Genomic DNA, 240,359 nt, shown 5'->3' on the forward strand with positions numbered 1-240,359 from the left:
GTCGTAAGATTAATTCGAAATTCCTGCGGTACACGTCATCGAAAGTGGCACAGTGGCAATAATGGATTACACGGTCATCGGATAAACCTCGAACCCCGGTTTCGTGCCGCGTCCGACCCCGATCACGCCGGGCTAAGCCGCAAGAATAAGACTTTATGATCGCGTTGAATGAGAAAAACACCCACTGCGAGTGCAACGCGTATGAGTCACTATTGCGAATATACAGAGCGTGCACTCGCAGCAGGCCGACGGTGACGATGCCGAGGGGTTGGCCTCGGAAAAGGTAGGGGTGGCAACGTTTCCCTTCGCGGGACGCTCATATCCGTCAATATCACCGAGTGTTCTTAAGCCCATATTACAGATCTCGCTGCACCTGCGTTCCGCTCTCACGCCGAAATCGCTTTGACGAGAAACAGAAAGGAGAGACGATGGGTGGGCGAGAAAAACCAGGGAGAGAATTCAATTTCTGGGGTGCATATTAAAGTCGCTGGAATTGTCCGGTAAGGGGCCATGGCCTGGGTCCAGGATTTTCCTTTTGTGCGTCCACTTTGCCTTTTTCTCCTCTCGATCTCTGTATATCCGGCACAAGCGAGTCCGACTTTCATCTTTGACCGGACTTTTTCTTTTTTTTTTTTGCCTGCCCGTTGGACACGTTTAGGAAATTCACCCTAAATTACGGCACGGGTAAGTGGTTTTAATAAAACATCCACTCTTTCACGGGCTGATACCTTTCAGTCGGAACCGTGATACCGGATCGTAATCCCCGATTAGACTCGACCGCGGCTCGTCTAATTTCTCGATTCGTTACGATACCGATTCGAATTTCTGCTTTTCATTCTGTGACCATCAGTTATAAGACCGTTTATCTGCGCGATGGTCGTTCCATCAGCTTCGAACACCGTTCGAATCGATATTGCCTCTGGCTCCATTTCAATCCGTGCCTTAATTTAATTTGATGCCTTTCTATGATCTCTCGAACGCCATTTATCACCTGGGAGGTATATCTGAAACCACGTGGAACGTCCGTGGTGCCTGCTTTCGAGTCCATTAAATAATGTTCCATCGACGAAATTTATTTATTCGCATGCAAACGAGAACGTCGATTACGGTCTTGTCAGCGATCGCTTGAATTTATGGATCGATATAAAGATCGCAGGGGAGCCCCCGTAGGGTGAGAAAAAAAGGGGTACGCGTTTAGTGGCTCATTATGCAACATATTTTCGCGCGACCCTTCTTTTAACAATTCACAAAGCTTTCTCCGCGTTCGTCCGCGCGAGCTAAGCTAATTACTAGGTTGTCGGGCCGACTGTAAAGTCATTATTTATACGGGTCTGCAATATCAGTCGTAAAACTCGTACCCCTTTTGTCAGGGGTACGCTCGCGTGGAAAAGAACCGTGCGTGCACGTGCGGCCGATAAACTTTCTTCTTTTATTACCGACACGATCGGTTATACTTATAAACCGCGCATGAAGGGATTTTAATTAATTACACACTACGTCGTGCGTTATTGTAAAACGGGATTTGATTAATTTTGATACGTATCGCTGATATAAAGTATGACTTTGTTAATTGAAGGGTGAAAGAAAAAAATGGAGAATCAGAATAAAATGAAAGACGATAAGCAGCTGGTCTTATTTCGAATTTTCCTCCTCCACGGGGAGGAATCTTAATTTCCACAGGTTTAATCGAATCGTTTAATTAGCACTCTTGTAGTCGGCACCGTCGGGAAAGTTAACTGACAGACGGCCACGGATTAGATTGAGTTATTCGGGATTATTAGATTAATACGGTCCCTCCTCTGCGGAAAAGTTATGATTTCGGTTGATCGGTGCCCCGGTACACCCGATGAGCCGTGGCTCGTGGTATTCTCTAAAACTAAATCGAGTTTCGCTCAGACGAACCGCGAATTTTCTCCTGCTTTCTTCGACATTCATAGAATTTCATAGCGGAAAATGTGACCGCGTTCGAACGTTTTCGCGTGAGCCAACAATCGGCTCCGATCGATAAACCTCATTCAACGGGACGAACAAAAGTGCACTGACTGTAAAGTTAATTCCCCCATCCCCGGGATCCCGGCTCGTACAGTTTAGCCGTGCAAACGAAAGGTAAAAACATCAACGACCCAGAGAATTACGTATATACGAAAATTACATCGATTCCATCGGCCAATGAGATCAATTCCATTCGGCTGCGATTATTCCATGCGTTGAAAAGGTACTTTGAGGAAAACGAATTATCCCTTTCTTCCTCGGACTGTTCGCTGCTCGTTCATCGGATTCAAACACGAGACCTTTCCCCGATTTACCCCAAATAGATACGCACGTTTGTAGAAACGAAAAATTTATTTTCCTTTACTGAAATATTTTAACATTTACACGATTGTTACGCGTGGATGTGTATAATTAATTTTCCTTCAGTTATACGATTTAGAGTAAGATTGGAAAGTCGCTGGGCTACTTGCGAAACCGAGTCGGTGCCGTGCTCGAAAAACGGATAATCCTTTTGGATAAACACTCGAATTATCGGCGAACGCCGGTAGTCGTGTATTCGTTCGTTCCGAAAGCCGAATAAAGAGAGTTTATTTTCAATCCGAGTGTACATATATAAACATTCATATCCTACCAATTCGTAGTGCGCGATCTACAACGACCATAATTGAATTTTTAGACCCACAAATAGAAAAATAATAAAAAATAGGAAGCTACAGCAATTGAAAAATTATCCAAAAGTGATGAGTACAAAAATTATACATTCTACTTCTTTGTAAGGATCGAAGATTTTATGAACACGATCGAATAATTCAAACAACCAGGTTCTCGAATTATTCGACACGATAAAATATTATGAAGAAACATTCCATAAATGCCGGTAGAATCGTAATGCGGATGAAGGAAAACGGCGCGCGTAGGGATGGTAAAAGAGAGGGTGTGCAAGATAGATAGAAAAAAGTGGTGCGTCTGATAGAGGGGGTCGAAGGGGTAGACCGGGGGTAGTTTCAGTCATATCGACCACACCACTTTGCCCCGCTGTGCCACGGCATGCCGGTGGAAACACCTGAGCCCACCAGCCACCACCTATTCACCCCCCGTAACACCCTTCTCTCTCCATGACTCGACGTTTACCAACACCATGCATTCGAACCTTCTACAGAGAACTCCTGTTTACCCTCGTGCTAGTCAAAACACTCTAATTCAAAAATTTTGATAATTCCTCGAGAGATCAAGTAACAAGTAATAATCCCGAATTTCATGAAACGAAAGCGTGAAAGGGTGAATAGCGACCGATTAAAAGGGCAGACGTCGAACGAGAGGACGAAAGGGTAGAAAGTATTGAACGAGCCGTCGCATCGTAGAGAAATGAGAAGGAAGCCGGAAACACGGTTTAAAGATTTTCTATCCCCGCGTACAGATAGAGCGGCAAGAACGACCGGTGGCGGTGGTTTCCTACGGCTTTGCTTCGCCGCAACCGTGAAAATACAGAGAGCAAAGTACGTTAATGAAAGAATTACAAGTTGCAAAAGTGAGGGACTTCAAAGAGGAAAGCCTCTTACCTACGGTTAGATATCGTGGCCGGTGAAACAAAAAAGGAGGGGAGAGAAAAAAGGGTAGCGAGAAGGGGACGCTGTAAAAGGAGGAAGGAAGCTTTCGTGCAGCTTTTAATCTACCTGGCTGGGTGACCGAGCTTGAAAACCTTCGGTCGAGCTTTTGAACTCGGTCGCCCGCGCACAGATTTAAGAAGAGTCACTCGGTCGGCTTCGTCTACTGCGAAAAGTATTAAGTCCAACAAGGGTCGGGGAGGGCGCTAATTGGAGCAAATATCGCGGAGATTCTCCGTTCAGCCGTAACTTTAAAGAGCTTGTAACTTTAAAGTAACTTGTTTTCGAATTCGTTTGAAATGGAACGGAAAGGGGAGGGCGAGAAAGTATTCGGCAAATCTTCGCGAATGGGTTGCAGCGTTTCCAGTTTGTGCACGGGCCAAAGGAAAATTTGTTTCTTTCGGATAGTTGCCGGCGTATACTTTCGGTATGCGGGACCCAGCCACGCTATCCTTTCTCTCAAGCTTTCTTCTGTTCCCGTATTTTCTATCGGGTAGCTTGTATCTCGTGAGAGCCGACGTCTGTCCAATCTCGCTCACTGTACGCGTCTCACCTGTCCGTGGAGAAAAATAATTTCTCGAGAGGCGGCCGCCGGATAACAACGGAAAGGTGAAGAGAGTACGCGCGATAGCGCCTCCGGCTTTTTCCTCGTGCGAGTGGCCGTGAAACAATGCCTCTTAAACGACGGCTCGGTTGAGCGTAGAACAGGGAAACAAAGAAGGAATAAAAATGTTTTAATCCACCGTCCTTCCTTCCAACCCCTCGTCATTCTCCCAGCCACGATGACCTCTCGCTACTCTACGTTTCTTTCCTTTTCCTTCGTTACCGCTACCTTCCTTCATCCTGGCCCTGCCATTTTTCGCCGAGCCGGTTGCATTAAATCGTCGGGTAAAGGGCAACGCATTCAACGTAATGCAACCATTCCGTGCAAGTACACTCGTACGTAAACGTCAGCGAACACAATGCGTGGCTCGTTTCGCGAATGTCTCAATAATTTTTTTAGAACCCTCCTTGAAATTTCATATCCGTTTCTTTTTCTTTGCCGTATACCCGTCGTTTCGCGTCTGCGAATCTTACGTTCCCTCTCCTTATTGCTTGTTCGATGGTTTATCAGAGAAAAGGATTCGGTAAGAGGAGGATCGAAAGTAAGTCTCGGTAAGGTGTTGCCGCGTGACACGATGGATATTCAAATTCATTGTAACCTGCCGGGCGTCGCGCGCGACGCGCAGGATGCACGTCGAACGAGCTTATTTTTATACATTAAACCGAGATCCGGACGCAAAAGGGGGTTCGAGGAAAGCCGTGGCACGACTGTCGGAGATGGTATCCTCATCCGGCAGAAAATCCCTTCGCTCGTAACCGAGGCTGGCTGGGCGCGGTAGTAACGCTAAGCTCGACGGGAGATGCCGCCTGCGGTCTCCATAAACAGCGCTTACACCGCAGAGGAGGTTCGAAAACGGGGTGGGTGTAACGTTGCGACCCCTTCTTGTGTTCGCCTCACCCTACTACAACACGGGGAAGCAGGCTCGTCGTTTCGCGGCACCTTCGGCACGCTGGCAGCTCGTGCCGTGGCGGGATACACGAGGCTTTAAGGATGCGCCAAGCGCGAAACAAGAGACGTCCCTTTTCGACGCCCGGCTAACCGATGGATCGTTCTTTGCCCGTGTTACGCCAACCTTCCCTACCATCGTCTCCCGTGATCCCATCGGGAAAACTCTTCGAAATATTACCGGGTAAAGTCCGGACGAAGCCTCGCCGTCTATCTCGTCTCGTCGTTGTCGGTCTGGTTCTCGATTACCCTTCTCCGCAACTTCTCCTCTACTTCTTCTTCTTCTCTGTATTTCACGTCCGCTTCGACAAAGTGCGAAAGAAGTCGTGCGCGAGCCGTGTAATTAATACGCGGACCTGATTTTAATTATCAAACCTCCCACCGCGAGGAAATTATCAAGCGCGTCATGCGGTTACGTTATTTAATTACGTAATTGAATTACGATCGATCGAACGTATGGCCTGATCCGGAATTTGTTCGGAATTATTCGTTGAACTCCATACGCGAAACGTTACGCGACTGGCATTCCTCCAAACGCTAAGTTGAACGTTTAAACACGATGTAAATACACGGTGATTTCATTGGCCGCGTGTTATTTATGCGTGCCTGTAACAAAATCAGCTTGTATCGAATCGGGCACCGAGGGGAAAACTCGATTATCGCGTCGGTTTGCGGTTAATTCGTTGCGCTTCGGCGTTATTAATTCATCGAACGAGCCGCGACGGGAAAAGAACCGGGTATAGAGAATCAACGGGGAACTTAACCGAGAGAGGTTGCGTACCATTCGATATTCGAGTTGATTGTAGGCCTCTAACAAGGCACGATCGTCCATCTAGCGACCATTATGCGGACGTTATAGTCGTGCCAGACACAGCAATCGAGCCTGGTACGGTAGTAATGTGGATCTAAACCCTTTCATCGTCGAAACAGCTACGGGGCACCCTTTCAGAAATAACCTGTCGATACTGTTCGCATTGAATCTCGACACGAAGACACGTAACAGCGCAAAGTGAACGATAATAGACACGATGTACATAGCTACACGGTTTTCTATCCGGCGTCATTCTTAGATGGAAGGGTACGATCTCTATATTTAATGCCTGCAACGATGTAGGTCGGCTTTCCGCTTCCCAGATATTAAACAATTCAGAAGCCGGCGGCAGGAGTTTGGATCTCAAAGTAGTTCCGGTATTTAAGCGAATCTCCTCGGCGCGGACGAGCTGCGAGGATCCGTGCAATTCGAAATTGTACGACGACCCCGGTGGTAACTGGCCATCAAAGGCTTCACAATTACACCGGTGAGCACAGAAAACGCGGTAATTGAAGCTGTCGCTTAAATATCCTCCAGTTATCTGGAAATCAACGAGTCTGAAAGGGACGAGTTGATTCGTTAGAAGTTTGTGAACTGCACGGGACGACAGGCGCAGAAATCGTGGAACCCGTATTCGGAAGTCGGTCGACGGATCCAACTTCGATATACTCCGACGAACCGTACGTACTTCTTTTTTCTTTTTTTTATCGTACCGTGTCGTTCCAGCGTGCCATTTATATCCGTCGAGTGGCCGTAATGAATTCTAGTTACCTCCGCTTGTTTCCAACTCGTCGTAGGAATGATTTACCCTCGTTTTGAAATCTAATTTAAGTTTAACCTGATAACCGTGGCTCTTTGATCGGTGCTTTAACTCTATTTTTTTTTTCTTCCTCTGTACTGTTCATCGTACTCGATCCCGTGTGCGATTCATAAACGTCACGAACCAGGTCGAGCAGCTTTTCTCAAGCCGCGAAGGATTCATTAAGTAATGCACGTCAATGTACGAGCTCTGTCAGAAGAGTAACGAGACTGATAGCGTCAAAATTTTTATTTTCAACTTGTACGTTAGTTCCTTTGGAAAGCTGTATCTGACTGTGAACGTTGATCTCATTCCCGGAAATGGTACTAGAAATTATTATTAGACAGCGTGTTTAATTTTGTTCCATTAGTTATGGCCTTCTAAATATTATCTGCAGACTTCTTCGTCTTATCTTGTCACGATCTTTCTCTCTCTGGGCTCAAAGCCCAATGGATTTACTCGGTCCTTTTCTCTGCGGTTTGATGGTAGTCGATGGTCCAGCTAATTGAAATGTTTGGCCGGGATATCTGGAACGATCCTTGCGGACGAACGGAACGTATGTGTACATCGGGTACAAGGTGACGAATTATTCCTGTAATTGGCACCGCTGCCAATTCGAACCAAAATAAAAAAAAAAAGGAGTTCGTTCGATTGTCCCCTTGACCGGACTCGAACAAACTCTTTTCTAAAACATGCACTCGTCCCGGCCGCGACGCGAAGACAATTCCTTCGAACACTGAAAATTTCACACGGCGCTGGAAACTTTTATTCTTCCCTCTTCCGTCCAAGTAACTTCCTAAATCGATTTGAGATTTCCACGCTGAAACTTCGGCATATAAAATCCCTGGCTATTCCCGCGTCGAAATATAAATTCTAGTTTGACCCTTCAAAACTCTCGATTCTTTTGATCTTTATATTTTCTAAAGCAAAAATATATCTTTCCATCTTGCTACGCCGAATCGAGTCACGAGCGAACGGAGGCTCATCGAGCGAGGGTTAATTTCCACGAAACATCTCATATCTGCGAAGTAAAATTGAAATTTCGACTCGGCCGCTCTCGGCCAGGAGCGATCGAAATTCACAGGTAACCGGCTACCTCTTTGTAGGTAACCCGTTCGATTTCGGGGCACGCGATCGACGGGATGGAAATATTTGGCCTAAATATCTTTGACGCAGAATTTCGAGCGGATAGACGAAATGTCGGGAAGTAAAGCGCGGGTACCTTGTGGCTGGCATCAGCGCAAGCAGGCGCGGCGCAGGGGTACAAACGTGAAAGAGGAGGCTAGGTTCTACGTAGAGTGGATCGATCCGGCTGCCAGGTCAACCCTCACCGCGGCTCACTCTCCCTGTATCCACCCGCCACGAGGTATTTTGCGTTTATATCGCGACGTTATTACTTATGCGACGGCGACCACCGTACAATCGGCTAGAATTAGAGCTGGCTGCTTCTTGTTCAGACGACGACAAATAAGTTGAAAATACAACTGTTTCGACCATTCTCCAGATTTTAATATAGAAGACAAAGAGACACGGGGAATTTGAGAAGCCAATGGAAATCATAGAATCTCTGTGACACGGCAAATGGACCAGGATCGGTTACGATTAATTCATGCTTCTACTTTCGACTCCACGAGTACGTATCGATCCTTCCTGAATATTGGTTCCACGAACGAGAAGAGAGCGACGCTTATGACGCTTCGATCGGAAAGCTCGGATAGAGCCGTTCAATAGGTATTGCTTGCAACCCGGTTCTCAGAGGGAATTGATTACCGGGAAAGATTATTACACGCTAATAAGGTTTGAATAATTGTGTGTGAAGAAGGTAGAGAGAAGGAATAATTTGTATAAAAGGGAAGAATTCATTACTGAAGTTCATTATTCGTATTATAAGGAATTTTCTTATTTAATTAAAAATACCCTTGGAATTATAGATAATATTAATGAGGAGATATAAAAATAATATCGAGGGCTTTTGAATAACGTGCGAACTGATAAAGCGAGCTATTGAATGTCCTTTCCAGTAAGAAATTTGAAACGTTTCAAACATCTCCGACGATGCTTTTAGAAGCCAACAAAATCGCTGACATTTCGGTGGAAAGGTGAAGAAAGTATCTACATAAGTAGAACGATAAGTGCGATTAAACTCGATCAGATCTATGCTGAATTGGCGCGGGCCAAGGCTGCGAAGGCAATTTGTTGACCCAACGTGTACGGTCAGCGAAATCAGCTCAAAGGATATAAGTATTCTGACACAAAAATATCGGGAGCAAGGCGGTACGTGGGATATCTACATCGGTATCGGATTATTCGACGTTTTCATTAGCCATTGACATCGGCTAGGTAAAATATCGATTCGCAGTCTGCAGATACGTCGCTTTCTCTGGCCGACGCGTTAATATTAATTTTCGAGCTTTTACATTCCCCTCGCCATTCGGTACACTCGTAACATAGATTAATCGAGAAAGCCTGTTACCGAGAAGAGAGACAGTGGTTATTAATGGCATAACAAAATATCGAACGCGTACCGGCCCACCTTCGAAGCCCTACAATTTTTTAAGGGCGATAAGTTTCCGCGAGATGCAAACGTAACACAATGTACTTGTGATTAATAGTTTCCGTTTTTCGACAATTCGAACATCGACAAAGGGATTCAATTTTATTATCCAATTTCTCGTTGCACGAGAAATTGCTTGAACAACACTAAAGTTGCAAAAAAGAATTGTAAAGTGATATCTTTTCAAAATAAATTTCTCTAGAAGGAAATCCTCGTCATATCATTTCTCGAAGCTTTGAATTTCTCGAACTAGAAATTTAATTACGACCTCTTGTTAAAGACGTACGGATACTTTAACGCGCAACATTCGAAAGATCTACATTTCACAGATTATCTCCAAGGCAATAAATATTCCCGCTCGAACATTTTTGTTGCACGGCTATTGAGTAATGCTGTATATTATCTGAAATCTCGAAAATGATATTTTCATACACCGTGATAATACGCTGATGCATATCTGTAGCTGCTGCTGATGCATTGACGTAAATCCTGTTGAATTATAACCGTACGACGGAAAATTTTGTTCGATACACAGCATTGCATTACACGATGCTTTTTAATTCTTTCCACCTGGAAGATTACTCGAGATATTTTTATTTTATACCTGTATTTATATCAATATTTTTCTTTTCTTTTCTGTACTACTAGAATATTATAATAGTCATTATTGTTGCGTAATGAAAATATGAAAAATGTAGATTTTAAATCCACATTTTTAATTATTTATTCATATAATATGAAAGGGTGCAAAAAAATTGCAAAGAAAAATGTGTTAATGATCGTTAATCCAAGAAACATACTCATTTACATATAGAATATTCTACATTGAAAATGACAAACTAATAATTCAGAAAATAATTTCTTCCCCCCGTACCCGTTACCAGCAACTTATGCCGTTATCGTCTCTCTAATTAATAGCATACGGTTCGGGCAAAAATATAAAAGCCACCGTGCTCCTTTCTCCGCTCGAATAAGTCTGCCACGGGGGTAAAAAATGATTCTTGTTGTTCGCTACACCGAAAGCGTTTATTTCCGTGCGCCACTAAATCTAAGCTCCCGGAAGAAAGGAAGGAACGTAATGACGGCGTACTTGGTCGAAACAATTCCGATTTTCTCTTTTTCTGCTGGCCGGATAAGCTGAACACTCTCCGGCCACTTATCAGGAAGAAATTACTCCGTGGAAATCTTATTCCACGTTTCCGATTCCATCGGCTCGCATAGTTGCTCGCCGCGGTAACTTATCCGGCAGCCTCGCGCTGAAATAAAACTGTTCGAGCCTGGTGCCGAGCTAATTTACAACTAAATGACATTGTTGCATAACACCGTCTTACATCGAACGGATAAACGATCGGTTTATTAACACCGGACAGACGCATCTCCGCGTAACCGTGTTGTAAGCCGCGGATTTCATACGAGACGGCTGCAATAAGGAAGCTTCTCGGAACGGGTTAGAGAAACTGTTAAACGCGACAGTTCGTCGAGTTAAATGGGATTAGAGCGTTTCGTACGTCGTAAGGTCAGCGTACGCTTAAAGTGTTTCAACGATGCTACGCTTGTATACAATGCGAACGGACAGACTTACACGCGTCGTACGCAAGATTGTTCGCCGTGTCGAAGCGTGCCTTATGCCTCCGTTCAAATGCTCGCGACACGTCAGCTGATTGATTCTCCGAAGTGATTTCGTACTATCGGCTCGCATTATCATACGTAAGGCAATAGGGAGCAATATCTCGGGATGGATACGTTTGATTCATGGATATGCAATATTGTTCAGAATCGCATTGCCGTGCCCGTGCCGCGATCGCTAACATTTCAGAAGCAGATATGCAATCAGAAACGTGAATAGATGAATACCCTTTCGTGTCTTTTCATCTCGAAAGAAATTTTTCTTTTTTTTTTTTTGAAATAACTATTTGCCTCTAATGATTTAGAGCCCGTTTAACACTATCCAGTAGGATGGTTATTTAATAATATCTGTTGGACGAGTGGGAAATTTCGATGAAATGTTACCATTAATAAACTGCGCGAGTTTTTTCAAATATTTATACCAGTATTATATGCAATCGTACCCTGATTTAATTAATTTCTCGTAGCGGCAATATTAAAACGTTCTGTGCTCGGCATCGAAACAAGTTAAATAATGTAATTTGAATTTTAATTGGATAATAAAATTCGCAGCGTGAAATTTGAAACAATCAAAGGCAGTTATTATAAATATTTATATTCGATTTTATTCCGTTTAACATTGAATGGAAGGAGACGGATGCTAATAACGTGGGTAGGATTGAAAAATCCAACCTCCGAATGGAATATTTTCCTATAATGTGTTTACCCTCGAAACCATCCATCTTTCTGTATTACATTTTTTCATGATATCAATTCAACGTGGGATGTTAATATATCCAATTTCTTGGAAACTACACGACGGATTTAATATAACGTAAATATAAATAAAATATAAAGAAATTCTTTATATGTCCCTGGAGCAAAGCCTTTCGACATTTAAGGGTTAATATGTCACGGTAACCCCTCCACGTGCTACCCTAAGGGTATATTTCTGAAAGGAATCCTCTCTATACGATCCGTCCACTGCTTTACAAAACCGAATAATGTTCACCTTCATTTCTAACATTTGCCGTGTCAGAACTGAATCAAACTTCAGAATCTACCGTGAATCGTAAAACACGCGCAAAATGTAGCATATGGCAATTTACTGCACGAAATCACAAACTACGAAGTTGAACCTCAAATTCGGAGCGAGAAAAAAAAACGAAAGCTCGGAAAATTGTGACCAGTCATAAAATTGTACATACATGTATTTTATATCGCAGGTTATGTTGCAGAAAATAAATTTAAAAAAAAAAATGCAGCAAGAAAAATGGTCGATAGACGATGGGAATACTGTACACGGATTCTACAATTCGTTCATTGGAAAATTTTCACGAGACAAATAGAGAAAATGGCGGATAGGATTGCGAAATGACGCTTATAAAACAACCAACGCGATTATGTTTAAAGTTTTACATGAAATAAAAACAACAGTACGTACGAATATGTAATACAATGAAATTGATAGTTTCCATAAGTTTTCCTTTGTTATATTAATGATTTAAAATAATTTATGATATTATTTATAATATATGTTGGTTATGTACTTACCGATATAATCAAACTTAATGTTCCAGGAGTCAATCTCGTTTAGTTCCTCGGTTCTTCGGTGCAGAGTGATTTTCGTAAACACAGCAAAGATGAAATTATTCGGTCAACGATTTTACGAGCAAATGATACACGTCAAAGGAATTGAAAACTCAAAAGACAAACTTGACAAAACTTTGAAGGATATACTACGGTCGCGTGTGCGGGCTCACGACAGACGGTATATACGAGTATGAGTTTAGTTCGCGGTGCCACCACGGGTCACGGTGGCGCTGCGCAGTCAGTATGATCCTCAGTTCGTCACGGGGTCGCGAGGGGTACGCATTGCCTTCGTCGATTGGCCGTACCCACGCTCGTTCGTCGCAACGCGCGAAAATCGTACAAACTCGTTGAAACATTTTTCCATCGCGTGCAAACGTAGTTTCCTCGATCGTGAACCGATTAACCCGTTCGATCAGTGTCTCTCTGTGCGGTGTCATGTCGCGAAGTTACAGGTTACGCGCGTGATTCGACGTAACGAGGAAGACAGTGTACTCCCAAGGACAAAGCGAGTGTAAATCAACATCCTGCGTCACGAGAAAGAAGCGAACTACTCCGGCTGTTCTTGTTGTCATCAAACGTGAGTGATATTCTATGTTTTCTTTCTTTTTCTATTTGATCTTATGGCACCGTGTCGATCACGTTCTACGAAGGAAATGGTAGTTCCAATCGTAGTTACTGACAGTTCGACAGACTTCAATTCTGACGCGTGGTTTGGAATTCTTGATCGAGCTCGTGACGAAGACGTGCTTCCTTTGTCGCCTGCCAATATTCTTAGAATGATACAGTTGAACTTCCGTTTGAATAGAACGCGCGGTACAATGCGTGTCGTTTCGTGTATAACCGTATACATACAGGTTAAAGGGTGTTACGTATGCCGCGACATGTTCCAACGCGGATATACGCAGTACGGTGATGCGACGCTCGACAATTGTCTATGTTCTATCAATTGTCTTGTATTCTTTTTATTTATTGTTGTTCCAGGATTTGATAACGCGTTTAAGGAACAATAAGTGAACTCCCTTTAACTTTTGTAAAACGTTTCCTATCGTAGAACGAACGGAGCAGGAGTTTTAAATATTCCCGAGTAATCCACAGGGAAAGATTCGTGCGACCGTAGTTCATAGTTATGTACAGTTGCATTCGATAAATATTCTAGGAAATTTTAAACTGTATTTACATTTTATTTAATTGATTGTGCAAAGATTTAATACATTTCTATTAATTCTGAACCAGCAATATGTATGTAAAAATATATTTTTACTCGTTAATACATTTCATAGTGTATTTAAACAAATTTTTGAAAATAGGATATGGATTCATTGAAACTCGTAGCAGATTTATTAAAAATTGTTTATTCACATAAAATACCGATCGTTTGATACAGAGTAACAGTATTAATCCTCGGAGCTCCGGGGTGAATAGAGGGATTTTTCTTCTTTATTTAGTAATTTATTTAGTTATAAAACAAATGATTTATTTATCATATATTTTGCATATTACATCGTCGGTCTACTAATTACAATATAAAATCCTTGTAAACCTTCTTAGAATTCTTATCGCACTTCTAAGCAAACCATAGTACACGGTTAAAAAAAGGAAGTAGAAGAAGAAGAACCCCGAGGAAATGTCCCCTGTTGCTTCTGCTCGTATCTCTTTACTCTTCAACAACTATTCTATCCACTTATCTCGCGACACGCAACGATTAAGAGACAAGGGTACATCCGTACTCGAATCCCATGCATATTACGCGGAGGAGATCGCGTTCGCACGTACAGGTCTGACTGATATTAATCGTTTCGAGACGTAGCTGTCATAAGGCCACGTGGAAACTGCACCACTGGTTGCTTCCGCGCGATAAGCGATTCTCCTCGCGTAACACAGTGTGTACCGTACGCGTCATTCTACTTATAACTGCTTCATGTCAACGACTCCTTGGAAGCCTCTTATGATCGCGATCCATTCACTTGTCTATTTGTAATCTCCACTGTATTATTCGCGCGGATACGCTCGCCGACTCGACGGACAATCTGTCGCGATAACGCACGCTTTTCGCGGAACCACGATCGCGTACAGTTCCAATAGCTTCCGATGTAACAAGAGCGTCTAATAAATAACCGATGACTCGTAATCGTTTGCAAGAAATACGACGACGATTGCTATTTCCTCGTCGCGAATGAAACATAACGATGCTCGGATAATTATAGTAAATTGAGGATCTAAACGCGACTACTATCGGAGCAGGATGGATTTTTATAAAAATTTTGATGTTTATTATTTCGGTGGGTCCGTTGTTGATAAGAGATGTAAATAACGCGAACGCTGCAACTAAAATATCAATTCTCAGGACATTTCCTCCGTTTAACGACGGATCTGAAACGGAAAATTTTCTTATCAACTTTTTCTTCGTTTACGAGCAAAAAAGTATGGTAGAAGATTAAATTATACTGCGTGAATACAGATTGTCTTGAGCACAGTGTATAAATGTAGGAACATCAATCAACGACCATATGAGCCATTATATTACTTCGGACTGATAACAAATAGCGCTTGTTCCGCGATAATTTCTCTTCCTGTTCATTCGCGGGTCTTCAGTTCCTCATCCTTTTCCTTTTTTGGACGTCTCTCATTTTCCTGGCGTTCAAGGGTTCGTGTACGCACAACACCGGGTCGAACAGGTGTCCATTTTCTTATACTCCCACCGCGAAAAGCTTTATTCGTCCCTCTTTTATGTATCCTTGTGGATCAGCCGGATTTGTACGATACACACGTACGTGACGCTAGTTTGAACACTAGTAAACTTGCTTGTTTATTGATTAACCATTAGCGAAATTAATGGTGGCTCCAGGCTCCGACACAATTCCGCTATAAAGCTTATGAAGGTGAATTAGATACGGGACACTTGCGCGAATAGCACTTATTCATGCATCTCGTTGAGTTATTGTTCGGTTGGAACGAAGCGTTTTTGTTCGCCAATTTTTTTTTGTTCCGAAATTAAGGGATGACCCACATTTCGTAAAATCTTCATAACTAATAGAAATTATTGATAAATCTTTGTACGAGAGTTTCCTTTTCTCTCTCTAAGGTGCAATAAATAATTTGCATTTAAGAGTTAAACAGAATTGCTAATATTGCTTACAAGGTGCAGTATATTTCCAGTTACTTAACTCGTGAATATATTCAAGAAATATCACAAGGAATTACTCATCCCGAACGGCGCAGCGGCGAGCATTTAACGTTCCAAAAGTTAGGACGTTTTGAATCCAATAAGGAATCGGCCCGCAAAATTTATGCAACACGGTAATACGACGATACCTTGTCGGGGCGTTATAAAATGATTAAACTTCCGGAATTTCATTTGTAAATGAAGGGAACCCAGCTTGAATCCTGTCGCGGTAGTCGTTCATTTTATAATGGCAAGAATGTTAAACAAGCAGAATGACAGTGCTCGGCCGAGAAGAAAGCTACACTTGACTATTTTATGTGCCGTACTCCTCTTTGCTCGGGGCCACGGAACCCTCTTGCATGCGCTAGTTCAGTTTCAAACTTTAATTAAAAAGGTGGAGTCGCAATAAGCTTCCACCGCCTCCGCGTTTCACCCTTTCATCCCCCTATCTCTCTTTCCCTTTCTCCTTTTACCCTTGTATCCCGTCTCGCTCTCTTTTCACTGTCGCCGAAACTCAGTGCACCGAGAAGTCGAGCTATTTTAATTTCATTTACGAGAAATAAACAGAACAATCAAATTACGGTGGGCGAGCGGCTATGCACGTCCAGCCGTGCCTTTGATGCGTACCCGAAGTGCGTATTTTTGGAGCAACTGCTTTCTCTCTCTCGTAGAAATTTCCTCTTTCCCTCGTCCTCTTCTGTACACGCTGCAACTGTATTTTCATCCGGTTATATTGTAATGCGTGGAAGGATAAAACCGCAAGCAGGATGGGAATTTGCCAGCGACGATTCGGAATTCACTTTGTGCGTTTGTAAATTAATTAACAGAGAAACGAACAACGATGGTAGAGGAAATTCGATCGGCGCGTAGAGACCGTACGAATTCAAATATTCGACTTTCAACGCGATTCGACGGGGGATGGAAACGTTCGCGTTTCGCGAGATAACATTTTCCTAGCTGGAATTCATAAGCCGCGTTCACGGAGAACAATTGGAATCGATGTTTCTCGGTAGAACAATGATTTAGAGCATAGAGATCGCTCGTACACCGATAGATATGGGATTCGTTTCTTGTTTTTTATCTTTTTTTTTTCAATTTTTTTTTCGCTAACACCCTCCCCGTTTTGTTGTCGAGTGATGCTTCTATGACTCAATGTATTCGAGGAACTGACTCGATTGAATTTATGACCGCGATAATGGTTAATAAGCTTTCATTAAGGATTCGGGGAAAATAGCTCGCATATCTTGTGAATAATTCGCGAACGTTCAATTACGCGCGGTTCGCGATAATAAATTCTCGAAAGCGCGGATACCGGGCCGCGTTGCGTTCGAATAGAATCCGTTACAAGGCAGAAATTAAATGAAAATTAGCAGGGAATTTTCAACGCTACCTAATTAAAAGCGTAATTATTTAGAAATTGCCCGGGTTGTTGGCTGGAACAACAACAAACTCCATCGGGCTGGACCGAAATTTCACTGTTTATTTCGGGGAAAATCTGCCTCTCGCTGGCCAACATCGATGCAACCAGCGTCGATCAAGCTCGACGAGCTTTCAACGCGACGAAACGGTTCTATCGCTATCCATGGAATACTTACAGCAGACGTTTATTAGCGCCCTTCCCACCCACCGAGAACCAAGGAGAGCGTTCTTGTCGGAGCAATTATAAGGTCGTCCCATGTAACGAACGACGACAATCGGGTCATCTTCGAAGCGTAGTCGAGCTCAATTTACCGCGGCGCTATAGAAGATAGTAGCGTGTAATTGTACAGCGTCTCGCGGCCTGTCGGAAAGCATCGTCCCGAAGAAAATATATATTTATCGAGTAGACCGTGCGGGTATAGAGTAATTGCGTGCACGACATCGTCGCGTTGAAACGGCTCAGGGCGCATAATGAATAATCGGCCTGTTCACCGTGCGATCACGCGCGTGAGATTACAGTCGCATTTTGCGCGCGGTACTGTCAGCATCGCGTGCGATTAACACGTCGATTTCAGCCACGACCGAGACTCGGCTTTCTCGTAAACATTTTTAGAAGGATTTCGCGATAAACGACTCGCTGTATCGGCCGTGAGCATCTCCCCCGTAATGTTATTACTGTCCGTTAATTCTACTTTTAATCGCCCAGACTGTTAATATATCATAAGTTCTTTGTTTCGGTCAGCCAACGTTCCATACGCGCGACACAGAGATCGTTATCCGAGATAGATTGGTGGAAATAATTAGATACCTGGTGACTTGGTTGGGACACTTTACGAGACCTGCTTTTAAAAGTAACGAGACTATATTTCATCAAAGTTTTTTCCGTGACATGGTTTGAAAAATCAAAGTTGAAGCGTTTAAAGTAGTTCCCTTGGGAAATGATACGTCGATGATAAAGTCTTTTTCACTTCCCTACGTTATTTTAGAAATTATAAGCAGTAATTATCATAATTAACAGCCAGAATTTTCCAGGAACAAGGTATTTGAATAACATATCGGTACGGTTGAGTTGTTGCGCCGAAAGCGGTCCTTCGTCAAACAGAGAGTTCCGGGGGTGTTTAATTTGGGAGCTGTCCCCTCAACACCTGTTCAACTACGAGAAGATCCCCCGTCGGTTGTAGATACGTTTAGGTAACAGTTGTTTAGGTCAGTCTTGTCTTGATCAGATAGTTTCTATCTCGGCGGCTTTCCAAATAATCTCGCTACCGTTTCCCCGCTACTTCTCGTCACTGTCCATGCTATTTCGAGTTGTCGTTCAGCTCGGGAAAGCTCGTCAGGCTTCTTGTACACTCTCGGACAGTAAAACGATCCGTTCCACCAATAGAATCCGCAGACCAACGTAATGGCGCGGTGTTACATAAAACTGGCATCGACAGTCTACTCGTTCTTATGCTTTTAGACTTTCGAATCGATCCTTTAGCGTAGAGAAGCATACAGCATCGCGATGAAGCCCCAGGGAGATGCATTTCCCCTGGAATTTTCCTTCCCGTATCTTTCACGGTTGATGTATTTTCCGAAAGGGGCGATGCATCATTTGTCTTTAGAAGGGAAAAATATGCTTCTCGGAGATTCGTATTCGAAACAGCCAAGTAACGCGTTACGTTTATCAACGGCTAATGCCGTTTCCCTGTCATTAACTATATACACACCGATAAACAAGGTACACGCGACTGTTTTTTCCGTTAATCGCGTACCATATATGTACGCGTTATCTCGTCCGTGTAAACGTGTACGCGTCAAAGCAACCGGCCAGTTTATCCAATGCGTGCACTCGGTACCCAACGCTCTTGCATTAACCCATTATGAAAGCGTTCGTTTACCGTGCACCTGTATCGTTGTTACGTTGCACCAGCGACCCGATTCGAAATAGGATTCTTTGTAAAAATGTACTACTAAAGAGAGATTGCTTGCAACGTTGCAATGTTTGATCACGCACTGGAAGTGTACTTTCCCAGGGATGGGGCGGAATTTTATTCTGGTCCGGGAAATGCTGTCGACCGTAGAGGGTTTTCAGTCGTCGGTTTAACGAGATAACTTTTTATTTTGAGAACCAGAGAGTGCCGTTGTTATTATTAAAGATAGGTCAAGTTCAGGTGAAACGTGTATAGAAATATAAAACAGAGAATTTTTATTGACGAATTCTGATCAAAGCGAGTAATATCGAAGGTAAAACGATGTCGGTAGAGAACTCGATCCTCATCAGGAGCTGCTTTCCGCCTTAACGACGTTGACGAAACAGCTAGAGGAGCTGTTTCGAAACGGTGGTTACGACTAACAAGGAAGACAAACAAGCCAAGTTCGATCCGTTGAGAGGTAGACTGCGTTGTTCGAAGCGCGTACAACACATCCCCAGGAGATAATGCATTATGAGAGTGCATGTTGAGGCCGCGTCGCGGGAAGCCCTTTGGAAAGATGCGGCTAGGTAGGAAGTTCCGAAAGGCGATAACTCGTGCTAACCCAAATAGCCGGTTGCAGGAGGACGCTCGAACCTGGTCTCGTTTCTCTACGTTTACTCGTTTGTCGCGAGAGTTTAGTATGCGTTCTACGTGTTTCCAGCAGCGGTACGTACTTTCGAGTGCAAACAGGAAGCGACTCTTCTGTAGGGCCGGTTTGCACCACTATCTGTCCGCGGCAGCGCGGCGCAAACATTTGTTCAGGACAGAGGACGAAAACGGGACGAGACGGGAACAACGGCTGCGACGCGATATCAGTAATAAGATAACAACTGTCCGGTGAACCGTGCACGCCTTTATCGCCATTGTTCGCATCACCTTCTTGGCCTCTTCATCGAAAATACAATCTGAATCTCGTTTAATTCATAAGCGAAAGCTGAAGAGGCTCTAACGCGATCTTCTATACATTCGTTTGTTCAAACTTTCTTATCGAGGCTCTTCAAGCACAGTTGCTGACTTAACTGTCCGCAGAGCCGAGCCGCTATATCGACCTTTCGTCGAGAGAATTTTTGTCAAGCTGGCATGACCACCGCTGCGGTACAAAATGCTTCTTCGTGCAGAAATCTCTCGCGGTATTACTCGCAAGTACGGATAACTATCGCCGGGCAAATATTGATCAATCGTGATAGAAACTCGTCGGTTGATTGAATTAAAGTTGGTGTGTCGAACGCCTGGCACGATTATTCCGGTCTTCCCTGATATTGAATACCTGATCCCCGACGATTACACTCTGTCTACCCGCTAGAGATCCGCGCTGGAATTGAAATCTTTCAAATAACCTCGGTTATACCGGGATTCTTACTGCCTCGTATACGAGAGTCCCTTACATGGGTATTTCTGGATGCATAAGAATATTCCTGATGCACTCTCGGTCCGGTCGATCTCTTCGTGTTTAAAATCCCTCGACCGTGCTGGCGACGGACAAAAGAAGAACAGAAACCTACGTGTGTGGAGACTTACACAGATTCAAACACGGTTCACTTACATAGCGTTAGCAGCATTAAAATAGGAGATTTCAGATATTAATTTTATAATAATTCAAAATTTCATATTACATATACGGTTTGATGGTTTATCTGAGTCAGCCCTAAACCTTCTAAGCTCCTCCATAATAAAGAAGAGAAAAACAACACGGATCGTTTGCCGACTTTTTGTAATGGACCGAGGTTACGAACTCTCGCAATCCCTCCCCTTTGGTATTTTGTATCCCTCTCGGTAAACTGGGCGCGTGTGTGCACGCTTTTACGTTTATACTGCGGCTACCCCCGGTAGACGTGGAAGGACGCAGAGCAGGGAGCAATGGGTGAAGATTGGCGTTTGCGAGACCCCGGGCCAGTCGCGGCCACCCAACCCCATTTTCGTACGGTGTGAGAGTCGAGCATGTGGCAATAAACAATTTGTTAGGTGGAGGGTCGAGGCCTGCAGCATACGTTCTCCTGCATTATATCCATCTTCTTCTGGTTCGTGCACCGGTGTTGTTTCTCTGCGAGCTACGCGAACAGCTCGTTCGGGACCCGGGCCGAACGTAACAATCAATAGCGACGCGTCACGTTGTTTTCTACGATACCTTCGTCCACGTCGGATCGTTAACCTCTCGATTATCGTTGCGGCCAGCACGACGATCCACGACAATTCCACCCATCGCGAACGTCATTCATTATCTATGCACTTTGTTCCATCGACAACGACACGCTCGTATCGTCTGGCATCGTTTGCTGGATAAACCTGATACCCTTGACGTTCTTTACGACAACGGAATAGCTAGCTTTAATGCTTCTCTTTAATGGTACCTCGGTCCTCTTGCACTAGGCTGTTTCAAAAGATGCTAGGGTTTAATACCGTTGAAGATATATTGTTTTTTTATTTAATAGGAAATCTCGGATAATGGAACTGTGGTACTTTGCTCGGGATAGATTAGGATACTTCAAATTTTTATTATTTCTTGGTAATAATGCTATGGTAGTTGGTTGATCTTGAAATTTCAAGGGTCAACTGGAGCTGGGTTTATTGAAAATAAAATTATCAGAACTCAGAATATTATTTATTGCTCGATAATACGTCGATAATGACATCGTTCGAAAATGAATCATAAAAATATATTACTCCATTTGTACGTCGTTCTCTTCGTTCGCTGGTATCGTTCGACCGCGTCGGATAAATACGAAGCCAGCAACCCCTTCCGTCGAATTAACGCAGAAGAAAGCACGCGAAGGCGTCCAAGGGCGGAAGAATGCCGGTGAAAAATCCACTTGACTTTGGTTTACGGGAAGACGAGCAGGATGCGTTGAAAAAGGGCCGGGACTCCTTTTCTTTTTTCCTCTCTCGTTCTCATGAACGCCAGCCGGCGGCGTTATACGAACGCAGACGATAACGGGGAGGCGCAAAATAAAATGAGATCGCATTATGTGCACTCGTGAAAAGGACCCCGCAGGGGTTGAGGTCGCTCGCGCATGGATCATATAGCTGCCGATGCACACCCCCCTATGAGAGTGTTTTGTATCACGTGCACACGCACACCGATTCATCTTTGCATTCGCCACTTCCTTTTCCTTTTTTCCCTGAAAATGTATACAGGCTGCGTTGCAGGTTGTCGCTTCGCAGACGAAGGGTAGGGATCTTCGAACGAAGCGTTTGCAAGACGATGTTTTCGCGCGTTCATGGAAAAGCGCGTGTCTATTGACAAGTAGCGACACGGTTTTTCTCTACGCACGTCCCTCTGTTCTTTTTTTATTTTTATCTCGTTTCATTTTCTTTTTCACAAAGTTACACGATCCTGCGCGACAGAACTTTTCGTGTTGACGATTTGTGCGAACGATCGCACGATTCCCTTCGTCTTTTCATCCGTAAAACCTTTACGTTTCCACTCGTTCGTATCGCGGTTCAGGAAACATCTGAGCGACGTCGGGTGTCGGGAAAACGAGGCGCGATGAAAACCGTGCACGGTAACCGAACTTCATTAATCACGTGGCTTTCGTCGCTTAATGAAAGGGCAAAATATCGCGAGTCGAAAATGCAGGATAGCTAGACGGTCTCTGGCGAGGCTAACTATGCTCGGTGTAGTTGAACAGGTTAGCCGGGTTAAGCGATTTAAGCCGAGATTTTCAGCGTCACCGTTGGGAACCGAGCGAGCCGCGGCGCGATCAACTTCGCTTCGCTCCGATAGTTTGTTTCCGCTCGGAGGGAAACGAAAGAAATATTACGGAAGCGGAAAAGACGATCCGCTTAAAAAGAGATTTCACCGTCGTGTCTTCTCTTCGATGGTACAAAGGAGGAACCGCCGCTGTCTTTACTTTTATTACGTTTCTTCGTTCGTTGTTTGCGTTTATTTGCCGTCAAGTTGAACGTTTTTTTTTTTTCGTTCTCTCGGTCGGTGCTCCCTTTGCCGGAAAATTTATTCTACATCGAATTCGAATTTCTCTCGTTAAATACGAAATGCAAAGTGGATGTCGATAAAAGATCGCGTTGTCTCCGGTTTTCCCTCTGCTAAGACTTACTGAATTTCCTGTGGCACGACAGTAAGGAGATAAACCGAATATACAGATAGAATTTTAATGTAAATAATATTTTATTCGGTGTTTGAGAATGGAACATACGTTTCAATTTTCCATCCAGAAAATTGATAAATTATTGAAAATCAATCGTACGCGAAACTGGTCTCGTGAAAAAATTTTGTATTCAATACAGTAATAATAGTAATGCTAATTTAATATTTTAGAAGTATCGAATGCATAACCGACAAAAATTTCACCGACAACATTCTTTCTTATAACATGCTTACGCCAGAAAAAAAGAAAAATAAAACTTTCTTACCCGGTTTCGTAACGATAGACAGGAAGTCTACATTGTGTGTACGTTATAGAGGAAGCTATTAAAAAACTTAGAGCAAACTATTTTAATAAAATGCAGCTTGCACCTTGAACGGTGCATGCTCACGTGTACACACGCGCTTCTTTCGACGTGGCTATGCATTCAATCTAAGAGATTACAAGTTTGAAACGAACTTGTTACGAAGGGAAAAAAAAGGGAATGAAAAATTGGATTACCTTCGAAGGCGACCTCGAAGAGGAGGAAATAGTATCCGTTATCGTGGATCTTGAGAAGGCGTTGCAGCAGCTCCCTTAGCGCGATTCGACAAAGCGAGCATTGCGATAATGCCTTATTACACGGTACACACGTCAAGGGATCGCAATTCGTTCGCATTGCGAGTTCATTAATAACGTGCTACGATCGAAGATAAGGTTAGAGAACGGACACTCGTTTCGTACCTGGATCGTAGTCACGCATGAACGATAAACGGTTGCCGCTCGGAATCAGTTAATTCGTCGGCGTAGCAGCTTGTTTGATAAAACATAGGAATCGTCGAACGTTGTGTAATACTCGTTTCCGGTAAATCATTGCTGTCATCGAGAACGGATGTCACGAGGCGTATTTTAATAACGGCATCGACCACAGAACGGAGCCAATTATCGCTTCGACTGGTGTCAGGGTTATCAGTGTAATGAAAACTAAAGGAAAATTTAGGACACCATTAATATCATACTGATAAAGTGGAATGTAGTGAATGAATCTCGTTTAATTGAATTTTTCAATTTAATTGTTCAATTTGATGCGCCATGTTATTAGCGAAATATGAAGGGTACTCGGCACCCTCTTTGTCTCCTGTTTTAACTCTCGAATAGTGGAACTGGGTCAATCGTGACTTCAATCTGTAATGTATTATACAATGGAGTTTTGATTGTCAGCTGTTCAAATTTTTAAGTGACTTCCTATTCTCTTCATTTTTTGAGATATTTAATTTTTAAAAAACAAAATGAAAATTTTCATCGAAACCTTTTTATTATATTCTGTCATATTGTACATGATAATTTTAGCCATGTAAACTAATTTTATCTTTCGAACATCTCAGGTCGATGTAAATAAAGAAAAATCGTGACAGTAGGGTTTGTATCCTGGCAAAGATAGTTCCACCTCTGGAACGTCTCAGGTCGATATTAATAAAAGAAAAATCGCGACAGTAGGGTTTAGGTATTAGCGAGGGTAGTATAAGAGCTGGCAAAATCGCCCTTCATATACATAAAGCGAACACATCGGTTGTATGTACATATGGACGGTGCGGCTGACGACGCGTGACACGTGCGCGTCGTCGTTGGGAATCAATTAGCCCGACATGCACCGTTGCCCCTGGGATGCTTGTAACACCTTCCCCACTGAGTGGACGAACACTTTTCGACGTCCAACATAGTCCGACACGCACCGGTGCATGCAGCATACTCCTCGGAGGTCGATTGGAATTCTTTTCAGGAATTCCGTCTATATCGAAACCGGAAATTCTTCTGGATAGGATTTTTCTTGATATTAAACAAACTCTTCTTGTAGAGGGTCAAAATTGAAATTTCAACTATTAAAAAGAAATAGGAATCATTATTATTTTTGGAGTGTTTTAAAATTCCAGAAATTATTCTCGATCAATTTTCGAATTTCAGACGTTGATTTATTAGTCAGACCATTTCCCGTCTGCATTTCTGCCGTTTTGCTCCCTCGCCTTCGATAATCAATATTGACATATCGTAAATTCACGACGCGAAATGCTCAGTCAGACATGTTCGAGATTCAATCTACTCCTCATCATCGATTTTAACGAGTCTCCTTCTGTATCATACATTACATTCCTGGCCTCATTGTAATAATCAACGAAATGAACTCGGTAATTCGCTACTCCGCACCATTTATTTTCCTCTACGAAGTTATCAGTAAGTTTAAAGATCAAGGATGTTACAACTCTAATTACAACAGTATTTACCGTACAGCTAGGGTGTAATAATTTCAGTTTCCGAGTTGTGTGGACAGAAATATAGTAGAGATCTAGATGATTAGTGGCAACACCAAACATACGTTAAACATATTTTCTTTTTGAAAAATTCTTTTTTATTAGTTAAATAGTTACTAATGTCCAGCGACTATCCGGCTTCTGGTTTACGCGCATATTCGCGTGTAATCCCTGAAGGGTTTATAGGCCACCATCGTCGCGTACATGTACCCGAAGTTACATACCTCCGTAGTGATCAGCTCTATGTTAGGCCGAGGGGAATGCATTGAGGTTTCCACTAGCTCCCCGTGCATCGCCACCCGTTAATTAAAACTTGCTGGCACGTGTGGGTAAACATGACTATATCGGCCCGTGTCAAATTTCACCGATCATTTTTGGTACATAGATCGAAAGGTTAGGTACATATAATTTCCCTCGTACATCGTTTGCTTAGCAATGAAATTTTATAAATAATTGAAATCCAATTTAATTGCCAAGTGTTCGTTTCAATCTGTCGCTATTTATGAACGAGTAAAAGAAGAATAAAAGATCAGAGATCATCGGAAGTTCGTAGATAGATGGATAGATAGTTAACGTGTAAATGAGAACGTCAGTGTTCAAAGGGAAACGTAACACGATTAGCATACCTACACGATTTTTAACCTATCGCTAGATTGCACTAGATTGCGGTTCCCCCTTTATCCGTTTATGCACCGCAATGAAGTGATATGTGGCGGACTAGTTGGGGGTCAATATTATCCAGTAGCAAAATCGATCCATAATTATTAAGCAAACACAATGGAATGGTTTCCAAAGCATGCCTGGACAAATATGATTACATCGTTGATGTGAATATTGCGATCAATATAAACTGTTCGGTGGTATTCTCTATCCAATTACGTTCATGGGTTTCTGTCTCTAGGTCCGTGGAAATCAATCCTCGCTGACCGTTCGTTGATGGTATCGCCTAATTAGTTTGATTATCCCACGACTTCCTCGACTCGTCGATCGTACAAAGAGCCCGTTGTTCTGTGTTTTCGAAAACAAACGGCTCGATTTAAATACCCTTTGCTAATTAACATATACGTATGCTTCTATGCACCACTTATTTGCTAATTTCATCCAATTTGTCTATGAAAATAAATCGGACGCTGTTGGTAATGCACTCTGGCTATCTCTGCTGGAAAAGTGTTAGCTTTAATCAAATTCAAGACTACATTTAATTAAACGACGTCAAAGAAAATTAGCAAATGAGAATACCTACTGTAGACAGTAAACCTCTGAGTAACGTTTCTCTATTATATACAACATTAGGATGTAACTTATTGTTAGAGAAGTCTGATTCCCAGGCCATTAAGTTCTGTGCTAGTAGCACGAAGTTTATCCCTTGTTTGTTGCGGATATATTAGCTGCTGGAACAAGTTCGCGTGGATTTATAGTGTAGAATTCAAGTAATCTTAACTTTCTTGGGATACAATTGTATATTTGTATTTTATTTTGATACATAAAGGGTTAATCCTTTCTCTGCCACGGTGGTCCTATGGGATCGGCGCTTGTCTTTTCATTTGGGCCATGGTGGTCACCGGTGACCACTATTAATTCTAAGAAAAATGTGTTATTGACAAGATTGTACCGTTATTTTAATATATTTCGCAGTTCTTTGCAGTTATAAAATTTTTAATATGAAATTTGTGGCCCACTGGTGCAAGTTCAAAAATTCGCGTGGCAGCGAAAGGGTTAATGTCGAAGTGAAAGCCATGTACGATCAACGACAGCGATTCCATTTGATTTGATTGCACTTCCTGTAATGCAATCGATGACGGTACAACGACGAGGTTGACTGGATGCATTTTTAAACGAGCGTAACGCCATTCATCGTGTGCCTAATTAACAGAGCCTCGAGGTGTTCTGACCCGAGCATTGTGCCGGGCCAGGTTGCGTGCTGTTCCTTTGCGAGCCGCGAGCGGCGAGAATTTAATTAACCTGTTCTGCATTTGATAACCGGCAAAAACTTCCGGTCGGTGTCTTTTGTGAAGTGGTCGTAATTAATATTCCTCGAGAGAGGCAAGCAGCAGAAGGAACCAGAGGGGTAGAGTTAGGGCGAACGCGAGGAGGCAAGCCTGCCAGAGAATTTCAGACGTTCTGCCACAACTGCTCCGCTCCGTTCCGCTCCGATCCGCGTTGCTTGCCGAGCGAAACACGCGACGCTGCCTCCTAAAGGTGGAGCGGAAGAATTTTCGGATGACGAACTCGTTGCTCCTCGAGCGTACGCGCTGGAGCACCGCTCGAAAAGTGTTTAATCGGACGTGTAAATCCGTCTATCCGTAACGGCAACGAAACGTTTCATCCGGCTCGCCTTTCGCTTTCACTTTTGATTATTGCCTTTGAAATAAGTTCGCTGGAAAGTTTTCTTGCCCAGGCACAGACCTACCCTTTAATTAATCACGGGGATATCTCTTTAGCTCCTACTCCTTTTTCTTTTCTTGACTTTGAAAACGGCGAACCACTGAAGTGTGCCCGCAGCCTTTTCCTTTTTAATTTCTTTCAGTTAGTAGATTATATTAAATTTGCGGTGTCGATCGGTGGTTTCCACGGAATTTAACCATGAAACGATATAAAATTTATTCCAATATTCAATTTTCTATATCTGTTGTCGTATCGAAACTTTTACCATCGCTTCTTTAAGCTTTCCGTGCGTATGTATATGTACGTCGGTATTGGATCGATGTTCCGCGAACTTGGAAGGAGCAGAGGAAAAGTAATCGCGCGTTCGTCGTAGCCGTGAAATCCGAGGCACGGGGAACCTGCCGGGACCGTCGAAAGTGAAATACACAGTCGCGTTTCATACACGCGTTTCAACGCCGAATTCCATTCATGTAGACCCCGTGGTGGAAGAGTGTTGGTGATCGAAAGTAAGAAAATGGAGAGGAAAAAGCGTCGGGACATGGGGGTGAAGATCGTACACGCGGGCGAAACACGGCAAAGCAATTTCTGTACAACCACGTTTTCTCGTTTCCGCGGAAGGAATCTTCGCCGAGACGCTCGGAGAATTTACATGCTCGCGAGCGAACGAACCGTCTCGCTGAAAAGAATGAACTCTCTCCGGTGAATGGTCGGAAATGGTTCACAGGTTCTACCTTATTTGCGAATTATTCTCCGGCCACGTATAGCTTATCGATACTATCCGTGAAACATGACGAGCCCCGTGCAGAGCGAGAGAGAACGATATCGATTTCACTGTCGTTAACGATAATTAAGGCCTGGCACGATGAGATTTCGCTAATGGAAGATAATATACCGTCCGCGGTATCATATTATTGCTCGATTTTCCGAGTAAAAGGTAAATCTCGTTTAACCGAACAATTTTCCTATCGTAATAGCTTTCCTTCGGCTTCTTTTACCCTTTATTGGACATATTAAAAGAAACTTTGTATAACACCGTGTGATTGTTATCTGGATCACTGGTGAGCTTCAAATTTGAAATAATTGAATAATTGGTAATAAAAGAGGGAATTTCAAACTTTGAATAATTAGACCTTCAGCGTCTCTGACTACCTATATCCGTTTTCCCTGTGACAGTAACACGATGATCATCCTACCATAATTCCATTTTTCAATTCAGTATATGGTCTTATACAGGTTTTTCCTACGTCTATCTGACACTCGAACAGCGTAAAAATAATGGAAACGACAAACACGGTAGCGATAAGACTCGAGGAAAAAAAGGTTCTCGATATGGAAACGATAGCTGGGTTTTTATCAAATGTTACGAGAGAAAATGTTCGATACACGGTTACCAATAACGAGGGAATGGTATTTAAAAAAAAAAAAAAAGAGGATATTATCATTTTCTATGAAACGGCCTTCCTACATTTGCCATTAATCGTCGCAGCGATTGGCGCCAACCGAGTTTCAACGTTCGTTTATCGATTTTATTAATTGCCGCTAATCAAGAGCACCGAACGATCGTAATGTAATCGCGTGTCGTCAGAGTGTAATCATTGAAGAACGCGCATCTGCCTCTCGACCATTTAACAACGTTCAGCTTATCAATGCTCTCGCATTAATGACGACCGATATGAATTAATACGACGAACGTTATGGTTGACCGTATTTCACTTCCGTGTTTTCATCATGGATGCTCGGAAAAATATATCGCAATTGGGTTTAGTATACGAGTCTTCTATTAACACATTCGCATCGGGCTATTTATCACAAACTTTTCATATATGTAAATCGTTTCCCGATTCGAAAATGGATTCAAATTCCATGAAGGGAAATTTTTGTTTTCTACTTGACTCAAATTTGAGCTTGATCTCTACTGGAAAAGTTGCAAATATAGAGGGACCAAGAAAATGGCAAAACATCCGTTTCTTCTCGAAGATCTCATCCATATGCATCTCTCGTGCGAGTAGTTTTAGCGCTAAGGTCAAAGACACTTTACATATTTGTCCGTCGATCTATCCCGTAATTCGTGGTGTAGTATGGAGAGTCATGAAAAATTATTTTGCCGCCGTCAATGACCCAGGACAATGAACGAGAAATTTCTAAATAGAGAAGAGAAGAGAAAATAACGCGGAGAACGAGTCTCCCTCGGCGTGGCAGTAGGTTCGTTTAGAGATACGCTTACTTTAAACGAGATTCAACGAGAAGAGTCTTATCTGCTCGGTTCTATTGCGAGATTGTTGATTGCTCCCTTCGTTCCTTTAATTTACGATGAATCGCGTGTTGCACTCGTAATAAGACTGGACACGCGGTGTCTCGTGCTGGATGCTCGTATGACTGCATTCGTGTAACGAGCTGGTGTCATAATCTTGCTGCGTGTGCTACTGTCACGCGAGTTACGATGCAACAGCAGCACCATCAGCCTCCGACCGAGGAACGATTACAGGAACGACGGTATAAATAAGAAACGCCGTTGGGACCACTGAGTTATTATCATTTCTTAATTAACTTTGGAAATTCCTATTAACTTCTTTTCGCCTTTGCTCGTTCTGTCGCGAATGTTTATTAATCTGGACCGCTGTCATAGAAGAAACAACCTGTTCCCGATGGAATCAACTTGTAACGGGTTGAAATTTATATTCTAGGCATGTAAATCATAGAAAGTGAAATTAGTGTAGAAATTAAAATTTTCAGAAGAATATTGAAATTTATTTATTTTGCTATTCGACGATTGGAGATAAGAAACTGTAGAAACGTACTTATATTCAAATGAGCCGGGTTAGACGTGTTAAGAGGGTTTCGTGATTCGAAAAGAATCAAAGACGGAAAGGGTGTGAGAGAAGCGAGTTTGAAAAAGAGCCGATGATTCGACGTTTCTGCCTTTCGTCAGAGACTAAAATAGAGACAGAGGAGAAAACAAGCGTGTAACGTGACGAAGTCGTTTGACGTAGTGACACTGGGTGTCGTTCGGTGTCCATTTACATAACGAGATTATTTCATTTTCCCCGCGAATGGAGCCGTAAGTTCCCCCCCTCTATGTAAATCGCACCGAGACACGTGAAAGGCGTGCGATCCTGATGTTTGAATACAACGATCTTTGATCGTGATTGTGCACACCCTTTGTACACGCGGATGGCGTGTTACAAAGCGCATCGTGATTGAAAAATTCAATGACCGGTATAATCTGTCATCTGTGCCGGTGGTTGGAAACGTGGAAAAGGCTCGTAGTAACTCGTCACGATGGAACACAGAGAATCGGCAAAAGGGTATGTATCTCGTTGTTTATCCCTCGAGAGAGGGAACATGTTTCGCTAATTGCGTTTCGCTAGGAAATTGAAGAGTAGCAACGAATTTACCCGGTTTTCCTTCCGGTTGAAACGACGTTCTCTGTGGTACAGCGAACCGTGCGGTGATCAAAGTAAAAACCAGTTAGAAAAATGTTATTTGATCTCTCGTCGCGACGATGAAACATTAATTCACTGCGAATTCGACAATAGCTCGTTGTCGTCCATTTAGCCAGTTTATTTGGCCGAGAGCGATGTCAAAAGTTATTCGAAAGTAGGCTAACCGGGGCGAGGGTCAAGCCGAGGGTCTGTAATCGCGTGTAAGCTCTCGGTTTTCATCCCTGTCCGTCCGTCCGGATTTTCTGTGAAGAGGGTGGAAGCACGGCTGAAAAGGATTTATATATATATATATGTATATACATATCGTGATACGACGAGGGCACGGCGAGTCGTGGATAACGTAAAGTAGGATGGAGGATAATGTGAAAGAGAGAAAACGAGACGCACGTAACATCAAATTCAAGTACCACCCTTTTGTTCAGCTCGCTAAATTATTAATGGGTGCCAGGTTGTAAGAGCCACGCGAGCCTCGTCCTACGTTCGTGCAGCTTCTGCATATCCAGCTACGTGAAAGGAGTCGGACACCGGGCGTGACATAAATATGTAACGTAACGCGCCGCCATGAAAAATGTACTCGAGATTATAAGCGAACGGAGGCAGCTAGCGAATGGAACTCCTGTTGCTCCGTGGGTAGCAGTTTTCAATGCACATCTAGACCTTCCTTCCCGTCAATGTTTATTTTCTTCGTTATTCCGACGTTTCTCCTTCGTGAAAAATTATTTTCTCCGACCGTATGTTTTAAGATTTATTCAAGAAACGCCGTTGACTTTCTTACCGTGAATTATAACCAAGTACATACGTAGGATACTTATATGAATAACGTAACAAATGAGAAATCTAACGGCACGTGCGTTCGAGAAAATTATCTTCTCATTTTCTCGCCGAACATTATCTCGCAGAGTCGTACGATCCGCCTCGGTAACTAAATTTTACTTCACCATTCGTGCTCGTCGAACGGTTCCCAATGGTATTTAAGCTTAGTACTATCGGTGATAAATCAAACGTCGGTCCTACCCTCGCGAGATTCGCGGCATATTTCACGGGGTTTCAAGCATAGAAAGTGTATCCGATGCGGATACTCGATTCGATCGGATCGCCGGACGGATCGGGAACACCTTTTTTTTCATGCTCCTAACTTTTCGCAACGGGGAGAGGGTAATCGCGTAACCCGATATATCGACGATATTTTCGGTGGATCTAATATTAATTCCGTCATAAATCAGTGCGGATGCCTCGCTGAAAGGGCTCGCTCGGATTTATTGGTTGGCAGGTATGACGATATAACTCGATAAAGGTCTGGCACGAGACTGAAAGGGGGAGGTTCTCTTTCACCTCTATTTTTTTTTTTTTTTTTTCACTTCTCTGTCTCCACGTTTCTCTTTCTACGTCGCGTCTCCCTTGCTCTTTACCGCTGGTGAGTCGGTGGTTGCATCATGCAAAGGTCGGGGATGAGCGCAGCGTGCAACACAATGCACCAGCACGGCAGATGTGCTCTACTCAATGGAATCATACATAGCCTGCTTTCCCTCTCTTCGAGTAGTCTCACGTTCTCTCCCTCGATCCCTTCTTCTTTTTCACCCTTCTCTCGTCCGTGGTCGTCGGATTTCTACCCTCTCGTTTCCTAAAAGTTTCCGCGTTTTCTCGCGGTCGACGCACGCGCGCATGAATTAACGCGCTCCCTTTCATCGAGTCGGATACAACGCGAGACGACAGCAATTTCGTATATGAACGAATCAACGGTATCCGCTTGATTACGCTTTCTTTTTCTTTTTTTTCTACCGATGATCGTGATACGACTCGAATCAACGACACGCACCTGGTCTGATTAGTCCCGTTCAATTTGCTCGAACGGTGGAAAAACGAACCCGTTCGTGCAGTCACTTTCAATCATCGGAGTATCGTGACCGGGAAATCCCTTAGAACTCGACCCTGATAATCAACTTATTAAATGACGAGTAGTGGCTGCAAGTAATTAGCACTTGCAGCGAAGACTGAAATCCTTTTTATTTATCCCTTTTTATTTAACTCCTTCTTATACGTAACTGGGCTATTTGTAAAAAAAAATCCTCGAAAATTGGCTGGTTTTTGAACCACGAGACAAACGACAACGTCAACACGCAACGATTCAACGGCAACAGCCCAGAATACCGTAAGAGTGATCTTTTGTTTAGAAACGAAAGGTGAAATAAATTGGAGGCAACAGGGATAGCAGTGAAACGTTCCACTCTCGATATCAAATACGGGATCGTTGCACGTGTTCCCACTTGTCGTTTGTTCTTCCTTCGGACCCCGACACTTTTTTCCCCCCCTTTAGAGACAGACGTACGAATTATTACCGGCAATACGAGCGCTCCAGAGTGGTTCGAGTATAATGGACACGAGGATAGAGGATTCAAAGTGCACGGAGCACTCGTGTTCTCGAGTGCTCGCCAACGTGCGGTGTATCGATGCCCACGAATCTACCCCTGCTCGTTTGGTGTGTTCAATTGGAAATACCGTCTGTCGCGTTCGGTGCCGCAAATTAAGACGGCTATGTAAATGCTGGCTCGTCTGGTTTATTATTTTTTTATTTTTCATTCACGAGTCTCGTTATATGCGTGCACTCGAGAAATCATAATCATTACGGGGACAGGATGTGCATCGGTAGGAACTTTATGCACGCCTCGTGATCGAAATAATGAATTTACTCGGCCTAGATTTTCGATGCGAGAAAACGCGTGTCGGCGTTGCAATTAATTACACTCGATCGCTAAAAAGAGGCGTCGAAACGTTCTCGTTTGCGAATATCAACGGTCTCTTTCGTGATCGAAAGTTGTTCCTTTCCTTATTCGTTAATGACGATGATCGTTGGTTAACCGTTCGCGACAGTGCCGAAGGAGTTGCAATTTTATGACGCGACCGAAGCCGGTGCGCTTACAAGGGTTCGAAAGTGGTTTCGTTGTAAGATCGTAGATTTACATTTCAGTGAAAAGGAACGTTTGGCGGTTTAATGTCTTTACGCGAGCCAATGGCGGCCACCCTGAGGGAACGAGCCGTGCTTTTGGTGAAAGGCAACCTGGACAGCGGAATAACTCTTTTTCGCAATTACTTCGGTGCCTTTGGCGAGACCTGAAACGAGCGCGCTCTGCACCGAAAGTAAGTACGCATGTTCGTGTCGTCGCAATTTTATCCGTACATGTGCGTGTACAGAAATTGAATCGCTCATACGGAATGAAGCGTACGAAAGGTGATTTGATTGCTTCGTTTCATTCTCTTTAGATCAAACAGGTTTCACCTCAAAGGATATACGAGATTTCAGGGTTGAATAAAAAAAATCGCAATTAGTGGTCCGGGGTAATTATAAATAAATAAAATGCATGAAGTTAACAGTCTTTGGTAGGTTAATTCTTTAACGTACCGGTTAGGGTGGTAACCAATACTGCGAAATAATTATACCGAGATAATTAGAGAAAATTAATAAGATTAATGTTCAATAACTGGAATCATCAACTTCAATTTTATGTATCATTTTTATACTGTTTTTATAGTTATGAAACAGGACAAAATAATGTTTCTCTATTGTTTTGCTTCATTCTGAAATCTATTGTCTATAGTATTTCAACATCCCCTTTCATACCATGTATTCATTTCAATTCAGTGTAAAATGTGTCGTTTAAAGTTAGACAATTTTCGAGTGCTTCTATACTAGTGATACGCCTAAATACGTGGCGCCAGTAGGAATAAAAGGTGTAGGAAACAATAGAACGTAATTAGAATATTCTTCTAGCTGACGGTGCTCATGACTGTTAAATGGCGCATATATCGGAAAAATTGCACGATTCCCATTGTCGTAACGGCTTCGGGGACTGCCGTGTCATTGCACCCAGTATGCTGCACGCGATATAAATATTCCACGTGTTTGTAAATTCAATCGTGGCCCCAGGTAATGCTTTGAACGCGCGATGCACTATGTCCCGACGATATTGTCTCGCGCTCGATGCCGCGTTACTGTCTCGCATCTGCGGCCTTTCCCCGTCCGAACATCTGGGTCTTCTCGTTCGTCGATTTGATTTCAGCTACTTTATTAGACCGCAGCATCGATGGTAAGGACTCGATATTTCCGTGATTCCTCGGAACCGCTCGAAACCGCTGCCAAACGATGGAATGGTTCAATCCACGAAAATAGAGTTCCGTTATTTGCGGTTCAAATATACTTCGTCTGCCGTTTGTCGAGGAAAATTTGTAGAGGACCGTTTATTCAACGTATAAATTGACGCGATAATCGGCGTAGATTCCCCTGCACCCCGTATCAGTTTGCCGTTCTGGAATATTTCAGCTAGAAAATTGCGCTTAATTATCGTCAACCACCCCGCGCGCATATTTCCCTCGTCCGTCTCTGACGTGTTCCTTTCTCGCGCACAGTTATCCTCGATTTCGATCAATTTTCAGTCCATTTTTTACTTCACGCTCATTGAACATCGGTAAAACGCAGCACGTGACGGTTACGTCTGTGACCACCGATGTATCGGTCCACAATCGGCGGTTTTTTGGCAATATCGGCATCGTCCAACTCAGTCTGTTCGTACTTTCGGAATCTACCATTGTACGTGTACGTATACGTGTGTTGTTTTTTTTATTTTTTTTTTTTATTCATCCTGGTGTTTGCCCGAATTGGATATCCACGGTACTTTTCCGCGCTCGCGGTCCTTTGTAACTCGCAATGACCGCTTTTTCGTCCTTTTGTGCCGGTAGCTTTCCATTGCCCGTATTTGCTTTCATTGTTTCTGCCGGACGCAGCCGCAACTCCCCCGCATTTTCATGCTTTTGATCTGACAGCACGCGTATCTCCGCCCAGGTGGGCGGCCGATAAAAAACAAGCAACGAAGAAAGGAAAGACAGAGAACGGGTGGTGCCGTGAAAAACTAACTACACCCCCTCTTCGGACCTTCCCTATTTCTCATCCCACTCGCGTCGACGACTTTTTACGCTCGCCAACCCCTCGTCCTGTCCTCCGGACGAATCTCGTTCACGGCCAATAATTTTCGCGGTGCTTACGAAACTTTTGAGAAATAAATTTTCGCTCGGCCGGCTACGTGGCTCGAATTTTCTGTTACCTCCGTCGAGGGATTAATATAATTCTTTCACTCAATTTAGGCGGGAGTTAAATAGCGGGCCCGCGATGGTAACGAGCTCGCCTGTTAATTACGACGCGGTAAAAGAGCTTTGAGAAATTAAACGTGTAATAAAGCAGATTCTCTTTCTGTTTTTTTTTTATAATGTTAAGTAATCGTGTTTATTCAGCCGTAACGGACATTTTGTTCGCGGTCAAAGCGTTACAGAATCGTGTAATCGCGGTGAAAGAGGGACACGGTTGCGCGAAAACTGAAATTTTGCACGAACATTCCAGCTTTTTTCTCCCCCGTCACGTTTGTACGCTGAAATCCGAGGAGAAAGCGACGACAAACCGGGCCCTGGCCACGGTTACCCTCTCAAGTTGTAGGCGCGTACTCGTCGCTGGTGTGACTGCACCCTCCGGCATCCCTCGCTGCACTTAACCGTAGAAGGGCTTGCAAGCACACAGGACACCATCCACTTATGTCGCGGTTTCCCCATTGGCATCATACTAAACTAAGTGAACGGGAGTACGAGTATCGTCATTAAGCAATTCCGCTGGTAAGCGTGTTGAAGGAGGAAAACGGACCCCGTGAATTCGACACGGGACGCGTCTCCGATGTACCGAGTCCCTCGTTAACCGCCATCCATCCGATTACTTATCATCTCCAACAAAACCAGCTTTCCCTGTTATCTACTGAAAATCCGATCGTTTCCATTTTCCTATCGCCTCGTACATTTAATTCTTGAAAGTTTCTCACGGTTTGTTCGTAACTACTTTCGCGCGATCGTCGTTTCTTAAGAAATCTGACGCATACTCGTGGTAGGTGGTACGAGTATGGTCATTTATCATCCGGTTACCGAGAAAAGTACTACTTGACACAGAGACCAATTACATTTAATACCACAGAGTTCACCGCAGCACGAGTGCTTAGTTATTTCTATCAACGAACGAGGAAACTGAATGAACGGTGTCGTTAAATTTTCTTGTCTCTATCAACTTGGTACATATTAAATGTCAGATTCCAGAATTATTGGCAATGTTTCGTTCTGTTGATTGAATAACTATACGTTGTATGAAATATTGCTTGAAAATTCTTGCTTCATTTTTCATTTGCACGTAGAATTTATTTCAGACATTACAAAGTAGAACAAAACAGGATTTGAAAACTGCAAATTTATCGAGCAGCGATGTAAATTTTTCTGAAATTAATTACATTTTTCGACGTTTCCTGTACGTGTCAATCAGATAGAAATCACAGTATTTCTCGTGAGAACTCGTTTCCATCGAACGAGTCTGTTAGCTCGTTTTTTCTCCGTTCAGAAGCAGCCTTTGCGAAAGCACGAAATAATTTCAACGAGTAATTATAGCTGTTCGGACGTGTCGGGTCTTACGCGTTTCGCTGTTTGCCGCAACCTGATTTACGTAGCCTCGGAACGGTACAGGAGGCTGGTTGCGCGATGCCATACGAAGAGATTAATTAAAGGGGCAAAGAGATTAAATTCGACGCGGCGGGAAAAATCAGCTTGCGCCACGGAAAGCTCGTAGGCCGACTCGTGGTTCTCACGCTTGTCAGTGTTTATGAGCGACCCTTCGGCTCGCCGGCTCGCGCAAGCATTACATTTGAACAATGAGAACCATTCTATTGAAATGCAACAATGGCGCATTGTGAAACATCGTGCGGGATGAATATTCAAGAACCGGCCGACGCTCGAACTCGTATTAACGAACGCGTTTCCTTCAAAAGCGTCGACAATTTCGTTTGTGATATTCCCTTCCTGTTACGCGACCATCGATCGACGACTAATTTCTAATTTTCATCATCGTACGCCTTTATGATCCTTTCTATGCTTAAAGAATTCCTATGCAGTTCCTATCCTTTATATCAACCCTCCGATGGCGGACCATGGAGAGAGCCCCAATTTTAATTTGATTTTATATTTCAAGGGTTACAGTTTTATATTTTATATTTCAATTCTTTATAAAAAGAACAATTTTTCTCCTTGTTTCGATAACCAACTCGTCCATGCCCAATATTTCTCGACGATCGATCGCATCATAGGAATCAGAAGCGAATTTTCGTACAAGTCAATTGCACGCCACGAAACGCCCCGTGGCTTAGCAGGAAGGGGTAAAGTGTTTCATACCACGAAATTAGTATAGCTCGTTCCGTTCTATATCCTGTTCGTTAAGCAATTTCTTGTATAACCGCGAGATGCGGGAGGGGTTAGATGAGCGGCGGATGTTCAATATCGGCTGGCGTTTCCGTCAGAAACGATGCACGCGTGCACGGTTCAAAGGGGGATCAGCCTATTTACCTCGAATAGCGAACAATCGAATAGAGGAGCAGGTAAAAAGCCAGCGAAATGATGTGTACCAGTAAGATTTTTTCGCCACGGCACTGGATATTGAAATTTCATCGCGACGTTGAATTATGAAATTTTTCGCATTCCTTCGGCTCGACGGTTTGTTACATGTTGTCAAACGGCACCGGCCGATTATGTAGGAACGTTAAATGAAAATTCATATTGATCCAGGCATTCTTCCCTTTTCGCGTGATCCTTTTTTTCCATGTTTTTGTGATTAAAAGGAAAGGTTCGAAAGTGTCGATCGTGGGCTCGGGTAAAACGTGTATTTTACAACGCGGCACGATTTTAATTACGCGTAATTAGTTGCGCTCCGTTTCGAAATGTACGGCTGATGCGCTGGAACGGTAATTAATATTTGAAATTAATCGAAAGATTGGTACTCCGGTGTACGATAATTAAACATACAATAATATTTTGCCCGGACATTTATTGTGTACGCGTCGTGATTCACCAGCGTGTGTAATATTCATTCGAAAAGTAACGATTTTCTTTTTGTAATTAAATGTAAATGACAGAGATATTAAAAGCAAGCGGCAGCGAGCAAATAACCTCGTACTGTTTCACGGTATGCGATGGATTCCATCGCGTATGCATATGCTTTTGTTCGAAAACCGATTTTCCAGAATTCAACGCTTAACAGCATTTACCGAAATAATCGTTCGATAGGATCGACTGGGACCGAGGAGGTTACCGTGCACGAGGGGATGTTCGTTTGAATTATTGCCAATATTTCCTGGGACGTAATGTACGATAGAACCTACGGACAACGTTAATCCTGACTGACAATTTTCGTTCTCCCTCTCTGCCTGCACTAGCTTCACGCGTTTCTGTCTGATCTCCATATGAATATTGTTCCTTTAAATTTCATTTCATTCGCCGTTCGACAAATCAAAATTCATGAAATATTTCCAATTATATCGCGCGATAATTATAACATAAATTTTCACTATTATTTCTCTTATTTATGGAGCGTTGAATTTGTATGCAGAAATTTATTGTAATCGAATAATTAAATTTAAAAATAAGATATGAAATATTGAATAGCATTAATATTATATTATATTACCTCGGAAAATTAATTGGTCTTATTCTCATTAATTAGAGTTTCGGTGTCTTACCACTCACGACTATTTCCACTGTGCCAGTCGGCGTATTAACCGACATTTACTACTACAAATTATATCTCTCTCAAAATATACAATTCAACTTTGAAATCACAATCAATCAGAAAATTTCCAAGTCATCTTCGTGACACTGATTCCAGTAATGATTTAAATTTACTTTGATCAATGATTCGTGTCTATTCGATAAATATAGCGTATACAGGGATATTCATTCTCATCGCGTTTCAGGACTCGGTTTAACGATGATTTTATGCTTAAAGAGGGACGGTACACATAATTTACAATTTAATTAGCCGGCGAATATTGAGAAATATTTTCAACGACGAATGAAGATATTCAGCCGTGGCAGGGTTTCAATGAGCCGGTTGTGCATGCGACCAACGAATGCCTCGTAACTTGTTAGACATTCATCCGGCGTCGTGACAGCCGTACGTTTCGTCCGTCGACGAAGTAACAATCCGTTCGTTAAGCTTTTTCCCGGTATTACGGCAATCAAGTTGAGTCAGGACATTCGATACAGCCGGACGACCAGAAACGTTCGTACTCCCCGTGAATGCACAGATAAAGCTATGGGAGCGTCTTCGAGATTGCTTCGTGCTTCCAAGAAAGGGCAGCCGTGCCGGGTTCTTCGCGTATGATAGTTCCTGTCCATTCAATGAGAATTCCTATACGTACCCATAAAAGTCCACGCGTGCCGATACACGCTCTGTATTTATCGACGTTCCACGAACTAATCGTGAAACGGGCGCGAAATCTTTGAAACTTCTCTGCTTCCTCGGGACAATTTTTGTTCGAAAATTTTAGAAAATTCCTGATATATTACAAGATTAACAGAGATAGAATGGTTTCATTTAAAATAATTTGTATTTCGTTTGCAAACGTAATCATTTTTCCTAGAAATATAAGTCACAGTTTCCTTGATCGCAATTTTTAATATCGAATCACAGAAGTGATCAGTCCGAATAAATTACTTCCATAGAAGGGTTCGACAAACAGGAAATAAGTGTCATCGTCGTGGCACGTTTGAAAACGTACACTCGGTCGTAATTCAAATGGCCGTAGGCTCGACCACCGGCCGTCAGGCTGTTAAGTGTTTCCGCGGGGCCAATTTTAATAATGCCGAGCGTCTCGAGTGGTGCAACAAAAGGGCCCCTGCTAGTCTTCAACCACTTTGACACCGATGTGTATACTCGCCTCGGAGCTGTTCCTTTCTCTCGCTTCCTGTTCTTTCAAAGTACCTCTTTCTCCTCTTCGATTCACCGCTACTGTCTTACCCTTTGATCACCGCGTTCCAACGTTTCTCTTCGGCTACTTGTTTAAAAACGATTACGAAACATCGTTACATCCCTCCGTGTTTACCATTCTTGGTGTTTAAGTGTTATCGAGAAAGCTCGTCCCTTCTTTTCACCTATTCGCGCGACAGACGTAACACGTAACCTTATTGTGTACGTCGAGTGTCATTAACGCGTCTAGACGTCCCATTGTGATTTAATGTAATTTCGTTATTCATCAAGCAACCGAGCAAGTTCCGCGCGTTAACTCGATCCTTTCGTTGGAAATTCCATCGCATTCCCTTGGTCGGTCGGTCGAATCTTACCGTTTGATTCGACCCATCGCCCTCGTCTCCACCTTTTTCCCCCCACTTGTTCCTCTTCCCTTGATTGCTTCTTCGCCGGCAACATCTCCGTCTCGAGCGGAGGAAAACTCCGTTTGTCGACGAGTAATTAGAAGGAACAGTTGTGGAAGGAAACAATTGGTTCGAGTCAACGTCGAAACTCGCCGAGCGGATAACTAATCGGCGAACTCGCGACACGAAAAAGAAGAATCGTTCAACTGAAATCGTGTTACACCCTTGTTAGATAGTTTACTTACTCGTTAATCTTACGATCTATCCAAAGGAACGGTATAAAGTTCGAAAAATTAGAAATTCTACTGAAATGTTCGATCCAAATGATTCGGCTTCGTTAGTTGACAATTAAACGCAATGCACCTCGGTATGGTCGGTACATAGAATTGTTTATGCACCTGTTTGGCGATCGACCGCGTAGCATCCGCGAAATATTAATTTAATTGGACGGTGTCGATGACACAATGCTACCGTGTTTGTTTTGCATCGGCAAACATTAAAACACGAGTGTAATTCCGGCTTCTGTTTATTGTGCGCTGTTTATTTCAGGAAACGAGATGATAATTAAAAGCGGCTGACAACGAGACAGATAGGGATGTCGTGATCGAGAGAAAAAGATATCACGAATCTCGACGATGGATACGTTGAATTGATCCGACTCGTTAACACGCTTGACCGTTATTTCGGGATTTCCACTCTGTTCTACGTTCCTTTCAGCCCGTCTACGGTTAACGAGGAGACTGACGCTGAAGGTAATTAGTAGGTGCACTTCTTCGAGGAAAGCAGACGTGTAACACGAAACTCGGAAACAACAACCTACGTCTGTGCTCGTCTGTTGAGTTGCTCGAATAGTGTATAGGTATATCAGTCGCAGAAAATATAGCGTGATCTCGTTAATCCAATTTATCTCTGACTATATATCTCAGAATCAGAATCGAGAAAAGTGAACTAAAGCGAGATTCGCTCTAGAGCCAACCCTTTTCTTGCAAAAAAAAAATTTCGCCCATTAATTAGGATTTTGACCCACTAAACATAATGGCGCAAGAATTTTTTTCGATAACTCTTACCGTTTGGCCTGTACAAAAGTGACAGGAAGTCTAAATGCTATAGGTAGCCCCCTTCTCAAGATTTTCAATCTTAGATACGGGTTGGCTAATAAAGAATAACGAAATAATCGTTTCAATCACCTATGCGAAGAGCATGTAATTAATATCGAGGTCATGGTAATTGGTAGCGGAACGACGTATTCGTGCATAAAGCACGAAGTAATGAAGAGGATAAAATAATGAACGAACTAATCGTATCGCGGGCGGCATTGAAAGAGGTGCACCGTTTACGTTGTCAATGGCAGAGGGGAGGTATAATCTACGATTGAATAATAACGTTTATCGAGCGTAGCTGAAGTCCGCTATTCTTCGGTGGGTAAATTAGCCAGCAATATGCTCGTTGTCGCCAGTAAACCGCGACGCGAAATTAATCCCGCCGCGTGCATACAACGAGCTCGATATTAAATACAAAATCGTCGGACCGATTCGATTGAATTGCTTGTCCACGCGCCGGTGATACCAATTCTGTCTCTTGAATTTCAATTTTCCTCGTTCATCTTAGTACTCGTTTTTCGACGCGCATCCTCCGAGCGTGTCCGTGCTTTTCAGTCGTCGAAAAATGATTCTCGATCCGCGGCGCGAAACGTTATTCCTTTCCTTTCGTTTTATTCGAACCTCGGAACTGCTCGACGACCATAGGCGACGCACAATAAACGATTCAGGGATTTACATTGAAAGGACACGCGGCCCGATATCGATGACATCGATTCAACCCTCGTGCAACGACGACACAAGAGGGAACCGGCTGAAATTGCATTTGCACATAATCGAGATGCACGAAATCTTTTTTAAAACGACCGCTTTTAATGACATATTATTAGCGGTCAGAGGTATCCACTCGTTCATCTTCTCGTCGCGGACCGTTTCTATCCTGGCATACGGTGTGTACCACTCTCTCGGAGTGGTACCCTTTGGCAAAGCCGACTTTACTGGCGCTTTTAATGCCACGGCCGTGGCACATTACTCACCGCAATGTAAAGTAGGCGAACATGTGTAGAAGTCGGCCTTACCTCGTGCCCTCTACCTGCTCTCGCGAGTACACAGGTAAGTACCTGTGGGCAGCATCGAGTGTATATCGCATATATCACCCGTTTAAGTACCAGGCACAAGCCCTTTCAACCTCGCAGCCTCACTCGTAAGCCCTTGAGCCGGCCGAGTCTACCAAACGAAGACAAAGAACGCTCCCGAGGGAGACTTCTCGATCCCTTGGAGACCGTGACCGATGAAATATGCAACGCTGCCTCGTGCATTTCTGTCAAAATGTTTCTGTAAATCTTCGTGAATACGTGATTCATGTTTCGACGCTGCTGTAGGTACCGCGGAGGGATACGTTGAGATTCGAAGGCTCTTCAAGCCACCCTTGAACATTCTTCGAGCATCCCTTTCTCCTTGAAAGGCTTCTTCGTTCGCTTTCGTGCTGTCCTTATAGCGAGAGAAGTTATTAATTTATTTTTTTCTTCGATTATCAACCTGCAATTCATAGTACATTCGTCGTATAAAGACAGTGAGAATGTTTCGTTTCAAATTTACGAAGAATTTTCGCGGCTGCCGCGAGATTCTGGACAGCCAGCACAGGCGTCCGGAAATTAAATCCCATATGTATCTTCTTGAGCTTTTTACGAGGAAATAATTTAAACCCGTGGCAAAAATGTGCTCGCGTAAATAACAGAGTGACGTTAGGGGAGGAAGAAAATACGGGGTAATAATCGTCGTCTCGAATTTCACGAAAGTAAAATTACACAACCCCCGGTCAATTGTAAATTGTAAACAAGAAATTCGTGTCGACGCGGTCGGTAATTATTGCACGAGCGTGGAACATCGAACGAAAACCACGAAGAAACCGCGGCGAGTGTTGCAAGCTGCAAGGGGTTCGTTTACGTTGAAAAAAGAGGAAGATATGAATAAATGAATCGGGTGGACCACGTATGGGTATGGCCGCGCTAAGCCACGGGACAGCAACGAGAGGGACGTGAGAAAAAGACGAACAGAAAGGGCGTGCGGTGAGGAGGAGAGGGAAAAAGAGAGGGCAGTAACGGGCGAATAAAAGCTAGCTTCGAGCAGATGGCTGGCGCGGCCATTAGCTAATGGATCCCTAACACCAGTACACCGGCCGCCACGACGAGTCATCCGCTAGGAAGTACAAACCGGTAGGTGGACGCGTCTATCGGTGACGCTCCTCTATCCCTGCACCCTTTTCAGCCCCGTAAACGCATACCCGACGAAATCGTGCAACGGCAATCGCGCTAAATCACAAACGGAACGACGAATGCCACCCCTTTCCCCCGTCCACAGCATCCTGACCGCTCGTCGTGTTTCTATGTTCGATCGTCCATCCAGCAGACGAAAATTACCACAAGCTCACGGGAGTTTCGGGATTTTCAATTGCTCGTGTTGTAGTTTATCTTGGTATTTTGTTTTATTTATATTCGACAAGATAACAATAAAGCCACGATTTACTAAAGTTACCTTCTAAGGCGTCGCTAATAACCTAGCATGCGACGTTAAACACCTATCAAAAAAAAATAAGAAAATAAAAAGTTATTCCATAAGAACGTTTGCTAAATTATGTACAAAGTGTGGAACGACTATCTCGTTGGCGGAAACGTAGTTTCGTAGACAAGAGAAGCGACACGTACGCGTGTAATCGTGGATGTTAATGAAAATTAGTTGTTTCCCTGTCTCGTAACACGTTCTTCTGTAATGCTCGAGATGCATACTTCCTTGTAAACGTCGCTTTGTGTTCTCGTAAAAGGTACGCGTTAGTTTTTTGCAGCCTCGAATTCCCGGTGTAAATTGGATCAAGCACTACCGGGATAGGGTAGGAAAGTAAAGAAGGATAATATTAGCGTCGTGTAGAAGACGCGGCTCGTACCCTTAATATAGATCTCGCTTTGAAGATTAATTCAGAAGATTAAAATGCTAGAAAAAGTTTATTTTCTCTCTAACAAAAGATACCTCTTGAATTACAAATCTTCTTACTCGATTATCGTTGCAAATGCATCGTTTATAAATCGTTATGAAAACATTACCAGAGAAATAATGAATGGTATATAGATTACTTTGCACATAAATTATCGAGGCAGGAAAATAGTTAGTCGGAAACATTCTTTTTAATCGTTTTAACGCGCATGAATTTAGCCCGAGATTCGCGTTTGTTCGTTCGTTTTATGGTACACAGCAAGCTATTAAATAATATTAATTACAACCGAAATCCAGCGAGATCACGGCGAATTAATTTCTTCGTTGCGGGAAAGGGAATAAAAAAAAGAGATCCGCCTCCCGGGTGGGAAATTATTAATTCGCCGAGAATTACGAGGCCGAACATTTTTCGCGCCGGGGAACAGAGGGAACCGATACAAATTGTCCGTCGGACGTTTTAAAGTCTGCCTCCTTGTTCGAATTTTTTCCTTTTTCCCTTCAGTCGTTCGCGAGCTGGACGAGAGTCGCGCGTACGGTTTTCCTGGACGCTGGTAAACTCGGACGGAAAAGGGTGCACGGACCACCCCCAATTACCTAAAATACACCGGGACGACGCGCGACGGCTACGCGTCCCCCGATATCTATAATTAACGCGGTGATCGCACGGTCTGCTCAGCGACGCGTGAATTTGGTATCACTTTCCAATTTACGCCTGTTACGCCGTCGAAGAACGAAGGCAACCGTTACGAGCGATGATACGACCGTGTCACGGCTCACTGAACGCTCGCTAATTGAACATTTCGAATTAAAATCCGCGACAGTTGGCGATTCTCGTTATTATTAACCAAGGGTGACTGACTGCCGCGAGAACGTTCAACCATATTCCCACTACTTTACTCGTTCGTACTTCATTTTCGTAATAACTAGATTACATTCGCTGCTAATTATATTAAAGGTATACGGTATGTAATCTCATATTATTATCCCGATTTATACATTCGTCTATGAATATTTTCGCGTGCACCTAATATGCGTATACAAGTCGGATCGTAATTAGACTTAAGTTGTCGCACGCTCGATTAGACGTTTATCGAATACTCGTTATCGTAGTTTAGTCACTCGTGTTAAATGGATCTGTTAGGTAATTACGCGAGCTTTCACGGTGTACCATTCGCAGTATCTACTTAGCGACAAAAGTGGTACTTTATGGGAGTGGAAGTTTCCGCGGGCGGTGGGTCCGAAGTTTCTTTTTAAGAAAGTATTTGCAAGTGTGTCTTTAGCGAGAAACTTTCCACTCGGTGGAATTGAATTTTCTCGGCGAAGGCGGGAAAAGGCAGTTTGCTTCCTTGACAGAGAATTAAAATTCACCGAGCTACGTTTATTGGATAATTGTATTTACACAGTTTCCGCCACTGGCTTACGATATTCATCTGTTAAACTCCTCGTTCAATGCGCTAGATACAAAATCCAATATTATACATTATGTGCAATGAATTTGACGATATCGCAATGGATTCTCAAAGGGTTAATATTGTACAAGAAGCCTATATCTGGACGTTCGACAGGTGCACGAACGAATTGAAATTTCGTACGCTCAAGATTGTTGGATAGGAAAGAAAAAAATACAGCACAGAGAGAGAGCAAACTTTCCAACGAGTTTACGCGGTTCTCTTTTCTCTGTCGAGTGGATGGAAAGAGAGAAAGAGAGAAAGTGAAACTTGGTTTGGAGATGAAAACCATGGAGCACCGTGGTACGGCACGCGAAGCAGAATCGCAGTACCATTTTAATTCCAGCAGTCACGAAACGTCGAGGATTAGGGAGGCTCAAGGATGGGCCTCGGAACCTGGATATTCGCCGCTTACGTTTCGACGTGATGAATATTTAGCGGTGGTGCTTGAAAACGTTAAGACGTGCCCCGTAGACGTGCAACTATACGGCAACGTTAACCCCTTTTCTCCTACCTTCAACGCTTGCCATCCTCCTTATCCGACCGTTTCATCCCTTTTCGTAACGCGACTAAACAGGTCTTGCTTCCGTCTCAACTTTCATACTACAGAGGATCCGTCGTCGTCCTTCCACGTTGTTTACTACTTGCCAACGACGCTCACTACGATTACGGTATGTCAAAAACTGCAGCTTTCGCCGTGCTGAACAGACTCTTACCAACTTTACCGCACCGCCTCGAGCTGACGATTTTTACGACGGAAGAACGTCAGCTAGAAGGTTAATTTACCGGTATTTCGACTAAACGTCTAAGTAAGTTGGAACTAAGAAACTTATACAGGTTGTACATCGCGTACGCGGTGTAATAACGTTGTAAACTAATCTTGTCGTTGATAACTTATGGAACGGTTGAAAACATAGAGCAAGCTCATAGATGAATTCGTTTCCATTTTCGAGGATAAATCCTGGGAATGGAGATGGATATCCTGGAAAGGTGTCGCGTATACGCGGCTCCGTTGAATCCCTCGCGCCCACTTCGTCAGCCGAATTAGCTTTAAGCTAACGATTGCGAGTTAATTAATTAAATTAACGACGCGTAAGAGGCGGCAACTAATTGCAAGTTGAGGTAGCGTTGAATTTCGTCTAGGCAGTGCATGCGCGCGATCAGTTGATGGGATAAGGTTACCTGACGCTCTTAGAGGTAGCTTGGATGGTAACAAAAATGTTTTGCCGAAGGAATTTATGATTTTCCTATGGTCGTTACCGCGAACCGTTAGCGGTAGCTAATAGAAGCACGAATAGCTGCAGGATATCGGAATTTATCGGACAAAGGATGAGATTTGCTTTTAAAGTTTCAAGGTACCAGCAGCCGTACCGCATTGACGTAGCCGTTGAATAAGTTAGCTCGCAATTCCGCGCACCATCGGCCCTTTCCATCCCTATTGTTTGTATTCAGCTAAGGTATGCGTACTCCTTGTCAGCCCCTTTGAGAACTATTGTACCAAAGGTTCTGCGCAAACATAGTCTGATCTCAAGGTACCTGGCTAATCTAACTCGATAACCGGCGCCTATAACGTACGAACAGGACAAATGCCTGCAGCCGTTAACCAACTAGAACGTACCATTCTAACCGGAGCTTTTGAATTAGAAATTGAACATGATATTCCATTTTTCGTTGAATCAACGAAACTCGTAAAACACGAGTTCTTTTCAATAAAAGAACATCGGCTTTCAATGGTCGATTCCTTCGTCCAGTTTTAGACACGCTCGTCCCTGTGCGTTTGTTTAGCCCTCGCAAGGAAACTCGTGATTGCTTGTACCTCGAACGGAGCAAGAATCATCCTCGAGACCTTGGCCCGCCGCGTATTCTCTTCCTACGCGCATTCAACCACGTTTGGAATAGTAAATAAGAATGGTCGTGCATCCTTCTTCCTCGGTATAACGTTCATTTTAACGGGGTATGCGGAGAATGACGGGGGATCGTGGATGAGAAAGAGGAGGGCGAAATGAAAGAAGAACGGAGAACCGATGGAAAACGGTGGAACGTGGAGAAGCAGAGAGACTGTCCAAGACAGCGGGACATTGTTCAAATTGCGGAGAGTAGAGACATCGATCACCGTGGTGCCGCCGCAGCTGAGCCCCCGGGGACAGACACGACCTAACCGTCCCTCTTCAACCTCTTCCGCTTCGCCCTCTGCCGCCTCCAACCCTCCGCACTCCGTGGTCCGTCGACGAGTCGCGTCGCTTCGTACTGGAAACCGTACCGCGCGTTGATCCATCCAGACAAAACCCTCTTACATTTAACGCCACCTTTCCTCGTTACGCTCTGTAACTGGTCAATTTTTCAACCCTCTCATCCTGCGCGTTATTATGCCTTTTCGAGCTAGTACAATCTCGTTAATGCACGCGGAGAAGAAGAGAATGTTTCCTCTTTCCTGGATTAGGTCCTCTGACTTCTCCCCGTCCGCTGTCCATCTTCTACTTGGACCCTTCGTATTTCAAGGTTTATAGCGAAGGGATGCTTTTAAAAAGTTTTCACGAGCCAGGAAAACTACTTCGAAGCCCATCGGTTGAATTTTTGAAAATAGAAAAGCCCTCGTTACTCTTGAAATTATATTCTGGCATAGAGATAGGGGTTCGCAACTATTGATGACCTCGATTGAATAAATGATGAAAAGGCTGAAAGTTGTCGTATAAGAGAGGACATCGGTCTCGCGTGGTCAGGTACAGCATCGAGGAAGAGCGAGTCCTGGGAAATAAGCCGCGTTTCCCGAAGTTGGAGCTGCCAGGGCGACGTCGATACGTCGAGTGCACGTGAAAGTAAGTCGATACCTTGCCGGAAAGATCGAGTGGGAAATGGAACTGGAAGAAGATTTACGACGGAGCCGGGAATCGTCGATCGAGACGGACCAGTGCTGGATGCGAACGGCCGGTCGTTAAACTTCCTTTCCCGATCGGTTCGCGCGAGTGATGCATAGCACCCGGACAGACTGAAATTATTTTCCATCCGCTAGCCGGATAATTATATTCTGCCCGTGAGAGCCTTTCGATCTCGCTCTGCCAACGTATCGGACCAAAGAAGAGCATTTTAATAGGGATTCATTGAAAATTGTCGGAAAATTGGCTGACGGATTTATTTGACTTTTTATACATCCTTCTAGCGTGCTATAAATATCCTCGGTTTATGAATTTATTATATACGAATATATTTTATTAACCGAAATACAGTAATTTGCTGAGCTATCGAAGAGCGAGGTAGATTAAATGAAAAATAAACTCTGCCTCGGGAAAGTAGGTTAAATAATATTTCTGCAGTGATAAGTAGGGCAAGCACCGATCAACGAGCTATTTTATTTCATTCAACTCCATTAGATATTCAACAACGCAAACGTACTGTAGGTCAAATCCTGATCGCGTTAAAATTTTCACGCGCAGACATCGGCGGATAAATTCTTGGATACCGTCCAATACGCTCAGATTGCGGCCATTCCATACTCTCCGATCTGTTCCAGATTCACTATATTATTTACTTTTCCAACGGGATTTAACATCGATTCGCTGTCAGACAAATTTTAAGAATGACCTAACGTTCCGTGATGATCACTAAGGGATGTTACGATAAATGAAAAATTTTTATTGGCAGACGTACCAGAGCAAATACAATGTTGGAGGATTGAAATTTTCAAGCCAAGTACCTTAATAAAATTTTTATCCATCATCCAGTATTTCAGAGCCATAACTCGGCCCAGTTGCACCGGATAGCTCGGTATAATATTTGGAATCCGTAACGCGTATCCATGTCAGAAACAACGCGAATTTCTTCCGAATGAGTTGTCGGACGTTCTCCGCGCCATTGCTCGAATTATGCTCTTGTCTACGGTATTAATGGACGCTGTTAGGAGGTGCAATTCAACTCGACTGGCACGTAGCAAAGCGCTTCTGTAAACTATAGCAGCATCTTCGCAAGTATTAGTTCTGAAACCGCGGAGAATACTTCAGCGACTAGAATTGGTTGTTTCAACACTGAGCGGTTCGACATTCGGCTCTCCTGGTTTTAGAGAGTACTCGAGCCGTTACTCCTGCGAGGTATACAAGCTACTCAAGCCCGAGTGGTTCTTGTCAGTCTCACTTTCTCAGCCAGCAAGCATATTTGGTAAGACGATACTCCGCCATACTCTCGGCGTACACAACAATACGCCGACCTTGTTGAATTCTCGCTGTTTAACTTATCACCGGCGTGGTCCTTTAGAAATCTACCGCGAAATTTCATCTTGCGTTGCTCCGTCTCGAAAGCTGATTTTCATGGCTGTCAGCTATTGTGCGTAACAATTCGTACGGTATAACCAGGTAAGTACCTGCTGCGTGTGCATTTCGTAGGAAAATTACAACCCCCCCGTTGAACTGCTTCGAGCGTGTCCCGAGCGGGTTATGCAAATAAGCCTCGTGTTTTCTCCTTAGCTGAAGATAAGGGGAAAGAGAAAGGAAAAAGTTCGATGGTCGTCGTTACGCGCGAATCTGTGCTGAATTTATTTTAACGCGTTCCTCGTTACGCTGCTAATTAATGGGCAACTTTAAGTGAAATATTTCTCGCTACGATTAATTGGTCAACGGCGGAGAAACGTGGTAGGTGTTTAGTTAAAAGGAACTGGTAAACAACTTGCAATTTATTATTTCCGTTTTAATTCTGATGCTGGATTTTATTATTTATTCAGATATATGACAATTATTATTTTTATCTTGCATACATTGTTTTAATTATTATTTTAGTGTCAATCTCGTTTCATTTAATTTCAAGTAAGAATCTGAACAGATTCAACGAATTAAAGTCAATGTCACGGTCTGTTACGAGCAAATGATTCGATATAAGTCGAGAGTCGAAGTTTCCAGCTGGTGGCGCCAATGTAAACGGTACCCTTACCTCTGCCATCGTCGCTGTTTCATTTCCCCTTCAACGAAACTTTCCTCCCGGCATAATTCTGTCCCGAGGTTCGGTGTCCTCGCAAAAGTACCTACTACTAATTAATCCTTTTAACAGCGCTTAAATTTAATTAATCTGAAAGTTATGTGGTCGATCCTGAGTCTGCTCGGCAGCCGCTAGCCTTCGTCGCTTTTTGTCCCCGCTGGTCGATTTCACGGGGTTCTAAGGGTTGGAATAGAGTGGGAAATTCGCTGGCGGAAATCGTATACATTAAGCTGGCTTTGAAAATCCGATTTCACCTTCTTCCTTCCATACTGAGCCCCTCTTTTCTTCATCTTCTTCTTCTTCTTCTTCGTCTTTTCCTTATCCTCAACCAGCTCTCCCTAGACTCTAGACGTTCCTCCTCGAGCCGATTCGATCTTCGGTCCTTTGACTTTGCGTTATCGTAGCCGGCAAGTCTGTTCTTTAGCGGATTACTAATTCCACGCTCGACGTTTGCAAAATTGTGCGGAATCGTTGGAAAAAGGACGAGCCAGAAATATCTCCTACCCGCTTCTGAAACAATTACGCGACCGCCCGTACAGCCCTTGTTGCCTCCTATTTTCCTCCGACTGGTCCCAATCCTCAACTAGGTAATAAGGGAGAAGATTCTTCGCTGTTTCTTTCTCTCCCATACACTTTCCATTCCGCGGAAAGAAAAGGAATTCCATCGCGTAATCTGATTACACCGCGGAACCTACGAATTAAAGAAGGATGAACGTCGTCAAAGTATCGAAAGCAATAAATCACCGAGGCAACTTTCGATCAGCCGATGGAAAAGAGCTCGGGACGAGAGATGAGTATCGAGTTTCACGGTTTTCGGTGAAAACCAGCACCCGGGATTCGAATAATGGAAAAACAACATTTACAGATCGCGGACGATTAAATGCGATCTCCCTGCGAAGCTTATCCAACCACCCACGCTTGCCCAGTGTATATCTTTGCCACCGTCTATGATCTCGCCGCAGGAAATTTATGATATCCGCACTTTCCTACCCTTTTCGAACAACGTGCAATCCTGTCCCGCTGCTTCCCCGTGCATTATCGACGCTGACCCGCTAAGTTTCACCGGGGGGAGACGCTGCACGAGCCGATAGGGGATAATCAATCTCGAAACGGAACGTTCCCCTGGAGAGACTGGCAGAGCGGAGAAGTAAGGGCGGTAGAGGGAGGCGGGATGATACGCGTGTGTTTGCATTTGCGTGCTAATTTGCTCTAACCTAATGAGAGAGACCGGCTTGTGCAAACTCTTCCTCTTCTCTATTTCGACCCCCTTCTGCGGCTCCGCCAGCCAGACTGTACAGAGTTGCTAACTGGGCGCGGAAGTGTTGAAAAATTGGATCGCGAAATTCGATGACGTCTCGTGTGTTTACTAGCGATCTTCCATGAAACCACCCCTAATGGTGAATCAGAAATGCTGTATTTATTTAAGAATATTATATTTGAAATCATACTGCATATTATAAATAATTGAATGTTTCTTAAGTATCGGCATAATTCGTCGATGTTTTTGAAGGGGTGTAAATGACTTTGGTACCGAAAGGGCTGTTTCCTCGAAAATTGTGTTTCAATATCGTCGAGCCTGTACAGCGCAAATGAACGGGTACGAGACGAGCTGAAGCAAGGTAGACAAGTTGTGGTTTACTGGCTGATTTATTGACTGCTGGAGTACATATAGTCTATCCAAAATCAATTGCTCGCTCAAGGCCATTGTGGAGCAAACCCTGCCATACCATTTAGTTACTCTGTCACTCTGTCTTTCGTCTGTTCCCTTTCCGGTTGTTTCTCGCCGCTTCTGATAAACAGTGACAAAAATACAATCATTTCATTCGAATCAAGTAGATGAAACTCGGAAATATGTAGGTCAGTAATGAGCCAGAAGCGTTTCTTTTAAATATAAAACGTATTATATTAGAAGACCCTTCGATCGGAAAAATCTTCAGCTTCTCCGCTGAAAGCCTCGTTTATTGCAGAGATTTGATCCACGGTAATCATTGCTTTCTTTTTTTTACTTCCAACTCTCTTTCTCTCTCTCTCTCTCTCTCGTTCGATACAATTTCTCTTCGCTACAACGAACAAAGTATCTTCCTCGTGAACGGGGGAAATGAAATCAAGGTGCACCTTACCTTGGACGTAATTGTGTTCGCCCCGGCCTGGATCGATCCCTGCGGGGCAAATGTTAGCGCAACAATTAAACCGGCGGAAGAAGAAGGGACAAAAGATGGAGACGGTGGCTGGCAAGTCTGGGCATGGTGAATGCGACTGCGCTGCTACCATAGACGCGGCGCGTCATTATGCGGGAGGACGAATGAATCGGCGACAAAAGGTGATGGAGAACGGTAGGAGGAAACGGGCAAATGTTTTCGAGTAGTCCCACTTCCACGGATCCATTGTTATTTAACGCGGGCACATTGAGGATGAGCACGGCGAAGACGCGAACGGACGAGAGCAGCATCGGGACAGGCGAGAAAGGGAGAAAGCATTGTTTGAACTTCTGTTAAATACGATCCTTTTGACTGCAACGCGTCGGAGAGTTGATACTCGACGTATTTTCTAACGCGACGATTATTAATCAACCCTTTTGCCTGAATAAACCCCTTGCGCCATTCAATACCGATCTCTTCTCAGCTGAAAATCCTTTGAATTAGGGAAAGTAAGACAATCGTAATTCAGAAAAACAACTGATAATACTGCTATTGAAATACCTATGAAAGAAAGTCCGTCTTTCAAAACTGAAAAGTTTGTATTTAATTACAGAGTTACTTCGTTGAACTTACTACACGGTGCGAAAGGTTAACGAGGTTCGTTTAGCTCGGATCGTTCAAACGCGAGCACGGATTCCAAGAATTTTCGCGGACTGAAAAAATAGTTGCAGTTAAAGGTTGAAATAAAAAAAAAAAATAGGAGCTCGATGAAAAGCATCGAATGTTTGCGGGTGGTTTTCGTGGAAAAGCGTTTCGAAGCCAGTGATTTTTGAAACGATGCAAAAATCTTTGCAGCCTTTTTCGTTGCGAAACGAAAGAAGGAAAGTGATATAAATTTTTGTCGAAAAATGTTGCCGGGTACAGATTCGACACGATGTTGCACGCAACGGACGTAATGTTTCATCGGTCGGCTTAGCGCGGGATTACCATTATGTTTCCCGGATTACACGTAGCATCGAAAATACCGTGACCAACGGAATACATTTTTTATTGGAGGGAAAAAATAGCGCCGAGCCGATTTTTGTTTTTAATACGCCCACAGGGCTGCGCGAGATACAGCGTTGAGCGGAAGGGTTGCCGGTACGGTTTTTATTTAAATTTACAGAGGGCTCTGTAATGCGTCGTCGAATTGGAAACTTGATGCACGTCGGCTAAATGAAAATTTGTCGATACACGTACCCGCCGACAATAAACTCTTGTTTCAATGTAAAACGTCGATCGAGCACGTTCGAAATGGAAATTCTCATCCTCATCCTCATCATCGTCATCATCATCATCATTATCATACATGTAATTCGTGCATTCATTCGATACTTTCATCTCGATATTGGGTAAGGTACATTAATTTTAGCACTGCAATAATCATTGGCACGCATTATTTTTTCAAATGTATATTAATTTCTTATCTTATCTCAAATGATACGATCGGGAAAATTCGAATGCGAATCGATTTAAACGCGAATGAGAAATGCTTCTCGTATCGTTCGCTTACCGTTTACAGTCTATAAACTTTGAAAAATGGCATTCCTGAGGCCCAGTCACGGTATGGTGATAAAAAAAGAATCTACGCGCCGCTCGAGCTTTGATACGCTTCTTTTATGGAAGGTATAAAAATATTATTAAAAATTATGAAAAACAGCTTTGCGTGAGACGAAAGCCGGGGAAGCGGAAAGCACGAGCGAGGAAAATCAATTAGGCGTGTACCGTCGTGTAAAAGGATTGTTGATAAAAGACGAGGAGCAATTCTGTAAAAGTAAATCTTCTGTGAAATTACATATTTCCTAGGAACCTTCTAAATTCTAAATTGAAAACGAATCAAAGTGATTCACTATCCGGTACTCGGCTGAAATTCTGAATATCCAATTTATTTGTATGTTGAAGATACTTTGAAAAGCAAAGTTTCGCGAAAATGTGGACGTAAGGAAAAATTGTAGTATGCATGTTAGCTCGATAGCCGGTGTCGGCTTACCTCAAGAATGTTCGTGGCTATACAAGCATTGCCGAGGAATTACTCGGCTAAGTATTTTCAACGATCCCGCTCGGCTGTTCAGCCACGTTCGTAGCTACAGCCAGATCTACGTGCCGTTGAATATCTCGTGGTCATTAGCAGACGGTCCTTTTTACATAGAGTGCCCAGTATGTAACACCCTGACGAAATACCTGACGCCCCTACCAACCCCTCGACCCTCTTTTCCGAGCGTCGCTCGGCAACGATAATGAGTACTATTTCGGTAATGAGGTCGCACGCCATTGAAAATCGCGGAGGAGCACGCGATCTACGCTGGCTGAAACACAGCCGAAGCTAGTGCTCGGGAGACCGTAAAACTTAATGAACGGAGAAATAACCGTTTCGAAAGAATCCCTGGATCTATTTCCTCTCCTACCCTATGGGCTTCCTCTATCCTTTCTGCTTTTCTACCCTTCGGTAGAATGCCCATCTAAACGACCGGTCGACTTTTCACTCGCAGAGATTCTATCTATCCGCCATCCCCTACTCTACCTTCCTCCTTCACCGAAACGCTATCAACACCGGAGAATTCCTTGGCTCAAAAACTCGCGCACGATCGTGTAAATTGACTTTCATGCCCCGTACGTGCACCCTTTCGCTTTCTTCCATCCTCATTTCCCCCCTCCATGTTCGCCGTTTGTTATTCCTTCTTCTTGCCTCGAACACTTTTCCTCGACACAGCTCCTCTTATTTCCTCGAATCTTTCACGAGGAAACGAAGAGTAATTGGTAGAGATGGCGATAAAAAAAAATATTGAAAATTAATTTGAGAGCCCTTCTTGGGTGAAATAAATAAAATTTCTATCTACGTCTACATCGAAACCGCGCGTCGCAATCGAAGCGGAAATCGTCCGCGTGAATAGAAGGAAGAGATCGCTTTCGCTAGGTGATTATTTCCGTTCGAAGGTTGCCGACGTGCTCGACTCAAGTCGACGCAAGAAAACTGGCAAAAGAAATGGAACGGAGGGAAAAGTGGGACAGCGCGAAATCGAAAATCATCTTGGTAGAGCGGCGACGACCTCGGCCCTGGAAATTTCCGGCCCGGTGATAACGTTCCGCTCGGATAGATCGTATCTTTTTCGGTGAAAAGTTGACCGAGAAAGCGAACAGATAGTTTCTCGGCAACGACGAAAATCAAAGAAGAAAGACCCTCAGTCGCGTCACGTGGATTTCTATTGGAGTTTGTTCGACATACCGCGTTCCTACGCGCGAATTCACTTAAAGATTTCGATGCAACTCCTTCGATCTTCTTTTCCAAATGTTAAGCTACCTTGTCTCTTTAGGAAGAATCCATGAAAATTTATTAGCGCGCGAAAATTACGACGGCGTTTTATGACGCGAGGATACTTGGGTAGCGGAACGTTAGGTTGATAATGGGCGACAAACTCAGGGTACTTGCCAGATCCGCTCGGATCTCGTGAACGTTCGTGAAAATCTCTGGAATACTTGCTCGAAACTCTCGACAATCCATTTATCCCTCGCGTTTGAACTCGTCCTTACTTGCGCGTTTAGTTTCCCTCTGCTCGTTGTTGCGAGAACAAGTCTGATTTCTACGAAACACGACGTGCTGCTCTAGTTTCAAGATATCCGTAGAAATTCAATTAACATGTTAAGTTATACCTTTGTGTATTTATTAATTCTACGTAATTGTTTCGTACAGAAGCGAAAATCACGTCGAACTAGACTACGTTACGAAAGAAACGACGAAGAGAACATTGCGATCCAGTGTCACGGTTCATTGTAAATTAGTCGAGCTGTGTGCAACAAGGATTCCCGGTATCCCGGACAGCCGGCTCGCTTGTAATCTGTGGCGACTGATTGGACCGGAAAGTCGGGTATGCGAGACACGACGTACCGGATACGTCGAAACACCAGCAACCCTGGTTCATTGTGTCGACGCTAGCCGCGTTTCTCTGGCAAGTAAAAATAAAGAAGGGACGGCGTGAACAGAAGCGGCAAAGAACGGTCGACGCTGTGTGGAAACGGTGGTGAAATAAAAAAGAATGAAAAAAGAAGGGAGGAGAAAGGAGATGGGAGTGGTAGAGGCAGATGTGATAAATGGTAATTGCGCAAAAGTACCGCGGAGGACACGAGTAACACCCGTTCCTCATTAGAGGCTTGTTAGGGCGCCGAGACACAGAGTGACGGAATGCGGAGGAGAAAAGCAGAGGGCAACGGAGAAGTCGCGTTGCCGCCCTCGTCTTTTCTGCCTTTGCACTCTTTGTCCTCTTTCTTTACTCGACGACTGTGTTCTTGTTTCGGGTCAACCGGGGCCGTACGCTTCTTTCCGTCTTAATAACCAATCGCTTTGATCGCGTCATTGGTGAAACACTTTATCCTTTGTGTTTCTCCCTTTCATTTAGAAATACTAATCATTTATTTTTTTTCTTAATAAAATTTTTATTTAATTAATTGCCTTTGAATTGCCTTTGAGCAAGCTATATACCGTGATTCATACTTCAGTCATTTTTACTTTTTAATAAATATTTAATTAGCTAATTAAAAAAATGTCTGATAGAATGGACGATGAGTTCCGATGAAAATTCCAAGCAGTCTGTGTATTAATTTTCCCCTGACGAATTAACTCGTCGTCTTTGGTCAACGGGTTAACGAATTAGCGTGAGTAGAATATCTTCTTCCGACACTCTTTTATCCGGATGGTTTTCTTTAATCTTTATGAAACAGCTGCCGCTTCGAAATCACGTTTAATCGCGCTTCTGAATCGCGTTCTTTCATGGGTGGCTTCTCATAGCGAAGCTTCTCCTCTGGTATTTGATTTAATAGGACGATATAAAAGGGGTGCGCACGGTTTTCTCTGTCTCTCTGTATCCTTGTCTTTGACGGGGAGAGATGTTATTTTGAAAATGTGGAAGATTCCTTGGGCACAAACATGTCACGGTAGGACGGGCACATGAAAGGCGTAATTTAAGAACCGCCGGAGTCGCTTTGAATGGAAACTTAAATCACCTCGTTTCTCCTTTTACCCTGAACGCGTTTTCATCGGTACTCTGACGTGCTTTCGTTACGCGCTTCCGTAATTTCTCGCTTTTCCACTGCTCGGATCATTCAGACAGCGAGACATTCGATTTCATTCTCTCGACATCTTTCATGGCAATTCGGGACCATTTGCATTCCTAATTACCTGTATTTTATTCTCGTTCAGACAGAAAACTACGTAGAATCATATTAGATTAATAGCTAATTTGCAAAATGATTCGAAATCAATCTTCCGGTCTCACGAATGAAACCATTGAAAGCGATCGCTTTTAAAAGTTATACCATCTCTCTACTCCATTACTTAATCCAGTGTCCATCAATCGTGGAGGTGCCGTTTAAAAGTACTCTCCTTATTCACCTTAATAGATGAAACATAAAAGGAAACGTTCGATCCTTCTCTCTACTTACATCTACCATGATTAATGATTCCATTGGCTCTCGTTAAGCTCCCTTCTCATTACGCTATTACTTTCTCGCTCTACCGCTTCGTCCCGTGACAATCATTCTCATTACGGATTACAAACCGTGCATCAGAGACGCATTTCCACCGCGTAGATCCTTATCTCGAGTATAAAGGCGTTATCGCGAAATTAAAATCTGTTTCATTCGGTCGCGGACAGGAGGATCGTGCGCTATTAAGGAAGTGAATGTAAAAGAAATTGTGGTAGACCGGATAAAGAATGAAGACGGAGGATGATGCTCCGATGCTAGGGGTTGGGAAAGAGGAGGGTGGAGAAATGGCAAGATAAAAAGAGTTCGAGGGAAGGCAGTTTATGCATGTAAATCGTCGGTCCTGACTCGATGTTTGTTGTTCTTTGCTTCGCCAGAGCGCGTCGGCGTTTTACGTGCCCCGCTGTATTTTATTGCGAAAGCTAACTATATATGTAGATGGACACGTACACGTTTAAACGGGCAAAACGTGCACGCGCACCCGCATCCATATACATGGGTCAGGGTAGCTGGGTTTCGCTTTTCCATCCGCTTTTGTACCCCTGAATTCCGTTCAGCGGATCGACTCACGGTGCATGCACTTTTCGCAGATACACTCGATTCATCGACGATCCATGTATAAGCGTTACGCGGAGATTTCCTATAAATAATGGATCTGATATACGGTGACCGATATCTTTTCCGTTTCGTCATCTACCACTCCCTCCATCCTCCTCCTGGCTGCCAAAATTCTACCGTCGCGTTTCAATCTCTGTCGGGAAAGACAATGATTTATGTACTCGATGTTGGTTTTAGGATGAAAATACAAAAAGATGGAATATGATCTCCCGGGGAATTTTTTTCTTTTACCATTTTAAATAAAATTGGTATTTTCCAATTGAAACTTTCAGATTGGAAATTAAATGAATTCTATTTGATTTTCATCGGTGGAAATAGTCAGCTGTGCAACCTTGCCAATGCCGTCGAGTGACCCAAAAAACGACCGCTAGTTTCCACAGGAGAACGGACGTTCTTTCACCGTCCCCCGCCGATCATTATCGTACGCGCTCATCTCGCGATGATAAATCACGCAAACGACCAATAAATGCCAGCCGCTCGTGTAGGTCAGAGAAACAAATCGAGCGCGGACCGCGAGGTTCCCATGCCCGTGGAAATAAATCCATTCCAGCGATCGGTTAATTAACAGCCACGTCTTACGCAGTTGCGGCAAGCGAAAATTACGCGCGTTATGATGGAATTAATTTTTAAACACGCGATGGATTTTGCGCGTGTAGAATATCTCTGTTCGTTTTAACGAATCATAGAACGTCCGAAGGGTAGATGTGTTGGTAATATATGACCGAGTCAGTATTTGATTTATTATGGAATTTATGCCGGCCTGGTTCTAAAGCAAAGATCAGAATGTGACTCTGAGGAAGTGACGAAAATCACGTTTGGAAATGGCTCAACTTCAATTGCTTCTCACTTGGTCGTCTTTTTCACCGCATCAGTCGAGTGACTCAGCACTGGTTGTCGCCTTTCTTGGACGACTCGGGACCTGAAGAAGACTAACGACTCGCTTAGGAGAGAGATTAGGGTACAGATGAACAAATGCCGATGTCACCGGAGCACGCAGCTAAGTCGAATAGTTATGCAAATATCTCCGCGTGCCGATCGAGTAATTCGAAACATTCCGCTCCTCTATTTATACACCGGCAACGTGAAACACAGCTACGTTTGCTAATATTTTTGCCTATTCGAAACTATTCAGACGGAAGACAGAGATACTCGATCAGTCTACAAAGGTTCTATATTTTCCGACAGGCGACCAAAATATGAAAATATTTGATAAATTTCGAGTTGAATTTAAAATATCAAGAGCTCAGGATTTTGAGATGATAGTGTAATTTTGTGGAGGACTATATTAGCCTACATTTCTTACAAGATAAATTACCTTCTCTTTCAAACACTGTCTCAATTCCTTCTCTCGCTTCATCAGGAAAGGGACAAGCTAAGCTTCCATAGAATCCTAGCCATTTCAGCCGGCTGGTTTTTCAAGACTCGCAACGAAATCCGTTTTTCCTCGAAGAATAATGGACATTAATGGCAGCCACGGAGCAGCTAAACAGAGTTCTCTCGAGTGTTTGCTCGCGCCTTTTCTCTTTCGCCCGGTAATCCGTGAGTCAAATAAAATCATTTACGAGCACAATACAGGACATACTTTCGGCCACTTGGTCCCGTCAGAAAAGTACTCGGCTTAAGTGTTGATTATAATCCTCTTCGAGACGATGGAGATCATCCAGCCCCATTGTTCCGTTCACCTGCGATCAAACGACCCTCTTAAATCCTCCTAAGATGTTTCTTCGAATGTTATAAATAAAACAAACTTCAGTTTCTGAACATTCTTCAAATTAGTGAAATTTTCCAGATTTTCCAAATATTTTCTCCCTCTCTCTTCCTAGTTTCTCTAGGATTAATACACGCGTGCCAAATTTAGGATAAAAACTATTTATAACAACGCTCATTGAAGGAGGCAGACAGTTCTTAATTGACTTTCTAGTTTCCTTTGAACTTCTCGCCTCGTAATCATTAGCTGGGTATATTCGCCAGGATACGAAATTATTAATCATCGTCAAGCTTCGTAGTTTATCATTTTCCTTCGTGAAACAGGAACACTTACACTTGGTAGAACAAGGAAAAGTGTTTCTCGAGTGTTTCTTCTAGTTTTTCCGCGGAGATTCCTTCGATCTGTTTTTCAGACCAGAACAACAGAGGGTGAAAAGCACTCCGTCGATGTGTTAATTGTAATTCAATTTGTCCTCGACGGAGTTGCAGTGTACAGAAGGGACGCGGTGAAATTGCCGAGGGAAACGTGTGTACAGCAGGTCGGCGAGGTTAGTTTGGTGGAAAGCGTGAAAGGGTCCTCTTCTTCAAGACGTACCTCGTCTAGCTCTTTTCTAGCAGCACTCGAGAACGTCGAGTGGTACCGCGTTAGAACAACGACTTTATACAAGTGAAAATCGCGAGTGTGTACTCCAAACGTATGGTGAACAGCCGACTATACTCGTGGCCCGGTTTGCTGCTCACGAAAAATCCAACATCGGTTTTTCACCATCGCGATGGAATTCAAGGTGAAGGAACGATCCGAAGAAATCTTGGAACAAAACGCGAATGTAACGCGAGTACCTCATTTAGAATGCGGTAAGATGTTTGCTATTGAAACGATAACAATTTTCATCGATCGTTGATACTTTGTAATTTAAACGCTTGTAAGAGCCGCGACGGGTATAGAATAATTCTGGATGTAGCGTAGAGTAGAAGGAAGCAAAGCGAATAATCTCGTAGTACGTACCACGAAGTCTTCCCGTTTCTCGTATTCCGCTTTTAAATTTGCTGTTTGAAAGCAGGGAATTGCAAGATTATTTTATAATGATTATTCCTTTTGAAGGGATTCGCTACTCGACAATTTTTAACTTCCTTTTCGTGTCTTTTCATATTCGCTGTAGGTAGAATTAATTATTCGAGGAGAAAGCAGAATATTTTTTTCATCCCCCTTGGTACTTGCACGATCGTGGAAATAATTGATGGGGAGATAGAAAAAGGTAGACGAACAGGGGGATGTGCCATAATGGGAAGTAATTGAACGTCAGTGACAAATCACCGGTCATTCCTTTATCGTTCGTGTGTTACGATAGTGTGTTAGAGGACACACCCGTGCGAGGATATACGGTCCGGGCAAGATGGCTGAAATATTTCACGGTACATCTCTTTAGCCCGACGATCAGTAAAATTCTCCTTTCGTCAGCATTGTTACGGAAAATCAGTGTGCATTTTTCACGAGTCGACGCACAATAGGAAGGGAACGTCGGAGGCATCCGAAGCCGCCTTCCATTGTGATTCTACCATCCGCGTTTTTCTTTTGCGAAACTTCATCCATTTGTTCGGTTGGATCGAAGTTTGCGGATGTTTCGCAGCCATTCTGAACCGAATGCTACAGGTACCATTCTGATAAATGGAAAGTCGACCGGCCCTCGCGCACAATGCCATAAATCTCTACGTCACGATACACGCTTCTCGAATAAAGCCCTCCATAATTCCGTGCTATCTTATCCGCGTCGATGTCTGTCGATGCGAAACGATGCGAACGTTATATCCAACGATCCTACCTTACCGAACAACTGCATCTTCGAAAATCCATTCGAAAACGAAAGAGATCCACTTGGACGACGTCTATCCAAGAAACGTTTCACCTTTATCCAGTCACGTTTATGATCGTCCCTCTTGTTGCCGGTTTCGTCGCCTGCCTCTGACAGAGTGTTTGACGCGTAAATATTTGAAGAAACGACGACAGTGTACACGAGGGAAACACCACTAAAGTTCGTACGATGACACGAAAACCAGCTTCTTTTTGGACAAGCGAAATGGATCGGACTCGTCGAAGCGTGCCGTCGAACAGGACACCAGGATCATGTCGAGGATCAAACCACAAACTTGTCCCGATTTCTTTGTCCTTTTTTCTTCGGAGAATTCGCTCGTTCATTGTTGTGATCAAATACTACGTGAAAAAATAGAAGAGAATGGATTTTATTCTAACCCTCGGAAGGCGGACCATGGAGAGAGGCACAATTTTAATTTAATTCTGTTCTTTTAAAATTCTTTCCATGTATGAAACCTTTTTATTTAAAAATTATGTGCCACATTTAACTTTAAGTTAATCTTTTTATTTGGGTCACGATTGACCCAGGCTCCGCTATTAAAGGGTTAATTCCACCGCGTCTCCACGATATTCATAGTAAACGTGTTGAATTAAATTAATGCTCCTAAGATACCATCTATGGAATTTTGGAAATTCAAAGAAGAGTTAATTAGTAGAATAAAACTCGAAGTGTATAAACGAACTGCGTTTTTTCATCGCCGAAATTCTGTTGGACGACGTGATTCTAGAAAACACGCTGCCTTTTCCCATACGTTACAAGCACACCAATTTGGAAACGAATCTTCCGCCTCGGGCGTTTTACAGATAATTAACCGACATTAACATCCCGTCTGAACAGACTACGCTGCTCGTGTTTCTCCCTCTTCGATGCTCGCGCATATTTTCGAGACGGGTAAGAATCAGTTCTTCACCGATCCCTGAAAGCTTTCATTTCTCTGCTCGAATTCACTGCATTCATTCTATCGTATGAATATTCATGCATAAATAATTTCATTTATTTTCTGTTCGCTTTGGCTACTCCGAGCATTGCCTATCTTTTGTCTGATTTAATCACAGCTCTGCTCTGTTGCAAGAGAAGCATCTGAATTGGAATACCTATTGAATGAAAACGGGTTGCATGATTACGGGAGAGGTCGAAAGTAATTCTGTAAATTCTAATGAGAGAAAATTAATTAATTTTTTTTTCGCGCTGGATGGGATCATTGATCTTCAGGTCGTATTTTGTTAGGGAGGGTTCTTACAGGGTAGCATCGTATTGCTACCTGTTTTATGATCCATTCGCGTAATTAAGGTCAACGAGACGGTCCGTTGCTAACGACTAGCTTTTTTGGTAACCATTTTGTCGCGAAATCGATCCGGTATCGCAACGTCGATTACGTTTTAGCGCCCCTCGCAATAAAGTATCCGCTACGTGAGCTGCGTTTAATTGCGAACAAAGTTCTCTGTTTACCGAAGAATAGATTAATGTTCTTTTGATCGAACATTGAACTTGCTAAAACAGCACAGTCAGAGCGGAATTATATTTTATCCGATGAAACAATGTGTTTTATTCGTGATTCAGATATCGCAATCACGTTTAATCTCGGGTTAGTGAGAGAGGGGCGGAGGGAAGGTTGCAAACAACGTTGCTTACAATTAGAACGTTTAGTCAAGATGCAAACACCACAGTACCGTTTCAGCAATACAAAGTGAGCAGGAGGACAAACAAAGCCGAACTATATAGGGGCTTGATTACGATAACCACCCCAATTGAGTTCTAACTCTCTTCGCTACTAATTGTCTAATTGCTTTCGCTCTTGTCCCTCGCTTAAGAATACAATTTTCTTCGCGAAATTCAAGGAAAATTCTCTTTTCCGTGATTATAGCAATTAAGAAGTTCCAAATAGAAATTTAAATTATGTCTGGAGATGAAAAATTACATTTTAAAGTATGGAAACAAATGATAATTTACCCAATCTTAGCTTTAATTTAGAAGCCTCTGATTTTTGTTAAGATAATTCTTCTGTTGATTGCTGTTATTTTTTCTTTCTTAGGATGAAACACAAATCATTCGACAAAAATCCTAAGCCCGTGTTCGAGCGCACTAATTCATTCGACAAAGAAAAGAAACGAGCCGACGTAGCCATATTTATCTCGATTCTATCATTTACTAAGCAGCTTTGTAGTCTGTCGGGCTTATGTCGGATCGCAGAAGCGAGCAGGTCGATCGTTCATTGTTTGATAAAGTCTCGGATCCGTGGATTATAACTAATGGGAAGAGGAGGAGAGGAAGACAAATCGCGAGGAGGAGAAGGGTGTCGCGACGCGTGTGCCGGGTTTATGCGATCGAGAATCCTTAAGCGCGCGGCGCCGCCCAATAAAATATGCATGCACGCTCGCGAATCCGTGTACGTACCGGTGCTTTACATCCCACGAGACGTTGTACTCGTAGACGTTTCGCGTGTATTAATCTGCATAAACTCATTGCTATGCAAACGAAGAGATTCGACGTCGAACTAGGATATCACGGGGAGCCTTCGCGGCTTACAGCCTGGCTTAACACAAGGGCCTTTGCGTTCCTCGGGGTGCACCGGGGGGTGCACCCACCCTTCCCTAGCTACGCATATGCTCGCGAGGCGCGTGTAAACAAAGCGTGTACAATCCGTCAAATAATACAGATTGCAATTAATTTTCCAGTTTCTTTCATTTGAGAAAAAGTACAAATAAATCCATGGATCGATGAAAATATTGAAACCTTTTTATAACATTCCCAGTTCGTTCCTCTTATCTTTTGATTGAGACAGAAAAACGAGTCAGTCTAATCCAACGAGACAACGCGCACCTGTTTCGCGGCCGTCCTAGCTCCGATTATTATCTTCTGCTCGCTGTGACAGCGAGATGAAAAGAAAACAACCGAGGAATAATTTCGTTATTGGAACGGCGATCGAGCAAGTGACGGGAAATTGATTGGAAAACGTTTCGTCCCGGTGGGTAGGTAACGTCGATATAAGAGGATCACTTTTTCTCCTCGTGAACGATGATCGAAGAAATTTGCATAGCCTCGAAATTTCCAAGAGAATCCGCGAGCACGGTCAAGCATCCCTTTGATAACATTCCCTCCGAACGAATTTCATCGTTTCCGTGAACGAAAGTCCTCGCTGCTCGTAGAAAGTTCGTATTCAGCCTGTTACAGACGTAGTAGCAAGCGGTTGGAACACTTTGTTTGATCAGCAATCGAGACTGGCGTACTTCCAGCGCGCCATAACGAGTGGCAATCGTGCTGAAAGAATTTTCAAACGGAGAAACAGGCCTATCGTACGTTCTTTTCCGAGTCGAAATTTATATTTCACCTTCGGTTGAAATTTAGATTCCACTTCGGACTTATAAATTGTAGAGGTACTGGAGATTCAAACTCGACTCCCCGGTTCCACGAATTCACAAATTTTAAAGTAGAAAAAAGGATATACCGTGCGGGCACCAAAATGTGGATTTTCCAGCCTGCCAGAAACACAAGTCGTCGCATGTATGTTTAATGCGAGCACGCGAGGCCTACGACCGAGCGACTTCTTACTACCATTCGCCATTATTTATTCACTTCCGGCGCAATTACCGGCGCGTACTCCATCAAAGTCCAGACACCGGGATCGCACCTTTCTTACAACCGACCTGGTTGTCATCCCCTAAGGCAAACAGAGAACCACGTCGGGACACGCGTCTCGACGTCTGACGTGTTACACGAGGCATTGTGTATCGTCGAACTGATAAATCTATAGCTATCTCTCGCACGCTCGCTCGTGATTTTGAATTAATTATTTCAACTTACGATTCACCGTGCCACCTGTCGCGATACACACTTTGAAACGAGGGAGCGCGAACGGTAGACGGCGATGCTGGTTTCTCTTCTCCTTTTCGGAGAATATAATTAGAAATAATTGATTGGAAAATGAATTAGCGATCTTACCACCTGAATTCTACCGCATTTGTTAATTTTTTCAACCCTAATTGTAGAGGTGGTTTTTCAATTCGAAATATAATTGAAAATCATCTTTATATTGATAAAAGTTTGAACGCGTAATTAGAACGATAAATTTATATTGTTTCTAGGGAATAAAAATAAATCGAATAATACAGAAAAAACGGCCTCTGGTAGTTTTTTAGTTAGCATTTTCAGCGTGTTGTTTTTTCGACTTGGTTCGGGGTTGTTTCGCCGGTGAATCTTTGTTTGATCGGCAACAAACCCGCCCGCGCGTTTGTTATTACTTTCTTTGTTTTATTCACGGTAGATTTTTTCGGGCAAACCGGAACGGGAAATTTTTCGATCGTAATATCGCGAGCAAATTTTTTTCTTCACTGAGTCAACGCAACTCCATCGTTCGCTTTTCATCCCTTTCAAAAGAACGCGGATTAACACCGAGGGAAATGTACACTTTTCCAGGAACTTTGTTTTCTTTCAATTTTTCCATTCATCTTAAATGGAATAACTTGGTAAATTAAATGCAAACTTCGATTATACGCAACAACAAAGTTGCTTGAACTCTACGTTATTATCTTTATTTTATTATCTACAAAACAAAATTTGGGCTTCCTCAAAATATTTATTGAATTTAACAAATTGTAAAGAATATCAACCCCTTCTGTAAGAAGCGTTCTCTATGCAAAGGGCTGAAATTTTAACGACCCTACAAATTGTACTAACAACAGTCTTGAAAAAAAAAAAGAAGAAAACAATATATCACGAGTACCTGGAATCATAAGAACTTGGAGTATCGAAAATTTGAAAAAATCTCGTTGAGGAAGCGATCGATAAAGTACTCGGGGAAACATTGCACCCGAGGCAACGTTATCATCTCCCCTTAAGTTTCCTCCCTAACGAAGTCATCGAACTTACCTTGGAACGCGAACGTTTCGACGAAACGATCCGAACAACTCCTCTCGAAATCCATCGTCATCGTTCTTTCTCCCCGGGCTATCGTTAACCACGTCATAACGGTTGCGTTTTGTTCATTTTTTTGTTGCAGGTTGACGAGGCAGAAATGGCACGGCCAGAGTCACGGTGAGAAAAGGGCGAGGGTGAAGCCCTCGCGCGAGACGAGAGCTATGGTGAAAAGCTTCGGTTTCTTCGCCAGAAGGGCAATACCTGCCTGCCACCATCTTTTCCTTTTTCTCGCACTGGCCGCAACTACGACCGCCGTAGACCTCTGTAAGTATACATCCAACCTGTAATCTGGCAGGGAGCTTTGTAGTTTTCTTTTTTTTTATCGCGAAACTTCCTCCATAAGTTATTAACGAGCTTAGACCGTGATACACGTGGCGAGAGCTGCTTGACCGCCAGTCAACGAACTTTCGATCCGGAATCGACTTTGCCCGCGTGTATGGCAAAAGCCTGCTTCCTCTGCACCCCTCGCCCTCTTCGAATCGCTAACTTTCCGCCAGAAGTTGTATTTAAACAACGTTCGGTACGTTGCGCAAGAGAGACAGAACCATGGGAACTCGTGAACGAACCTTTGTATGATTTTGTTTGATACAAATTCCGCGATTGGTGGCTGGTAACTTTTGCCTGCTAAAATTAATGGAAACTCGCGAATCGAAGGGGAAAACCATGGAGTTATAAATGTCTCGAATCCGCAGACTTCCGTTTTAAGTGACTCGATGTGCTATTATTATATTTTTATTCGAAACTTTCCGATTAGTATCGTGGAGTTTTCTTGCTGATGATCGAAATTGATTAACACGGTTTTATGAAGTGGATGGAAAAAATTCAATATCCTGATTGTAGTCGATATAATGTGAAATTTTAACGAACACTTTAGCAAGGTGGTGATACGGCACGTTATCGTATCGTTTGCTAAAAGTACGATTGGATAACTTTTCAATTTAAACTTTCCTTCGTTCGGAACGCTGTTTAAAACACATAAAAATTATTCAGAACGTTGAAGAAGGTGGTGCCTTTTATATCAAATAAGAGCAGAAAACCGTCTTAGCCTTCGTCGATCGAGGATGCTGAGATTTAATGGATCAATAAACGTCCAAGTAAATTTTCCATGGTCGACGTCTCGCGAGTTACTCTCATCGATCGTTTTCTCGATCATGAAACCTCTGTACGTACGAAAAAGCGATGTGCATCGATTTGCATGTCGGAGTGGCTTAGTCAGCATCCAGCAGGCCCAGTTAGTTTCGTTAAATGATTCGTCTGCGTCAGCCATACGATACTTTTCCATGTAACGAGTTCACTCGTCACAAGCATCGAAATTGTTTGGACACCTCTTTAAATTCCTGTTTCCAGCCTGATACCATCAGGGTTCGATGGTACATCTTGGAAAAAAAAGAGGAGCACGATTCATAAATGCAAACAGCCGACAGGTGCTTCGTAAAAATGCAACACCTCGTACCATTAATTAGGGTTTCCAGTTCATTAGACTCGTCGGACGTTTAAAAGTTTCCGTATTCAAAAATATAATATCTCCGTACCAGTTTACTACTTATCGTGAATCGTTTCCACGAGACGGGAAATTTATGAACCTGTTGCTGGGCAAAACATCGCCAGATTTTCGGGACGAAAACGATGGAGCAGCTATTATTTCATAAGACGAAAGTACCGACTGTTAAGGGAATTTTTGTCGACCAATTAGAACTAGCTTCGAATAATACACCGGTGGCAAATCATTTTTTCTTCCCGAACAATGATTCATTATTTTCTTTCTCCCTTTTAATACTTTGATTAACTTTGATCCCCTCTGTGTGTATATCAAAAACAAACTTCGATCAAGCAGGCCATCAATCATCCGAGTAAAACATGCCAGTAAGCATCAATAACAATCTATATCGAGGAGACAAAGGGTCTGGTGAATCAAGTACGTCGTGCTATTATTATTAATGAAGCCTCGATATATCGGGCTCTCACCCCCCGAACTAGCAACCCCTCGCGCTCCAACTTCTCGACACCCTCCCGCTACCAACGAACTTGGATCGTTCTTCGCTAAAATCCATTTCCTTTGTCGGCACCAGCCACCGACGTTGAGATATCGCGCATGTAAATCGATCGTGAATAACGATTTTGAATGACGAAAAAGCTGTTGGATCGTAACGACGTCCACGAAGACGCTCCTTGTCGCGTCAGCCTTGTTTGGCGTCTCTTTCAACGAGCTACCCCTTTCGACAGAGTCAGCGTCGTCTCAGGGAAAACATCATTAATTACTTCTGCTCTATTGACGCCTGGATAAATGGTAGCCGGACGAAGGAAACTTCTTCTTTCGTTACTTTCCAGGAAATTTACATCGCAATTAGGAGAAGCAAATATTTGATACAACCCTTACGATGGTGTTTCCAATTTTGTCTGTTTTTATTAACTTTGAAATGGTCACTCGAGTTACATTAATAGACAAACTACTTAAACGTATAAGAAAACGAGGATGAGGAATAAAGAAATGTGAAAATTGTTATTACGAGAGGAGTTGAAAGTAGCTTGAAGATTTCTCTCTACCAATGAATCTTACAGTTTAACATTCCCATCTGCGTGGAAGTTATTACCTGTTTCACACCATTAGATCTCTTCAAAAGAATTCTTCCAGCGAATCACACGATGTTTACAAGAATTTATAAATAGGCCCTGTGAAGAGTAAACCGAGCGAGTAACTCAAGATGATATTCCTGTAGCGTTATTTTTACGTTCGCGCAAATGAATACGAAAGAACGAGGTAAGTTAAAGATTGCAATGAAGAACTTAGAAGAATAGGACGAAAACAATTTCAAACGTATAATTATTTCAACGCAACTATTCTCTTGGAAATCCAGCCTTCGAGAAATCTTTGAAGGTACTAAAGAAAAGTGAAGATAGTTTTCGAGGAGGAATAATGAAATTACAGGAAAGTTACTTCGTTTCTGGATTCGAAACGCAGACAACTGCATTTCTCGAGACAAATTAGCAATCTGTAGAAATTTCATCTCGCGATGATAAGGCAAGTTCGGATCCAGCGGCGGAATACGAGGGATTCATCCGAAGACGGTACAAACTTTTACCGATATTAATGGCCCACCCACATGCCCACTCTGTTTCTCGATGGCTTAACGCGGATTCCTTCCGTTATAACCTCGAATTCCCCGCCATTAATTCTCGCGGAGTCTCTGGCCACTCGAGGCACAAAGCTGCAACCTCCCATCACGTTGTTCCGGTGCACCTGCACTCGATATCCGGCATTAGGCATTATCGTTATTCACCCTGTGCTACCTCAGTTCGGGCAAACGATGCACCGGCAAATTTTACCGATCCTCGTTTTACTTGGTAATAGAACTTCGATATGCATAAATTGCAATCGATGCTACCTTCATTCTCCCTTCGCCCATAATCGACACCATTATCTTGGTAGAATCAAACGATCTTGCGATAAGAGAATTCAACCTGTTCTTCCTATACCGCAAAGTGTTTTGTTTCGAGAGGAGAAAATGGTATCTCTTTCAATGTTTTATCAAGAGGTGTGGTAGTTTACTTATTACTATGTTCTTGCCCCCAAGGTTTCGTTTCTGTAAATATTTAATCACCTTCGTTTTCACCCTATTTTAAAATGATAGCACATTTTTCTTTGAAAATACTTGATGTAGGTTGAAATATGAAAGGATCCTCGTAAATCGTAACCCAACTTTCATCGGTCGACACGAACATTCTCTCTATCGATAGAATCTCTGATGCGACACGGATGCGAGTTCAATATAGTCGAGCCACCGTTCGAATCGTAATTCCAGTACGAAGCGTTGGATGTATTAAAAGCTCCGCGTCGTGTCACATAGAAGGCGAATCTCGCGTATCGTTGCCAGTACCGAGGCTTCGAGGATCGCGCAACGACGCGTGACGGGAAGAAAACCGTAAATAACGCGGATACTCGTCGTTGGAAGACAATATTGTATCAAGATAGGCCATTCCTGGTAGCAGGATACACTCGGTCCCCGTAACGCTGCCGTGTTCCCCCATGAAACAATTTGATCGGTCCCCGAGATACGAAAACATTGAGGTAGTCCTTGCCGTCATCCTAACTCTTGCTACCCGTACGAACCAACAGACCCGGTCATATACAAGAACGTAAACCGGCTCTATCCGTTGCATTCATCTCGGTTTAGCTGGTTATTTAGCCGTTTATGATCCGGTAGAAGAGCGAGCCGGGGCATCGATACCGAACCCCTTCACCGTTCCCTTTCGAAACTTTATGTAAATCTCGTAGGACGCTCTTTAACCTTTCTGGCTAACGTTTTCGTTTGTTTCAGCCCAATGCATCGCGCCGCTCGGCATGGAATCCGGCGCGATCCCGGACGCGGATATCACGGCCAGCTCTACCTTCGACACAGGAAACGTCGGACCACAGCTAGCACGGTAAGCGTCGCTTTTTCATTTCGATAGTCTGCCCTCGATACCATTCGTCATTCGTATCTATCGGCTGCCTTCTGTTGCGCTCTCTGTACGCCATCGAATCGCAATCGAACGATATATCGACCGCGCCACTCTGGTCCAGGCTAACGCACTCAAATCCCCCCAGGCTAACCCCTAACTCTCCCTCTCTCTCTCTCTCTCTCTTTCTCTCCCTCTGTATACTCTGTGTCTTTACGACGACGTAACACGCCAGCTTCTATATCTGCGAATACACGCCGTTATAACGATGGATTTCACGCGGAGGGCTGTTTCCAACGAGCCTGCTAGCGTAATGGTGGGCATGCACCTCCATACGGAGGGTTGGCCGAGGGATTTCGCTAAGGTTGTTAGGCTGCCGGCTGGAGTTCTGTTGCTAGGGTGATCAGAGTGATTTTAGGGTACATAGAATCCTGCTAGAGCTGTTATTGTGTAATTGAAAGGAATTTTGATTCATTACAGTAGATTATAAATATAAATTTTAAAGGGTCGCTATGAACTTTTACGAATTCATTTAAATTAATTACCTGTGTCATTAATTTTGCTAGTGTATCGGTTTGAGAAGGAAGATCAATCGATAACGTTTCAAAGCTATAGCATACATGAAAAGTGATAGGAGAAACGTTGACTATAGAGCATCGATTTACTGGTACCCAATTATTCAGTGAATTATTCATAGAAAGTGACGATAGGTAGATAGGAAGGCTCGATCGAGAGTATACATGATTCGTTGGTAAGGACAAGGTACGCGAGAAAGTAAATCAGCGCTTTGACGCGAGGCAGTTTAATCGGCCGGGAACTCGGGGGATGAAAATTAATACTTCAGGATTCATTAATCGCGACGGTTCCCGCGCGGCACGGTCGCATGAATACTAAAAACGCGTCGCGTCGCCCCGACTGCGACTCGTTAATACGTAAAATCCGGTTTATCGAGTGTTGCGTGCGCACATAGAAAAGACGTTATCACTAGTAAACAAAGAGAGCAGACCGTTCTCGGCAGGGTAATTATTTCTAATCTGACCGCGGCGGCCTTTTTCCCCTCCATTTATATGCGAAACTGCACGACAACTATTTCACCTTTCTCGCCGTCGCGTCGCGACGCGTCCACTGTAACACGCAGCCAGACCGTCGGGATAAAAAAAAAAAAAAGGCACAAAAAAAATGCAAACAGAGGGGGAAAAAGAGAAGAAAAACGGAGGGAAAAGTGACGGTTCGATTTACGGCAGCACGCGAGAAAGCTGATGAATTCTAATCGCGGCAGCTAATGCATATTCCAGGAAGAATAAATTTTCAGATAACAACGTGCAATTAAATCAACCGGGCTCGCATGTTACGCTACTTTTTCGTACGTGGCACACGTCGTTCGGCTGTAATTAATATTTACACGAAACACTTCCTTCGAAGGAGGAGTGTTTATCCAGGCCGCTCCCCGTGCAATTAATTCTCCACCCGATCGTTCGATAATTCCGCGCTGATCGAATGCATGCAGAGACCGCGTTCCATATCTATCCTTCACCATACATCGACCTGTGCTATCGTATCGTCTCTTTGCCAGTCGAAAAGCAATCTTCGTTCAATGACGATTTATCGTTTAAGATTCACGTTTTTTCATGACTTATAAATGCGTAGGAAATTGTAAAAATTTCAATTATAAGATTAAAATTGAAATACAGCAGTTCCTCGCGATAACACCTTTAATAGAAACCGAAGCACCTTCACCCCTGTATAATACAATTACCACGAAAGGATGTTTGACGTGGCCTGAGGATGTTGAAAGAATATTACACCTGGCTGGTAGGGCAAGGGTTGGTCATGTTACGCCTCTTGTAACCCACGGTGCAGCACATGAATACGAGATGCAGCGGTAGCGCTTGCGCCGAAATCTCTCTGTTCCTCTTTTAACCACCCTCCCGTCTCACCCTGGTCTCTGGCGTTTAGATATTAATGCGTAGGGTCCAGTATTCAGCGGCGGTAGCAGTGCAACGGCGGTTTATACGAATATTCCATCCCATGGGACATATCCGCTGGCCAGGGTAGCCGCGGTTGTAACTCGAACCGGGGGCCAACCTAGAACCGGGCTCGTCGAACGAGGAACAGAGAAGCGACGCGACGCGTCGCGTCGCTCGCCGGCCCCGCGGGCTCTCCGATATTAATACATTCCATTACCGCAGACAATGACCGGCTGAATAGGCCTCTGACTCTTGATGAGCTCCGGGTCGCCCCCGCATTGCATCCAACAGCCTCCGTCGCTCGTCCACGTCACCGTCTAATTTAATACGCCGCGACCCCGGCCGAAGGTGCTTAGAATGCTTGATGCGCTGACCACCAACCCGGAACAAAAAGTACTCGAAGCGATAAAGTGATGTTTAAATTAGGATACTATTGCTCGGCCAACTAAATTGATTAATCAGAATTATTTGCTTGAAATGATACTTCATGCTACTTTCTTTAACATCGTTTGATACTTCATTAATCAGCTGGTTAATTAACTCTCTCGTTACTAAAGGTGATTATTGTCATCGATCACTGACCTCTTCAGTTTCTAAGGATGTCATTCGTCAAAATTTTTCGTTGATTAATAATTCTGATTGAATTTTGAATTATTTTATTTAATTAGGCTTGGTTATTAATTAGTGGTACGAGAATTAGTAGTAGAGTAATCCTGTGACAGAAATAAGTTATTCTTGTTCAAACACCTTCCATCACATCCTAAGCAAGATAAATTATCACCCTCCTCCATCAGGCTCGCAATTCCTGGAATAACGTTAGCTGTGAAACCGAGACCAAAGCGGGAACAGAATCGGATCGAGCAAACGCCAATAATTAATGAGCGATTTCGTGCCGAACCCAACACGCTACAATCATAGCTATTCGATTTCGAACCAATCAAACACCGAATTCGCGGTTTTGTTTTCGACACGAAGATCGAGACCCTTGAGCAGTGTTCGCGTCAGACGCTTTCAATCAGCCGATCGAGTCGTTCAATTAATTCAATAATAATTAAAAATTGAAGGGTGTAATTAGTAGATCATTATACTTAGTTTACCATTGATCGATATCAATTGAAATGAATGGAAATATTTGTAAAATTTTTAATACTGGCAATATTATAATAGTAATACAAATTTCAATATTAATTCTATTATAATAAGGTGAATTTCAATATTATTAATTTTATGATAATCATGTAAATTTCAATTTTGTTATTATGGTAATGATGTAAAATAACTAATGCACCGTAGAATATTTAAATGCATGCTGGATATTACAATTTTTTTTACAATAATTCTATCGTCCATCTTGACAAGCCAAAACGGTAGTTTACACAATTAACCATACTCCCAAATTGAGAACAAGACTGCAACATATGAACACAAAATACAACATCTGACCGATCCATACCTAAAATACATCGAACAACCAATATATCAGCGTTAGTCGGTTTTCGCTGACAGACAGGAGTTAGGGTATGGGAGATGGGTCGAAAAAAAAAAAAGAAATTCCAGCGTTATTTCGTCGGCAGGGTGAAAAGTTCGTACGAATGTCAAACACGTTCGCTGTGTAATTTAATTAACTGGTATTCCAGCGTCATTTATTAAAGAGCGCCGTTGAAATGGTAACGTTGCCGCGATAATTTAATTTTGTAGCGGGTCACGGCACAGTACCGAGGGTTGATCGATGAACGTATATATCCCCGAAGACGCTTTTCACGCGAATAAAAAATTCCGAGGAGAAAAGAGTAGAGAAGGGCGAAGAGGAAAAAGAAAGAGCGATGTTAAATAGAACGTTCAGCGCCGCTTCTTCTCCGTCGAATGATGGAAGAACGGAAGCGTGGCGGGAAGGAAAATCTGGGAAAAACTAGTTATTCAAGCGTGAAACGAGCGCTTTCCATATGGAATACTATACACACAATAATTTTCGAGTGGTGTGCCCGTATGAAAGCGAGTACTCGACTCAATTCCCTGGCTTTTCACTTCCTTTAAGAATCGCGCAGCTGTGCGCGTCTTCCGTCGCTCTTTTTCTTACCGTTTTCATTGAACGGTATTCCTAGAATAGACGCAATTAAGATACCCGTAAGAACGCGTCGAGTGGCCGAGACTTCTGTTCAGAGAAATTGCTGCGAATCGAGAAGTCAAAAGGTGAGCAGTAACCGGCGAGCTTCCCTTGGAACCGGAAAGTGTACGCTGCGATTCAGCGGATATATTCAATTGAAATTACCCCGGGGTGAGTGTACCTTGAAGAAAGTGAGAAAATCCCGCTACCACTTTCCACGAGAGCAACTCTATCTTCTATCCTTTTTCTCTTCACCACTCAGGACAAATATTTCCGTGTAAAAATCTAAAGGTGAAAGAGCTTCGTATTTCTGTTACGATCAGTGTAGGCTATTTTTATTAGGCGAATATTGGTTTCAATTAAGATATAGTCGGGCAAGAAGAGCCTTTACCTCGTTGCCATTACACGATGTAAGTATAAAAATTAATACTGTCGAGATACGAAGTAACAGTGTACTAACGCGTGGCGAAGCACGCGGCAAATTTCACCTCACCATGGATTTTTTACACAAGTAATGGCTTTTAGAGTCATTACTTGATACACTGTAATTTAGCAGGCGCAGATAAGAATACGTAGGGCTACGTGGCTTTATGCTCGCAGTCAATTACATACTTGCGTTGGATGGTACTAAAGTGAATAACATTTTCAATCTTCCTTGACGTAGATTAAAGAAGGGTTATTAAAACTATTTCTGATATTAAATTGTATTATATCGTCAGATAAATACATAAATAATTTGGGTATATTGTCGAGTGACGAGATCGTGGATCGAAGGATTGGAACAAAAGGAATTACACTTTCACGAAAATCCTGTCTTTCGTTATTATCTATTGCTCACGTTTCGCTGATACCCAGTCGAAAACCGGAATTCAATTTGCAGCGACGTATCAGATCGCAAGGGAACACATTTCAACGAATTCAATAAGCGAGGCCCTGATATTCCCTGATGCAGTAGTCGAGAATGAGATCATCTTCAGATAGATGAAACAGAGGTGAACGAGTTAGAATCAACGGAAGTTCGTTTGTTAAACGCTGGAAATATTTTCCTGATTTCGCGAAGAAAAAGTGCGATGAACTTTTAAAAGGAGAGAAACCCTTCGGCTCGGATCGCGATAACGTTTATTGCTCGACAGAAAGGTGCGGCCACAATGTTCCTTCAAACCAGATACCCATAGTCGTAGTCACTTATTTCCACGATGGTCAACTCAAAATTCTAAGTGTCTTCTGCTTGATCTTGGGTTACGTTCAGACAGCTGTACAGTTTTATTTTCAGAGTAGTAATTTACTGGAAAAAGGGACGTAGAATGTATCTTTAATCTTATCCAGCTTTATATCTGCGATCGTGGTGCAGACTCATCGTCACCGTGTTCAATTTGAAATTATACAGCTATCTTGAAACACATGAAAACTGTTATTGTTTCTGATCAAAAATACTGGTTAAGTATACTCGCGATAAAATCAGTATTCCCTAAGGGGAACAGTTATGTAAGGGAATTCTCAAAATTATAATTTTGACAATATTAATATTAAAGTGATTTAGAAAGAAAATAATATAATTTTTAATTATTATATATTAGAAAATTTAGTATATAACTGAATAGTACGAATTTCAAAGTAAATATCAATTCGAATTTTCCCGCGGGAACGTGGAAGGTGGTGGGGGGGTCACAGACCTATATATACGGAGCCTTCTCCCCTCCAGCGTCAGTCCCCGCGGGACCGCCGAAGGGGGAAGGTGGGAGTCCGTGGAAGGGAAGGCCCACAGTGAGGGTCAGGAACCCGTAGAAGCTTACGGGAGAAGGGAGAAAACCCTATAGAAGCCTGATTTGACCATAAGTGTACCTTTACAGATATGAAACCATTATCGAAAATTTCGATTATTAGATCGAAAAATAGAATCTATATTTTGAATTAATGAAGAACTAAAAAAATCTAAAACCTTATTTACAAAGTTTGATTCTGAAAAATAAGCAATTTAGTGTATTTCTACTTATCCAAGTTGGAACGAAAAATTAAAAGTCCACTGTATATTCTTTTTTTCGACCCCCATCTGTGGTACAAATCAGATAAGTCTGCTCGCACGTCAATTCTCCTGACCAACAGTATGCATAATACAATCTGCGAGATAGTGGGCAGACGATGTCACGTCCCCGCTAATTTCGCCGGATTCAGAATGTTCCGCGAAGCGGTTAACGCGATGGAAAATTTAAAGTCCGCCACGGTATCTCTCGGTTTCGCTCAATTTAATGCCGTCCGTTCGTCAGTCGTAGGACAGGATTTTCGATGTCTCGAAACAAAGATCCCCCTCGTTATGGTACACGCGCGATTCCTGATCGTCCTTTTTGTCGACAACGCGGACCACACACGTCGTTCTCTGATGCTTTCCTCGAGCTCTGGCTGCAAAAAAAGTCCCAGTAAATGGCACGTGGTGTAGGCCGTGAGTAGACGTAACCCTGCTAAACGACGGCTTAAAAGTGGAGTGATAAAAAGGGACTCGGTGACGGGACGTTATCGCGCACTTGACGCCAATAATAATTTCTGCGATAATAGCGTCTCGTCGAGGACGTGAAATGATGGTGAGTCGATGGGGAGTCGATGGGAATAGGAAGTGGATGGGGTGAAAATTGTTCAAGTTATTCAAGAAGGTAAAATGTTGATGATGGAATCTTGAATTTCTATCCCTGTAAACTCTCACCATACTAATCGACAAATTTTCTCATTAATTTTATAGCCAAAGATTAGACAACAGAAAATAAGTACTCTCTAATTTACAAACGCATTCTTTCTGAAGGCTATAAACGTAAACATATTTATATCAGGCATTCGTTTCTTGCATACCGAGCAGCACGGAACAGCCGTAATCGCTTTAATATCAATTAGTTCTTAATACGAAGCAATATCAGTTAACATTAAATTCCCATCGCCATTGGACACGGAGTTTTACGGGATACGATTCGATGCCGCGTGACGGACCCGCTAATATCCTTGCAACCCCATAAACTCAACCTACGCGTTCATTTGTCTATTATTCCGTGTCGGAATTGCAGGTTGTTGCAGCGTTCGTCGAACGCTCACCGTGTCGTCGTTAGCCCGGTATCGGTGCGCCTTCTTGTCCGTTGTTCCAACAACAGGAAACCAGTCGGTCGGAGCTGGTTGTTAAGGATAAAGAGGCAGTTCCAGCGTGCGAGTTGTAAATCTTTCGAAAACAGCCTCGACTGTTATAACGATGCCGGGGAACGCTGCCGCGTTATCATTCTCGCATTGATGGCCTGTAAGCACGATTATTAGCGCGCCACGTCGTTCGGCTGCGATCAGATTCGATCCAGGATGCGTAAAAAATTCCCACTCTCGTGTGTGTACGTGCATTAATTTGGCGTTTCGTTGCAAATTACCGGTGCAGCATCGTGTAAATACTATGTAGCCGATCCGACAAGCTGCATCGGTCAGGTGAAACGAGTTTAGATAAAGAGAACTCGCCTCGCTCTTCGACAGATACCGAGTGTCCTTCGCCAAGTGATAGAAGTGTCATCGTTATATCTCTTAAGTAAATGGGACTTGCCGGCAATTGGTCGGGCTAATTGAGGCTTCGCTCGGATACGAAACGGCGATTTGACTCCGGGTTTCTTCTTCGATAAATTTCGGATCCTTATTTGATGGAAATAAAAGGATACGTGTATCAGCAGTTCAATTTTGTAATGGAGTCAAAATATATGGGTTTAATACTTTCCTTGCTACCGATGCAGCTGTTGCATTTCTTATTTCCTTGACTTAGTTATTTTAAACTTTATTATTGGATAAGTATCGAACATCCCTAGGAATTACTTTTATCTATCTTCTTCTCTGCTTAAAAGCTCGTTAGTATTAATATCGCTAATGATCAAATTTATAATACTCGTTTGTCACAGAATCAAGTTATACCCTTAATTAGATGTCCCTTCGTTCCAACCGTAAACTGATCAAGAAAATAAACCAAAGAAACTAACCATAAAATCCTTAGAAACCTGTCGCACAGTGGAATAATTGTCCAGCAAGAGAGAGAATAAAAAAATGAAGCTCTAACGAAGTGTTGCCGGTGGTGTTCGGTTCGCAAGGAGGGTAAAGCGAATTACTGATGGAAATCGGCGTAACTAAGCAGTGAATCCGTCTACGGGGTCGTAATTTCATCTTGAAAATTGCACGAAGATTGCGAGTTTCGGGGCGCACGGTAGGACACCCTGTCTCTCCCCTAGTTATGAGAGGAATCGAATTATCCGTATCGTAATCGAGAGAGAAGGACGCGATTTCGCCGGCGACAATTAAGGATAACGCAAATATCCCCGGGTACACGTTGTTAAGGCACGCCTCCAAATATCCCGGTAATGAAGAATAATGCACGAGGCTAAAACAAACTCGAGTCTGGAGTCCCCGTTTAAACCTCCAAGACGTTTCACTGCCATCCCCCGATTCCTCTCGTCGTCCCTTATCCTGCGTTGTTCGGCAGCCACCTTCCAAAGGATACACCGACACTTATATACACAGATATACCGTGCCGTTACGAGCCAGCAGAAGCTTCTCTCTTAGCCAAGCATTTAAACGGTCCACGCAATTAGGGAAGGCGCTTCGCGCCTCATCTTTTATTCATGACGACTACGGGCCGAGCTATCCGCGCCTTCCTTTCGAGCCCCAAAAATTAAAACCGAAGCACGCCGAACACCGATACCCGGCTACAACCTGGACATATTAAATGGACGATTTTTACACCTTTTAAACCGGATCACGTGTAACTTCGATGCGCAACAATTTTCCGTATACGATATTCCGAATTCGTGGAAAATAATTATTTTTTTAAATAGTTCAACAATTCAAGAGTAGCTAACTGTAATCATCAAAGTGTCAAATTCTTGTCCTCTTCCTTTTCTTGTTAACAATTCTGAAAAGTTTCGGATTCCCTCTCGTACAGAGGTGTCGTTTACCGTCCAATTTCAGGGGGGGTTATCATTTTCGTCACGTTTCGTTACGTCGACAAATTCCGTGCTTTCCGTTTCGCCGATTGTTCGCAACGAACGAAGACGGGGGTGGAAAAGAGGAGAATACGTAAAGCTTCAGAGGCGTTGAAAGTTTGGGCAGCTGCTCCCAAGGGTAAGGAAGTTTCGCGAGGGAGAAAAGATTTTAAGGTGTTATGATTATTTTGCTCGTTTTTAATTTTAAATGAGCTGCCCGCAATCCTACACCCCCTCGTTCCTCGGCTAAGCTCGTTGTTTGTTTTTTAATGACGATTGAAATTGCTTCGTTTCGTGGAACGGGAGACGAGTTGAAGAGTTTTCAAGTTTTCCCACCTTCCGTGGATTTTCGATGAAAAACTCGCGTCGCTGAGGATTTATTAGTTCGTTTCGTAGAGGGTATAAAATGTTTCGGGGAGCATCTTTATCGTGCCACCTGGAAAGGCAGTTAAAAGCTCGCGTGACAAAGGTGATTTTCAAAGTTTCACGCATCATTTATATACTTATCGCTATACGGAGTTTGCTTGGTTTTCAGTTTTACGCCGCTTCGAGCGTGTATTTAACGCGCAAATTCGATCTAAGAAGTTTCCACTGGAAGGTGCTCGAATTTATTAACGGAAAAATGAGAATATTAAAATTTATTTGCTTTACGATACTCGTTGCGATATCGATATCTAGTCAGAAAATCTTTTCTCATTTAAATTAAATCATTATATTAAAAAAAAAGGATGATTTTCAAGGTTTACCTCTTTGAACCTCAGATCGATAGAAATATTAATACTATTTCACATATTAAAAATATCAAAACGCAAAAATTAGTTCAAAGTATCAACACGTTCTCCAACGAGGTACAAACTGTTAAACGGACCCTTGCAAATTGTCCCTTCAAGGTTGAAAGCGCAGCGTAACTAACCGTGAAATGTTACCATCTGTTTCAGATTAAAAGTGGAGAATCTCGGTGGCGCATGGTGTCCCAAGAATCAGATCACCCAAGAAGCTCGAGAATGGCTTGAGATCGACCTTCATACGGTTCACTTGATCACAGCTACCGCCACCCAAGGTCGTTTCGGCAATGGTCTCGGCGTTGAGTATGCAGAAGCGTATCTGCTCGAGTACTGGCGACCACGTCTGGGCAAGTGGGTTCGATACAGAGATATCAAAGGGAAAGAGGTGAGTGCCTTATCCTACCAGAATCCATTAACTAATTTGCTGCCGTTTAGTTCGGCTAGATTCAAAGTAACGTTTCGACTGATATTCTAAGACGTTGATCGAATTCACTGAGCCTGCATATCGAGTCAAAGTTCTATCCGCACGCGTCATTCCAAGCCAAAGGGTTAAATCGAACATTATAATCATCGGTGATGTAATTAGGATATTTTTCGATAGTGAATCAGGTGCTCTAATTTTACCAAAAGTGTCCAACACTTAATTCTTGTTCATTTTTATTATTCGATCACAGACTGACATGTAACAAGTTGATGTCATTGCCGGTTCATAGAACTCGAAAGGATCGCGATCCCAAGTGCACGCGCGAACGAGGTTAATCAGAATCGCTCGAGATATCGTGATTTATGAATATCGCGACCGATTCGCGCATCTGCCGCTGACTGATCGAGATGGGCGCAGCTGCGCCCAGAATAGTAGAAACTGTCTTCAAATTGACCGTGCCTGGTCACTGGCCTGAAATAATAATTCCGCGCCGATTAAAGCGGCGAGATTGTTATTCCTGGTGGTGTGCGATGCTCTTAAAGCGAGGCAGAACCCGTGCGAGTTCAAAGCGCTCGCTGAACGATCAAGAATCGAACGACCAGACTGAAGGATTATCCCGCTCGAAACGTAAGCCGCTTATCGCGAATCCGTAAGCTAATTTCGTACCGACGATGCACCACTTTGTCGAGGCTCGACCGTAGCTGCGGCTCTTTGCCGTTCGCGAAATTCGTCTACGGATTCGGTATTGTTCCAAGATCGACAGAGAGCCACTCAATGTCTGCATCAAATTTTTAATTAAATTCATCTCTCCATTAGAATAAAGATCCTTAGATATCGTTAGGATAGATTGCCAATTGCAAATCTAATTTTTCGAGTATTTCTTTCTATTTTTGCTCTTCGCGAAATTCATCTACGGATTTCATATTATTCCAAGACTGACACGTCTGCATCAAATTTTTGAATAAATTCTTCTCTCCGTTAGAATAAATATCCTTAGATATCGTGATTGCGAATTTTATTTTTCAACATATTTCAAAGTAAGCCTGCAAAGTAGGCGAGGTTACAGAATGAAGCAAATAGAGGAACTCTGTTTCAACGAGCACCAGTTAACGATAGGAAAAGATATATAACCTGGCACTAAGAGACTCGTAAGAAGCTCGCCGAAGGCGACACGACACGTTTTTGCAGAAGAACTTATCGTCTTTTACCCCGTTCAGTGTTTATGGAGTTGGTGGAGAAGGTGCAGCTATTACGACACTTTAAGCCCCGTCCGTAGCTGTTCCCTCGGGCACGATTCCAAAGTGACGTGATGGTCATTAATGCAGCAAACGATCCTGGCTCGGTTTACGACACCTACCAACAGAACGATACGTTCTGAAAGGCGTAGCGAAAAAGAGCTCGGCTAACTAGCAGGCAAATTGGCCAACCGATCAGGCATCTCCGTGTCCTTGCTGTCCGGTTGGAATCTTATTAATATTGATGGACCGAGAGGGTGAGAGAGAGTGCCAGGATCAACGTGCCAAGGGACTGCGGTCTCGTCTGCGAATCATGCTGGTTCCTGTCGCGTGTTCCGCTTCGTGATTTCGTGTAAGCTCTAATTTCGACGCCGATACCATCGTCAGACACTCTCCGTTGCGCTTGAATCGTAATTGCTCCTTTGTAAAAACCTGAGGAAGTTAATGTTCCCAGTAATCCTGCGAATGGACGACGCGACGATGACTTACGAGCTGCTACTTTTTAGTCACCTAAACGACCTTACTAGATTTTTTGAAGAAATATTAATATCCCTCTGCGAATTCGCAAATCTTTTCCATTTTTATTAAAAAGGATCCATCGTGAATGATTTAAATCCAATAATAAAAACTTGATTATTTATCAAAGTTATCAACAGTTCATGAAGATTTTCTAATCGTGATATTGAATTACTCGTGATTAAATGCAAATCCCTGGCAAACTAGGCGCCAGAGGATTAATCAGCCCATCGTCATCGAACTTTCATGTTACCGTAAAAAAGAAGAAGGATCCTACCTGGAATGCTAAATAAAACGATAAGTATTCTCTCCCCTCGGGTGAGAGGAACGGCAGCTTACAGTCTCTTTTTATCGAATCGGTTATCCGATCGGCCATCTCTATACATCCGCTGTCCAGTTACCGCCTTATTAATATTGATGGACCACTTGTGCCGACGCTAATGCACCGGAGCTAGACTGCAAAAGTTAGTTCGGCTTTTTCAGACGACGCCTTTGTCACGTGTTCAACCTTATGATTTCATGGAAAGACCAGGTTCAATCATCTCGGTCTCATGATTATTCACTGATTCGCGAACAACCTGTACCCGATTATCGGATTTCTTCCAGTTATCAGAGTCTAGCTCGTTTCGCTTGTAAATTGAACAATTACAACCAGCTCGAACAGCTACAAATGGAAAAATACGTTTGATAATTGAACGTTTCAACGGCGGAAGGAAGTGTTTATAGAGTAAAGATTTACAATTCCTTGAGTACGTTGCTCCGTAGATTAAAGTTTGGAATTTAGAGAAATAGATGAAACGAAACGGTTGTCTTTTAATCCGACATTCTTAATTCTTTTTTTCGAAGGATGGCATCTTCTTCTGTGAAAGCGGACGTAAAGATTCCTTAATTACTTTCGGGACCAGGCGATCCTTGCTCGTCCTTTCTTCCTTTGCGAGATTCCCTCGACGCTTTCACGTACGCTCGCCAGAATTTCTCGGATATTTTTGCGAAATTATCCAAAGAAGGATGAAAAGAACGCTGTCGAATACCGTGCTTGGAAGGCTGAAGTTTCCAGCACGCGCGAGCACCATCCAGATTCTAGCGGTGAACACAGCAGCGGGACCGGAGGCAAGAATGTCCTCTGATGTGTGTTTGCGTGGATAGGTGTGCGCCAGTGCACAAGTTGTACCGCATAATAATAATTGTCACGGGGCCAAAGACGGCAGCAGCGCGGCTTCAAAAGACCGGCAGAGGTAATTAAGGCTCGAGGCGCCAACAAGCTTCTCCTTTCTCTCGGTTGCACTGCAAATCCGCGTGCACGCTCACGTTCTGGGGCAAGAAAGTGGCCCGTTTTTCTAACAGACTACCAACAACCAGCGCGAACATCGAATCCTGCCCAACGACAAAATAAACCATACAGTATCAAATCGTTTTACATGTTTCCGTACAAAGTTTCGATGCCCATCCTTGGAGACAATTTTTCAGAATTTATTTAAGAAGAACCATAAGACTAACATAGCCGAAGTTTTGCATTTATATTCAGGTATGTTTGAAATAATAACCTGAATTTTTATAAGCATTTTTGTTGAAAATTTGGAAAATTATAGCAGCCTGTTTCTGTTATCTGAAATTGAGAAATTCTATGCTTTATTCAATTTTTATGCGTTCGTTATAATTTGTCGGTTGATAATTTTGCAACGTAGATTATAGAAACTGTAAGCTTCTCCATTAATGGACAGTCATCCGACTATACAAAACCCTTCGCAATTCTTGAAGCAGAACTCGCGGAAAATGATCTCATTGTCAGCTTGAAATTGAACGAGCTTTCATTGCACCGTGGCTGAATTTTGTTAGCCAGTACTTGCTTCCTAACTAACGAAGATTTTATTCAGACTCCGCGAACGAAATGACGATCTTGAGATAGAAGAAGAAAGTATCTTTACATTTTTCTTTTGTGGTTATGAAACACGCTTCACCATCCAGCGAAGCTGAAAAGCGGGAAAAAAGCTCACTGAATCGAGATGTATACAAGGTGTCTTAGCAATAACGGTACAATTAAAAAAAGAGTTCATTTCTTTTGAGAAAATAAATTGAAATACATGAAATCAAATCCGTTTTATATACAGGTCCGTCCTCGAGAAAATTCCTCTTGAAAATTCTTGAAATATTATTATAAATATTTAAAAAATTTTCTAACTCAAATTACTCGAACAGGAAACCACGTATAACTAAATTTTATCCTACAATTTTTATTTATTTTTTCAACTGGAAATTTACCTCTTTTCAGTTCCACCATGATTACCAGGACACCCTGTATATTCTATGCGAAACGCAGCGTTCTCGCAGTTGGTTGCTCCGGTTTTAATCGTATCGCACAATGACGGTCGTTCACAGAGAAAAAAAAAACAAAAAGGGAAAAATAAACGGCAAAAAGCCGAAAAATGTATGGAAAAGCAGGCGTGCCACCGATGCTCGTACGCGAAGCCCCGGAATCGTTCCACTTTTTACCTCTCCTCCGTCTCTGCGATAGTTTTTAATGAGTACTGACGTACTTCCCGTCCCACTTTCCTGCCTTCTTTTTCCACGTCCGCCTTCTGTCTCGTTATTTTATTTACTGCAACGTAACCCGTTAAGGTAGAAGCGCACACCATTTAATAACCAAGTTCCAAAAAAAAAAAAGGAAATACATAAAATACCTTATAGATATGCAACGAAACGTTCTATGTTTCTTTCTTTTTATTTTCATCTCCGTTGCAGAACGATAACGCTTCCGTGACGTTGCACCGATAACGAATATCGCGACATTAATTACCCGCCGCTTTAATGGAGTGAAAATAAAGAAAGAAGGGACCCGTGGACGGTTTTCGCAAAAGACTTCAATTAATCAGAGTGACCCGGTTTCTTTTTCAAAGAAGGTAATCGTGGATCACAGTGTACAGCGGTTTTAACACGGCGACTATCGTTGTGGAGATGAATACGTGTTGTATAACACACTTTAACAGGCATTATTAATCCTTTAACCCTTGCGCGCCATTCAGAGCAAATTGACCCAAAATGGAAATTCGATATCTAATAATTTCTTAATATAATATTCAGTTTTTGGTCAGGCTTTCATTAATAATACCTATTTAAAAGAATTAGGGACTTTTAAGTTAACCCTCGGAGGGCGGACCATGGAGAGAGTCCCGATTTTAATTCAACCGCATGTTTCACATTATTTTCGTTTTCTAAATTTTACACCATTCTCGCTTTCATGGAAAAATGACGAATGGAAAGGGTTAAAAGCAGAGTTTTTCCGTGTTCGTCCATCCACGGTGTTTCCATCATCCCTCCGTTTTTCCACACGAACGAATAATACGAAAGCTCATCCGAATACGCCACACGCAGCTCGTTCGTGGTCGAAGTTTCGAGCACGGTTCGATACCCGTTCCGCGGTATCTCCGGCAACGAGCAGGATCTGGTTTCCGTCGATGCGCGACCCGCTTCATCCGGCCCATTAGAAACAGTTATGGTAGCAGTTAGAATAACAATCGGCCGTGATAAAGCAGCCCTGACCGCGTATATTCCGTGACGCTGGCGAATTATCCGGCGGACAACATTTCGCTAATGTCTCCCGTTTCCTGTGCGTGCAACATTATAACCAACATTGCCTCGCAATCACCCTTCGCCTTTTTTCCAACCCCTCAAACGTTTTACGCGAACGCGTCCGTGTACGTACCTCTGTAAGCGTTCGTGCGTGTTCGTGATTTACGCGGAATCAGCTCGACCAACCAACTAAACGTAGCTTGCGTGTCGACACGCACGCGTTTTCTCTCCTCACGCACCTCCATCGTAATCCTTATCCCCTTCCGTAATTATCGGATTTCCACACGGAATTCCCGCGTCACGGAGCAAAGCCACCTAGAGAAGCTGACAGTTCGGGCTGACTGTTCGCGTGACGCGATAATGACGATTCCTGCGTGTGCGCGAGCGTTTCTATTTGCATAAAAGTTTAGATAGGGAACAGTTATAGAACGGTTCCACTAATACTGTCAAATAGTATAACAACCCTGCCAATTCATTTCGAACAGCCCTAATTTTAAACGTTTTCTCAATGAAACACTGACGAGGAAACTACCCCTAGATTTTATTATTAAAATAACAGAAGGGACATTTGGGGTGGTTTTCTTGCGAATATAGCAGTTTGGTATATTTAAGCGTCTGAAAGCTCTAAATATAAATATTCTTTTATCTACAATCTGAACGGATAATATAAATCCACTTTAAGAGTGAAACTTTCCGGATTCGTGACGAGACTCGCGTGTGCTTCACTCGGTTTTTCTCGTTTCATCGTCACGGAAAAACCGACCGGCTCGTTTGCGATGCCACTGTTAACGCGTTCGCCTTCTTTTCCTCTTCGACCCGAGGAAATTGAACGTAGTCGAGTGCGACTTTCTGTATAAATTGTCGAGCGAAGATAGATGATCGTGCACGCGACGCATAGACTTCCGTGACTAAGCGACGTCTCGAGATTCAACGATCTAACGTTTGCCACGAAGAAATCGTTGTCTAAAAGAAAATCTGGAAGTCGAATTGTCGGTTCTTGTATCAAGGGTCAACTGTAGTGCTTTGCCTCACTGGCATGATCAACCCTTGAAAGACCGACAGGTTAGTTTTAACTCCATGATTGAATTTACTAAGCTTTAACTAATTTTTTTATTTTTATCATATAAAATTTCAATTTTTCCAGTTATACCATCCGTTACTTTTTATAGATATTCAATACTTGAAAAGACTAAAAAAGTGGTCGAAAAAACCGCAGTCTACGTCCTAAAGGTAAAGTAACCCTTCGGTCAGAAAGTTATTAAAGTGTCACATATCTGAAAATTTAATTAAAAAGTACCTATTAGGTAAAATATATAATATTTGAGTTTTTTACATATACTGGTACAATGTTAAATCAGCGAAATGTTCCCGTTGCAGAGTACAGTTACTATAAAACTTCGCCCTTCGATAATGTGTTAAGCTCGTAATTACATTCGTAATGTAATTACATTCGCATTTGGAAAGGCATTCATTGAAAATGAAACAGAGATAAAAATACCACGCGAGAGTGGGTTAAATAAATTACCTTCGAAAATCTAACAATCGTGAATTTATTTTGAAACAATGCATTCACATTTCAAGAAGATCACTGCTTTGTAGTTTTTATTTAATAAAAATCTTGAATAAATAGAGAACGAAGTAGATCTGGATATTTCATATAAAATGTTTTTAATATGATCTCTGGACGAAGATTTTACAAATAATGGACGTTGATTTAATATTTCATTTTCGTTGATTTTCTGGGGATATGGAATATAGATTCTTTACATAGACAGATATTATGAGTTTAAATGATGAAGCAGATTCGGAGAAAGGATCGATTAAACGATTGAATTCAACGAGCAAATTGGAAATTAAATTCGATGGTTCTGTAAATGTAAAATTAAATTTACGTTTCGTACCATGAATATTGTATTACCATCTGTAAATATTTTAAGAAAACATGGACTGTAATTTAATCCAGATTTTCTTATGAAAATTCGTGCCAAGTTAATACGACGAGAAAAGCACTTAACTAACAAAACTAATAATTTTCACTGTGATCTTTTCAAATATGACGTACCAATTTCTATATAACATAATCAGGGGAACTCGTAGATACACGGTGGAGCAAATAAGCAAAACGGTCTCCTAAAAATATCGTTTTATCGGGAACCGACAATCCAATAACATCGTGATTGAACAGTTCACAAAAATGTTCGTCTATAGAGTTACGAAGGCGACATGTACGCTTCGATGCGATAAATTTCCTTTATACGCCGCCTCGATAGGTAAAAACGGTCATGAGCATAAGTTATGGGTACTTGAAAACCGCGTATCTTAAGTGGAGGGTCCCGTGAACGCTTGGCTCACCGAATTTTGTCGACGAGCATCCTCGAGGATAAGGGATCACCTAATTCAAAATAAAATTTCCCAACAATCGGGAATCAACAAAAATCCTACCAACTTAGCGTAATTCTAAAAAACCTCGAAAGTAATAATTTCACAAAATTATACTAAAATTATTGCTTTTGAAACTTCCATTGTTTGGACATTTTTACGTCGATCTATGTTACTAAAATGTAAGTCTTTATTATCTTTCATCGTCTCAAGAATATTCCCATTTAATTTCGTCGGTCTGTAAAAACGAAGATTCAATGATAATATTACCGCAGACATAATGAAGGAAGTAAGTACCTTGATTTCAGAATACAATAACAAAGCTCGTTGAAGGCGAAACAATTGGTCTCGAGCTTTCCACGTCGTTTCTCTCGTTCAAAAATGAACCTTCTCTTGCCATAGAATCGTGAAAGTAATGTAATTTTACAGTATTTGAGCGATGAATGAAGCGCACGCAAGACAGGTATTCTTCCTCGTATTTGTCCCAAACCCTGCAGTTATTAACATTAGTTTCCTTCCTGTATTTCTGGTTGCAATTTCTGCTGCTTTACCCGCAGCCAGCACGCATTTGTCTCTGCTGATGAATATTATTCTAATTAATAAGATTTTGGAATATTCGAGGATTCTAAGTGAATAGACATAGCAATTATATTGTATTCTAAATTAATATCAAAATTAAGGAAGAAAATGAAAAATATTATGATTTATTAATTGAATATTTTTCTTTGCATTAACTGTATTCTATACATGCCCGAAACATTTAATTTCCTTGAAATTCTAGAAAATGGTCGTTAGAATTGCACGATCGGACTCGAAGAACCCTCGAACAATAACACAGATCGATATTGGCTATAATTGCTGTGCGCTCAACACTTGACCCCCATGCGCATGTACCAGACTGTTTACGGGTACACGCACGCATCGTTGGGTCGAAGGGGAAAGTAAAAGTAGCAGGAAATTGCATTAGAAGGGCACGCACCGTCTCCCTTTTCCTGTTTCTCATTCCCTCGTTCATTGTATACACGGTAACAGGTAGAGTTGCAAGGTCGTCTAGCGTTTCGAAGGTCTCTCGCCGCTAGGGTAATGAAAAGTAATATCCACCCCTTTCAGTCATCACCCTGAACACCTATACACCTTTAACGATACCTTGTGCACCTGTTCAGTGGCGTAGAGACTTGTAAAATTTTTTCATGTCGCCCATCATCTAGGTTTCAACACGAGTATGCTATTTATTTTGTGGTTCTCTCCATGGTCCGTGCTCCTGGAATTAAATATCATTACCGAGCAAGTTACCTATCCATTATGAACCCAAGGTGTCTGGTTTCATTCAGATGTTCAAAATAACAGTATCGGTTACATATTTTAGTAGGAGATAGATTTATAGAGAGCATTTCGAGAAATGAAATTCTGGTCGGTCGCCTGCAATCCCATTAAATTTCTGCGGTAACAAACGCGTGTTTCTACGCCAGTGCAAAGTGTGGCGGCATTGATGGTGTAACGTGCTGGCGGCACGGGTCCCTTGGTGCCCGAAATGAGAAAGAATCGACCCCAGACAGAGGAGTGGGTTACCACCCTGGGCTTCTGTAAGGTATACGCCGTCCAAGAGTAAGGGTTCGCCCAGGGGAGTGCTTTCCAAGTGGCAGTTTCTCGAAGGAAACGATGACCTGCGAGTCGGCAGAACCTGCACAGCACCAGGCAGAAGTCTAACGACTGCTTTCAAACATTGAAAAGCGTAATTATATATTTATGGAACGAGGTCGTGTGTGCCCGTCACGTATTCGACATTCGATGCTATAGCGTCTGTGGAAGATAAAACGTATTGATAGTGAAGGAGGTAACACAAACCTTCTGTAGATAATTAAATTAATTGTAATTTGAAATCTGAAGTAAAGAAACATTTTATTAGATCATGGTACATTAGATAATCGATTCACAATTAGCTAATTTGTCATCACCTAATAAAAAAAAGAAACTAGAAATCAAGTAACAATAGGTATTCAGTCCTCCCGTAGGTACAAATAAAAAAAGAAATAATTGCACGAAACAAATCGAGAAAAGCAGCGATTCAAGGTACAACCGTGCAGGTACACAAAGAAATAGAAAGGCGCGTTGGGAATAGACGCGGTAATAGTAGTCGAAGTCGATGCTTGATCGTACGAAAAAGAGATAGAGACGGTCCGATGGTACGGAAGGTGTACGTTGAGGGTAGGAAACGTGCAGAGAATGTGTCGTGTCTGCCGCAAAATGCTCTGTCACGCAACAGTGTTGCATGCTGGTTGGCTCACACAAGAAACCGCTGGTTCGCACATCCAAGTGGATTTATCCGTGTATCCGTGTGACACATAAAGGAGTGGATGTGTGTAGGTACAGAGACCAGAATCGTTGCTCGGGCTATCTGCTCGCCATGGGTAACGCCACTTGGCGTGATCTCTCGGGACCGTACACCCCTTTTCCACCTTCGCTTTTCTGCACGCCGTCCACTGGCCTGTACCAACGTCAGATAAACCGCTTATTTTATTCATAAACCCACAACGTGAAATCAATATTGCATCAACGTGTGCGAGCACATAAGGTAGGAAACGTTGGAACGAGAGAGAGAGAGAGACTGGCAATATGGTCGTCCTCTCTGACGAGGATCAGAGAATGCGGGCGATGGACGGTTTAACTCAAACCAGACCCCCTCACGGTTATTCCACCCCTCTCTCTCTCTCTCTCTGTTTCGAACCCTTCCGTCTGCGTCTCTGATCCTCCATCCAACCGTTCCTCTACCTCGTCATACCTAACGTGGTGGAATGTGGAATGAAATTAGTCCTTAGCCCCCGTCTGATGCGGTGGAACGCGATGTCCATTCCTATGACGAGACGTTCACAGCCAGACCATGGTATCCCAGTATGTGACGAAGTGTGCAGAAACACATCTTCTCGTCGATATAAATGTCATCGAAATGGATGATGCTTTGACAGTGTATACCTCGTGCCACAGACGCGTTCACGCCAGACGATTATACTATTTTTTCTTTTTTCTTTTTTATTTTTCTTTTTCATCTTTCTCCCTATGCGACACGTCAAATAACGTTGAAACGTTGTCGAGGGATCGAGGGGGAAAATGTTCCGCCGTTTCTTTCACGAGTCGCGTTGGAAATATCGCGTAGGAAAATCGTGCACTTTCGAACGGTGTGAAAAATTGAAATCGCGCGAGATAGAATTTTGGCTGAAAGATCAGGCAGATCCTACCGAAATTTTCCCCGATGAGAACTCGAGGTAGTTTTAGAATGTTGGAACGACAAATACGTGTCTAACGATCCAAGTCGAATCGTATCTAGGGGTTAGCGTAAGAAACGTAAGTTCTCCGGAGTCTGAAACGGGCCGGAAGCCACGAACGCCGGATCGAAGGGGTAAATTATCCTTGGTCTTTAACAAACGTCTCTAACGTTTCAGGTAATACAGGGTAACACGAACACGTATTTGGAGTCCAAGCACGAGCTGGAACCACCTCTGTGGGCGAGCAAGATCCGTTTTCTGCCCTACAGCCATCACACGCGGACGGTTTGCATGCGGGTCGAGCTGTACGGATGTTACTGGAGCGGTAAGCTGTTTGCATTCTCCAATTTTCGTTCAACTTGCCGCCGCTTAGAATATTCAACGGACTGTCCATTAACCCTTATACCGTTGTCATGTGCGCAAATTTGCTTTTCAGAATCTTGCTTGTACAATTATCTCTTTCATCCTTTGATGAATCAACATCGAATTAAACGTTTAACCAAACGGAAACTAATGTACATACTAAAGTACCATCGGGTACCACTGTTGTACGTCTACCACGTGTGTTGGTGCTATTAATGGAGTAATCAAATCTTTTGGAAGAACTTGAAATTTGCTAATCTCCCCTTCTTACCTCAATTGTCTTAATGCTTTCATTTATTTTCTTATTTTTCTGAAATCACTAAATTATTTTTTAATTATTTGCGAATTGAACCATGTAAATCTAACTTTATTTTCAAGGAATCATATTGATGTTCATTGACAATTTCACAGCAGTGATCAGAAAGTGAATACCTAACAATGACTGTTCGCTTTGATCTGACCGCAGATGGTGTGGTATCCTATTCGATGCCCCAAGGTGATAAAAGGGGTAATGGATGGGAGTTCTTCGATGCCACCTACGACGGACACTGGGACGGTGAGCTGCGTCGTGGTCTGGGTCAGTTGACAGACGGCAGGACTGGTCCTGATAACTTTAAAATGGGATATTATGATAACGATCGTAACCAGGGATGGGTCGGTTGGAGGAACGATACACGTGGACAGCCGGTCGAGATCAAGTTCGAATTCGACAAGGTCAGAGAATTCTCGGCCATTCATATCTACTGCAACAACCAGTTCACCAAGGATGTTCAGGTAGGTTATTAATTATCCTTAGGTTATTTCAGATCATTAATCAATTCTTTATTGATGGATTATTGAAATCTAGAGGTTCCAAAGATTATCACTCTTTTTGAGACACCCTGTACGTTATCGAAGGTAGAATGCGTGCTTCATATTTTTTTACCAGGTTTAACCCTTTGGGGATGGAACGTTCTTAAGAGTTCTTTGCACAGAGTATTATTAATTTAAAATAAAAGAAATAATAATTCTATGCTTCTTTACTGTCTACACTTATAGCTGTGTTTTATATCAAATTTTCTACAAAATTAAAAATTACCATGACAATTATGATTCAGGCACAAATATGCGTCGATCGTCCGCAAAGAGTTAATTTACGCCATTGTGACACATTGATAAACGAATTAGAAATGGAAAGATAGCTCTGTCAAAAATTTAGCATGGACCGCGTGTTCTCAAATACTATCGTGCTAAAAGTATCGGATTCCTCTATCCCTTACAACCCTACAGTTACGGAAACGAAGATAAAGATCGAATCAGGGGAGGGTAGGTTTCACATCTAATTACGTATCCACGCCTCTGCCCAACGTAAATACAAGGGAAGCGACGAATCGTTTACCCTCGCTTTGGCGACGTTATTTCTCAGCTCCCGCAAGGAATGCGCAAGCAGCGTCGATCAACAGGCTCACCATCCACGGTTGTTCCAGATCCTTTTACCGTCACCTCCTTCTGGCCTGATCGTCGCGTACCCTCCCTCCAACGAAACGATGCTTTTCCCTATCCCCCACAGTTGATTGAATATTCCAGTCGACGCTTTATCAGCCAGACGCCGGCTGAATATAAATACAATCTGAAACGGTAATTCCTGCTAGTTCGATATCTTCCGATACGACTTATTGGCCAGATCGAAGGATATCACTTAGAAATAGAATGATCACGGTTATTACGGTACAGTCAGTCCTCTGAGCAACATCGGTGATGGGATATTTCGAGGAGTGTTATGAAAAGTTACCCGTTTCTTTTTTTTTTTTTTTTTTGTATGGATAGTTCATCCAGTAGGTATACTAATTTATATATTTTTCATTGAGGTTCTATTTCATTTGAATACGATATTGGTAAAATGATAATACATCCCGTTTCAACTTTTTCTCGTTAAGCTTCGCTTCCTCCGTTTTAAAGATAGAATTCTTTTATATTACGTATTGTAATGTTGAATAAATATCCATTAACAACGTCGCGATTTAAAGCATACTCGCTCGGCAAAATAACGCGACGCGGCAGTTAATAATTCAGTCCCGTTTCCAAATGCCATGCATTCGCGACGAGCCCAGAGGGGAAAGGAAAGTTTTATTTAATTCGTCCGCGAGCCGTTAATTGGAAAAATACGCGAGGCATTAAATACGCCTCTGACGATATTAAAAACATTCACCGGCGGTTCAGTCTCTCTTTAATTTTTTTTTTTTTTAAATTAAGGTAAATCCAGACATCTAATTCGCGGTTGAGAGATGGAAAAATGGATGTTGGTCGCGATTCGTTACAAGCTTTACGCGTCATTCGTTGCAGACGTAATGGTCGGTCGTCGAGCGAGCGAGCGGAAATGAGTTCGCGTTGTTCGGGGCATTCTTCGTCCCAACGGCGGACAATAATTCGATCCCCTTGTATAATTTCCGTTTCGCAGCGATTTCGCGACCCTTCCGCGTCGTTCGCGTTAACTTCGATAATGTAATGCAAATACATCCGCTCGCTTTCAACCCCTCCCGCTAGCGTTTCGATACCGGCACGATATACAAGCGGACGAACGCGGCTCGCATGCGAAATCGTCCCGACGATGGAATTATTTCCGCCCCCGGAATAAAACTCACCGATTGCCGGATCAAACGTCAGATTTATACGCGATTTCCAGCTTTTGTTTTCGATCTAACGCTTCGAGCATGAACCGATCCCGCCGCGGGAGGAACAAAGCGGAACGACCAGAAATCATTTCACGAAGAAGTGAATTAAAAAGTGGTTATAAGATGAGATCAATTGTGGTCGAATGGAGATATTGATTCATCTCGTTTCTTTCTATTTCTGTTAGATAAAAATTAGCTCAAAAATTTGGTCACTAATTTAATACTTCTATTACTTCAATTATTTCAAAGCGAATAATCTCAAAATTCAGTGGTCCAATCGTTATTTTCCGCTTTCAAAAAACATATCCTTTCCCAGAAAAATATACTGTTTCAATGTTCGTTGCACGAGAAACTCTTCTATTGTAGGATGTTTGTATTGTTGCTTTGTATTTTGAATTGCAACGAGAAATCGTTATAAAAGTGCATGCAGTTGAAGCATGCTAGTGTCACATTTTACAAGGTGCACTTCGTTCTCTTTTCACATTTTAGTTTCAATCTAAAATTCACACTTTATTGTGTGTATTTCTAACAAAGTTAAAAGTTACATTTCGTTCTCTTTTCACATTTTAGTTTCAATCTAAAATTCACACTTTATTGTGTGTATTTCTAACAAAGTTAAATTTCTTTTTTTAATTTTACTAATATTCAATTGTCACGCTTTTTATGTACATAACAACGTATGAAATTTTTCAAGTTCATTGATTGAATATCCGATACGCTATCCATATATGTCCACAATTATCAGCGTGAAATATTCTCGAGCTACAATTATCGAAATGATTTTTTGATGAACGCGAACACGCGGACCTCTGATTAACATTATACAGTTTCGTCGTACGATTAGCCTTATTGATTGAAAGCCGAGCGCATCCCTCTACCCTCGATGCAAGCTATCGTTGGAAACGCGCGAAACACTGGGAACGCTTTTATCCAAATCAAAATTCGGCCACTCCCCATTTATGGTACTGTTCGATAATCGTTCATGCATATTTCACCGCACGCACGGCCAAATCTTTAAATGCACTATAACGTCGGGCGAAACACTCGCGCGAGTTTAAAGCGGATTTGTGCTACCGGCATCATCCCCTAACGCGCGGCCACGACAAATGATCCGGTCTGTTATTATTAATACCTTCGCGGACGAGGATTTATTTTCTAACACCAAAAACTAATTAAAACTAAGTATCGCAGACTTTTCTCATTAATCTCTGCGCTGAAATATTAAAATTTTTTTCATATTACCAATTTTTCTTTTACAATATCGAATTAATAGACGGAGCGTTTCGTTGAAATAAATAACACCGTTTAATTGAAACGTTCGATCTGTCGGCAGTCGATACGGAACACGAGAACAGTCTATATTTTTCGGTATCAGCGATTTCACGGCCGACCACGATCAAGCTGACGATATTTTATTCCCTTGCGATTGTCGGATGGAGGAAAAATCATCGGGACGTTTCGACGTTTTTTCGAGGCAATTAATAGCCCGAAGATCGACAAACCGAGCGACGGTAACAAACAAAAATCCCGGCTCTAGTTTAGGGAAAAAAACCCGTTAAACTGGGAAACGCAAACACCCGTTTCGCCGATGCAAAGCGCGATTCCGCTTCGTTTCAACGCTGGCCGCCGAGGTCTGCCTCTAAACGACCGCAATGAGCGGTTTTTTTTCGCCGCTCGGCCACGAAACGCGCGGTTCCGAACGGATCAAGGGCCACGGTACTCGTTTCAGTGCTTGGTAAATGTATAAAATTCCACGAAACGTGCAATAAAAAAGCGTTATAAACAGTCGAAATAAAAATTCTCCCTTTCCGCAATCGACGTATTCGACGTAGAATTGAAATTTTCACTTGGAACGTATTCAAAGTACGAGAGGGAGAATATCGAACGGGGATGATGGAAGCACGCTTATAAACGCGTGGTCTTTGAGGAGTGTGTCCCTGTGAAACCGTCACGTTGCTACCCTCTTCGTGGTTGTGCTTCGAAACAGAAGCAGCGAAGCAACCGATCGTCCTCCGGATTCCCTTCCACGTCGCCAGGTTTTATACACAGAATGACCCCGACGCTGGTTGGAGCTTTCGCAAGCTCATAAACCGGAACCCCGAAGCACAATGGCTCTGTCGGGGCTTTGCCGGTGGCACATCTTTGATATCCAAATAACGTTTTCCCCTTCGACGGAACCAGCCAACGAAACATGCCGGCTATGGGCGATAATAGACTGCGATACGAAAATGCTTCACCCTTACCGTTCGAAACAACCCCGCCGAGTGTTTTGGCAGCCAAAAGGGGCGTATCGGTATCGCGGATAAAAAGGAAACGTCATCTTGAGACGCGGGACGAAATTAGCTGTGATCGAGCCGGGAAAAGGGTCCTGGAAAATGGCGAACGTTTTAATTATTATTGGATTTCTAGGGTGACTCTCGTTTTCTTTAATAAGTACCAGGACACCTTCGGATAAATTTCAAATAGCTGATTAAATAAAATTAGTATAATAAAGGAAAAATTAGAGAATTAAATTAGAATTGTGGCTCTCTCCCAGGTCCGTCATTCGATGATCAAAGAAAGCATTATATTACATTTCTTATTTTTTTAGGGTAACTCTGTACGTTATAGTTAATTTCTACCAATTTATAGTTTTAGAAAATACACATGCGAGTTACACGTTCTGCTTAATAAATATTATTACTAACAAAGTTAGAGCCATTAAAAAAAGTTCAGTGAATAAATTGACCATATCCGTAACTACCTAATATAATTGAAGAAACTTTAAAGGAAAAGTTGCAGTAATCACAGGCAAAAGCTGACCGAGTTTCGCAGTTGACCTGTCGGATGAAAGTTAAATCCTGAAGGGTGGTAAAAAAAAAGCGTAGCCCTTTAACACCTTTCGCACCGGTGCTTCTTGCACAGTGGGCGGAAGTTGAATAGAGAGGCTCGGTTCGATATAAAGTCGCGGAATCTCGGGCATAAGTAACAAGATCACTTTGTAATTTCCTTGTGTACCCTGGGAATGTTTGACATCGCGTAATTAAATAAACGTAACGACCGAGACGTCTGCGAGTCAATTTACTTAGCCGTTCTTCGGCAGGGAGAAGAAACGAAAACGAGCAAACTCATCGCTACGTCTGATAAGATTTTCCGCTGCGTTTCTGACAGCTTGTAAATACTTTTCCTTGCCCCTGCAAGAACCAACCCCTCGTCGCTCCCCGCATTACACAGTCAAAGTGCATAAATTTCCTTGATTGCATCCCGGCTCGATGCAACTGCACGTCGGTCCCTGTTCCTCCTGTGTCAATTTTATTTACGAATGCTCTTTCCTATGGATTCCATTTCAATTTCACCGGCCGGACGTGTACCCTTTGATGCCGCATAATGCATCAGACTCGACGATCGGCTAATGAACGAAATCTGATGCCTGCCACGCTGCTACTAATTATTTTAACGTAAGCCGAATCGAATCTAGTTTGTCGTAACTTTTTAATGTGCCTGATTAAACTGGCTAAACGAGAGGAATAATTAGGACAGGCTGGTACGTGTGACCGTCTAAAACTTACGAGGTGACGTAAATTGCGACACTTCATATGTTCTTTGTCTCCTCTTTTAATATTCTCTCCTTTCAAAGGATTCATTTGATATTCTTATTTTAGTATAATTTCTAACGGAATGAAATTTCGCATTGTATCGAATTCTTTCTTTTTCCGATCGCTCTCATTAATTCTCCGACTTCGTACATAAAAAGACTGTTATTAGGTCGTCGGAATTCTGTGCTTTCTGGGTCGGATACCGTCGGAATCGTGTCCAATTAAAAAGCAGCCGCGAACGATCGAGAAATCGTTGAAAGAACGGATGGAATCAAGGCACACGGGTAAAAAGCTGTAAACGAGCCGTAAAAACGCAGCCGGTGGAATCGTTGCGGAACAAGTTCAAAACGTTTACACACACGGTCGCGGTGTTACGCCACCGATGGGAACGAAATAATGTTGCTCTTTGAGCGTAAGTCCCTGTTTACGCTAGAACTGTACAGATACGTTTCAACGAAACCATTTTCCGGGTTGGTTGGAGGAAAAAAAAAGAGATAGAGAGAAGAATAAAAGGCTGGCTCGGAGGTACCGGCTTCACCGAAAGCTCCATTTCTCTCCGTTGAACCGTACTGTAAAAAAGGGATTTACTTCCAGATCAGTTATTGCGCTTCATCCGGTATATTATATCGGATAAGCCGCGTGGCTTCCGTCTCTGCATCTGACTTTTGCCTCCCTCGCCACCTGTGTACGTACAGTGTTGTACACGCGCATGGCCGCGCACAACACCAGTCAACCTTTCTACACTTGTCTCGTCGAGTTTCGATCGAATACACCACCGTGTTGGCGGACTTTCGACGGTAATACTGGAGGAGAAAGGAAGCTTCAAGCCGGTGATTCTAACTGCTTACTAACCCGATTAAAAACCCTGTTAACTCTGGTTACAACCTCGAAACCCGTACTCTCAACGGGTTACACAGAGAAACTGGTTTAATCCTTTGCAATGGAATTTACTTAACACATTCGTTACCTGAAGAAGTCGATCGTTGTGTACTGCGACGTTTAGGGGTTGACGATGGAGCATATATCGAGTGATTGGATATTCAAGATGTAGAATGAATAACTTTAGTTATATCATTTTAAGAAATGAGGAATGTTTACTCGATACAAAGGAATTTTATGACGATCCAAGTTGAACGATGCGATATAGGGAGGACGGGACGTCGATAGCAGCGGATAAACGCCTCTCCCGTCAACGGGATATCGTTTCCGGCTCCCATCGGACCTGAAACGAATCTTTCGTAATTGGATTTACATGACGCGAATTACGATAACGAAATCTTCCGGAGCCGATTCGACGGATCCGCTCCAGATGTTACCCCGCGGTTGTGACAATGACGTTATCGACCTTCGGCTTGTACGCCCGCCGCATCCGTCGAAAGAAAGTTTCCCTTCGACGGATAACTCGATAGCCGGATATTTGCTCACTGATAATGACGTACACGTGTTTGCATAGAAAAATCGGCCGGAGATGATTTTGAACATTTCATTTGTGGTCCGCAATTAATGTTTCACGAGGGAGTTACAGCAGCTTTAGAAATGTACCTTAATAATTTCTATTATTGAAAATAAGGAGTTCGAGATCCCTCGGTTTCAAGAGCTTGCTTGTTCTAATATTAAAAGGGTTCGTATTTGAAGGGATCAACTAATGGGCTAAGGAACTCGAAATATTACCCTTCCAAAGGATACCCTTTTAAGTATATAGGATGGAATTTTAAATTATCTAAAAATTTATGTGATATCGCCCGTGATCATAACGTAACAATATCAATTTAATTTTTTGTGGATGAAGTTTTCAAGTTAAATTTATTAAAATAATGTTAAAAAATCATATAACTCAATTCATTCAAATAGTACAGAAATTATTCATTGTTATTCGTCGTGAAAATTATTCCACGGTTTGTTTATCTGTTCTAAACGTTCGCGTTGTCAAACAATCTGCATTATTATTCACATTGAATTTTATCTGTCGGCGACCAATCTCGGTAGAAATTCAATTTGTTCTCGGTTCGCTCGTTTTAACTTTCGCCCGACATTTTTATCAAAGCGAAACTCGCTGTCGTTTGCAGTTTTTATTCTTTGGATAGCTTCAATTTTCATCCCTCCGTCGACGCGTACGTGATATTTTTTTTTTTTCATCCTTGACTTTTATGCAATACAAAAAACAGAAAAATATAATGGATCAGCTGGATCGTAAAATGCGCAACACGAGAATAGAGATTATATAGACGTAGTCTCGATACACTGCTTAAATAAAGCCTTTTGCGACCCCGGATAATATCCTTGATTTATAGTCAGATTATATACCCTATCGAACTTCAGGGACGCATTAAACTTTTATAACATTCCCAAAAGTCGTACGACTTTCTTTTTCTCTCTCCCCTGTTCATCGTATTTTACTTTGTACTTTTAAATCTTCTAAGGCGAGAGAGGCTTTTTTCAGACGACTCTATCCATCAACGTCCTACTTCGTCTATGTTTGTTTTATTTAATCTATACGCAGGCTTGTTTAGCTTTCCGCTGTGTTTTACCGCAACCACGATCAATCTCTTCGCGGTAGCCGCAAGACTGATGAAAATGGATCTTCCTTTCACTCCATTCTAGTTTAAGATGCTAACATTTTTTGAAGTGAAACTTCTTAGGGCAGTGCGAATTGATTAACCAGGAATTGGAGTGAAATGCTCCCCTGTAGATATTAAGAATCCGTCCGGAAGGTCGGCAATTTTTATAGAATTTAAGTTATTCAAAATAGAATACAAAATTTTACTTATTCAAAAAGAGACAAATTATCATTAAAAAAAAAAAAAAAAAAAATGGGAACCGAGGATTTGAACCGAGGACCTTTAGATTGCGAGTCATGTATTTAAACACGGAGCGGATCCATGACTCGCAATCTGAAGGTCCTCGGTTCAAATCCTTGGTTCCCAAAAATTTTTTTTTTTTTTATGATAATTTTTATGTAATAGTTATTCAAAAAGAGACAAATTATCATTTCAAAAAAAAAAATGTTGGGAACCAAAAATTTGAACCGTGGATCTCTAGATTGCGAGTTCTATGTGTAAGTTTGTCATACTTCAGAATGTAAGGAGTAACTAACTGTAATTGTTAATATCTTTTAAACAATTAACCGTCTGCCCCCAAAAGGGGGTATAGGCGTATTCAGCTTGACGAGCTCTACAAGCTGGCAAAGTTTCATTAATAAGTCAGTGTAACACTTGGGTAGTTCCCCTTGTTAGATTTTTTTAGGATTCTATGGGACTTGGAAATTTTTTCCTAAGTTTTCAGGAACTTATTGCCACCATGTTCCCTTATACATATCAACAATCCTCCAGCGACACACGGTACTTGGACTCTGTTCCCTCTGTCTCGAGTGAAACTTGGATCAAACAAAATACTTTAAAGTCATGAGTGTAATTTATAATGTCACCTAACACAATGACCTACTAATATGGTGTTTAACCTTATGTTACAGGTGTTCTCCCATGTGGACATACTGTTCAGCATAGGAGGCAAATACTACACAGGTGAACCGATCACATACACCTACATGGAGGACAAGATTTTCGAATCATCGCGAAACATCACCATCAAACTCCATCATCGCGTAGGTAAATACGTGAAATTGAGGCTTCACTTCTCATCCAGGTGGATCTTGATCAGTGAGGTGACGTTCGATTCTGGTGAGTGAAGAAAATTTATGCTTCCCTTAAACATTTTATAGAAATTTTCAATTTTTCATGGCAAGCAGATACGAAGGGTCATTTTTCAAGTTAAGCTCTCTATCTGTATGTATCTAAAAAGAGAATCTGAAAATTTCAAGCTGCGCATAGAACGGTATCGCGAATCGAGCCTCGTTTTATTATTTCATTCGTAGCTCCGGCCATATTTTTCTTCCACGCGAACAGAACCGAAGCGGCTCGATACGAATTACGAGCGTTTCGTTTCAATAGAAATCAACTTGTCCGTAGTCTGAACAGAGACACGAAGAATAACGACGTTAGACACGGGGAGAAAAAGCGCTTTATCAAACGGGAAGGTATAAAATCGTGGAGCACGTCGACGTTTCGCAGAATGTCCTCGATCTTCCTCGACTGAATACAAGTTCCGGTCCGATTTAACGCGGCATTCGATGAAAATCGTTTCAACCTTCGCACGGTATTTACGAAAGATTCTGTCTGAATAAAAAGTACCTTCGTGTAATAAGAACACGAGATTCGAAGAAAATAAAAGAAAACAAAAGGAAAGGAAGAAAGAAGAAACAAATCCTTCGCGTCTGTGATTGTATAGTAGAATGCAAACTTTCGAACAATTCCTTCAAGACGATCTCTAAGAACGTCTGAGTGTTAACAATCAAGATGTCTCTTTAAATGATAACAGGATTTACCTTGGAACGGTGATTCGCAGCTGATTCCATTGTTTGCACCCGTTGAATCGACTGAGCTCGTTTTTGTTTGTCGAGGCTCGAATTAGTTCATTTTGCCGAGCGATTAAATTGATGAGCCGTGTTCCGTTCGATACAATTAAAAGGAAATCCAATTAATTCGATGATGACGTATAGAGGCCGGGGTAGAAGGAGAAAGAAAGAGAGAAAAATAGACGGTGGACGGATTAAGCGAGCTTTGACGTTCAACGAAAACGAAAAGCGGTCAACAACAAAAATGAAACCCTTCGTTTCCAACGAACGACCACCGGCAAGCTGTCTCTCTATCTGAAGAAAAATTCTTTGTTAAACGTAGCGAGGGATTAAACGCAACAGTGCTCGAGTCGCCGAACAATTGAACAAGAAGAGTCTGAGTCCTCGTCGTCGTAAAACCGTGTCACGAAACTCGGCTCGACTTCCAAGCTTTATCGTTTAAACCCCGAGGATGCTTTTAAATAGGCTTCAAAGACGTTGTTCGAGCGGAAGAATCGATGCATGAAAAGAGAATCAACAACGATCTTGCCAGCAGCCTTTCTAGACTCTATAGAATTGTGCGTGGAACAAAAGAATTGTGCGTCTACCTGAAAGCGATCTCATCATTATTTTTTTATTAAATCGTGTCACTCGTCCAACAAACGACATTATATTTTCTTTTCATTACGAATCAAATAAAAATGCGAATCGCGAATGACGTACGATGAAACCGAAACGGCGAACGGGCAGCATAGAAAAACAACTTAGTATTGTGCAAGGTATTCGTGCACAAAGGACCCTTTGTCAGCGAGATTTGCCCACCTAACAACAGGTTAATAAAATGGCCGGGAAACTCTTCCAGCCTGCGTTCCGCCATCCACTTGTTTTTCCATCTCAAAGGATGTACATGGAACTGTGCAGCAGACAATTTTCCCGGTCGAGTAAATAGCGGCTGAAAAAAAAAAACGGAAACAAAGGCTGAAAACGGAATGCGCGATATTTGAATCGATGCCTCGTATTTAGACTACCTGGCAATATATCGAAACAAGACCGGTGTCCATCTTTGAATGTCCCTTAGAAATATAAAAATTCAATGATACAGACAAGTCGTTAGGAGAACGATAAAAGTTGCGAGTGTTTCACTGAATGAAAAGAAGAAGAAAAAGATGAAGGAATTCGTTAAGACTGTCGATTTAAAAAAAAAGAAACAGTAATCGAGTGTTCGTAGCCCTTGGTAAATCCTTCAGAAAGATGAGAAAAAGGATTCGTTAAAAAGTTTATCGACAGTGTCTGGCCGTTTATTTCCTGGCAACTTCTTTGAAGACAATCGTTCGTCGAAGAAGAAGGCGAAGTGCCATAATGGATGCACTCGTTTCGATTCTTTCAGCTTTCTTCCATCTCTGGCGGAGGTCCTGCAGGGATTTCAACGGTGCTCCTTCTTGTTCTACTCTTCGAAAGACGTAATTGGACAAGGAAATACGAGAAGACGGGCTGGTGGATCACCTTGCCAGGTGTATATGCTACCTCCTCCTTTCTTCTTCGCCATTGCGCCGTCGCCGTTGTAAAAATGATTCACCGTCGAGGATCGCTCATCCCATTCTGTTCTTTAAATATTCAAAATATCGTCTCCCAACGTTGATATATCGCGAGCATTTACCTCGCGTCAGACGGCGCTGCAGCTTCCCTACTTCCGCGTTATCGGACGCCGGAAACCGCCCCGGGCGTCTTACCCTTAAGACTCCTCGCCCGTTGCGATGCTCGATTATTAATTGACAAAGAGGAACGAGGCGACTTGCGAAAAATTTTCCCTAAACTTATCTCGTTAATAATTCCATTACCGGCACACCGTTGGGACCCTCTTGCCGGGATTAACTCGCGTGGATCGAATGAAAAAGCTTACAAACACGGGGACGATATTAATCGTCGAGTCAACCCGTTCGCGAAACCGAGAACTTTGTTAGCTGCTTCGCGATTAAATGTTATATTTTCTTTCGTTGAATGGAAAATTTTGTTGAACGAATATAAATGATAATTACCGAGGCGCGATAAACAAAAATCGTTTAACGATATAAAAATAACACGAGTCGAACGCGTTAAAGAATCGATTGGCAAAGAAATCTCTGTCTCTAGTTCGAAGCACCGGAAACGTTCTTTTACCAGCCAATCTCACGGTGGCTGATTCACAATGGTTCGATCGAGTCTGCTTAAAAAGCAGGTCGAACTCTATGAGCAACTCCGCGTTGCGGCTCCATTTCCATTTCACAAGCGGTAAATCAAAGGGCTTTTAAAATTGTCCAGCCTCTTTTTCTTCTGTACACGAAGTCTCGGTTGCGTCGCGAGATCAAGGAGCGCATTAGTTGCATTTGACGTCGAGCGTCAGCTGCGTGTGCACGGTGCACGTGCAACGATCTTTGCGCTTCTTCGTTGTCCTCGTCGGTGACTGCGACGAGAGGATAAGACCAGAACCAAGGAAAAAGAAGAAGAAAAAAAGAGAAGAAGTAGGTACAAGAACTCGCGAGGAAATCGCGGTACGAAAGAAACGAGCCTCCTCGGCGAACTCCTTTTCCGCTCGCGCTTTCATTGATTTTATTTTCATTCTTGCTCTCGAAGAAAGGCATTCCCGTTGCATCTCTGGCTGCGCGATGATTTATACGCGGAAGATCCACCTACGTAAGTTATGGCCCACCCTTGTCGCAATCGCGCAGCATCCTGATCCGATCGTAAATCTGACTACCACTGTGCTACACTTGGGGCACGTAAGCGCGCGGAGACTCGGGCTCTGTTATTGTTTTGATGGGGAAATAATTCGCGGGACCGTTCGCGGAGGAGCCCGCTATAATTAAACGGGAATTTGGGATCGCGGCAGGTCGGAGCTACTTTGGAAAATATTTAGCCGAGCTGCAACAACGTATGGCTCGGGTTAATTCCATTCCCGCCAACGCAAATCCTCTCTCGTTTTTGGATCGCAACGGGTTTGAACTGTTCGAAAACTGCGAGTTTAACCGCGGATATTAACGTATAGACAGCCATTTGGCTTTTAAGAGATTAGAGAGAGAGAACATTAGAGTAGTTGCCGAAGAGACTTCGAATGCACGATCCAATAATGGGAAATTATTTAGAAAAATTATTTATCTTCTTGTCTGTTTTAATGTCACGAATCGATGGCGAGAGAATAATTGTAGCTCTTAGAAAGGTGTCGGTGCGGATCGATGATTGGTTGCCACTCGAATCGCTCTATCTCGAGGACAATTTATCGTTTGCTGATGACAGGCCGATTAAAAAACGAATTTCCAGCCACTCTGCTACGGAAGAAGCAATTTATAGGAAATTCGATTCTGTCACGATGCTGGATTCCGCGTCGATTGATACTCCGCGTCTGAAGAGCGATATAAATTAAAAAAAAAGCCTCCGATACAAGAGCGCGCGAAACAACGTGTTTAAACGGTATTCCCGTTTTCTGGGCAACAATTAAATTCTTGTCACGGTAACGCGCGCGTGCAAAGGACTTCGAGTGTCATAATCGACATTGAGTTTCCAATTAAATTCTTTGTACAAAACGCTCGTTACACGCGAAGCGTGTTGCGCTTGTACACGATTTGCTCGCCGATTCATCGAGCGTCTTCTTACGATGCGAAACGACAATGATTTCGTTTCAACCCTCGTATTAATAATTAAAATGAGGATATTTGGAAAAAATTCAATTGTTCAAGGAATTATGTATGCAATTGTCTAGCAGTTTATTCGAAAGATTGCTGTCGGATGATAATTGGAAATATCCGATGCTGTTCAAAGGTATGCATGGCAACAGCTACTTTCACGAGGGAATCACATTTGCCGGCTCGCAGGATTGCCGGTTGCAAAGTGGCGAACGAACGACTCGTTCTCCGGACGGTTTCTCGTCAGCAACACCTGGAACCTGGCGTTGTTTGCATCGAAACTCATTTTCGTTAAATTGCCGGCGCGATGGCCGCTTGGCCAGCGTTGCTTCACGGAATGAGCTGCACCGTACCACCTGACGCCGTAGCCTTAGCGAAACAAAACCTCTTTTCACTGCGAAAACCCCCGTCGCGGGTCGCGCGAAGAATGTTTAATATCGAATTTCATAGGGGATGGAACGGCAAACCGGTAGACGGTTTGTCAGATACGATGGAAAGGGAACGAGCACGACGCTTGCCATACCATGTAAAAGCTGATATCAAACGCGGCGACAGCTTTGTTTCCTGCGAAATGATCCTGCCAGGAATCCGGGAAATACCGATCCTCGCGGAAAAGTTTCGTGGATCGAGCCGCCAAGGCTTCATCGGTGAAAATTGGTCGTTCCGCGAATTGATCTTCCATTTGTTTTTCTTTCTTTTTCTATTTTTTCCATCGGAAACCGCGATTTTACTGGAACGATAGACTGGTCCTGACCACGTCGCTCAGATGTCTGGAAAGGTTTCATTTAACGAAACAAACCGGGGAAATGGAATTTGCGAGTCGAGTGGAGAGGGGTGTTATGAAAAGAAACGAATAAAAAGTGTTTCATCGATAGTGTATTTTTAGTAGAACTTCGAAAAGCTTTCTGATAGATGAACAAGATACAATTTGGGAAATTGATGATGGGATACTTGGCCTAATTATTAAGTCATCAGAGTAACTTGTTTATTAATGAATTAATTAATCAGTTACTGGGTTGTAATTTCATTTACTGAAAATTTATATTCTCTCTTCATACATTCTTAATATAATTTTCTATCGTTCGATTCAGAGATTTTGCAAATCCTCTGTATAAAAAGAAGCGCTCCTATTTATATTCACAGTCTTAATTTGAAGAGAAAATTCAGGATCGTACAATCTTCAAAGTTTTCGTCCTCGATGAAATTTTAAGTTCATCAATTACGCGGGCAAAACTAATTTCGCGCCCGGCGGCTCCCTTTACACGGTGGTATGAATTATTTGAATAACGAACGAGATAAAAGGATAAGAGAAACGCGTGTGCCATTTCTCGCGTCAAGAAAATTCGTTCGAGAGCCGCGTGCTTCGTTTAATTGTTGTGACAGCGCGAAACGCGAGCGAGTTCTGTCGCACCTTTGCAACGGGGAAAAAAGAAGAGAAAGAAAAGTAGTCGGAATATTTTCGTTCCGCTGTTTCGCTCTTCAAAAGCGAAGCTTCGTCGTGTTACCGGTTCGAGTGTAACCGGAAATTACTAAAAAACTCCCGCGTCGACGATACGGGAGCGCGAGGGATTCGAAGAACAGAACGGTAATTAGACAACTGGATCGTTCAGTCGCATTTCAATCAGGCAAATGGAAAAATTTCCCCGGAAAGCTATGCAATTTTTCCATCGAAACGCATATAGGTTAATTATGCGCTCTACATCCACTCGAGTACCTTCTTTCCGTTTAATGATTCCGCGTTTACTCACTGGTTCGTGCGTTAATACTTTTCTGCCCCGAATGTTCCTCGTCAACAACAGACTTCAACCATCGCACTCTTTGCATGGATTATTTTTCAAAACCTTCCTATTAAAGTGCTGAAGTAGTAATCATAATGATTTTGAGATTTCTCAAGAAGATACCACACATTTCTACGGTGCGAATTTTGTAAAATAATTTTATGACACAAAGGTATCAAGAAATAACACTTGTGATAAATTAATTTAAAGCTTAATGTTTATTGAAAATGACTGTACAAAGGTTTGGTAAATATAATAATTGTGATTCGATTGTTTCGGTACAGACGTGGCTCACGGTAACTTCACGCCCGAGGAAGCACCGACAACCGAGTCACCTATTCAGAGCGACGTATTCGTGGAGAAAAACGGTGCCGCAGAGGGTGAACTTCCGGTCTCGACAGCGAAGCACGACGACCCGACGTACATGGCGGTCGTGATCGGCGTGCTAACCGCCGTGATCCTTCTGCTCGCCGTGGCGATATTTCTGATTGTCTCGAGGCACAGGCAACGCAAGTGTTTCGCAAGTCCCATGACCGGCAAGGCGCCATCTCATCTTGGATCTACCTGTGCTACCGTGGAAAAAGGAGCTGCATTGATGGCGTATACCTTGGAGGACGACGAAAGGTATCCCCCTATTACTATTTTAACAATAGAATTACATTTTACAAATATTTCATGCTACATCCCATATGATACCAAGTTAGGATCATAGGAGACGATGTAGACACAAAGGATTTATGTTATTATTAATAATATTTGCTTTCAAAATTGACTTAAAGTTTCGTATTTGCTTTAACACTAGTTTGATGCACAGGTATTTTTAAATTGAAAATAATGTTGAAAATTAAATAGATAAAAGATGAAACATAATTTAATGTATACATCCATTCTTTATTTCGACAATGAAACTTGAAACCAGTCATTTTAACTGATTTGGTAGTTCTAGTGTTAAGAATATGTAATAATATTTACGAATCGTTGGCATGAAAATTTTATTTTTTTCATCTGTGTCTACTTTATTTTATAACATTTAACCCTTATCACTCCAACTGGCAGTAATGCTGCCAACCTTAAGCCAGGGTTCTTAATATTCTTAAAGTGATAAGGGATAATAGAAAATGAAGTCGGAGTTCGAAATGGCTCACAATTTCATTCACACTTTCTAAACTATTTTATCTTTCAAGTATGATGGTCAACCTGTTAACTAAACTACTTCTTGCACGGTACATTGACCAGTATATCAGTAAGAAAATAGTTATTTCGTATTAGACGAGTCGTAAAAGCGTCCTCTATGAAAATGTTCCAATAACCGGGAGAGCCGGGAAACATCCCTCTCTAACTTTACAACCATTCACGGTGCTCCATGACGACGGAAGCCACCTTCCAATAAACTTTCCATCCGTCGTGCTCGTTAGTGGATGTCCAATAACGTCCAATAACGGACATCCTCGGGCAATATATCGAGTTTGTATGGCACGAATGTCTCCAGACTAGATCCACGAGCCATCGTAACTTGGCCGCGACCTGCACGTTTCAACAGTGATCTTCAACCTTGTTACCGCTTTGTGCAACCCGATATTACCGTTCACCAACAGAAGGTCCCGCAACAGGAACATGTTACAGGCACTTCGAGTACGTTTTACCACCCCTTTCATCGAACATTCGACGCCCACTTCGGCTGTGCTACCAGCGAGAAAAAACGTATCCACTCAGAGCAACGATGCGTTTCCGTCGTTACAAAAGATACTTTCAAGTTACCATTCTTTCTCACCGTTCCCGTTAACATACTCATACACTTGGACGTATGGCCTTCGTACACAACTACCGTCATTCTCTCTTTTTAACGCCTCGTAAATCGTCACACGGTACAAGTATCAGTAAACTCCACGGTGATCTATGTCCGACCTAGCGTCGACTTTACTACTTGCACTGTAGATTTCAGTTATTGCCAGGCATCAGTTTTAAGAGAAAATGAAACTACTGTTGTTTTAACGCTTTCCTAAATACCAGTACATTCTACGGGACTTCACATCAGTCTTAAGAAAATGAATTCGTCCTTCCTTGATTAAAGGATCGTACGAGAAATATCTAAAGAAAGCTGCGATATTTCCTATGGTCGTTAATCCCATCGCAATTCCATGCGTTCCCATCGCCAAAGCGTAATCCTCTCGAGAACAACGTCCAGACGAATCTCGTTTTTTTTTTTTTCTGTTGCAAGATACGCCGGCGGTTCGTTACCGACGCTGCCACGGGACCTGGGGAACCGTCTTTTGGACATCGTAAAGCTCGACGACTATCAAGAACCGTACCAGGCATTAAAGTACGCGCCGTACTACAGCTACAGCACCGTCGTTATGGAGATGAAAGACATGATGCTGAACAACAAGGGCAGCAACATCAATCACTCAGGTATGCCGTTCCCGAACACACGGTTGCACCGCGTTGTTTTGCGTGCACACGTGCGTGCGCCGGGTATATTTATACCCGGGACACATTAAACGGCCGGTACGAGCCTCTACCGGGTACACGTACGTATGTACCAAACAACAAAGCATTCGCCTGACCGCAATCAATACACCGTTCAGCCAAGCCCTCTCCACCTGCTCCTCTGTTCAACGCCCGTTCCTCCTTTGCTATATCATCCACAGCGGTGTACGCGAACGGTGCAGTTGACACATCGTACGATTATGCGGTACCGGAACTCGGCACGGTCCCCCTGCTCAACCAGGACGGCACAGGACGAGCGGCTCCCGTTTCGACCGGAACCACCGACCAGGACAGCATCTTCTCCAAGACATCCTCTCGCAGCAGTAAGACGGAGAATAAGAAGGTACGTTTCCTTTTCTAACGGCTGCTCAATGTTTTACGAGGTGGAAATTTTCTAAGACACTCGGCAGATCTTGGCGTTCCTTACTCGTGAGAAAGCTCTGATAATTCTGAAAAATACTTCTTTTCCGTGTTCCAGTAATTGAGTGTTATAAATTAAAAATTAAGGATATTTTAAAATTTTAATTATAAAAGTAGAATTTAAAATTGAAATTATTTAATTTAATAATTTTAGATAAAATGAGTTGAAATACATTCGTTGTTTCGTGAAATCTTTTAAGTAACAGGGAATGATAAATGTTACAATTAATAAATAATCGTAATTTTCAATGGAGAGAAGTAAACAAACGAAGGTCGAGAGCGTAGGAATTCAAGCGTATTATCGCGGAGTGTATAAATAATGGCCACCCTTGGTCCAGAATGTACTTGTATCCCTGCAGTAACCATTAAACGTGCACTCCATTCGTCGAGGGAAAGTTCGCAATTAATAATTTAAATCAATATGGCGGAACGAGTGCAGACCATTTGGGGTAGATATACCTCCCGTGGGTACAGTATAACGTAGCTCGTATCCGGAATACCAGAATGCGGTGCCAGGATCCTGCGGGGGTGGATAGAAAAAACGAGAGAAAGAGAGGAACGAAAAGGGGGTAAAAAGCGGAGGAGGTACGCACCGTCGACGTCAAACGCGCGAGACGTTCCCTAGGGTTCTCTTTTAGCATAAAAAATCACCGGATCGCGACTAAAGGTCAATATAAAAGCTTTGGATCGATAACGGTGAGCTTTTTCTTCGAATTGCCTAATAATTTGATGGAATACAGCCAATAATATTCATGCGATGTGTGATTAAAAATTGATTAGATATGGAAAAAGCGATTGCTTGTAATTATAAATTTACAATGACACAGGAGACAGAAAATTCCGTTATCAATTTAAAATAGACACGAGTGATTGAATATTGGATATTCACTAATGGAGAATTTTAGATTGAAAATTGGTTAATCTATTATTCGTTCCAACGAAGAACGACCCATTTTGTACTATGAATATTAATGAGACAATTATATTGTCATTTTCATCAAATTTTAAGCATCAAACTTATAGGGTAAAAATGCCATTTTGTTATACTTTTATGTCATCAATTCACATCAGATTATAAATCACTACTTTTTAATTTATTCATTTTTTTATTAAAAGAAACTTATAACTTTCGTATTTTTGAACTTTCATCTCACACGAATAGGTAGTATTCCGTGCAAAGGAAAAAAATCAAGTTTGCACAGTCAATAGAACCAAGTCATTCATATTTCTTCCTGTTTTCGAAACTCGGAATTTATCGATATTGCTTTCGACAATCCACGCGACGATATATTGAAAAACTTGCGATTCAAAAGCTTCATTCAACATCCGAATACAAACAATACGTTCCTGTGTATACAACAAACAGGAAAGGCTCAATAAAAGATACTAATCCCTTGAATCAAAGAATCGAACAAATAGTTTCTGTTTCATGAAGCTTCCTTAATGAATTCACTAATATTAATTAACGCCTGTCCCATAAATTTGATCGACGCATCATTACTGATTCTAAGGGTCCAACCAAAAAGGGCAAAATCGCTAGTAGCTACGTACAGATATAACACAAAAGGGTTATTCGTTGCCAAACAGAATAAAGTGTCGCGTGTTCGACAACGTTTCCGCCCAATCTGCAGAATCATTCGATTGATCGGTTCGTCGACGTATAAACGAACTGCCGTCAACGGGCTGCGTCGAACCCTTTCGCGAATACCCTCGGAACAACCCTCGTGGAATGTATCATCATTACGCGGTCCGGTGGCTTCCGGGCCAGTTCGCTCTGTTAATTGCGGAGAGAAAGCGCGTCGTGTAATCACGTTTGCAATCCTATCTCCCCGTGGCCACCCCCTTCACACTGTCTCTGTCTTTCCATCGCGTTCACCCCCTCCCCCCCCCCCCCTTCCCGTCTCTGTCGACCAGCGCGTGCCGACATCGCAGAAATATTACACAGGATGAGAGGGTTGATTCGGCAACCTGCACCTAAATCGTACCGCTGCGATCTGCCGGAATAAAAATACGCCGCTCGAAATTTGTAGCTCGCCAGTGATTTATTTCTACCAGCCAGGACGTACCAGACCACAGACGGAACAACCCCTCTACGCACGGATGTGCATTTTTTCGAGAATCTCTCCGGTGAAACGAGAACACGTACGTTTCATTGAATGTTGGACGACATTGTCGGTCACCCTTAAATTGATATCTTTGATGCGGAGGGAGAAGAATGGACCGAAGGGTGAATGGATTCGTATCTGGGTTTGTCGGTCGAATTCTACGTTCATTGATCCTCTGTTCACTGATTGATTAATTCCCAAATTTAAGCTTTCAATTTGGTACCCTACTTATTAATCAAAATTTGGTTCATCCTTTTTCCTCATAATTTAATTGTATGAAATTTAAGGGTAATCAACGTGTCAATGTTTCCATATTTTAAATGCAACGTTTCAATAATTTCTATCGCAATTTTAGGAAAATTTTTGTAACAGAATATCATCGATCCTTGAATTAGATATTTTCTGAACATCGACGGTCATTTAACGTCTCACTGATACCAAGACGCGAACGTTTGCTATCGGATAGAGCGATCCCGCAAGCGATTGCACGATTTCCGCGGATGTGCAGTCAGATTGATTCGAGCACAATGCCGTGGAAGTGGTCGTCTACGTCGGGACGTCTGTCAGTGATTGACAGCCGACAGGGCGCCACTCGAAACAGTCAAAACATTTCGGGACGACGTGTCGAGTCTGGCCTTGACGCATCGTAGCGACGCCAATCATTGTCCCCGTGTGATCCGTCATTAGATCGGAACGGATGTCCTTCGAAAACACACCGGATAGGGTAGTTATCGGTGGCTGCAGTTTTACAATGAACCCTGTCGAAAGTTATACCCCAGTCACGTGCAACTGGTCCTTTGCTCGCTCGATCTACGACCTCCATTTTATTGTTTCATTCCAATTCGAACGTTTCGACAGGGTGAAGAGGATTCGTGGTGCACGAGTGATGGACGGAATTATTTCAAGTACACTCTTGTTCAAAAGTTTCAGGAAGATCCAAAAGGTATAATAAAAATATTTAGTATAGGAGAGGGGAAAAAAAGGCGTTCCATCTCAGGATCGTCTGTCAGACTCGTCAGTGGTGCTGACAACAGACGATCCCTGCCCCAGACACCTATCATACCGCAATCCGGAACTTCTATACATTCTAACTGCATGCCGGGTGACCGCCAGCGAGAACACTGTCATCTCGCCGCCACCTAGCGGTCCCCGGCCCGAAACAAACGCATCCGGGGCGACGAAACCCTCTCCCCCTCCACTAAACGCCTACATTAGATGATTTTTAACAGGAATTTTCAATGGTGTCGAAGAGCAAAATCAATATTGCAGAGGGAATTTATAGCAGCAATTTTGCCACTTAAATTATAGTAAGTCTATTGGAACGGTGCTATGTATCACGGTAAATTTACGAGCCCGGGCATCGTCGAATAATTCATCCATTGACTGACCATCGCGAACCCTGAAATACCCCCACGCTGCGATGGTTGCCGCGGTTAGCGTGATCATAGATCGTTGATTATATCGAGCTGACGCATTGTTCTTTCCTTGTTTCAGTCGCCGACTCAACAGGAGGTACTTTCGGCCCTGAAGAGACGTCTGGAGCAGACGAGCGTACCGCTCTTCCCACGGCATCGCCTCCGCATGCTCTCGAAACTTGCCGAAGGGGCCTTTGGAACGGTAACGACATTGTTATTACCTCCGAGCACATACATCTATTTGAAATTAGACACGCTGATAAAATACCGTGTCCGATCATTCGTCCCTGACGTCCACTTTGACGACGAATTATTACATCCCTTTTTGAACTTTATTACACCCCTGAAATTCTTTCTCTTTTCGATCGAGTCAATGTTAACGGCAAGGTTTCTGAATCATTGCCAACTAGAGTACCATTTCGTATACAGAAACATCACTGTATCAACTCGAGCACTCTCCTCGTGCAAATTACCAAAATTAATAATCTTGCAAGGTTATTATCATCGTAACATCAAACTCTCTGCCTCAAACTCATCCCTTATGATAACCCAGTCGCAGCCGGGTGAAGTGTCGTTTTACCTCGGTAATTCGTAGCACAGTGAAACAGCACGAAGCCAGAGAGTGTTAAATTACAAACAACCGATATTGCGAACGGACTAGGCGATGGTATCGCGAGTAGTCGAGCGACAAACGACAGAGAAATCGTAGCAGCATCGATTCCGCATCGATTCGCAAACGTACCGCACCCCGGCTTTCCTTGATCAACGACTACATACTAGAGAGTAACAGAGAGAGAGAGAGAGAGAGAAATCAATCCGTTTGTTGGCCGTACGCGGGCAATTCGCCACCGGCTGTTCGCAACAATACGTCGATTAACGAAGTGTCCACCCTGTTATTCTTCCCGTCACAATAGCGCCTCGTCTGGCTCGTCGAGGATAATCAGTTTAGAATGCGTTAGAGCGGCTAATAATTCCCTTTTGTTTCCTGTTCGGCCGACGGCACGCCCATTAATGACCGGTCCAAGAGACGGGTCGCGTACTCTGTTTCGGCTGCATCAGCCAACGTGCGACATCCGTTACGTTCATCATCCGCGTCGACCTTCGTCAATCTTCATCGCGGATCAATCGCGAAATTAATCCGTGGATCGATCAGCATCGCGATACCAGGGAAAATTGCAAAATTCCAACCGGAGGATTATGTCGGCACGAGGAATACCCTCGCCGGGGATAGTCGTGTTCGCTAGTCGTTTATCTGACTTCCTGTCCGGCTTCCCGCAGCCAGCGAGCACCTTCCACCGATGAATACACCTGTCCCGCGCGAAAGTTACGCGATAAATTTGCCAGCGACGAATAATCAAATTCAAGGATCATCCATTCTCGTTAGACGAATTTATGGCTGTAACCAGCTACCCCGAGGCATCCTTCCTCGATCAACACGCAACCTAACGCAAAGTTTTTCTTTATTATTTCAAAAGCGATTCCCTTCTAACTTGAACGAATTATGTCCATAAAGGTATACGTGGCGGAAGCCGAAGGGATACCAGAGTACGGAACGACCACCACCGTTGGCAAGCGTCTCGTCGCCGTCAAATTTTTACTGCCCGAAGCCAGCGAGAAGGAAAAGTGAGTATATATCTATATGTGTGTGTGCGTATTATATACGCTTGCGCAATTTGCATTCCGTTTCGTCGTTACAACGCTCGATCGAGCCACCGCTACGTCCTGGTCGCCTTGTTCCTCCGCTATATCCAGGCGATAACCATTTTGCACCGGTAAAGAACGTTCGGTTACGCGGCGCGTGATTTTACGGGAGATCTGGCAAAAATGGACCCCGACACCATGCGAACCGATCGTTGGGAGAGAACGATAGCTGCACGGACGATAGTTGAGAACGATTTAGTTTCATCCCTTCGTGTATTCCATTTACAATGGACCAGAAATGTATTGGTACATTTTCGTCCGTTGTTAAATATAAATTCCCTTAGGGCACCTATGATTTTTTCGATAGCTACGTCAGTCAGAGGAAAAATAAATAAGGAAAAATTCAAATATCTCTATATAGCATTCGATGATTCTTGACTGTGCAAATTATAATTAAAATTTAACTCAAAATTCATCCATACTAAAAGTACCAATCAAATTAAACACATTTCAACTGTAAGTTACGTCACGAATGTGACACGATATTATAAGGCAAGGGGTTAATATTAATTTTATATTAGTAATGTCATGTGCAAGAGTTTTGTCGGATAATAGTACAAAGAAACGAGAACACGACGGTCGGAAAAGAGCCTTGGGCCGCAGTAGGGTTGAAAACGGGCAACGTTTCTCCCCGAGGAAACATCATTCCTCGGTATCGAGGCTAACTGCGACCCGTACAATGGCCAACGAACATAATGCAACCGAATCGAATCTATTTCACTAGGTCGTGATACGGAACGTAACCGAGAGATCGTCCTCCCCGAACGTTTCCGAGCCGTGCATAAAATTCATAGTACAAGACGGTCCTTTTCGAATGTCCTGGTTTCTTTCCCGAATGCCGGGCCAAGCTTCCGTGGCCATAGAGGAAAGCCCGGGGCGGTGAAACGTCCGGATATGTACCAACGAAGACGATCGTTCTCGCGGCTATCAAGCTAGACATCAGAAAAAGACCAGTTCGATTTCACGAATGGAATAGATTTGCATACAATGACCGGGGAGATAGGGTATCGAGAGGTTTGGCTGTTCGTGGCGACGTGAAAGAGGATTCCGGGGGGGGGTTCCAGAACGAGAGAATCCTTCGAAACAGATGACAAAGCTTCCGTACGACGAAAATCGCCGACCGTTCATCGCAGTGCTTCCCAAAGTGATACCTCCCCTTTGTGAAATGATTCATGAGGGGCGGTGGTAGCTTCAGGTGCAATTAGGGGTGTAAATTTGTCATTGCGTCTTTCTGTTTGTTCGCTTAAACAAAGATCTTCAAGGGGGTGACGAGTAATTTTTTATCTGAAAAAGGGGCTAAATTAGTTTGGGAACCTCTGGTCCATCGAATATCGTAACAACAAAGGCTTTCGTGAATATTGAAGAAACAAGAATTTTAAAATAAATTAGGTCGAATGAGAAAATATAAAGATCAAAAGAATATTATATTACATTTCGACACGAGTAATTATCCGGTAACTCGGCACGACAGCAAACGCGTTCCGTACGAGATTGCTTCTTATAGTTTAATATAACCGAAGCGAATTTCTCTGCTTTTAACTTGCAATAAGGTAAAAGTGGTCGATTAGCCGGCAGGTTATTTCAACATCGTAAAGCACGTGCCCCGAACGTCGTTGAACGCGTTCGAAGGCTATTTTATATGCATATTCCAACACCGTCGAGAATAGATTTCGTTATCTCGAAAGAAAAATGGATTGCACCGTTTGAAATATGTATTTCCATTAACTTTTGAAATTGTACGGTGCGGCGAGTTTTCTGCTACAAAGGATGTGCTACTTTTTCAACTGAAACCCTACTGTTTGACGAGGAATTTGTGCGATGCTTGGAACAATATTTTTTCAACTTGTCTTAAGAAATCTTCTTATTAAAAAGAATTACGCGTTCCATTTAGACGAGCCAAGAGTCTTAATATTTCATTAAGTTAATGAAGATTCTTTCATTCGACAAACTTCCACCTGAAACTTTTTTAAAAGGATTATAAATTAAATGAAACGCTTAAACGTAAATCGAACTTCGATCGAAACGAGTATAATTCTCTCGGTATATCTCTTTAAAAATGATATTCGCTTTAAGGAATTAATGAATAACGATTTTCGGATTATTTAATAGGGAATTCTCACGCGGTCGATCGCCGTTGACCCGATAACTTTCGAAACTCTCCCGGGTTACTTAATCAGATGTAACGCGTTTCACGATTTATCGTGTGATACAATCGTTTCCGTTTGCCCGGCTAACTCCTACTCTTGCGTTTCATCGTGATTTGTTGTAAATATCAGTGTTTTTCGTGGGCCACGATTCACGTACTGCCATAAATAAAAAGCGAAACGATCTCCGATCCTTGGTTTCCACAGTTCTTCGGCGTCTGCTCACGCAACAAGTCTCCCGCCGTGAGGATGACTTATCGCGTCCCCTATCGTGATACCAGCTTGCTCCATTTCCTTTTCCACCTTCCTGGATCCACGCGATTCCTCGTCACGATATAAGAATCCTTTTCTTCGACTCGCGATTCGCGATCTTACGTCCGCAAACACCTGGAACTTGTTCTTTGTAATTTAATGGTAAAGGAAAATCGTTATTCAATGAATATATTCCATTGTACGAATCTGTCCCATATATGATAAATGACGATATTTCTCTATTTATCATGGAACCGAACGAACGAAATCGGCCGTATGATCAATAAACGACTCGCATTCACTACAGAGCCCCGTTCAATATGAACAAAGAATATTTTACTCGTTATACCCGATATCAGGGATATTGACTCGTGGCCGCGCGTTTTGTTCGAAATAACGCTAAATAACGAGCCGACTAACGTTCGCCCGATGAAAACAGCGTACACTTCGTTCCGTATTGACTGGTGCTTTTGCCGTTAACAATTACCTTTTTTTTTTTATTCCACGGGTATATTTAATTTCAACCTCATGGCGCGGAACAGCGCTTTCAATGTAGATCCCCGTGCTCGGTCGAAACAAACAACACCGGTTTCCAGTTGTTTTGCTCGTCCGATGAAATCTCGTTTCTGGAAATGGAATTTTTTAGCTTAATTTCGAGTTTTGCTTCGTGTACCACGAATTTACAGGGGGAGGGCAGCGATGTTGCGTGCGTTTCGATTTTTCCAACGTCCGTGCATCCAAGCTCGCCTCATTACCTGGCTATGAATATTCATTCGAGAAATTAATTGTGTCGCTCGGTATTAATGAAATTGATAAAACGGCATGGATCATCGGTACCGTGCCATTAGATAAGGAACGAAAAGGCGATCAAGGAATTGCAATTATCTCGATTCAATGTCCTAAGGGTTTTGTCGCCCACACGGACGCGAAGATGCGACCACGGTACGCAGCAGAATCCAAAGTTTATGGGGAATCGATACAAGTAGTTTTGTTAACGGTCGCATTAAGCTATCGCGAGAGAGGTGCCATTACCGAAGTCGATCGTAAGTAAGGCAGCAAGTAACGATGCTGCGGGGAAACGCGTCTTGTTACTACGCGTGTATACTCGACAAAGGCAAAGTTTCCTTTTACACCGACTCGGCCCTTCTTCGGCGAGAATGTAAACGAAGCGTCGAAACTTTGCTCGAAAATCTTATGATTATTCGAGGCAGCGAACATCGTACGGTCGAGCGGGGCTCCATTTGCCAGGACAATTTTCTACTTTTATCACGTCGATGTAAAATTTGACGCTGGTCATGGTTTCTTTTACTTCTGTTCGTTTACACGAAATGAAAACGTTCGTGAAATTCATGAGAATTTGATTCGAAATCGCGTGAGAATTTTGATACCTTGAAATTTACCATTTGACATGGAAGAACTCAATGAAATTTCAGCTTGATTTTTCTATAAAAATTATAATGGAGTTATGAATCTGTTAAGGTTGGATTTCCAACGAGACGTGAGGATCCTGGCAGCCCTGGAGGACCGCAATATCGCGCGAGTCCTGGGAGCCTGCTGTCGCGAGGAACCATACTGCGTTGTGATGGAGTACCTGGAACACGGGGATCTCTGTCAGTTCCTGAAAACTCATATCACTGCTGAAGATGCTCATTCCATGCCGATCGGCGTTAAAACACTCAGGTAACTATCTACTTCTTCCTTTATCAAACAAATAAATTATCATTTGAGAGAGCTGAAATTATTTTTATGAACAAGGTAATTAATCCTTTATTAATCCTATTGCAATCGAAATCTACCCTTTCCTATTCGCACTACAATTATTGAATCAGCCTGTACAATGAAGAGCAACGAAGCGTCGATGGAGAAACGTAGCAGGTCTCGCACGAAACGGCGCGTGAAAATTAATCAAACGCAAGAATTTCAATAATTCCCCTGTGAAACAACGGTCGTGTTCATCAGCGGGGCTGGAGATTTAGTTTCATCCGCTGTGGCAAGGCGTCGCGAAGTTAACACCCAATAAGTTTCTACGGTGGCAAAGTTTGAAGCGTTTATTAATCGCGAGCGACATAGTCTCAGCGCAACGAAGCAAACCCTCCTTTTCGCGTACCGTCGTTTCCACGACCCCTGTGCTCGTCTCTTTGGCCACCCTCTCCCTATCCTCTTTTATCAACCCCAAACCCCCTGGAAAGGCTGCAGTCTCGCGCGTTAACTTTGTCCTCTCTCATGGAACTCCGCCTCGTTTCCTCGTTTCAGTTTCAACTGTCTCATCTACATGGCGGCTCAGATCGCGTCGGGCATGCGGTACCTGGAGAATCTGAACTTTGTTCACCGGGATCTGGCTACTAGGTGAGTACCGTTCAAGTTCCACCGTACCTATCCGCCGGATCTCTCTTTCCCACGAGGATAAACGTGTCTTAGCATAGCGCATCCAAACTATCATCGTTACCTTCGTCGCCCAGATGTTTTGTCGGTGTTATAAGAGATAGAGAAACAAGGAAAAGGGAATATCGTTTCTACTTCTCAGCCAGGGAACATTAACGCGAGGGAAAAGTAAAGGATCCTTTTTGAATCTCAAGTGGCGGATGGTAAAATTTCAAATTCGCTACTTCGAATTTGCCTAATTTCAATCGATGCGATATTTAGGTCATCGCCGTGTCAGGGTTAATACATTGGATGCATCTAGGTCAAAGGGAAAAGGATTTTATAAATTTTGCTTTATTTGATCGAAATTTCACTTTGAATATCCAGATACTCGTCTGCTATTTGATGGATGTGCATTTATTTGAAATTTTCATCCGCGCAGGTAGATCACGGGTATCCTTTGACGAAAAGTATCGTTCTTCGGGATGTTATAAACAGCCATTAAAGGGAAGAGAAAGTTCGATATCGAGTTTCTCCGTGGCACGGTTAAGTTGAAATTAAATTATAGCCTTCCCCGGGTACATTTCCATAAGCCCTGAAAACAAACGGAGCCGCGAAACCACACGGGAAATCAGCGATTCATTGGTGATCCGTCGAGCGGAAAACAGCAAGAACGGTAGCTTATTTTCGCCTAGAATAACGATTAAACCTGTGTACCTTGCAGTCGTTATCGACTGTTCGTTAACATCAGAAACGTTTGCTCGGCTTTATTGCGATCCGTGAATTATTCCGGAAGCCGTGCTCGTTGAATTTCGTGTAAGTTGAATTCGTGCAACCAACGAGGAATTATCTGATCGCGAGCTCGAATCCTTCTCGTAAAAGCAACGAGAACAGAATTACATCCAATTTGATAGGAAGGTTCGATAAACTTTTGTAGAGTGTACAAGCGTGCCGTTTCGAAAGAGAATTTTCCTAGCGTAATACGGGAGACATTTCCAATTCTATGATACCTTCTGCTATCAGCGAGATCAATTTTCTTTCGATCCATTTATCCTACTTATTGTTGCTTCTACCGTACGATGTAACCATCGAATTTATTAAATAATTAATCATACACTGATAATACATTGCAGATCTCTTCGAAATGAAATTGCACGAATTAATTGAAACCGTTGTTGTTCGGTAGAATCGAATGATCTTTGATATCTGACGCAAGGCGTACAACATCCAGTATCAGGAACCCTTGACATTCGTAGACAAAAGCGTGTACATGCAACGAAAGCCACCCACGTTCCTGTTATTGAAATGCAATGGCTATACCCGTCGAATCGATGGGAAGTATAGATGCACATATGTACATATGTGCTCCACATACATATTCACGGTAACCGCGGTGCTCTTACAACACGTGGAACCTAGTTTCCGGTTGACCAGTGCCTCTCAAACGACCGCTCGTAAATCTTAATAGAATACCGGAATGCGCTTCCTGTGTGCTTGCCGTGGGTATTATTACGGCAGTACACGTGCCTCCAAATGCCTGTAGGACGATTTAAATCGCCGATTGCATCTCGATCTATAACATCGTCCAGAAGCAACGGACTATCTGAAATTACCTTTTATCGTTGACAAATGTAAGAAGATTTATTCGATTCCTCGTGAAATTTAATCACATCTAGGTAAAGCTTTGTTTGTATAGATATTTTTTAATTCACGACGTTTCTGAAAAATTTGCTCATTCTTTATAATTTAATTTCCAAACAGTTTCCCGAGGTTCGATGATTGTTCTGTTATTTTTAAATTGTAAAACTGGTTATATCAGTTGTTTAGAAACATTCACAGAAATCAAGGCTTTATAACGTTAAAGTTAGTTCGCTTTGAAACGACCGTACGAATGATTCTGAAAATGTTTTCATAATTTTCACGACCCTTCGGGTAATCCTTTGTTAATTTAAAACAAAAATTTTCCCACTGTAAAATTACAATCGCAATTGCTTTTATCTCGGCTTTATTAAATCTCTGTGATCCCGTTGACTTTTATACAATATTCCTGTTTACGAATGAATTTTTATAATTGAACGAATAATCAACAACATTTCACAAGCCTATGTTATTTAACAGCATTTCAGATAAATATTTCAAAGATCGTCGAATTTTTCACGGTGCGATTTACCTGTTCTCTAATTTCAACTAAAAATTGGTTAATAATTGTTCAAAAATGAAGGAAAATCGTTAGCAAAGGTTTATCGTGTCGTTCAAAATGGGACGCCGCAACCAGATTAAATTCGTGATGGTCGAACAGATTCCATGACGAAAGCGCGTTCGATTCCCGAGAATCGGTAACGAGCCATCGGCACAGGCGTCGACGAAAATATTTAGTCGGCTTTCATCGGCCTCATCGAGTAACCGAACGACCTGTTGTCGCGACTGGTGCAACTGGAGAGCAGCCGCAAATCCATTTGCAAAGGAATCAGAATTTCATGATGGCACGGAATTTAATCAAAATGTAATGTCACGGGTAAACGTTACACTCGATGATACGTGTCGACGTGACAAACTGACGATTTCCCGCGAAACACACGGTTCTCTAACAATTTCACCGCGACTCGTAAATTCTTTCGTTCGCGTAGGCGACAAAAGAGAAACATGAATCGTCCTCAATGTATCGTACGAACATGACCCGTTTTGTCCACGCAATTTCTCCAGGAAGGAAAATTACACTGGCGTCATCGTTTGCGCTTATTGAAAGTAATCGTGAGAAATAAATTGTCTTTTGTACAATTAAGTTCAACCTACGATTAAGAAAACAAGTTGAATTTTATCTTTATCGTCTGAGAAAATAAGATTATTAATATTTTAATAGACGTAACAAAATTGCCATTTACCATTTTAACTCTGTTTTACAATTTAAACTTTCTCCATCATTTTTCACGAGAAATCCACATTTCTTCCTCCCAAAAAATCATTTTTGTCGCTTACATCGTTCACTGTTTCAACCGGTGAATTTAATCGAACGGATTGAATATCGAAAGTACAAAACGGAAACGAATCAATTGAAAGGATTGAAAGTACGTGTGTATCGTCTGTGTCGAAGGTTTTCCGCAAGCCTGTCCTCCTAACGTTCGCCAGCCAATTTCTCTTGGCACCTTATTTTATTCGCGAGTGAGCGCCGTATAAAGTCATTCTCAGAACCGGACCGAGTGGAAAAGAGGAAAGAATCGATTGCTGATCAAACGGTAATGCAATTCAATTGGCTCCAGCGACGAAAGAAGCAGAACGACCGGAAGGGTTCACTTTCTGTGTGTGGGTGTACGCGCGTGTTTGCGATGACCGAGAAAAAGAAAAGGATCTGCGTGTGATCGGGCGTAAGGGTACACGAACAATACACTACAAGAACACTTAAGAATAGAAAGAAAGGCGATTGAAGGAACAGACAGACACTAGTAGTACATGTACAATACCATCCATAAGTATTTGGACGTTTGTAGAACCAAAATAATGAAAACCATCCCTGATAAATGAACAAATTTAAATTTCTTACGTAATAATATAAATTATTCATCTTTTATATTAAAATAATTTAAATGAACCAGTGAATTGCCTGGTCCATTTCCTATCAACTTCTCATATTACTCGTAGCGTGTAATAAATAACACTTATGTTGAAAAATTTTATTCAAAATATATTTCATATTTTTCCAATGATACGGAGGTGGCCAAATACTTACAGACGATAGTGTACACGTCGAGTGTGATAGAAGTGATAGCAAGGATGGTGGTGGTGTTAGCAGAAACGGTGATAGTGGTCTTGCACACACCGCAAGAACGTGTACCCCGACCATGGAGAACGACGAAGACTCAATGTAGGTACTCTACCCTTCGACTAAGCGAGGCTGCCTTTGTTCCGACTTCGATTACAAATGTAGAGAATGGCTTTCTCTACCTCCCACTACCCACTGCCGCCCTTTTCTTCTATTCCTTTCTTTTTTCCCTTTTTTTTTTCAGATCGTTCGCCTCCCTTCCCTCCATTCTTCACGACAAGCGCACCTCCTTACCTACGTTTCAATCTAACGTCGAGGCATCGTGAGGTCGATAGTCCTGCAAAACCTCGTTCCCCCGAAACCCTTGGCCGACCTAAACTCTCCTTCTAACGTATCATTGAAGACACTTGAACGCAGGTGACAATCGATAATGGTCGTACAAGTGACTCTTCTCCGGGTTGTCGGATAAAAGAGGATGCTCTCTGTCTTCGGGATGAAGTCTACGAGTCTATCAATATCGAGAATGAATTGTTTCGCTGATCTTGGGAATTCTTGGGATATTTCAAACTAGTAGAATCATTCGACGTTGTTTAAAATGCAAGATTTGAGAATTAATTCATAGCTATATGAATAATTTCGATATCATAGTAGAATTAAATTTGGTTAACTTATACTGACATGAGACGTCCGAGTAATTCTGGATTCTTCTACTAATTCATGACATAAAAGTATCGTAAAATAACACTTGTGATACACCAATTTAAAGCTCAAGGTTTCCTGAATACGAGGACATAAAGGTTTCATTAATATTCTCAATACAAAATGGCTCATTTTGCATTAGAATAAATACTTGTTCCATCGCTCACTTTTCAACGAAGAGCCTTTTTGTATTACGAATATCGATGAAGCATTTATGTAATAATTTTCATGAAACTTTAAGCTTTAAATTGATGTGCCATACTTGGTATTTCGAGATACTTTTATGTCATGAAATTGTGTCAGACTACTAACGGAAAATAATTAGCAGCAGAATAGATTACATTGAAATTAGGATATTGATGATTGGAGGTTTGGTTCATTTAGCGTTACCTATCGCCGCCCCTCCCTAAATCCAATTACAAGCGAGTCAAACATACTGGTATCCAGAGATAGACGCTTCCACTTAATATAATTCACACAGAAGCTCAATAGGACCTGTCGAGTGAACATTGCTTATTGCATTAACGTTCTGACCCGGGACTTCGGTGGATCGGGTCACTGTCGTAGTCGTGGTAGCCCGTCGGTATAGTATAGCCAATAACAGTGATCGATAAAGCACGGCTAATTACCTAGGTCCTACCTCAAAATTGAAGCTTTGTTCCAGCGTCGAAATTAATTGACTCCATTCACTCTCGATAACGCTTGATACTCGAATACCGTTCAGTTGCTCGTTTGTCTCGGTGAGAATTGTAGCCCGTCTTTGGTAGCAGAAAGCAGTCGCCACTTGAAACCGATAGTGGAATTCTGTTAGACAGATATTTCTCGGCTGTTCGAGTATTCCTCTATGAAGACACAAATTTACCCCGTTCACGCCATTGAGAAACGGACACGCTCGTATTCGACTGCGAATAATTGCATGCTGGCACTGATTTGCCCCTATTAAAGTACAAATTTCCTAGTTCGCACCGCTCATCGTGCGATAATATCTTAGTATTCTCTCTCGCCAGACTAACTTTCCGTTAATTTTGAAAAAATTTCATCGAACGTTTTAATTAATTATTGCATGACTTTTTACCGTCGAATGGCGGACTATGGAGAGAACCGCAATTTATTTCCAAATTCATTTTCTAAATTTTACACTGTTCTTTTAAAAATTACCCTTTCAGTATATGAAACTCTTTTGTTTAATAATTATATATTTAACTATAGGTTAATATACTTGGGTCACAATTGACCAAGGCTCCGCTGTTCAAAATTATTAATAGCGTTGCCGTTTGGACATATATTTTTTAATTAGCGTACCTGTAGATGAGGTTTTTGTTTATAAATAAATGTTAACACATGTGCGTGTTAATTGTTATTATAAATACTGATAAATTGGTATTTATTTACGATTATTAACATTCTTTAACGCGTTCACCCCGTCCAGTAGAAATATCAATATTTAGTACGGCACACGTTAGTATATGAATTATTAACATTTCGGCTATCATAACCAATTTAAAAATCAGTAATATTCAAACATAATTCTATTAATAATCTAATGAATATAACTATTAAAATTGTAATAGTCATCAGCGGTCGTCGGAGTGTTAATTATTTGATTCAATTAAATTCATAAATGGTGTCGGTAATTTATTCGACAACCGTATTAATATTTTACAAATAATCGTATGTTACATAAATTAATTGATGAGCGATAAAACACCCAGCAGTTTATCATAAATTTAACACCCAGATTCATTTAGTTCGTTGCAGAACACTATATTAGATCGACATCGATGAAATGTTAATATAGACATTTTTATCAATGATTATGCTTTAAATTGATATATCATAAATACCAATTAGCAGTACTTTTAATTCATGAAATTATGTTAGACTTTCTATGTGTCGAAATAAGTCATTGACCATTTCAACTAATAATCAGCCAGTTAATACTAAAAATATCAACGAGCCATTTATGCAGTCATCTTCCTCGAACTTTAAGCTTCAATTTGATATGGTACAAGTGTTACTTTGCAGTACTTTTATGCGATGAAGTCGTGTCAGACTGCAACAAGCTAATATCACCTTCCAAAGTTCCCATTCTCGAGCGGCCGCGAACTTTATCCCGGCTCATAACGATCCACGATGATCACTCAGCGATCCAGCCGGTTGCTGGTAAAGTTTGCCCCAACGCTACCGTTCAATTGTACAGTTGCGTGTGCTTGTACAGGAAACGTAGCTCATCCACACGTACGTACAAATGCAGCCCGCAGGCAGCCATTCCTGCTTCCGGTCGGCTGCCATGCACAGAATGCGTACGCGTATGCAGATTGGCGGCCGTGTTATGCACCCCACATACCGACCAGAGATCGATTTGAATCGTGCCTTTTTCATTCGAAATGAATCGGTCGGAAAAGTATTCGAATTCTCTGGCTGCCGAAGTCGAAACAGATTCACCTAACTGCGCTCTCGACCTACAATTATACAAAAGTATTCCCGATACGATTTTCACCCTTTCAGATGCACCCCTGAACTAACTTCGTCCCGATTTTTAAAAGTGAAAGCTAGGAAAAATTTGGATAATTTGATGGGTGAAATTTTGTTAAGGTATAATGTAATTAGTACGATAAAATGATCCGTGTATGTGTCTGTACGTTTGGAAGTTAATTAAATGGCTTGCATTGAGTGTTTGTGGAACGGTACACGGTCGATTCATCGATAACCAGGATTTCGATTACAGGAATTGCTTGGTGGGCAAAGCTTATCACATTAAAATCTCGGATTTCGGTACGGACAACGAATTGTACGCGTGCGATTATTACAAAGTCGATGGGACCGTGCCCCTGCCGATACGCTGGATGGCCTGGGAATCCATATTTTTGGTAAGCATTATTTCGAATAATACGACCCGCTGTTAATGCACTTTGCATGATTTTTATTTACTCTTGTTGCTATTCGTTGGTGTATTATAATTAACAGGGATAATATTTCAAGAATTTATTTTTATTTAACACATATTGTTTCCACCTTCCAACCAACTTATTCCTCCTCTCACACTTTTTCTATCATCAAAAACAAGTACTTGAATTAAACAGAATTAGTGATCGATATTGGAAAGTTCCTCTTGGAAATTTTCAAGTAATTCGAGCATACTCGAGCTTCGAATCACTGAATATTACTCGAGCCCTAAGTCTTGAAAGTCTTGGAACTCTCGATTCGAGGGTCTTGAAAACGAGAAGCACAGAACGTGTATAATATAACAGAATATTTGAAAACAAATCTTTTCCAACCAGACAAGAGAGAGAGTAATTCAGGAAACGTAAATCCCAACTCCATCCCAACCATCCTCATTCCCTTATCTGACATCGAGCCTAACCGATTTCACGACCGACTAAATTCCATCGTAGCAGAACACGGTCCGATAATCGATACGAATCTTCGCAGGGCAAGTACACGACGAAGAGTGACGTATGGGCGTTCGCGGTGACCCTATGGGAGATCTTGAACCTCGGCAGACGCGTACCCTACGAGCACTTGTCGGACGAGGAAGTGGTCCAGAGCCTGCGACGATTGCATCGGGCGACCGACTGCGACGACACCGGTGGCGAGAACAATTGCAAAGAGAATAACGATAATCTATTCGACTATTTACCGCAACCGATCGCCTGCTCCAAGGATATCTACGATCTGATGCTGGACTGTTGGCGACGCGAGGAGACCGAGAGGCCGACCTTCCGAGAAATCTCCATGTTTCTCCAGAGGAAGAACCTTGGCTACGCGCCTACATCCTGATACTGAACGTCCAGGATAGTCGATGAGCACGATAATCGTGGCGCTTGCCACGCGTGCCCGGCTAAAAATCATTCAAACGTCGACCGACGGACGATCGATGACACGTTCTATCCTCACTGGATAACCGTAAGAACGAGATTCTGAAATGATTGTAACGGAGAGGCTCGATGATACATCGAAGAATCGGATACAACGACAAGGTCCCTGGCTCGATTCCCGTCAACGAAAATGAACGACTTTCGTAGGTTTCCTGATAAAAGCAACTTGGAAGACGACTTCCAGGCAGGTGGATACTCAAGGTTCGTAATATTCCCTTAGTATGTAAGGGAAATCGTCGGGATCTCGGCTTTGTTTAAGGGTAGAAAATACAAATCGCGGAACTGTGAATTCGACAATCGAACGAAGAGAACGTTAGGCGATGCTTTGTTCGTCAAAGTTGCAGAGAATCTCGTGGATCTCGGTGATCCTTAATGATCGTCGAGAATTTAGGAGCAATATCGTGTAATCGTAAAGCTGTGAACATTCCTGCATGGGTTTAAAGACGTATCTTCGAGGTAAATAGGGGATATTCGTTACTTAAGGAGTTAGAAGTTATATCTTCTTGGAGTACGCGGTATTTCTGGTAGCGAGAGGAAATTCGGAGAGGAAATTGTGAAAATGATTAGAAATCGCATCGACACTTATGGCAATATACGGTAAATAAACCTCCTCGATGGGTTGTTGATCGATGATAATGATTGTACGTGTATAAAATGATGTGTGAATGAGGGGTGTTTGTGGGAACGTGTAGGTGGTTAAAATTCGTCGTGCGTAAATTAATCGTAATCATTAGACGCTCATTAAGCTTTTCTGCTTCGAACGATTCGACGAAGCGAACGAAGACTGTCGAATTTCGTGTTAATTGTACACGATGGAATCTCTCTTTTAGAAAAAATTACATCGACGCTGAACTTTCAATCGGTTCAGCTCGCACGGGAGAATCCGACGATATCATATTAATTCACGAGGGTGAGAACGGTAGAGATATTTGTTGGAAGGGGTGGTGGCTCGCACCACGGACTATGACACATCATAATTGTAACTTTATATGATAGGCGGGATCAATACAAACACAAAGAAAAAAAATGAACTAGTATATTGTACATATAGGCGTACATCGAGAAATTAACAAAAAAAAAAAGATCATTATATCATTGCGAAACTAAACGACGAGATTAGCAACGATCAAACAATTCGAGGTATAGTCCTTGGAACCTGGGTTCCTTTCTGTCTCTACTAAACATGGTTTCATTTAAAAAAAAATGAAACGGGTTCTTCTGGAGATGGAACAGAATTGTTCGATGCGAAACTCGAAACATATCGGGTGCTTCGTTTCAGAGGGAAACGAAGCTATAAGGGTAGGAGATACGACGAATTTGTAAGATTTCATGGTAAAAGAAGAAACACTGTTCGTTTAGCGATGCTATTCTCGCGTCATTCAACTAATTAACCATTCGAATCGTTATGTTCCATGTATTTATACCGGATGAATACTATTAATAGCATTCGCAATATCTAGTTGGTAGGTGATGTTACCGTTACAACATTAAAAATACTATTTATATATCTTAATGTAACGCCGCGTAAAGGAGTAGATTAATACCAGAGACATAGCCATTCGTATATAAATCGTACGCGCGTTGAATTTAAACGTAACAAAGATCGCTTCTCTCTGTGTTTACCGACGAGGAAAATAAAGAAAGGGGGATTGAAATGATCGTAACTGAACACAGTGTAGCTAAGTCAATGAAATGATCGTTAACGAAGAGACGAATAATTAAGAAACATTTTTCCCTTATTAAGGATAAACGTAGAATCATTCAGGACCGTAGAATTTTATACGAAAATCAGGCAATTTCGTTCGCATAGAGTATATTAGTGTGTTAAAGAAAAGTGAAAAAAAAAAAAAGAAAATAACGAAACCGCCGTCACTCGTGACATTAAAAAAAAAAGAAATTATGAATCATAGTTGCGTTTAGATTCATCGATGTAAGCATAATTGCTGCCTTTGGCTGTATCGTTGCCCCCTACTGCTAACGAGTAACTCACTTGTCTACTCATGTGATAATTTAATATATCTCTGCGTATCTACCTGTACCTACACCGGTTCGAAAATCTTTGTAGCAAAAAGGATCGTTTCTCTTGCGCTGCATTCTATCTAAATTTAACGACCGACAGAACTATCTTTCTTAGGGGATGAAATAATAATTAAATATACATGGTGAATTCTTTTGAAAAATAAGTGTATTTATAATAATTTTAGAGTGATTATTTTCAAGGTTTGTAAAGATAGATCTAAGGGAGGCTACAGCCCCGGGCCCCACTTTCCAAGAGGCTCCATTATAAACTTTTCATTTACTATGCCAAGAAATATCGAATGAAATTTTTTTACTGTTGCTATTTTTTTAATAAATTTCAGTTTTTGAACCTAGATTAACAATCAAAGGGGCCCTGAGCCTAATGAATTTTGACAAAATTTCACCGTCTACTGTAAGATATTCCGTCGGTAAATATTCTTTGCCATAACTGCATCGATCGCTTAAAGAAACTCGTTTCAACGAACCTAAATGTATCATTAACGTCGCTTCGATTCGTGAGCTCCACGTTGATTTCAACGATCCCAATTGAACGGGGTGAATTGGCAATCGGTGAAATATCCCACGAAGCCAAACGCGTATCAATTCTTTTTTTTTGTCCTCTAATAATTTCGCAACAAAGTGTACGATCGACAATCAAGCCTCGAGGCTTCCGGGATCGTTTAATCTTCCAAGTTGAAGTTGATGTTAAACGACATCAACACCGGGAAGAGAATCGCAAGAAATGGAATTGCTGTTTCCTTTCGTAAGTATATCAGTTTCACGCGCGAATATTGCAGATTATTAATTTGCTGTTTTACATGATAGGAGATAAAAAAATGTTAATTACTTTTCAAAATATCAAACGATAATAAGGGTATCTCTCTTTACAAGATGCATTATTAGTATTAAGACTCAATTTTCCCATTCGAATCGTAGACAAAATGTGTCTCGAAATCTTAACCAATATCGAATTAGATTGCAAACATATCCTGAACCTCTCAAGCCTCGAATTTTGTTGTAAGAAACGGTGTGATCGCTTGAAGGATTTGATTTAGAGATAAGGGAATACGGGTTAATCGAACGCAAATGTGTCTACAACTCGAAAATGAAAATGAATAAAATCTAGTCTATCACGGAGATCGAAGAATTGATCTGTAGATTTTTAAGTACCATTTAAATTCGTAGTTTACTTTTAGGAATCAAGCAACAGAATCACAGATACACAAGAATTCTATCGTGTAAAACAACTTCTCTATGGATTTGACTGTTTTAAGGAAATTATTAAATTATTGAATCTAATTTCTAACACAGCCGATTGTTAATCGGACGTGGAATTGAGAGAAATGTAGAGGTAATCGCGGAAGACTGTGGAGAGCTCACCTAGCTATATCTTCTATTCAGGCACAGGCAATCTCTGGCTTTTATCATCGCGCAATATACAATCATGTTATTCAATTTTCAGTTACCATCTACTGTTCAGAGACTAGAAATAAAAATATAGGTAAAGGAATGCGGGTACGATTGGTCGTAGTCGGTACGTTACGCCTCACGCGCATGCGTTCTAGATCGTCGCGCGCTATTGGCCGATGCGATCCACGCTAATCGCGTCGCCCGCAGCAGCGTTGCAGTAAGGATCAAACGTCGGGACAGGGCGGAACGTGCGAAGTGCTCCCTTTGCCCTTGCGCTGTCCTGCTAGCTTACTTTTAATCTCTGAACATTACTTACTTTCGTGAATCAATCGTTTTCAATTTTCGATAACGCGCCGAATTATCTCTCGTCGCGCGTAACTAACTATCAGTATTAATTTCTCACCAGCGTCGTTCTCCTTCGTTGTTTTACAACGTTCATCATTTCTTTGCCTTCTTCTTTTTTCAATAGAAACGATAAAATTTGATAAAAATAAATGATTTTCTTCCTATTAATTAAACGATACGTTCTAATGACAATTAGCGGAAAAGCTGTAAATACTGAAATTAAAAATGTTTGACGTAAATTGAGTTTTCTGCTTGAAAAAAGAAAACGGGGCGAGAGAAAATGAGAGAGAGAGAAAAGAAACCTGCTGAAAGGCCGTGAAAGGTTGCCTAGGCCTGCTCTACGCTATTGAACCTTAATCGTTATAGTCATAAAATTATTTTGTACTAAGAACTGTTTATAATTTTGTATCTAATCTCTGTAAATACCAAGCAGATTGTCTATGGCTAATAAAGCTTAAACAAAATCGATATAAGTAGACTATGTAAAGGAATTATTATATATATATATACATATATATAATATATATATTATTTTAATTAGATGATAAGAAAGCGAGCGAGAAAAATGTAATTAAATTTCACATAAGAGAGGACTGGTAATCCACCAATGTACAACGATCTAGAAATTATTTGTACTATACAAGTGACAATTTAAGGGACAAATCATAAAAGTATACATGTTACTTGATAGTCTCATATATGTATAGGGTACTCCGTTAGATATTTATTCTGAAATTCCAAATGAAAATAATTTCATTATAGAAAAATAATTTTTTTATTGTTTTTTCAATATTGTTTTACATTGTAGAGTTTAATGATAAAACTGCTTGAACACTAGATATTCCTAATAAAAATTGTTTTTCTTGTACAAGATCTTTCAGTTTAATTAAATATTCGACACTAATTTGCTATAATTAATATAGGAAAGAAGTTATTGGGGAATTTTGGAAGAAAATGTTTCAGCTCTTGGATAACCCTGTACAGTATTACAATGTAGAATCCAACTAGTCATTTACGACACTCTGTAACAACTAAAGTAAATCTTTTACAAGAAACGTGACATGCAAAAAAGTAATTAATTGAACGGATGAATTCAAACTATTGCGCTCTAAATATTAACGCCTGAATATACGTGTTTAATATCATGTTTATTTTATGTTTCGTTTCTTTTCTTTTTTAAATACGAGTTTGTAAGTTGTCATCAGTGAAACATAATTTTCAACCATTGTAAGATTCCTTATTTCGATCACTTTGTCTCTAAGCTATCACTTAAATGTTACCAATGGTAATTTAAGTCTTGCGCAAGATAATTCTATTCATGTAACTTATATGTATGTCTCGATAAAGACCGAAGTACACGTTGTAAGTTCAAGTACGCGGGAAGCATAATGATAAAACCTATTTGTATTGAACAGCGAAATGAAATGAAATTACAAATTTCAATGAAAACCCACAATATCTCGACTTTCTTGCTTCAACGTTCCCGTAGAAACACGAGCCTCATACAAAATAGAATTTACACTTTATGCTTTTAAAATAATTAACAAATGAAGGGTGTTTTCAATCTAATGGCAGTAGAATGTGAATCTACATAAAAAAGTAAGTTGAAAATGTAAACTGACATTTGTTCGTACGAAACTTCGTTTTTGAATAAATCGAAATTGAAAATTTAGTGGCATTTCAAAAAAACCGCCTGGACATGCGGCGTCTACTGTTTGGTGCTAAAAAAGAACTTTTTCATGTCGCCGATACGGTATTCACATTGCCGATATTAAGGGGCGCTTTTTAAAAAGTATAGTGGCGCCTCTGATATTAATCAGAAGAACTATAATTCATCGAAAGCAAGGACGAGTTATACTCGGTGGATATATTCAACGGTTGTTTATGACATCATAATTTACCGGCAGATACTCAACAACATTTATTTTCAATTGCTCTTTGTTAATAAATTATTATTGATATATTTGACCATTAAATCTTATAAAACAAATCAGGAGCAATTTTTTGGTGTCATAATATCTTTGTAAAAAGATCATTTACTATCTACATGGTGTTTGACAACAGGTGGGCAAAATTTTAAGGGGTGATTCTAGGGATCAAAATAAGACGAAAATCAAGAATAACGAAATAGTATTTGCGGCTTTGTTTTCCAGTAATGAACGTTTAAAAATTCGAGTGAAAAGCGCCTGAAACCTGCAACCCGCCCAGCACCGACGACTGAACGTCAGGTCAGCAGGGGTTGGTACAGTCATAACCAAGAATCGTTGAATAGTAGAAACTCCTGCTATTCTGTTTCTCGGTACTGCAGCATTCGATTTCAATTCTTGGTTATGACTGTACCGACCCCTACTGACCTGACGTTCAGTCGTCGGTACTGAGCGGGTTGCAGGTTTCAGGGGCTTTTTACTCGAATTTTTAAACGTTAATGAGTGGAAAACATTATTCTTGATTTTCGTCTTATTTTGATCCCTAGAATCACCCCTTAAAATTTTGCCCACCTGTTGTCGAACACCCTTTATTTGGAAAATAACAAATTTCTGCTTTTTTATTTGCGAATATCTTATTAAATATAATGTTTGCGACTGGAGCAATTTGAGATTCCGAGGGAGCAAATGGGGAGCAATTTTTTAAGATATAAATTGTTAAGAAATATTAATATTCCGCGCCAACTTTACTTCAATCTATAATTCGGAAGATTTTTTGCACTCCCTATCGGTGAAATCAGAAAGCTCTTTTTTTAACACCACACAGTAGATGACGCCGCATGTCTTCTGGCGGTTTTTATAAAATATAGAAATTTCGATGAAATTGCAACATTAATTTATTTAGAAATAAAGCCTTGTACAATAAAATGCGTCCCTATATTTTCGATTTACTTTTTTATATAGATTCACCCTTTTTCCGATTGTGACACCAGATTGGAAACACCCTGTATACCTTTCTAGAAGTTATGCACAGTTCAACAACTTAACCATGAAACTATGTTCAGAATCTATTTTTTAATATGACAGTAATAACATAACATCAGATATACAAAAATTGTACTACATGTCACAAACAAGTAAAATTAACTTGATTCACATAAAATATGAATCAGTATGATATAATGTTACTGATTAATAAACTTAATTATAAAGAATTTATGATATTTTCTACTTCTATATAAGAATTGTTAAAACGGTTATTCATTTGAAAAATGTTTTATATTCAAGCTCCTTCAGGACAAGTATCGCTTCATGTATTAGAAAAATGTGTTATGGTCAGGTTGGAGTATTTAAAATTATTATATGAAGGTAAACCTGATGAATTTAATGATAATTTTGAATACCTATTGGAAAATTCAGTTTATGATAAAGTTGGACATTTCACATTAAGGTAACTGATTACTTAAATACTCATATTATTAATTATAAAACAAATAATCAATGACTTTTCAGTTTTGTAAATATTATTTACTTTAGATTGTTAGCATCAACTTCACAAGATCTCTATGACTATTGGATTGCCAGAGAGATACTTTTTTTCAAAACTAGATTGAATCATATTTTACCAAGACAATTGTATAGATTACTAAGAAGCATATTATGTCAATTAAGATTATTTCCAAATAAGGAAAAACTAATTAATAGAACGTTGATTGATTTATGCAATTTGTTTTTAAAACCCTCTGTTTTTAAACATCTTGTATCCAAAAGTAATACAGAAAATTGTAGGCTTGTTGAAGCTAAAGGTATGTATGCATGTATTATTGTTAACTTACAAATTTAACAGATTTGAAATTATATTTATTCTGATACCTTTTTAAGTGAGATATGAATTGGTACCAGATTTAATAAGGAAAAGGAAATTAGATTTAAATGCAGGATTTGCTATTGTACATTGTTCAAAATGGAAAGAAGTAATTTTATCCTTATTTAAAACTTACATAACTAAAGAGTTAATGTTAATGAAAACAAATGCCCAGTGTACTATAAATCAAGATGTTAGACTTGACTACCTGTATCAAAAAGTTCATTGCAAAATATTTCAAAATAGTCATATACACGGACGTATATCTAAAGACAATATAGATATTGAAGCTAAAAATTTTCCACTTTGTATGCAGCATTTGCATATGAAATTACGAAATGTGCATAGACTTAGTCACTATGCTCGTTGGCATTATAGTCTATTTTTAAAAGATGGTGGAATGCATCTAGAAGATGCTATAAATTATTGGAAAGAAGAGTATTCTAAACCTCACTCTTGTTCTTCCATCTGTTCACACAATTGGCAATCAAACGAAAAAAAATTTATATATAGTATTAGACACCTTTATGGTTTAGAAGGATCTCGTAAAAATTACAACTCACCTAGTTGTAAATTAATGTCTGTAAGTAATGTTGGTTCATGCTATAAATTATTATAATTTATTAAAGCTAATAATTTTTTTTTTTCAAATATCCCTAGGTAAACATTTCTAGTCCAATGTATGAAGGTGGATGTCCATTTAAACACTTTGATATAAACACTTTACAAAATCTATTATGCTTATCATTACCAAATGATCAAGTAACTAAACTACTAAAAACTATATCTCCTCACAATCCTCAAAACTCTTGTGCCCAATTTTTTAAGTTACTTTCTCAAACAAATAATGATAATATTATTATTGGTAGTCCTTTACAATACTACTTAAAAATGATTAATCAAGTTTAGGTATTAAATAATAACTAATTTATTCTTAAATTATATTGATTTTTAATAAAATGAATAAATAAATACATAGTATTTGATTACACGAAGTAAAAGTTAATACTAAAAATCAACTTTTATTTGCTACATAAATTTTTCTAAATAGTGTATGTACATATTAAAAATTGTTTAAAGCATTTTCAACAACTGCATGTGTCAAATCATTTTTTACCAATATACATGTAACACCAAGTTTACTTACATCAACAATATTCCTTTGTTCATCATCAAAAAACATCATGTCTTTATAATCAATACCTGATGCTTTTTGAATTCTGAAAAGATGAATTCTTGCTCAGTATTTTAAAAAATGATAAAAATATTATTTAAATTTGATAAAATGTAATTAAAACTTACTTAGAAAAATGAGTAACTTTACTTCCTGGATAAATTTCCTTATACTTAAAATATTTATCCCAATTAAACAAATTTAATAATTGTTTAGCACCCTGTATTTCAGATGTACGTGATGCAACACCAAGTTCATATTTTGCTGATAAACTTTTCAATATTTCAGGTACATCCTTATAGTATCTTATAAGTTGACCGTGAGCATCTACTACATCATTTCCTTTCCTAAGTTGAACAAAAATCAAATGTACATCAAATTTTAACTATTGGAAGTTTTAATGAAACTTAATTATTTTTTAACTTACTTTCTAAAAGGTGGAGTAACATGAGTATCAACCCAAAATGGCCATAAGGTATAATCTAAAACATATTACAACTTACTATATAGTATAAATATATTTTAATTATGCAGCTGAAAGATAAAAATAGTTTTTTTTAACATATAAAAAATGTTTTATACTTTAATTCCTAACCTAAATCAAAGACAAGTAATTTAGGTTTTCGACTCATTTTACACGTTTACAATTTTTTCCTGTGCTTATCAAGTCAAGCTTGGATGTAAAATACCACGGGTTACCGATGGTACTGTACAGTTATCATATAGCAATTAATGCAACAAGCTGAAGATATTGTGCAAATCTCACTGTCATGTTTTTTTGACATTTCTTATCTTTGAAACGGAACGATATTAATGCGCGCAGTAGTCATTGGCGCGCATCACTGCCATCACTTTGAATGCGATCCATACGCTTAATGCGTGAAACGGAACGGACCCTAGCATTACTAAGGGGTGTCTGGGATCCCTCGAGACTAAAGGTATGTCCAGTGCTTTTGTATTTGTAGTCACAGGTTACAGCACGAAATATGTTCCTAACCTATAAAGGAAGCTGCTGTTACCACACATAGAACATATATACGAGTGTTTAATTTTAGTTTTCACGATTTTTGCAATATTAACTAGCAAAAATCAATAAAAACATATTAACGTTTATACATATATTTGAAAGAAAGCTACAAACATTCAATGAAAAACATGTCAACATTATTGCGACTTGTTCGTTCTCAAGGAATTAGGAACAGAGCGACATGTTTAACATTCAGAGATAATAAAGTGTATAATATAACACATCGCACTAGCTCTTCAGCAGTTAAACAGGAGGAAGTGGATAAAGAAGAGCCATATAAAGTAAAACGTACATGGAGGAGTTACGGATTTGACTTCGAAGATGAAAAACTAGATCGTCATTTTATGCATCAGACACTTTTTGTTGTTATTAGTATATGTTTCGTTGGTGGATCGTTTATAATTGCTTATATGCCAGATCATAAATTACAGGATTGGGCTCAGCGTGAAGCATATATACAGCTTCGTTTTAGAGAAGAAAATGGTTTACCTCTAATAGATCCAAATGTTGTAGATCCATCAAAGTTCACTCTTCCATCTGAGGAAGAGCTTGATGATATGGAAATAGTTATTTAAACACTACAAAAAGCATTGTATATAACAATAAAAATAAACTTTAGCATTTTTAGGTATTAACATCATTGTTCTACTAATATACATATATGTATTTAAGTTATAATAGTATGTATAATATGTAATAAATCATTTTCATTATATGCAGGGCAATCGTATTTTTATAATTTTCAAAATCCATACAAAATTTTCATTTTAGATATTTTATTATTTAAAGATAAATTATATAACACAAAACACACATGTTACTACATGTATATTTTAGATTGTTATAGTACAGAAAATAAAACTTATTAACATCCATAATAAAAAGCATAAAAAGCAGAGATGATATATAAAGATTTAATACCTTTAATTTTTTAAATGCTTTAATTCAATTCTAATTTATATAATTATTTAATAATTTTTTATCTATGTACAGAATTGTATAATCTTTGCCCATATTTAAGAATTTGTATACATTATATTAAACAAGTAGTAATAAAGTATAAAGTCACAAAGTAATAATACAATATGTTTGTAGTATATCCTTGCACTTCTGTTTTAATTTTATTCTTTAATATGTATTTTGTTATAAAAGATAACAGGTATATCTATTAGGAATAATATACTGATTACTGTGTAGGTGGTATTGTAGGCGATACTGTAGTGGGAACTGTAGTAACAGTAGTCAATTCATTTTGCTGAAGAACAGACGAATAGAAAGATGTACTTTGCGGCAGGCTCGTGCTAACGGTAATCGGTGGCATACCAGGTAATGAAATCTCTATATGAGATTGAGACACATTAGACTTTGGTAAAGGTGAAATTCCACCTTGTACAGTTGTATAATCTTTTGGTATTCCAACAATGCCAGTTGTTTCGTTTAAAGGCGTTGTATTAGTAATAAAAGTTGGTAAAGGTGGAGTAGTTGGCATACCAGGTATATTCGGCATTGTATTTTGAGACAAAGAATCATTAGCTAAGGAAGAATAAAAAACTGAAAGTAACTTTCCCGCTTTTAAAGTGCTATAACTTTTTTAACACTTACCGTGCGTCATACTTATGTTGCTTTGATTAGATACATGAGGTATGGAATTAGTGGTAGTAGTTCCTCCAACTGTAGCAGGATTTAATTGTGGAGTTGTGTATGTTTGCGTACTTGATGTATATGTAGTTTGTAATGGAACAGTGGTTTCAAGTTCTGATTTTGTAGTACATTCTTGTGAAGAAATGTAATTAGGTGGAATAGAGAAACCTGGAGGTATATTTGTAACCACGTTACTACCCCCTGTGTAAGTCATACTCGTTGTAACTTGACTTGGAGCAACTGATTTGATAATACTCTAAAGAATAATAAATAATTAGATTAAATTAAATGTTTTATTACATTAGATTAGATAATATTACAATAAAATAGTACATACCGTGTATGAATTGTTAGATTTATGTTCCTGAACATTTCTAATAGGTATTCTATGCAGATATCCGTATCCAATTCCACAGCCCAAACTATGAAAATACAATATAATTTTTAAATAAATATTTTTATATAATATAATTTGCATTAACATATATGTAAATACCTTCCTTCTCCTCCCCAATTATGATTAGGTGTAATTGTAACATCTCTGCAAGAATCATCTTCTGTATTATATACATATAATTTAAGAGGTCTAGATTCATGAGCTTCGATCAAAGTAAATAAATCCTCTGATTCGTGTAAAACTGAATCAGCATTAATAATATAATCTGTAAATGGCCTTAATCCTGCTAACTCAGCAGGAGAAGATGGATGCACTTCCTATAAGATACAATTCAACAGATTTATATTATTTACATTTTTTTCTTCTGCAAGCCATATTTTGTTCTTAAATGTTACTTATACTTACAAGAACATGCCAAACATTTTCATTTGAACCTTCAAAAGAACAGAATCTCACGCTAACACCAAGAAGACCTTGACCACCCCAGGTAAGACTAGGTACTATAACAGTTTGTCTTACAGATTGTGTTTTACTACTATATACAGTCATAGATAATTTTTTATCCACACCATTTTTAAGAAGTTCCTTTAACGTGTCATTATCTTGATTCTAGAAATAATAAGATCCAAGTATGCAAATTTAATGAAAATATGTAAGATTTTTATGAAAAACATAAATTTAAATGAAAAACATACCAAACGGGTATTTCCAATAGCTACAATAAAATCAAAGAACGCCTGAAGACCAGCTTTTTGACCAGGAGAACCTTCCTGTACCTGTTTCAATCATAAAAATCAAAACACATTTTCAACATTAGACCTAGAACATCTCTGATTATTATTAATTTATACAAATCTGAAAAATTGATAAATATTTATGTTAAAAATTGTTTTATTCAATCAAAATAGTAAATTTCTGAAATAAATTACATTATTCTGACAAGTTTCCTTACCTTCAATACATGGTAACCTTCTGTACCACCTCCTGGTATTTCAATGCTATGAGAAGATCCCATTTTTAGTTAGGAAATTTCTTAAGTCACTTGATTTGAAGAAACACAAAACATCAAAATAAATATTATAATTTAAATAACACTAATCGAAGTAAAAAAATATGTAACTCGAACGCCTCGCATAAACTACTTGGTGACGTAGCCTATCATATGTATAGAGCAATGACTACAGATCCAACAAGACTAGCCATGCTTGACTTTGTGCTTTGAGAATGAACGCCATCTGCTCTATTCTAGTATAAAAATGTGAAATACTTCGCAGTGCAACAATCTAACGCACGTTGAGGGTAATAGCAGATTGCTTTTATTGTCAGTCAGTGTCTCGAGCTCGCCGTGTCATATTAAAGCAACAGGAGGAGCAGCAAGGTGAGATTGAACCAGCCCTTTTCTCAACACTACATGTTACCTATACATCTTTAGATTCCTGTATCCCTTACATCTTTGCACCTCTTACATCTCTGCATCTTTTACATTCCGGCAACCTTACATCTCTGCATCCCTTACATCCCTGTATCTCTTACATCTTTGCACCCTCTATATCTCCGCATCCCGGTATCTTTTACATCTCGGCATCCCTTACATCCCAGCAACCTTACATCTTTGCATTCCTTACATCCCTGCATCTTTTCCATCCCAGTATGCTTTACATCTATGTACGAATTAATTTTGCACCCTCTGGCTGAGAAAGTTTGAATTTTTTCCGAAAAAATAGCGCCCTCTAGCGGCAAAAATGTGAACTAAATTTTCGATGTCGAATCAGCGCCCCCTGGTGGTAAAAAAGAGAACTAAAGCGTGCAAGAATTTTGGCCCTCTAGCGGCAAAAATGTGAACTAAAATTTCGACGTCGAGTCAGCGCCATCTGGTGGTAAAAAATGGAACTAAATCACGCAAGAATTTTGGCCCCCTAGCGGCAAAAACGTGAACTAAATTTTCGATGTCGAATCAGCGCCCTCTGGTGGTAAAAAAGAGAACTAAAGCATGCAAGAATTTTGGCCCTCTAGCGGCAAAAATGTGAACTAAAATTTCGATGTCGAGTCAGCGCCATCTGGTGGTAAAAAATGGAACTAAATCACGCAAGAATTTTGGTCCCCTAGCGGCAAAAATGTGAACTAAATTTTAGATGTCGAATCAGCGCCCTCTGGCGGTGAAAAGGGGGACTAAATCATGCAGGAATTTTGGCCCCCTGGCGGCAAAAATGTGAACTAAATTTTCGACGTCGAATCAGCGCCCTCTGGCGGTAAAAAAGAGAACTAAATTTGCACAAAAATGTAAATTTAAAATTATTTTTCGCGAGACTTTACTTACCTTTACTTACCTATACTTACCTATACTTACTTTTACTCGAACCAGTGGCCACAAGTATATTTTTTATAATATATTATTATATTTATAATTTGTTTATTATAAGAGTTGCAGGGATGTAAGGGATACAGGCATACAAGGATTGCAGGAATGTAAGGGATGCAGGCATACAAGGATTGCAGGAATGTAAGGGATGAAAAGATATAAATGATACAGGAATATACGAGATACGGAGATAGTGATTTAGGGGTAGTTCCTGCGAGGCCCATGAAAAGAATGTAAAAATAAATAACTCCGAAGGGCGGTCTTGGTCCATAAAGAGAGATAGGATAATAAATAGCTGGGAAAAATAATCCTCACGAGGCCTATAAAGAGGAATAAAATAATAAACAATTAGGAAACGTGGGTCTTAACCTATACAGAAGTATAAAATAATTAATGAGTAAAAAGGGTGGCCCATTCAGAAAGATAAAATAATAAGTAACTGGAAAAAATGAGCCGGAGCCCATACGGAAGGATAAAGTAAGAAATACAAGGGATGGTCAGCCAAAGCCCACAAGTGATGTGCTTACTTAATAAGCGAAAAAAATAAATAAACTAAATTAAATGAACTCTGAATACATATATGTATGTTTGATAGGTTGATCCGTACTCCTCGACGGTCGCTATAAGACTCTGGAGGTCGCACTTCCTGTCTATGCGAGGTGCGGTAAAAGCGGAAGTGATAAAATAGGCACGTTTGTCGTACCGACTATGTTCTGTTCATGCAGATCTAACCGTGCATTGGGGTGTCTGAGACCCCAGAAATTATAACCCCTCAGGAACGAAGGCATGTCCATCCTTTTTGTATCTGTAGTCACTGCATAATGTAAGAATTTTACTGTGGTGCTATCATACGGTTAAACAAGAAATTTAAAATGAAAAATAACAAATCAATACACGTCATGTATTTCTGTTCCTCTTTGCAATTTGTATAAATGTTTACATTGTATATTCTATTGTAAAGGATTATATAGTATACAAATATTCATAAACTAAATCAGTTTTCTTTATATAATATTTCAATTGATCTTTAAGTGGGGTATGTAACAGTATGTAAGATACAATGAAATTATTAAATAATTTTTCATAATATAAATTGTATTGTAATCACTTTATTATAATGTAAATGCACAACCTGATTGAAAGAATCCTTTCAATACAATTTATATTGATTACAGTGTATAGAAAATTAATACATTTTTCATTTGAAATTTTCAGATGACGAAATTAATGGAATGGCTTTCATTTGCAACTTTGTTTTTTGGTATTTGGATTGCTATAATTACAGGAAATATTAATTCATTTTTTATTACAGAATGGCAACAAGTTATTTTGTTCTTTCCACTCATTGTATTGTTTTTGTGTGGTCTTTATGCAGCTGTTATTATTCTATACAGAGTGTTTACATTTAATAATTGTGAAGATGCAGCTTTTGCATTGCAGGAGGTATGTTTGAAAATAAATACAAACTCACATATTTTCTTCTAAATTACTTCATTAATTTTATAATTTTCCTTTTTGTTTAGCAAATAGAAGAAGCTAAAAAAGATCTTCAAAGCAGAGGTGTAATTTTAAAGAACAAATAGATTGAAATGTTTTTGTATTATTTAAGACAAACAATGTATATGACTATACCTATCTATATAGGTTATATTTATACATGTTTTGAAAAATATTGTATAATAATAAAAAATTTGAATTAAAAAATTATGTTACAGAAAAATATATTTATAAATATAGTTCACATATATAGAAAATACCTTTATATATTTATTACATAAAAATAATGGATGTCACAGGTAGCCACTCACTTATTCACATAACTTTTAATGCATTTATTTATTACACTTAAAGTAAAATTTAATAACAAATAATATGAACATTTTTATCTGTACTGTTTTAATATTTTTTGGTACTTCACACACAATGAAAATTGAATCAGAACATTTTTGTATACTATAGAATTCACATGTTCTAATGTTTGATTAAAACAAAAAATTAAGCTAGCTTCCAAGTATTATTGCAATAAGACTAAACACCCTACAACAAAGTATTAGAACGTGTATAGTTCAAATACATGAGTACATAAGTATGTTTTACATACACATGTAAATATGAAAATAAAAATAGTGTCCTAAGTCCTGAAGTATTAACTCTTTATCATATGCTTATACATAGTAAAACAGGGAGAAACTAATATGTTCGTTTGTGCCTAGACTTATATAATTTTTATTTATTAAATATGTAATTTTATAGTATCATGTTTTACATTGTGTGTTATATTTCTAATAAAATTTTTATATCAGTACTAATATTTTAAAAATTCAAACAGCTCCTAGTAAGTTACATATTACTATATTAAGGCTACAATATGTTGAATGCATTTTTATAATAATAATCTCATTGCCTCCGTTTTTATAGAAAGTTAATTACAAATTTTCTTTATAGATTCATATTTCACATAAGTCACCTTTAGTTATCTGTTTAAGATATTTTATATATGATTATTATTACCTAAACATAAATTACACTGACTTTTCTTAGATGAAAGAATGGTTTGATATTAAGGTCAAAACAAGTTTAAAACAATACATATGCATAGTAAATAAATTTTCATTTCCATTTTCTTTGAGAATTTCTTACAATTTGTTATCTTTGTGACAAATGAAATGATTTGTAATGATTTATTAATGAATAACTATCTTTACCACTTTTGTTTAAAAAATACAAGACTTTTTTTTTATACATACATACATAGGCGCAAGTTATACGCAAGTACACACATATATACATATGCAATCATACATATACAGATGCACTTACATAATTTTTATATCAGAAAGCCTATTACATGTATAAAATATACTTGTCATGTACACGCATACATGCGGGCTTCCTCGTGTTATTTGAATACACATGTAATCTTGCTCGTGTACGCAAATTTGCATGTATGTGTATTGTACAACAACTTTAATGTATAAATACAGCGAAGTATTTATATTTTTGCATATTCATTCATTAAGCAAGTAGGCTTTCTTACATAAAAATGTAATTACACTGCTCCTTATATTCAAAAAACAAAAATTTTTGCCAAAGAACAATTGCCAGACTATAAGGATGGATTATAACACCGATGCAAAATATCAATTTTCAACCTTAAAATACACGAAACATGTAAAATATGTTTTGACTTAAAGTAGTTTAAAAGACTGACAATTTGATATAAGAAGTATTTTCGTATTTAAATGTAACAAATTTGTATTATTTACTAAATATGCCAAATATATACCTACAGAATGTAATGAAATAAGATAAATATGAATGCATACTTACTTATATACAAAATAAAGATGACCAATTGAAAATAATATGGCGCCCGTGTAATTACCCACCCTATATCAGTCCTTTAACTCCATATTTTGAAATCAATAAAGTGCGTTACTTCAGTCATCAAGATTTTGTGAAAGCAAAAAATTTGCAGCTAAGTTTTCATTTTTTTCACACGCGAAATATGCTTGTACAACTAAGTGTTCTGGAAATCCTAGTGCTTTCAGCCTTTCAATAGCTTCTTTATCTTGAGGTGTTACCTGAATTATGGAAGTTTCTACGTCAGATCCTGTTCCCATACCTGCAGCAGGAGCACCACTTAAACCACCGGGAGCAGTAGCTGGCGCAACATTCGATGCAGATACAGGTGTAGTTCTTCCACCTGTACTACCAGTTGTTTCTACTACTCCAAAATAAAAGATATAAAACACATTAAATTATAAATATATGATTTAGTACATTATTTCTGTTTTAATAAATAATAAAACTCACCAGGTTCGTTAAGCATGCGCACAAATGCTTCTTGATTTTGTGAAATAAGTTGCAACAATGCAGGATTAGTTTGACCAATCTGTTGAAGTACAGCATTCAATAATTGTGGATTTTGCTGAATAACTTGACGCATTTGTTGAAATTGAGGTTGCATTCGCAAAAATGCTAGTGGATGTTGGCCATGTTCTTGGAATTGTTCTTGTGCTTCGAGTTGATCTTCTGGTAAATCCTCAAATAGCTGAGCGGGTATACCCGTTACAAGGTATTCAACAGCTCTATCAGGATTATTGAAACTTGCTCTTAATGCTTGCTCGACCTGCTCGCGTTCATACCTAATATAAAGCACACGATGAGTAATGAATAACTAAAGAAAAATAAAATAAAATAAATAGACTTTTTTTTTATAGATTTACCCCATATCCATGATGTTGTTCACCATGGTATTATAATCTTCACCCATTAACAAGGCACTTTCAGCTTGACCTCCTGCACATCCAGTTGCAGTACTTGCTCCAGATTGTTCTTGTACAGTACTAGCAGGGTTTGATGCACCCTGGACAGTTGGGTTTGAACTAGGTTGCGGTACTGAGCTATGACAAAAAGCGTAGATCAATAATATGCTCTGATGTAATCAAAATAAATGTATAATTTATATTCAATATTCTTTTCACGGATAAATTTAAAATATTGACAGCATTGTTTAAATTAAAACTAAAGAATTTATCTCAATTTAAATTTCGAAAAAAGAAGTTTAATATCTAGAATGAGTACCTGGTTGTACTACTTTCTTCTTTAGTTTCTGTAGTACTTGTATGCTCCTCTTCAGCTGCTGTATGACCATTACCAGTTTTAAGCTTTGTAACCATAACAACTATGAATTTTTTTTCATCTATATTATATTCTGCTAGTGGATGATCATCTGTTAATATCTTTCCTGTAAAAATAGCACACTGTTATAGCTATAAACTGTGAATCATTGTCACATAAAAACAATAATAAATTTTTGAAAAATATAAATAACCTTTATATATTACAACATTGAAAATTATTTTCTTAAAACAACGATTATACAGTTAAAGAAAATTATGCAATTCATATTCACAAAAACATTAATAGATTTATAATTAAGTGCAAAATGAGGTTATGTAATTTATATAGCTTACCAGCGTATATTAATTTCTGATGTTCAGCAGGGAAACCCTTTTGGGTTTCAATCTTTTGTTTCAAGTCTTTTACCTACAAAGAAATATTATTAGAATATACCACAATTTAGAAAGTCACATATTTTACATTTTCTATGTTCACCCACCGTTTGCGATGGATCAATTTCCACTGTAAATGTTTGCTGCTGTAAGTTTTTCAGCGTTATAATCATGTTGAAAGATAAAAAAATTAGTAATAGCCTGTCAGTTGACAAAGAAAACTTTGAAAGATCTAGTGTAAGAAGGATATAGCGACGTTTAGTAAAGATCTTTTATGCGATGAGTCGGCACTGCTTAAAAGCAACTTACAAATGCTTAACTCGTGGTAGTATGCAGCTAAAAACATATGATGACATAAAGCAGTATTTTCAATGACGAACAATTCAGCACATAAGGTACGTACTAAAATCAGTCTATGTTAGTTTAAATTAACATATACCGTAATATACGTTGTACATACACGCACCCGCGCGCACACACATGTAACCACATAAACGCATACCAAATTTGAAACGAGGAGATATTTTTTATATTTAACATATTTATTAGTAATGAATATTGAACGTACATAAAATCACATTTGATTTAATGTTGATGAAAAAATAAAAGCAAGAAATTGTAAATAATTAAAAATAATAAATGTATAGTAAAATGTAAATTTACAAATGCATAATTATAGCAATAAATATTATGTGTTTATTTATTCATATATTTATACATTCAGATGTGACTAGAACAAAATTAGATATTTTGTATTTATTAAACTATCATTTCAAATACTATATAATGATACATTATACATATACTTAATGAAATTTAATAATGTATTAAGATACACAAAATCATTACTCTCTGTGTAATTTTATACTATCAAAACTGATTTAATCTGAAGCAATTATAAACTTCTCTTCATTGGATTTTCAAATTATTTTATAATTTATATTAGATGAAATGACTGTTTTGAATATCTCAATACATTTACATATAAAATATATATATTTGTAACTAAACATCCATTGGTAATTAATGATCTAACTGTAATATAATTATATATTTTTTATTCTGCATGAATAGTATATAATTACACACTAGCTTCTTTTTTATATAAGAATATATAACAATAAGAAATAAGATAATGCTCCTGGCATCATAATACTCAATATACAAGTGCCTCAAAACCTGTACTGAAATATCTATTTAAAAAAACATAAAATTTGTATCATTAAATAAATTTTTGAAGATAAAACAATTTTATCTAATTATCTATTTTATTACCAATTTTGCCTACACATATATTATAGAAGTTAAAATAAAGTACATTATATTAACACTTACAAATTAAATGCAGAATATCCACAATGTTCTTCAATACATATAATAACTGTGCAATTATTCTTGGTACGGTGTTGTTGGACTCACATTGATCATCTCTGTTGCACTACAAAAAATATAACAAAATTATATAACCTTTCTAGGAAGATAGTTTTAATAATAAATTTATAATGTTAAACTATAAAATAATTCAACTGCAAGCTTACTGCTTATAAAAAATGCGAAATAAATATATTCATCCAATGCAAATAAAATCGTTTTAATTAATTTCTAACAAAACATTTGAAATTATATAATGAATATCCTACATCTTATCTCCTATTTAATTATATACTAACATATTACCATTCATTTCTAAATGTTATGCAGTTAAACTTATATGGATTTTCAGTATATAGATAAAAGTTTAATTCTTTTGAATTAATTGAAACATGTAGAAAGGATTGCATACAAAAAATAATATGTTATATGAAAAATTTCATTATATAATTTTTATATCATATTATTTTCAAACCATATAACTACTGAATATGACATGTGATGTATAAAGCAGATTTATGAAGCAAATACAATACGAACAAAAAAAAATAAACCATGAGAATTATTAGCAAATGTGAATCATTCATAAGTAATATGAAATGATGTACACAAGAACAGAAAAATATTTCAATGTTACATAATTAAAAAGTTGTAAATAAAAAATAAATATAATATAAAGCTACATGCATATAACTTGATGAAATTAAAAATTACATTCCCAAAATATAAATTAAATACAAAAATTATTTATGAAAAATGTAATAAAACAATATAAAATTTTATAAAACGTTTATAAAGCCATGTCACATATAAAATAATCACTATCGTTAACGTTCTTGCAGGGTAGACATAACACAATATCACAAACACTTACAAGAACAATTATGGTGCCCTAAGCATACTTTGTTGCAGTCATCTTTACATTAGTTTGCTGTATAACATACATTACATAAGAATTTATTGTCAAATTTGGGTTTAAAACATATTTTATGAACATTAGTTCAAAAGGTAAAATATATATGAAGAAAACGTATTTAAAAATATTTTTAGTATTTTTAATTTATACTAAATATTCTAAAAATTGGAATTATTTGAAGTTTTAAATATTACAATTAAAAATGGTACAATTTTTCACAAGTGTTAAGAAGATATTATATTATAACTTTAAAATGCATTTACTATCAACTATATTTCTCAATTATTTTTATAAAATAGATATAATGTACAATCAAATAAAAGTATTATTTATTAATTCGATTGTTAATTTTTTTTCTTAATTTTTTCATTTAAAAATTGATAGTAAATGCAATGTGATGAATGTAGGTGATAAAAATTGTATTTACTTTTCTATTTATATCATCACACTTTTAATTTAAAAAGATTATGACTTTTAAAGCAATTGCATTTTTTTAATTCTTTTGATTAAAGCTTTATTTAAGCGTAACACCACTTAGTGAGAAGTAAGAAGAAAAATTTAGTACATTAAGCTGATCTTTACCTTTTGGAACATTTGATGTGTATTATTAGTAGTGTAATGCCTAACAATAAACAGACACACCCTACTACTATATAAGCTATACCAAGAAAAGGATTTTTTCCACCAAGAAGAGATGTAGTACTTAAGATCATTCTTTTCCTGCCCTCAAAAGCAGACACAGAATATGCTACAAAAATACAATATTGATTGATTAAGGTACTCTTTGATAGTACAAAAAATTAATAACTCCTGATATTAATGTTTACTTACAATATGTAACAGTAAGTTGATAGTTTCCTTCTACCAGACCTAAGGTAAACCCATTTGCAGTATGATTAACCCTACGATAAAGCTTTCTAAAAGTTGGTAATGCAGCAGTTCTCATCCAAACAATTAAATCTTCATTTTGGAAACCATTATTACTTTCATTTTCTTTATCTAAATCATAAATGTATTTAGTCCAATTCTTTGGTTTTGCAAAGTTCTTGAATGCTTCTCTTAAATCACCATCAGGATTTCTAAATTTAATATTCTTATCCGAAGGCCAAGCTATTCCAGTTTTTAATAATGGTACAGACTTATTATGTTTCATTGAAAATAGTTCTAGTTTGTCACTGAATAATGAATTAGCAATAGCACCGCATGGTGCGATAGGCTTGTCACCATCATAGGCAAATGGTTCACAGTCACCAGAGACAATATCGCTTAATTTTCCTAATAACTGATTATCATCGCGTGATTTTACATACCGTCTGTGATTCTGATAAAAATTAGTCAGACCATAATACATGTAAACTTTTCCATTAAAATCACAGGGTAAACTAAAATTTATTTCACAATAACAAGGTTCTGAACGATTTTTTGCTATAACTTCTGCACATTTATAAGGCACTCCATTTGCATAATGAAAGTTGGTAGCATTACAGTCTGTATAATCTATAATATATTCTTTGACTTGCTCAGAAAAATAAAGTAATCCAACTCCAACTGGTATAAAAGCAATTCCAATTACAAAAAATGTTGGCAAAACAGTTCCAGCAGTAAGTATTGGTTGCCAAGCAGGTAAACGCTGCTGTTTGAATGCACTATCTGTTCAAATAAAACATTATTTAAAAAAATATATTAGCTAATTACAATTATTTTATAATACTCAAAAATTAAATATATGTTATCAATATTAATAAATAACATCGAACATAACATATAGATAATAATATATTTTCTTTTATTGACAACATATTAAATATTGCACAATGATTTAAGATAAAATTGAAGTCTCTTATTTTTTGTATTAAATTAAATTTTTCATATAATTTTGACACATACATCAAATAAAACGTAACATAACCAAATGACAAATTAACTTTAATACAATAAACTTACCGGATGGTTTTTTCGTTTTAGGTAACGAACTACCTTCACTAACAGAAGTCATGCTACCTTTGTAGAATATTTATTTACTCTTTCAATAAATTTTAATAACTTGACACGGTCATTTGTAATAATTATCAATCTAACAACTATGTTTGTCAAGTACCATGGAACATAAAACGGGGGAATAAGAGACGAAAAAGTGTATATATATAGGCTGTATAAAAAAGTAAATGTAGTCACTTAAAATTAAATATCATTGATTAAGTTACATTTATTATTTGCACAGAATAATTTTTTAAATAAATAACTATAAATTGTACGATAAATGTATTTTAGCCTTTCATACTATATCACTGAAATTAACCTCATAAGTGTAGTAAATACAACAGTTTTTTACATTCATCTATGAGAAGGTGATGTTTTACATATAAAAACATTTATAATAATCAATTAATAACTATATATATCCTACACAAGTATGGGATTTAAAAATATTATACAAAATATATGTAAAAAACATTGTAATTTATCAGTATTACTATACCGAAATAACTTGCCAAAATTTAAACAGAATCTAAGGTATTTTTGTAATACAACAAACTCACCAAAAGAAGGTGTTTGTAATGTGGGTACAATAGGACATGTAGACCATGGCAAAACAACATTGACATCTGCAATAACAAAATATTTATCAGAAGTAAATAAAAACTGTAAATATGTAACATTCGATGAAATTGATAAAGCACCTGAAGAGAAGCAACGTGGTATAACAATAAATATTGCTCATGTTGGATATGCCACTAGTAAAAGGCAATATGCGCATACAGATTGTCCAGGACATGCTGATTTCATAAAAAATATGATTAGTGGAGCATCGCAAATGGATGGTGCAATTGTGGTAGTCGCAGCTGACGATGGTCCTATGCCTCAAACAAAAGAGCATTTATTGCTTGTTCATCAACTGGGAATTAAACACATTGTTGTATATATTAACAAGGTTGATATTTATTTCAAACATTTCAAGTACACGCATAATGTAATATTTTCTACTATATAACAAAGATATTTGTTTATACGTAGTATGTAACTTTTAGGCTGACATAGCAGACAAGGATATTATAGAATTAGTGGAAATAGAAATGAGAGAATTATTAGATGGATATGGTTTTGATAGTTCAAAAACTCCAATAATTAATGGTTCTGCTCTACTTGCATTAAATGGAGACACTTCAGAATATGGATTACCTTCTATAAAATCATTATTAGATGCTTTAGATAATTATGTAGCAACTCCAGAAAGAGATTATACCTCTCCTTTTATATTACCTATTGATAATGTTTTTAGTATACCAGGTAGAGGTACAGTAACAGTAGGAACAATAAAACAAGGTGTTATAAAAAAAGGCATAGAAGCAAATCTATTGGGATTTGATGAGAAGATGAATACTATTATTTCAGACATTCAGGTAAAACTATAATTATTCCATTTTATTTTTATATAATACTATAAAAGTTCATTAAATGTAACTTCAAATTATATATTTATATTAGATTTTTAGAAAAAGTGTGACAACAGCATCTGCTGGTGAAAATGTAGGTGTTCTGTTAAGAAGTATTAAATTAAATTCTGTGCGTAGAGGAATGATATTGTGTCAAAGAAATTTTTTGAAATTAACTAACCATTATGAAGCTCAATTATATTTATTGAGTCCTCAAGAAGGCGGCCGTGAAAGACCATTAAAGGTACTTTTACCAGTATTAATTAATATAAACTTTATTTTTATTGTAATAGCTTATATTGATTAATATTATATTTATAGAAATCAGGATTTAGTACAAAAGTTTATAGCTCAACATGGAATGTTTACTGTCGTTTTGATTTTCTTTTGCCACCAGAAAATAAAATGTTAATGCCAGGAGAATTTGCAACATGTAGATTAACATTTACATATAATATGCCAATGATAGAAGGTCAAGTTTTCACCGTTCGTGAAGAAACACGTACAATTGGCACAGGAAAGATTACTAGAATTTTGAATGAAATTCCACTTCCCCAAAAAATATTTAGGAACGTAGTGATTAAGGATTTTGTAAATTAAACTTTGCAATAATTACATTATTGCACGATTTAAAAGGAAAATAAATGATGCAGATTTGAAAAAGTTTTACGATTTTATTACTCATTTTCTTCCGAAGCTCCTCCCGCTTCTGCTATGTTCGAAAATTGTTACAGGAGAAGCAACTGTTTAAATACCAAAATTGTGTGTATTTTACCTTTGTTAACAATTAACATGTAAGGTAATTAAGCGTTTGTATAAGACTATCGTGATTTAATATTCAAATGTGGAATTCTTTGTAATGATACTTATAACGTGCAAGTGACATACATTAAAACTTCTTACAACAATGAATATCATTTGCACATATATCTCTTGCATAGCAGAGAATTATTACTTAATTGATACTGACACTTTAGCCTGAGAAAGACGCAAGGAAGTCAGTAACGATCTGCTTTAATTTCGCATCAGAGGCTTCGCTAATGGTATTTTCCTTAGCAATGGTACTAAGAAGATCTTGTTGAGTAGCTCTGAAGGATAAAAATGTAAAATTAAACAAACACTTATACTATAATATAAATAAATATAACTACTACAATTATTTCAAAATAAATACCTAATATGGGCAAGAAATTCTTTTTCAAAGGCAGTAATTTTTGTAGGTTCCATTTTATCAAGATACCCACGGACACCGCAGTAGATTACGGCTACTTGTTCTTCAATAGCCATTGGTACTATAAATATTAAAATTATACATATTTTAGATGGTACTAATTTGACAATTTTTTGTAATTTAAATTTATTATATATATATTACCATATTGTCCTTGTTTCAAAAGTTCTGTTAACCTGACACCGCGATTTAATAGCTGTTGAGTAGCAGCATCCAGATCGGAACCGAACTGTGCGAAAGCTGCTACTTCACGATACTGAGCCAATTCCAATTTCATAGAACCAGCAACCTGTAAAACGAGATATCAAAATTATTAAAAATGTCTAAATAAATTTATGAATAAATAAGAATGTATATTACCTGTTTCATAGCTTTTGTTTGGGCAGCAGATCCAACCCGGGATACTGACAAACCGACATTAATTGCAGGACGAATACCCTTGTAAAACAATTCTGTTTCTAAGAAAATCTGACCATCGGTAATGGAAATAACATTAGTAGGAATATAAGCAGACACGTCACCAGCCTGTGTCTCAATAACGGGCAAAGCTGTTAGCGAACCACCTCCCAAACTTTCATTCATTTTAGCTGCTCGTTCAAGAAGACGAGAGTGGAGGTAAAATACATCACCGGGATAAGCTTCACGACCTGGTGGTCGTCTTAACAATAAAGACATCTGTCGGTAGGCAACAGCTTGTTTCGATAAGTCATCATATATAATTAAAGCGTGTTTTCCATTGTCCCTATAAAAGAAAAATATTCAGAATTATGGATACATTGTTTTTTTTGTTAATTTAAGAAAATTATTTCGCACGAAATAATACCTAAAGAATTCTCCCATCGCACAACCAGAGTATGGGGCCAAATACTGAAGAGGCGCAGCATCGGATGCAGTTGCCGAAACAATGATAGTATAATTCATAGCTCCAGAATCTGTTAAACGTTTTACAATTTGTGCAACTGTAGATCTCTTTTGACCAATGGCAACATATATACAATACAGTTTCTTTTTTTCATCTCCAGCCTCATTAAATCGTTTCTGATTAATAATCGTATCAATAGCAAGAGCAGTTTTGCCAGTTTGCCTGTCTCCAATAATCAATTCACGCTGTCCACGACCGATAGGTACTAGCGAATCTACAGCTTTAATTCCAGTTTGCATAGGTTCTCTGACGGACGTCCTATAAAACAGAATACACAAAGGAATGCATTTAATTTTTCTCATTCTTACGAAATAACATTTGCATATAAAAAATAAATACCTAGGAATAATACCAGGTGCTTTAGTACCAATACGGAATCTCAGTTTACTATTAAGTGGTCCTTTACCATCGATGGGATTACCTAATGCATCTACAACACGTCCTAACAATTCATCACCAACCGGAACATCAACAATAGCTCCTGTACGCTTAACAATATCTCCTTCTTTGATGTGTCTATCATTACCAAATACGACAACACCTACATTGTCAGGTTCCAAGTTCAGAGCCATACCCTTTAACCCTGAACTAAACTCTACCATCTCATCTGCTTGAATGTTCTTCAGCCCATAAACACGGGCAATACCATCACCAATGCTAAGCACCCTACCAGTTTCTTCCAAATTGGTCTAAAATTGTATTAAAAAATATATAAGAAATTAAAAAACAATAAAATATCGTTAAATAATCTAACTTATAATTAAAATTTCTTAGCTTACCTTTGGGGCTGAACCAAGAATACGATCTTCCAAGATGGAAGAAATTTCAGCAGAACGCCGACTGCAAGATACATGATATTTACAGGAAGCTACACTCAGAGGCCATTTCACCTGTAAGATACAATTCAAATTTATTGTTATTATATTATGGAAACAATGCCACTCAAATACATATTACATAACTTGGTACTCTTCAGTTTATGTAATACACTGCATTAAAGAAACTGTTTGACACATATTCTACTTATAATAAAATATAAATAAAAACTATAATTCATTAACGATTTCTGATTTCACTAGAGATAAAAATTAATTAACACATGTATCTGTGCGGTTGTCGCAAAGTGGAAAATGTCGGCACGTCCTAGATAAATGTCTTAAAACGGTTAAATTATCAGAAAGAAACTCTTTTCTTTTTAAATTACCTGAATGGTAGAATTCGGTAGTTGTCTCGCAATCGAGGAAGCTAAACGTAGAGACAGAAGAGCCATTTTGGTATGTTAGAAGCCCGTCAAAGGGACTACAAATTCACAGACGACGAATGATCAAGACAGGGACGAGCAGAAGAACGTCCCGTACAACCCCACTCTGACAATCATACCGGCAGGAAGTCGATATGCATTGACCTGCGCTGTAACCTCGAATCCAGATATATAAAGTAATTCATAAACTACTTTATTTTATGTTTAATATTTCACCAGAAATACTTTAGAGAAATATATATTTCAAATAAGTTTTTTAAAGCAAACTAATGTAATTAATTATTCTTATAACATGACAATTTTAACATAGCAGATTTTGGGTACGAGGTTATAAGCAATTACGTAATTCTCAATAATAGGTTGGCGCCAAACTTAGATTTAAAAGCTACATTCTACAATAATCGTACTAATATGAATATAATTTTATATTAAAATAATAACTTTGTTTAATTATAAATATCTAACTAATATCTACAATTATAAATGATGGTTTATTGTACGATATAAATTTATAACTTCAGAAGATTTTGTATTATTAGAATAACAGTATTTTAAGAATCTAACATTCCATATTTCAATAGTAAATTTTATTGATAATAATTATTAGCGCAAAAAAGTATGGCAATGATTTCAATGATTTTATTATTTTTCCTAACCATCATATTCAGGTGATTCAGGTTAAGTTAGTCGAATGCGAAAGCATCATTGCACCGACGCTGAGATTTTGTTATTGTCGTATTGTATTGATTATTGGTCCTAACTGTGTTAAAGAAATTATAATATTAATTCCATGTAAAAACAAATGATTAATTAACAGACGAGAAGTAAAAGAAGCCTAGAAAATTCATTTATGCAGAAATACATTGATCATTTTATTAATTACTATACTTCCATCGTACCTTTATCTTACAAACGGCAAGTGACAAAATTAGTATTTCATTGTTTATGTTTGTATTCAGCAATGTATGAATCATTTTAATTAATAAATATATTTAAAGTGAACAAAAATGACATTATATGCAATGAAACCACTTACTTTCTGTTAACTGTGTTGTGTGTACATACAAATAAAATTATGGATTCTGTTACTGAATCAGAACATATAGAAAAATTAGCAAAAGAAGCTGAAAGTTTAAAAATACGTTTAGAAGATGAGAGACAAAAATTAAACGATATTACCCGTAAGTAGCATAGTTTTTAATGAAGTTTAATTATTTCATCATAATTCTACCATGTTTCTAATAAATTAATATTATTATTTCTTCAGTTGCTAGTGTAGCAGATAGACTTGAAGCAATAAATTACATTAATGTGAAACCACGTCGTGTTTTAAAAGGTCATCAGGCAAAAGTCCTTTGTTCTGATTGGTCACCTGATAAACGTCATATTGTTTCTTCTTCACAGGTCAGGATATGCTCTAAATTTTTTATATAAATCTTCAAAATAGTTCTTGACATGAAAATTTTTCTAGGATGGTAAAATGATAATATGGGATGCTTTTACAACAAATAAAGAACATGCTCTTACTATGCCAACCATTTGGGTAATGGCATGCGCTTATGGTCCAAGTGGTACTCTTGTTGCTTGCGGGTATAAAATATATATATACATTATGAATGAATGATTGAATTAATTAGTACATTATATTCATTTTTTGCAGAGGATTAGATAATAAAGTTACTGTATATCCCTTAAGTCAAGAAGATGATGTATCAACTCGTAAAAAAACTGTTGCAACACATACATCCTATATGTCTTGTTGTGTATTTCCTAACAGTGATCAACAAATTTTAACGGGTAGCGGAGACAGCACGTGTGCTTTATGGGATGTAGAAAGCGGTCAGCTATTACAAAGCTTTCTTGGTCATTCCAGTGATGTTATGTCTATTGACTTGTCGCCAAGTGAAACTGGTAATACATTTGTATCTGGAAGTTGTGATAAAATGGTTTTAATATGGGATATGCGCACTGGTCAGTGTGTTCAAAGTTTTGAAGGTCATCAGTCTGATGTTAACTCTGTATGTAGAAGTTTGTCATATCTATTATTTATTTTAAAAAAATGATTTATATTATGTTGTATTGAATTTAGGTAAAATTTCACCCGGGTGGCGATGCAGTTGCAACGGGTTCAGATGATGCTACTTGTCGCCTTTTTGATTTACGCGCAGATCGAGAAATAGCTGTTTATACGAAAGAAAGCATAATCTTTGGAGCAAATGCTGTTGATTTCAGCGTTAGCGGGCGTCTACTATTTGCTGGTTATAATGATTATACTGTAAATATATGGGATACTCTAAAATGTCAACGAGTTGCGTTTTTGTATGGACATGAAAATCGTGTATCATGTTTACGAGTTTCTCCGGATGGAACTGCTCTTTCCACCGGAAGCTGGGATTCAACGCTACGAGTTTGGGCTTAATTTTAATGAAATCGCATCTATCATCTGCTATTGTTAAATTAAATTGAAAAATCTTTTTATTTAATACAAAAATCAAGACACTACGATGTTATAAATTATTATGATGTTAGACTTTTCTTGTAATTAGTGTACTCTATAAATATAATAATACATTGTACTATAAGAATATTATAATCAAAAAAGAAAACTAGAAATGGAAACAGAAGTAGGAACTAAGTAAAATTAGAAATCGTAACTTATTGTTACGATTATAAAATGTGATAGCTTGAAATTAATCATTATTAGGCTGGACCTAATTAATAACAAATTATGTAAACAATATATCTATTTAATGAAACACAGTATTATCTTATATGAAACTTAATAAAAAATTAATTCGTGCAATTTTGTATGATTAATAATTTTTAATTTTTTTTATGCATTCTTTAAAATATATTCGAAACATAGTTGCAATTTAAAATTCGTTTGAATCAACTAGCCACCTATCAGTTTTCAGCGACAAATTCTATACTCTATAATCTAACTATCGAAAATCCATAAGTTATATACATACGTATACATAACGTATGGTTGTATGTATGTATGCAATGTAAGTAAGTATTTACTTACATTTACGCGATAATGCTACCACATTCCTAAAGCTCCGTTCACACGATAGCGTAATAGTTCGATATTTAAGGCTGCTTTATAATATCATCATAATGAAATATATTTAAGGTGATGCAAGCGTCGAAGCCTAACTTCGAATTCAGTTGCGTATCTGTAACTATTTACATACATCGTGACTGTTCACATACTCAGAAAGGGGGGAAGGGTAGCTCTTTTCGTTCGATGCTTTGTTGGATGTGGACTACAAGTTGATATCCATTTTAATCTAACGCGTAAAAATTTGTAATATAATTAAAATATGACTGAAACACTTCAATTAAGGGGTACACTTCGGGGACACAATGGATGGGTCACCCAAATTGCCACAAATCCAAAATATCCTGACATGATATTGTCTTCTTCACGTGGTAAGCATAGTAACATATACTCACCTTATTTAATATTTGTTCTCTAAAAATATTGGTGCTATACTACCTAAACATTATACAATTAATAACTTTCCTTTTTCTTTTACCAAAATCGAGTAAATTTCTTAAACTAGCTTTTATGTATTCGCATATTGTTTTACTTACTTGGCCACCAACTGTCTCCAAGTTGTTTAGTTGTTTATGGTTCGCTAAAATGATAATCCATAAGCTATATTTAATATATTTTGCATTGCTCGCATTTAATTTCTCATAATGCATTTCATAACTCACAATGTTGTTATTTTTGTAGATAAGACACTAATAGTATGGAAGTTAACACGTGATGAAGCCAACTACGGTATTCCTCAGAAACGCTTGTATGGTCACTCTCACTATATTAGTGATGTAGTATTATCATCCGATGGAAATTATGCTCTGTCTGGTTCATGGGACAAAACACTTCGTCTTTGGGACTTGGCTGCAGGACGTACCACAAGAAGATTCGAAGATCATACCAAGGTGTGACATCTTCCTTCTGATCTACGGTCACCATTCTTCATGAAATATACGGAAGCTTTTTTTTTTACCTTTTTTTTTTGAATGCCATTGGCAGAAGATAAAACTACGTGAGTGACAGGAAATATACGGAAGCTTTTTTTTATATATTTTTTTTTATATTTAATAAATAGAAGAGGTGGGCAATTATATCCGTGATATTGTAAGTATTGATCACAGGTGGTATGTGCACTGGTCTCGAATAAATCCATTTTTACTAACTTGTATTAAACCAAATTACACGGTCATATGTTAACAGGATGTTTTAAGCGTTGCCTTCTCGGTGGATAATCGTCAGATTGTCTCTGGTTCTCGAGACAAGACGATTAAACTGTGGAACACCTTGGCAGAGTGTAAATACACTATTCAAGATGATGGGCATACAGATTGGGTCAGCTGTGTACGTTTCTCTCCAAATCATTCAAATCCTATTATTGTTTCCGCGGGCTGGGATAAGTTGGTTAAGGTATGTTTATTACTTAATGAAAGCATTACTTTTTCTTTTTCATAGTGATTTTATGATGTAATTTGTTATTTAACATGATGTTTATGAATGTTTGCGGATATGGGACTGAAGTACAAAATCATAAATCATTTATTATAATTCCCAGCTGTTTTTACTTTAATTAGCAAAATATTTTGTAGGTGTGGAATTTGACTAACTGTAAACTAAAGATCAATCACAGTGGACATACTGGATATCTTAATACAGTTACAGTGTCTCCTGATGGTTCACTTTGTGCTTCTGGTGGCAAGGTATGTAATAAGAAAAGCTCTTATTACTTATGATTTTAGATATTTAAAGCTATTTAAAATATTTACTAACAATATTTTCTTTAAAATGTAGGATTGCAAAGCCATGTTGTGGGATTTGAATGATGGAAAACATTTACACACCTTGGACCATAACGATATCATAACAGCTTTGTGCTTCAGCCCTAATCGTTACTGGCTCTGCGCTGCGTTTGGACCGTGGATCAAGATATGGGATCTTGAAACCAAAGAAATGGTTGAAGAATTGAAACCAGAAGTAGTGTCTGCGACGAGTAAAGCAGAACCTCCTCATTGTTTATCTTTAGCGTGGTCTACTGATGGACAAACACTCTTCGCTGGTTATTCCGACAATACTATTCGTGTCTGGCAAGTTTCTGTATCTAGCCATTAAGCACTTTGTATAAAAGTAAAATAATAAAAAAAGGAAAACGATTAAACGTGTATTTATTTACATCAAGATCATACGATACGATATACTATACGATACTCAGGTCTACTTTTTCTCATTAGTTTCAGATTTTTTAATTTTTGTCTCAAATTGTTCAAATTCTTTCTTAGCTATTTGATCAGTTTCATCTTCTACCTGTATTACACCAAGAACCTCGGGAATATAAAATTGCATCATATTTTGCACTCCGTTCCTTAAAGTAACTACAGAACTTGGACAACCCGTGCAAGAGCCTTGCATCTTTAGTTTCACTATGCCTTCTTCAAAACCCTTAAATCAGATGTAAATTAAATTAAATATATTGATTTTACAGCTAATCTGGAATATGGGTACACTTACCATAAATACAATATCACCTCCATCTTCCTGCACCGTTGGTCGTATTCGTGTGTCTAATAGTTCCTTTATCATTTGAACTATTTCACTATCGTCCTCGCTAATCTCTGTAATAAATAAAGGATTACCGCTACAGTTATATGATATGATAAAGAAATGGTGATTTCTAAATCTATGTAAATTAGTAAAGTTGAAAGAACTTTACGAGTATCTGTGGCAGGCTGCTCATCGTTTAACACAGGCAAGCCAGATGCAAAGAAATCCATAATAACTGCAAATACTTCTGGCTTCAATAATTTCCACTCAACGTCTTCATCTGCTTTTGTTACCGTAATAAAGTCAGGCCCAAAAAATATAGACTTCACACCTTCGATACGGAATAACATTTTCGCAAGTGGTGAACAGTAGGCATCGGAAACATTAGGAAAATCTTTAGTCTGACCTGATTCGAGCACCTTAACTCCAGGTAAAAACTTTAAACTATTGGGATTTGGTGTGTCTTGTGTTTGAATAAACATTTGACGTTTTTGTATGACATTCAATTTTGGGATGGAAGTAAACAAACATGGCTTTACCATGTAATTATTATAATTTGTATACATACGGACAGTACAATCTTTTAACGTTCTGTAATGTAGTAATATTATGGTAATTCAAATTTGTATATAATAAATGCAGTTGTATTTATTTGGTTATATTTTATATTTGCAGTTTCACCAAATTTTGTTAGCTTACTTTGAAAATTGAAATGCCGCACAGTGTCTACATGTTAAACGTCGACTCATGTACAGTGCATTCGTTAAAATTTTATCCATCATTCCTTCATTGATTAGTTTCTGCGTCTAAAAATTATTTATTATTATCGTATACGTTCATGTTGCTTTGACTTTAAGGTTATGTTCACCATATAAATATAAACATAGAGGTCAAAGATGAGTCGAAGGTGGCTCTCTCTGCGCCAGAAGGGGTCTGTTACCGACCTCAAACGAATAACAATAAGGTGTATTTATTATAACATAAAAGATATCAGTATACAACAAACATGGGTGAATGCTTAATCTATTAAAGTATAATATATTTAACTTAACTTCAGGTATATTTGAAAGTAGAAATTAATAAATTGTATATAATTATCAATTTTGCATGGCTCTGAATTAGTTCATTTAAAGCTTAAATAGTATTCACTTAAATAGATTTAAATATTAGATGTGCTCGATTTCCATATGCAATATACATAAGTACTTAAATACTTTGGTGATAAACTGCTGTTTATACAAAACTTTATAAGAACGCCATATAGAATTGATCAAAATCTATAATTACAAATACTCCAAGTATGTAATGTAAAAGAGCGCGAGTAATGACTGTAAGTATATACATGTACATAAATACGAAGCACCGGATTGTGAATCTTTTTGTTTACCAGGTTGCGAAACACACAAGTCTTCGCAATCTTCTTCCTCGCAAATATCACAAAGTGTAGCCTTTCGTGGTTCGTAAAATACTCTTGCTCTTCTTGCTAAATAGATTAAAAAATATACCCAGCCATTAAAGGAACATATATTCTTTTACATGAAAGGTTGAATACTTAATTAACTTACATGAATCATAATAGTCATATATGGAAACTGGTACAGGCTTTTGTTTTGCCACTTTGTGTGTTCTAAATGCAGATACCGTAGGACAATATTCGTATCTATTCATCTACAACATATTATGTAATAAGTAATCTTAATCTTTATAACAGTAATATATAATATTTTACATACCTCATCAAAATATAATATCACTACTGTATCTCCATTTTTAGTTTCAACCCGTTTCACGTTTTGTGATACTTCTAAACTAGGCAGCGAATCTCTGTCCACGGTAAAACCAGACGGTAAATTAACTTCCATTACAACCATGTTACTTTCATTTGCTTCTTTAGTTGGCACAAATCTAGAAAAATATATAACGTGATATTCTATGAAATAACTATTTAATTAACTGAGATTATAATATGACCTACCCAGAACAAATAGAAAGCTGCAAATGATTAGCATTGGAGTTTTTGTCCACTTGAGGGTCTAATGTAAACAGAGGCCATGCTCCAGTTACGTTCAAGTTGTACTGGAATGAAACTTGAACTAAGGCGAATCCACTTCCAGTAGCTGTTATATTAACCAGTCGCGTTTTCCTTGGAAGCTAAACAATTGAATATTAGATATATTTTCTAATATCTCAGAGCGTTGGATATATTTTGAACCTACTATTTGCTTCTGAAGTATCATGGAATTATCAGGATTTATATTCATATGACTCTGTCCACCTCCTTCATAGGTGAACGTAACTGAAATAGTATTATTTTTTGTTGCTAATTGTTCACCTAACATTGCCAAAGCTTGTATCCCAATTACAGTGTCCTGAAAATGTATCGGTAACGAATATGTTTATTACATTGAATTAACTTTAATTTATTTAATATTTACCTGTGTAGATGCGAAACCACCTTCAGCATTTCTTTGTCTTACAAGCCATTTCATTACAGGTACAGAATCAGTGATTAGATTACGCCTTATATAAGTTATCAAAGCGTAGGATGTCATTTCAATGTCTACAGGTCGTGGTAAGGAATACCATGGATTTTTGTCATTATTCGGTATGGGTTTACTCCACCACTTAAGATCATCTTTTGTCATAGCTTTAGATTCTAACAAATTAAATGCTGCATTCTCGTATGGATGTTTTGCTAAATTTATAACGTATGTGCATATGCTTAAAGCATATACATCATCTAATTCATTTATGTTACGAAGAATATACTCAATTCCTTTCATTATCGTATTTCTGTATTTTCCAGCAGAATCCTACAATAAGAAAATAATTTTTTTTTTCAACGTTGTAATTAAGTATTGTTTTATTCAATTTAACAAACTTACTGTGTTTTCAAGAAAAGCAATGAGAGTAAATGCTGTTAACGCAAGACCTTTCGCAGCTCCGCCTTGCATGTCTCTATGACTAACTCTTCCCACTTCAGGAAAGCTTCCATTTGGAGCCTGATTATTTGATAGCCATTGCAAAGCTTCATCTATTATTCTGTCCTCAACTGGAATGTACTCAGCAGCCTGCTTAAAAGCTTTCGCTACAAAAGCGGTAAGCCTAATACAAAATAAATGTACCATAAAAAAAAATACAACGTTATTTATAAATGTAACTATATAAATATTTGTACGAAGCATACCAGGTGCTTCCATTGCTATCTGACATGCCAAACGCACTGAATGATCCATCATCGTGCCTGTACGTTAACTCTCTTTGATAGCCTATTTCCATGTATCTCAAAGCTTTCCCTTGTACTGCTTGCGTCAATTGATTTGTACTCTGTAAATAAATTTTCTGTAATTATCTGTATATTATTTTGTACGTATCATATGATTACTTACTTTAAGATAATTTAATATCATTATATTTGGAACAAAATTTAACATATTTTGTTCGCCGCAACCAGACGGCAACTTGATCAAGTTTGCCAGATTTAGAATACTAGGGCCCAAAATATCACCTGATAAAAAATGTAGTTTAATTAATTGTTGTACAAATAATTTAGTTATTTTAATTAATAAAATTACATGGTGGAAGAAACATTACCTACTGCAGAAATTTCAACATGTTCCGAACCTGGTACAGCATTTTTAGGTATGTCTACTGTCAAATTAGTAGACATACTGCTTGTACTTCTAAGATCTAAGAAAGTAGCTTTATTTATGTATTGTGTTTCTCCTTCAGCCTGTACACGTGTTCACAAAAGAAAAATAGTATGCTTTATTTTTTATTGATAATAGGTAACAAATATTTATAAAAAACGTTACCTTAACGAGCAATTTACGTTCAACGCTGTCACCAGCTAAGACACTATTCGCAGTTGTTTTAATTACAATATATCCTAGCTCTCGTGGAATAATCATAAAAGATACTGTGCTGCCAGAATTAGCTTTCACATTAATTTTTTTCTTACGATATAATTCTAATTCTGAAATCATTTCATTGTTTATTATAATAATTTTATAACACGGTTTGGATTATAAATTCTACTGCTTAGATCTTACTTGGTACGTCATGAACTTCGTTGGACATTTCTGCGAAATCAAATTGACCTTCGTTCGTTAGCAATACCTCAGCTACTACATCTTTGTTCATATAATTAAATACCACAATTTGTATTGCAACAATTTCTCCTCGGATCACAGAATAAGGAAGATCCATACTGATGAAAAATGGTCTAAAAACCTTCAACTATAAAGAGATACACTTTTTTCTTTTTCTTATTCTTTCTATTCTATATTGATTCGAATGAACTATCTAATAATTTCATAATTACCTTTCGTGGTTCTTGGATGAGACCCAGTCCATGAACATCGTTTACAGAAAATGCAGTTAGCACCCACGATGTGATTGAATCAGGTACATTCCTTTTCAATTCATTTCTTCCGTCGTACCTAATTTGAATTTACACGTTTATCTTTTGTTTTTCAGTCTGCTTATTTAAAGTTAATGTAAAATTATGTTAAACCTACAAATTTGTTACTAACATAATTAAAACATTATTTATGCGATAAGAGTTTTCATAACGAAATTTGCTTTGTAGATACTTAGTTACCTGATTAAAATGAAACAACATTTTGTGTGCAATATGGAACAAATTAATAATTTAAGTAACACAATATAAAATATGATGCAATTTAAAGATTAACGATAACATGTTATGTTTGAATAATGACTATGTGCCAGGCGTACACGAATACCCAGAATATCCCAGAGTTTTAATATATTAGATGTAGAAATAAATTCGGTGCCTTTTCATTCTTTAATTGAAGATTTATTTTTGAAAAGTCATAGTAACTCCAACTACCCAATTATATTTTCGTGCCACTTTTCAAATTCACAGAAGCGCAGGAAAATATTCAAATTTAAAATAGTACGAAGGCACTGAATTAATTGGTACAGCTAATACATAGAAGTAATCTGTACAAAATAAAGCGATGTTGCATAAATATATATATATATATATCTCAAAGTATGTATATAAAGCGTGTGTGTAAAGCTTTGTAAAATGAAAGTATATGAGATAAATACCCTGAAGAGAAGTTTGTAAAAAGCCAGGTGTTTAAGATGTCATGCATTAGGAATACACGGGGCTTGTTCCAAACAGGAGGTGGAATACGAGAGAAGGCATAAGGACCTGCCAATGGTGGTCGTGTTGCTAGTTTATGCGTAACAGGTGGACCAAGATCTGGTCGAAGTGTAGATGCCCCGTGAGGAGAGCCTGTTATTCTACCTTCCAATATTCCTGGTAATCCTGTAATCGAAGTCTACATGTTGTATTATATCAGCTCAACAAAGAGAATAATGTAAAACTTGTACCAAGATAAATCTAATTTATATCTTGAAACAGTGATGGGCAATTGCGCCCGTAAGGGCAAGTGAAGTCCACCGATGGGCAGACAATTTTTCAATTTGAAAATTTGTTATTTACCACATCTTACCATGCACGTTGGTGCTCGGGAGCTTTTCATCGGGCATTTGATCTGCCCACCACTGCCTTAAAAGATGCAATAAAGATGATATATTTTACATATGGTTAATGAGAGGTGAATGCAGTGAGAAAAAAAGAAAAATTAGTTACGATAAATCCACACCATAAAGCAACATCGAGTCATTTGTTAATTACAATATTTACCTTAATAAATGTTAACAATTTATAACAGTAAAGTATATAAGTAACATTATACTTATGTAACAAATAACAAATTAACAAATGTTTGTTTTAATAATAAAAATAAAGTGTTTTCAGCAGATAAAAATTTTCAATGGCATTACCCAGCATCAAGCGTTTGCCAAAGCCAAGTTTCAGGGAAATTCTTGCGTATTTTCATCTTCTCTGATGGCAATGCAATTGAACTTGAACTTCCAATAGCGGTTGGAAAGGCGGGCAACTCTAAATCAGATCTGTAGTATACTATACAGACATAAGCAATGTTAATAATAAATACCTGGTATTAGCTAAAGAAATGATAGTATTATATTATGGTACTAAACTCAAGAATAAACCTCTCATGCTACATTACGAATAAACTGAATAATGTTGACTAGCATGTTATGAGATCATGTATATGGGATGAGTAAGTTATTTCTAGTGATAAATATATAAAAGTATTTAAGTTAACTTACGAATTGGAAAGTTTTCATGAACATATCCATTTGTCATAATGATAGCACCACTTTCCTAATAAAAAATAAAAATAATACGTAAGTAAATTTTGTAGTGTCGAGCATTAGGATAATTAGAGTGCAGCAGAAGAGTGCTCCACAGAATTTTAGAATTTTAGAATGATGAGGGGGCCAACCTACATTTTTACCCCCAAAGGACGGAAGGGGCCACCCTGAGCCCTATTTAATTACACCAATGGCGTCAAAGTAAAAAGTATAACTTATTTACCCTAAAAACGTCGTTTGCGGTAGCTGAACCAGGGCTCCATAAAAATCTATTAAAAACTGAATCTGCATAAGGTGAATCCTGTACCAAATCATACGACTTTAACTCTCTGTATATTTGTTCCTGTAAAATAAATCATTAATATTTCATAATTATTTATAGGTGAAACAAGTCTCTGATTAATAAAAAAATATTTATAAATTGCGTACATATGAAATATCATTGCCAGACTTCAGTAAAATAGATCTTTGATCCACACCCAATAATCCAATGTATGAATTTGGTTTTGAAGTGATGATCAAATTCACGTTTTCCCCTGGTGCAACTTCTTCAGGCGCAACCTTGATATCAACCTTAAATAGAGAATATAATGTTAATATCGAAATTCAATCTCCAGATGCCATACTAGTGGGAATTAGTACCAGCAAAACATTTTATCTGGTTAGCCTAACAGTTTTCTTCCGCTATGTTAAATACGTCAACCACCCTGAGTTCTTAATCATAAAATGTTCAAAAATTTCAATTCACACTAGTATAATATTTATCTATGCTCAGGTGAAATATGAATAAACATACAAAATTCTGAAGTACATCTTCAAGTTCTACATCCAAAGCATCCGCAATAATTTCTCCATCATTTCCTATGTAATACACAATTACATGTGCAGTAGGAGCCATGACATATGTTGCTACAAACCTAAAAATACATTTTCATTTCTACAAATGAATAACAAATAAATTACTTCATGATTATAATATACGAAATATTTACGAAAAAGATGTTGTGTATTTATTTTGTACATAAATAGAACCAGCATCCAATATATCACCACGTCCAAATATCTCGTAACTGATATATTTCAATGGACTTGTAGAATTTACTTCAATTTCAACCTCTCGATTGACCTTGTAAAATAAAAAAAGACATAATTAATGCTGATTTTTGTACGTATAAAATAGTCTAAAGCTAACACATACTGTGGGCTTTTCAGTTTTCAATACAGCTTGTATGTACTCGTTACTTAAAGACATAGCTTGATTTGTAGAAGGGAACCATTCGTGAAGATTTAAGTATTGTGCCTGTTTGTAAAAATTTTCTTTATTAGCGCAAGAATTTGAAATTTTTATATTAAAAATTTCTTATGATGTTTTTTACCTCAATATTTAAAGAAAGGGAAATATTATCCTTAGTTTTTGATGGATAGAAATCCAACTGTATCATTCCATTTTTATCCAACATACGAGTGATATTAGTGTATGTAGATTGATTATAATTATATCCATACATTATTACAACAGGATTCGTGTCGTCTCGTACTGGAGTTCCATCGTGATACGTCAATTTCATCTAAAAAAAAAGAAAACAGTCTCGTTGAAATAAATTTCGCGATCCAAAAAACTATTTTGTATACGCACATATGCTGTATATTTTAAACCCGGTTTATAGTATTCCGACGTTTTTATTAAGTCCATTTTGTATTTACGGTTGTGTAGCGTTATTTGCATGGAGGTATTCTGTGTTCTACCAGTTAAAGATTCTTCCACTGTAACATCAATCATAACTGGTCTTTCAAACTCATCGGTTAATCTGTAAAAAAAGGAAATATAATAAAACTGAGTTTTTATCTTTTTTAACGACTTATTATTAAATTAGTCATACTTAAGTTCAGAATGAATATCAAAATCGACTACTACTTTGCCGTCAATGGGAAGCACTTTTCGCACAGGCTGCTGAAATATTGGTTGAATGACACCAGAGAAAATATCTGGATACGCCGTAACTGTAGCTTCTCCTTTCACTGGTTTACCATAAGTATACCTAAATGATTTGCACTTTGAAATAAATAATTTTTGTCAAACCTTTTATGGGAAATAGTAAATTATGCATTTTGTTACGATCACGAAGCAAAAGGTAAATTATAAACAACAAGTAAAACAGATTTACCTAATTACTATAATTAACTTACTTAGCGTAAACTGTTGCCGTAATCTTCGATTCTTTGAATGTAACATGTTTAGGAGCATTAATGGTCACTTCAAAATTTGGAAGAACATACTCAGCAACTTCAAATTCCTTTTCAAAAGTTTGATCGCCAATATTAGAGATAATTTTCCAAACACCTAAAACTGGTGACTCTGACAATTCAATTTCTCCATTGAAAATTCCATGTGTTAAGGGTGGATGAAACCACTGCTTGATTCTATTTCCTTTCCCATCCTAAGATTGCCATATATTTCATTATTCCTTTAATTTACAATATAATATTTACCTAAGTTATATTTACCATAATATAAATATCTGATAATCTATCTAACGAAGGTCTCAGTCTAGAATTCAATAAAATACATCTGAACATAACTTTATTCCCTGGTTTATAAATTGCTCTGTCGGTTTGAATAAATACAGAGTGACTTTTATGTATATATTCAATGGGTTTTGAATTTGAAAATTCTATTCCTGAGAGGCCACGCGCAGATACTAGGTATTTACCAGGTATAATATCCCCAATCTAAAATTTTTAAGAAGATTTATGATTATTTAAGGAAAGAGTTTAAAAATTTCAGGGGACTTACTTCAAATTGTAAGATTCTTGTAGAATATGGCTGTATGTTTGTAACTTGAGACACATTGAATACTTCTCCATTATCAAGTACTCCATTTATTTCAATGTATATTGTTGATGTTGTAGATACACCAGTGGTACTCACTGCTACATGATATTCTGAATCAGGTCTGATCACTTTTGGAGCTATTATACTGTAATACCTTTTAAAACATTCGCATATTAAATTAAAATTATCTAAATTGGTACTAAATTAATAAAATGAGTAAAATATAAATATACTTACGATTCTGCAACTGTAGTTACAATTAGGTAATTGAGAAAAATGTGGAACCATTGCCAATCCATTTTTGTAACTTCTGTAAAATTCATATGAATTAGAATTATTTTTAATTAAATAAAATTGTAATTGTACTCGTATTGTTATCAAAATTTTATAGTGAACTTATATAGTATAACATATAATAAAACATAATATAACAATACATAACAATAGACCAAGTTAAAAAATTATATCTCTATAATATAAATATGAGCAATATCATGTTGCATAATTTGATAATCATCAGTATTTCAAATTGTCAAACTGGTTTTTCTTTGAGTAATTATGTATTAAATCTAGAAACATGAATCATTGATATCTATAGCCATGTGTATAATAGATGAGGAAAAAAAATTTGAAAACACATTGTACTGATATTAAAAATAATCTTTCAAATCAATCGGACACTAACAATTGTTAGATTGTTATTATATAACTTATAAAACAAATAATTTAAAAAGTAACAAATAACATAATGGTGAACATATTTGTACATTCTATAATTTATACACATTATTTTACATTATAAATTACGTATGTATTTAACAAACAAATTTTACATAATTTATAAAATAATCATTTTGTTATTTTCATAATATTTGAAGATTAAATATAGTACAGTAATAATTAATTAATTTAATGATAATTATTTAAGTAATATGATATACATTTTAAGATTGAATTTATAATAAAAAAAAAGGCACAAAATACTTAACTATTCAAAAAAATTATTTACATAGTTATAATAATTTTAAAAATATACAACTTCAAAATTTAATAAATAAAAAGTATTATTTTATTTCTATTAGTGATTATTTCGGAAAATATTAACTTTTAAAATTTTCATTTATTACATGAATTTACCGTACATTTTTCTAATTTTATTTTTTCAAATAGTTTAGTCAGCGGAATCTACTTATTAATTAGAAAGTAGTACAGCAGAAGTTTATACCAGTTTATACACATTCTATACAAGTCCCCGAAACCCGATTTACAGATTCGTACCGATTTTCACAATCTGAGAAATGTTAACCACCTGTAATAAGTAATCAACGAAGGAAATTTAATATTCGGCTATCTTTGATATTGTTTGTTCTCTTACAAAATCGTTTGCCACTTTTTTATCCGCGAAGATCAATAAGAGAAGCTCACGTCATCTCAAAAAATAGTTGTGAAAGATGATTCAGACATCGATGGACCTACCTCCCTTAATGCCTTCAAGGATGTAGCGCTGGTCGCATACGACCACGATTTGCGCTGTCCCTTTGAAAACTTCTTAAAAATATATTATGGAAGAAACCAAAGTAACCAAACTAACCGATGCAACAGTTAGACGAATACTAACGAACACTACCAATCATGGTCTCAAGAAAGCAAGCGAGGAGTACAGGTTTCCCTTCCTTCCGACTACTATCCTTCTGTTGTACCTGTCACGTTTTTACCGTTATGGGAATAACAAGCCGCTGAAATACCATTGCTGTAAACTCTGGTTGTTTATCTGCATAAATTTCAACTCGTCATCACTGGATTTCCTGTTTTATGAATCACGGCTAAAAGAATATCCTACCTGCACCACTGGCTTCCTATGATCAGACGATCTTTAATTTAAAGTTTCAAACAAAAAATATTTAATATGTCATACATATTATTAGTTCCATTTGGGTTGCTGCGAAGCACTTATTAAGAAATATGTAAATATTTATATAGTAAGGAAAAAATAATTTTAATAATTACAATACAAGAAATAAGAAATTTTATCAGTTACATGTTTATAAAAAATCAAATTTAACGATTTACTGAATTTCATAAAATATATTGAAAACATTATAATCGTTGCTCTACATTTCTTATAAAAAAACTGGCATTCACCTAATTTTATTTGCATAAAGTTAACCTTGGTAACATGATGTGTGTCACATTCAACGATGCAACAATACAGAAAACTGTTGCATAATTCAAATCATTCTAATTAAGATACATTGTTCAAAGAAAAATAATTTCTGGGAATTCCCATACGAAAATGTTATTTTTTCTTGAAGATAATACATCTATGCTCTGTTTTTAAACATAGAAGTAGTACGTATATAGAAATTTTTTAATAATAATCCATTGTTAATAAATAAATATTTTTTAAAATAAAACGAAATAATATTACAAACGTATATAATATCGTATACTAGTCGATTAACCGTGCTTTGCGTGGTCTTCTTAGAGGCCTTCTTAATTAATTAATTAACTTTTCTTTACTTATTTTTCCTTTTCCTTAACAAATCTTTATTTTCTCAGAAAGATTCATTGTCTGAATATTACGAAATTAAGTTTCTGATACGTGCGACTTCTGATAAACAAGTACTCTCTAGATCACCTACTACCTCTATTTCCACCCCTTTAAAAAACATAAATCGAAATTTCGTCTTACATATGTATAATAGATTTCAACAAAAAGTATTTTTACCAAATTTCATGCTTTTAGATCTAACCTTTTCCGAAAAAATAAAAAATTTCAACCCCTTTTTTCACCCCCTTGGGGGGTCAGATTTCTAAAACTCCGTTTTTAATGGGTGCCGTTTTAAAAAAATTTCAACCTCTAAGTCCAGAGGTTTGAAGGTAACTTTTTCCCGATTTAATTGTTCAGATATTCTCAAACAAAAATTAATATCTCTAAGTCGATGAGTCAGTTAGGATTTTATACAAGGTGTTTCATTATATGCGAGATTCACTTCAAAAGTGGACAGGGCGCACGGGGGGGGGGAGTGAAATTATCAGTTATCAAAAACATGGTGCATGGAAAAAATTAAAAGAGTACATACCTGACCTACTTGCAAATTTAACAGAATGAATTTATGTTACAACCTAATATTAATATTATTATTCAATTAATCAATTTCAAACTACATCTATTTTCACTAATTCTCAAACTTGTGCAAAACAGGATTTATTAGCTGTTTCTTTCATTTTTTTGTGTATCCTTTTCAATGTTTCAGAATCAACTAAAAATCGTTGCCAAAGAATATTCTTTTCTCGTTCAAAGCTTACATCAGCTTTCTGTAACAGAAAATTTCAATTACATAAAAAGCTACTTTATAAACATATATATGTTAAATGGATCTGTCACTTTACCACTCGTTCCTTCATTTGATTTCTTATTTTTCTTACATCAGCTTGTATCTTTTGTAAATTATTAGATGTTTCACCATAACAAGTTTCTAATTCATAAGAAATTGGTTCAAACGAGAATGTACATCCTTTATGAATTTCATCCATGTACTGTAGAAGTACTTCATTTTCCCTAAATTGTAATGATTTAATATAACACCCATTATAATATAATTTTATTGCTAAATAAGGTAACACTTACCATACTTCCAATTTATGAATTATAGAATTGAAATGTGCTTTTAGTATTAATTGTTTCTTGTTTTTATTTTCATCCATGATTTCGTTGTATTTATCTAATGCTGAATTTAATGAACACGTATTATCACCATTAAATATCATAGAAATGAAGAACTGATTGAAAGAATTATGTTCTTTTGAAGAAGAATTCACAAGACAAAAATACTTGGTTTGTTCCTGCTGCATACTTTCCTATGTATAGAAAAATAAATGTTAATTATGAAATATAATTTGTGAAGTTTATTTTTAATACTAACACATCTTGCAGAAGACAGTAAGTATTCCATTTTCAAATAATGGTAGACATCGGCTACGAATTCAGAAACATTTTTCAGACGATGAAACTGCATTTCCATTAAGATGCATAATAAATCTGTGTAGGCATGACCATGTTCCCTTGCAAGATATCGCAAGTTTTTAAGTCTTTCTAAAGAAAGTTTCGTTTCTTCTAGCTTTGTATCAGCATTTTCTTTCAATATTTTAGTTATTTCTAGCTCTGCAAATTGTTGGACAATTTCTGTCAATTGATGTTCTTGCAACAGGGAGACATTTTCTTCTAAGAGATCTCTTTTTCTAGTTAACTTAGAAATTTCTGTTCTAATTATAAAATTTAATGTTTATGTAATATATTTACAGAAATAATTTATATTTAAACAGTTATTACATACCTCAATTCAGATTGTCTTGGTATTTTCAAGTTCCCTGAATTGTAAATATTTTGTACATGGTTTAACATTGCTATATAGGAGTCTTCCTGTACTTTAGCTAGAATTAATTTTATTTTTGCGTTGGTTAAGCTATAAAATAAAGTATAAATTATTCTATTAAATTAATAAATATAATAATAACGACTACAGAGACTTAAATTACGTTTTGTTGCATAGCGACAGTTCTTGCAACTTCTCGTTATCTATATATTTTTCTTTGCTATTATACATTAGAGAAACATAATTGGAGTCAGTCTTCTGTTCTTCTTTGTGTATATTTTTAAACTGCTGTTCTATGTAAACATCTAAATAATGATTATATAATTCTATTTTACTAATAAAAAGTTCCAATGGCATTTGGGTCCACAGTAATGGTGCACCTTTCTGCAAATATAACATTAACATATTACTTGCAAGTCAAAAATGAAATAGATAAGCTTCATCAATTTAGAACTTAATTATAACTAAAGATTATGAGCAGTAAACTCTACTTTCAGTTTTTTCTTAATTATAGCACACCTGAGTTAATAATTACAAAAGATTTGCTAATTGGTTGTTGGTCAATGATAATACCAAAACACTTATTAATATTAACCAGTAATATTAGAATAAATTTTAAAAGATCAATGAAAGTTACATTTTCAGCAGCATCTGCATATATGTTTAACAAACATTTAATTTCTTTAGAAAATTTACGATTGCTTTCATCAAATTCCTTCACAATTGCAGAACATTCCATATACGCTTTGTCTGTTTTAATGTATTCTCTGCTCAAAATTGCTTCTTCATTTTCCAAATCTTCATCTAACTTACTCTCTAACTTTCTGCAATGATATTTTATTCATATATCTTTGGTGCACAAGCAAAAGTGTATAAGTCAAATTTTATTCAAAACAGTGTAAGAATAAAATTACTTTAAATTTTCAATTCCATTTTGTAAGGTGTTAATATAATTTTCATCCTCCTCATATGCATTTTTGGCTATTTCAAGTTCTGAAAATTGGCCATCTATATCCACATTATCAAATGAAATAATTTTTAATAAATCAGGACAACTTCTAGTAGCTTCTTCCAATGCATTATCTAATTCGGTACCTTCCAACCATTCATTTGTCCCTTGTAGCTTGTTTTTTCTAAAATGTAAATTATACAAATTTTATTTCTCTTAAATCAACAAAATAAAACTTAATTTCAAATTTGAAACATATCGAATTAATCCTAATATTAAAAATATCTTACATTTGAATATCCTCGTTTGAAATAATATTGAAGGAATTCACATTTCCACAGAACCATTTCAAAAACGGTTGAACCACAGGTTCATTGCAAGTTTTTTCTAATATTTCTGGTGTTATAACACTTGAAAGATCCGAATGTAAATTTCGGACCTTGTCGTAAAGAATTTTGCCAGATATGCTCATGTTTCGGCAAAAGTTTAATGAAATGTTAACAAATACACCTTGTAATTGTCGTTGAATAAAGTTTGAAAGTTGTTTACACTTGCGCAGTTCGGTTTGCACTGATCTACACGAGCTCAATTAGTAGACTGATCGCTTCGATCAATCATACGTCACGACCGAAAGCATGTGTGAGTTGAGGTGGGGCGCAATCAATCAGATTGCGTTATTCTCATGGGACTTCTTGTGATTGGTGGACAGTAGTAACCACGTGTGCGGTGGTGTCCGGTGCATGGGTTAGCGCAAATACGTTAACGTTGCATGGTATTTAAATTATATTTAAAATATTTCCTTTCATTTATTGTGAAAATATAAAAATGTTAATCGAGCCGAAATTAACAAATTCATCGAAACATTTCGGTAAACCACCCAATAAACAAAATCCTGTAAGTAAAAGTTTCTTAAAAACTAATTGTCATTTACTCTCAAAAACATTAAAGTTTTTTATATTTTAGTTATTACAAAGCTTAGGTGTTCCGCATATAGATTCCTTTAACTATATGCTAGAAGATGGTCTTTCCGAGGCTGTCCAAGATAATCCATTTGTTTATATTCATCTTCCAAACGAAGATAAAGTAGCTTTATGGCTTGACGACGTATCCATCCATCAGCCTGTTGTTCCTTCTGGTACAATTGGGGTAAAGAATCATAAAATTTACCCTACAGAATGTCGTCAGAGGCGATGTACTTACAAAGGGAAGATAACAGTTAAAGTGGGTTGGAGCATCAATGGTAAAGTGCAAGAGACTCTTGAAAGAGATTTAGGAGAGGTTCCAATTATGGTTAAGGTATACAATATTATTATATAAATTTGATGATTTATATGTATTTAATTTACATTTGATTATAGTCCAATAGATGTCACTTGCATAAAATGAGTCCAAAAGAACTGGTTGCACATGGAGAACACGAACAAGAATGGGGTGGATATTTTATAATCAAAGGACTGGAGAGACTTATAAGAATGTTATTAATGACAAGAAGGAATTATCCTATAGCTATTAAGAGATCAGGTTGGAAAGCTCGTGGCGTACAATTTAGCGATCTTGGCTTACTTTTAAGATGCGTGCGTGATGATAATACTGCAGTTGTACGTATAATAAAATAAGTTGTAGTTGTGATAAATTCAATATGATTAATTAACTATATATGTTACAGAACAATACTTTGCACTATGTAACTGATGGTTCGGCAAAATTAATGTTTACGCATAGGAAAATTTTATATTACGTTCCGCTCATTTTAATGTTAAAGTGTTTAATCGATGCTTCGGATATCTTTATTTATAACGCATTGGTAGCTGGACGTGAAGATGATATTTGGTACAAAAGTTGTATCTCAAATATGTTACGTGCCATACACGAACAAGATTTACACAGTCACGAAGACTGCAAATCTTACATAGGAAGAATGTTTAGAATAAAATTTTTCGAACTTCCTCAAGATGCCACCGATGTAGATGTTTGTGACTTTATTATTAAGTAAGTTCGCTAAATAAGTTGATTAACACCCATTAATTTGTGTTATTAATAGATAATATTTGTAGGCATTGTATAGCGATTCATCTGAACGATCCATTGGATAAATTTTACTTACTCGTATTTATGACAAAAAAGTTGTTCGTTCTTGCAAATAATAAGTGTGCCGTTGAAGGAGCTGATGCTGTGATGATGCAGGAATGTTTACTTGGTGGTCATTTATATTTGCAAGTATTGAAAGAGAAATTATACAACTGGTTGAATATTTTAAAAACAAATATTTTAAAACGTGCAAGGAGCGCTGGTAACAGATACGCTCTAAACGTGCGTAAGTATTTTAGAAGCTAATGCATAGCCATAAATTAACAGAGTTTTAAATACAACTTATTTGTTGATGTAGAGGAAATGTTGAATGTGATGAAACATGGAAATTTCCTTGATTCGCAAATGGAAAACTTTTTATCCACTGGAAATTTAAGATCGTCGACAGGTTTAGGGCTGATGCAAAATACGGGTCTTACAATTGTTGCTGAAAATATTAATAGGATGCGTTACATGAGTCACTTTCGAGCTATACACAGGGGTTCCTTCTTTCAAGAAATGAGAACTACGGAAGCTAGACAACTATTGCCTGACGCATGGGGTAATTATTTTATTATAGAAAAATTCTTAATTTTTATTAAATAATATTCAAGAGGATACAATTATTAATTACTATTATAGGTTTCATTTGTCCTGTGCACACACCTGATGGTGCTCCGTGTGGTCTTTTGAATCATTTAACAATGAACTGCATTATTACAAAACATCCAGATCCAAAACTAAAGGCCAATGTACCTATCATACTAATGGACCTTGGAATGATTCCATTATCCATTGTAGACAATTGGCAAAATTCATACGTCGTGATGTTAGACGGGAAATTGATTGGATTAATAGATGACAGTATAATTAGCAGAGTGACTGATAAATTACGATTACTCAAAATAAAAGGAGAGGAGGTAATTTTTTTTTCGAGGAAGTATAATTTACATTTTCACTATTTTTTTAATTTGTACATAGGTTCCGCACACGATGGAAATAGCACTCGTGCCAAAGAAAAATGTACCGGCTCAATATCCAGGATTATATTTGTTCACGAACGCAGCTCGTATGATGAGGCCAGTAATGAATTTAGCTTGTAAAAAAATTGAATATATAGGAACGTTTGAGCAAATTTATTTAGAAATTTGTGTCACGCCCGAGGAAGCTTATAAAGGAGTAATAAACTATTTTATTATTTACGTATTTTTCTTTTAAATTGTTTCTTGTTATTTATTATAGTTTCATTTGTTATAGCTAACGACGCATCAAGAATTATCAAAAACAGCGTTCTTAAGTAATTTAGCAAGTCTAATTCCAATGCCAGATTACAATCAAAGTCCGCGAAATATGTATCAGTGTCAGGTAAGATTTTTTTCTACTTTTTGTCGATTATGAATTTTTCCGATATGCAATTTTATTGGGTTTGTAGATGGGTAAACAAACAATGGGTACCCCGTGTCATACGTGGCAATTGCAATCCGAAACTAAATTATACAGACTTCAAACACCTGCAACACCATTCTTTCGACCTGTACATTACGATAAAATTGATCTTGACGATTTTGCTATGGGTACTAATGCGATAGTTGCTGTTATTTCGTACACGGTAAGTAATATATTAGGTGTTATAGTACAGCTATTTTAAATTTAAATATATTATTTATGTTTAAAGGGATATGATATGGAAGACGCAATGATTATAAATAAAGCAGCATATGACAGGGGTTTTGCACACGGAATGATTTATAAATCGGAATTCGTAGATTTAAAAGATCAAAGAAGTTATTTTGCACGAAATCCTGATAAACCCGAACTCGCAGAAAAATTAGATACCGATGGTCTTCCTGTACCGGGTACAATTATCAAGGAAAACGATGTTTATTATTGGTAAGCTGTTTGTAAATTAGATGAACATCCCTAATTTATTTGATTTTAATCTACATAAAATCTATTCTGTACATAGTTATTACGATGCAGATAAATCGACATACGTCACTGGTAAATATCATGGGAAAGAAGATGCTCACGTCGATAATGTAAAACTCTGTGGAACATTGCATAGTCACATTCCACGTAGAGCTTGTATCACTTTTCGTATTCCAGTTAGTAAAATATTAATTTTTATTAGGTGTATCAATTAATTCAGTGTCTGTAGTATCCCTAAAATAATATTCCCAAAATTGAATATTTTGTGGATTTGAAAAGTAAAATGAGAACAAATCTTCAATTAAAAAAAAAGATTAGACACTTTAATTTTTACACCTAATATTTTGTAAATCAACATACAGAAGAACAGTCCTTTAAAAAATATCCTATTTTTTAGCGGAATCCAAGCGTTGGAGATAAATTTGCTTCAAGAGCAGGGCAGAAAGGTATCTGTTCGCAAAAGTGGCCAGCGGAGGATTTACCATTCACCGAAACTGGTCTGATTCCCGATATCATATTTAATCCTCACGGTTTCCCAAGCCGTATGACAATAGGTAAAATTAAAATTCATTCGGAAGATTCGTTCTCATTCAAATGCAGTGAAATTATAATAATCTTGTATTTAAATTAATAGCCATGATGATCGAAATAATGGCTGGAAAATCAGCAGCTATACATGGATTAGTACACGATGCAACATCCTTTAGGTTTAACGAGGATGAAACAGCAGTAGAGTACTTTGGAAAATTATTGGAACGCGGCGGTTATAATTATTATGGAACGGAAAGATTGTACTCGGGGATAGATGGAAGAGAATTGACTGCCGATATTTTCTTTGGAGTAGTACATTATCAGCGATTAAGACACATGGTATCAGATAAATGGCAGGTTAGAAGTACCGGTCCCGTCGATGTTTTAACGAGACAACCGATAAAGGGTAGACGAAGAGGTGGCGGTGTTCGATTCGGAGAGATGGAACGTGATTCGTTAATATCTCATGGTTGTGCATTTTTACTTCAAGATCGTCTGTTCCACTGTTCAGATAAAACTACGGTAAGCTTAAAGCGGAAAATTTGGGTTTTTTAATTGGTAAATAATTAATAATAATATTTCAGACATTGGTATGTCAAAAATGTGGGACGCTATTGGGTCCTATAACGGAAATGTCTGTAACTACGCCAGGATTAAACGACAAAACGAGATGTCGTCTCTGCGGCGACGACGAGTCCGTGAGAGATGTTGAAATACCATATATATTTCGATATCTCGTAACGCAATTAACATCTTGTAATATTAACGTGAAATTGTCATTCGTAGAGAAATGAAGATTATTGGAGTGTACATAGCTTTGTACTTTCTTCTAACTATTGTATAATAATAATAATACTTTATTTTTTTTCCAACATTCCATTAAATTTTTTACTTACAAACCCAACAACATTATTCTACAAATACACTGTTTATTTAACTAACTGTTACTATACAACAGTTAGTACAACACTAACATCAGTTATATACATTTTGTTATAATTTCACGGAATTCCAAACTCAATGAATTATTTATATATTCACATATAACTATTTTGGAATTCGAAGGAATGTAATTTTAATGTCAAAAACATGTTTTTATATTGATTTTTAATACAATGAAAATAAGCTATCTGAAGGAAATATGAGAAGAAGACAAAATGTACATGTTTCAAGCAAAATTTATGATTAGAAAACTTACGCGTTCGTTTAAGCTTTTGCTGGAACTTGCGTGCCAGGTTTGTTTCCTGAAGAACCTGACGTTCCAGTTTGTTCTTTTTCCAATTGCTTTCCTAAGTATTCCCTGGAAATTTAATATCAAGTACTTCGTATCATTATATATTACCTCAGAAAAAAATCTTAATTACTCCAATGTAAATAAATAATGTTAATTTACGTACCAATTATGCACCATCAGTTTTTGAACTGCAAGAAGTGCTTCATATCTCACATTAGGATCTTCGTGTCCCAAAAGTTGCATTACCCGTTGTTTACCACCAAGTTGTTCAATTATACTATAATAAATAATATGCTTAAAAATAAATTTAACGAACAGTGAATTTTGCAAATGCAAAATAGAAATATTTTGTTAAACGTACTGTTTACCACGTGGATAATGTCTGACGTATTCTCCAATATCAAAACTGGCTACGCTGAGAACCAGAGGATCCTTACTAGTTTCCAACAAATGTACCAAAATACGCAGCAGTTCGTAATTCTTCTCGTTGAGTCGATTAGCATTCTCTCGCCAAAATTTACCGGATTTGTGAACAGGAGACCATTCGAGGCGTCCCGATTTCACCTCGGTCGAATACTCGTCAAAGGAACTTAAATCTTGAACGGACGCTTGCAATTTATCGTTCAGAAATTCAATATCGTCAGTGATATCTTCGTCGTCGAATTTACGCTGTCCAAGGATAGAAAGTTGCTTCAATACCTTACATTGTACCATAGCAATGCAGTGCTCTTTTGCAACTTGTCCATCCTCCACTTTTTCAATAAGATTCTAAAAAAGTATTCAAAATCAGTACACATAATAAAAATGCAATAAACTGTGCAACTTACCCTAAATACTGCTAAAATAATACGTGTTACTTTTTCCTTAACAGAATCGCTAAGTATATCTGCTAAGATGGGTATAACGTTAAATCTAAAATTAAAAATTAATATTACAGCAACGTTTTGTTACATTTTACAATTCTATAATATGCACAATACATACTTGTTCATTTTCTCTGCAAGTAATGGATTGAATGTAAGTACCCATATACAAAATATTAGTTGGTATTGCACTTGAAAGTTTACCCTGCCTGTCAAAACAGCCAGCAAAGTGGAGATTCCATCGACTGATACAAATGCGAAACGATATTCGTCTATGCGAAGCATCATTTGTAAACAACGCGCGACGGACTGAATGTAGTCGTTGTTCTGAATAAACAGGAAAGAATATATATAATGCTTTGAAACTAGAATAATAACCAAATAGTGGGATAAAATATTCAAAATTATGTGTGTGCACATATTTCATTTCCAATTAATACTGAAAAGTGCAATAAAGAATGATTACTTATATATTACAGATTCATTATTTTCATTTGCATTTGTACTTAACATTATTGTGATTAAGTATTACACATTTAAATTTTACACATAAAGATAGACTGAAAATTGTAGTTTTATGGTGTTTCTCTATGTTAATAATTAGCTATTATAGAACCAACCGGATTTTGTAGTTCACGTAGTTCATTCGCCTCCTTGTCCGTAATGATGTTTTGTTCTATCCCTGCATGCAAGTTTGTATCCTGAAGGGCCTCAAACTAGAATCCCGTGTCAATTTGTTTATACATTTAAATTATCAGGATTTAAGGTTTTGTTAACTACCCTTTATCTTGCAGAAAGCATTATCTGTAGTATTTAGTATTGCGTGTGTTACGGTATGCCTATATTTTTATTTTGTACTTGGTTATTTATATGCTTTTACAAGTTCACGTTCGATATTATTTAATGGAATATGTTGAATGTTATATAACATGTCTAATACATCTTATACACAATAATGAGAACCATCACCCATATTGTGCACACACATAACTATACTATGTAAAGCTAAGCAACAAATAAAAAGCACATAATTCCTTGTTAATAACATGATGAAGAATGTAGTGGTGATAAAATTTTTCTTAATTTTTAAATTATATTAATACATAAATATATGTTTAAAATACTTACACTGAGCTTCAACTGATCTTTAAGCCATGTTAAGTAGAATTGAAGATCAGTTTTTTCCATTAAATCATGACTCCAACAAGCAAGTTTGGCAATGATTCGAGAAGTCATATTCATTATGAATCCATCTTGTCTGTTCAACAGATTTAAAAAAGGACCCCATACTGATTCGCGTTTGCGACTTGAATGTTCCCTGAAGATCTCTACGCGGCTACGGTCTTCCTGATATTTAACATATTAATATTTAGAATCATTCCATAACAGTAAAGTATAAATTACTCTATTTTATATACCTGAAGCATATCATCGATCATTGTAAGAATGTATTGTATAGTTTGATCTTTTGAAACATGACCAAGTAAATTAAGGAAAGTTTTAGCAGCCTGATGTGCATTCTCTTTGAGCTTCGCTTCTCGAGCATTACCATCGCTTGTATCAAAAGAAACTATGAAATCATAATCTTCCTTTGATATCATTTGAGACCTATAAAAAAAATGAAATAATATAACATAATATTTACTTTTTATCTATATAAATAATTATTTATAAAATCCTTACTGTAAATATGATTGCCAATTGATTCTTTGATTTCTAATATCAGCAGCTTGTTGTTGAAGAATGCTTGTAGCTGCCAGCATATCTAAAACATGAAACAATTTATTGTAAGCAATAATACTTAACAGAATATAACAGTAATATAACAGAAAAAATGAACTATAATTGGCGTAACTAGAACTATCCCAGACAAAAATTCTAATCACGCCTATGTATACTGTGTCATCTAATGATCTCATAAATCACTAGTTTGATTTTCATGAAATTTTCATTATTTGTTTTTGGATGATGATAGACTATGTAACATTTAAATATCTTATTATCATTAAAAACAAAAAAGATCATTGGGTAAAATCTTTGCATCGACATTATAATGTGAATTCTCTGCAAAAAATGTCTTCATAGAAATTTTTTTAAAACGTTTTCGGACGTTTTTTTATAATATCTTAAATCAAAATAGTTGACAAGATAATAAAAATATGATAAATAAAAGAATTACTTATTATCAATATTTATAGAAAGCAAGAGTTTAAAGATATAAAAATGAGATGCTCAGTCAACACCAGGTGCTTCTACTAATATTAAATATATTCAGAAATGAATATTAAATATATATACATCAAGATATCAAAAGTATTCTGTATTACAATATGCAAAGATTGATATACAGAATATAAAATCCATTATTTTTATAAATGATACAGAGAAAAATAGGAAAAATATATTTATTTAATAATATATTAAATTAGTATATAATATATATAATATTACAAAGCTTATATTGTTTTTGTAAATCACATAAACATTATTGGGAGGGGCAATGTCAAATTATCAAATTTAAATGATAATCTTAAAATCCTTACCGATTTTTTCATCGGGCAGAGCCGGTATTATTTCTTTAATATGCGCACGGTCCACCATTTTTGCTGTCGTCCCTTAAAAATCGTATATTTTAATTAATATTGCAGTTACATAAAATTAAAATTCTACTTGTCGCACATTCGCACCTCTCTCAGCTGTAGGATCACAAGACTAATGTCTGACCAACCTTTCTTATAAGTCTATATAAAAGTTCCCTAGTAATTCTTATAATTCTGGTGTTTATTTAACGAAATAACTATACCGCAATTCACCAGAGTCCATAACTGCGAAAAGACTAGTTTTCGTTCTTTGCGCATCTTCGCCCTGATTGGCGATACTCCCAAACGAAGTGGAAAAGCGTCGAGGCCGAACTTTGAATTCCGCGTCGGTAAAACAGTCAACGTTTCATCGAAAATTAGGCCGAACAGAAACTGATTTAAGCGCCACCTCAGAAGAAATATCTTCGCTAGGGTTGATTTCTCTCTACCATTGCGTATCAAACAACTTCGTTCTTTCCAAATTCCATATTTTGTGATTTTCTTTTTATTTTATTTTTAACCGATTTCGAAAAGAAGGAGGTAATTAGTCATTTGTAATTAGTCAAAAATCATACAAGTTCCTTTTTCAGAAACTATAAAATTACTATAGTTATACGTTCTATATGGTAATATTGCAATCCCGAAAATACTTTTCTGAATTTAAGCTATTGTTTCCCAATTAAAAAATATATAAATCTTTTTATTGTAGCTCTTAGCTTGATATCGCTTTCTAAAAGTTATCTTTAGAAAACGATATCAATTACCAGGTCACACCACATGGAGGTGGCTACGTTAGTGACCCACCCTAAAATTATAAGAACGTGAAACCATTCAAAACAGACAACATAAATTAAAAATTTAAACAATACAATCTTGAAATAGAAAATAAAATTAATATCCTAATACCAGAAACAATTGAGAAAATAATAATAATTTAACAATAAAATGCTGTAATGGAAAACATACTTATTAGGATTAGATATACAATAACGTGAACCCATTCAAAACAGACAACATAAAATAAAAATTTAAACAATACAATCTTGAAATAGAAAATAAAATTAATATCCTAATACCAGAAACAATTGAGAAAATAATAATAATTTAACAATAAAATGCTGTAATGGAAAACATACTTATTAGGATTAGATATACAATAATGTGAACCCATTCAAAACAGACAACATAAAATAAAAATTTAAACAATACAATCTTGAAATAGAAAATAAAATTAATATCCTAATACCAGAAACAATTGAGAAAATAATAATAATTTAACAATAAAATGCTGTAATGGAAAACATACTTATTAGGATTAGATATACAATAACGTGAACCCATTCAAAACAGACAACATAAAATAAAAATTTAAACAATACAATCTTGAAATAGAAAATAGAATTAATATTCTAATATCAGAAACAATTGAGAAAATAACAATTCAATAAAATGCTGAAATAAAATGCTGAAATAAAATGCTGAAATAAAATGCTGAAATAAAATGCTGAAATAAAATGCTGAAATAAAATGCTGAAATAAAATGCTGAAATAGAAAATATAATTAACATCATAATTTCTGTAACAATTAACAAAATAACAATTCAACAATAAAATGCTGAAATAGAAAATATAATTAACATCATAATTTCAGTAACAATTAAAAAATAATTCAACAATAAAATGCTGAAATAGAAAATATAATTAACATCATAATTTCAGTAACAATTAAAAAATAATTCAACAATAAAATGCTGAAATAGAAAATATAATTAACATCATAATTTTGATTACAATTGAAATGAAAAATGCCGACAACAGAAAATATCATTACCATTACAATCTCAAAGTATGTTTTAAATAAATAGAACATAATTAAAATAAGAACATGAAATATAATTGATGTGCAAATCAATAAGAAAAGAATAATTTATTTCAATAAAGCAATAAACGAAAAAGAAATAGGGGAAATAAAATCGCGAGTTGACCATTCAACGAGTTGGGTATTGAACTCGTAAAATTTCGAGTTCAATACGTCATGGACGGTATTATTCATACCGTTCAAGGAAAAACACAAAAAATGAAAAAACAAATTAGCGAGCATAGTGACAGAATGACTCTCCATCCGAAGATGGAGAGCCATTAGTAGTTCCCCTCTTCTGGGCCAATTTTGCCGGGGCTCTTCAGCATATAGCCTCTTCTTTCTTCGGCAATAGCCTCACAAAAATCACTCGCGAAAATTTTACGTTTGCTCAGACATTTGTGAAAACGTAACACGTAAACGAGCAACGATCCCTTGAATTGCTACTCGCATACCTGCACAATTTTTGCAAATGTCCAAGCACAAAACACTTTTTAATTTCACTTCACTTCACTGCACTTTCACTTTAATACTTCATTTTTGTAATCGGGTCTAGTACCACGACTACGACTTACAAACTAATAAGGCTTGGCCTTGAAAAAATCAAGAGAGAATGCTAAATTAATTAATTGATAAATTAATTAAATTGCATTTTCATCTTTTCTCTTGATTTTTGGTTTCCCAACCCCAGATACAAGCTTCTCACGTATTAGAGGAGAATACGAAGAGAAACATGAAAGCTTGCTCTGGCCCTGCCTACTTATAAACTAAACTCAATCACACCAGAAGTAAACTACCTGCCTGCCTATCGCTATATTTAAAAAAGGGCAAAAATCATTCTCACAAAAATTCACTCCACGGTTCTCATACAACCACCCGGGTGCAAAAATGCCTACACCTAGGGAGAACGTCCCGGGACGCCTCCGACACCCGAGTTCAATTCAACTTTCACACTCTAATAAAATCATACCTTTTTGCTGAAATCGACTGACAAATAATAGTGAACATTATGCTAAAATAATACATTTCATTTTCGTATTCTATTGAATTATCTAATGTAAAAATTTTTCAATTTATTCTTGATAAGTATTTTATACTGTTATAGTAAGTTAAGATTGTGAATAAACGATACAAATCCCACATCCTAACCACACACACACACGTGGAACTTGTATCGTGGTTCACTATTGGTTCACTACTTTTGTCAGTCGCCAAAATGTATTACACTTAAAACTAAACCTTGTCCACCGCCCTCCACCCACGCGAGTACATCTAAGTACCCGAATGAGCTTTGGGCATAAAAATGAACAAGGCCAAAGGTATTTTCACCTACCAGTTTTCTTCATGTGTGCTGAAATGCCTAAGCTAAAACGTATGATTAGCAAAAACTACAGATGATATTCTCACTTTATTAAAAGTAAGAATATCGGCGTAATTTCACGGCTACGATTTAGTATATGGGCTGGCCCCCCAGGGGGGTGGAGTATATAGTCGGATAGCTTGGAGGATGACCGCGAAAAAAAGACAGAGTGATTGGGGGTAAAAGGATATGCGTAACGCGGTGTGAAATCAGTCGAAGACGAGAGCGAATGGAGAAGATAGCGATGAAATAAACGATTTTACCAGACTATTTTAATAAAAGTGACTCGACTTTGCAAGTATAAAGCTTGAAGAGCAAATACAGAAAAGCAAAATTGAGCAACTATGACACTAACATGGTGCACTGCTAATATCAGCTGGCAACGGAGGTTCTTAGGCCCCCTGAACTTGCGCTCGACGCTACATACCACCCACCCCGCCTGGACGTCGTAACGCCAGGACAGGATGCACCCCTTCGCTAAGAGCGCTACCCGCCCGTCCAACACGTTGCATCCAACGGTGTCAGATTGACGGACACCCCTAGTATAGACAAAAGGACTACAGTTTAGAATATGGTAACATATTTTCATATGATCCGTATTCTAAAGCTGCGCCTGCAAAGGCCTAGTAATGCATGGGTTTATCTCCCATGAGATGGTGTTTCACGGTCTTATGCCGCGGAATCCTTGTAACTAATTTCATTAAATAAATAAAATATTGGATTGAGTTTAAAAACCAAAAGGATTCCCACCGAATACTAGTCAGTGCATTGTCATATTTACTCAGGCGTTGGAAATTTTTCGCAACACTAATTAAAATAGAAAATCCTGATCTAAAAACATGACTAGTACATAAACATCGAACGGGCTAATATTTCACTATACTGGGGTATGCGGGTGGATAAATGATTATGTGATAGAGTTCGTGAGGCTGAAGTGTGAATGATGAATGTTTCGAGTCGAGAATCGTGAACGTGACAGAATGAAATTGAAGTATGAACGAAGAGCTTTCTACAATGCTTGAAGAGCAAATACTGAAAAGCAAAATAGAGCAAGTATGACGCTAACATGGTGCACTTCTAATATAGGGCTGGCAAGGGAGGTTCTTAGGCCCCCTGAACTTGCGTTCGACGCTACCACCACCCACCCCGCCTAGGATAGGATGCACCCCTTCGCTAAGAGCGCTACCCGCCCGTCCAACACGTTGCATCCAACGTGTCAGATTGACGGACGCCCATAGTATAGACAAAAGGCTGCAGTTTACAATATGTAACATATGGTCGTGCGCCACATTCTAAAGCTGCGCCTGCAAAGGCCTAGTAATGCATGGTTTTATCTCCCATGAGATGGTTTCACGGTCTTAAGCCGCGGAATCCTTGTAACTAATTTGATTAACTAAATGCATTGACTTTTAAAACCAAAAGGATTCCCACCCTATACTCGTAAGTGCATCGTCATACTTACTCTCGCGTTATTTTTCGCAACACTAATTAAAATAGAAAATACTGATCTAGCAACATGACTAAAGGGGAGCTTTAAATTATGCTTGAAGAGCAAATATTGAAAAGCAAAATTAAGCAAATATGACTCCACATGCGTCCACTGCTAATATCAGCTGGCAACGAAGGTTCTTAGGCCCCCTAGTTCATACGCCAGACGCTACATACCACCCATCCCGCCTGTTTAAGGCACCTGGCCATAATGGCACCTGGCCATTAAGGCAGGATGCACCCCTTCGCTAATAGCGCTACCCACCCATCGAACACGTTGCATCCAACGTGTCCGAGTGGTGGACGCTAATAGTATAGGCAAAAGGACTTTAAGACAGCTTAGCGTATGGACTGCGACATACTTAAATGTCCCGTACTCTATGGCTGTGCCTGCAAAGGCCTAGTAATGCATGGTTTTATCTCCCATGAGGTGGTGTTCACGGTCTTATGCCGCGGAATCCTTGTAACTAATTTTATCACATAAAAACCAAAAGGATTCCCACCGAATACTAGTCAGTGTATAGTCATATTTACTTTCGCGTTGTAAATTTTTCGCAACACTAATTAAAATAGAAAATCCTAATCTAGAAACATGTCTGGTACATTAATATCTAACGGGGTAATATTTCACTACACAAAGGTATGCGGGTGGATAAATGGTTATGAGACAGAGTTCGTGAGGTCGAGAACCGTGAACGTGACAGAATGAATTTCAAGTTCGAAAAGGGAACTTTATACAATGCTTGAAGAGCAAATACTGAAAAGCAAAATTGAGCAGCTATGACACTAACATGGTGCACTGCTAATATCAGCTGGCAACGGAGGTTCTTAGGCCCCCTGAACTTACGCTCGACGCTACATACCACCCACCCCGCCTGGACGTCGTAACGCCAGGACAGGATGCACCCCTTCGCTAAGAGCGCTACCCGCCCGTCCAACACGTTGCATCCAACGGTGTCAGATTGACGGACACCCATAGTATAGACAAAAGGACTACAGTTTAGAATATGGTAACATATTTTCATATGTTCCGTACTCTAAATCTGCGCCTGCAAAGGCCTAGTAATGCATGGGTTTGTCTCCCATGAGATGGTGTTTCACGGTCTTATGCCGCGGAATCCTTGTTACTAATTTGATTAAATAAATAAAATATTGGATTGAGTTTAAAAACCAAAAGGATTCCCACCGAATACTAGTCAGTGCATTGTCATATTTACTCTCGCGTTTGAAATTTTTCGCAACACTAATTCAAATAGAAAATTTAACGGGCTAATATTTCACTATACTGGGGTATGCGGGTGAATAAATGATTATGTGATAGAGTTCGTGAGGCTGAAGTGTGAATGATGAGTGTTTATGGTCGAGAACCGTGAACGTGACAGAATGAATTTCAAGTACGAAAGAAGAGCTAATACTGAAAAGCAAAATAGAGCAACTATGACGCAAAAATGGTGCACTTCTAATATCAGCTGGCAACGGAGGTTCTTAGGCCCCCTGAACTTACGCTCGACGCTACATACCACCCACCCCGCCTAGAACAGGGTGCACCCCTTCGCTAAGAGCGCTACCCGCCCGTCCAACACGTTGCATCCAACGGTGTCAGATTGACGGACGCCCATAGTATAGACAAAAGGCAGCAGTTTATCAAATGGAAGATTTGGTACTCCGCCACATTCTAAAGCTGCGCCTGCAAAGGCCTAGTAATGCATGGTTTTATCTCCCATGAGATGGTGTTCACGGTCTTATGCCGCGGAATCCTTGTAACTAATTTCATCAAATAAAAACCAAAGGGATTCCCACCGAATACTAGTAAGTGCATCGTCATAGTTACTCTCGCGCTGGAAATTTTTCGCAACACTAATTAAAATAGAAAATCCTGATCTAGCAACATGACTAAAGGGGAGCTTTAAATTATGCTTGAAGAGCAAATATTGAAAAGCAAAATTGAGCAAATATAACTCAAACATGCGTCCACTGCTAATATCAGCTGGCAACGGAGGTTCTTAGGCCCCCTGAACTTGCGCTCGACGCTACATACCACCCACCCCGCCTGGACGTCGTAACGCCAGGACAGGATGCACCCCTTCGCTAAGAGCGCTACCCGCCCGTCCAACACGTTGCATCCAACGGTGTCAGATTGACGGACGCCCATAGTATAGACAAAAGGACTACAGTTTAAAATATGGTAACATATTTTCATATGTTCCGTATTCTAAAGCTGCGCCTGCAAAGGCCTAGTAATGCATGGTTTTATCTCCCATGAGGTGGTGTTCACGGTCTTATGCCGCGGAATCCTTGTAACTAATTTCATAAAATAAAAACCAAAAGGATTCCCACCGAATACTAGTCAGTGTATAGTCATATTTACTCTCGCATTGGAAATTTTTCGCAACACTAATTAAAATAGAAAATCCTGATCTAGAAACATGACTGGTACATTAATATCTAACGGGGTAATATTTCACTACACAAAAGTATGCAGGTGGATAAATGATTATGTGATAGAGTTCTTGAGGCTGAAGTGTGAATGATGAGTGTTTAGGGTCGAGAACCGTGAACGTGACAGAATGAATTTCAAGTTCGAAAGGGGAACTTTATACAATGCTTGAAGAGCAAATACCGACCCCTCTGGGGGCCAGCCCATATATTAAACTGATGCCAATTTCACGAGTAAAATCGGGAAAACGTTTCAATTTCAAGAGCGATTTCGTTATCAAAGTAAGTAGTTATAATAATTAATAGTATTCATGCTTATTACTTTGATATTGAAATCCGCTCATCGCGAAATAAATTCTTGTACATATAAAAAAGAAAGTGTATTGTGAAGTCGGAGGGTCATCCGACTTCTCTACATTTTTAAACACGAAATCTATATATGTAAATATGTACAAGAAAACCCTATCCTGAGCTAAGGTATAAAATACACAAAAAAGCAATTTGCACGATTATCATTGTATAAAATAATACAGTGATATTCGTGGGTCACTATGCTCGCTCAAAAAATAAAAATTACAACCAATTCCCGTGTCGCTACGGACCATTCGTCCTACGACCAGATGGGAACCGGAGGAACTTTAAAGCATGCGACTCACCGATCGTTGACTTGCACCACTGCACTCGCCACGCACCTTATTGTTAGATTGACCCATAGCTCGTCTGTTGGCTCGTCAAAGTAACGGTACCCCCACTGGCCAAAGCACTCATCTGAAAGCATAAAAATCACGATTCTTGAACGATATATGTTTTCTCTCAATTTGTTGTAGTTAATATGCTAATACATAGGATAATTCAAAAATATGCATGCAAAACTATATAGGAATAACTACACCATAAAACACGGTAAAACACATGCAAATACATCCCAAAATACATGAAGATCAAAACCATAGAACACCATAAAATATTTGCAAAATTATAGCAAAACACATAGGGTACCAATCCATAAAACCTACTAATAAATCCGTATAAATATGACAAAACACAAAGGGTACTACTCCATAAAACCCACTAATAAATCCGTATAAATGTGCCAAAACACATAGGGTACCACTCCATAAAACCCACTAATAAATCCTTAAATATATGCCAAAGCACAAAGGAAACCACACCATAAAACACAATAAAGCACATGCAGGTACATGGGGTACCACACCACACAGCACACTAATGCACTTGTATAAAAATGTCAAAACACATGGGTGACCACACCATAAGACGCACTAATATATCCGTATAAATATTCCAAAACATGGGAAACACTATAGGAAACACCATAGGCACACACAGTAACACTTGTGGTAACACACTGATAAATCCATGCATGAATATCCATGGTGTCAAACCGTACCGGTATATGTTTGACAGGTCGATCCGTATCCTTCGGCGGTCGCGATAACACTGATTAGATTTGACCTCCCTCTAGGTCGCGCTTGTACCGGCGCGCGGCGCGCGCAATCAAGCATGACGTTTCGCTTCACCGGTTCCGCGCTATTTCTATCTGATATTTGTTAATATTTGTTTAATTATTATTTTATATTTTACAATTGTTTATTAATCAAATTATTGTTATATCTATTTAAATTGTTTATTTCTTTACATTTCCGCGTGGGTATATTGCAGAATTTTGTTTAATTAATCTATTAAAAATTATTTAATTATTATTTTTAATTTTACAATTGTTTATTAATCAAACGAACGAACTGCGCCCTACAGAATAAACGAGAAACTAAATTTCTGGTCTGTTTTACCTTGTTGACGTCTTTCGTGAGTGAACAATCAACGAAATCGTAGTTTTTAAATTACTTCTACCTGGAGAGTTGTACATCATCCCTTGGGTGCTCGTTTTATTCTATCCGACCCAAAGAATATCAGTCTGGTCCCTATTTGGACATACGATTCACAGAAATGTTTATATTACGAATAAATCAATGCAGGTGAGTCCGATCCGCCATTTTCTTGACCGTTGACAGACAGCAATTTCAATATTTTATAAGTTTTTGACGATTTGGATAATCTAAGGACCAGACAAATATTCTGTAGAACCTCCTGAACACGTCCCTCAAATTTTTTTACATTCTGTTTAGAAATGAGGACGTAATTTGAAAACTCGCGTCTAGGGATTTTTCTAGGGTCTGTCGGTAAAGTTTTCGACGCTCGCATCACCTTAAAAAATTGAAATCTTTTTTTATAATTTTTGCCTTAGATGCAATTACTTTACAATAATAATAATTTTGTTTACTATTATATCATGAATTCGGGAGCTCAGTTTATTCTCGGTTCCTGTTACCAGTTTTCAAAATGTCCTCACTGTTGAATAAAAAAAATAGTCAATACTTTCCCTTTATATTATTAAAAGCAAGAAATTATTTCAGTGGTGTTAATTAAAACAATGTTTTATAAAAATTTCTTTATTTTTTAATGATCATGTTATATGTATAAAACTACCTTCTAATTATGTAGTTTGAATAGCCATCTTTCTATGTGGGGAATATGAAATATTCTTGTCATTACACTTTCGTAATTTGGTTTTCCTTCTCGATTAATTGACTTGATAATCAAACACTTTTTACAATAATCTAGTAATGTATCTGTGCTAAAATGCAAGTTTAAACATGATTTCAACAAAAACTTACCATCAACAATATATAAATTAATATTTTGTAAAAATAATTAATGCAAGTCAGTTCATCGTAAGCAATAAAAAATTATTCATATTTTTACATGTTTCTTTATCAAATTTTCAATTGTGTTTCATATTGAATCAAGACTACATATATTATACGCGGGCATTTATATTATTTCTAGAATACGATCTCTTTAATTGCAATAGGCGTGTGTGTGTATGTAATAATTATTGTTACAATCTACTATATTTAAGCTCCCTGATGAATATACAGGGTGTCCTACGAAATAGAGCCAAGTTATAACTTTAGAACGGTAATAGAATAAAAATTTCATTGGCGCCTGTATTGTAGTGTGAGAATTAAACATTTTTAGAGATTTCAAGCCCCTTGCGACAGTGACGGGCGGGTCAAGCGGTAGCTGAAGAATTTACTGGCACTGGTTTTAAAATTTAAAAACTTTCAAATTTAGTAATTTGGAAATTTAAAAATGTACACACCGTTTTAAAGCTATAGCTTCGCCCAGTTTCATGGGACAGGCTGTATATATATTACGAATTCACAGCTTTATCTGAATATTGTCACAATTGGCAATAAAATTTTGATCAATCTTTTTCCCTCGATCGATCGTTAATTCGTTAAGAGCGTTCGAACTAAAATCGTTGCAATCAGGACCGGATTAAAATCTGAAATTTAAATAACATCTAATCGTAAAGGAAAAAGGCAATAGTAAAAGAATTGCATTCAATATTTTTTGACATAGTAAACGGAAAAGTGAGGTCCGAGGCTGCGGCCTCCTTCCCCCGGCCCCGAACAACATTTAATCCGGCACTGGTTGCAGTAGTTACATGAACGTGCAACAAAATCCATTTAGCAGTCATCAATCAAACAATAAACATCCTGTAAACGTTTTTTTCTTTTCTTTATCAAACATAGATTAGTTATTTTTTTTTAACAAGTTAAATATCAACATCTTTATAAACTTATTTTGTGCTCTTCCGTTTAAGTCGATATTATAATCTATAGTTATAGATTCTTTCTCTTTCTCTCTCTCCCTCACTCTCGTATGCGCGCACTTTCCCTTTCTCTCTTTTCTTTTCCTTCTTCCTTTCTTTCTTTATCACACGTTCATTCGATCCTTATCTTTTTTTCTTTCTCATCCACCTTTCATACATTCATTACAAAAGATATTATTCTGCATCTTTATATTTACAATATTTACTTTGCATTCTCTTAAATTTCAATTGGTACCGTATAATTATTAATTTAAGATAAATTTTACTTATTGTTTGTTTATCACCTTTAGCAATCATTTACTAAACATGCGCGGAACAATTGGGCAGAATCGGATGAGAGCGCGAAAGTTCTACATACGAATGCTCGGAATCCCAAAACTTTTCGGACACTCGAGATTTATTTGAAATTATATTTAAGATAGGTTGTATCATGTTTATAACGTTTAATATATAGCGTCTTAATATATCCAGTTTTTTTTAAGAACAATTTACATGGTAAACATTCGCAAAATCTTTATAAATCCTTATCGGTGTAACTTAATTTTTTTAAGGTGGACGAGGTCTCTTAGAAATTTTGAAACATTGAAATTTAGGAATTTTAGAAATCTGGTAGTTTGGAATGTTAAAATTTTTGAATGGTGAAAAGTCAGACCCCAGCATTCGTATGTAGCAAAGCTTTCACCCGATTTCACCCGATTTCGTCAGTTTTTCCTAGTCGATCCGAAGTTCCGATATCCGCACATTCCTATGATTTGATTTATGAATTAAATTATAATCAATGATACTAACAGAAAGTATAATAATCCATGTTTAATTATGAAACAGCACCAATCAAAAGTAAAAGCAACTCAATATTGCTTATTGAATTCCTTTTTCAGTTATGAACTATAAAAATTACTTCATTTTTGTTTCGATCGCTGTATAATTATTCAATAAGTAATCAAAAACATGCGGTCCAACAGTTCTGTATAAGTATTCATAATACGCGCATATAAGAGTGTTTAAAATATATAGCATAATTATACTTTCCGGTTTGATACTGTTTGTTATTAGGTAGCTGAAGTTCATTAAAAAGTGAAACGCAGAAAATGGAAAAATTGGTCGATTCAATCTCATGTTCTTCAGTAAAAAATTTGCTTTCTTCTTTTTCTTGTATTTTTAAAAAGCTTATGTTATTAGCGTAACTAGATAGGGATCAAAGTGGACCTGGCCTCCTCAACAGTGAGAACTAGCCCTCTCATAGTTCTAAAATTTTAAGATTTCAAGATTCAAAAATTTCAGATTTTCAAAATTCCAAATATAAAACATCTAAAAATTCCAAAATTTCTAACGGTCCTGGCCCACCTTAGGAAAAACTTCTAGTTACGCCAATGTATGTTATGTTGAGTTTATTTTAAATGCATAAAGGTTCGATAAATTTTTCGCAAAAATTCCACATTCATTATTAATTTTAATCAGACTGTCAGTTATTAATTTTTTATATGTAGATATTTACATTGTTTCTATTCGCTTGTTGCATTTAGTTTTTCTTGTTTCTATGTTGCATCACAAATTACAAAAGGATTAAAATACTAAATTTTATTGAAGGCACAAATATTTCAGTTTTTATAATACTTCATTAATTACTGTCTAGTAATACTTCTTTCAACAGAAGAATTTCTCATTAACCATTGCTAGAAATTTTATTTTAAATTCAATGGTTCGCATATTCTTTACTTTAAAATCTTGTATATCTCTCAATGTAATATACTCTTTCATTTTTTTTATTTTTTAATCGTTACGATAGCAGTAGCAAAGCAATGTATTCTGAAATTTCAGTTTGCTAATTTATTATGTATTAACTAATTTGGCATTAGAAAAGTTGACCTAATGACTTTTTTTTAAATTTTTCAAGTAAACAGTGAAAATTGTTTCATAAGGTTTCCTTACATTAAAAAAGCTTGAAAATCTAATAAAAAGATTTTTGTGTACGGTAACAATATACAATTACTTTTTATCTGTACTTTGTAAATATATTTAACTCAAATTGCATTATTATTTTAAAAAATTGTTCCCCAGCGTATATAAACATTGAAATATCAGAAAAGTAAGTTGTATACTCGATGGCTACTAAATTGCTATTTTTTAAGTATATACAGTAAAAATCTGATATTTGATAGGAATAATTTTTTACAAATAATGTGCTCCACTATACGTACCATACATATGCTCACACAGTGTCTCATTAAAATAAAACATAAAATATTACGTTAAAAACCATAATCTTTATAAAATTATATAAAAATCACTGAAGATTGATTAATAATTATTTACCTAACATTTCATTAAACAATGAACTCAATACTTCATTTATATTGGAATTCTATTTTAATTTTATAACTTCACTTTTTAATGTAACGAATGGAAGTTATGTTCTTTATCGCATTTAATGAATACACTGTGCACAACAAAGAACAATTTTTATATAAAGAAATTTGATATAAAGTTGGGAAGACAATTCTTACAAGTTACATTACAGATCGAGTATCGCATGTTTCAACATTCTTATCGATGAATCAAAAGAAACTTAACTGCTGCTTTAATAAAATGAATAAAGTGTTGATATGACAGTCTCATTATAGTACCAACGACAGAGATGAGTATTCTTTCTTTTAAACACGAGACTTTGGCTCCGTTCTATAACTGATTTTCTATAAACAAAAAATTTATATGCATTCAAATTTACAAATTGCACAATTTTATAATTAACACATAGAATCTTTTCAGTGTGCTTTTTAAACAATCATTTTAAATCGACAATAAATTATTCGTTTGTTCAACTCATTTTAATGTCTTAATTTTATTCTGAGAAAACAATTTTCTTTTACATAAATATAATAAATTGAATGTAAATCAATTTAAATTTGTTTCACAATCAAATGGACACTATGCGTGAGAAGTCTCTACTTGGTCTATCTTTCACCATATATAGTTTCCAAGTAATTCAACATTCTACAGATGTTAATATATTTGACAGACTTGGGCGTTTGTGGATGACTTTTCTGTGTGCGAACCATTAGTTTCGCAGTTAAATACTGCTATGTAACAAAAGTTATTTACTCCACACGCATAGAGACTATGAAACCGGTTTCAAACAGAATAATTGTAAAATTTTGCAACAAACAAACATCAACTTGATAAAAATTTAATATACAAGAATTTCCTCAAACAGAACATAATTTAGAAACAAATGTTTTCAAATAAAATTTATTTACAAAAAGAGAGATTGTCTCAAGCGTTGTTCGTGAGATAAAAAAAAGAAAATGTATGCCATTTAGAGCATACGAGATTGGTCATCCGTCGTTGGCGCGTTATTAAAACATACGAAAAATAAAAAAAAAAATGTATTTATACGATAGATAAAAACCATAATGCTCTGATGACAATATGTTAGCTAAACGTCATTATCTAATAATTATTACACGATTAACTGCTCTATAAGCAAACAATTGGTCGACTCATGATTTAAGTACACTTTCATTACCGGGATATAAGACATCATTCTGTGCCTTAATCTTAAGTAAACGCAGAACAATACAAAATACTGGTTGTGTTATTATTATAATAATCATCAAGTTTAAAACTTTGTATTCGTGGTTTACTCGAACAGATTGAACCTATCTAATAAAATTTAGCATTTTTATGCTATTTGATACCAACTCCCTCTCTCTCTCTCTCTCTTACGCTCGCTCACTCGTTCTTTCTTTCTCTCCCTCTCTCTCAATCTTTCTATCTCTGTACATCAATATTATTGTAAAAGTAAATGCTCTGCATCTCTCCTTCGATTATACTTTCAGTCTGTTTTGCATAAAAAATATGCACGCTGAACATTTCGAGCATACCATAGGCCGCTTCGAAATTCCTGTATGTATTTCAAAGTGGGTTCGCATTATGCAATAACCCGCATGGAAGCATTTTAAATAAAAAAAGAACAAAAAAAAGAGAGAAAAAACATAGAATTTCTTTCGTCCGCTTTATGCGTCAAGCAGTCAACCTCTAATTAGTCCTATAAGAATGTAGTCCCTTCACCCTGAACTAATGTATCATGGACCGTAATGTTTATGATTTCTTTCTAGTTTTTCTGCTCCTTGATTATCTAATATATCCAATTCCCTAAGCTTATGAACTCTATAAGCATGGAATCTGAAAAAAAAAAAATAAATAAAGGAAAATATGTAATAACTATTCTCTGAAATTTATTATATTTATAATCAATAAATGTTTTTATTGCTTTTAATCGTAATGATAAGTAACTCACGGCATTGTTTATTGTGATGATAATTCAGTGATCTCCTCTTAATAATTCCATCAACAAATTAAACGAGCTGCCCTCTCCTTCTGCGCGTTTTGCAGTTAACAATTCTTTTCCTGCCTGGCATGTTCTTTGTAAATCTGGAATTCTTAACAATAATTCGCCAAACTTGGCAGGCATCTCTGGGTACCTTGCTATGGTGTATTGCTGCAGTGCCTGTAAAGCCTTTTCCTGAGACGCTCGAACTTTTTCAGGTTCCTTTAGTTCACTCGTATCACTGGTCAACAACACTATTACCTTTATGCAACAGAAATTCAAGGATCAATTTATTAATTCTGAAATTATATATTAATTCAATGTTAATATATTGTAATTAATTCTCTGTAATTATGTATGATAGTGCAACTCTTTGTCACAATCACAACATATAATCTTTCAAATAATAAAAGGGACTTTAGGATCATTGGTGAATTTTTCAATGAACAATTACCTTCATTGCTACATATTCGTACTGATCGACTCTTAGCCTTCTCAGATTGTTAGTAAATGCGAGCATCCTCTCGATGCAGGTCGCCAAGCCAAGCTGTCTAGCCTGTTCTAATGTGATCGACTTGCCCAGAGACACTCTGATTTCACCGGGAGTACTCATACTGCGAAAGCAGCACGAGAAGAGCAATAGCTCGCACCAAGAGTTAATTAACAGACAGATTTGATCGTCGATGGATATATTTTTAAACAGCGGCAGACTCTTGCACCATTTCACTATTTTGTACAATCGATGATCAGCAATGTTGCAGAGGTTCGACAGGAAATCAGGATGTTGGGTAGAGTTGCCATTCGTGTTATTACCGATCTGGGAACTACTGTTAACGGATGTAGCTCGTTGTTCACTGTTAACATTAGAAACGTTAGGCCTATCGTCTCTTCTATTGTTGGAATTTCCATTTCCAGCTGTTCCATTGGTGGAACGTTCAACTCTCGAACCTGCATCACTTCCCGTACCAGATCCACCACCAGTTCCAACTCCCAATAACATCGCATCGTTGTTTCTAGTAGCGTTCGTTCCTCCAGCTTGAATTCCAGACATTCGATCGTTATCGTTGTAATGCCACAAATGTTCTACGTCCATAATGTCTTGCAAAAGTTGCGGCACCATCTGCATCTTATGCGAGTGATGCCTGCTGCTATAATGATGCTCGCTACCAGGTGGAGCTGGACTACAATTACCCCCCGTGGTCAATTTGTCACCGGTCATGCCGCTCGCGGAATTGCTCACGAGACTCGCAGGAAGAGTGTACGTACACTGATAGGTACTTCGACCGCCCCTGGTGCGGTCTTCTCTAATAGCCTCGAGTTTCATACCTATCGATGACATTGCATTTTTTAAAAGAAAATTAAAATATTGTAGAGAATAAAAGAAGAAACGAAAGAAGCATACCCATATTGAGGCACTTGTCAAAGCGGCAGGCCGGGCACTTCTTTCTGGTGGCGACGGTGACTGGACAGCCCGCGCCTCTAAGGCACACATAATTCTTTCGGTTTTGGACGGTGCGTTTGAAGAATCCTTTACACGATTCACAGGAGAAGATTCCATAATGGAAACCGCTTATCTTGTCGCCACAAATTGGACAGGGGCTATTGATCAGTTGTTGCCTAGTAGAGATACTCGAAGGCGCTGAGGGTATTCGACAGTCTTCTTGGTCATCGGGTGCGGTATGCCCTTCAGGTGAGAGTTCAGAACCCGGTGTAGAGGAAGAGTAATGATGAGCAATCGCGGACGGGGCTGTTGCCGGCAGATGAAGCGGACTTCCCTGAGCTACCTGATGCTGATGATGCTGCGGATGTCTTGGTTGTTGGACGGGTGAATGCGTGGGTGGACTGAGAGAACCGTAGCTGTAACAGCTGCTCGAGGCATCCGAATTGTTTCTCGAGAGAGAATGAGATAGCGACAACGATAACGAGGATGTTGAATTGTTGAAACTGTGTCGCGACAGAGAAAGCGACGAAGATGGTACTGGACTTCCTGCTCCTAAAGCGGAGTGACGAGCTGCATGAGGGCTTTGCGTCGGCGAACTGAATACGCTGTACGCAGAGTGAATCGCCGAGTCTGGAGACGGCACCTGATGAATTTCAAAAGTACACGAGTGTAGAAATTACCGGGTAGCTGATAAATTTACAAGGCCGATATAAACAAAGTCATCTACCTGCGATCTCGTATGACTATGTTTAGTCAAATGATGTCTGGGATTCAACACAGGACTGTGATTTGGAGTTGAACTATTGTAACCACCCAGTAGTTTCCCTACGAGGAGAGGTAAATCATTTTGTTGTGTCTGTTCAAGGTTCTCTATGTTGCGCTGCTGTTGTTGTTGCTGCATCTGCTGGCCATGGGTCAAAGGTAATCCAGTATCGTGAAATGAACCAAATGCAAATCCCGGACTAGACCGGAAGTCTGGCTCTGGTTTTATAGGAAATTTTTGCTCCATAGGACCTGGACTTGCGCTGCATACCTGGACACCTTCCATGGATGTGTCTTCGTGTGTATCCTATAATACAAAAACAAAAACATTTTCATTGTGAGAACTTATTAATCAAAGGACTAATTTACACCTACCTGATTTGTAATTGTATTGGAAGACATTTCTTGGTCAGACAATTCACCTTCCCACGACATGGGTCTTTCTGGCTGCTGTTGGGAGATATCGTTTCCATCGTAACAGCAATTTCCATCTTCGGCGTCTACGTCGCCTATTTTCTCTCCTGCTTGGTTCACCGGCACGTCTCGTTTCTTCTTCGTACGCAGGTTCACCCCGCGAAAATCAATCTTGCTTATTTCGACATCGCTATCTTCCGCATCATCGTCCCCGGTGTTCTGAGACTGAAGGACATTGACACCTATACCGATACCGATGCTGTGCGACCCGCTGCTGATGCCGATCCCTGTGGTGGATACAACGTTTGCATTTCCACAGTCCAACACGGAGCCACAGCTCGAAACTACCGACACTGTGACGCCATTCTGGCCGGTAAGGTACTTGCAGATACCTTTGCCTAAATATCAAATATCAATGTTACATGTATCTCAGCGATTTCTAACGATTATGCGAAATAGCGATTAGTTTTCAGGTACAGATACCGTCGATAGGTTTTTTACCCTCGGACGGCGGACCACGGAGAGAGGCCCAACTTAAATTTCAATTTATTTTCACTTTCTAAATTTAACCACCGCTATTTAAAAATTATTTTCCTAATACGATGAAACTTTTTCGTTTAAAAATTATACATTTATTTTTATGTTAAAGCCACGATTGACTCAGGCTCCGCTGTTCAAGGGTTAAACAAATGGTACAATCAATTACCATCATGTATGTCCTGATTATTCGGTACGTTGATAGTCGTGACGGAAACGTTTTTCCCTGTTTCCGAGGAACGAGCAGCAGTGATCGTGCACGAGGGTCCGCTAGGAGTCGAGGAACAGCAGCTGGTCGAGGAAGATGTGGAAGTGGTGGTGGTCAGGGAAGAGGTAGAAATGGTGCAGGAGACAGAGACGGAGGCGGAGCTGTCTGGAGCAGTGGAAGTAGTCGACGAGGAGGAGACGGACGTACAGGAGTTCGTCTTCCAGGATTGCGAGGCTGGCCACCAACCGGGTCCCGGTCCCGGACCCGGACCTGGTCCTGGGCCCTCGCTGGGCCCGTTTTGCTCCGACATCCTCAGCTCGTTATTCTATTACACGCTCGTGACGCGACTCCAAGTCTTTGAACGGTCGCGAAACCTTGCGGCATCCTGGGAAGAACCTCTCTAGCTGCGGTTACCAGTCCCCGCGACCCTTGAGCGAACTTCCAACTCCCCTCGATCACATCTGCTCGAATTCGTACATTAGGAAAGGGCTGGATCTGGAAACAAGCCAAAGAAATTCGTAATTAGAAAAATATCATTAAAGAATTTTGATTTCATTTTTTTATTTAAAAATTTTTAAATACTTTGTGAAATCTTTTACAATTTATAAGATTAAATCTAATATAAAGAAATGGTAAATTTATGACAGTCTTATTACATAGGTGAATTATTCTATATGAAAAATTGAATATTTTAATAAAACTAAACAATATCGCAGAATATTTACAATTAACATGCACCGAGCTGTTAATTTATTTTATTATACAGAAACAAGCATTACGAATAAAAATAAATATTCAAATAAACAGAATTACATATCAGGTTGAATTAAGATGCATCGCAAGAAAGATTTTACCGGTCGTCTAGGGAGGCTATGGAAGTGATTGCACACATTCGAGTTCTACTAGTGTGCACAGACGGTCGTCCCGCAAGGCCGGTCCACTTCCGGTCCGGCAAAGCTAAAGACTTTAATCGACCTTCGTGCGGAAACGCAAACGCGCTGCGTACTCGCACCTTTTGTTTGCAGCTGATCACACAACACGGTATAATGCACCAGACGAGGAAAAACCGGTACAAAATTGTCCCCGTTAGATGGAAGCTCAGCTAACGTTCTCCGGAGCACAGTTTAACGCGCTACAACATTTCCAGAGTATACTTGAATATTCTGTACTACTATATTTTCAGTAAATTGCATTTTTAAAATGCAATGTCCTGTTGAATGAAAAAAGACAAGCAATCGGTCAAAAGAAATGTTCGAGCATATTCGTGTATTATCTATCGGGTGACAGATTTCGATTGGTTCGAGTTTTCCTAGGGAATTAGTCACTCGAAGAAAACGGACATCGAGCATGAGACGACGGTTGTATCGATACTCTTTGAGGTTCGTAGAGGCCACGACGATGGTAGTTACAAGTACGGCTGCGACGCCGATGGTAAGGTCAAGGCCCTCTGCAACCGCCCTACCCAACTCCAATGTACCTTCGTGGTCACGTGACGCGACTCAAGGTCTTTTCTCCCTACTCTGACTGGCACACCGGCCACGCCACCCGCCATGCCATCCACCGCGATGCACCAGCATCGCTCTTTTTCCTGTATTTCATTAAATCTATAAGTTCGACGTTTCGAATTTATCGAAACATTCGGCTAGTAACTTTCCTTCAATTACGAAATTCAATATCCGAATAAATCGTACACTTACACGTTTTAATTTCTACATTTTTAAACCATAAATTTCCTAACCTCTACGTATGAATCAATTTAAAAATTGAATTACGTAGTTGACTGTGAAAGTACATCTATTTTAGTGGCTCGTACGTGTTGTTATGCTCGTAAAGATTACATAACTGATTTCGAGTCTTCTGGTGTATGGAAACATGTTACGAATAGCTACCGGCCAATGACATTGCTTAAAGGCGACCTGTAAAGCTGAGCGACGAATAGGCTAACGGCTGCGCGGTTTGTTTCTAAAAATGGTGAATTATGTTCACGGTAAGGGAACCACGTGTAATTTTAATGATTCCCTCCTGTATCCCCTCTTCGAAAATAATTTAATCCAAATCTAATTTTAATTTTATCAGAAGCGAGTTTAAGTTTGGTTATGTTAGGTTAGGTCCGGGTTACCTAAAAAAGAAAATTGAGTCCGCCGTTCGAGAGTCGAATAACAAAAAGTCAACGAATTGATTTAACGTTTAACATACACGAAAGGAACAGAAAATAAAATTATTTTATGCGTGAATTGATATCCACTGCGTAATAGCCAATAACGTGGGAAACGTATCGGTATCTGATAGGCATTCCATTCCCATTACACGAGTGTGAACCTCGGTCGAAAGAAAGAGATAGAGCCGGTAGATAAATTTTAACAAATCAATTTCTACGTACTATTTTTTACTACTGTTTATTTAATTAATTGAAATTTAATATTTGAAAGAAAAGATTTCAGTTCTAATTTCTTTCTTCGAATACTTCTTCTTTACGATTGATCGACAAAAAAAAACAAAAATACCATTCTATTTTATCGGCGAATCGAGTTTGCTGAAAATGAATTTTCCGCTTGTCTGTCGTGTGATAGAATGTTCGTGTCTCGATAGAAGGTGTAAGCATGGCAGGTGACGCGGAAGAGGGATCGATGACCTTAAGAGTACACGCCGGCTCTATTTTGAGCGGGTCGTATATACTGTACGCCTCGATCGAGACTCGGAATGACCATGAAAGAAATACGGGAAGCCACGTTTATTTTCCTATTACGTTAGTCTCCTCGCTATCGACAGAATGTGAGCCAACTAAAACGTCATCGTTTGTCATGCACTTTGTCAAGAAAGTAGAAAATCAATCTTATTCAGTTTACTTTCTAATAGTACGATATATCCGTCCAGTTTGAATTACCAAGTGGAAGAATTTAATTTTTTTTTTCAAAATTCTATCCAAATATTTTTTTTTTTTTTTTTTAATGCAGAACATTCTGAGCTCTAACTTGTAATGGCAGACCACCGTGTATAGCTAGTGTGATGCTTTTTTTTGGGTAGCTATTGACCTTTAAGAAATTGACCTTTAAGGCAGGATCGAGTCGGATTGATATCATTAAGAAAACATTATGAAGCAATCGAAATATTGAAGAATTCCAACAACGTAAATAGGAACAACAGATTTTTTAAATAACACGATCCGAATAAACACAGACACCCGAAGATAAATCATCGCAATTAATTTTACAATTGTACGCTGATTAGTTGAAACAGATAAATTTTAATAGTAATCAACTGACGTATGTTTCATAGAAAGACTTGCATATCGGTAATGTGAAAGGTTGTTTCTATCGGGAACTGAGTACGCTTTCTAAAGCAATATTAACGAAGGATAAATGTGTACAACAGACATTTGATTTTAGTACACGGTACCGACAGAAGTTAATCACAAGTTTATTCAAATGAAAAAAAAAAAATCCTTCAAATTCCTGGCATTATACATAGTTTTCTCTTTTTAATTAACTGTAAAATAAGTCTGAACTGGTAGATTAATTAAATCATCGATTAGAAACCGTTTATATAATTTTGATGAGAGTTAAATTACAAAGATGTATATACATCTACTATATCTATACTATATTTTTAAATCTGATACTATTAAATTAAAAAAATTATTTATCATATTGTTTGATACTGTAGTAATTGACTTTTCACTATGTAATCAAGACATACGCGAAGATATTGTACAGAAGCTTTCCTCGCCTCTCTGTCACGTCTATACATATGAAAAATACTAGATTCTATGTGGAATCTTTCTCCCTCTGTTTCACTTGGACAGTAGGCGCGGGTTTTCCTTTCACCCGAGCCAATGGTCCCAAGACAGGCCTAACTGCACACATGTTTAATATCTTTTCAACACGGACACGTAACCTGAACACGAACACATATTTTCTGTACACTCGCGATCAAATCAGGAGGAATTCACAAAATCTTAATTTTGACGATATTAATATTAAAATTGATTTAGAAAGAAAATAATGTAATTTTTAATTATTAAATATACAAGTTAATATATAACCGAGAAATACGAATAATAAATAAATACCAATTAAAATTTTTTCTCGGAAAGCTTGATTTGATCGCGAGTGTACCTGTTGTGAAGTTATGAATGCGTGCCAACATCGAACACACGCGTTCCTTTATAGTTCTAATGCGTGAAAATCTTTTGGCCAATTACTTTCCTCATCGTTCGTACCCTTTGACTTTTAACAGATATATAATCGTTCTCGGATGAAATTTGTAATTGGGGTCATTGAAATCATCGTTTTTATATTTCTTCGCACGTTAGAGACGTTAGGAAATTTAATAACAGATCGTTTACTCCAATCATAACAAAGATAGGAATTGGAGTTAATGTTTTTTTTAATGAATATTTCTTAAGTGAAAAACTCAAACGTGTAAGAGAAGAGAGAAATTTTGATAAACAAATGAAAACTGAATAAAAATTACATCAACTGTTACACGTCGTTCAAATAACTGTTAATTTGTAGAATTTAATAAATGCCTGCATTTATCAGTCAATGTATGCGTTCAGCAAAGATTTGAACAAAAATATCATCTAAATATAAAAATGACTACTATTTCTAGTAAATGTATTCATTTACCAGACAAAGCATACATTTGCATACAATACATTAGTAAAAGCATAATATCGCGTGTCTAATTCTGTATGCACGTTTAACAGATAAAAATAAAATTTAACGACAGGTTACTTAATAAATTTACGACCTTTCAATTACGTAAAGTAAAATGCAAATCTTTCTGATATTACACCTAACATATAAGCTAATCTAAATTTATTAACAGTTTCATTTTATTTGGTTGATAGAATTAATGTTTCAAAGATTTCGTATCTTCTGATGGGGTGACCACCCCTGACGCCCCCTCCCCTTTTTTGGGGATAATCACAGATGACTTAATTAGTCAAAAAATCGGGGCAATTACAATAATTAATAATGTTCTTTACTAAATTAAATTGCATTTGTAAAGTTAAGAGAAAAAAAAGTATTAATTAATATATTAATTCTTGTATAACAACTAGTTCCCGAAGGTTAAAATACAGTTTTCATTTTTCTTTTTCTCAACCGAACTTTAACTTTAGAATCATTCGTACACGGTTTTCCTTTTCCTTGTAAATTGAAAAAATATAAAGAATGCTCATTTTCCAGTTGCTGTATACAACACCCCATATGGAGCAGTCTGTACATACACAACGATCGAGGATACTCAGCGGTCTGGTCTGGGTGTCAATTAAAATTATTATAGCCGGTCGAGGAGCATTTTTGAGCAGCATCAAGAACCGGTTCGGTTCGGGATCGGCTGCAACAGGCAGCTACCGTCTCGCATACACTGCCGCATTTTGTTTTCGCTTGCACCAATGAGATTGCGTGGAAACGACTTTGCAGTTGAAAAAAAAGCATTCTCAGAATTAATAGAAGACAGTTGGGAATAATACAGAGTTAAACACAGTTATTTGTAGGTACGAGTATTAACTTTTTATCTGTATAAAATTTTCTGCAATATTAACCCTTGAACAGCAAAGTTTGGGTCAATCGTGACCCAAACTTACAAAACATATAAATAGATATTAATCTAAAATTAAATGTAAAATCTTTAAACGAAAAAGTTTCGTATAGAAGAAGGATAATTTTAAAAGAGTGGTGTAAAGAAAATGAAAAATTAAATTAAATTTGTGGCTCTCTCCATGGTCCGCCGTCTGAGGGTTAACACGTTAATTGTCGAATGGGTCACGTAAATATAACGTAATCGAATAATTAATAAAATTTTACTACTGTTATTACGCCAATGATATAGAATATAAAATTGAAATTAAAGTTTCAAGATGTCTTACCACCAGTTACGTGTTAAGTTGAAAATCGTCCTAAATCTAATCTTCAATTATTACTATCAATCCTTAAAGAGTAAAAGTGTTTAACTTTACAGAATACACGTTGTAAGTACCGCAGACGCGATTCGAGTTAAGCTAACCTACCCAATCTCGCATGCCGTTCACGATGCATTCATGAAAAGGTGACAGCTTCCTGTTGTATTTCAGTTGCTAATACTCTGTTATTTGCCCTTTCATCCCGCTCCTATAAGTTATCGAAAATATCTATCTTCATTACGTTATTCGGAGTAATGTATTTCTGGAGTTAAAAAATTTCAATTCATTTCCTTGTACGAAAAGGTCAATCAGTTGCACGTCATGTAATGAAATTCATGGAGATATTTTTATCAATCTTTCGAGTGCAACTTTGAATTATGTATATTTACAGTATTAGGTAAATATTAAAAAGCCTTTTAAACAACGGTAGTTAAGGGTTAATTAAATTCTTCGATTATACTGTTTCCTATCAGCATGTTCGAAAGTAGTATAAGGTATTTTTTTTGTAAATAGACATACATGTGCATACATGCGCGGTGAGTCAGTTAAGAATGCGTATGTATATATTTTCTCGTATGAACTATGTGTCCGCAACTTTTCAGGACTCGCGACTCTCGCAATACCTTGAATACACAACAAGTCAGCAATAGCAATTTTTTTTTCTCACCAGACTGTTGTACGTATGGGAGTCAATAACGAACGGTTACATTACACTTTGTAGCACATTAAACAAATTCCCTATAATTTACTTGCAAACACGGTCAGATGTTCTTATCCAGCCGATAGGTGCGTTTATAATAACCGTATCGAATGAATAAAAGGTTAGGCGAATACGAGTAAAAATGTAATTGAAAATTCAAGGAATTCAGAAAATTGGAATGAAGGAAAAGAAAGAAGAAGGAAGATCGGCGTTGAGTAGCAAGAAACGAGCGAGGTGCGGTCAGGCCAGTACGCCGGGAAAGGTTCATCAATATTCATAAGTCGCACTAGGCCTATCCGCGTCTCAAGGATCCAGGGAGTTTCCAGTATATACCCTCCTTCTCCCCGTCTCTTTTTTCTCTTTTCACGTGCAGGGTGTGGAACTGCATATTCGCGACCAAAGGCATTCGCGCGACATACAATTCTATACGTAATCCGCGGACATGCGCGTATGCCTATTTACATTATGGTCAAAGTCAAATCGCTCAGGTGGGAAATATAACGCGAACCCGCTGTACACCGTCAACTACCGATTAGCAGTTATTTAAAAAACTTCATTGATTTGTTTTGACAAGTACTACGTGCTGTTGAAATTTGACCGTAGCTTTTGTCAAACACTCTGTATGTATATCGTGTTGCACACACGATAGGCCGCGAATGCACATATAATGTAGGTATACACTGTGCGGTCGTGATAAGATCGAGAAGGAGCTTGCGCAATCTTGAGTAGCGATTACCAGCAGAGGCAGTGTTGTGGACAGACCCGTCGCCGCCACGCCGACGGGTTTTACCTGCATCTTGCACTCTCTATCATCAAAGTACTCGTTACCTTGAAAGCTTTAGGGCGAAGACGGGCATCACGGAAATATCTCCGCGCAATATGATACATACAAGAACAGTGTGTTGTATTTGAGAAGTTTGCACAGGTCAGACAACGTATGTCACGCCGTGCTGCTGGCTTAAGGAGTCTGGGTCAATTGAGACCCAAACTTACGAATCGTATATGTACAATGATATTGACTTAGAATTAAATGTATAATTTTTAAACGAAAGAATTTCATATATTGGAAGAATATATGGAACAGTGTGAAATTTAGAAAATGAAAACAATATGAAGTAATAGATTAAATGAAAATTGGGGCTCTCTTCATGGTCTGTTGTTCGAGAGTGAAATAACGCGAATTTTACCCATAGAAACATTCACTATAATATTCACCAAAATATTGCAGACGTAAAGCGAATCAAAAATGTATTGGCATACTTTGCTTTTTTGCAGTTACTTTATCTATTAATTGTAAAGGATTGTTCTTAATTAATTTTTCTTTTATCCACAACATATTTAGTAAAATAACTGTTAATCCGCTTTTATTTTCGATATTGTATTTAGCAAAGCGAAGTAAATCAATTTAATCCTCGGACCATGGAGAGAGTCCCAATTTTAATTTAATTTTGTATTTCATAGTATTTTTATTTTCTAAATTTGAAATTATTTCGTTTAAAAATTATACATTCAATTTTAGATTAATATCCTTGTAATATTATGTTTAGTAAGTATGGGTGTCGATTGACTCAGACTCCGCTGTTCGGGAGTTAACTTCTGATTGTGAGTAACTCACGTAACACTTGAAGAAAATGTATCACAAATCAAAAGCGATTTGAAAGACTACAGAGAGCTGTATTTATAAATTTATCAGAAATGTCAGATAGCAATACATGTTTCCGTGAAATATGAAATACATATCAACGCCTAATAATGTGGATGAGTAACGATAATGGATTTGCACAAGTTCGATTATTTTTTTACCGTGTTTGCGTTTAGCTGAAACTGATAGGAGTGAAGATAAGTTGCTACACTGTTTCCATTTTTTTTCTTCAATTGATTAACCTTTCTCATTCATAAAAGACATAAAACTTATTAGCTTTTTGCAAATCAAATTTCAATCAAATTTTATAAACATCATTTTTGTATATAAAATAGGAAACGTATTGTTATTGACGTTAATTTATTATTAGCTCAAGGTAAATTGAACAGAAAAAAATTTAATCAATTATAGAAAATTTAAAAACATATAATCGTCAATAGGTTTATTTAATTCTAAGGTTAAAATATTTTTATCAGAAAAACCTAAGCTATTCAGAAACAGAAACTTGTGATCATTCTCCAATTTTCGGTATTATTCTATATTCCGAAAACTCATGCACGTTTATCGTGCATTCTGGCAGGAATTTTTCTATTGCAACATTATGCACATAGGATAAAATATCAGCAGCCTTCAATGTCATGTCAATAACGTTATTATTGGCTGCATACTCGTATACCGCTACAGGCTAACGCCCCATCCATTCGATCCCGTTTCCTTTTTTCTGTAACAGTCAGCCTCGAGCGAGCGATTTTCTCGTGCCCCTTCTACTTCTATTTTTCTCGCCCCCTTCTGTTCCTTTTTATTCCTCTTTTTCCAATTACCGTATTTCTCCGTTTCGTTTCCGTATATTAAACATCAATTAAACAATTGAGCAGTAAATGTATTGTCGTAACAAATGTTAATAATTTTAAAATATATGCGTCAATCAATCGGTGAACATTTTTATTTACAAGAAATAACAATTACTTTTAGGATTAGTTCAGGGACTTTTGCATTTTACAAAAATTAATCAACTTAGGTATGATGGTAGAAATAACAAATTTTCTCAACATATTTTTGCAAAAATGCAAAACCTGTATTTCAGAGAACTGCGTGTAGTTTTCTGAATAATAAGAATTTTGATAATTCATTAGTTAACAAATTAATTGGGATTTCAATAATCCTTTGGCCCCGGGCCCGGCAAACTTTATAGACGACACTGCATATCAGATAATGACAACGGCGTACAGACCTCGTGTCTATTATTTGTATATGGTTATTTTTCTTATAATTAGAAGTACGTCTAATTAATTTTCATGGTTTTCTGTTATTCCGAAAAGAGAGCGGGAGAGAAAGGCATAAGTAGTGGGAGAGGAAAAAAAAGAATAGCCGTAAGAGAAAAGGAAGAAAGAAAGGTGGATAGTAAAAGATAACAGAATAGTTAAACGTATAGTACGTATAAAACAGTTATTTTCATAGTACCGGGAGTCCAAGTTTGATTCTGGGATAAATGGAGATTTCTCTTATTTAATGAATGTTATTTAAAGTCCAACAGGTACGTATCGCAAGTAAAATGTCAGACTTTCGTTCGAAGTTCCTTGATCAGAGATAACGTGTCTACGCGTTAGATTCCACGCTTCGACCTTCGCTTTGATAATACTAGGATAACGTTTCGATGAACGTGCATTGATCATCGCAAACAAAGCGAACTCGACGAAGTCAGGTGAAACTTTATTTTGCAGCTGAAGAATAATTTTCAAATATTCTTATATTCAATCGAAGAGATTACAAAAGTAAAATAAAAAAGATTATTTTATAATTAAGTTAACTTGTAACTATCTATCTATGGGCACAATTTCAAAGGACGAGATAACTCGTTTCTTTTGCTTAATGGGTTTACATGGAACACGAAAGGTTCATATGCAGCACGTTATAAGAGAGAAAGAAGTCGGTGGCCGGTGGCACGCGATCGAAGAAAATCCCCTGTAAGTACGGGCACAAGAATCTCGCGTTGAGGAGCACTGATCTGCAGTTGTATATCGTTGTATTAGCTGGATGGGGTGGGGATGGAGGTGAAGGGTGCAAGAGGAGGACGCGCGGAGGGGCTCAAGGCCGGCCACGCTGTCAAGCTAGAAAGCCTGCGCGCCGAAATATCAACATGACTGTCCAACTCGGTTAGCCTCGCCTGCTGCTCCGATTACCTCGCCACGTTCCTCGACACGCGTTTATATCGTGTTCCAAACGCAATCGACGGAAATCATGAAAAATTCGTGCGAATTATTTCACCCTCGCAAAAAAAGAGAATTAAAAAAACGTTTGAGTGGTTTAGGATAGAGAAGGGGGACGGGAGGAGAGAGTTGAAATCGTGAAGCAGAGAAATGGAAGACTCGGAGAGTTTTGGACAGGTGGTACGAGAGCTACGGAGGCTGACAGCTGATAGTTCGTGACTCTTGTATCGAGGGAAGTTACGAAACTCGTTACCACGGGAAAGGCTACGAACACGGTCTTACAGGAAAGAAGTGGAATACATCGGTGTGCGGAGCGTGCGTGTCGAATGCCTCCGCGGCTCGCTGGCAAGAAAGAGAAAGAGGAAGGACACAGAGTAGAGAGACAAAAGGGACAACCGCTGAAAGGGAAAGACAGAGAAAGATCCAAACGATCGGCGATCGATTGATCCACCATTGAAATTCGCCGCTCGTTTAGATATTAAAAGGAGTAGAGAGAGCCACGGTCCTGTGGTAAAATGAAAAAATGATTTTCCATCGATGAAAACACGTTTTGCAGAAATGAAAAGAAAGGCGTAAGGAGAATGAGATAAGAAGAGAAGAAGGGAGGGAGAGGGGGTAGAAAGAGGAGGAGGCGAAGCAAAAGAGAAGAGAGGAAGAGAACGATGAAAGGAAAGGGGATAACGAGGAGAAGGAGGAAGAGGAGGAGGAGGAGGGAGTTGAGGGGTCATCGAGAAACATAACCTCTGTACGCGTAACGACCGACTACTCTACCAAACGATTTTAGACTTTACCTTCGCTTCTGACTTTCTGATATATGTACTTCCGCGTAGCCGCATTTCTTACCTTATGTTCGGTGCAATCCGACGCCTGCGATGACGATTGTCCGATGCTTTCCTGTTCACAGCCAGCGTCTGGGACACACACTCTTGACAGTTTTCCACGATGATGTACCTACGCTGCTACTGCTGATACAGTTCTTTTTTTTGATTGGCACACGAGGACAGATCACACAACACTACCGACACTTTCAATCCGCGACACTACGATAGACCTGCAATCGGGCGTCTTCGTACGTCGTACGAAGTAACAGGCAATCGAAAGAGCTTGGCACACCTTCGCGTCACGTTACAACGAGTTACAACGAGAGCCACAGCCAGCTAGAAGCACGGGCTACCTCGAACTCTCCGTCTCCGTCTCTGCTGTTGACTGGTAGCTACCTCACCACAAGCTCGTCTCGCGTACCTGTGTCTCTCTTTCTCTTTCTTTCTCTTTCTACACTCGTGTGCGCCAGCCAGCCAGCCAGCCATTAGTACAGTGCATCGCCACCAGATGGACGACGTTACTGTGCCTGTAGCTGTGCCCGTGCGTCGATGTATGGAACGTAGTTGAACCTGGACTGGAAATTGATTTGAAATGGTACTTGAAACATGTGTACAAAATAACTGAAACTGGAGCAACCGTTTCAAGTGAATTTTTTTATACTGTTTTATCAACCAAGCTAAGTAAAACAAAGTAACTAATTGGCGCGACGTTTCAGGATAAGAGTTTATTTACACGATTCGTAGACGATTAGTACTTACGCGAAGTTTTTTCTTCTTTAAATCAAAAAATATCTGCGAGATATGTTTGTTTCAGTTATTTAAATAATAACGAATACACTCTATATTAATCCAAGTACAATGTGTTACTAAATTATAAATAAATGACTAGATTTTAAATTATTATTAACATCATCTATCTTCTACTCTTTAAATCAGTAAATGAAATTGAATAAAAAATAGTTGCAAAGAATTTTAAATCAGTACTATCAACTTTGTTTAAAAGTTAACCTATTTATGTTTGAACTAGCAATAAGTATATTGAACTTACTTTTAAAATATTTAGTAGAATTTTAACAATGTTAATCGAATAGATTGCGTTTAAATGAACCCAGAAGAAAGTTTTCTTAAGTAAGTTTCATTGTAACGTTTCGAAAATGAACGGATATATTATCCGAAAGCTTGGTTCCAATATGGCGGACGCATGATTTAGTCTAACCAAAGGCGTCGCCACTAAATCAACCTGATGTGTGACTCACGCTATTCCACCACTTGTTTAAATCACTTTTCTACTTCAAATTTTATAAATTATACTTAAGAAAATGGGATTATAATTTTATTTTGTTTTATTTTTATTACTTTTAATATTGGTATGTGATACAGTTTGTTTCAAATTTGTTGATTATTTTATTGCTTTGCCTGTACTTAAATATTACTGCAGCTATTAAAAGGAGAACTCGAACGTCAGGAGACACTCGAATTTCTTTAAAAAAAAAAAAAAGAAAAGAGGATTACGGTTATTATAAGGTTCGATTGACGGCATAAGTCAGGTAAACGTGAATGATCGTAGTTCAACGCTCGAGACTAACCGGGGTCACCAAAGCATTTTCCTTTAGCTCAGCTTAACAGCGATTGGCATCTATAATAATTCTCGGTGGCGCGGCAAAACAGTTGCGGAATGCATTTGATTCGAACCCGTTTGAACGCGTTTCAGGAAACGTGAGCTATAGTCCTTTCCAACGTGACACGAGCCTTGATTTGATCTTTCTCGCTTCACCCTTTTACAGTTCAATTTATTACGTGCACCGCAAAGTATTCAGAATGTTGAAATCCATTAATTCCATGTACGAAATGCACTTGAAGGTCTGAAACAAAGTTTTGCAGAATGTACAGCACCGAGCATGGTAGGCTTCTCTAGAGAAAATGGCGGGAAAGAGGAATTTTTAAAATCCTAATTCAGAAAATATTAAATGAAGAATTAAAATTTTATGTAATATTTCTAAGTTGTATAGTAATCTTTATAATACTTAAAATTAAAAATTATGTGATCTTCTTTTCAATTAATATTTAGACAATTTCTTCTGTAAGGAAGCCTACCTTACAGCCTTCAAATCAGGCTTCCACAGGGAAAATGCCTATATAGAAGGAACAACACCTATTTTATTTAATATATCAATATTAAAAGTAATTTAGAAATGAAAAATATAATCTTTAATTATTAAATGTTATAAACTTTAGTATATAACTGAACAGTACGAATAACAACGAAAATATTCATTCAAATTTTCCGCGTAAACGTTTATGTGCAAGTGGTGGGAGGTCACAGACCTATACATAGGGGCTCCTTCGCTATATTGTCATTCTCCACGGAAACGCCTAAGGGGAAAGGCGGTAACCCCGATAATCTCCGAGGAAGCCTGATTTGATCGCGAGTGTGCATATGTATATAGAAATTGAAGATATATATTTGATTATAAATTTCAAGTTAGCTACGGAACGTTGTCCCGCAAAGTTTATACATTCTAAAAATTGTAGATTGTCTGAACCAAAATAAGATGAAAAATTTTCACGTATGAATCTTCACTATACAGCTTTTAGTTTTCTTTTTATTTGCAATAAATACATACACGTAGAAACCGAACAATCTGAAATGACAGAAAAAAATCGCTAGGCGATACAACGGCGTGAGAAATTTCACAGCAAAAGATCAACGACAGCATACATTTTATTAATTATTTGTTTATGTATGTATATACATACACGTAGCCATATGGATGCTACGATTTTTTTTTTAACAACCGTGAATTGGCACAGCCCGTCAGACAAAAAAAGGGGTATCATTAAGCCAAGAAAATCGGTTCTATTATGACTACTATATTTTGTTCCATATTTATATATGAACCATCTATAAATCAGTATTTATTTCCGGTTAGAGCAAGAATATTTTCACAACAATTCAACACAGTGAACATACCTAATCAAAAAGAATTTGTTTTTATTAAAATTTTGAAAATTTATTTTTAACAAACCTTAACTTCATACTTGTAATATAACAGGAAAAACTAAAAAAAAAAACTTAGCAATGAACGAACTTTAATAAATTTGTTAAAGACAATTTTCTAAACCTTTCGATTAAGTTAGGATCTGGAGAATAGATTAACCAATTCACAACCAAATTTTGTCGTAAATTAAATTTTATTATGTTTTGTTTTTTGCAACGTCTTACAAGAAAATGCACTTTTTCCAAAATTTTCCGTTGAAAATGGAAATAGACTGCTTTTGGAATGGAAATGAATACTTTTTTAATAGAGGTTTTTTAGTACAAGTATAAATGGAAGTCATTTTATTTTTCTTTAAATAAAGCTGATTTTTTTTTAGCATAATGGTACCCCGTCTGTCAATAACGAATCCATTCTGCTTCCTAAATACCCACTTTCTATTTTTTCCATATTTTACTCCGGTGATCAACATTACACAGTTTCATCGGCAGATAAACATTTATCTAAAAGAAAGTTAGCTTCAATAGTCTTTCACTTAAAAGACGCCAAGGGCACTTTCCGCACGTAGCATCTCGATTGCTGTTGCAACGGCAGTAAAACTAGCTACACGACTGCGTTTCCTTCATCCTACCGAGGCACAAGCTTCAGGTACCTGCAATCCATTAAAATCTTAGTAAATTATCAAAATTTATTTATTTTCTGATTCGTGGTGGTATCAGGTTCGTCGGTGTTGGCGTTGGACTGCTACTGCAGGATCTACTCAATGCCCGATGAGGTTCGACGCTTAGGAAACTCTTGTCGCTGATTGGTGGAGCGGAGACGACTTCCGGTTCGGCCGGACTGGGACACCGTCTTTGCGAACAATTCGACAGAGTGCTTCTGGACAATGTTTGCAGCGGTATTTGATAGATTCTTATTGGTTTCCAGTCGCCATGATTGTCTGTGAAAGTAAAGGGCAGCACTGTTGTAAGTACACCTTTCTATTTTTTAGGTTAGAATCATAGAAATAAAAGAATAGTGTGCGTGAACCATATACTAAAGTATAAGTGCATAAGTACGATACATTCAGGTCTCTTGTTACATGGTATTTTATTACATCATTCATTTCTGCGCGTTTAATTTTTGCGTTACTGTAACACAAATTTTATACTAAATTGCAAATCAACGATTTTTTTATACATGTTCTGTATCCACCGTGTAAAAAGATTTGATGGGGTTAGAATCCCTTGTGTCTTCATGTAATCACGCATGCGCACTCGTTCATTGGCCAGCGTTGGGTGCGATATTTTAAAAACCCTTAGAAAGGGAAATATGAAAGTTCCACAATCTCCGAGAGTTGCGTTTTCTTAATAAAATATAAATTATTTAATTGAAAACTTCAATATTAAATTGTATATAAATATGTAATGAATAAGATATTGTATTAGCGTGACCTACGTAGTATATATCGTAACGTACGCTACATTAATTGTGTTAATGCGCATGCGTGATCAGCCAAGGACTCAAGGGGCCTCTATGCAATGTTCTCTTATGAAATAGTTCACGTTGCGTAAATGGCGGGAAATTATGAATCGCTTTCAACATACGGTACATACTTTGCAGATTAGTTCGGGACGATGACGAAGATTGTGTGAAAGGAGATGGACTGGAAACCGGTTCTTCTTTGTCCGCAGGCTTTGTGTCCAGCCGGATTCTTTCGCATTTGCCTGGTAGAAATTCCGGGGCTGTCGTCGAGAAGAAGATATCTTGTTTGGATGTGAACAGATTCAAATTGGGCATTGCGATCGTGTGCACCAGGTTTCCATTGATGATTAACCGTATCTCCATGGTATCGTTAGTGAAGGCAATAATATAAGGGAAGGCACAAGCTGAAAATTGACCACCACTGAGGTAAGCGTGCTATTTATTTATAAAAATAAAAACTTAAAGTTACCTATTGCTGCCGGTACAGAATTCCAGTTGAAATCGAATTCCGTTGGTGTGGTACTCTCCTCCCATATCTTTTGAAAGTGGCAGATGTCTGTACAGATTAAAATTAATCTTTATCTTATATTGTATTTTTTAGTAACTTTACTTGGGGATATACCAGTCTTTTATATAGTGTTATTTTTTAATCATTAATCTGTTTCAAAGCAATAATGTTAAATGTGATAAGTTTTTCGCGCATGCACATTGAATGTAGTATCAATGAAATATTCACTCGCATGCAATGAGGTTCAATAGTGCCCCGCGCTTAAACTTTTTAAAATTATTTAAAAATTTTGAATTAATAATTAAAATTGAATAAATTGATTAGAAACGAATGTCCGAATGTCCCTGATTGCCGAAAGACACGAAATTGAAGAGGCAGGAGGAGGGGTTACCTGTTACCATTATTTGTGACGCGCCACATTACCGACGTTCTTAAACGTTTTAAATTTGCCGCGCTCTATACATCTTATCAACAATTTCAGCAATAAATACTTTTAATTCTAGAATTCAAAAATTTCAAAATTCTAGAATTTAAACATTTCTAAGGGTTCTGGCCCCTTTCCAGAAAAAAATCAGGATGTAGTGAAAGAGAATAATCGAATAATGGAATATGATTAAATAAGCTAACATTTACGTACTATTATAACAAAGCAGTAGTTCAGGTTCCTCGTCTTCACAGAGGTTTAAGGCAGCCACTAGATGAGGCTTTGGTGTTCCTTCGATATGAAGGACTCTTGTGCTTCCAGAAGATGAGATCAGTTCAAAATGATGTCGCACGCCACAACATAGCGTCCATTCATTATTCGTATTCTCGATTATTGTCACTAAAGAAGGAGTTTCGTTCACGTTGAATTCCTTCACAAATAGAAAACCATCGATGGTATCCGTGTCAGCTGCAGAACACCATGCAGTCCATGCTGCACTATGTTTCCACTGTAGAACCGTCAAACGTCTTCCAACTACCACACACTAAAATCACATGAACATATAAATAAATTTATTTAATGAAATATTTTCATTGTATTTTATACTAACTTATACTAAATATAAATATAATGAAAATATGTACCATGCGTAAATGGGAACCACCAGGCATGGTAATACTGTATAAATTGCATCCTCTCGTTCGTGGTAGTTTTCTTTCTTTTATGTGGGTTCGTCCTCTGACAGCCAATGGACGAACACGAGCGCGAGTACGACGAATGACGGGCTTGAATTTCGCCGTGGCTCTTGTAAAATTATCACAATCATTGTCCTCGCTCTCGTCCCCGTCATCCTCGGCATCCTCATCTTCGCCGTTGTCTTCGCCGTCCTGATCCTCCTCACGGTCGTTCGGTACTTCGGCAGATCTGTTACCGGTGTTGTTCTCAAACTCTTTCAAACGAAACACGTAAACGTTGCTCTCTTTCCCTTTGTCCCCGGTACGAAACAATAGTATACCGTGTTGCTCCACCACGTCCAGTTGCTTGATCTGCACGGACTCGTCGAAGATTAATCTGTGCGATATGCTGTCTGCAATAATAGTTTAAATATAGTCTGCATCTGTTTTAGAAATTGAAAATAGTTTGGTGCAGTACACCCACGTGCAAGTGGTGCGCCACGGCGCCCACTGGTGGGCACTGATGGGTAGTCAATTTCTCAATTTATTGTCATATTCATTGGGGAAAATTTAATCGATGTGGTAGAATGAGAGAGCTTTAGAGCTCTGTAAAACGCGAAGGAAATTGTAAAAGTTACGAAACAGTGCTTCGAAGACTATACGGTTTTGTCTCACCTTCGAGCAGAAACGTTCCATTCTCGCTGGCGAGGATCAGCCTGTTGTCTAACCAAACGTCACCGCAAACGATTTCGTGAGGAAAATCCGGATAGATGCACCGTGGCTCCCACGGTCTTGGCTTCAAAGGTCCGGCTGTGGCTAAAGAAGTTGGCGCGAGACCCCTAACGATCGCTTCCAACTTCAAAGCCTGGCCGACCTGCACCATCTCCACGGCCCGTGTTTCCTCGCGGCGTCGACCTGGAGCCTCCACCACGTCCGACAGTGCTCGTCGGTTTAACATGCTCTGTGAAAATTTCACTGTGTGTCTTTTCCAAGGGAGGAGAGGGACAAGCCAATAAACACCGAATCTCATATCTTTCATCTTTTCCATCCGTTGTCGGATCGACGTTTCGTAGCTTGGATTTCCAATAGAATTGGAAATAAATTTGCTCGAAATTTCTCAGAAAGGAAATTGTATAATTGGAAAGGGTGCTATCGGTGAATAAACTTACGTTGCTTTTGCTATCCTGCGAGTGCTCCTGGTACATGTCTCGTAGCAGGGCGTCCAATGTTCTCTCCCTCTTTTGGGCGAACGTTGGAGTGTTGAACGTCGCTTTCTCTCCGTTTATCAGTTTCACCAAAAGAAACTCCCTCAGGGTGTAGGGATCCTCGAAGACGGGCGGACAGGGTAGACTGGGCCCAAACAATGGTACACTTTCGTCGCAAAATATGGCTACTCGCCATCCTTTGCCACTATCCTCGGTTGACACCACCGCAAACACATCTGTATTTTCGAAAAATAGATAATCAAATTCACCTTTGTTGAGTGATGTGCGCTGATTTTGAGAAATTCTTATTTTTTATATCCTCTATAATTGTAGAAAGTTATAGAAAATCGATATTTGGAAAATCATGCACTACCTTTGTTAGTACATCGGGTGTTTTAACGATACATTAACAACTCACGTGTAAATTGACTTCTGATGCAATTAGGGTTGAAGGTGTCTATCGCGTTAGGGTCGTCCGTGTAAATGATATTGACGATGTCGTTGCCGATGTGCCGCTTTCTCTCTAGCTGTTGCGGATTGTCCTTTGAGTAAGGAAGCATCGTGCTCACATGATACATAACTTCATGCCCCGCGTACACTGTATAATAACTTTCTTTTCCCGTCATGTCGCCTGCAATGTTGACAGAAATTCGTGAAAAGTAGAAATCGAGATGACGGAAAGACTGGTGTGTAGATTTAAAATAGGCATTTCCCTTTTATATATAGTTTGTTGTAATAAAAATCCAACAATATTCTTGTAATAGATTTCTGGCTTTTGACGGAAATATATAGTTTCATTAAAAAAAAAATTTGGGATGTTCTTACAAAAATATTTTTGAAATTTTAATTATTGCATCTTATAAGTGACTGAAGACTAATTTTTTTGGTATGTTAATTTTTTCTGGCGTATTATTTGCATCAAAAATTATTGATGTTGTTATACCCTGTAATGCATGCAACGTGTTTCGATAAAAAGAAATTTTAGAAAAACAAATGGTACCTTTCACGTCCAAACCACCTCGATATTTGTCCCAGTTTTTCAATCGTATCCTTTCGCCCAGGATCTCGAGGAACTTGTCGAAGTCAGGGCTACCCTTTTCTATAAATAAGTCATTATACATAGAGAATTCCTTATTTCTTCAGCAGAATATAAATAACTTATATTCAATTTACTGTTAATAATACGTTAAACCAATAAATTTTAATTCTAAATTTATTTACCGTTAGACAACATCTCATCGTCGGTGGTTTGCCCTTTCTTTGCATATATTATGCCAAATTTGAAATTCACAGAACCCTCTTGTTCCTCCAACAGCAGCAGATCCTATAATATTGAAATAATTAAATTTCATAATTATTATGAAATTTAATTAATGTCGTTCTTTTCAGACTTAATAAATAATTTTGTAATGAAAATCTTTACAAATGATGTTTTTAGACGATTTTAATTCGTTCCGTGTGTATAAATGGTAATAATTCTTAAGAAAATAAATTTTTAAGTTTTATCCTTTTGAAATATAAAGAGTTAATTTCAAGAATCATTGAAACAAAAATAATAAAACTGAGGTAATACCATCTTATAAATTAATTGCGTTTCTTAGCTGCGTTTGTAGAGTGAAACGGTTAAAATAAATGACGCTCTGTCACTTACTTTTTGTATCTCCGGCGCGAAAACCTCCCGAGGAGCTTTGTCAAGCTTATCCAATCCAAAGAAATTACTGAAATTCCAATGATTAATTACCGACTATCTATTGTGCTGGAATTTAAAGAAAAGTTGAAAACTATTTACCTCAGGATCTGTCTTATAGTTATCGTTTTGTTCGCAGAATATGGCAGCGATATCTTTTGTGCGCCCTGAATCGTGCGCCACAAAAGAAATGATTAGGAAAAGAATCTTAACCCTTAATTATTAACATTATATTTTTTTACGACGTAACTGGGATCGTACGCCTGAGAGACACCTGATTAAATTGAAATTAGTTTATATACTCACTGATTTTGTCCATAAAATCACTCTGTAATGTGGTACACTTTGATCGCTGACTTCGTTGGTTACCACCGACAAGAATAGAGAATTCCTTTCTGGATCAGCAGCGATATAGTTTTGATGCACTACAAATAAAAACAGATAATTAGTTGTAAATATTTACCATATTTTAGTATTTTCCAAACTTTAGTCTGATATCTAATATATGTAGAGTATTTAATATTAATAATAACAATATCTAGGATAGAAAATATTAAAATAATTTTGTTATAAAACATGCAGTCTGTTTAAAAAAGATCTAGAAAGTCGAATAATATTTGTAATTTGATTAATACTAATGATCGATTAAATCATCAGTCACAAATTGCAAATGTATATTAGGGTTGCTGGTACTCGAAAATTTAGGGCAAGCTCGGGTGGAGAATTTTTTTTCTGATTCGGGTAAGATCCCAAAAGTTTGTCCAGTACATAAATTTATTCAAGTACCCCTAATTTCGGGACCCAAATATCAACTCCGGACTCGAAGGGTTCGCGGAGGGTTAAGAAAGAAATTACATTAAAATATCAATTTTATATATTTGCAAAATAGCGTTCAAACATCAACAGTCCAGTTATAAGCCAAGCGTTGCGCATTTATGATTCAAAGAAGTGACACTTGACTGTTAGCGAAGAACAGTTGACTTATCGGTCTTGTTATCTAATGCACTTGTTATCTAAAAGTCTTAAAAATACAGAGGTGCACTTTACTCACGTTTGCCGAGGAAGTACTTGAAGTACCAACGCGTTTGGTACTCAGGGTTTTCCAATATCGGTGTACTCGGTGATCCGAACATCTGCACACATTGAATTTAATTACAATAAATATAATTTTATTTTCATATTTATTTGAAAATAAATAGCGCTAAAAGAATAAATATTACGTAAAGTATCTTAAGCGATCTAAACAACTATCCTTTATGTTAGATTTTCAAAAAAAGATGATCCAACACGAATGGTACTTGTCAGATCAAATGGAACACGAAATAAAGGAAAGGAAACAAAATGGTCCGGAAGAAGAACGAGAAGAAAGAAAGAGACATAATTACACGTTTCTTACTTCCTCTTTCTCCCCAGGAGAATCTCCGTTCTCAACTCGAAATCTTCGCCCATTGTCATAGCCGTCTTGCTCTATCTGCGGTAGCTGAAACACGATTTCAAGGAGCTACATTATATTCCTGTACCAAAGACCGTGTTCCAATTTCAAAACGATGCATCGTCATACGCGAAAAGCCAAAGAAACGAATGTCGTTTGTGATCTTTCTTTTCCTGATCTTCCGTTATTAACTTTTATTGTTCCTCGTATTGTACGTCTCTATTCCTGTAAGCTTAGCTACTTGGTGCATACTTTTTTTTTAAACTGAAAGTTCTTATAAAAGATGTTATTTAACGCATTGACTGTCATAGTAGAAAGGATCATGTATAATGAGAATTATTATAGGACAGTGATTGACAAATCAAGTTACTGAAGAAATGATGAGCACTGGTGCGCAGGAAATGAAACGTAGGAAAAAGTATGAAAAGTTTTTAATTTTCAAATTCGGTAATTTGGAAATTTAGAAATTTGGGAACATCAAATTTTTTAATTTACAAATTATTTAACTTTCAAGTTTTTAAAGTTGATCATTTGGAAATTTGAGAATGGACTGACTGAGAGATATAGAAATATAACATTTTAAATTTAGTAATTTTGAAATTTTAAAAATAAATTATAACTGTATGTTCGTATATTTACCTAACAAATTCGTATTGCTATATAATTTTTTCTAACAATCATCGTGTTAATTAAAAAAAAAGTCTGCATCAGTAGTACCCAAGTATTTTCATTGTTTGGTCCAACCCTGAGTATCTCTTGCTTTAGACAAGCAGTTAAGAAATTCAAAGAAAGATCTTCACCTTAAAGACGTATAATGAACAACGTTGTTACAATTATTTAAAAGATAGTTACCATTTCAACGCTGCCATAATACCGTCTGGAAAGAACTCCTCGCCTGGAAATGGTATCATTTGTAGACCTGAAACAATTATACACCTCTAACAATAAGGATTGATAAGGAACCTCTTTTCTACGTTTTTTATTGCGTTTTATATTAATAAAAAGCGCAAACAATAAAAGACGGGAAAACAATTTGCGTGCCGAGCTTCCTCCAATATTTCTTTCTTATTTCTGCCACAGGAATATCTAGGTTAATGAGTACAACTCACCAAGGAAGGTCCTAGATTGTATCAATTAAGCACGAAAAACCGCTAGTATCCAACAGTACATCTAAGGATACTAGATTTAAACGTTTGAGAATGTTACATTAATGATAGAACAAAGCAGTTCTTTAAATTCTATTCAGTTCTATAAATTTATACCTACAGCTAGTTTAACCCAAGTCTATTTTTCTTTTAAATCAAATTATATCATAGTCTACGTATAGGAAAAATTCCTGATGTAATATTTTCAACGTAATTTCTCCTTTGGTTTATAAAGGACCTCCGTAGATTTTTGCCATTTATGGGCTTGTTCCCTTCCGTAAATCTTGTTGCGAATCACCAATCGCGATTTCTCGATTTGCAACATTGTCACGTGTACCGCCGTTCCGAAACCCTCCGATTGCAACATTGTGATAGAATTCTCAGTTCGGGCGTTTCATTTTGCCGCATTGTTGCAGAACTCGCGGTTCGGGTTCTTCGTTCTGCAACATTGTGACGCACTCGGGCGACCTGAACTTCTCGTTTTGCAACATTATTACGTACTTTGGTAACTGGAATTCTCGAATTGATATAATTGTCAAAATCTTTGCCAACAAAAAATGTGGCTTACCTAATAAACCTTCTATCGTATGGCGGTGATATCAATGCTCGCGTTATACTTTCTTATAATAAGCATTTTATTTTTGTTTAAATTAAACGGGCATATCTTATAGCAAAACTTATTTACGCCCCGAATACGTTGAGAATAGCAAATTCATTTTGGCAGCCATTTAAAACAGTGTCAAAGAACGTACACATGGTGGCTGGCTCGTCGACGCAGATGCCCCTGGTGCATAGACGACAATGCAGACACGCAAACCGATCTCGATCTGTTCCGGCGAATCATTTCAGGACCGATCGGCAACGTTTCCTCTTCGCTGTCGCTCTCGGTCACCGAGCTCGCGTCTCCGGTGCTTTCTCTTCTTCCTTTGCCACGTTTGCACTTCTCCAGAAAAGCGGTCGTCGACGAGGTCGAGGTTGCCGACGAGGGGGTCGTCGCCGACACGTTCGTCGCGCTACTCGTCGACGAGACTCCTCGTAAACGCGAGACTAGCTTTATGTCCAAGCACATCATCTTCGTACAGTTTAAACAGTGTTTCTTTACCCTTTCGGATCGAACCGATAAGCCTGATAAATATTCTTCGTCTTCTCTTCTTTTGAGACTTTTTCAAATGCGTTACAGTCTCTTGAATGGATAACTCACTGACGCTATCTCGCGTAATTGGACGATCAGCGATGAAATTAAATGGACAACCATCGCCATTTTTCGTGGGGGTTACTTTTCCTTATCCGACGAGCAATTTAAAAAAACTTCATAAAATCTTATTGTTAGTTGAAAAACAATATACTGAAAAATCGATAGAAGTTTATTTCAAATAAAGTAACATTGGATACGTTTAATTATTTGATGGACAAAATAACAATTTCAGACAGTCACTTTTTTTTATTTGCAGTGGATTGAAAGAGTGTCTTATTTAAACGTTGCTATATAAGACCACACGTGGTGATAAGTACGGAGAAAAGAAATAGTCAAGGTATAATGAAAATTGCTTCCTTAGATTTTCATTACCTTGAATTGTTGCAATTACAATTTAGATACGGAGAAAATTGCGTATAAACAACAATAGAATCTTGTTTTACTAATAAGCTTGAAGGTTTTTATAAAAATAGAAAAGTATTACTAATTATAATGACAGACATGTAATTTAACCCTCTAACAACGGACCATGAAGAGAGTCACAATTTTAATGTGATTTTGTATCTCATATTATTTTCGTTTTCTAAATTTTACATCATTATAAAAAAAGAATTTTTAATTTTCTTTTTTATACAATTTTTAGTCTCTAAATTATACACTAAAGTGAAGCAAATTATTTTGCTTTTTAATTTTAACAAGCAGCGCACGTGTTCATGGATTTTTCTTTCCTTTTCCATTTCTTTTTTCCATCAAAATTAAAGGAAAGGATCGTATAGTGACATTCACCTTGACTGCGATTCCTTTCATCCGGAATTACCCAGGGTTGCTAAAGAAACTTGTAATAATTTCACAGAAATGAACGAGTATCAAAAAGTCCTCAAGTTAGTTAAAATATAGGAAGCGTCCTTCAACTTCGACATTTTAATTAACAGCGTGTAACAAACAGAAACAGCCATTTACTACTTCATTCGTTACGGTAATTAATTGGAATTGTTCGAGCGAACTCTGCTCGTCGAAAATGTTTTAATAATTGTCAAATTACTTTTCTCGGCGCACTTTTCCGATTGTAAACTCTCGAATATTTGAAAAATCTAAAATATGCATCATCATTAAAGAATCAGTTTCAGACATTCTAAAAATCGCTAATAAGGCAAACTTTTTAGATGAAAATAAAAATTTTTCAATAAATAATTTAAGCATATAACAAACAGTATCGAAACTGAAAATTTGGAATAATCAAATACGATAAACACAGAAATAGAATGATCTTTACATCTAATTGCTATTTACAATTATTAGAAAGATAATGATACAGAGGATAGAAACATGAAATTGTAATTGATGTAATAAAATTATTCCAAAAATTCAATATTAGATCTGTTCGCGCGCTAGAAGAAGGCCGAGCTCCATTAAGCTTAATGAAATCGCAGGGGTAAGGAGATTCGTGCGTTCGCACCGCCCAATTCTTTTCTAATAGGTCCACTGCGTGACGAAATACGCGAACGAAACTAAACATGGCAGAATGGGACACAGCGATATTCGATACCCCTGTCTTACTTTGTCGCATTTAGTTTCGTTCGCGTATTTCGTCAGACAGTGGACCTATTAGAAAAGAATTGGGCGGTGTGAACGCACGATTCCTTGCCTCTGTGACTTTTTAGCTTAATGGAGCTCGGGCCTTCTAGTGCGCGAATATCGATGACTGCATATTTTATCAAATCAACAGCTCTTATATTATTATTATTAATTATATTATATTAAAAATTACTACTTTTCAAGTTTGATTTAGGGCAGATTATAGGGCAGAAGGGCAACTGCCCGGGGCTCTCGCGTTTCAGGAATTACGAGGGATGTGCGGATTCCCCAATGGTGTGATTATGTTTTATCTTTTCAACCTTTTATTAATCTTTCGTTATTGTATCGGGAAAGCGACGAACTAATCCAAAGAATGAATATCGTGTAAATCCTTTTTGTTTGCCAGAATTCGCAACAAACGATTGTGGAGAAGTTGTTAACAAATCTGAAAGCTCGGATAATCTCGACCCGGTTAATTGAGATCCTACTGTATACATATTGTTACAGCTACTATAACAGCTCTGTGAAGTTCTCGGTGTATGTTCCTTCGCTGTTGTGCGCGAGTGAGAAACAACCCTCAAGAAGCGGCACACAGGATCGTACACTGCATTCTGTTTTAAGGTTCAGTACATTGCATAAGAGTCATCCCCCCATCCTCGATCGATCGTTTTTTGACCTCAATATCGGAGATTTATAGGAAACGAAATATGACGTATGGCACGAGAAATTAAGGGAAGGTTTGATTTTGAATTCGTTTGAAAAATGCAGATATAAATTTTTATCTCGACATCTATTCGTCGAATTCAGTTCATTTTTATTTTAATCCAGAAGGTTTAATCAGTTGTAATAGCACTTGTTCTAATTGAAAAATTAATTTTGTGAATTATAAATAAATTTCTGCTTCAAGGATGAACATTTCTAAATTAAAAGAAGAAAAAATTTATAAAATCAGAATTTGTTTACAAATTTCAATTTTTAATTTTATACTATTCCTTTAAAAATTATTCTTCCAATATATGAAACCCTTTTGTTGAAAAATTATACATTTAACTTTAGGTTAATACCCTTGTATACGTTTTGTAAGTTTGGCTCACGCTCTGCGTTTTAAGGGTTAAAAAGGAGTAGGGAACTATATTAGATTTGATTGGACGACACGATTCGATCATGGGGGGTACTAGCCCAACGCTTGACCCTCATCAGTCATTATCGTTTTTATGAATTTACTTCCGATTAAATCCCTCTAATCTGGTAGTTTTTTTTACAACCAATACGATTTGCCAGGGCCTTTAAAATACCTGCAATTTAATACCGTGCAACAAGCTTTGAAACAATTTTGTATAATCCCATCATGAGTAGTTAAGAAACTTTGAAAGGACACTCAAAGTTTCAACTTTAAAAAAAAAACAATTAATTAACGTCAGCATCTAAAATTCTAAAATTTCTTTCTATCTACCTTCCAAAGAAGTGTTTACACAAGCAATTACTTCTTGAAGAATGTTCAAACGAATTGGTTACCTACTTCACGACGTCCCTTTCGTCCCGCTATTACCATTACTTAAGTCGAACGCTTAACTCGAACGTCGCAATTGACACAGAAGTTTTTCCAACTGGTAATCGAAGGTACTAGCTCTGCTTCCAGTTCATTTGCAGACAAATTACAGCATCCAGTGCATCACAGTTACCGAACATCGAACCGAATACTTTACCAGCGTGCATTGCTCGAAACGACGAAGAGGTTATTCGCACAAGTTTCGAACCGATTAGATGAGCAAGGAATAAAATAAAACAAGGCTTTCCACGTCAAGACACAGCCCACTGTTTCCGAATCCGGATCACGACCTCGATTTTCAAGCGATGATGTACGAACGTGTTGTCGCAGGAAAGCAAAACAATTGGGAAGGAAAGGAAAGGAAAGAAAAAAAGGTTCGATGCACCAGAACGTCCGATTTTTTTTTTTTTTTTTCCGAAAGGATCTAGAAATCGAACGAGAAGATAATCGATCGGCAATGAGTTTGCTATGGGTCTGCAACCCCTACTGACAGCCGGGACACGACTCTTTTCAAACGAGAACGCAGCAAACCACGATGAGAGAGCTCGTATTCCTAGTAACACGACGACTCGACGACTGGCGCCGCGACGTCGAGCTCATTGGCTCTCTTTTCCGTCCTTCTCGACGCCATCGCGTCATTTCTCTCGCACTCGTTGTCTTAGCACCGCCGTCTCTCATCCGCCCGGTTATCTCTTTCTGGTCCGCGCTCCTACTATCCATCCTTTTCATTCCTTCCTTCTTTTTTGGATTCTGCGTTTTGGATTCTGCTCTCTTGTCCAAAATGGACAGATTTTTTTTCCACCTTTCTCTATCAATTCGTCGCCGCAATACACGCTGTCTTAAAATAACCGTGGAAGATTCAAAATTTTCTACATCTCCGGTTAATTTGCAAAACTCATTTAGACTATAATTCGGGCGAGAAGGAAGAGTCTCAATTCAAATCTTATTTACCTATAAAAATTGTCTAATTAGGATAATTCTTATCCCTGTCGTACTTAAAACTACTCCTCCCTTATCGAGAGAATGGAAGGAAAGGAAAGGAGTGATTGAGACAGAGAATTGGAGCGTAAAAGGAATAGAAAAATAGGAAAAAAGAAATTTAGAATGGTTGGGAAGATCGCAAGAAAATACACCGGTAGATTGGATTAAACTGGCGAATGGAATAAAGAAAGCAATAGTGAAAATAAGAAAATAGGCAAGGGACGCGGAAGAAGTAAAACGAGATTAAACAGAACACTAATTGTAAGTAAGACAGTTTAATCAATTGAAATTCAGACTAATTCCTAAGGGAGAAAAAACACATAAGATGCCGGAGAAGGAATTATGGAAATGATGAATTAACCGGAGTTACAGAAATAATCAACACAGAAAACACAGACACTGGGTGACAAAGGTATGATACTTTTAGAAGAAAAGGAAAAGTTTCGGAAAAGAGACACAGAGTGATAAGCAAAAAACTAGCACAGAAGGTGGAGATTGGACAGCTGAGAGCGAAGATATAAACCCACAATAACAGAAGAAGACGTAGACAGAGCATCAGGACTGTTAAAAAGGAAAAGAAATCAGAAAGATGGGATAAGGAATGAAGCACGGAGATACGCAAATGGCTAGAAAAAGATTAAAGAAAGTAATCCAAGTAATATGGAACGGTAGGCTAAAAAATTGGAAACATACATATGTACACTGGCAATCAAATCAAGCTTCCCCAGGGAAAATGGCGATATCTCAAAAAATCTTAATTTTGACGATATTAGTACTAAAAGTGATTTAGAAAAAAATATTGTAATTTATAACTGATGTGAATAATAATGTAACTATTAATTCAAATCTCGAACTATAAACTTGGTTATTAAATAGAATAAAAGCACGCGTCTTCATAGATCTATGATCTATGTATATAGTAATTGCTTTGGTCTTACACTATTCTGTTTTACCAGCCCAGTCTCTTGCCGTTCTCCCGCTTTTCATTGTCTCCGCTACGCGCCTCTGCTCACTTTTCCCGGTTTTCCATTTCCTAACATTTTTACACTGCCTTTTCCCCGTTTTCCTTCATTTTTCTTTCCTTCCATTTATTTTTTCCCCTTCTTATTTCTTTATAGCATTTTTTTATTACTCTTAGAACGGAGACTGTAAAGCAAGCACACATATTAACGTAACTAAGATTTTTTCTGGAATGGGCCAGATCTATTAAGAATTTTGAAATTCTGGGCTTCTGAAGTTTTCAAGAACTAAAATTTTGGAATTTTGGAATTTTAACATTTTATAATAATGAGGGGTCCAGTCCATACATTTTCGAATGATGAAGGCCCACATTTTTAGGGAGGGACCAGACCCACCCTGACCCCTACCTAGTTGTGTCAAGTAGCAGTATGCTGCATAGAAACAGTATACATATCTACTTGTTATTTTTCTATTTAATAATCTCTATGAAACTTTTCACACATATCAGCAAGATCAATACACACGTGTATTGGTCGCTTACTGGTATCGTCGCTGTGAATGTGGGCCATCGAGATGACGCAATTCTCAATAGGTATATTCACAGAACAAAATAATCGGAAACGGTCTAGTTCTCCCGCGTTTTTGTTTCACATGACAGCTTCAAACTAAGAACTTATCTGGCGTCAAACGAGTATCATAATTTCAGTCAAAATTCAAGATGGTTTAATACTAAAAAATTGTCATTTTAATAAATTTGGATTTTCTTAAAAAATAATTAGAGACTCCTTGCTCTGTAATATTATAACACAGCGTATGACAAATTCCTTTTATCCTCTGTTCTTTCATCGCGGTAATTTAGAAATCTCACATTGTTATTTCCCAATGAACGCAATTACAATTTTCTGAATTTTTTTTTACACCTGAATTGAAGCGTTATCGGTTAGTATACTAAACTTTCTTTACCCTCGTGGTTAAGTATATTTTAAGCTCAGTTTCAGCCGAAAATTGACCGATGGTAACTTTTCCCCCCGTTAGGTTTATTCGTGTATAATTTCAACGATCAAGTTTTCCTTGGATGTTCCGCATTATCGTACCGCGCACTCGTGTCCCCCTGTTGTACCTTTTCTAACCTACGTTCCGGCCCCTATCCATAGGTGCAGTAGGGATACGGTACGGTCGACTTCCACTTGGTCGAGCGTGATCGAAATTGATCTACGCGGCACAAAAGAGATACCGACGGTCGGGACATCGGTCGGTCCGATAGCAAAAGAGTTAATTATAAAGAGAGGCGAGCCTCCTCAAAATCCGATACGTCGTCATTAACGCCATCGACCGATGAAGCCTTGTGCGCTCGCTCGATCGCGAATACCTAGATCAATTATCGGAAGGAGATCGATATAGGACGGATAGGTTAGGGTTAGGAGACGCTCGATTTCATATTAAAATAAAAAGCAACCGGTTCGCTTTTATTTCTGGAAAGATTAGTTAACGATCGATGTGCGCACCTGATGCTTAGGGGTAGAACAGATTTTTTTTGTGATCAAAAAATTTACAATATTATTTTATAAATGGCAAATTGTTCTTGATGGTCGTATAATAGACAGCAATTAATTAGTACCTGGCTATACAGAATTTTATAACTTTATTGGTTATAAATATGTTAATATTTCAGTTTACTCAATCTTGCTTGTATTTCTTAAATAAATTTATTAGAAAGTTTATATTTTATCAACACAATATGTATAGTTATTATATAATTATTTAAACAGTAATCTGAAGAGGACCAAACAATCATGAAAAAAGTTTACCTCGCAATTGTTTTAAATAACATTGGACAGAATATAGATAATAAAATTTGTTCTGCGTCAATATTTCAACTGAAACCGATTAGTAATCAATTTCTTCAACGAGATTAAGAAAGTAATAACTGTTTGAAGACATACCGTGCCGTCCACGGGAGAACCTTGGTGCCCTCCAAGCTGATGCTTCTCAACTCGTATTTGGTCCTGTGCCGAAGCGGTGAACCAGGTACGGCGGTGGTCGTGTGGAGAACGTTCCTCATGCTCTTCGAACTGGTTCCAGTAAGCGCGTGTCTCCTACCGGATGCACCATCTCTCGTCGACTGATTCGCAGATCTTCTCAGGGAACTCATCTCCGATATCAAGATTTCTCACCAGGTAGTAGTTTTCACATTCTTTCAAAGCCTTACAGTTTGCAATACTTTATTCAAGGTCTTCAACAAAATTATTATTTGCACTTGCGCACTCTTCAACTTCAGCTCGTCTATAAATTGTCCCCTAACGAATTACTTTGTTTCAGGTGTATTTCTGAATTATTAAAGCTACTAGAAAGCATCGCAAGAACCGTCGAAGTTTCATGTCGAATTTTTACCTCGAAGCCACCAGTCCGAACGTGACAACTACGGATTCGAATTGCGACTTCATCGTACGTTCGGTTGCCAAGGTTTTTGCCGTTGGGCCGACGGACAACTGAACCGTTGGATGAACCGGCAACCATAAATGACTGCGCCACCTTTCAACCCCACCATCCAGCAGGTCGCCACCATAACTGGTCGCAAGCATCGTATTTTGCTAACCCCTCCCCATCGCCACTCTCATCGATGCTTTCCTCTGATCGTTGGACTTTTTTTTCCCGGCCGATACCCTCTTTACAACTAACGTGCTTCGCTGATTCGGGATCGATCTGCGACAGATCCGCGCGGCATCGGTTACCACCTATGTACCTGCCTCGCGCGATCAAGCGAAAACAAGGATACTTTCGCGCGTTCTTGCGTTACTTAAACTCTGCTCGAGGCTCGCTTTTATTATTACAAGACGAACCTTAGGAATTGAACTTTTTTTTAGTAATTAGCCAGTAATTAATTAATTATAACGATTTTAATGTCTGAAACTCGGTCGGCGAGTATTACATGTCGGGATTTCCGACAGTTTTCTCGATCCTGTTGATCAATTTTCTACTTTAACGATTACAGAATCAAGAATAGCATCTTACTTTCTTTTAGTGTATTATTATTTTTTACTACATCCCTTATATTACAAACATCCCTTACATCTCTGCATCCTTTACATGCCATTATCCCTTATTTGCCTGCACCCTTTACAGTCTTTCATCCCTCACATCACTACATTCTTTACATCTCTGCATCATTACATCCCAACATCTCTTACATCTCTACATTCCTTACATCCATACCTTTTTTATATCCCTGCATTCCGTACATCTCTGCATTGCATTCTTTACCTTACGTCACTGCTTTCTTTATATTCCTGCATCTCTTACATCTCTGCATCCCTTACATCTTTGCATCA

The 240,359-nt window shown here is 38.5% G+C and overlaps 19 protein-coding genes across 29 annotated transcripts; 8 read left to right on the plus strand and 11 right to left on the minus strand.

Moving 5' to 3' along the window:
• Nucleotides 1-12,778: 12,778 nt before the first annotated feature.
• On the plus strand, nucleotides 12,779-137,319 carry LOC114874670 (discoidin domain-containing receptor 2-like). 2 transcript variants are annotated; one of them, XM_029184171.2, is made up of 16 exons: nucleotides 12,779-13,084; nucleotides 68,746-68,927; nucleotides 72,980-73,085; nucleotides 83,089-83,320; nucleotides 94,494-94,641; nucleotides 95,146-95,453; nucleotides 104,375-104,582; nucleotides 111,014-111,353; nucleotides 112,948-113,138; nucleotides 113,315-113,559; nucleotides 117,236-117,358; nucleotides 118,670-118,779; nucleotides 122,733-122,933; nucleotides 123,507-123,599; nucleotides 130,799-130,940; nucleotides 131,503-137,319. In XM_029184171.2, the coding sequence occupies exons 2-16, from the start codon at nucleotides 68,825-68,827 to the stop codon at nucleotides 131,848-131,850; spliced, it is 2,898 nt and encodes a 965-aa protein (XP_029040004.1). In that variant the 5' UTR covers nucleotides 12,779-13,084; nucleotides 68,746-68,824; the 3' UTR covers nucleotides 131,851-137,319. The 2 variants fall into 2 exon arrangements, with proteins under 2 accessions (XP_029040004.1, XP_029040013.1); XM_029184180.2 differs by having other exon boundaries at nucleotides 113,378-113,559; nucleotides 131,503-137,318.
• Nucleotides 137,320-138,688: 1,369 nt separating this feature from the next.
• On the plus strand, nucleotides 138,689-140,444 carry LOC114874785 (DNA primase large subunit-like). Its single transcript, XM_029184396.2, has 4 exons — nucleotides 138,689-139,097; nucleotides 139,184-139,452; nucleotides 139,529-140,094; nucleotides 140,172-140,444. Exons 1-4 carry the CDS (start codon nucleotides 138,919-138,921, stop codon nucleotides 140,418-140,420), a joined length of 1,263 nt encoding a protein of 420 aa, XP_029040229.1. The 5' UTR covers nucleotides 138,689-138,918; the 3' UTR covers nucleotides 140,421-140,444.
• Nucleotides 140,445-140,507: 63 nt separating this feature from the next.
• LOC114874793 (magnesium-dependent phosphatase 1-like) lies at nucleotides 140,508-141,538 on the minus strand. The gene is made up of 4 exons (XM_029184409.1): nucleotides 141,281-141,538; nucleotides 141,113-141,167; nucleotides 140,814-141,032; nucleotides 140,508-140,731 (listed from the first exon to the last, which is right to left on the minus strand). The coding sequence occupies exons 1-4, from the start codon at nucleotides 141,315-141,317 to the stop codon at nucleotides 140,575-140,577; spliced, it is 468 nt and encodes a 155-aa protein (XP_029040242.1). The 5' UTR covers nucleotides 141,318-141,538; the 3' UTR covers nucleotides 140,508-140,574.
• Nucleotides 141,539-141,657: 119 nt separating this feature from the next.
• LOC114874800 (NADH dehydrogenase [ubiquinone] 1 beta subcomplex subunit 11, mitochondrial) lies at nucleotides 141,658-142,437 on the plus strand. The gene has a single exon (XM_029184423.2). The coding sequence runs from the start codon at nucleotides 141,832-141,834 to the stop codon at nucleotides 142,285-142,287; it is 456 nt and encodes a 151-aa protein (XP_029040256.1). The 5' UTR covers nucleotides 141,658-141,831; the 3' UTR covers nucleotides 142,288-142,437.
• A 197-nt stretch (nucleotides 142,438-142,634) lies between these two features.
• LOC114874776 (Golgi reassembly-stacking protein 2) lies at nucleotides 142,635-144,926 on the minus strand. Its single transcript, XM_029184385.2, has 7 exons — nucleotides 144,703-144,926; nucleotides 144,446-144,526; nucleotides 144,156-144,359; nucleotides 143,850-144,067; nucleotides 143,691-143,775; nucleotides 143,315-143,609; nucleotides 142,635-143,245 (listed from the first exon to the last, which is right to left on the minus strand). The coding sequence occupies exons 1-7, from the start codon at nucleotides 144,763-144,765 to the stop codon at nucleotides 142,899-142,901; spliced, it is 1,293 nt and encodes a 430-aa protein (XP_029040218.1). The 5' UTR covers nucleotides 144,766-144,926; the 3' UTR covers nucleotides 142,635-142,898.
• Nucleotides 144,927-146,172: 1,246 nt separating this feature from the next.
• LOC114874752 (dolichol-phosphate mannosyltransferase subunit 3) lies at nucleotides 146,173-147,816 on the plus strand. Of its 3 annotated transcripts, none has more exons than XM_046285784.1 (3): nucleotides 146,173-147,159; nucleotides 147,325-147,552; nucleotides 147,633-147,816. In XM_046285784.1, the coding sequence occupies exons 2-3, from the start codon at nucleotides 147,325-147,327 to the stop codon at nucleotides 147,690-147,692; spliced, it is 288 nt and encodes a 95-aa protein (XP_046141740.1). In that variant the 5' UTR covers nucleotides 146,173-147,159; the 3' UTR covers nucleotides 147,693-147,816. The 3 variants fall into 3 exon arrangements, with proteins under 3 accessions (XP_046141740.1, XP_046141741.1, XP_029040181.1); XM_046285785.1 differs by having other exon boundaries at nucleotides 146,173-147,155; XM_029184348.2 differs by having other exon boundaries at nucleotides 146,178-147,145.
• An 883-nt stretch (nucleotides 147,817-148,699) lies between these two features.
• On the minus strand, nucleotides 148,700-151,467 carry LOC114874745 (UV excision repair protein RAD23 homolog A). The gene is made up of 6 exons (XM_029184327.2): nucleotides 151,235-151,467; nucleotides 151,089-151,161; nucleotides 150,697-150,859; nucleotides 150,339-150,515; nucleotides 149,926-150,257; nucleotides 148,700-149,836 (listed from the first exon to the last, which is right to left on the minus strand). Exons 1-6 carry the CDS (start codon nucleotides 151,298-151,300, stop codon nucleotides 149,550-149,552), a joined length of 1,098 nt encoding a protein of 365 aa, XP_029040160.1. The 5' UTR covers nucleotides 151,301-151,467; the 3' UTR covers nucleotides 148,700-149,549.
• A 703-nt stretch (nucleotides 151,468-152,170) lies between these two features.
• Nucleotides 152,171-155,800, minus strand: LOC114875063 (cell cycle control protein 50A). 3 transcript variants are annotated; one of them, XR_003789196.2, is made up of 5 exons: nucleotides 155,359-155,800; nucleotides 154,246-155,064; nucleotides 153,997-154,162; nucleotides 152,463-152,565; nucleotides 152,171-152,320 (listed from the first exon to the last, which is right to left on the minus strand). XR_003789196.2 is itself a non-coding variant. In XM_029184981.2 (5 exons), the coding sequence occupies exons 1-4, from the start codon at nucleotides 155,408-155,410 to the stop codon at nucleotides 153,417-153,419; spliced, it is 1,050 nt and encodes a 349-aa protein (XP_029040814.1). In that variant the 5' UTR covers nucleotides 155,411-155,800; the 3' UTR covers nucleotides 152,171-152,565; nucleotides 153,373-153,416. The 3 variants fall into 3 exon arrangements, 2 of the variants coding, with proteins under 2 accessions (XP_029040814.1, XP_029040803.1); XM_029184981.2 differs by adding an exon at nucleotides 153,373-153,429 and having other exon boundaries at nucleotides 152,171-152,565; XM_029184970.2 differs by having other exon boundaries at nucleotides 152,171-152,565.
• A 23-nt stretch (nucleotides 155,801-155,823) lies between these two features.
• Nucleotides 155,824-157,514, plus strand: LOC114875059 (elongation factor Tu, mitochondrial-like). The gene is made up of 4 exons (XM_029184953.2): nucleotides 155,824-156,346; nucleotides 156,444-156,815; nucleotides 156,901-157,092; nucleotides 157,170-157,514. The coding sequence occupies exons 1-4, from the start codon at nucleotides 155,828-155,830 to the stop codon at nucleotides 157,446-157,448; spliced, it is 1,362 nt and encodes a 453-aa protein (XP_029040786.1). The 5' UTR covers nucleotides 155,824-155,827; the 3' UTR covers nucleotides 157,449-157,514.
• On the minus strand, nucleotides 157,503-160,369 carry LOC114875044 (ATP synthase subunit alpha, mitochondrial). Its single transcript, XM_029184915.2, has 8 exons — nucleotides 160,206-160,369; nucleotides 159,781-159,891; nucleotides 159,341-159,690; nucleotides 158,903-159,259; nucleotides 158,440-158,821; nucleotides 158,224-158,368; nucleotides 158,023-158,140; nucleotides 157,503-157,936 (listed from the first exon to the last, which is right to left on the minus strand). Exons 1-8 carry the CDS (start codon nucleotides 160,269-160,271, stop codon nucleotides 157,822-157,824), a joined length of 1,644 nt encoding a protein of 547 aa, XP_029040748.1. The 5' UTR covers nucleotides 160,272-160,369; the 3' UTR covers nucleotides 157,503-157,821.
• Nucleotides 160,370-161,266: 897 nt separating this feature from the next.
• LOC114875073 (guanine nucleotide-binding protein subunit beta-5) lies at nucleotides 161,267-163,065 on the plus strand. The gene is made up of 5 exons (XM_029184994.2): nucleotides 161,267-161,443; nucleotides 161,530-161,666; nucleotides 161,734-161,852; nucleotides 161,923-162,280; nucleotides 162,352-163,065. Exons 1-5 carry the CDS (start codon nucleotides 161,338-161,340, stop codon nucleotides 162,679-162,681), a joined length of 1,050 nt encoding a protein of 349 aa, XP_029040827.1. The 5' UTR covers nucleotides 161,267-161,337; the 3' UTR covers nucleotides 162,682-163,065.
• A 426-nt stretch (nucleotides 163,066-163,491) lies between these two features.
• Nucleotides 163,492-165,458, plus strand: LOC114875080 (guanine nucleotide-binding protein subunit beta-like protein). The gene is made up of 5 exons (XM_029185004.2): nucleotides 163,492-163,697; nucleotides 164,008-164,216; nucleotides 164,512-164,718; nucleotides 164,898-165,008; nucleotides 165,100-165,458. Exons 1-5 carry the CDS (start codon nucleotides 163,589-163,591, stop codon nucleotides 165,415-165,417), a joined length of 954 nt encoding a protein of 317 aa, XP_029040837.1. The 5' UTR covers nucleotides 163,492-163,588; the 3' UTR covers nucleotides 165,418-165,458.
• On the minus strand, nucleotides 165,454-166,734 carry LOC114875089 (NFU1 iron-sulfur cluster scaffold homolog, mitochondrial-like). Its single transcript, XM_029185017.2, has 4 exons — nucleotides 166,546-166,734; nucleotides 166,016-166,437; nucleotides 165,814-165,917; nucleotides 165,454-165,744 (listed from the first exon to the last, which is right to left on the minus strand). The coding sequence occupies exons 1-4, from the start codon at nucleotides 166,626-166,628 to the stop codon at nucleotides 165,520-165,522; spliced, it is 834 nt and encodes a 277-aa protein (XP_029040850.1). The 5' UTR covers nucleotides 166,629-166,734; the 3' UTR covers nucleotides 165,454-165,519.
• Nucleotides 166,735-166,800: 66 nt separating this feature from the next.
• On the minus strand, nucleotides 166,801-176,782 carry LOC114875015 (CD109 antigen-like). 3 transcript variants are annotated; one of them, XM_029184859.2, is made up of 28 exons: nucleotides 176,375-176,782; nucleotides 175,136-175,208; nucleotides 174,860-175,052; nucleotides 174,571-174,795; nucleotides 174,253-174,503; nucleotides 173,946-174,104; nucleotides 173,702-173,873; nucleotides 173,442-173,633; nucleotides 173,264-173,365; nucleotides 173,058-173,191; nucleotides 172,862-172,982; nucleotides 172,495-172,638; nucleotides 172,289-172,408; nucleotides 172,021-172,075; nucleotides 170,926-171,148; nucleotides 170,171-170,288; nucleotides 169,899-170,085; nucleotides 169,662-169,822; nucleotides 169,441-169,579; nucleotides 169,236-169,354; nucleotides 169,034-169,173; nucleotides 168,732-168,951; nucleotides 168,282-168,659; nucleotides 168,063-168,215; nucleotides 167,822-167,997; nucleotides 167,580-167,751; nucleotides 167,412-167,514; nucleotides 166,801-167,329 (listed from the first exon to the last, which is right to left on the minus strand). In XM_029184859.2, the coding sequence occupies exons 2-28, from the start codon at nucleotides 175,195-175,197 to the stop codon at nucleotides 167,130-167,132; spliced, it is 4,419 nt and encodes a 1,472-aa protein (XP_029040692.2). In that variant the 5' UTR covers nucleotides 175,198-175,208; nucleotides 176,375-176,782; the 3' UTR covers nucleotides 166,801-167,129. The 3 variants fall into 3 exon arrangements, with proteins under 3 accessions (XP_029040692.2, XP_029040711.2, XP_029040700.2); XM_029184878.2 differs by lacking the exon at nucleotides 170,926-171,148 and adding an exon at nucleotides 171,670-171,808 and having other exon boundaries at nucleotides 176,375-176,778; XM_029184867.2 differs by lacking the exon at nucleotides 176,375-176,782 and adding an exon at nucleotides 176,124-176,145.
• A 186-nt stretch (nucleotides 176,783-176,968) lies between these two features.
• Nucleotides 176,969-180,824, minus strand: LOC114875035 (HAUS augmin-like complex subunit 3). Of its 3 annotated transcripts, none has more exons than XR_003789195.2 (10): nucleotides 180,514-180,824; nucleotides 180,189-180,407; nucleotides 179,912-180,098; nucleotides 179,438-179,658; nucleotides 179,236-179,364; nucleotides 178,825-179,164; nucleotides 178,530-178,759; nucleotides 178,292-178,460; nucleotides 177,982-178,216; nucleotides 176,969-177,557 (listed from the first exon to the last, which is right to left on the minus strand). XR_003789195.2 is itself a non-coding variant. In XM_029184900.2 (9 exons), the coding sequence occupies exons 1-9, from the start codon at nucleotides 180,693-180,695 to the stop codon at nucleotides 178,085-178,087; spliced, it is 1,809 nt and encodes a 602-aa protein (XP_029040733.2). In that variant the 5' UTR covers nucleotides 180,696-180,824; the 3' UTR covers nucleotides 176,969-178,084. The 3 variants fall into 3 exon arrangements, 1 of the variants encoding a protein (XP_029040733.2); XR_003789194.2 differs by having other exon boundaries at nucleotides 177,652-178,216; XM_029184900.2 differs by having other exon boundaries at nucleotides 176,969-178,216.
• Nucleotides 180,825-180,932: 108 nt separating this feature from the next.
• On the plus strand, nucleotides 180,933-185,624 carry LOC114875026 (DNA-directed RNA polymerase I subunit RPA2). The gene is made up of 15 exons (XM_029184888.2): nucleotides 180,933-181,117; nucleotides 181,187-181,519; nucleotides 181,582-181,821; nucleotides 181,890-182,212; nucleotides 182,278-182,537; nucleotides 182,610-182,852; nucleotides 182,933-183,210; nucleotides 183,272-183,469; nucleotides 183,548-183,655; nucleotides 183,723-183,899; nucleotides 183,966-184,180; nucleotides 184,257-184,395; nucleotides 184,617-184,773; nucleotides 184,854-185,272; nucleotides 185,335-185,624. The coding sequence occupies exons 1-15, from the start codon at nucleotides 181,049-181,051 to the stop codon at nucleotides 185,542-185,544; spliced, it is 3,369 nt and encodes a 1,122-aa protein (XP_029040721.2). The 5' UTR covers nucleotides 180,933-181,048; the 3' UTR covers nucleotides 185,545-185,624.
• Nucleotides 185,585-189,563, minus strand: LOC114875050 (V-type proton ATPase subunit H). Of its 2 annotated transcripts, XM_029184929.2 has the most exons (10): nucleotides 189,391-189,563; nucleotides 188,531-188,612; nucleotides 188,266-188,455; nucleotides 187,976-188,194; nucleotides 187,468-187,563; nucleotides 186,969-187,174; nucleotides 186,812-186,896; nucleotides 186,346-186,752; nucleotides 186,148-186,261; nucleotides 185,585-186,050 (listed from the first exon to the last, which is right to left on the minus strand). In XM_029184929.2, exons 1-10 carry the CDS (start codon nucleotides 189,446-189,448, stop codon nucleotides 185,957-185,959), a joined length of 1,551 nt encoding a protein of 516 aa, XP_029040762.1. In that variant the 5' UTR covers nucleotides 189,449-189,563; the 3' UTR covers nucleotides 185,585-185,956. The 2 variants fall into 2 exon arrangements, with proteins under 2 accessions (XP_029040762.1, XP_029040771.1); XM_029184938.2 differs by lacking the exon at nucleotides 187,468-187,563.
• A 9,460-nt stretch (nucleotides 189,564-199,023) lies between these two features.
• On the minus strand, nucleotides 199,024-220,073 carry LOC114880127 (nuclear hormone receptor FTZ-F1 beta). Its single transcript, XM_029195777.2, has 8 exons — nucleotides 219,258-220,073; nucleotides 207,919-208,452; nucleotides 207,174-207,610; nucleotides 206,764-207,105; nucleotides 205,998-206,679; nucleotides 205,050-205,921; nucleotides 204,566-204,856; nucleotides 199,024-204,450 (listed from the first exon to the last, which is right to left on the minus strand). Exons 2-7 carry the CDS (start codon nucleotides 208,265-208,267, stop codon nucleotides 204,590-204,592), a joined length of 2,949 nt encoding a protein of 982 aa, XP_029051610.1. The 5' UTR covers nucleotides 208,268-208,452; nucleotides 219,258-220,073; the 3' UTR covers nucleotides 199,024-204,450; nucleotides 204,566-204,589.
• A 2,799-nt stretch (nucleotides 220,074-222,872) lies between these two features.
• Nucleotides 222,873-234,438, minus strand: LOC114880125 (GTPase-activating Rap/Ran-GAP domain-like protein 3). Its single transcript, XM_046285875.1, has 17 exons — nucleotides 231,523-234,438; nucleotides 230,478-230,544; nucleotides 229,590-229,673; nucleotides 229,245-229,326; nucleotides 228,500-228,618; nucleotides 228,296-228,360; nucleotides 228,158-228,224; nucleotides 227,728-227,830; nucleotides 227,507-227,605; nucleotides 226,925-227,137; nucleotides 226,471-226,742; nucleotides 225,977-226,262; nucleotides 225,272-225,714; nucleotides 224,841-225,171; nucleotides 224,165-224,251; nucleotides 223,827-224,099; nucleotides 222,873-223,171 (listed from the first exon to the last, which is right to left on the minus strand). Exons 1-17 carry the CDS (start codon nucleotides 231,840-231,842, stop codon nucleotides 222,924-222,926), a joined length of 3,159 nt encoding a protein of 1,052 aa, XP_046141831.1. The 5' UTR covers nucleotides 231,843-234,438; the 3' UTR covers nucleotides 222,873-222,923.
• Between the last annotated feature and the right edge of the window lie 5,921 nt (nucleotides 234,439-240,359).

This window comes from Osmia bicornis, chromosome 5 (genome assembly GCF_907164935.1).
Source record: "Osmia bicornis bicornis chromosome 5, iOsmBic2.1, whole genome shotgun sequence".
In the NCBI taxonomy this organism is placed as follows: domain Eukaryota; kingdom Metazoa; phylum Arthropoda; class Insecta; order Hymenoptera; family Megachilidae; genus Osmia; species Osmia bicornis.

Excerpts from the sequence above, each read along its gene's own strand:
- LOC114874800 (XM_029184423.2), top strand. The coding sequence starts at position 141,832 with ATGAAAAACATGTCAACATTATTGCGACTTGTTCGTTCTCAAGGAATT.
- LOC114875063 (XM_029184970.2), bottom strand. The coding sequence starts at position 155,410 with ATGACTTCTGTTAGTGAAGGTAGTTCGTTACCTAAAACGAAAAAACCA. Across the intron at positions 154,163-154,245 it reads TCAACTTACTGTTACATATT|CATATTCTGTGTCTGCTTTT; the intron begins GTAAGTAAACAT and ends GTATTTTTGTAG. Across the intron at positions 152,566-153,996 it reads CACATCAAATGTTCCAAAAG|TGCAACAGAGATGATCAATG; the intron begins GTAAAGATCAGC and ends TATTTTTTGTAG.
- LOC114874793 (XM_029184409.1), bottom strand. The coding sequence starts at position 141,317 with ATGAGTCGAAAACCTAAATTACTTGTCTTTGATTTAG. Across the intron at positions 141,168-141,280 it reads ATTACTTGTCTTTGATTTAG|ATTATACCTTATGGCCATTT; the intron begins GTTAGGAATTAA and ends AATATGTTTTAG. Across the intron at positions 140,732-140,813 it reads AAAGTTACTCATTTTTCTAA|AATTCAAAAAGCATCAGGTA; the intron begins GTAAGTTTTAAT and ends TCATCTTTTCAG.
- LOC114880125 (XM_046285875.1), bottom strand. The coding sequence starts at position 231,842 with ATGATGTGCTTGGACATAAAGCTAGTCTCGCGTTTACGAGGAGTCTCG. Across the intron at positions 228,225-228,295 it reads ACTATAAGACAGATCCTGAG|TAATTTCTTTGGATTGGATA; the intron begins GTAAATAGTTTT and ends TTGGAATTTCAG. Across the intron at positions 225,172-225,271 it reads GTGGTTCCCATTTACGCATG|TGTGTGGTAGTTGGAAGACG; the intron begins GTACATATTTTC and ends ATGTGATTTTAG.
- LOC114875089 (XM_029185017.2), bottom strand. The coding sequence starts at position 166,628 with ATGATGGATAAAATTTTAACGAATGCACTGTACATGAGTCGACGTTTA. Across the intron at positions 165,918-166,015 it reads GCAGCCTGCCACAGATACTC|AGATTAGCGAGGACGATAGT; the intron begins GTAAAGTTCTTT and ends TATTTATTACAG. Across the intron at positions 165,745-165,813 it reads GAGGTGATATTGTATTTATG|GGTTTTGAAGAAGGCATAGT; the intron begins GTAAGTGTACCC and ends ATCTGATTTAAG.
- LOC114875059 (XM_029184953.2), top strand. The coding sequence starts at position 155,828 with ATGGGATTTAAAAATATTATACAAAATATATGTAAAAAACATTGTAAT. Across the intron at positions 156,816-156,900 it reads CTATTATTTCAGACATTCAG|ATTTTTAGAAAAAGTGTGAC; the intron begins GTAAAACTATAA and ends TATTTATATTAG. Across the intron at positions 157,093-157,169 it reads GCCGTGAAAGACCATTAAAG|AAATCAGGATTTAGTACAAA; the intron begins GTACTTTTACCA and ends TTATATTTATAG.
- LOC114874785 (XM_029184396.2), top strand. The coding sequence starts at position 138,919 with ATGTTTTATATTCAAGCTCCTTCAGGACAAGTATCGCTTCATGTATTA. Across the intron at positions 139,098-139,183 it reads GTTGGACATTTCACATTAAG|ATTGTTAGCATCAACTTCAC; the intron begins GTAACTGATTAC and ends TATTTACTTTAG. Across the intron at positions 139,453-139,528 it reads TAGGCTTGTTGAAGCTAAAG|TGAGATATGAATTGGTACCA; the intron begins GTATGTATGCAT and ends TACCTTTTTAAG.
- LOC114874670 (XM_029184171.2), top strand. The coding sequence starts at position 68,825 with ATGGTGAAAAGCTTCGGTTTCTTCGCCAGAAGGGCAATACCTGCCTGC. Across the intron at positions 117,359-118,669 it reads CCGAAGGGGCCTTTGGAACG|GTATACGTGGCGGAAGCCGA; the intron begins GTAACGACATTG and ends ATGTCCATAAAG. Across the intron at positions 123,600-130,798 it reads CACCGGGATCTGGCTACTAG|GAATTGCTTGGTGGGCAAAG; the intron begins GTGAGTACCGTT and ends TTTCGATTACAG.
- LOC114874776 (XM_029184385.2), bottom strand. The coding sequence starts at position 144,765 with ATGGGATCTTCTCATAGCATTGAAATACCAGGAGGTGGTACAGAAGGT. Across the intron at positions 144,068-144,155 it reads AAAATGTTTGGCATGTTCTT|GAAGTGCATCCATCTTCTCC; the intron begins GTAAGTATAAGT and ends TGTATCTTATAG. Across the intron at positions 143,610-143,690 it reads AATCTAACAATTCATACACG|AGTATTATCAAATCAGTTGC; the intron begins GTATGTACTATT and ends ATTATTCTTTAG.
- LOC114875035 (XM_029184900.2), bottom strand. The coding sequence starts at position 180,695 with ATGAGCATATCTGGCAAAATTCTTTACGACAAGGTCCGAAATTTACAT. Across the intron at positions 179,365-179,437 it reads CTGTCGCTATGCAACAAAAC|CTTAACCAACGCAAAAATAA; the intron begins GTAATTTAAGTC and ends TTTATTTTATAG. Across the intron at positions 178,461-178,529 it reads ATTCATAAATTGGAAGTATG|GGAAAATGAAGTACTTCTAC; the intron begins GTAAGTGTTACC and ends ATTACAATTTAG.
- LOC114875050 (XM_029184929.2), bottom strand. The coding sequence starts at position 189,448 with ATGGTGGACCGTGCGCATATTAAAGAAATAATACCGGCTCTGCCCGAT. Across the intron at positions 188,195-188,265 it reads TGATCGATGATATGCTTCAG|GAAGACCGTAGCCGCGTAGA; the intron begins GTATATAAAATA and ends GTTAAATATCAG. Across the intron at positions 186,897-186,968 it reads CTTGCAGAGAAAATGAACAA|ATTTAACGTTATACCCATCT; the intron begins GTATGTATTGTG and ends TTTTAATTTTAG.
- LOC114875026 (XM_029184888.2), top strand. The coding sequence starts at position 181,049 with ATGTTAATCGAGCCGAAATTAACAAATTCATCGAAACATTTCGGTAAA. Across the intron at positions 181,520-181,581 it reads AGGTTCCAATTATGGTTAAG|TCCAATAGATGTCACTTGCA; the intron begins GTATACAATATT and ends ATTTGATTATAG. Across the intron at positions 184,181-184,256 it reads GAAAACGATGTTTATTATTG|TTATTACGATGCAGATAAAT; the intron begins GTAAGCTGTTTG and ends TTCTGTACATAG.
- LOC114874745 (XM_029184327.2), bottom strand. The coding sequence starts at position 151,300 with ATGATTATAACGCTGAAAAACTTACAGCAGCAAACATTTACAGTGGAA. Across the intron at positions 151,162-151,234 it reads AAATTGATCCATCGCAAACG|GTAAAAGACTTGAAACAAAA; the intron begins GTGGGTGAACAT and ends ATTTCTTTGTAG. Across the intron at positions 150,516-150,696 it reads GAAGAAAGTAGTACAACCAG|CTCAGTACCGCAACCTAGTT; the intron begins GTACTCATTCTA and ends TTTTTGTCATAG.
- LOC114875044 (XM_029184915.2), bottom strand. The coding sequence starts at position 160,271 with ATGGCTCTTCTGTCTCTACGTTTAGCTTCCTCGATTGCGAGACAACTA. Across the intron at positions 158,141-158,223 it reads TTTGAAACAAGGACAATATG|TACCAATGGCTATTGAAGAA; the intron begins GTAATATATATA and ends TAATATTTATAG. Across the intron at positions 157,937-158,022 it reads GAATTTCTTGCCCATATTAG|AGCTACTCAACAAGATCTTC; the intron begins GTATTTATTTTG and ends TTTATCCTTCAG.
- LOC114875073 (XM_029184994.2), top strand. The coding sequence starts at position 161,338 with ATGGATTCTGTTACTGAATCAGAACATATAGAAAAATTAGCAAAAGAA. Across the intron at positions 161,667-161,733 it reads ATATTGTTTCTTCTTCACAG|GATGGTAAAATGATAATATG; the intron begins GTCAGGATATGC and ends AAATTTTTCTAG. Across the intron at positions 162,281-162,351 it reads ATCAGTCTGATGTTAACTCT|GTAAAATTTCACCCGGGTGG; the intron begins GTATGTAGAAGT and ends TATTGAATTTAG.
- LOC114880127 (XM_029195777.2), bottom strand. The coding sequence starts at position 208,267 with ATGTCGGAGCAAAACGGGCCCAGCGAGGGCCCAGGACCAGGTCCGGGT. Across the intron at positions 207,611-207,918 it reads TAATCAGGACATACATGATG|GCAAAGGTATCTGCAAGTAC; the intron begins GTAATTGATTGT and ends TTTGATATTTAG. Across the intron at positions 205,922-205,997 it reads TGACAAGTGCCTCAATATGG|GTATGAAACTCGAGGCTATT; the intron begins GTATGCTTCTTT and ends TGTCATCGATAG.
- LOC114874752 (XM_046285784.1), top strand. The coding sequence starts at position 147,325 with ATGACGAAATTAATGGAATGGCTTTCATTTGCAACTTTGTTTTTTGGT. Across the intron at positions 147,553-147,632 it reads CAGCTTTTGCATTGCAGGAG|CAAATAGAAGAAGCTAAAAA; the intron begins GTATGTTTGAAA and ends CTTTTTGTTTAG.
- LOC114875015 (XM_029184859.2), bottom strand. The coding sequence starts at position 175,197 with ATGGATTGGCAATGGTTCCACATTTTTCTCAATTACCTAATTGTAACT. Across the intron at positions 173,874-173,945 it reads GATATTCATTCTGAACTTAA|ATTAACCGATGAGTTTGAAA; the intron begins GTATGACTAATT and ends CTTTTTTTACAG. Across the intron at positions 173,192-173,263 it reads TGAAAACTGAAAAGCCCACA|GTCAATCGAGAGGTTGAAAT; the intron begins GTATGTGTTAGC and ends TTATTTTACAAG.
- LOC114875080 (XM_029185004.2), top strand. The coding sequence starts at position 163,589 with ATGACTGAAACACTTCAATTAAGGGGTACACTTCGGGGACACAATGGA. Across the intron at positions 163,698-164,007 it reads GATATTGTCTTCTTCACGTG|ATAAGACACTAATAGTATGG; the intron begins GTAAGCATAGTA and ends TTATTTTTGTAG. Across the intron at positions 164,217-164,511 it reads GATTCGAAGATCATACCAAG|GATGTTTTAAGCGTTGCCTT; the intron begins GTGTGACATCTT and ends ATATGTTAACAG.